General features: G+C 38.1%; 1 protein-coding gene across 1 annotated transcript; it reads right to left on the reverse strand.

Annotated features, from left to right (window-relative positions):
• Positions 1-36,785: 36,785 nt before the first annotated feature.
• On the reverse strand, positions 36,786-204,248 carry PRR16 (proline rich 16). Its single transcript, XM_064438637.1, has 3 exons — positions 203,913-204,248; positions 92,872-93,764; positions 36,786-39,550 (listed from the first exon to the last, which is right to left on the reverse strand). The coding sequence occupies exons 1-2, from the start codon at positions 204,072-204,074 to the stop codon at positions 93,006-93,008; spliced, it is 921 nt and encodes a 306-aa protein (XP_064294707.1). The 5' UTR covers positions 204,075-204,248; the 3' UTR covers positions 36,786-39,550; positions 92,872-93,005.
• Positions 204,249-288,358: the final 84,110 nt, after the last annotated feature.

Here is a 288,358-nt window from a genome sequence, read left to right on the forward strand (position 1 = left end):
AACAACCTATCCAGGGACATGGTGAAGTCTGCACAGCTGGAGGTTTTCAAACTGCAATCAAACAGGGTGGTAGATAATATCATGTAGGCTTCCTTTCTCACAAAAGGCTGGACTGGAAGATCTTTCTGAGGTCTCTTGCCACCTGGGTTGTTCTGTGATCCTATGAACCACTACCAAAAAATACTTCATTAGACTTCCAGACCTGAATTCTTTTCTGAATTTAAAAGGAGTTGAAAACGCGTGTTCCACAGCCAAAAAAAATGGGTCATTGTTCTGTGTGTCATGATACAAATTTCCCTGTAAACTCTCACAGATCATTTCTAACATTAGACTGAATTTGGGAAAGAATAACAGAGTAGAAAAATTAATAAGAATTTAAATGTAAAAGCACACTCAGAAGACTCAGAAAACCTAATGTACTCATCAAGCAATTAGTATAATGAGAATTAATCCTGCAATGTGTTAAGCAACCCAAGAACCAAGATTGTTGAATGAAAACAACTTTCTAACCTTGTAAATATTATTTTCAAAATAAATGATCATGCTTTCTGCAAATCACATTTTGCTTATTACCTAGCGTAAATCCTTAACTGTCCAATGATGCATGCAAATGAAGGCAAACAATTCTATCAAAACATTACAAGGCTGCAATTTTTAAACATATTAATTAGAAGTGAATTGCAACAAGTCTAAGTCAAAATGTCTCCATTGTTTCAAGGAATTAAAAATGAGGTTCCAGAGTTGCCTGAATCGAATTTCCTAATCAGTAGGACAGCTTCTGGGTTGTCTCTATTTTAAACGTGATACTGAGCAGCTCAAACTTGACATGGATATAGCAAGTTTCCCTGTTTTCTGAGAATAAATGATAATATTGGGCATAAGGTCAGTGTGAACAGATTAACTTTAAGGTGAAAGCCAAGTTTCAAGAAATACAACATCACCCATACTACTTTTCTTTTTTGTGCATTTGTAATTCTGGTCTTCAAATTTTGATTAGAAGTAGGAAATATTTAAAAAGAATAGGGATCATAGTAAGATAATGAGGCCAGTCTTTTTGAATTCAAGGATGGTATCTGAAATCTTGACTGAACTCTGCCTTTATTTGTCACCCTCTAAAATGAAGTAAAAAAACGTTGAGTGCTCATGTCTAAAAGAAAAATGTTATTTATCTTCATTATCTCTGTCACCTACTAAGGAAAAATAAGTAAATGTACATACAATGATAGTGAACTGCTCTATAAGCCATATATTATATGCTTATGTAGCATATGTTGATGCATTACCTATTTTGTGGTCTGTACCTTGTCCCTTAACCACTGGAGCTGTTGCTGCAAGAGAAAGAAGTCAGGAATCGACTGAAGACGTATCAATCACTTTAATAGAAGGTAATAAAATTTAAGCGACGTTTCAGTATTCTTATTAATAACATGGCCAGTGTTTAACTTTTATAAAATTTCTTTTGCTGCATTGCTGACCTTCTCCTCACTACCCCATCATGTGAGTCCATGTGGAATTTGAAACCTAATAGGAATAATTTTTTTTGAACTTTACATTGTTTTACTTTTGTTTGCTATCACTTTCATACCCCTCCTCCCATTTTATCTACACATTCACAAGCTCCCATTTTCTCTCTCTCAACTTTTTATTACTGCTTTTATTCGTGTCATATTAACACACTTTTTGAGATTCTGATAGATGACTGCAGTAACCAGGAAAGAATTTCCCACCTCCCAGAGAAATATTATCCATTTCATGAATCAGTAAAGGGATTTCCTTCCATATCAGAATAGCAGAAATACTTAATTTTCCTTCCATTTCATTTGCCAACTGCAAATATGCAAATGTATAATATGGAGAACTCTTTCCTAATGTAAAAAATAGCATGTTTCTCAGAGGGGTAATGATATAGGTGTTTATAAGGATAATGATTACTGGGAAGCATATAACTTTTAAAATAGAATAGAGTAAAATTCTCAAATATCTTCTGCATGAAACCACTTCACAGCAATTATAAACAAATTCAGCTTCAAAAGGATTGCAAAGCAAAAATTGCTTAACAGTGCTGCTCTAGTTAGTAGTAAAAATTTGGGCCTTTTTATAATAGGTATTTTCACTAAATAATAATAGTTTTTACTTTCCATAGTATTTTTTTAATAAAAAAAAGCAAGAATAACAAAAATTGCCATCTCAAACTACTTCTGATTTTAATTTTATGGTTTTATTTACATCACTAATATAAAATATTATTTTATATGTAATATGCCATTATGTATTTATGATATATAACCATAGTTGTACCACAAACAGAATTCTTTTAATTATTGAATTAATAGTTTTTTCACATTGATTTGTTTCAGATTTAGATTCAGATCTTTATGAAGATATATATTATATTCTAACCTAGAAAAATACATGAGATTTCTTCCAGGCAAGTTTCATAGCGCATCCATTACCACTTACACAGTGGTTATCGAGTTGAGGATAATCATGCCTCCTTTTTTACACTTGTTCTTTTGCAGGATTCACACTCAGACAAAGATAGTTCAATGACAGGTTATTTTTTTCATTGATACACAGAATCCACGCAAAGGTTATTCAGAAGTTGTAATGTATCAGACAGAGTGCATTGTATTCCATGAGAATGTTTCAATCAACTTCATTGGGTTTTGGATCAAGTTTTATTTACTTGTCATCGTCATACAGACACCTGCATCCCTTTTAGATCAAAAAACCACTGATGATTAATTTTGTCCATTACTAACTAGTATTTGATCAGTGTGGCACAGTACAGAAGCAGCTCGAGAGTGGAAGAGGTATTTGTCTCACATAAAACTAGTGAACTACAAGCTACCCTTGACAAATTTAAGCAAATAAACCACTCTACTCCTACAACCAGATTGTTAACTTTGTAAAGCATGATGCTACCAGGAAATGCACAAGTAAATAAATAAATAAAGCCAGAAAATCAAAGACAGGATTTTTTTATTGTTTTGATGAAATACAGAGTTATGCTTCTAAGAATTTTTTGAGAAACCTAATGAAATAAAAATTGGCGGCCAGTGTTGTCCCTTGCTGCTTTGCATTAGACATGTCAAAAAACAATGAGACCTTGTCTAATATGGATTTTGTCACCTTGTCTAAAGTGCCAGAGCCATTTGTTGTGTGTTGTAGTAATTTGCCTGTGAACTGTTATCCCTTCCATCAGCCATTTCTGTATTTGCCAGTGCACATATATGTTTTCATTTCTTTATGGAAAAAGATGCTTGCAATTAATGCAAGCTGAACAAAGATGTTAAATTTCATGGGGCAGCTACATTTTCACACAACAGCTTTGTGAGCCTGTAAACTGCAAATTTGGTCTTCATAATTCCTTTTTACATAATACATGCTCAAAGCAGAGTAAGCTGAGGGAAACAATGTCTCCAGGCAGACAAGATATTATAGTGTTTATTAGTGCAAATCTCATGAGAGATCATATTACATTCTAATGGTGGTTTAAATTAAGCTAGCCTCATCATCATTTTTTACAGAGGAGATAAAATAAGTTAGCCACAACACCCATGTTTTAACTACCCTCCTTGCTTCCTTTTCATTTTCCTTGAATCCCAGCTATATATTGATACATAAGTATTTGTGCCTCACATGTTTGTTTGGTACGTCTTTTACAAAAAAAAAGTCTCAGTTTCTCTCTACAAACAAATGTTCTGAACAGGAAGGAAGATCTATGTCAGTTAGCACAAATTTCCAGTCAACAGATTTAACATTTCAGTGTGGTCTCATGTGTTCCCAGAGCATAATAAAATCAAATTATTTCACTTCTGTTTTTCAGATATCTCCTCTTAAAAGCTTCAAGCATGAGGTTTCTAGAGCATAATCAGTACTTAACATCCAGCTGTGAAAGTTATTTGTTTACCTATCACCTCTGCAAGTACACAGCCTGGTCCTTACTAGGCATCTTGAACACCCAGTATAGTCTGATAACAGAAGTCCAGCTACCCCAACTTTGACATCCACAGATTCTGAAGGATTTTGGTGAGGTCAATACCCTAAACCAATCTTTGCGCTCAATTCGCTCTGTGTGAACTCCCTAGGGATGTTAAGAGTCCAGGGACTGTTGATCAGCCTATTGCTCGTAGGGCTGTACACAAAAGGGAGAAAATGCAAATAAAAATAAATCAAATAAGATATCGATCAAAAAATATCTTGAAATGTTGCATTAATTTATTCTTGATAAAAATTCAGGTTTGTGCTTCTTGGGGAGGAGAACTAGAAAGATGTTGCTACTGTTCAGTCTTTTTGTTCAGCCGTGACAATGAAATACAGGAAGAGCTTGCTAGATTATTTTCTTGGCATACGTTTTCATCAGTAAAATTTTTAATTAGTTCCAGCTGCATATTTCTTACCAAGGCAGGGAGGAAAGATTGCATCTTAGATAACTGGTCATAGGAAGATATTTTGAATACTTAGACACAGCTGATACTCAACATACAGTATGCTTTGAAATAATAAATATGAAGTCGTCTTACTCTGTGCTGTTCTTATGCAATGACTTTCAGAGTAGAACTTGCACTTTAAATAATAAGTTTTGTGTGCATAAATCCTGAATTTATTTGAAATGTGGCTCTAAGGAACCATTGGTCTTTTCCATGTAGTTCTGCAACTGCAAAAGACTACAGTCAGCCTCAGGGCCTCTCTGAATAAACAGCTTTTATTCAGCCTCTGGGATTGTGGAAATGGAATAGGTGTTTTACTGAAACGCAAAGAGCAGTGGCCCACTTCTATTTCCTTCAGTTTGCAAACACTAATTTATTTGAACCAATTGGCATTGGGAATCTTGATTTCCCTTATGTGGTTCACTTAATACGTTTTTATGTTAAGCTTCTTATGATGGGAGCATTCAACCTGTTTTCTCCAAGAGGATAAACACGGCCTGATTAATCAGAACACAGATATCACCAAGACTCTTTACTCACACAGCAGCTGAGATGTCTGCACAGTTCTGCGACTTAACTCTGAGACATGTGCCTTTTTCCCTTCTCTGCCTAAGCCTTTCTACACCCATATGTACTGGACAGCATTACAGTTGCACCCTCAGCCAGCAAGGTACCTCAGCCCCAGTGAAATCATAGACTAATAACAGAAAACTTCATATGCTTTTTCCATTGTACTTACTGAAGTTTCCTCATTACTGTGAACACTGGCATTAATCAACACAAACGGCATCCTATGAAGCTACTTTCACTTTCTGTATTTTTCATTTTACTTACATTACTATTGGAGTTTTCATGTCTGCTATAAACTTAATGAAACTTGATGTTCTGTATTTTACTTCCTCTGGTCTGGTGAGTGAACTGTGCTGTGTTAATTTTTATTTTGCTCTATAAAGAGTACTGTGGAGAACTGATCAGTTCACAATGTTTGTCTCATTATTATTATAATGTTCTTTACAGTCTCACACTGAAACAAGGGGGGTTTCTTCTGTCTGTTCTGCAGTCTGAGGAATAGCCCTTTTTTCCTTACCAAAAAGATGAATGTCCAGAAAAGGCTGGAGATTAACCAAAGATTCTGAATTAATGTGTTAAATCTATTGAAAATATTGTGTTCTCTTTCTTTATACAAAAAGCTAAATCACAATAAATGGACTGGAATATACTAGATTTTCTCTTAAGAAGCTCAACTTTTTAACCTCCCCTGATAATACAAGCAGTTCCTTTCCTTCCTGTCTCTCTGAGTCAAGTCTTTGCCAATATATTTATATGAGTTTCTGGCTTGTATGAATGGACAAGAAGACTAAAGGGCAGAATGCAGGCTGCTTGGCTCTTTAGTAGACTCAATTTATGTCTCACACTGATGGCCAACATATAAAAATTGCTAATTGCTAATTACTAATTGCTTGAGTTATTTTTGGAAATGAGAACATCACACCCGAAGTAGTTTTACAAGTTCAAAATAAGGGATGGCATAACTGCATTAGAAATTTCTATGCTACTGTTGACTTCCAGAATTAACTACTCTGGGCTAACAATTGACTTTCCAAACTCCCTGTCAAGAGGAAAGGGTATCCATTAAAACTTTCACATAATTCTAACCGTTTCACAAGATCAAATGAACCGGAAAGATTTACAGAATAACAAAGAGGCCAAGGTTTGAGTCTGTGGCATTTTCACTTCTACTGCTGGTATAATTGAAGCTTTGTTAGTGCCATGAATGGGTGTTCCCAGCACTCTTGTTTGTGTTATGCAATGTTTTTCAGGAGAATTTCAGCCTCTGCAGGTTGAAGGTATAGTGCAGGTATAAAATACAGTGAAAAAAAAAATCAAAAGACATATAGGTAGTAGCAAACTGACCTTCAGATGCTACCTTAATGATTAAACTAGCTTCAGTTTGGCATCTGCAGAAGATATGCCATACGGACTTAAGGTATCTCTTCTTGAAGAGGGCAGCACTTTATTTAACCCAAATGGGGGTTATCTCTCCTTAAGAGGAAAAAAAAAAAAAGAAAAGACAAACATGACTATAATTCTGGAATTACTAGTGGCTGGCATAAAGCAAAGCCTATGTACAACCTGTACTGTGTGCAATGGCTCTAATTGTGTTAGAAGATCCTCTGCATACACCAACTGTCAAGATAATTTATGTGAAAACATATTTCTGTATACTAGGCTGTGAGGTAGTTTATTAAAAAAAAGAAAAAGAGGACAAAATAATTGGGAATTTTTAGAACACCATTTCCTAGCCACTGTTGAGTCAGTGTGCAATCTTCACAGTAAGCATGCATTCATAAAAGGGAACTGGAAAATTACAGTGTAATACTGTTGCAGAGGTATTATTTGGATCTAGATTTTTTAAAGTCTTACAATACACTTTAATTTAAATATTTCAGTGAAAATTAGACACAACTAAATATTTGAGAATCTGGGCCTTAATACCTAAAATACTCTTTCGCCCCCTTTTGATTTCTTCTTTCATTTGGTGACATAGACCTAAAATTAAATCACCTTCTGCCATATAAGGTAATGAAAAGGCATTCAAACTGTGAATTTACTACAGTTCAACTGTTCACAGATAATAAGATAATGGAATAGACAAGGTAACTTATGTATGCGTGTGTGAGAGAGAAGAAAGGAAATAGGCCAAAGAAGTGGGCTAGGCTAATCTTTCCTTTCATAACATCAGTCATTACCACCAGGTAATTCAGTGACTCAGTTCCTGCTCTATATTCTGTAGAACTATAATTTTTTTTTCTTCCAAAATTACCAGTTTTCAGTGCCAACTTCCTTAGGATAAATACTTGGGAAACGATTTACTTGCAGAGCAAATACTATGGCCAAATATCAAGGTTAGTTTTTCAGTTTAGTTTAATTGCACTCCAGGACTCCAGGATTTTAATTTGTCTTTAATTTGCTGATGCTGCTGTAGTAGATACAGGGGGAAAGGAGTTCATTTCACTATTAAGTGTGTATGGCTTCAAAAGAGATATTAAACCAAGATTCATTTACCTCTACCCACTGTACAGACAGAATTTGAAGAGACTACATCTCTTCTTAGCAAATTCAGTAAACACTCGTAGTGGTCTGATTTCTTTCAGATTTCTGTTGTTTAAAATAAAATAAATCTTGTAACTGAGTTCATTCACACTTTAATCCACTGGAGTATTTTAGTATATCTAAAGAATATGAAATATGACAAAAAACACTAATATGCTTGAGATTTTCCAGAATAGTTCTTCTGTGTAAAGCCCATCATGAGAAGTATTATTTTATTTAAGTGTCATCACTGAAAACCACTGAATGAATATCTTGTGACTTGTTCATTTACCTTGCACAAAGCAGTCTCCTTTCCCATTCCAGTAGAGAGTTCAGTGTCGGCAAAAATGAAATTACTACAGGCATTATCCTTTTTATTTACTGGCTAAAACTGTCTTGGGTACTTACATGAACATGAGTATGTGAAAATGAATATGTTTTCCTCAGATTCAACTTATGAAAATTTTACTCACCTTAGAAATAACTCTTTAGAAGCTAGGAGGCAATACCATATTCTTAATGGCTATGTCACAGCATGGTAGACTAGATAAAGTCTTTAAGAGTGTTTGTTGATTTTGGGAGGATCTTTTTGGATAGATTGGCTGACATTGCAATTATGTTGCAATAGATTTTGTAAATAACTATTAAAAAACACGTTAGACCCTCTCCCAGTAGACTGTCATGAATCATATGGTTCACAGTGCTTGTAGCTCTACAGACATATATGACAGTACTGAGATTAACGTTATGTTTGCTTAGATACTATGATGACTTACAGCAACAGTCACCCTCATGTGACCAAAAAAAAGAAGTTTCAGGGGTTACAGTGGTGACATATGAGGGGTAAAGATATTTTTCTATAACTAACCCTGCTATTCAGGCTGCTTTCCTCTTTTTCCCCATAGTAATTTTTTTTTGTTTTAATTCTCATAGGATTTATTCAGCCACGAGAGAAATAGGCTCTGCTTTCTATTCAATTGTTCTGACTGCACAAAATGTTTACTTCCTTGTAACATTTGTGGTGGCCAGAAAAAATGGTAAAGGATAAAGACTAAAGCCAGAATGCTGTGTCACAAATTTGATTGAAACAGCTTAATCCGCTTGTAGAGCATTAATGAAGACATTAAATAAACCTGGATGCAGAAAGTTGTTTCAATCAAATCTGTAGATGATTCTAAATGGAGCAGAGTTGTAAATATCAAGGAGACGAAAAAAAACAAAATCAAAACCAAAACCAAAACCAAAACGACAACAAACAACAACCCACAAAGAAATTAGCAGAAAGGAGAACCACAGGCAGAAGATCAGAAAAGTGTTAGGATATAAAAGGGAAAACAGCTTTCTGGGCCATCAGAATCAAACCCCTAATATTAGATTGATATATATAATCTACTTATTATCCATTATCTTGCTATTCTAGCACAGTCCCAGGCTGTTCCACTTTTTATACATCACATTATATTATTCTGAATTCTTATAGCTGGTGGTCAATAAGAGGGACATGGAAAAGGATTCTCTGAAGTTAGTGTGTAGAGGGAAAATTAGACAGTTTCATAGAAACTTGAAACCAAAGGAGCTCAATATAACTTACACCCCAAATTAATATTCCATACAGTTCTCTTTTAATAAGTCATTGCCACTGTTTAACCTATCACATTAATATGAGAATCTGAATGGTTTGGTACACAGAAATTTACTGCCAAATTGAAAGGAATGAAGAGAAGAGCTGCAGATATGAGAAAAACTCGTTTAAATAATATTTAAGATACTAATCTCTCAGCAGGAAAACAAGAGTGTCAATATGAGTAGAACCAGATAGTTTAGAAAGGAACTGAAATATAGTTCAAGGATGAACAGTCAGAGCCATAAGAAGTTTGCACACAAAACCCAACCATGATAAATAATACTACTAAGATAATGTTCAAGAGTTAAATATGCAAAAACTTAAATTGCAAGTTCGATTTTGACGTAGCTTCTTGAGTATATGTATATAACCTATAACATACACTGCAATAATTTTTGCAATTGGTTTTTAATTGTGATTATCTGTACATCTTTTTCTTGATGTCAGATGAATATATTGAGCAAATTTAAGTCAATCAGAAATCCATTTTAGAATTATTGTTGGGTTTGGTTTGGCTAATGAGCTGAAAATGTATTCACAAAGCTCCAAAAAACATGTTCAGTCAATCCTCCTACTCAAAGAATTTCTTTTAGCTTGACACAATACCGTTTTCTACAGTGGAGTTAGTTCGCCATTCCTTGTGTGTGATGAGAACTTAGATTTATTCTAGGAAAACGGAATACACAGCTGCCTTCAGTATTTTTAACCACAATAAGAAATTTTTTCTGCCTCTGCTTTTTTACCCATAAGCACAACACATCTGTGCAACTCTTAAAAAGGGCTGCATATTTAAGCAGCTAAGGCAAAAACAGGGTTAAAAAGTGTTAAAATTGAAAGTATTTCTGCAAGAACAGCTTTAGCTTGTGGTTTGAGTATTGTTTTTTCATGTTGCAAACCCCACCAGTTTAGCCATTCCTGCATTTCTTGAAGTTATGAATCTCAAGATATAAAGTATTTCTTAAAACAAATAGAAAAATCATTCCTAAAAATAATATCTGAGATTTTCTTTCACATGAGGGATTTTAAACAAATGAAGCCTGGCAGATTTCACAGCTTTGGATGCTCTCTAGTGTGACATACTGATGAATAAGGGGATTAACATTTACATAGGCATGTGGTTTCCTGGTTTTTACCTACATGCTATTTTTTAATCAGTTACAGTGTTGCATTATACTTTCCCTCTCACCACAAAAATGAAAAAAGAGGCAGGCTTCTGTGAAAGATTATATACCATAAATCCCAGCAGCTAGGACATCAGCCAGGATCATCCCCTTGAAGTCAGCTCTCCAAAACACTGTGGCAGCATTTTGCTGGTCCCAGCACATGGAAAGCAAGACATGAAGAAAGAAAAATCTGGCTGTGCCTGCAACCCAGGCAACACAGGGGCACTCCAAACAGCTGGCTGGCAACCTGTTGTAGACTATAAGGCCCCCAAAAAGTGTCCATTCACTCTCAGCACTGAGGAAAGCCTTTTTCCTCTCATCACAATGGGGCCTGGCTGTGTGCCACCCACCCCAGGGCTGACAGGGCCCCGTGGGGGTGGGATGATGGACTGCAGGCTGTGGTACCTAGGCTGACCTTTGTGCTGGAAAACAGAAAATTGAGGACATACTGGGCCCAGATGGTATTAGCTTATTGCTGCTTGCTGGCCTGCACCATCCACAGCATCACTCACCATACATTTGGCAATAACTGTTCACCTCTGTCTGGCACAAACAACTAAAGCCTGGCTTTCAAAGAGGCTCTACTCCTATATCAAATGCAAAAAAAAACCATGTTCAGAGATGTAAAAGAAATTAGACGTTATTTGCTGGACAGTATTGGGTGAATGTTGGTTAGTTCAATGATGAAACCAAAGCTGGAGTCTCCGGAAAGCTTGGTAATCTGTTACTGAGTTGCTATTGCTTTTTTTTTTTTTTAAGATCTGGTTTGTATCATACAAGTTGTATTGTATTTTGCTTTTTTTTTTTCCAGAAAGCTTTGCAAAACTTTTAACACAAACTCTTCTCTCAGTTCAGCAGTTATCTCTTTTGAAAATGAATCAGCCTTTGATTTATTTAATATTAATCTAAACCTGTTTTGTAGCTAGAAATTGTGTAAACCTTCAATGGCTTTATCCATAATATATGCTCAGACACATTTTATCATCACTTCAGAGTAAATATTAATGTTTTAAATAATACCAAGATATAAAACTGTTGGAAACCAAACATAAGAATAGCACTGACAAGGATTTGCTGAGGCAGGGGTATGTTAAATAAATAAAGAGCAAAGTGTGTGAAGGAAAAATTATGTGTCACAATACCAGCTGGGAGAGAAAAGAAAACTAATTCAGCACTGATATAAGTAAAGGACAAGAACTCATGATATATTCAATGATGAATATAAGAACACAGCTAGTCTTCACCAGAAGAAAGCTGGTAGGGTCTCAAGTGAGTCGGGGGGTCATGGGCGGAGACTGCTTCTGATACTCTTCTGATCACACAGCGAGCTAAAATAACTAGCCCAACAGAGAATGTTTCATTATCTTTCTTGCTTGCCATGTTAATTTTCTTCTCTTTTGGGGAGCTGAATCACATTATTATGTGATCAGATAAGTGCCAAAGAGGTCTTAAAGTAAGGTAGGCAGGTAGGAGGAAGGAAACAGGTCATGCATCTTTCAGTGGAGAAGAGCTGTTAATTTAGCACAAGTCATTTTCTGAAAATATATCCTCAGGGATTTGTTTGAAAAACCTCTTCACAGAAGAGCCAGTCTACTTCTGAAATTCCTAGACCAAGGAAAGGCAAGATTTTCACAAATGTTTGTGTGTTTGAATTTTAAAAATTGCAGAATTTTATATTCTGCAGCTTTTTTCTTTTGATAGTGGTAAAACAGTCTTCTGAAAACAATCTGTGACAGAAAAATACAGAACTAGCTACTACACAATTTTCTAGGAGCATTTTTGTTCTTCAGGTGGAACACAGCCATTTGTATATGATGCTATAAATAAAAATACTCCACTGTTAATCTTAAAGACTTTGTAAATATCACCACTTCTTTTACACATTCACATAGTACTTACTAGGAGCTGGGCAAACTGTTTCAGAATATTTTAATAACAGGTTCACACCTGAAAACAGAACCTGTGTGATAGCTGGATGTGTGCACTGGTTTCTAAAGCGGCATCATCTTCTATCAGCCCTTACAAACTTCTGAGGTCTTCCTGGGCGAGCTTTACAGAAGGCATTCTCAGACTAGCCTTGGCTAGTAAGTCACACAACTTGTTTTTACTTTGAGTGAAAACACAATCAAATCCAACAGTGTCCTTGACTGACTGGAGCACATCTGTACAGGGGTTCTGCTGACTGCTATGGACAGAGGTCAAACTGCTACAGGGACAAAGGCAAACCCCTTACTGCTGGAAAAAGGGAAAGGGTGGATATAAAGCGTGTGGAGCAAGGTGAAAAGAAGAGCCAAAAGGGAGATTATTTTAGCTACTTTTTGAGGACTTATTTAAAATATTTTGTGATACGCTCAATTTGGTGAATGATTTGAAGCACTGTTTTGGTGTTCCCAGCCAACTTGGGATTGTAAAGGTATCACAAGACAAAGATAAACAAATAACATTTCTAATTGTAAACCATTTTTGTTTGGTGTTATTTTGCAGTAATTTTGTCACACGAAAGTAGTTCTGTTTTAAGGAGACAGTTCTTCATGTACATCTTAGTTTCCTTCTTGTCAATTTGTAAGTATTGAAATAGAATTTAAAGGAATGCTAGTCTTAATTTGATTAGTTAAAATTATGAAACAACCTCTACTGGAATGGTAAATATTTCTTAGAGGCTTTTGTAGAAGGTAGCCATTTTTAAGCAGTTTATAGAAAAAGTTCAACTTTTTTTCTAAGCCTTCTAAGCAGGCACAGCTTTGTCTTTCTTTGCTAATTTCTGTCACAATTTGTAAGCTTGGTAATTTTTTAAGAGTTGCACTATTGCATCAGGACCTGTAAGTACTCCACAAAATAAGAATTCTACTCAGAACTAAGAAATGCATGTCTTCATAACAAAAAAAAATGGCAATTTCAAGTGTAGCTACTGAGAAATGTAGCTGTATAATTTGGAATATTGTTCCTCTTCCCTGGTTCAATTTTTCCCCCAGATACCTTGTGCTGCTTGTAGTGGTGTCAGTAAACTAAACTGCCATGGATTACTGAATATCATCTCCTAATAATCCAACAAAACAGTCGGATCCCAGGTACCTCTTTGCCTAAAAGGTAGGATGACTGTTCCTTTCAGACTCCAGAGTACATACCTTTGAAATGACAGCTTTGGTTTTCAGTTTCTCCTTGTGAAAACAATCCATGATCCTCCTACAGGACCGCCTCCATTGGTGTCTCCGGATTATTTTTACCTGTAATACGCTGCAGTCCCCAGGGACATGGCATTTCCAGAAGTTTTCCCTGAAAATGCTGTAAATGGCAACTGGAATGTGGAGGCACAGTAAGAACTTTTAAAATAAAAACTGTGAGTGTTGGCCAAAATGTGCACACTCCTTGAAAATATTTTAAACAGGTGAGTTTTATATGTAAACTATCTTACCTATCCTTGGAGTTTTATCCATTCTTTATGCAAACATGCATTGATATTTATGCCCTTGACTATTCTGCAAGCCAAGTGATGGACCATTTGCTGTAGATTCAGTGCTTCATCTTGTGGAATCCCAAATGAACAAATCCACACAGATCAAAGAAATGCCATGTCAGATCAGATCTAGACTTGGGAAATGTACATTAACTCAAGAATTACATCTGAACTAATAATTCCCAAGTCTCAACAGGGCTCCAGAACTGTAACATCTCTACACCATGTCTGGATTTAACCCAGATCACACCTGACAGCTCAGTGCTTCTGCTTTATGTTGCCATGTACTTTCCAGGCTAGGGTTAGGACAGATGAAGTCCATATCCCACACAAGTCCTCACTGATGGTGTTTTTCCGTTTCTCTAGGCTTCATAAATCTTCCTCCTGTATTCCAGGTTAGAGGACTTGTAATGGTCTAAAATAGATCCTAGGTTTAAAAGCAGAAAAAAAAAAAAATCCGTCTTTACCTGTCCTGTAGCCAAACTGCAATTTACCCATTTCTGCCTAGTTACACATAATCTTTTTTTTTTCCATCTGTTGCCTGTGTATCTCCTTTAATGACTATCTAAGTAGTAAATAACCTACCAAAATGAATATGCACACAGAAGCAAGCATCATGTTCATTAAAATAAAACTGATATCCCCCTGTCTGCCATCACACAAATTTACCATTGTCATCATGACGCCTTCCCATTGTTCAAATTAATCCACCTTTATGGTAAACAGCCTTCATCTTTTAAGGAGCTAGAGGCATTTTTTTCCAATTTCCCACCTTTCTCACTGAGGGAAGCTGGTGCAGATGTTAGTCATGACAGAAAGACATAAAATACCTATGCAACAGAACAGGTTTCTCATTTGAAAATCAGCATTATGTTGGCCCTCTAAGGCAATAGAATTCCTGTTGGGTACTGGTACGTACAGACTTGACCGTTGTGGCTATACAGGATAGGCAATTCTTAGTAAGCTGAAGCTAAGCCGTATTTTGAGAGCCCAAACTCTCTTTAACACTGTGGAGAAATGCACTTTTATATATTGTACTACTTGTACTGCTGGAAGCAACACTTTACACAGTACAGTTTTCTTCTGGTACTTCTATTTCATGCTGCACAATTTTATTTTCTCACAGACTACTGAAAGATAGAAAGCATTCATTTCAGATGCTGAGTTAGTTCAAAAACATTGATCAAAGGATTTTTAGTTAAACTTAGTTTTGGCAGCAAATTAACTCAGGCACAAGTTTCCTCTAGAACACTGTTGGCATCTAATTTGATACAAAGCAGTGGCACTCTGACTTCAACATCTGGGAAACGTTTCTGATATCTGACACAGTTTCCTAGAGCTGCGAAGACTTTGAGATGGCAAAGGGTTCCTCAATACCTTGGTATTGCAACATTGTGATTAAATGCCTTCAAATATTTAAGACAGCATAAAGATGTGAAAAGACAGCATTCATCATCTTCCTTTTTCTCTTCCTCCTTGGAGCTAACTGTGTTATCTGCAAACTGGAATCTTGCATTAGTTGTTACTTGATGTCTAGGAGCTGTATGACCCTGTTTGTTTGGTCAGAATGGTTTTTTTAGGCCTCATACACTGCTGTCACTTACTGTGTGAAAAGCTCTTGCAGAATGTGGTATATTTTATTTTGCTGTACTGCTGTAGCTTGGTTGCAATTCAAAGAATATAGCCCATTTTCTTTGGGATTATGTATCTACTTATCAGACAAATGTAGTCTGCAAGTCCCGCATGATTTATGGAAAATTGTGTTTATAATGAATAGTCCTGCTGAAGAAAAATAGATTAAATTGTGCCCTAAGTTACACAAAAGCATATCAGTTTATCTCTGTGGTCCTCAGTGCTATTCCAAGAACAATCTAGGATCATTTGGGGCATGATCCTTTGTATAATTAAATATCTCTAAATTGATCTCAAGCCACTGTTTACAAATGTTCATTACATCATATACTTCAGATAAAGGAAAATTACCATAGAAATACTTTCCAGTCCTCATTCCCCTTCCCATTTCCTATCCATCTAGGCTTTTCCTTATACAAGAAATATATGAAATATAAATAATTTTTTTTTTTTTATGTGTACTGATTTTAGGCAACTTAGCTAAAAGAATAGAAATAGGTAACGAAACAGACTGGTATGGACATTTCCACTGTGGAGCCAAGTCTGCCTTCATTTCCATGTGAGCACAGTAGTGTTTTGATTTAGAGGTTTAAACAGTGTACAACAGCACACACAATTTTGGCAGTTGTTTTGTTTGCTTATGGGACAAAACAATTTGACTTGCATGACAGGATTTTCTCTGCTAACTCTTAATGTTAAAACTGTAGTCACTTCAGTGGATAAAAAGAGGTTAGATGCTGTAATTAATTAATTTAATTAATTAAACTAATTTAATTTAATTTAATTAATTAAAAATATGGCATAGGTTAATTTGTATTGACAAAATCATACTGGTATTCTGCCAGCTTAATTTCCTTTGGGCTGCACTCTTTGAACCATAGTCACACTGCAACCTTCAAAATTCGGTATGCTAGGAAACAGGTTCATTCTTGTGTAGAGAAACCATCAATGAGTAGTCTCCAAAGGATGCCTGTCCTTTTTCTCCCTTTTCTCCTTAATCCCACCTCCTTCCCTACCTAACTGGCAAGGTGGCTGCTGCACACACTGTGGCTCAGATGTGTTCTAGGACTGAGCTGAGCTAAACCTTTGGGCAGCAACACAAATGTCTCCTTTCCCTCTCTGCTGGCCTTGGAAACTCCACATCATTGAGCCCCTTGCCTTATGTCAGATTTGGCTGATGGTGGCCAAGAGGTCAAAAAGTGAGACAAGGAGGCAGATAACACAATTTCATGGGGCTTGTTTCCTCAGGGAACTAGGGAGGAAACCAAATGAAGAGCATAATGTTCAACTAAAATAAAATAACCCATGGAATCATAGAATCTGTATGTGAAAGCTGATTCAGTGGAGACAGACTTTAAACAATAGATGAAGAATATGAACATGTGTGTTTTTCTCTCAAGGTTTCAATAAAAAAAAATAAAAACTATACTCACTTAAACCTACATAGATCAGCATGTCATTTAGAGGGCCAGACCTGTATTTTTCTGAATTACTGCTAGTTGCTTTTTAATCTATAGCGTTTCAGGCAGAGATTTAACAGATGGTTTGGATTTTATCTAAGCTTTGTGGCTGGATGCTACATTGAAAACAACCCAAAACCTGAAAGAAACACATCTGGATTAAAAAGATCAAACATTAAGCAAAATAATCCTAACTAATGCCTGTTCTGCTTTGTTTGCTGAAAAAACATAAAAATAATGGGAATGAAGGACCTTTGATTACAAAGTCAGGACTAGCTACCTGATTCACTGTGACAAGATCTGTCAGCCAAGCTCCTCTTTCCAATGCCCTTTCCCTCCCTAAGCCCCTCCCCTCCTGGCATATAGCATATCATCTAGTAGAGTAGGAGAGCTATTCAGAGCTCTCAGTAGGACAACAACCCTAATTTTATTGATTTACAGGCAATATGCTTGGTCCCAAAGCAAGACAGATACAATGACATTACTTTTACTTCATTCCTGCTAAACATCCAGACTGACATATTTTAGGTTGTATTAAGATGTAGAATATTCTTAAAAGCAATATTCTTCACTGAAATACACTTACAAAAAAATAAGAAAGGAAAAAAAAAACCTTGTTTTAGCTCTTCACATTATTTTAAAATCCATGGTATCATTATAAGGTTCATTCTGTATTTTAACAGAAAGAACCAAAACAGCTAACTTCCAGCATTTTGATTCAGTCTGCTTGTAAGTGGACGAGGTTGCACTTTGCCCTGGCCTGAAAGCACCAGAACAATGGGGAAAACTGAATTTAGGTGCAGTGTTCCAGCTCCTTGCCATAAGAAATAATTGCATTCTACCTATACTCAAACATTGGGATGAACGTTACTCCAGTAGACATAATGACCAAAAAATTCCAAAGAAACAAAACTGTTTGGGCTGAAAATATACTGTGATCAGTGCTCAGTGGCCGAAAGGCTGAAAAGTTGCAGTCATATTATAAATTGCCAGCTAAGCTGCTGCATGTTGACATTCAAAATAAATGGCGTAACCACTAGCAGAGCTAAACTTGTGGTGCAGACGTTCCTTGCTCCCAAGAATAATAGTTGATGCAGTATCTGGGAAAACCTCTACTTTAACAACTACAGAATTAGAAGTCAATATGAAGTCTTTCCAGAGCACACTCATAACCTGACAGAAATGGTGTGTATTGGGATGAATCATTCATCCTTTTAACAAGTGTGATGGCTATTACATAGTGAACCAGGTAATTTATTTCTTTAAGCATTTTGCCAATAACCTCTTCTGAAGCTTCTGTACTCAGGGAGAAAAGAAGCATTTTAAACACTTTCATTTTGGTGGAATATACCATTTTATAAGGAACATACCAAAATGGACGTGCTGAAGGTTTTCTTTTTTTTTAATAAGAAAGAAAATGTTCGTGTATTATAAATATGGTAGTGGTGAATGGCAAAGGCTTTTTTTGACAGTTCAGATCTGAAAATAGAGAGTTCTTGATGGACACTCCTTTTCCTATAAGCATCTTCAAAATGGGTAAGCAATTTTTAACATGAAAAAGAATATTAAGCAAGTATTCTACATTGCTTAAGCTATCTTAAAATGCAGTTCAACAGCTGAAATCCAGGAAGCATGCCAGCATCTTATAATGAGATAACATTGAACAAACCACCAGAAAATACTCTATGGATCACTTCTTTGAGATGATATTTCAAAAACAGTACACTGTCTGAAAACAGGCTGATTTTTATGCTCTCACACCATAGCAACTGTCTCTGCCTCTTTTCTTATTACAGTGGTAATACAAAGTGTCTTGGCTGCAGACTGAGATGACAGATATTATTACAGCTCCATTGTACACTTACTGCAAAGTCACCAATACATTATGCTTTCAATTTTTTTCTCTTTAGAGGGATATGGTTTTGCAGCTCTATTAATAATCTGTTAGAGAAATTAAGGGCTCAAAGCCAAAGAAAAGATAACTGTTGTTATCACACCAAAAGATTTGCATAAGAACATAATGGAGTTTTAACATGAAATATACACTTTTTAACAGAAAGATGATGATGTCCTAGGTTAGTGGAGTAGTGCATTTAAGAAATGCCTTGCAACTGCACACAGTATAATTTCAATATTAATGGCACTGTCAAACTGCTTAAAAACACTTTAAAAAAAAAGGAAAAAAAGAAAAACAACCTTTAAACAATCTGTAAGGCATGCATTTGACTAAGACAAGGGATGCATTAGCCTTTTAGAGCATTTTGATAATAGCTGTTTCTCTCTTATAGGGAGTACAGATTCTTGTCTGAAGTAGTCTTTTCTTACCTACTTTAATCAGTATAGGTGCAAGATGTTTTGGTATCTATGGTCATCAGAATATCACTGACATTCAGGTCAATGAAGCCATTTTGATTACAGTCTTTTTGCCAGAGAGAAAAATACCTATCTGGGTTTAATGCTGTTGAGAATTGTTGAAGGCACTTGCAAGAATTTGGCAAAATAGAGAATGCATGTCCTTAGCTATCAAGACGGTGCATTACTGGGGGCCCTAGTGGACTGACTCCTGCTTCCAAATCTCCCAGTGACCATGGAAATGTCACTGATCCAAAAAAGCAAATGTTCTTTTCTCTCATATTCAACCTAGACATGGTTTTCTAGCTGTAGATTATTACCAGGATATTTTACTTTTAAAAAAGGCAAAATCAGGGTTGACTCTGAAAGTCTTCCAGAGACAAAAACAGATTCACAAGATAGCCAGCATTCATTCCAGTGAATGAATCTGCAGTCAAGACAGACAAGGACTTAATTCAACATAAGCTGTAAATTAAATTCCCAGCCTGACTCATATGCCCAAATGTGTAGTAGATATACTACATGCTGTAACTTTGCAGCTAGTACATAGCTGCTATCTTGATGAAGCTGAGCAAAACGCACTCTTGATTAAATGCTTTTACACTGCTCAACTTTTCACGTTCAGCAATAACCCGGGGCTCAAATTTTATATCTTTGGGGATTTTTTTATCTAACAGGACCTGGAAAAATAAAAGGCTTTTCCTTACAAGGAACTGATTACACAGAATCAAAGGGAATGGAGGAAAATAGTTATTTTTTTCAGTGGGTAACATGTAAATACGCAAAAATTCCTAATTCTCACAATAAAGTGTATTTGCAAAATAACTGATAGGATGAATTATGTACTTTACGCTCATCAAGACCTACACCAGAGAAGGGCCTTGGTATTTTAATCTATATTCCAATATGACTTAATAAAATTAATCTTGATAAAATTAGTCTCCAAATATTTTTGTGTACCATTAAGTTACTTATTTTGATGGTAGACCGACAACAAGTTCTGGACAGAGAGAATTTCTTCTTATTTACATTAGGGGCCAGGTTTTCAACAAGCCAGAGTAGAGGGTTCTGTCAAATTTAAACTGTTACCTGTAAACAAAAATGTATATGGTTTCTTGAAGAGGATCCATCCAGAGCGACATGTTATTTAGTGGTGCTATACTGCTGGAAGGCTTTTGTGTGCATTTGGAACAGCTGAAGTCAAATTACTTTTACAGCTCTGATAAAGTATTGAGTACTTTATAAAGAATAAAGTAAAGGAACATTCAATGGTATAAATACCACAGAGCTAAAGCCAGAAGGGTTTTTCTTTGACCCGGTATTTCCTTATGCTCTTTTTATATCTAGGTGTATGAGATTCAGAGTTTACCATATTTAAGCTTCTATAATTGAGACAGATGGAGTCAGTACTTTCTGAATAGCCATCTCCTGTGTTGCAGGATGGTTTAAAATGCTGTTGGGTTTTTTCTTAACTGTTAAGAAAGTAGTCGTGATCATTGCAAGTGTCTTAGAAAATCAGTGATGCTGATTGTTATTCTTCTGATACTCCTCTCTCATCTGGGATGTAAAAATACAGCTTTAGAGTTATATTACAAGAACAATAAATCACAAGAATAATAAAATCTGTCATCTAGCTGTCATTGTAGGAAAGCTGAATATGAGAAAGCAATTAGTACTGAATTATTTCTAAACAATAATGGCACAGCCATCTTCATAAATAAAATTCAATATATTTTGCCTTCAATATATATGTAGCCCTACCGAGTTGTAACCAGCAGTCTAGTTCCTATATGGTACATAAATTGTGAAATCAGATGTGTATATTTAGGCCCAACACCAAACTAAACTGAGCTATAATTATTAAGTTAGAAAAAGATCCCAAGACTGTAAAAAAACACTGGGGTCTCAAGGAGCTTTTCAATAAGAAATAAATGTGATGGTGCCATCAGGGTTTTTTGTGGTGGAACTGAAATTCAAGAAAAGTTCTCTTTGTGCAAACAGGCTTGCCTTCCCCTCCTGCCTCTTCATTGGCATTCTAAATAAAATTTATTAATTTAATTACTTTTCCCACTTGGCATTACATCAGTGCTCCCTAAGACAGTCTTCCTATTCTGTTCCTGGATGCTGTTACTGCTTTTCCATTTAGTTTCTTCTACATACACACTAGTGTGCATGGTGTCAAAGCCTTTATAGCTAGAGTATTTGAAGCCATGAACATTCCTATACTTGGCTTCATTTTAAATTCATTTTTTCTGTTAGATCTACTCTAAATGTAGGCTGTTGGCAGATGATCCCACTCAACAAGGTTACCCCAAATTAAAATAAAACTCACACTTACCCAGTGAATACCTTGTGATGGCACTGAGTCTTTATCATTTAGAGTACTTATTTCAGTAAGGGAAGTTGGACCAAGGGAAGCAGAGATTTAACAGTTATTTGTATGTATTCTTTGAGACTCCCCTGTTCTGGACAGTCAGCCCATTCTACTTCCAGGTTCTTATAATACCCAGCTCATTGCAGGTATGTATGTTACATATACTTTATGAATAGACCTATCTTAATCAGCAGAGCAGACTGCTGTGACATAAATAAGGACCATATTTCAAAAATGTAGCCAAAATTTACTGTGCTAAACACACCCAAAGAACTGTTTACTATAAAATCTGCCTCCTGAGAGCAGGTGTTTGCTGGACAGAAAATTCTGTACAATCTCTTTTTCTTTCAAAAATATCTGTTTAGTACAAAGTGAAGCTGTCTCAAAGATCACCCATCTCCTAAGAAGTAATCAGGTCCCTGCTGCCTGGTCACTTTTATCATAAGGCAAGGAAAAAACTTAAAACCACGTTTTCTACATCCTGGCCATAGCCATAGAGGTTGTGTATTTTCTTTGCAGGAAATATTCTCTGTTTAGTTCATAAAAGAAAGGAGTCTTCAGGACAGTATTGTTATTTTCAGGAAAATGTTTGGGCATTGGCAAGACACTCCTTCCACTAGTGTATGGAAGGGGTACCCACCCTTGGCGAATAATCTGGATAACATCACCTTACCTGTTAAAAGAAGAATGTGAGCGTATATAGGGCGTATGTAGATTGAATACACAAAACTAAACATGTTAAATGGCAGAATAACCATCAGCTGAATTAAACAGTAAGGAAGCAATTAGAAACCAGCCTGAAAGGAAGTATAAGAGAAGCAATAAGATACTTAACCATAGGGAGAGACCCTTGAGCGAAAACATAAGCAATCAAAACTTCATATGTACCGAGAATTCATATAATGTCACCCTTATATAAGGCATGCTCCTGAGTGGAGTATTTCTTTTAGACTGCATTTCCGTGTGTATTCTGGCTTCTGTGGCTCCATTCTGAAACAGCCACTTTCTATACCCTGCATTCACCCACTGAGATATATATTATTTCTCAAACTCAACCAGAGAGGTTTCTTTCCACGTCTATGGAATACTTTAGTTAATGTGTATGTAATTTTCAATAACGTCCTCATATTTTTCAGTCTGAAATAACTGTTAAATAATTTGGCTTTGCCTAGAGCTTTGTTTCTTCCAAATGATTTATGGATTTCCCTGACATTCTTGGATTCCAATATGTGAAACATAGGAAAACATGTTCTGGACAAACTGCATGTGGATTTAGAGGCACATGGAATATGAGGTGTCTTTGTCTATTTGAACCCCTATTAGCCTTTGAAAAGTTACTGAAAGTGCTATTTAATACATGACCTTTCTGTATACATAATTATTAGCTATCAGAAAGTTGAACTTTCTGGACTGATCCTTTATCTTGAAAGTGCATGAAACTATGATGCTTGGAAAGACAGTCTCCAGGTTTAGTCCAGATGCTGCAGGAATTATTTTAGAGTCATGTTTAATTGATAAGGGCACAATATTTGTCCATATAGAGGCTCCCCCCACCCCCCCACCCCCCCCCCATACCCCCCGCCCCTCTTCTTTCATACTTTTAATAACATCAGAACATTCTGTGAATATCTGGTCAGAATTACCCACATTGTCTCTGCAGGAGATGAAATGAGTAGTAGTAATGTGTCCATAGTGACACCAGTATTGTATGAGGAGGGTACTCCAGAGGATTATTCTTTACAGAGTAAGATGAAAACTGGTGCACTTCCAGTGGGCTTAAACCAGATGTTTTACAGTTACTTCTTGGAAGATCCAAACTTTTTTTGTTTGGGGAGACACAAATCAATGACAGTTTTAATGAAGGACCTAAGAAACAGTGCTGGTACTTTGAGACTCAGCTGCCATTATTCTCCTGGTCTTTTTGAAGGCTCAGGGGAGTCCTTTGGACACAGTTTAGAAACTAGGGATGTGAAACTCTGTGGGGAAAGGAAAAAAAAAGGCATCTTCTAAGGAACTCTAGTCTAATTCAGCGGACCTTATTCTTTTGTTAGATCCTAAGGCACTCAGTAAAATAGCAGCCTGTTACCACAGCTATTCGTTAGTATATAATAGCACAGACTTCCAAGCAGCAGAACCCTCATCTGGGGGAAAAAAATTTAGCAAAGGCCAGTCAGGCAAGAAAGTTGTGAGTCCCTGTGCTTCTGTAAAGGATATTACAGTGCTTACATAAGACTATCATTTTGCCATTTACAGTGAAAGTAATATTTTCTTTATGTGTTCAAAAATAATTTTCCATATTGATTTCATTTGCCACTTCTAACATTTTAGCAGTGCTTTAGCAGTACCAAAAAAATGCCTCTTACTGAGTGTTTTGCCCATGTCATTAGCTTACTAACCCCGTTCCTCCATACATCATCCTTATAAAAGAAATAACTATTAGGGATTCCAAGGAGTAAATTCCCAGGGATTCAGTGCTTTACAGTTATACCCAGACTCTCAATTCTAACTAATATTGAGCATATTCTGTCTTCAGATGATCATGATTTATGTACAAGCACCCTCTGAGAAGTATCTATTACTGGAACTGCAGTTTCATGAAGGCTCAATAAACACCCTCAGCATCATTTCTAGATTGGATATTGGCAATGGACAAAAAAAATTTTTTTCTATATTCCAAAGGAAAGTAATCCTAAATTTTGTACTCTACAACACTATTAGTTCATTAATGTTGCCTGAGGAATACTTCTTACTACAGTATGTATCATGTCTAATACTTGAGTCCAATACTTGCTGTCATTCCATTCTTCAGAAAGATATTAAACAAATTGAATTGCCCTTAGCAGGATGACAACAAAGATAAACATCAAAACTGTTTCATGTGAAACTAAAAAACATGTATCTAAACACGCAAGCTCTGTGCCTGCAATCTTTGTCGCTCTGAATAATATACTACCTAAAAATTTCAGACATTAGAAATGTATGTTCGTGCAACTTCCACTCCAGCACAAAGTATGTTCATATACATATACATCTGGATAAAAAGATATATCAAAAACTGGTATGATGCTATCTTGGTGGCCAGCTCTTAATGGGAAAGCAGATGATTCAAAACAGTTGAGCAAATAAAGGGTTTTTTTTTTTGTTTGAAAGAGAAATTAAATAAAAAATTGATAAATGCAAAAAAGAACCTCAGATCTGATTACTACCAATCCAAAAATAATAGACAAGAATTTATATGAATAAAGTTGGCCACTCACATTAGCTGGTCCAAGTGTTCTTCATAGCTGAGAACTTAAGATTTCAGCAAAATAAACCACTTTCAGTACCTTTGTTCCAGAGAATTAAAGGAGATTTCAGATATCAGGGTAAATAGTAGTTTTAAAAAATCATAATATTTAACTCCCTAATAGGCAAAATTTCAAAACTGATAATTCTACTACTACTACTACATCCCTTTGGTAAAATGATTGTTTCTATGAACACAAAGTAGTACATGAAGATGCAGCAGAGGAACAGCAGGTGATGTCTATAGTCTTTATCCTTCTACATCTATGTAATAAGTGCACTTTTATCAAAGACATGAGTCCAGATTGTATAAGAACAGAATTTATTACCTCTGCAGTTCATGCATTTGAAACTCCCTATGTTCTTTATGTTTCTGCCTGGAGCCCCAGTCTTTCTGAACTTAGAGACATCATTAAATTGCATTTCCTGTTTCAATCAAAATTAAAATATCATCCCTCAAGAATTATACTGATGCCCATTTCATACTAATAGGGCTCTGAAAAGATTTTGAAGACACCTTTTGCTCAGAAATGTTCACACGTAAATTACATATTCCACATAAATACATCTGTCCATGTCTCTGCTTTGTCAATACGATACCCCCAAAAGAAAAATATACTAATTGCTAGGGTAGGTTCTAGAAAGAACACCTATTAAATATTAATGCAGACAAGTAGCGATGATAATCTAGTAATATTTGTTGCAGTCTAATGAATATGAGAAGCTACAAAGTTGTTATTTTCTATTTAACTGGGTGAAGTAAACTTTTTGGTTTTAGCATCAATATAGTTTCCAGTTATGGCAAATATGACAAGGTCATAACAATAAATTAATTTTTCCACTGTGTCTTACAATAGTCCTGGTAAAACCCAGCTTATCTGTTACCTTTACTCTTTATGCTCAGTGAATCTGGCTGTAAATTACTAAATTATTTTTAAACATGACCATGAATAATTGCTCAAAACTTATTTAAGTGATATTCTTGAATAAAGAAGGATTCATCTTATCTAGCATCAGTTACGTCAAGGTGAAGTGTCTAATCTGAACCAGCTTCCCATCTGCTCATGCTTCATGCCTGTGGAAGAATGTATATCAGGAAGATAATTCTAATTCTTACGTAATATGTCTCAAATGATGAGAAAGAAACGTTATTTGTTCCCAGACCTCACTGAGATCCTCCCAGGAACCAATGGCCCTGGTTCTTCTTTAATTCAGGAGCTATCCTACAAGTAGCCAAACAGACATAAATTACTCAATTTGCTGTTGACTAAGATAAAACAATAGTGGTGAGGAGGGAAGACTTATTGTCATTTAAGTAAATCCTTTTGCATTATGCTGTCAACAGAAAGTAGAATTAAAATGAGAACAAATTATCCTTATACCTGTGGCAGGACATAAATATTTTCATCCTGCTAGATAACCAAGTCCCAAACAATTTCATTTTTTTCTGCCCTTCATGATGATTTTGTCCACACAGAAAATCATCTACATTCATAGGCATATGGGCTGAGCACAAAAGAATTAAAAGCAAATTCAGATAATGTGTTCCAAGGGGTTCTGTGCTTGCCTGCCTGACAGACTATTTTAATCTCAAATCTTCATTCAGCAGAACAGGCAATACTCAATGTTTGCAAATTTCACATTATTTTAAGCTTTTCTGCAGCATTTTGATTATAACTTCTACATATTTTATAAAATCTGACCACCAAATATTTTCTGCTTGAGTCATCCTGTTGTGTCAGGTAGCCTCTTTGCTAATATTCATGTGCATCATAATGACCACGACACAGGTTTCTGAAACCCTGATAGTGCACCTAAAGTGTAACTTTCACATTTACTCTTGAGCTCTCACCCACCTTCTTTTACCATGCGACTTGCCCAGCCTCATACCCCATTTGTCGGCTCCTCTCCCATTTAGAGAAAGGTCATCTAGATCACTCCTCTGCCTCTGTGCTTGAACAACCATGCATAAAGCTTTCCTGTCAGATTACTGTATGCTGCAAGACCTCTAAAGATGAAGACTGAGACACATTCCAATGCTTTTCTGTCCTAAACTTTCTCATATCCAACTTGAACTTCATGCCATTTCGGAATTACTTCTTGTCCTCTTCAGTTCCATAGGGCTGATGCTTCCAGTAGACTGAACTGGTTGTCCTCACAAGGTACATGGTTAAAGACTGCTGAGGGAAGGTAGGCAGTAAAGAAGCAGAGACGTGTGTTATGTAAAGAACATCCTTCACTGAGCAAAGACGTGGTGTGAAACCAAGGAGGTGTCTGTGGAGACTGTCCAGGTCTAGGTCAAAGAGGATGCAATACCGATGATGTTGTGATGAAGGTCTGTTACAGCCCACCTGAATAATATGATGCCTCTGAGGCTGCCTGCAGACAATTAGCAGGCATTCTTTGATCACAGCCATTGGTCTGTATGGAGCATTTTGACCATCTGGACACCTGCTGAACAGGAAATACCATTCTTAAAGTCACCCTAGAAGTGTCTAGAGGGCACTGCTTATGATTTCCTAATGCAAATGCTAGAGGGGCCAACCAGGGATATTTGACCTGCTGCTCAATGAGGAAGAAATGGTTGTGAATGTGATCACAGGTGGTAGTTTGGGTTGCAGTGACCGGGAGAAGACTGGGATTGAGATATCAAGAAAGGCTGAGAAGGTAAACCACGGACTTTTGCTCTAGACTTCAGGACAGCAGATTTGGCTTATTTAGAATACTGCTGGGATAATCCTCTTGGAATCTGCTACAAGGGGCAACCAGAATAGCTAGCTGACTTTTAAAGAAAATTAGCTGGAGCTCAGGAGCAAGCCACCTCTTCATGCAGGAAGACCAGGAATTTAAACCAAAGGCCAGAACAGCTAGGCAGAGAACTCCCTAAAGAAATGCTAGAAGGAATCATGTAGGAATTGAAAATAAGGACACGAAATGAAGACTGTAACAGCATTCCTCATGCTGTTGAGGTTAAAAATCACAAAAAACCAAAATGTGATTAGAGCTAAAACTAGTTAGGGACATAAAAGGTTAACGGGAATGGTTCTTACAAGTATGCTAGTATCATAAGGATGTTCACAGAAAATAAATGCTGCTGAATGGGAGAGAAAAGTGACTGACATGATATGGAAAAAGCTGAACTATTTAATGGCTTTTTCACCTTAGTCTTTGCAGGCAAAGCCTACTTTTTAACTTCTGCATGTATCAGCCTGGTTTTGGAAGGAGGCAGCCAGGAGCTCAACAAGTTAGGGACAACTTTAAAAAGTTGGACTTACTCAAGTACAGGATACCAGACCAAATTCACCTGAAGAGGTTAAAGGAGGATGGCTTAAGTGAGCATAATGATACTATCATCTATTAAAATCACAGTGTTCAAGAAAGGCCCTCAACAACTGGAAAAAGGCAAAAATGTTCACCTTAAGAAGGAAGGGAGATCAGGGGAACTGTAAACCAGGCAGCCTCACCTTCAACACTGGAAAGATCACAGATGGCATTCATTTGGAATTAATTTCCAATCACATGGAAGACAAATCAGTCATTAGAAACAATACACACAGATTTATCAATGGAAAATTATGCTCCACCAGCCTTAATAATGTCCATGATACATATAGGATCAGTACTGGTGTCCTTTCATTAGGGACCTGGATGATGATACAGAATGCAACTCATCAGATTTCTGTAGGATATTTCGTTAAGAGGAGTGACTGACATAATGCATTTCAAAAATTCAAGCCAGCAGGATCTTGTGAAATTTATGGATTGTGCCAAGAGAAGCCTCATGAAGTTCAGCAAGCAGAAGGGCCAAGCTCTGCACCTGGGGTGGAATAGCTGTGGCTCATGGGGACTGACGAGCTGAGAAGCGGCCAGGCTGAAAGGACTTGAGGGTGATGTTTGACCACAAGGCCAACATGCTCCTGCCCTGAGCTAAATGAGCTTTGCAGAATGCTCAGTGGAAGACTACAAGGGGCCTAAAGCACATGGCTGATATGGAAAGGTTGTGTGAATTGACTTCTTTTTAGTCTGGCAAAATTAAAGCTAAGGGCCATACTTGAAGTACAGATGCAAAAATAGCAGAGCTGAACCCTTTGCAGCAGTAGCAGACAATATAAAGGGGACTATACAAGAGACAGTGGCCTTGAAGTGTGAGCTGGGTAGATCAGGTTATATATATATGGAAAAACTTATTCACAGTGTAGCACTACACCAGGATATCCATAAAAAGTGTGGACACACCACCAGAGAAGATTATGAAGACAAAGGTTTGGTTGTTCACCTCCAAAGGGAAACCAGAACAGACACCCCTTCTAACCAGCTTTTTTATAATTCCTTGGATTCTCTGTGGACACAGCTACCCTAACTGCAAAAGTTTGAAAGTTTGAACGCAGAGTGATATATGTTTTATATTTTACCATTTATTAACTCACATTTTGGAGGCCTTAGTTCCAGGAACCTAATAGTCAGTGTGACCTTCCCTGTTACAATTTATTTCTTTTAGCTATGGGTTTTACAATGCATTTTCAGTTCATTTGTGACTGCACCTTTCGAAAACAATGTTATTACTTTTTTCTTTTCTTTTTACTTTTATGAAGATCTCTCTTTTGCCACTCTATGTTTTATCATTCTTTGTTTACTCTCTTCTCTGGACACAATAAAAAAAGATGAAGAAATTTAAAACCTTAATTAGAACCTTGTTTTAATGTGAGCTAAGATCCTCTACACTATAAGAAAAGTAAAAATTTTGCAAACCAGAAACAGATTAGTTATATAGCAGTGATTTCATTCAGTTCCATTCAAAACATCACGTTGTTAGCTCAGATGGAATAAAGCCATAACCAGGTATATGGAAAAACTTTTCATCCATTCCCAAGATATACTGAATTAGTTTTTTCTTAGAAAAGTCTGTTTAAAAAAGCAAAGACAGTGCCTTTAGTTAGGTTTTCCACACAAAAACTGTGTACTTACTTTTCCATAAACTAAAATTGGTCCAAGCTAGATTAAACTAAGTCTATTAACACAAGACCAATCATCCATTAACACAAGACCAATCTGCAATATCTGGTTTTCAGAGGGAAGGAGAGGGCATATGATCAACATGCAATAAATTCCCAACAGATGAATTAAGTTAGGTTTATAATGTGTCAGATGACAACTGTAGTTTGAAAACAGAGGAATTTAAAAAACAGAGGCCTCTGTTAGCAATATGAAAGCAGACAGACTTATAGAGGAACTGGGAAAAAAAAAGAGGGTTTTTTTCTAAGAATATATAGATGAAAAACAGCTTTAAAACAAATGTACTGTATTATTTCAGCAATAACACCACCACTGTGTTATATACAATAGTGAATATTGCATTTAATTAAAATAAATAGAAATTATTTACTGACTTTCCCAGTTACATTTCAAAAATATTTTTCTCTATGAAAAAAATCTTATTACACAATTAGTTTTTGCACAACCTATGCATTGCTACTGCAAAATCTCTTTAAATAGAAACAGATAATAGGTCAAATCAAATAACTTCTGTTACATTCCATAGTACATATAGATTTCGTTTCATTTTAGAATCTTATCTGGTCTAGCCATTCAAAACTAGTTTCAAAAGTTTTAAATTCTTTTGGCTAGGTCTTCTGGTAAGATTAATTTTAACTGTGAATAATTCTAACAAAATAAAGTGCTTAAGTAAAGTTTTCACTATAAATAATAGGTCTGTCAGTGTAAGCATGTAAAAACTGTGTAAGCATATAAAAACTCTCTAGGTATTCAAATGCAGGTAATTCAAAGGGAGTTTGTCCAACCAACATGGGTCTCAGAAGTAAATTATAAGCTCCTCATTCTGATTATTCAGATGGTTTCAATTCACAACCTAAAGTGCAACTGCACTTATGAATAAAGTATATTTATTGCAGTGATAAAATTAAGGAAATAAATAACGGATGTGTTTACTTTAAATAAATACATATTTAGCACTAATCAATAGATTGTAAGTTATGTTAATAAGGGGACATTTTACTTTCTGAAGCATGCCTTTCCCTGCTTGGCATTATTCTTCTTAATTACTACATATGCCTATTTAAGCCTCAGTACCTAAACATGAATGCAACAAGTTAATGAACTAATACATAGGTGAATTTTTAATCATTATATAACTTTCAGAACAACATCCCTTACCTGTCTTAAGACTGTTTTGTTGTGCTTTCCATATGTACACTCTTGGGTAGCTTTGTCAATTTATTTGGAGTGATAACAATGCCTCTATGAAGTGCACAGGAAGCATTACAAACCCAGAATTTTCTGACCAAGGGTTTCAGCTTATGTCAGTGCTGTAGCTGGGCCACCAAAGCAGCTGACAGTGCTCACAAACGTGCACGTAGTAATTCATCTTCATGATACTCTTCCTGACATCAATGGGTCATGCTTGAGCCAAAAATAGGATAATTTCATTTAGTAGCTCTCAATGACTATTTTCACTTTGCTTCTTACCACCTCTGCTGAGCCCCATAAACTTGCAGCATATGTAATATGTTGCATGAAAGAGTTCCACCACATTGCTTAAATAACCACTTTTTTTGTTATTTTTGAGCTTGCAAACAGCTAGCTTTGTTTGATGTCCCCACCACTGCACACTTGATGCCTCTCATGGTGCTATTGCTCTCTATTGTACTTCCCTTTCACACCTCTCTTTTGGGTAGAAGAATCACTGCCTGCTATCACTCCTTAGACAGAATCTAATCCTACCATTTGACTACCTTTGTCATTCATTCTCTGAAGCTTTTCTACTTTGATTACATTCTTTTTTTTTCCAGATGACAGTCAGAACTGCACATAGTATTTAAAAAGTCAAATATCATGGCCTACCATACACGTATTGACTGATACAATTATATTCACTTATTTTCTGTTGCTTTCCTAATAATTCTTAACTACATACTTCCATTTTTTGTAACCTTGTAAGCACAGGACTGATATTTTGACATATTTAGTTACTAAATATCAAGCTAAGTGAAAAATTTGAAATAAAAATTAGTTTTCATACAGATCAGTTTACATTTTTCCTCACTGAATTTCACCTGCCATTTTAATAACCATTCATTCAGGCCACTCATATTTAATACCTGTAATAATATGATCAGTAGATTTACCAAATAACTCTTTACTACTTCTCTGGCATATTCACATGTTAATATATATTTTGAGAAGCATGGATCCCAGTATATGTCCTATGGGACTTCACTTCTGGCCTCTTCCCACTGTGAAAACTGACCATTTAAAAATTCACCCTTTTCTCCCATATTTTAACATTTTTTATGAATGCAGGAACTTTCATTTCAGCCAGCTGCAAGGTTTTCTTTGTGTTTCTTCTGAGCCAGATGTGTTGTTTCCTGCAGTGTTTGGTGAAACTGACACTATTAAATACTTTCTAGTTCTTTAAAAAAAAATTATTACTATAGTTTTAACTGATTTACCCAGTACTGACTTAATGGCCTAAACTCTTCTTTCAACTTCTCTCAAATTCACTTTAAAATTGGCAACATATTTGCAACCTTGCATCTCAAAAGCTATCAAAATAGCTTTAAAAAATGAATGTCACACCATAGTTACCATTTTGAATATTTCACTCTGAATGCCTTTAAAAATCATAGGTGTAGGCCATCTGATCTTGATATTTTCTTAATTTTCCTTTGTACCACCTCATACTGACAAAGTATGACTTCAGATGAGTTCCCCCATAGAGGTAAATTGTGTGAGAATCTACCAAAACCCTCTATAGAAAAAGCAGAACAATTTTGTTCCTATAACTTCTTCTAAGTGCTTCTGTTTTCTTTGATTATCTTTTGGCACTACAGGCTCTCTGCTAGACTTCCTGCTGCTGCTATTGTAGAAATAGAATTTCTTAACTCTTATGTTTCTTGCAACTATTTTGGTTAACAGATTTCTTATGTATCTTGCAATTGTTTTGATTTGCCCTGCTGTGGATTTTTTTTAATTTATTTATATTTAATCTTAAGAAGTTTACAGTCCATACATTTTCTTTAAAAATCTTCAGCTACCTGAAGGATGTCTGCTTGCTCTCAGCAGTCTGATACCCTGCTGCTTAGCCATACGGGCTCCCTTTTGCCCTTTCTCAAGCCTTTCTTGCTAAGCAGGCTGTATTTGCTTTCTGCCTGCAATACAATATCTTAAAAAGTCTCTGTGCCATCTGCCATGACTTAACTCTCTTAGTGATTCCTTCCAGATTCTTCCTTACAGGAGCCCTTTTTTATAATTGTTCTTTCTGAAGTTAAGCACAACTGTGGGGAGATTTCTTGGCTGCTGCAGCCCTGCAAGGATTTTGAATCTAGGGGAAGATTTTTAACCATATCCACCTGGATTTTGCTTCCTTGCTCATGGGATCTTCAACTATCCAGTCCATGAATATCAGTAACTTGGTGTCAGCAGCTCTCTAAGGAAACTTACTGTAATGCATGTAAGTGTCAGTGTGTTCAATCTATTTTTCTCTCTAAGACTCTGCCTTGTCCTTCCAACTCATTTCTAGTTTCCCCCCAGTTTGTCACCTCAAACCATGTGCTCAACTCTACCTATCACCTTTTCCCCACTCTTAAGCTAGACTCACTTGATATCTCAATTTAAGTGCCAATCCTCCTTTACAGTCTCCTGTGTTCATAAGGACTCCTTAGCTCTTCTTAAGGATTAGTCGCCTCCGTACACCATTTTTTCAAGTATATACATGAAAATATTCCCTTTCAGCCACTCCGTAACTATGGAAGGTCACTGCAGAGATCCTGGTCTGCTGAGCCAATGTTGTTGAACCCCTGCTGTGGACACTTCTCTAAATAAATCACTCTTAAACCCAAAAAAGGATAATGGTACCTAAAAACAGTAAATATAACCTGACCTTTCTTTCCCAGCCGCTCCATAATTTATCATAGAATCAGAGATTCATAAAATAGTTTTTGTTGGAAGGGACCTTCAAAAGTCATCTAGTCCAGCCACCCTGCAATGAGCAGGGACATATTCAGCTAGGTCAGGTTACTCAGAGCGCCGTCCAACCTGGCCTTGAACGTCTTCAGGGATGGGGCACTGACCACCTCTCTGGGCAACCTGCTCCAGTGCTGCACCACCCTCATCGTAAAAAATGTCTTCCTTACATATAGTCTGAATCCAACCTCCTTTAATTTAAAGCCATTACCCCTTGTCCTATCCTTACAGGCCCTACTAAAAAGTCTGTCTCATCTTTCATATAAGCACCCTTTAAGTATTGAAAGGCCACAATAAGGTCTCCCCACAGCCTTCTCTTCTCCAGGCTGAACAACCCCAACTGTCTCAGCCTGTCCTCGTAGCACAGGTGCTCCAGCTTTCAGATCATCTTTGTGGCCCTCCTCTGGACCCACTCCAACAGCTCCATGTCCTTCCTGTGCTGAGGGCTCCAGAGCTGGATGCAGCACCCCAGGTGGGGTCTCACCAGAGTAGAGTAGAGGGGTAGAATCACCTCCCTCAACCTGCTGCCTGTGGTTTTTTTATGCAGCCCAGGATATGGTTGTCCTTCTGGGCTGCAAGCGCACATTGTTGGCTCATGTGCAGCTTTTTGTTCACCAGTACCCCCAAGTCCTTCCCTGTGGGGCTGCTCTCAATCCCTTCATCCCCCATCCTGTACTGATACAGGGGTTTCCCCCAACCCAGGTGCAGGACCTTGCACTTGGCCTTGTTGAACCTCATGAAGTTCACATGAGCCCACTTCTCAGGCTTGTCCAGGTCCATTTGGATTGCGTCCCGTCCCTCAGTTATCTCAACTGCTCTACTCAGCTTGGTGTCATCTGCAAACTTACTGAAGGTACACTCCGTCCTACTACGTCATTAATGAAGACATTAAACACTACAGGTTCTAGTATGGACCCCTAAGGGACACCATTTGTCACTGATCTCCATCTGGACATTGAGCCATTGATGACTACACTCTGGAAAGTTGTCATCCAACCAGGTCCTTGTCCACCTAACAGTCCACCTATCAAATCGATATCTTTCCAATTTAGAAAGAATGATGTTGTAGGGAACCATGTCAACACCCTTACAGAAGTCCAGAAAGATGATATCCATAGCCCTTTACTTGTCCACTAATGTAGTCACTCAATTATAGAAGGCCACTAGGCTGGTCAGACAGGACCTGCCCTTGGTGAAGCCATGTCAGCTGCCTTTAATCACCTCCCTGTCCCCCATGTGCCTTAACATAGGTTCTAGGAAGATGTGTTCCATGATCTTCCCAGGCACAGATGTGAGGCTGACAGGTTGGTAGTTCCCAGGGTCTTCTTGGGATTTAGATCATGTTAAGCCTACAGCTTCTTCCCAACATCCTTTACATTTTGCCCTAGAAGCTCCTGTCTCCTCTTCTTGTCACAGACACCCAGAGGGTCCATGTGCCCTCACTCCTCCTCACTGTTGGCTAGCAGTTGGTCCTAATACTGGGTGATATGTGCTACCTCACAGTCGGCAGGCACATTATCACACAGCTGTCCCCCGATGGGCTCTGGTTCAGCCAGATGCCCAAGTAACAGCCTCCTAACTTGAGTGGGAAAGCCAGGGCAGGGCGATGGCTGCCCTCCTCCCATCCCCCCCCAGGCAATGCCCTCCCACACCCAAAACTAGCATGGTTATCTTGCAAACAGATTTTATTTACAATGTCACTGGAGAACCTTGCTATGGGCAGAGCTTGTAGCCCATCAGAGAAAATAATCTGTCCCTTGGGAATATTCATGCCATGTGACACTTGAAGCGATTGTTTGTATCAGGAAAGGGACACTTATAACATCATGATGATCACCAGATTTTTACCATCTTTTGCTTCCACTTTACAAAATAGCTATTTTAACATATCTCTATTTTTCTCATGAACGATTATGTTCCATTAAATAATTCAAGTGCTGAACTGTCAGTTTTTGTTTTGCACACCTCATCAGTTCAAGCATATTGGTTGCTTCAGATAGCTTTTCAGATGCTAGATAATGAAACACTGCACTATTCTAGAACCACTTTTGCAAAAACTCATATATACAGTGCCTGTAAACCTACAAAAGGACCCACCAGTCACCATAACGTCACCTTAGTTGAAAAAATTCTGCTGGTCTTGTCAAAATGTTTAGCCTAATATAATGGAAAAACACAAATTTTTTGTTCTTTAATGAGGTAATCTAATTGTCCCCTCTGGTTTTACACTTTATAAAAAATATTTCAGTGCTAATTATTTGCCAACAATTTCTGAAATTCAGTAGAGTTTTATTATTCTGTGTTGAAGTGTTATCTCAGAGGAGTATCTGCATAGTATACAGACATCAGCTCAATGTATATCACGATAGTGAATACTTACCCAAAGATTTAATTATTTAAATCTGCAAAAAAAAAATAAAGAAATCTGAATTTACCCCAGTGTCACTGGTAGTAGAATAAGATATGATACATGTGAGTGCATGTATGTGCACATGCACTGAAATTTACTTTCCAGCATGAAACCCCAGTCAATGCAACAGTAAACAACAGCATATGATTGATAAGAACCATTATTTGCAGTGTCCTCTTCCAACTATATTTGTCACTTACATAAGGCCTCCATGTTGGTATATGTTTATTAATCTTACATTACACACATTGTGTAAAACCACTCCTGGGACCAGGTCATTATATTTCATATCTGTTGTATTTTTCTGAAGAAAATTATGCACTGTTTCACGTGGTTTTTGTACAATAAGAATTTCACACACAAGCTGATCTAGAACTCAGCACAGCAGAAAAGTATTTGCAAGTAGTAATGAATTATTTCACTAGATTTTTATTGGGCTATTTTCAAATATAGATGAATGCATTCTGTTCACAAAAATAAGAGCTTTTCCAAATATTATTATTAGATAATAATGGAAGTGCTCAAATTAAAATTCTGAAATTTTTTAATTGTTTTGATAATGTTGTCCCTTTTTAAACAACTTTAAATATTAGTCTCAAAGAGTAAGCTCTCCAATTTTAAAATACAGGTTATGCAAAGAAAGAGCAAAACCAAGCCCATGCAAGTTGTGTGTCCAAATATGTTACTCTAATGACACAGAAACGAAATCACAGTTAAACGACTGTAAGCCAACCACAAGTTAAAATGTGTGGGAACAAAACACAGCCATCATTCTTTAACAAATACAAAAGTTGCATTTATCCACTGCACCAATGGAAATTGACCACTAACGTTCTTTAGAGACTCAAACCATGAGATGATCCCAAGTTTTCCCAAATAAGGGAGGCTAACATTCACTTAATTATTAATTTTGTGATTTCCTGACAAACTGTGAAAGCTAATTATGGCTTCAGAGTCACAAGCAAAGACAGAGCTCAGGTCTTTCTCCAAAAAATACAATACCATGAGCATCTTTTGAAGTAACAGGACTTGTGGCACTTACTTCAGCAGAGCTGGCATTTCATTCATCAGCAGGTAAGGGTGCGCATGCGTGCACACACACAAACACACACGCATACACTAGTTAGTACATTAGAGCAGAACAAAACATTTTTAAAATATCTGCCCTTTACAAAGTTAATCCACAGATTATAAAAGGCTTGAATTTTCAATATTTTTGTTGTTGAAAGATCATTTTTCTGTTAGTGAGCACTTAATAGGTTCCATAAAGCAAATAAAAATAAAGAAAAACCTATTCAGCTTTATAAATCAGATACATATGACTGGATTTAAGATGAATGTTTTAAGTGAACTGGGAATCACATGCTTTACTTTTCTCTTAAAATTACACACAGGCTAATGGACTAAGAAAAAAGGAAAAAATATATTTTTATTCAAAACAGCTCTAGCATTGAAATGTTCAATAACTCAATAACAGAACACTGCAGTAGATGGGTAACAATGACTGTTCTTAAATGTAAACTGTAGATTGTTCTAAGGAACAACCTCTTATTCTGTAGCGTCTCAAATTGTGACCAAATAGTATCAACTTCATGGCCTTGTCAGTATGCTAAAACAAACAAAAAGCAAAACAAAAAGCCCTAGCACACATGCACACCAAAATAAAAAACCCCAAAAGAACCACCACCAAACCCAAAAAAACTAAACCAGTTTTTGAATAAAATAAGACAGCTGACAAGAGGTCTCTGCATAATTTTGGAAACCACCATTATTAGACTACATTCCTTTCATTCTTAAACATCCAAGTCTTCACTTGCTAAAACTCACTGATAATAAAAAATCTATCCCATTATATATTTAGATTTCTTCATGTGGATATTAAAATAAACTATGTTCTGAAATTAAGAGTTAAAATACCTCCTCTCGTTTTCCATACATATTTGCCTGTATAAATATACTTCATCATTTTACAAATTACAGTATTTATATTAAAGCTTTCAGTCAGCAAATCATTACAGCATAACACCAACAAACAATTCCTGTATTTTGGTTCTGTCTTTAAATCATTTTTGGAGATAACAAAAACTAGCCAAAATGAGTGACTGCAAATAAGATAAACAACACATTTATTTAGAAAAATAAAATGAAAATGCTGCTTGTCTGTTAGATTTCTCCATGAAGTATAGACAAATGGCTAGAAAATTTTTATGTCAAATACATATTACAAATGACTTCTTTAACAGTAACTGGGACTATAATGTCAATGTTCAGTAGGAATATTTTGGATCTATAATTCAACAGACTAAATTTCTTGGCTGCTAATATGATAAAAAATGGATGCTATTAAAAAAGATTATATCCCCTTTTTAAATACACCTTATCATGTTGATGCTTTTTCATATATATACATACATTTATATATGTATGTATATGTATGTATTTATTTAAACCTAAGAAAGGACCATAGACCTTTCCGTGAAGAGATCCCCATAGTGAAAGAGAGCGCAAATATTTTTCTTCAGTTCTAACTTTTTATTTCCTTTTGGAGCCCCGGCAAAATATAGCTTGTTGTAGTCAAAAAATCTCCTGGGGCCATCTGTGCAAATGGTGGCGCACATCATTACCCTGAATGGAAGTGACAGTGCAAATACTAGAAGTGCATTTTGATGCAATCTCTAACAGCTGGACTTCTTCAAAGTTGGGTGGAGGCCAGGAGACAGCATCCTTTTAAGCAATTTAACATCACTGATGCCCTGTTCCTGTATGGCTTTGAATATGTACAAGGGATGACAGAGGTCTTCGTTCCCCATAGACAGTAACATTCCTCTGTTACAGTAAATCCATTCATTTTCTACTGTCACCTAAGTGCTTCACTTCTCCTTTTGGCTACATATTGAAATATTTTTGGATGCTGGCTGGACCCATGAAAAACTCATTGTTACTCTGGTTGCTCAGCACAAACTCTAGTGTCAGGCTTGGCAAGAGCAGTTTCTGCAATGGGGCAAGATATTTAGTCCTCTTTATTCTTCTTTCCCACTAAATGGAATTTAAGGCTGTGACTTTTGCCAGGACTCAGCTTGTAACTGTCAGATCTGAGAAAGATGATACAGTGCAGGCTACACGCGTGATCCATTGTGCTCTGACTTGAAGGGCTTTTCCATTCCCCATGGAGGGTCAAGTTCCTGGTTACTTCTCAGATCTGGCCTGCAACAAGTCACAATGATGAATCTGATATGCAAGAAATTAACTGACGTGCCTCCAGATATAGATATTCCTTCAAGCCTGAAGGTGCTGTTAAAAAGAAAAGACAAGGACAATGTTATAAAAATGTTACTTTACATAGATAAAGCTAATAGTAAAGAAAACAGAATTCTGAATGATCAATCCATTTTTCATGTAAACAAGAGTTCAAAGAATTATGATATTTTGAAACTTAACCTTTTACAGTTGTACTTTATTATTGATACAAGCCTAGGTTCTCTGCTGGGGTAAATGGGTTTAACTTCAATGGTGTCTTTGGAATCACATTGTATAACACCACCTGAGAAACTGATCTTTGCTATCCTAGGTGCCAGAGTATATGGGGATCTTGAAATTATGATTTTTTAATATATTTTAATTATTATTTTGAAGAAGATTACCCTTCTTAATTTACCTAATAAAACAATTCAGCTCTAACAATATGCCTTAGGGCACAAAATGAAATAAGAACTCCTGAGATCTTAAAAGTAAAGAGCTATACTTAAGCATTTGAAACAAACTCTAAGAATTCAAGTCTAATTGAATTGAACCTGAGAATCTGGATTCACATCCCTGTTCTCAAATAGAAGTGAATTCAGCAGAAGTTTCTCACCTGACAGGTAAATTTCCTTTTCCTAATCACTAAAATACCATATAAAATTTTGATTTAGGTCATTCACATTCCCTTTTGTGAAACTGCTTTAATTGGTATAAAACACTAAAGTAGTCCTAGAGTCAGTGAAAGAGAATAATGCTCCAATCTGGTGCTGAGGTTCACTGACTCACTGAAATTCCTTACTTTATATATTAGGCAAGATAAAGCAGCAGCAAAAAGAGATACCTTGGGATACTTACTTGTTGGTAGCTAGGCCACTAACTTGGGTTAGATGATTAAATTCAGACTTCCTGAGGAAAAGAATGAGAAATTCCTCTTCCACTGCTGGTGATTTACACACAGAGGTACATAATACAAGGGGTAGGAAAACTACTTCTTTGCCATTAATTTTATGAATCTAGCCTTTCATTCACACTTCCTCTCGTTTGGTATTGCCTGGAATGCTTCAATTTGATAAAGATTGTCAAGGGGTAGGACAGAATTTCACTTTGGCAGTGAAAAAAGAAGAATCTGAAGTTGGTGTGCTGTGAACGCTTTTTATTTTTTTCCGTACAACTAAAACAAAAGAGCAGTTATTCAGGGAAACTTAATTAACATTCAGTATTGTAACAGTGGCCCAATGTAACCCAACAGTCTAGCAAACATAGTATAATAAATTTAGGATAAAATTGGCCTAAAAGGAAATCTTTTTCCTAGTCAACTATTTAGGGTTTGGCTCACATTATTGATGAAAAAGAAGAGTATCCTAAGCATCTTTTGGCAGCTTATTTTTTAACTGAGGACAGCCTTCACATCATTAGAAACACACAACCCTTTTTCTGCTGTCACAGTTTCTAGCTTCAATTACATTTCGGCTAATTATTTGTGTACGTTAATACATCATAAAAATCACAAAATAAAAGTTGGTATTGCCCTTGAACTCAGCTTAATGCTCGTGAAGCAAGATGAGTAAGGTATAACAAACTTATATGCAAAAGTAATAATAATAATAATAGATATAATACAAATAGTATTCGTTCTCTGTCAGTAAACAGGTGTTCCTCAAACTTATTTTTTTTTCCTCTGGCTGCAATTAATAAATTATTCAATATCATGCCCACAAAACCAGTAAGTGGTATATCAGGTATACCTGGATTCCTCTAGCATATCTCTAATTCAGCCATCAACCACAGAATTTGATTCACTCCCAGTCATACAACCACATGACATCCACCTTCATTTCATCAACATTCTACCAAAGAAGAAAAGCCCCTTTTTTTTTTTCTTATGATATCTGTGCTAAAAAATACAAACTGCATCTCTGTGAAAAATGTGATGCACCTCTCCCCATTAATAAAGAATTTGTTCAGATTAGAAGATTTTTGTTAAGCTTGCTCAATGAAAAATTCAGAAGGTGGCAATGCCTGCATTAAAAACAGAAGACACATTTTCTTTTGCCATCTCCAAAAAAATCTGTAATTACAAGTCATTATTGTACACATGAAGAACTGAGGCACAGAGAGGCCAGTCATTGAAAAGAAATTTCCTATTAATTAGATTCCTATCTTGAACTGTCTACTTCGTAATTCTACAGTTTTTACTATTTTGACAGCAAGGCTTTACGTTCAAATCACTACATTTAATTCATTGTTACAAAATTCCTTCATTACACCATACCTTCTCAATATCCTCAGAGTGAAAAAAACTGACCTTATAGGGAGCTAGTATTCAGACAGTTTGTAGGAGACTGTTTTGTTCACTCACATCCTTTCTTCTCCCCTTCATGACTTTGGTAGCATCATTCTCCTCCTTCTACAGCATCAGTATTTAGTTCCAAAAAACAGAGACTCAGAGAAACTAATGTCACTGTTTTCCCCATTCAAAACCAGATAACATCTCTTCTACAATAAAAAAATTATATTTTAGTTCTCTGCCAGTATTACCCAAAAAACACCTACTCCTTTCTTCTTCCTTCTGCTTGTCACAGTTTTCTTAAAAACTGAAAGTGAGTCTAGTCCAACCTACCATGACACCCTCCTCATCGTGGCCGTGACGATAGTGTTGCTGCACATACTGCTATGTAGAACACTGCAGATGGAAAATATTAAGGAAAAAGGCTACTACAGGGAACTACGCTTTCATGTCAGACCTATGGGATGGTTATGCACACAGTGGTTAGCATAAGTTGAACAGTAATTTACAGGTTTGGTACAAAACATGAAAATGATAGAAGGGGACATTTATCCAAGCTTAGCTGGATAAGCAACAAATTTTGTTTTAAAGGCACTCAGATATGAAGATACTTAGGTTCAACTTAGAGTATTTAAAGAATAATAAATGCAGTTTGATTCTATAGTGGCATGATGGGAAGACATCAAGCAAATTATATAGAAGACATTTATCAACTTTGAACTGATGAGTCCAGTGGTGACTGCCAGTGATGACCAAAAAGGATACTTTAAATGCAACTTTCTATGCTGGGTCTAGAGCCTTTTATCAAGAAAAAGGAGAAAACAACTAGGAAATGCACTTCACATTCAGCTGAGAGATTTACTTGATTAATACTAAGCTGTATAATTTTCATATCATTTTAAGACTCTGATAAAAGCACCTGAAAGACTAGCCTAATTACAATTTCCATTATTTGGGCTATTTTAGCACAAACGGCATAATTTGGACATATGTTGCTACCTGTCATAAGCACACTAGCAGTCAGAGCACGTGCCAAACTATTAGCTGTACTCATGTATTTAAGAGTATAACAAATGTTCCTAAGGGGAAAAATAAAATCACATAATAATAAATCCTCCTAAATATAGTGCACATATTTTCCAGATATTGTTTAAATAGTAATGACATCTGTTTCAGTTACTCAGTTATACCTGAAAGATACAGAAATATTTAGATTCAGATATAAACTATTTTATCTATATTACCTTAGGTTTTTTACTCCTTTCAGATAAGATGCATTACTATGCTAATTCCTTCAAGAGAAGAAAGAATTATTGAAAGGGGGGAAGTTTTAGTACAGTTTCTTTTGCTTGTTTCTATTGCCCAAGAAATCCCCAACATGACCCCTGGTGTATTTTTTTTTAGGTATAAATTTAAATAATGCATTTCAGAAGACACACAACTTCAATTAGAAGCCAGAACATTTCAGAGAAAAATGTATGTTTTCTGATTAAAGGACTTCTGAACGCAAACCCAATGTTAGCATTTTTCTGTTCTGTGGTACAGCACTGCTGAGACATCTTTCTCTATAAAAACGAAACCAACCAAATCTAAGTAACACAGAATATTAACAAATCCACCACCACACTTCTTTATAATTCTTCCTAATTTTTCCTCAGAAGCTTCAGAATGCTTATTTATGCGTGATTACCTCATCCTACTGTTTCGGTCTGTAAAAAATTTATTTGCCAATGAGCAAACAAGAATTCCCAGTTGTTTACTGGAAATTTTTCTTTTTCTTTAAAAGCTTTGAAAGAGGTTGTAAATGGCATGAAAAACCAAAATACCTTAACTTATACATTCTCCTTTTTTCTTTACACACTATAATTCATTTATATGTTGACAGCATGTATTAGCTTCTACAGTAGTATTTTCCTTATAATCTTGCTAATGTCTCCTAACAATACTTCCCTAATGTGATTACGAAGTTATCTGTTGTTCCAGCTTTGATATCTCTAGAGCTTTTTCTAAAACCAGTTCTATATATAGTTCTTTAAAGATAATCCTTAATAGAAATGTGTAAATCATGTCAGAGAGTATATGATGAAAGCATTTATTAAATATTTTCCAAATGAACCCACACTGCTTAAATAACGTATTTGTAGAAGTTTACCATCCTTGTGTGTCTGCACAACAAAATGCAGACCAACAGAATAGTGGTTCTGAGAACTACTCTAGAATAATTTTTGTCTATAATGAACAATTAACGGTATGGAAATTAATTTGATGTACTGATAGCCACTCAAACATCTGGTGATGCTTCTTGAACAGTAAATATAAATCTTTTAGCTATAAGGTCTTTTAATACAGAAAGTATTTGAGTATTCCTTTATGAGGGATTACTGAAATAATTTATACCAAGTGTTCAGTGGACAATAATTAAACAGTAAAGCTAGCCTTGTATATGAGGCACTTAACTATATAAAAGGAAATTTGGGTCCACTTTCTCTTTGGCTTCAGGCTTCCTTTGAGATCCAAGCAGTACTTTTAATCTGCATGTTACAAGTTAACAGCATTTTATTTGTCCCTTTCATTCTACAGATTTCTTCTTTATCTTTTCCGAAGGTAAATTCTCTGAAACACTGAACGTACAAGCACAAACACTAAAAAAAAGAGAGTTTTGATGCTTGTTGAGGGCTCTCTATCCTCTTGAAACAACAGAAACAAAAACCCTATATTGCTAGTGGTAAACAAAGTCTTGCTTTGTGCAGCATCCTTCTGTGGAATATCTGAGGGATGTGGATGCATGGCTAGGTAAAATTGAGGCCTACTGACACTTTCCCAAACTGAAGTTCTGTATCTGAAATGCACAAAGAGAATCTTCTATAGTGATATAGAAAACAATATGGTCCAGGGAACCCACTTATTCATTCTTACTGCATTTTTTTTGTTTTAAAAATGGGCTTTCAAACATGAGAGCTAGATAATACGTGGTACTACTTCAATCTTTCTGCCCTTATTTTTGCCCTCCTTTTCATGCTGAGTCAAAGCAAATTTCATTAATTAGCTTGAATGCGCATCTGTGTCAAATGGAGGTAGAACAAAGATTAGGAAAAGAAGGAGATGCAAAAGACAGGTAAGTCCCTGACAGAAGTAACTTTCTATTTCTAATGATTAGTGAAAAATTAGCTAGTAACACACTTGGGGAGCTGGTTACAAATTTTATCTATCTAGTTTAACACAGGCAATGCCATAGCAAGCAAATAATGAAACAAAATTATTAAGTATGGAGTAGCTTTGCATTTGCAATGAGTTGCCAAAGAATGTTATATCCAGTATCCATTGCTGGGAAGTTTCCTATCAATACCTGTTACATCTTTGCTTAATCTAAGGACCTTGCCATTATCACCATCTTTTATTCTGGTTGTTGGCAGAAACTAAAAGAGATGGAAGGTCTGACAGATAAGAAAAGACACCACCACCCCATACCCCACGTTTCAGTGCTTTTTCTGTAAAAATTCAGATTTCCTGTGGTTTACTTTTAAATCAGTCAATTCCTGAAGCTGACTATGTAAGAAAAACCAGGATGACAATACAAATATCTGTGAACCTACACTCACTGAATAAAAATAATTTGAGTGTATGTCATAATCTACATGCTAATGGAAAAAACCTTTTATCAGTCACTGAAAGGGTTGTTAGTCTCAGGGCAAGTGAAATTTCACACAGAACAGTTAAATGTTTTGAAGGACATGCATCTTCTATTATTTAAAAATTTTGAGGTTTATGTTTCAATTTTTAGAGTTCAGAGGTTTTTGTGTAATTACATGTCTTCAAGTGACATGAGAATAGTTTGAAAATCATTCTCCCCAGAGTACATCTTCCAGATGACAGGTGTAACCTTTTGTCATTCAGCCTGGAGCTGAATCCATGAAGGATGGATGATAAGTGAGCTGGCAGCCCTCCACTTGCTTATATAAAAAAAGAAAAAAATGTATATGGGTGAAAGGAGCCATGTAGGAGACAACATAACTGTAAATATTTCTCCTTTTTTTTTTTTGACACTTACTGTTCTTTCATCTGTTCCAAATTGCTCAAGCAATCCAGCACTCTTGTAGGATTAGGCCTACTTTGCGAGCCAAAAGGACTTAAAAGACATCAGCAGATATCTGTAAATACTTTGGTGCAGCCTTTCTGCAGAGTTGCCTATTAAGGGATGAAATAATTTATGATTCTAGCTGATAATATCCTAACATTAACACACGTTACTGAGTGTTTTACAGGATTTACTTTTTGCTTTATCATTTGGCACACAAGAAAAATAATTAATATAAAATAATTAATTTCAATGTCAGTAGAGATTCAGAAATTACTGAAACTACATTATCCTGTTCTCCCTAAACATGCCAATGTGACTAAAGGCTCACAATGATTCATTACTATTCTGGTTAGTCAACACACTTAAAATTTTTTTCTTTACAAAAGAAAAGGCGTTTCTGTGATGCTTCTGGACACTGGGAGGTTCTGTCTTTGTAGCTAGGAATTTTTAGCTGCTAGAAATTACTGACTAGCTCCCATCTGAATCTTGGGCAGAAGCCTACAGGTGCAAGGGAGGCCTGAGGCCATCCAGCCATGGTATAGTGTTTACTACAGGTGTCCACACTTCAGCAGCATGCTGGAAGACTTCTTGACCGCCAGCTGCAGCCCTCTTCCACCACAAGGAGCAATAGAAAGGGTTGCATCTACTGCTTGAGACTTCAAGCATTGTGAAAGAATAATGCTGAAACTTCTACACAGACATTTACCACAATTTAACCAGCTACTTTCTTGAGCTCCTAGGAGATAATGGTATCAAGAAGAAATTGAATGGAAACAGCAGAAGATATTCTAAAAATGTAACTGAATATATTCTTAGATTGGAAGGTGAAAAAAACCCCATAGCTAAGCATCAATAAATTACCTATCATCTTCATATGCCTTGTGTTTTCAGCGACAATATGCATGAAAGAGATCAACCTGACATGACACTGACATTGAAGATATATGAAAGAACCTCCTTAGGGAGAGCACTACATATTTTCTGGGAATGTTCAAATGCAATTAATGTAAACCTTGGTAAAGAGCTCTGATTTGTGAAGTGGTACATACTCTACTAGAATGTATGTGCTTTCTGGACTGTAAAAATAGACACAGGAAGCTAAAACTTCTGCAGATATACAATGGTTCAATGCAAACTTTCATTTTAAGTTACATCAGCTTCTGTTTCAACAGTTTCTTCAAATACCTGTATATAAATCAAGAGATAGCACAGAATCACAGAATCCCAGGCTGGAAGGGACCTCAGGGGTCGTCTAGTCCAACCGTTCTGGGAAGAGCACAGCCTAGACAAGATGGCCCAGCACCCTGTCCAGCCGATTCTTGAAGGTGTCCAACGTGGCCGAGTCAACCACTTCCCTGGGGAGATTATTCCAATGGTGACTGTCCTCACTGTGAAAAATTTCCCTCCGGTGTCCAGTCGGAATCTCCCCAAGAGCAACTTGTGTCCATTCCCCCTTGTCCTCTCCATGGGACTCTGTGTAAAAAATGAGACTCCATCTTCTTTGTAGCTACCCCTTAAGTACTGGTACGTGGTGATGAGATCCCCTCTATGCCTCCTTTTCTCAAGGCTGAACAAACCCAGCTCTCCCAGCCTATCCTCGTACGGCAGCCTTCCCAGTCCTTTGATCATCTTGGTGGCCCTTCTCTGGACCCCTTCCAGCCTGTCCACATCCTTTTTGTATAGCAGGGACCAGAACTGTACACAGGACTCCAGGTGTGGCCTGACAAGCGCTGAGCAGAGCAGGATAATGACTTCTTTATCTCTGCTGGTGATGCCCTTTTTGATGCAACCCAGCATCCCGTTGGCCTTCTTGGCCACAGCAGCACACTGTTCGCTCATGTTGAGCTTCGTGTCCACCAGCACCCCCAGGTCCCTTTCCACAGAGCTGCTCTCCAGCCAGGTGGATCCCAGTCTGTGCTGCACTCCCAGATTATGTTTTCTCAGGTGCATGTGCATCCTTTCTTAAAACCTACTTATTAGCTGTCTTATTCCGCTTATCTACCACTTGAAGCATAACGAACCATATGCAACTGATGTTTAAAAGGCAGCAGTATCAGTTTATCAGAAATATCAGTATTAATCTATTTCTTTAGCATTTAAAATTATGCCTTTTAATTTATTCTGAGTAATCCTAAAAATAAGCTTCCAGGATTCTGTTATGTATGTGTGACGTCACACTATATTTGAAATACATTATTTTTCAGATCTGCCATGGGTCACTTTACTTCTGTAGTTTAACCATTTTAAGCTCAATGCCCAGGAGTCTAGGCTTGAATGAAACAATATTTTTAGACAAATTCAGTGATCACTGATTTTCTCCACCCAGCTTCAGTGATATATAATGTTATATACAACTGGATGTGACAGTCAGGCTCAGCAATAAATTTTACTTCCACTTAGCCTTTAAGGTATGCAGTTTCTCTCAATTATTAGCACAGACATCCCTATAAAAATCTACACATGAAAAATGTAGTAAAGAACTACTTTGAGTACATAGGTAGCCATTTATGGTGAGCTCCAGCAGGAAAAGGGGATGATTATGCAGGAAATTATCTATCCCAGTTGCAGATCTCTTTTCTTATTATAGGAAAAATTCAAAGCCATAAAGCATCTCTGCCTTAGGCCTTTCATAATGTCCATCAAATATGCTTAAAGGCTTGGCTCACAATAAACATTAAATCCTTTTTTTTGGTTGGTTGGTTGGTTGGGGTTTTTGGTTTTTTACAATATCATCATATGCAAACCTCAAGACCTTTGCCAGTGTCGGCTGGCTTGCTGACTGAAAATCGCTGGCCATCCCTGCTTGAACACAAGTATCCATGCTCATCTGGCTTTGGAGTGATTTGCTTAACAAAAAAGATATTCCGGCCAACAAAAGCAGCTCAGAATTCAAACAGAGCTTATTAAACTCTCCTGCTAATGCTATTCAGGAAAAGGTTACCAGCAAAATGTGCAATGCAGTGCTTTGCATATTAAGCACAGTCCTCAAATACAGTGTTTGTCTGGCCAATAAAATACCACACACTATTGGGCCAGCAATTCTTTTAGCTGTTCACCAGCAATTTTGATGGACTGCCTTGAAGTTGAAAACAAGAATAAAACCTCTGCATCTATTTATCTAAATCAGTTAGTCAGATATATAAGAAAGCCTGCTGCAAAATCCTGATTCTATTCAGAGTGGCGGTACATGCTCTGGGCTATGTGGATTGGAATTATGTTTGAAGCACCGAATCTATTGTGTGCCTGCTGAGTTGGCTAAGGTCCTCTTCAATGTTGTTTTCTGAGCCACAGTTCAAACTAAAAGAGTTTGCACCTCTTCAGATAAGTCACAGATGGTCCTCTGCATATTTGAAACATCTCTACAAGCTTTTCCTCCTCTGCACAAGTCAGAAGGCCAAAATCACTGTTAATTCTTTTTCAAGTAGGATGGACTTTCTATATGCCATGATATACAGCAAAGACACTTGGCTTTGTTTCCTGTAATCGAGAAATGGTTTGTTCTTGCTGAACTAGTCAAAATTATTAGAAGAAAGAACTTGATCTTGAAGAAAGATGCCCACATTTTATAAGGTCTATGGTTATAGTTAAAGTTATATGCACAAATTTCAGATTTTCAGAATTTACTCTTTGTACAACAGTGTTCTTTAAGTCCTACCCTATAGCCTCTTAACTTTCAGTTTCTGTGTTTGAAACCAAGTAAAATCTCAGTTACACATAAGCCCAGTGCCTAACGGGAAGGTGATCTCTTCTTTTGAAGTCATGGGAAATCATCACTGTTTTGATGCTTCTGCAGATGCTTTGAGAGGTGTCTGTGTGTCCGCAATGATTTCTCCAGTGTCCATCTTTCCTTTCCATGGAATGGAGAGTGTAAGAGTGAGTAGCAACACAAGAAATAAAACTGGAAAAGATATGAGGCCCCGGAAGGTCTGTGGACCATCTCTGTCAGAGCCTGGAAGAGTCTGGAGGACAATAAACTGCCACTTACCTATCAGAAAGATTAAAAAAACAGTAGTCCTGACAAGTAGATCATCTTAGATTTCTCATGATTATACTGTTTTCCTATGTTCCTTCTTTCCTTTTAATACTAAAATGTCCAAAAAGTAAGACTGGTGTTAGTTTAGACAGAGAGCAGTGCCCATCCAAGGAACTGACCATGTAGCAGCAGTTAGAAGACCAACTTACTTAAGGTGGGGCAACTTTCAGGAAAAGTAGAATTGCCCAACACATATGAAATTGCTGTATCAAATATGACAATGGGACAAATTAAATGTATTTGGTGAAAAGCAGCAATTTAGTCACTACAACAAGATAAAGGAATTTGCACAGTGGGTTCTCAGTTGCCCTGATGGTGCAGTAAGCCACACATAAGAAAAATAAATATACAATACTATAACATTGAAGTAAATTAAGTAATCAAAACATAAATTCATTTTTTATGAACTTTCTTGAAATTTTTTGTAGACACCAGACATGATTTCAGACATCAGTGAGCAGAGCCTGGTAAAGACAGCATGCACCATGTGTTAAGCACTGTGTGACAAAGCAGTGCACCCAGAAGCAAAAGAGAAAGGAAAGCCTTCTGAATCCATAATTTGGATAATTCCCTTGCAAATACTTGAAAATCAACTCCGCTCCAGGCACAATGCACCATTGTTTTTTGGTTTGGGGTTTTGGATTTTTGAGGGTTTTTTTGTGCAAAGAATTGTGCTTTGGATAGCACAATGGAGAAGGGAGTAACCTTTTGAAAATTCTTACCTGATTAAAATAATAATGAGAACTAAATGGCTTTGTATTTCCCTTGCAAACCCAACATGAGAAGCTGGAACTTTGGCCTGGTGAAACTTTCTTCTACAGTTAATATTGAAAAATGTATTAGTCCTTAATATCACTTCTTTTTAAAGTTATCTAAAAGCCTCTTAAATTTTAATGCCTAAAAAAGCCTCTAAGTAAAAGCAGCACAAAAGATTTTAAGTGAAGAAAACAGGAACATCTTACTTTTATTCCAATAGTTACATTTCATACCCACAAACGTGTCCTGTGACAATAAACTGGGATAATAAACTGAATCATCTGTATCAATAATTAGAATTCTTTTCTTACTGCTTACAAAGAAATTCTTAACTTCCAAAATACATTCCCTAGATAAAAAAACAGGCATCACTGTGAAAACATCACTAAAAGTAAAGATGTTAAATTTACCTTTGTAAACTGTTTTACCTGTATCATAGTCATTATCCAACAAGAAAACAAGGAAACATAAAAACAGGAAGAAATATAACAAGCTTTTAGCATGTGGGTATATAAATCGCTGCACTAATCACAACTCTACGTCAGCAATCAGCCGAAAGCTCACTGCTGATGTAACAAAATATTCACGTACCATGTCAAACCTGCAAACTATATAATGGACAAACGACAAGCTGACAGCCCACTTCTGAAAAGCCTTTTTCCACAACACCAGCCTCCATTTTGAGTGAAGTCTTACCACTCCTCCCACCAACACAGACTACGTTCTGAACAGTAAATTGCTAGCTGCATCCTCCTGCAATCTTCTATTAAAAGTCTCAGGATAAATGTGAACTTACTTTTCTTCAAGAACCAAATTCTAGACTATTTTAGGGAATGTCTAAATATAATCCAGCAGAGAGCAGGTGAAAAGACATTCAGCTGCCTTTGTTCCTGCAATGAGCATCAGGTAACCAAGTCATCAAGAGAATATGGCTTTTCTTAAAGGGATGGGGAGATAAGAGGGAGGAAGTTAAAGCGTTAGAAGACCACCCGATCTTTTTGGCTTTGGAAAAGTCAGCTTCTGGTGTGGTACCCAAGAAGGAAGGACAGGAGGACAGAATTTGGTCAGGTTTTTGCATGCTGGTTTTTTTTTTAATTTGTGGCTGTTGAGAAAGGGAGAAAATTGCACAAAGCATGACCTGGCTGGTCATGCTTGCAGAAGCAGCAGCTCAGAGCCTGGAGGAGCCCTGATGGGGAACTGCAGGCAATGGGGAGGATTTAGATGTGATGCCCCAAAATATGGAGCGCCCTTGGCAGTGCATCCATAACTCTCAACAAACTGAAGGGGGTATATGTTTGTGGAGGTTGCAGGAGAGAATTCAAGCCATCCTTCAGGCATAAGATAGAGTAGATGAAAAAATCTGCCCTCTCAATGTGGTGCTTATTGCTTTTCCAAAAAAAACCAACCATCCTGGCACTCTCTCCTCTCTCACAGCACCTTCCTCTACCAAAATCTCAAAGATGCTAGAGGTGTAGCCAGGAGCAGCTGGAGCCTTAGTGCTCAGTACAGAAACACAGAGCATGCTTCAGACTCAGGGAAGCAGTGAGTTCAAAATGCCTCAGGCAGAGGAAGCAACTCAATTTGTATGTCTCTTATCTCTACCAACACAGGACAAAAGAAAGGCAGTCTACAAACAGCATCTCCTTCTCCAGCAATCTGTAAATCTAGCACATCTGTCCCATGCTTTATTTATGAGCGAATGAAAAACAACTGGATTTGTGTCAGGCAGAACATCTAAATGCTGAAAGGAATGACAGATTTCAGTTTTTCATTTGGCCACACAAATACACAGTCCACGTTTTACTTTCAGTGTGAATCAAAATACACTGGCTTTCCTTGCAGAGTTACAATTAAACAGGATGGATGCAAATGAACGCTTTGGCCCTGCTGGCTTGCATTGCTTGAAAGAATGCCTCCTACCAGCCATCTTAGATGGTGATGACAGCGGAAAAGTAAAACTGCCACCTTTTCTTTTCCTTTCGATGACTTAGACTCTAAGACCAGTACTGTAATACCTCTATTTCTCATGTTTCTCATGTTAACAGAAATATAGCAGTAGAGCTACAGATAGCAACCAAAAAAGCAAACCTTCTGTCTTGCCTGTGGCTGAAGTCAAACTATACAATAGTTATAAAAAGGGAATTATCTTGCATGCAAGGATTTTCTACAGTAGAGATTAGAGGTGAATAATTTTTTGCATGTATCATCCTCCCTCCTTTACCCCATGAATAGCTCCCATGAATAGGAAAGTTCAAAAAGTGCAAACTAATTAAGAGTTAGCTGAATACTCTAGTAACTGATAATGCATCAGCAGTAACTAAAATGTGGTTTCTGCTTTAGATGTTTTAATTGAAATATAAGTCTTCTGCTGTTCTGATGGTAATTCTTTAATATATCTATGTGTAGAAGCAATTAGTAATAATTTTATTTTATTGCAGCTGTCAAATAGTAGCAGTATAAAAACTAAGTGGGATGATGGTGTCGCAGATTTTTTTTCCTTTCAAAAATAGGCAATCAGAAAAAAGTAACATAAAAGCTTTTGGAGGAGGATCAATAAGCTCTTGATCTTGATCAAGGCAATACCACAAAGTTCTCCCTCAGAGAATTAAAAGATTAAACAGATAAAACCCCTTTAATAGGATTTTAAAATAATGGCCTGTTAACTGAAATGGAATTAGAAGGAAAATCCAGGGAAGTTATTTATGCAATCTGTGTTAAGTGAAATGCAATTCTTAATGTTGGATCCTATAAGAAAGAGCCAGTACGCTAATCATGATCAATAATATTTAAATTTCCCATTTAATTTTTCAGCAATTAAGAAAACTATGTTTAAAAGTCCCCTAAGATTAAAAATTTTTAGTAAACTTGAAATCTAGATTATATTCAGTAATCGCACTTATTCATACAAATATTAGCTACCTTTCAGTACTTAAAAAATACTTGGGTACTTAAAAACCTATTTCCAAACAAAATTCAACTGAAATAATCATGGCTTGATTTAATGCTCTTACAACAGACTTTTCATTTCTTTTCTTTTGTGATACCTTACTAGTGTGAAATCGATGGGTTTTGATGAAAGATACAGGAGTATGTATTAATCATATAATTTAACCTTTCTGACTGCTGAATCAGTTATGCCTCATGTGGTGTATTTCAGGTTCACTTGCACCTTTCAAACAAGACTGTAATACAGCAGCTACCTGAAAGGCCATTGCACCTATCTTTTGTTTGTTCCACTGTTACTTCTGGTCATGTCTCCCACCAGGTGGATACCTACCCACCTAGATGAAGCCTGCAACTTGGCTGGCAGTACAGCCTGGACAACAAGTGGGATATCTACATCAGCAAGAAATCAAACAACACGTAAGTTGTGGACGTAACCCCAAGGTAAGACAGTGATGACTTGTACTGTCTCTTAGTAGACACCCAAGAGTGTGTTTACAGCCACCAGTGCTGGGTACACACACAATGGCTGTTTGGGGTGCAGCATTCCCATCCCAACAGCATCCTGTATCCCACCTGCCTGGAAAGTCTCAGCTCCTGCGAGGGCAGGCAGACTCACAGCCAGGGTGGAGCATTTTAACTGTAGTACATGCTTTTACTTGGGAAAATAATAATCTGAAAAATCCCCACTATATAACAATGAGTAGTGGTTTGTCATTTTATTTCTTGTGGTATTTACTGAAATACAGCCATCAAGGCATTGTTTAACAGAGGTGAACTATATTGTTGTGACACAATGCTTCCTATTTTGCTTCATGAAAAGTGCAAGTTTTCATTCCATGGAAATGTACATTGATACTCTTAAAACCCTGCCGACCTGTTGATCTTTACTGCTACTGTTCCATGACTACTTCAGGTGACCAGGAGGCCCTCCAATATTTCTAATCTCTTCCTAAAGAAAGGGTGATGCAGACGCTGTTAAAAAACCATTTATGTACAGATGGGCCTGTAAGATTTTTTTTCACCTCTATTCTTTTTATCTCTCTAGACTTTAACGCTTCCATAGGCATTTACGATCCTAACTTTAGAATTACTTACTCTAAGCTAGCTTCCCCCCCGCAGCTGCTGAGGAATTCTGCAGTCAGTGCTGACTCTGTGTGGTGCCAGTGACCGATTTGCACTCAGAAACATGTTTCATTTAAGCATGGAAGTTCTATTACAGTTGCTGAAAACACTACTGTTTTCTACAGCATAATCATTATAATATATTGAACTTAATGTTTCTCTTGGCTCACTTCTATCTAAAAGCAATAATAGATGTACAGAAGAAAATTAGTGGAATATTCTGTTTTCTTCTTTTATTAAAAACATGCCCTGCTGCAATTTGAATTATGAAAATAAAAAGAGGTAAGGTATTTGTATGTCCAAGTAACATTCCTGTAGATTATGTTCATATATATTTCACACTTCCAATAATATTTGAAAATATTATTTACAAGGTTTTTTTTTCCTTTTTTTTTTTTTTAATTCTGGGACATGCACAGAAATATTTTTCTTTTCTAAAGTGCAAAGTTCATTACCTCTAACAACACCATTTTGTCTTGGTGTCAGATGGTACAGCATTAATTATTACAGAACATCCATAAAATGGTGATACTCAAATCCTAATGCACAAGAGAGTTATCCATTAATTTTAAGAAGGTTACAGCAAGGAATCCTAGGCTGAACATAGAAAATAAGATGAGATTTTAATGGCTATATAACATTAACCACTTCAATGTGTATTTGAAACTCATAAAGCCATCACATTTTGTACCCACTGCACAAATCAGAGGGCTAGAACTTGCTAAATAATACATTTAATAACTTATTTATAGAATATCTAAATGCAAATAACTGCAAAGGATTGAACTAGATGCTCTGATATTTAGCCCAGAATTTAGTTAAGAAATGCTTAGGTTACTTAAAATTTCAGTGTTTTTAACTTACTTTCTACTTACTTCTACAGTAAACTAACCTACTAACATTAAGTATAACAAGTTTCACAGTACTTTCAAGAGATATATTTTCTTTACCACTACTTCATCTCAATAAAATCTGCTGAATGCACAACTAACAATTACATTGATGCATTTTAAATATAATATGAAGTTGATATAAGACTTTTCAAAACAAATATTAAAATGATCATATTTGCTTAAGCCCTCTACCTTGATTAACAAAAGAGCCACTAGTCACCTTGAAATGTTCCAGTAATTGTATTTCTGTTTAGACACGATGCTTTTTACTTTACTGATGAGATTTCTGTAAAAGATAAATTTCAACTAGTTAAAGTGCCGGCAATATTTCTGAAGATAAGAAATTTAGATCACACAAGATTTGTACTATTGGAAAGAATACATGGGCTTAGTAACATGTCTGTAGTCCTCTGTAAATGCTATCACTTGTGACCATCAGTACAGCAACAGAAAAAAAATAATGTTTTCTTATATTTGACCTTCAATCATTCGCATTTTCATAATAGGCATTTTCTTAACAGATAAATATATTTTTTTTTTGGTAATACAATTCTAATCATGGCCACAGGACTGAAATTGGTTTGTACTTACCCCAAATGCCTATATTTTATACAGCTGGTGCCACATTACACATTATACCATGTGGACTATCTGAAGTTCATCTCCACTATAGAATTAATTCACTCCTGTGACAAGACTTGCTCTTAAATTCATCCTGATTAACACCCCAAGCCACTGCTTACACTTTTTTCTACCTGACCTGGCTGGATCCCAAGGGAAAGAAAGCCTATGTGCTATTCCCATCCTTACTGATGAACCTGCAATGAGAAAACCGCTAAATCATTTACATGCTAACAGACGCCCACTCTTTTTCCACCACCGCCACCACTCCCCTCCCCAAATCTCAGAAAGGCAAAAAAGTAATCCTACAACTTATTTGGAAGGGAACTTCAAGACCAGTTTTTTGTTCAGGAGCTGAGCGTACAACCTGAGAGGTTTCTGGGCCCCTCAGTGGTGAATACAGTGGCCATATAAATGTTGCAGAGTATTTTCGCAGTGATTTCTAATACAAAGTACTTCAAGGCAAAATTCACCGTTGAACTTGCCATCACAGCTTGTGGAGAGAAATGTTGGGTACCTTTTAGACTTCAAGAGTGTTCACCTGCAGGGATGACCTGCAGAACTAGCCCCAGCAGCAACCATTTATCCCATATGCCTGTGGTGGTGCCACATAAGCAGCACTGGGCAGACACCTTTGCCAGACCTTCTGAGAGCAGATAGCATTTGTGAAGACAATGAAGTCATCATTTGGCTATGACAACAACTGAATGTAGTGTTGCTCAACTGAGCACGGTCTTTCCCCAAACCCAGCCTTCAGTTCCAGTGAGCCAGACAGGAAAAAGATGCAATTAAGTCACCAGAATAGAGCTATTAGCATTAAGTAATACATATTATATCAGAATTGTATGTAATATTACTACCAAGGTACAAAAAAGAAAGCTGTCTACAGCAAAGTAGATCCTTGCACATTCAAAAGCACACAGCAAAGTTGTGTTGTGCTGAGGTGGAGAATTTGTAACTGCTCTGAAATTGATATATATCAGAAGGCAGAAGGAGAAGTCTGCTTGGGCCAAATTGTATTTTGATTTTCATCATAAGTCTTTAGGATAGAATTTATACTGATTGTACATACAAGAATACAGGTGTAAGCCAAGCAAAACAATTTTCAGGGAATCTAAATTTAATATCCAGAACAGTAATTCTTATTGCTGAATATTTCTAAAGAAAGCAAATTGTTTACACGTTCTCAACTAAAACTCCCAAGACACAAGACTGTATATGAAAATAAAATTACACATTCCTTCAGTTTTGCTTTTATAGGTATAAGGTATCAGCCAACTGAAAGTATAATCTCTGCAATGTATGTGCCAAATATTCAAGAAAAAGCAATCACTTCCAGTAAAACTGAGCAGTGAGAAACATCGCTCTGTCAACGTGAAGAATGGCAAAAAGGAAATACTTAAGTTGAGTTTTGTTCCTAGACATATCTGAATTTTTCCAAAGGTTATTAGGATTTCAGGTAGTGATGCAGGACAAAACTGCTAGTTTATCTTAGAAGGGTTATTTGAAGTTCATCTAGTCCTACCTGACATGCTGCAAGTGAAACCTCATTGCACAGATGCCCAGAAAACAACCCAAGGACAAAATTCAAGATTACCAGCTTGAATGCCTGTTTTTAGTCAATACTGAATTCTAATTTTATTTCGCCTTTATTTAATAGAAGTTGCAGCTTGTAACCTTACATATTTTGAGTTTTGTAGATATGCAAAAGCGCTTTGCTGAGCTACTTTGCCCAGCTGAAATCCATGGGTGACTGCAATTCAGAAACAAGCATCCTTCTACCTAATTTCCCTGTGAACATAGATTTTCCTAGTAAAACCTGACCAGATGAGGTCTGCCCAAAATGAAGTGAGAGCCCTTTTATCCTTTGGAAATGTATCCAGAGAAGGCACATAGAAGAGAGAGGGAAGGGTGAGAAGGGAAGAAGGAAGACATTAAACCAGATTTAAAATGTTAAAATATACCTCTAGTAGTGAGAAAAGCAATGCTTATTTCCCTCCCGTGACTGGATTTTAACCAGACTTCTGTTTAGAAGACAACCATGATTCCCAGTTACAAAGTACACTGAGTATGGGATTTCCTCACTTTGGTTTTGCTGTAACTATACAACTTTCACAGAAAACAATGCATGAGTCTTTGAGCAAGAGAGAACATGACTCCAGTTAATGACTCACTGCAGGTAATGGGAGGATTCCGATGAAAGAGGATTATAGACAAAGAAACACATTTTATAGTAAAACCAGACTTGTTCCCTCCTCATTTGTATCCTAATACTGTGCTGCCCACAAGGATTTTGACAGCTACCCTGGGGCATTAAGCAGAGAAATTATAAGTAAAAATGCTCTCTTAGGACCTGAAATGGGATGCAGTTTTCAGGTGGATCGGCCAGCATCTGCCTTAAACTGAATATGCTTCAAACACCAAAACGTCTTTCAATTTTTAATGTTAGGTTTCATTAGGGCTCCTGGAAAAAGGTAACATTTGGAAAAGACAGTTTGGATCTGTTGTGTGAGACTGGATCAAAATGAAAATGGCTTTGAAAAAATGTCCCCTTGGCCAATATGAGCCTCCATGCTTGCTGTACATTCAGCATTTTTTTGGTGACTTCCTACAAGTCAATAATCTTAAATATATATAGCATATATTACATATTACATATTTATTACATATTACATATTATATATTTTATATATATTATAACTGTGCCTTCCTTGGTCCTGCCAGTGCAACAGTGCTACATGTTCTCTGCCCATTCCAAAATTTCCATACCACATACCCAGACATCTTGCTCTGCAGGTACTGCAGAACTCTGCTCAGGAGGCATAGCCTACTCTCATTACCTCTTGTCCCTGCAGCACGTAAACAGTGCCCAAAAACTAAAACAAAAAAGAGGACAGACAGAACAGTTATACCAGCTGTCACCCAGACACATAAGGTGTCCTAACACAGACACTGCAATTTACCCCATGAAACTAAACAGGACAAAACAGCAGTTGCAATATGGAGTCAAGCCCAAATCATCCATATCATTGCCTCCTCATTTTGTATTCTTCTTGATTGCTTCGACTGGTAATTTCTTCAGCATTTACAAGACACAAGGAAGATTAGTATTTCTTGTAAATGTTTGACTTTTTGGTATATAGCAATATAAGAGAACAAGTAATATTTCCCTGTTAGATACTCTTCCAGGATCTACTGACCACTAGTAAACAACTAGATAGATAGATATATAGATATATAGATACATAGATAAAGAAACACACTCCTATAGATAGGGGCAATAGAAAATGCCAGATAATCTTTTCGTCAGGCATTTCTTTGGATAAGTTTTCCAGGTAAATGAGCCCCTGAAAAAAGTCTAGATTAGGGAAACAGTCAGAAACTCAGTTTTATGTCAATCTAGTTACTGCAGTAAGAATCTTGGGAAGCAATCAAGTGTTGAGATTTCACATAATTTCCACCTATTTGCGTTCATCTGTATGTGTAAAGTGCCTGAGCTGCTGTTTGTAGTAATTTAATGACCACAATTCACAACCTTTCATCTAGCCTGAACATTTTATGAGATGGCTTTGGGATTATTTTATGCACTTGTGAATTTCTCTCTCTGCGAGGCAAATGAGAGTGCAAAGTAAATGAATACTTGCATCAAAAATTATCCAACAAGATCTGCTGTTACTTCAGCAATTACAATAATTTTGATCTGTTAAAAGAAAACACTGCACCACCAGGTTGCTTTATCACCTGTGATATTCAAGACAGCAATGCCTGCCAGTGCTACTGGAATGCAGCGGTAATATTTGCAAAGCAATTCTAAGTGTCCAACACTTTTGAAAAATGTTGAATTGCTATTAAAACAAATGGACTAATAGGTGACTAACTGAAATGAAACTTTATGTGTTCCGTAAGTTTCCAACATAGGCAGAGGCAAAGCTGTTGTTTCCTTGTTTTTTGGTTTTGGGTTTTTTTTTTTGTTTGGTTTGTTTTGGTTTTTGTTTTTGTTTGGTTTGGTTTTTTTAAAATGACACAGGATAGTTTGCTCAAGCCTTGTATACTGATATGACACAATTATAGTCTATGCAACTTTTATTAGTAAACTTAAAAATAAAATATTTCTTCTACATAAAAAATAACCCAGAAAAAAGCATCTTTTTTTGACCAAGTTACTTTCCATGTAGTACCCATCTATCAAAAAACCACATCCAGTCACTAACTCTGTACATTATTAAATGAATTCAATGGGTCAGAGAATCCACAGACAGTACACTGACAATATTAATGAATACTGGAGTGACAGAAGGCACATGTCTATGCTTGTGTGTTAAGGAATGGAAAGGCATGACTACCCTCAATGACATTATTATGAGATAACACAATGAAGGAAGTGAATGTTAAATTATAATACTGCTCATAGTGCCATTAACTAAAACTAATGAAAATTCTGATGGTTATGCTCTCTGCTCTAAGTATAAACAACAGTGACATATGGTACAAATGATATAGCAACACGGTGTTTTCATTTCAATTCACAAGGCAACAAAATTAAGAGCGTACATGGTGGTGGTAAGATTGAATCAGCTGTGGAAAGCATTCAGTGAACAGCCTGAAGGGACAGGCTCATATTCTTAGAGCAGATATTCTTAGAGCAGGAAAAAGAATGGTGGTAAACATGACTGCAGACAATACTCAGTGTTAACACAGAAAGACTGAAACACAGTCTGCAAATTTATGAGGGAAAATCAGACTCACAGAAACATACACTTCATCTTCTTACCACTTTTCAACTAATTCAAGAAAACTAACACCAAGCCATCCAGAACCACTGCATACATGAGAGAATTCTAATATAGCTTTCTCCAGATTGCTAAATCTGAAATAGCCCATGGCATACACATGCATCAATACCTACCTTTCACAGTACATTAATTTCTGAGCAAAACCAGGCTTAATACATGGTTTAGAAAATTCCTATTAACAATCTCAATCATATCTTCTGGAGAGCATTTCATGATTATACGAGACATTATTATCTGTCTGTTAGTGAAACTCCTCATGTTGATGGATGCTGTAATAGGCCGCAACTTTCTAAGCCAATTTCTTCAGATCATTTTAGTTATCACCAACCAGGTTGTTGAGACAACAAAATCAGAGCAAAACTGAAGCTGGAAGGAATAGGTGGAGTCCAATCCAAAGCAGAGCAGGCTTTACAGTTAGACCAGGTCACTTTGGGCTTTGTCCCAAAGAAATTTTAATGTTTCCAGGGATGGATACAACATGGGACTCTGAGCATCTGCCTCCAGTGCTTACCTGCTCTCAGCATAAGAAAAATATGTAAATACATCTGTTTTCTGATGCTTGAATGATAACTGCTCAAAATTCTCCAATTCTGGAAAAGTTCAAGGCCAAGTAGGACAGGGCTTTGAGCAACTTGATCTAGTGGAAAGTATCCCTGCCAATGGAAGGAAGTTTGGAAATAGACAATCTTTAAGGCCCCTTCCTACCCAAACCATTCTATGAGTCTATATTTGGTTATGATTAAGTCAGTAGTTATTACCTAAGGCAATTAATCTAAAAAGGAACCTGAAACTACGACTTTTCATGTCCACTGACTCCTGAAGAGGGATTTTGAACCCAACATGGGGATCTATGTTTACTGTTGCTTTGAAGGTCTCCATAGTACGTAAGCCTACAGCCAACCAAGCAGTCAAGAGGTCCTCCACATGTGAACGTGCTGTTTTCTTGTAAAAAGTACTTTTTTAGAGTAATATGATTTCAGTGTTATTGCCATTGAAGGATATGCAATAAGAGGAAGACTTTTCAGAATTTAATATCATTATTATTCACATGAGAATTCTTAGTTTATTGCTATGGAAAAATGCTAAAGGCTTTTATGACATGTTCATTTTCTTCTACTCTGAAAAAAAAATCTACTTTTCTGCTTTAAAGAAAAATTGTCTATGACAGCAAGTAGGCTGCCTATTTGGTTTCTTTACTGTCTATGCTAAATTTTTTGCAGGACTCTTAATTGAACTTATGCTGTACCTGTGACTACACGTAGCTGAAAAAAGACAAAATTTTGGCCTTCCCTTTTAATCACGCCTGTTTTCCACCCACCGTACATGGTTTTTCTACCCACAGGTCACTATGTTATTTTGCTGTTCCTTCCCCATTACTGAATTTTAACGTAATTCAGGTTTAGGGGTGGGAGTGGGGGGAAGCTTCAGCAGAAATAATCCTTACAAACATAAACATCTAACATGGTACATATATGTTTTCTTTACAATACTATTTTCTAGCAAATAAAATATAATTTTCACTAGAAACATGGATCTCTGCAGAATTCACATGCGAATACAAGATGAAAAAATTGTTTATAGCAATATTCCTTTGGAGATGTTAGTAATGTATAAAAAGAAAAATATAACACCTCTGTGAAATGCAAAATTATTGCTGGGTCTTTTAAAAACAGGTATTTGGCACAGAAAGGATTCTGAATGCTGTAGCAAGTCCAATTTCAGGCTGTCTTTGCAAAATAAAGGTATCAAGTGGAGTTACATCCCTGAAATGTATACAGTTTTGTAATTCCCAACATATATTTCATTTTTGCTATACACATTTGTAAAAAGATCTGTGGTCTGAGAATAGACACTTCAGTGTATTTTTCAAAATATGTCTGTTTCCCTGAAATTTTTCAGAGGATATAGGAATTTCATCTCTGAAATGAAAATACTTAAGAAATATCTACCAGTCTACCTTACAATGCAACCCCAGTTACATAGTATCTCCTTTGCTATTTCTTTTAATATGGTAGGCAAATACAAAAAACCAAACCAAACCAAACCAAAACAATAAAATATATAGAGAAACTATGAACATGAAGAATAAATCCCATGGATGGAAGTTAATTGTTTCTGTGAAAAATAGTACCTGCCTTGGTAATTTACAAATCTGCATGAAGATCAGCGATACATTGCTTAAAACCCTGAAGAATAGCATATCCAACGAAAATCAGGATGGTTCATGTGAATCACCAAAACTCTACTTTGGAAGAAAGAGTATTTTGATAAAGCAGTGTAATAAAGTTCAATAATTTATAAAAAATGTCTACTCTTTCCAGGTGGCCCAGAACAGATACTACGTTTTATTAATTTATCTTAAAAGTTAATCTTAAAAATTTTTGTGGTGTAAGTCTATCCACTTCATCACTACAAATCTGTGTGTACTCACACCTCAGTAGCCTGGCGTAATTCTGGAGAAGAATCTCTTATAGACTTGCTGGAATATATTTTGGCAGGAAAGAGCAGCAGGGCACCTTATGGCATTTCCATCAGAGGCCAGACCCTAGGAGGAGCTCTCCTCCACTTCCCAGTGACTGCGATGGAAGACAGATATACAGCACTTTTCTGAGATTCTGCAAGATGCTTGCAAACTTCCATGTTTCAAACTTAGGAACTAAGAAGCAGGCTTGAAGGGTTTTCTTTAAACAAGAAAAGCTGATTTACTCTGACAGCTCTGTTTAGGAAATCTTTCTGCTTAAACAGACAACACAGTCAAAATTCTATTATGCAGATTTCAAATGTGTTGTCTCAAAATATTCTGAAATATGTGGCATTTGAATGTAGATGGTTTCAATAAATAATTATTACATAAGACCACCCCATTCCTCAACTACACAATTTAGCTCCCTTTCCCTAATTATTACATAAGCTGTTCCACAGCCTATAACATGAATGCCTCCATTTTCAAAAATAACTGAATGTAAGAATATTTCTTAAGAAGCAATGTTTTCATAACTGTGCAGAGACCTAAGATTTCTGTCACAGAGAGTAGAATAAACAGTTTATTTATGTTCTCCTGTGAATTAACCTTTTTAAAGACACTAATATTTTTATTCGCTTAAATGAGCAGGTTTTTCTAAATTTTTGTGAGTACATCTAATTAATGTCATTCATCTTCACCTTAACTCTAGAGATGCAATTTTGCATCATTTTGCCCTGCTGAACATGAACAGCAGCATTTCCAACAGCATTAAAATTGTTGTTCCCTGAGATAGCAGAGGAAACGGTTTTATGTTAAGACTTTAAAATTTCAGAAAAAGCAGGCATAAAAAAAATACTTAAAAGCAATGTCCTTTTAAACCAGTCCAAGTGAACAACTGATAGGAGGTACCTGACCTTGAGGAAAACTTCAGTAATTAATCTTCAAGATCTCAAAGAGACTTTCCCAGTATATTACAGGACAGCTAAGGAACACTTAAATTGTGGGAAAGTTGAGTATAGGTTTCATGCTTTTAATGGACTGAAACCACACTTTGTATAAAGGGTTACGATTACACTGGTGAAATTTGCCTGCGTCTGCTGGTGCTGAATTTGGTTACAGGTTTATAATCAAGAGGTTGCCCTGAGCTACAGCCATGAACTATTTAACATATAAAGGCAACAGGTTGAAACTTATTGCAGACTCTACAGCAGAAAGGATTTTCACAATGAAAGACAGTCTCTGTTCAAAGTGCAGGGTATGATTCCGAAATAGCAAGGCACAGTTATTTGTGACTTTCAAACTTCAGCAACATTTACAGCAGAGCAGAGTGAATATAAAATACTATTCTGACACAGACTAGCATGTGGATTTGAAGTTGCAATTATTCTAAAATTAAATTATATTTTTATTATGATTCATGGTGGTTCAACTGCAATTCTACTTTGTTGGACATTTAAATGAAGCATGGAATATTTTGGGAAAAACACATGAAACTATAGATTTGTTTATCAGCTTCCAACTTGGCCCACTGCTTTTAAACATTGCTACATAACAATTTCCAGCAAAATAGCTTAAAACAAAACAAACTCCCGTTCAATTAATTTATTTTTTTAATTTATAAAAACAATAACAACAAAAAACTAAACCCCCAAACCATATAATATTATCTTTGTAATATTTTCAACTGTGTTATCATTAGGTTTAAACTACATATTCTACATATAGAATCTGTCAGTCCGCATGAGTATCTGCACTTTGCAACCACAAATCCAAAGTACAAAAGGAAATGTTAACACTTCATATTCCTTTCTTCCAAGAGGTAATTTTGGGCAAAACAAATAAAGTAATGGATGGTACCCAAAGAATAAATTTCCAGAATAAAAGTTTCTTTTTCTGCAAAACTAGAATGACACTTTTATTATCTTTGATCCAAACAATGGTAACAGGAGGTGCCTATATTGAATGAAATTTGATATATCCAGTACCATAAAGAATTTTATGTGGAAAAGGATCCTGAATTTTATAAGTCCTGATTTCAAATTTAAAATTAATAGATATAATTTTTAAACAATTAAACCAAAAAGGGGCGGAATAGCAACTGAAAATGAACTATTCAAGTCTTCAGAACCTTCAGAAGTTTCATAGGTGAGGACAACCAGGTAAAGACCACCTCCTCAAGGTGAGTGGGACACATTTTTTTCAGTATCATCAGAGACAGGGCAACAAGTTGTGAAGTGACACAGTTAATGCACACATATTGAACACCTGGCAATTTTTGGCTTTATTTCCTCTGAAAGGGCAAACAGCAGCAGGATTTTACTCCCAGAATATTCATAGCTCTGAAAAATTCAGATTAAACATGTTATTTCACTGAATGTTGTCAGTCGTGCTAGTTTAATGATCAAAATGCAATTTTCCTTGCCTAATGAAAAGCATAAACCTCAGTTCAGTTAAATTACATTTTTGGTTATCTGGTATGTGGTTTAGTGCTTAAATCAGTCCTGGAAGTAGCTTTCAAATGGTGCGAGCCTAAGCAGCTATGCAGGCAAGCAGTTCATATAATATTCTTCTGCTACCAAAGAGTTACTTGAAGTACCATGGAATTGTTCAAGTTTCACCTTACTAGGGATTTGTGCCCCTAACCTATACACAGACACATCTGTCACTACGTATGAACCTCGGAATCTCTATGATACTTTTATATAATTGGTCGTTGCTGCACTAAAGAATCCTTGAATCAATACCTCATGCTGAAGTTTCTGTCCCTACAAAAGGTATCTGACATTTGTGTGAGTGATTATCCTCTTACTAGATTATTACAAAGTGGTTTAAATGGCAAAAGATTTGGATACAGCAAACATTGTTTTAAGTCTAATCAGAAACATTATCTAGGAAAAAACATTTCACATGTTCTCACCATAGGCATTTGGGAAGATAGCCTCAAATATATATGAATGTCTCAGTCCCCTTTTGGACAACCTGGGTTATCCTGAAGTTGTGATGATTTACCCTGAACAGCCCAAAACCAAAAGGAAGAAAATAAAGTGATTAAAAATCCAAAACAACCAAAAACCAAAAGGAAACAAAAAAAACACCACACACAAAAAAACAAAACCACAAACAATAGGGAGAATTTCTTTTGGGTGACCAGTGGTTGGTGACTTGCGTTTGCTGACAAATAATCAAGAGCTATTGGTGATAATGGGATCTCTCTATATTGTTCTTCCTACAGAAGGGGAAAACATTGCTAGAAGTGGAGGAATATCATGGTTATGTACGGTATACCTTATATAAAGGCCAGTATGAAAGAAATCACTCAGACGAATGTGAAGAAGATAAATAACCGAACAAGCAAGTGGCTAAATCTTACTAGCAGACCCTCAAAATAAAATGGTATTCAAGCTGGAGTTACAAAAAGCAGCTATGAAATGAGTTCCATAATCTTAATTACCTGGCACATGCTGAATGTTCTAAGTAATTGCTGCAAAGTGGGCTCATGTGAAATCATGAGGTTCAACAAGGCCAAGTGCAAGGTCCTGCACCTGTGCTGGGGGAAACCCCTGTATCAGTACAGGATGGGGGATGAAGAGATTGAGAGCAGCCGCACAGGGAAGGACTTGGGGGTACTGGTGAACAAAAAGCTGCACATGAGCCAACAATGTACACTTGCAGCCCAGAAGGACAACCATATCCTGGGCTGCATAAAAAAAAAAAAACATGGGCAGCAGGTTGAGGGAAGTGATTCTACCCCTCTACTCTACTCTGGCGAGACCCCACCTGGGGTGCTGCATCCAGCTCTGGAGCCCTCAGCACAGGAAGGACATGGAGCTGTTGGAGTGGGTCCAGAGGAGGGCCACAAAAATGATCTGAGGGCTGGAGCACCTGTGCTACGAGGACAGGCTGAGACAGTTGGGGTTGTTCAGCCTGGAGAAGAGAAGGCTGTGGGGAGACCTTATTGCGGCCTTTCAATACTTAAAGGGTGCTTATATGAAAGATGAGACAGACTTTTTAGTAGGGCCTGTAAGGATAGGACAAGGGGTAATGGCTTTAAATTAAAGGAGGTTGGATTCAGACTATATGTAAGGAAGACATTTTTTACGATGAGGGTGGTGCAGCACTGGAGCAGGTTGCCCAGAGAGGTGGTCAGTGCCCCATCCCTGAAGACGTTCAAGGCCAGGTTGGACGGCGCTCTGAGTAACCTGATCTAGCTGAATATATCCCTGCTCATTGCAGGGTGGCTGGACTAGATGACTTTTGAAGGTCCCTTCCAACACAAACTTTTCTATGATTCTACACAAATAAATTTTTACGTGAAAGTATTAAATGGGTTTCAGTATTGCCGATTTGCACCTCAGTGTAGCAGTGAATAAAAAGATCTGCTAGCAACATCAGACTTCACCTGCACAGATCATTTTATCTGAAGCAGCTACCAAGAGATGTCAATCTCTCTCTCCTCTTCTTGTCCCCCTATGTTTTCCATCAACTGCTTTGCCCAGTAGCTACTTCACAAATGCATGATTCTAAAAATTCTTTCTGACATCTGTTTCCAATTCATCTTTTTTATGCCCTTTTCAAGCTCCATATCCTATCAGTACAGTGGGCCCAGTTCATCCTGATGTAACTAATCTAGCCACTGGCTCTAGGGATGTTTTCAGTCTTGTCTGTTCAGAGGGTTAATATCTGTCTAAGCTATTTAAAATGACATTTCGAAGCAATTCCCTCTTAACTGTCATGTTCTATAAGATGCATCTGTACTTCTACAATTTCCGTTTACTCCCAGGACCACCTCTATGGCTTTTATGAAATATTACCTATTTCATGCTGCACTTTTTTCTTTGAAGTCCCAGCAATGCTCTTAGGTTTCCTGTGGTTATGTTAGTCAGAAAAGTTCAAAAGAAAAACTTCCTGTTCAGCTACAAGGACTTCCAGGCATTGTATGAATATTAAAAAAAAAAAAAAAGAAAAAAAAAAGTAGCAAACACAAGGAGATGTAGAACTAAAGCAAATGTTCCCTGCCTACTTCTTATACTTTCAACAAAAAAACACCAAATGTGAAATATTTTGTCATCTCATGCCATGTGGTCTTTAGGGAGAAATTTTGGAAGAAGTTACTTAGATGTTACCTGCAAAACTAATCTAAGCTGGGATGTCAGACTGTGGTGATGGAGTGAGAATATTTTCTAGGTGGGCTTGCTGTTCTTGCATCCTTCTTTCACCCTGTCTTCTTCACCTCTACTTCACCCTCCACTTTCCATTTCAGTGGGGTCTTTCCCTTCATTGGCTCTTAATCTTGCCTATTCACTATCCCCAAAGGTCTCTCTTTTCAGCCTTGAAGTGTCACGGCATGACTTCGACAATGGGCATTTGGCCAGCGTAATGTCTGTTTCTTGTACACTGTTTCTGTGATGTAAATTAAGGTTTGGACCTTTGGAGGGGGGACTAGGAGTCAGCTTCCTGCTCTGTGCAGTACTTGTTGCAACCAGCAGCTCCTCAACACATGTAACCCTCAGCAATGGCCACGTTCTGACAACTGACACTTAATAACCTTTGACAGGTATTAAAGAGACTCAAATCATAACTACTCAATAAAACACAGTCTTTTAAAAGGGGCAAGAAGTAACAGCATAAGCTTGCAGTTATTTGCTATGACACTGTAATGTCCAGATATGTACACACAGAAACGCCTATAAATGTTTTTAATTTTTTCGTGTTTGAAACAGTAGCAAGCTATCCCGTTCAAGTCGGAGCTTTGGCTTTTATAAATAAATTATTAAAGCAGCCTTCCACAACGATGTGCCAGGAAAGAAGGCTCATATTTCAAAACCTTGACCAAAGAAGCATTTTTTCCTAGTTTTCCTAATATTTTGTTAGCTACGTTTAAATATTTGTTTGCATATAAACACTGGCACACCATAATAGCTGGAGGAAAGAAAGCACATTTAAAATTTCAACACTATGCCAAAATACTTGCTACTGAACATGTTGAAAAGCTTCAGATGTAAAATGAATGTGGCCCCTGTACACTTTGGGCAGCCAAAAAACTCTGACAGTAAGCAAAACTGATGAAAAGTGAGTAGGCAAAACCTCTTACTTTTTGATAAGTCAGTTTAAGCTCTTGGGTTCATAAAGGCATGAATAAATAATGAGAAATGACCAAAAAGTTCTCCAAAGAAAAGAGGCCAAACAAACTTTTCACTGTTTTACTTCACATGAAACAGATGGTAAGTGAAAAACAAGTTACCGCAGTAAACTGGATCCAAACCAAGAAACTAAGGAGTAAAGTGAACAACTAAATCCCTGCCACCTGTGGCACATGAGCTGCTTTGTTCACCCAATAGCTGTGTTTCTCCCCTTTTCAGTTCCTCCTTGGGAAATAAGCTTTTCATCACCCCTTCCCTGCACTCTTCCTCATCATCCCTTTGCATCTCACTGCTACTTGCTTTTAGGTGGATCCAAATTGACCCAGGAATGAATTCTCCAGGGCTCATGCTTCCATTTACTACAAGTCTTGGGGGAAAAAAAAAAAAAGCTGCGCTGAAGACTATATTCATAATTGGTCTCTCCACCCATATATTAAGTCTACAATGCTTAACTACAGCAACAATATAGTACTGTATATACACTTGGTTTGTACTGCAATATCTGCTGCATCAAAAAGCAACTGCATTTGATTGTAACCAAAACTCATGTGTTTTGTTTGCTTATATTCAGTGTAATTTGTGAGGTTCCTCTGCAGATGTAAAAAACCCAAACAACTTGCCTACCTTATGTATCACCTGGTGATGGTCAGTCAGCCCTATTCTGAAAAATTTTAAAGCAACTTTGATGTCAGACACCTTAGTTGGAAAAGGAAGAGGCAGCTCTAGTTTTGAAAAGCCTTTGTCATTGCACCACAAATAAGAGATTATACAGTATATAATTTCATAATCAAGGCATATCTGTATATTAAAAGTTTCCTGAAAAACTATTTCTTGTGCTGTGTTCCTTCTACTCAGTCCTTTTAATATAACAAATTGAAAAGCATAACTATGTGAAATTAAAACATAAAGAAAATGCTTCTTTGATCTTGTTCATGTCATATGTTTTGAAAACAGGTCGAGTATAAACTGTTTCTCTGAGAATCAGAAAATGGCTGTCAGTATTATGGTTTGATTTTATCAATTTCTCCCTCATTCCTGACGGAAGCGCACAGGATTTACAAAAAATCAGAAGCATTCTAACAAAAATATTAAGCATGGAATCTTGATTGCCAAAACACTCGAGAGGGAAATTTTTCACAGTGAGGACAGTCACCATTGGAATAATCTCCCCAGGGAAGTGGTTGACTCGGCCACGTTGGACACCTTCAAGAGTCGTCTGGACAGGGTGCTGGGCCCCCTTGTCTAGACTGTGCTCCTCCTAGAAAGGTTGGACTAGATGATCCCTGAGGTCCCTTCCAACCTGGGATTCTGTGATTCTGTGTGATTCTGTGAATACTACATAATTTACATTCTCAGCATTATGTGAGCGCATATGAGACTTCACTCATATTTCTACTTGGTATCGGCTTTTTCTTAACTAACATCCAACTCCTATTTCTGGGAAGAGACTCAGAAACATTTCTTTACCTTAGATTCACTGATATTGAAAAAAATAACATATTACACAGTACAACAGCAAAAGCTAGGCATAAATTCCACTGTGGTGTGCTGGGTTGAACTTGGCTGGCCACGAGGTACCCAACAAGCTGCTCTGCCACTCCTCCTCCTCGATTGCAGAGGAGGGGAGAAAATACAACATGAGCCTCACGGGTCAAGATAAGTAGAGGGAGAGATCACTCAACAGCTACCATCACAGGCAAACCAGACTTGACTTGGGGAAATTAATTTAATTTATTGCCAATTAAAGATCAGAGTAGGATAATGGGAAATAAGGACTAATCTAAAAACACCTTCCCCCTACCCCTCCCTTCTTCCTGGGCTCAACTTCACTCCCAATTTCTTTATCTCCTCTCCCTGAGAAACAGAGGGACAGGGAATGGGGGTTACAGTCAGTTCATCACATGTTGTCTCTACCGCTCTCTCATCCTCATGCTCTTCCCCTTCTCCACTGTGGGATCCCTCCCACAGGAGACAGTCCTTCACAAACCTCTCCAACATGGGTCCTTTCCACAGGCTGCAGTTCTTGAAGAACTGCTCCACTGTGGGTCCCTCCCAGGGGGTGCAGCCCTTCAGGAACAGACTGCTCCAGCGTGGGTACCTCATGGGGCCACAGGCCCTGCCAGAAAACCTGCTCCAGAGTGGGCTTCGCTTCATGGAGCCACAGTTCCTGCCAGGAGCCGGTTCCACCATGGGCTCTCAACAGGGTCACAGCTTCCTCCAGGGCATATCCACCTGCTGCACCGTGGGGTCCTGCATGGGCTGCAGGGTGGACACCTGCTCCACTGTTGACCACCATGGGCTGCAGAGGGACAACATGCTACCCCATGGTCTTCATCACATGCTGCAGGGGAATCTCTGCTCTTGCTCAGAAACACCTCCTCCCCCTCCTTCTTCGCTGACCTTGGTGTCTGCAGAGTTGTTTCTCTCACATAGTCTTACTCCTCTCCCCCAACTGCTCGGTTGCAGCTTTTTTAACCCCTTCTTAAATATGTTACCACAGAAGCACTACCAACATTGCTGACAGGCTCAGCTTTGGCCAGCATTGGGTCTGTCTTGGACGCAGCTCAAAATGGTTCTGTTCAACATGGGGACAGCTTAAGGCCTCTTCTTACAGGCAGCCTCCCTCACTATCAAAACCTTGCCACATAACCCCAATACATGTGGTTCCTCAGCCTATCTAGATTTGGAACCCTAGGAGCACTCCAAGTTTCCTAGTCCAAGTCTGTGTAGGAACGATGCCAAATTACTACCTGGCAAAAGCCAACAGTGCAGCAGTGTCCCTCCTCTGCCTCCTATTCCCATGCACCAATTTCTATGCAATGAAAACATAGGATGCTGTAGGTCACAGCTGACCATGTGTGGTCTTATCAACACAATTGGGAGACCATCTTCCACACCAACGCACAAATCCACAGGTCAGATTAGACTAGGGATGAGACTACTTGCAAGTATAGGCAGTGGAATCAGATCTACTGATAATAGTTTTCCCAGTCAATATAGATGAAGCACAGTGGTGCAAGGCTGGTTTATCAAACAGGCAATTTCCTGTTAAACAGAAAACCAGTACAATACCTTCCTATTCACAGTACTTTATAATATTTATCTTATGTCCTAGAATCTTATGGCACTATGACAAAGGTCTCCGCTTTGTATTAGACACTTAAAGCTTCCACACACAGATCAAATTTTCCTTGAAAACGTACCATGCAAAACACAGTTGTGGAAAACTCATAAAGTATTCACTTGAACACGATTTAAAAGATTAATTGCATGTCTGAGAGAGTTATAATTAATGTCCTGCATGTATGGTTCACGAGTGATAGTGAAACAAACTTGTGACAAGAGATACTAGTATATACAAATGCTTTCCTAATAGTTTTCCTGCCTCAGCCTGTGAATTCAGACTGTAAGATCAGCACTGAAGCTTGTTATGTTGGCAGTCTTCTTTCTAGAAATCAATGAGTCAGTTGTAATTTATTTACAACCTTATTTTTTTTCCCCTAGCCTTAAAAAAAGTGACTGAACAGCACGTCTTTGTACAGCTGGAGCTGAGTAACAGGAAAAAGAAGAGGCAGAAAATGAACAATGCATGTAAAATGATTAATACTACCAAATTTACATGTTGAGCTTTAAGTTCATATGACGTTTGGCTTACCATATTTACAGTTCTGCTTCAACTTTTCCCTTGCTTAATGCTGCTTCTGTCTCAGCAATACAATTCAGGCTCTAAAAGATGTTTCCCATGTGGAAGAACTGCAAATGGTTTTAGTAGACCTATTCTCAAAGAGTCAATATAGTCAGAATGTCCTTGGTTTATAGCAAATCATAAACTACTTGGAACAGAGCCTTTCATTTTCTGTACTTTTGATCTGAACAGTGGCATAATTGGCCTGTATACCACTGTGACAAGTTCAAACCTAAGTGACAATAAAACAAAATGTAAATATATGCATTTTAAAATACCGAACAATATGCAGTGAATGTTAACTACCAGCCCTCAGGTGAAGACACTGCATCCTTATTTTCCTAACATGACTTTCTCATCCCTTCCTGCCAGTAAGACACAATATCCTTTCCATACACATACATAATAATTTACTCAACATATTGTAGTAAAATATTTTTCTACTTAGAACAATGCTTTGTTATGCAAGAAAAGGAATGTTTCAGTATTTATGACTGTTTTCCAAGTTTTTGCAAAGCCAAGTTCAAATAGTTTTCAAATAGCACAGCTAGAGTCCAAGTGCTGTATAATTACAAGTCTGCAAGTTAGGCATACTCTTGAAATACTATGCTTGCATTTAAAAATCAGGTCACCACTGGGAAAAGAAAATTAAAATCATCAGTCTCTAAAGGATATATATTCAATTCTTTATATAGATTTCAAATATATAAATTACAAGTTATGAATCATCATAGCTGTATTTTTTCATTTATCATACAGGAGGTGTGATTATTGAAAAGTTTTAAAGAAATCTGTCACAGAGTGATATAATTTAATTTCTCAGTAACATATTATGACTGAGGTTCCAAAAATTATTATTAATGAATTTATCATGAAAATGGATTTATTATGAAAATCTATTATGAATTATGAAAATAAATGCATCATCAAAATTTGGCCTACACAAGCTTTCCCGTAGAGACTCATAACCAATGTTATCTACCAGTTACTATCTCAATGCAGGTAAAAGCACAAAACATTCTACAAAAGCTGTCGGAGGGGTCCCACAATTTCTTTTTGTGAACCTTGACCTTTTTTATCAAAAAACATGGGAGCACTGAATCTTTATCAGATTAGTCTCTTGCCCAATCTGTTTAGTAATAATTGATACTATGTAAGTTTATAAAAATTTCAATGTATTTATTGTTCTGTTGATTGCTACTGTCACCTTTTTGTAGGTCAGTTTTTCACTCAGTTGTCAGAGTTTCTCAGGAGGAGTCAATGTAAGAATTACTGATGTATTTAAAAATGGATTAACATAATGTGTTACATATCATAAAGAAACCAAAGATACAGCAGATTTTTTCTCTCCCTTTCTTTTCTTCCCCCCTGCCCCCTGGATGGTTTTAGATAGAAAGAACCCAAAATTAAAGACTTAAAAAAAAGAAAGTAACAGAACAGAACAAACAACAATTTCCGCCTTATACTTCGTAGGACTAAAAGAAAAAAAATTCCCAACAAGTCCCTAGTATAAAAAAGCTCAACTACTATCTTACTAATGCAAATATGAGTGGTACTATTTCTGTTGCTAAAAATCCACTTGTGTTTCATGCATATCTGCAGGGATTATGTATTAGAAAATAAACATCCACGAGAAGCTTTTTCTAATGTATTCATTGCTTTACTGGGATTATGACAATTTGGTGCAGAAATACAAGTTACAAATTTCTTAGAAGTAGCATGCTATCTTACCTTAATTCTTAAAAAAAAAAGACATTTTACTAGAAGGATTGCTGAAATCACATCAAAACACAACTCAAATTTCTATTTTAGTTATTTTGCTCCTCAGTTACACTGGTGAAGCCCAACACCTTTTTGAAATAAATCATGGTATCTCCTGCATCCTTTCATGCTTTTTAGATACTAGTCATGCCAAGACAGAAACCCACATCTGCGTGATAAGGTTGATTCTTTTCCTTCATCTAAGGTAAAATCAAATAGAAGCACATAGGCTTAGATGCCTGTTTTTATCTAAAGGGTTCATTACATCTTTACTTCACACGGACATAATCTAAGGGACAAAAAGCAAAGACGTGTAAGCATTAGGTGTCACCAAAAAAAAAAAAAATTCCACTCTCTCCTCTTTCACAGACTGTCTCATTGACTGAGTCACCAATTTGGGGGATAAACACCTTTTTAGACAGCTTGGGTCACCCATCTGGTTCACTGCTTCACTGCAAAAATGTCTGCATTTGAGTTATTGTAGGGGTGACACAAGAATTAGCAGTAAAGGTGGATTAAGATGCCTTTCCAAAACACAGTGCAAGGTTAAATGTATACTAAGCCACATCAGCACTGGGAATTGAAGAGCGTGTGTCTATGGCCACATCCACAGACTGATTCTAAGGATGACCCTTGCACAGCCAACTAGCACTTTGGCTGCCAAAGGATTTGTCACTACGGTTGATCTGGAGCATGCCATTCTGCTATAGATTTTACATGCAGATACAGAGATGGTTTGTTCTGAAATCATAATTCTAAATGTACAGACACTTCCATAGATATTCAATAAAGGCATCCAACCCCTTCATTTCAAGTCACTGTACAAATAGAAGTAATTCATTAACACTCTGCCCAATTTGTACTAAGTTGTTCCTGCCTGTCCATAAAATAAAGTTTGACATTTTAATTTTCCATTGCTTCTGGCATGCTTAACTGCTTTTTTCATGTCTCTTCTTTGTTAAGTACAAAAGTTCACCTGCTGGAAACATCAGAAAGGTATATTTTTCATCTGCCTTTTAATGAAAGGTGTATCACTTCTTTTAATGGCTAACAGGGAGCATTAGGGTAAATTACTTTACCCTCCTGCTTACCAATGTAGATCTTCAAAGTGACTTCCTCATACTTAGTGCATCTCTTTTTCAAGAGACATCTGATTTTAATTTAAAAACTTAACTGTGTGGATTACTGACTACTTTTTCAAGTAAGTTGCTCCAGTACCTACACACCTCACTGTGAAGAGTATTTAGCCTATAGCTAGCATGATTTTATTAACTTAGGCAACAGTACCTTGTGTTTTCGCTCTGCTGTCAGAAACCTGATTTCCACTGAATTAATGAATAATCTTCCTTCTGAACATTTTAAGTTAAAGCAATTCATATTGAGATAAATTTAACTTCCAGGGAAGCTATAAGAGTATGAAATAATAATTAAAAAAATTTAAATTGCATTATCTTTTCTAAAGATCAATTAAAATTCCTGCTCCTCACAGGACTACTTTTTAGTAAACCATATGACTAAAAGAGCATCATCCAGACACTTCATGAACTCCTACAGGTTTGGGGCCATGACCACCTCCTTGGGGAGCCTGCTGCAGTGACTGACCACCCTCTCAGTTAGGAATCTTTTCCTAATTTTCATGGTACTACATATCTTTGCTGAACAGCGTACAGAGGGGTTTTTTGCATGACATTCCTATATTTATTTTAATCTATTAATTTTGGTAATGCTATGGCTGTAATTTATTAATAACTTTCTCCTAGAAAGATGTGCTCTGAGCTACTAAAGACTCGAAAAGGTTGGAGATGTTCACTCACAGGAAGAAGTATTTGTTTATCTAACTCAAGAGTTACACTACCAGCCACCATACTACCACTATAAAAAGAAATCACTGTGGGTATACCATGACTCTTGTAAGACAGCACCAACATATCTTTGGGTAAGCATCAGAAAGACCATGAAGAGGAACCATTCACACCTCTTCAGTGGCATGAGCCAGGGCAATATTTATACTATGCCCACAGAAGCTAATTTCTTCAGGCCTCTGCACCAAGTACTTAATCACAATTTAACTGTCAATCCTGTCATCATACATCAAGCAAAAGTACTGATGTGAATAAGTATTTTAGCAGCTCAGAAATCAATTCCCTGCTTTCTGAAGTGAGAGAATTATACAGTCCATACTTAGGAACATGCATAGGCCAAATGGACAGGATCATAGAATCATAGAAAAGTTTGTGTTGGAAGGGACCTTCAAAAGTCATCTAGTCCAGCCACCCTGCAATAAGCAGGGATATATTCAGCTAGATCAGGTTACTCAGAGCGCCGTCCAACCTGGCCTTGAACGTCTTCAGGGATGGGGCACTGACCACCTCTCTGGGCAACCTGCTCCAGTGCTGCACCACCCTCATCGTAAAAAATGTCTTCCTTACATATAGTCTGAATCCAACCTCCTTTAATTTAAAGCCATTACCCCTTGTCCTATCCTTACAGGCCCTACTAAAAAGTCTGTCTCATCTTTCATATAAGCACCCTTTAAGTATTGAAAGGCCACAATAAGGTCTCCCCACAGCCTTCTCTTCTCCAGGCTGAACAACCCCAACTGTCTCAGCCTGTCCTCGTAGCACAGGTGCTCCAGCCCTCAGATCATTTTTGTGGCCCTCCTCTGGACCCACTCCAACAGCTCCATGTCCTTCCTGTGCTGAGGGCTCCAGAGCTGGATGCAGCACCCCAGGTGGGGTCTCACCAGAGTAGAGTAGAGGGGTAGAATCACTTCCCTCAACCTGCTGCCCATGTTTTTTTTTTTTTATGCAGCCCAGGATATGGTTGTCCTTCTGGGCTGCAAGTGTACATTGTTGGCTCATGTGCAGCTTTTTGTTCACCAGTACCCCCAAGTCCTTCCCTGTGCGGCTGCTCTCAATCTCTTCATCCCCCATCCTGTACTGATACAGGGGTTTCCCCCAGCACAGGTGCAATCTCATGAGGTTCACATAGGCCCACTTCTCAAGCTTGTCCAGGTCTCTCTGGATGGCATCCCATCCATTCCTCAGGCACCTCAGAGTCACCACTCAGCTTGCTGTCATCTGCAAACTTGCTGAGGCTGCACTCAATCCACAGCCTATGTCACTATCATTTTTATGAAGATATTGAACAGTACTGATCCCAGTATGACTCCTGAAGAACACCACTTGTCACTGATCATCATCTGGACATACAGCCATTGACCACTACCCTCTGGATGTGAACATCCAACCAATTGCTCATCCACTGAACAGTCCACCCATCAAATCCATATCTCTCAAATTTAGAGAGAAGGATGTTGTGAGGAATCGTGTCAAAGGCCTTATAGGAGTCCAGATAGATGACATCCGTAGTCTTTTCCTTGTCCACTGATGTAGTCACGCCATCATAGAAGGCTACTAGGTTGGTCAGGCAAGACTTGTCATATTGGCTGTCTCAAATCATCAAATCACCTCCCTGTTTTCCATGTGCCTTAGCATAGCTTCTAGGAGGATGTGTTCCCTGATCTTTCCAGGCACAGATGTGAGGCTGACAGGTAGCTCCCAGGGTGCTCCTCTCTCCATGTCTCTTGCACATGGGCATCAAGAAGTCTTGCGCTTTATGGAAAGAGACCTTAAAGTTCTGCCAGCTCTGTTCTGCTCCCTTTTTCCTGAGGGCAGTTTCCCAAGGGATCATTTTGACTAACTCTTTAACCAGCTGGAATTTTGCTTTGCTGAAATTCAGGGTCTGGATTTTACTCTTCTCCTGACGCATATCCCTCAGGACTGTGAACTCCATCAGTGCATGATCACTGCAGCCCAGGCTGCCTCCAATCTTGCTGTCACCAATTAGCTCATTTGTGTTGACAACCAACAGGTCCAATAAGACATTCCCTCTGGTAGGGCTGTCCATTACCTAGCTCAAGAAGTTATCCTCGATGCCCTCCAGGAGTCTCCTGGACTGCCTACAGCTTGCCATGCTACTTTTCCAGCAGATGTTGGCATGGTTAAAGCCCCCCAGCAGGACAAGAGGCTTTGAGAACAATGCCTCCTGTAGCTGGAGTAAGAAGGCTTCGTCAGTAGTGTCCCCTTGATCGGACAGCCTGTAGCAAACACCAACCACAAGGTTCCCTTTGTTGCCTCAGTCTCTAATTCTTACCCATAAGCTTTGAACCTGCTTATGGCTATTCCTCAGAGACAGCTCTTCACAATCTATCAAACTCTTGACATAGAGGACAACCCCTCCATCCCTCCTTCCTTGCCTACCCCTTCTGAACAGTTCGTAGCTATTGATAGCCACATTTCCATCATGGGATTCATCCCACCAAGCACTTCAGCTGGGCTGTCAGCCATGTCGCCTTTTTAGAGGAACACATTTTAATTCCTTTGAGGTATTTAATTGGTGTTCCCTGTTGGCTACTATTACTTCAGGAGCCCTGGTTCATTTCCATAAGATTTCAAATGTGCACCAGTGTACCCAGGAAGTATCAGAGCAGCAGGCTGAGGGCCTCACTACCATCCCATCCCTCTAACCTTGGCATGCCACCCCATGGCTTGTCACAGGTGAGGCCATATCATCCTCTTCCCCCTTCAAGTCTAGTTTAAGGCTCTGTCAATCAGCCTCACAAGACCCTCTTCCCCTTTTGAGAAGGATGAATCCCCATCTGATGCCAGCAGGCCTGGTGCTATCTAGAACATCCCATTAACGAAAACACAAAATTCTGGTGGTAATACCAGCCTCAGAGCCTTGTATTAATAGATTGGATCTGTCTGTTTCTTCCAATATCACTGCCTACAACTGGAAGGATAGAGGAAAAACTCTGAAGTAGGCCTACAGCAAGACCAGGGATAATAATGGACTCCTAAGAAGTCTTGTTCCTTCTATGAGAAGGTTGGCTGTGTCCAAGCTGAGACATGAAAACGGCAGATAGAAAGGGTCTGGCAGTGCCTGGGACACTCTTCCAAGAACTGCCACTTCACTTGAGGAATAACGGGCAGTGGGTAGCAGCTGGTGCACCTGGCAATGGCAACCTATCACAGGCACCCAGAAACACAGACTAATTCAACTGAAATGTCACCAGGCCTGCACACCTGCATCAGACCAAGGGTGTACAGCTGCAAAGCTGCCTGGTAGATGCACATCAGCTATAAATGATCATGGAACAACAGCCAAATGAGCAACACCTATCCCAATGGAAAAGCCCAGAGAAGTCAAGATGTACCATCCACTTTCAGCTTTTCTGCTCTGTTGCGCAGGGTTGACCATAGTATGTGTGTCTACTTCTACCATCTATCTTGCAGTAAAACACAAAGCTTTGTATTTTTAACACATTACTGTTGTGGAACTAAACTAAAATTTGCACTTTGGCCAGTTGTTAAATGTTTTTATGTTGCTTTTTCATTTTTCTTTCCACTTTTGAGACCTATTCAGCAGCATTCATTAATCTGTTTGTCCTCCAAACCACTTAATTTTGCTTCAATACCAATGAAAACTGAGCTTTAAAATAATTTTATGCATTGCTAAATGTGAGAAGTCTGTAATTTGCTCTTTGGTATCCTTTTATCCTTTAGATCTCTCTAATCTAAAAATGTGCTTTATTGAAGGACTGCACCCTATACAGGCTGTCCAGTTTTAATACTTTCTTGCTCCTAAGTCAGCTAGTATAAAATTAGCTTCATGGTGTCAGATATTTCCTGGATCTAGACTAGTATATTCTCTAGAGGCAGAGACTGTCACTACTCATTTCTATCAGGATTACTACACACTTCGAGGTTAAAACCTGGACAAGTGGAAACCTCGCTGAATGAAACAAACTCAGTATTTTTATCCTTGCATTTTAAAGTAGCAGAGTTTGGGTACTTTAAATACCGGATTCCTAGTTTCAATTCAAGGGAAGTTTTAAGCGTGTTTAAGCCCTATCAGTGAATATATTTTAGAAGATTTTTGTTGATCATGTATTTGGACATTTGGAGTATGCAAAGTTTGCTTGTCTGCATTTTACTGCTTGGCATGAGCCACACGTTGAATATGACAGCTCTTCCAAAACAGATGAAAAAAAAAAAGGAGTTGATTTCCAATGCAATTCCAAATTTGTACTGTCCCATTAACATCCACTGGGGAAATAAGGGCTGATATGAGAGCAGTAAGCAATCCTATGCTCCACTAAACAAACACACAAGACAGTTCTTACACATGCAGCAGTAATTCTGTAAGATTTTCTTGTCCATGACACCTGCTGTCTGAAAGACTTTACTGGACACAAGATAGGAGTATTTGTACTGGTAGGGAATTATAGCATTTTGATAGAAGATTTATTTCACTTCAGGAAAATAAACAGTTATTAAAAATTCATGGAAGCAAATATACCATTAAAATTGTTTCAGGAAAGAAGTGCTTTATTTCAGTCTTTTGATAGATTTACTACATGATCTTCAAAAACAGACCTCCTGAGATACCAGTACTTTGGTAGTAAGTTGAGAGCCCCTGGGAACGTCAGCCATTTAATCTTCAGGCTAAAATCAGAGTCTAGAAGGCCAGGCCAGTTCTGGCAAGAAACTACATATGTTTCTAACAGAAAGCTTTTGATGTTGCTCGAAGAGAGAATAAAAAATGCCCACTCTCTTCTGTCCTCCAACACTCAAGTATAAAGGATGGTGTCCGAATCTTTATTCTGAATATTTAGGATGAAAAGCACTGACCAAAATGCTGTGAATATTTTCATCAGTGACAGACAATCAAGGAGCCCATCAATCTGTGAAATACAACACTTTTAGTTTGTGACAATCACAGAGACCTTAGTTTCAATCATCTGCTTAAAGGTAAACTCAGTGATAGCATAGGGAGGCAAACTGGCTGCCTGGTATCAGTCAATGCATGCTAAGATAGGAAAGGTAAATTTTCTTCTCTCTTGTTCAATTGCTAGCATGGGCTGTTGATGATTGGCATGTTTCCAGTTAAAAGTGAACTGAGAGTATCAGAATATCATTTATAAACATTTTTATTGTCACATCTCATAAATTTTATTAATATTGATCCACATTAAATAAAGCTAAAATCAGAGGCAAACTTTATCCCGTTCTTATGCTACAGTGCATTTGTGCAGAAAGAAAGGTAGTAGGAAACGAGAAGATAATGAAAGGTACAAGAAGCCAAACTTTCAAACTACCTGAATACGGTATAATTCTGCTAGAATGAAACCCTGGGCTGAGCAAATTGTGTGGTTTGTGTTGCCTGTAGTGCACTGAGGCACTGCCTTCTTACTACACTGGCCTGCAGAAGTGTCTGGCTATGTGAGGGATATTGAGATATAATGTCCCTTATATCTGATTTAGCATGAGGTCTAGAAATGCTGCAGCACCAGGAACACAGTCCCTCCAGGAAGAAGTTTGTCATTGCCTCCAGTGCTCCTGGGCAGTGCGGCTATGCATTACACCTTCTTTCACTCCGTATCTAATGCACAAGTCCCAGAGATATTAAAGTCTTACTAACTCATTAGAATCTCATTTTAAATTTATCATTTTACTGTCCTACAGGACAGGATTTAAAACACACAACCACGTTTTTATTTACTATATATTATTAAATCTCATGTTTTCTATGCATTCATTAATGTGTTCTACATTCACTTGACTGCTAATAATAAAAGTCCCCTTAACTGTTAATTACGGAATTCCTATTGAACGCCACTTAGCTTTCTGTATTACTTCTGTGTCTTCAGTTATAGCACAGGAACTTACTTTTAATGAGGATATCACCCTTATTTTTCGATTATATGCTAAACAGCAAATGTGACTTTTATTCCTTTATTTAGTCAGTAGGGTAAAAGAGGGAAATGTTTCAAATACTCTCCCGTCTAGGTAATGTAGTACAAATTAAGGTATCGGCAGATTTCTTTATGAACATTCTTCAAAACTGCTGTACTTTAAAACTTCTGGACTAAATGGAGGCAGCTTTCAAATTCAGGTGAATTTTGCTGATTCTGTCTGTGCTATACCCACTGCTCCCAGTGCTAGACTCATTACATAAGCATATTCATGTCCCATACTTTAATCAAATAAAAATAAATAAGCCTCTGTCATTAACAGATACAGAAAGGTCCACATTGCCTTATTACCCAAAATAAAAGAAGGAAAGCAAGCAAAACAAAAAAACACTTTCTCTGTTAATTTTTTGGTATTGATTCAACTGGACTGGTTTAACAGCACAGTATGAAGAAGCTGGTCCACGCAGATATGGCTGAACTTCGAAGTCATCTCCAAGTCCATTTCCCTCATACATTTAATCAGTACAGAGAGATGCATTGCTACCAAGTGTAAAAGAAATGAATTTTCATCTGTAATAATTGCTACATAGTAGCATAAGTGCCTTTCTTCATATGTGTCTTGTTATACACTATGGAGAGATAACTGCTACATAGTTTTCTCGTAAGACTAAATACATGATATTGTGAGAATCAGCGAGGTTTTTCTTTTGTGTTGTATTATCTTCAATGAATCAGTATTTCCAATATCAAGTATTTGCAAACCTAACATTTACAGAAGTAGATGTCACTGTGGAGTGTTTTTTACAAACAAGGGAGAAACTGGAATACACAGACATACAAACAGCTCTTTATGTAGTACCAGAAAGATTCTGCAACCAATCCTTTTGCAGTGGGTGTCAGGAAAGTACACTGGCTTTGTTTCAAAAGTCAGCTTCCACTGGTGTTGGCTGTAGTTCATCTTAATGACTGCTAAACACAACACTATCTCACATGGGTCTGAAACTTAAAATTATAAAGTTGAACTATGTAATCATGTTGAAATTGTGAAACTGAAGGAAAACAGCCGTTCATTAAAATTACAGTATGTTAGTTACTCCTTGGTGACAGGAGATAAGGCTATTTGTAACTCCAGTACACAATCATCGCTGTATTTCCATAAAATAGAGATTTATACAAAAAGATATTATCATCATGTTTTGTTTTTCACATGTTAATTTTTCCAGGAAGGAGACTGACATGCATTAATAACTTTTACTTAGCAAAGTCAACATTGTACTGGAAAGGAAATAAACACTTCTTTGAAAATTTTGACACTGGCTGGATTTTTTCTTGCTCTCTTATGATTAAAGTGATTCAAGATTAAGTTTAAAGCAATGCATAATTACCCTACTTAAAGAAAAACAAACCCTGAGATTGATGTAGTCATCATCATGCAAGCACTGCTGAAAAATATACTTAAACATATTTGTTCAAAGTTCCTTTTTTTCTTAATTTACCTATTAATTTTCTGCTCTTACATAAATTATTTTTTTCCACTATTGCTTGCAAGATTGCAAAAGAAGTCAGTCAAAAGATGAGGCAAACAACATAAAGGGACAGATCTCAGATCAGAAAACTCTTACATAAATACAATTTCTTATCATTAATATAATTTATAACCAACAGTGAAGCAGACTGTGCTCAGTTCCTTGAAAAGACTTAGTATATACATCAAATATTACAGGATAAAAGAAAAAAACTCTTCTCCTGAGGAGAAGATACAGCAATTTCTGGAGCTCTGCTCTTTATCTTCCCCAAACAAGGCAGCAGAATGGTCCTGATCTTACTCATTGTTCAAAGCACTCCTGTTGGCTGGCTATCAGGTGCAATTTATGTTCTACTTCTTTTACTGCATCAGACCTTACTTTTTCTCATCTATCTACGAAAAACATTTTCACACTACGAAAGACACATAGTCCTGCAATACGAACACAGTCCTGCAAAATATGAAAGGTTCTAGTTCCTCTTGGTCACACCTGCATGAGAGATTCTTACCTTATTTTTATAACCTGATAGGAGAGGAGACTGATTACCCCAACAATAAGAAAACTATGCCTCAAAATTTCCAAAGATTCAGCATTGCAAAAGACTGGGCAACCTAAATATTGCCAAGGTCCCACCTGCTTACACCACTGAATAATGCAGCCCAGCTGATGGATACAGTGCATGGTGTAATTTCTTAACAAAACCCTCCAACCGTGTAGTAACATGGGGACTTTGCCATACCTGAACAAATGTGAAAAAATAGAACAGTAGTAGATGACAACAGCACAAGCCACTCTCCTGCAGCAGGATAGCTGGTCCCTTTATCCCAGCAGCTCCAGTCTCAGCTAACAAGAGAGCTCTTTGACCAACATGAGGTGGCCAGATTGTTTAAGATCAGGAATGAAAGTTAACTTGCATGTGCTTCCCAGAGCTATCCTAAGATGCACCACTACAGATACCTGTCAAAATTATGACTGAGGGAGAAACTTGCTCTCTTGGGCTCTTCTCCACCACAAAACAGACCAGTAGATAGAATCCCTGGTAGTCTTTCCCATTTAAAAACCATCACCATGTTACTGCTGCCGAAGATGAGGCTCAACTGCAGTTGGTATGCACTGCATTGCAGCAGGCTGAGCCACTGCTCCAGGGCTGCCACTGCTGCTTCTGTTATGAACTGCATGGCCTGTGCTAGTAAGATTCAGAAACAGTAGGCTGCAGCACACAACTCTTGCATGCTATATATCACACATTGCCCTACAAAATACAATGTGGTTATTCAACAGGTGCCAAGTATTTTTCAGATTAAGTATTCTAAACAGTGTGCCTACCGGGGTTTATCATAGACATTTCTTCTACTGCATGCTTTCGCACATTATTTCACTTACAAGACCTTGCTGCAGCTCTAAGCCTGACGCTTTCATTATTAGTACTAGTTTGAACAGTGGATAAGTATTCACTTCTACACACACACCCAGCCTCTGAAAAAGCATGATCACAGCATACATACAAACAGGGAATGAGAAATGCTGTCTCTGTAAAAATATGTGCCCAATACTCACAGCTACTTTAAGAGTATATCAGATGTGTGACATAGCAACCATAGTATGATTTTATCTCCACATGTTAACTTACTGTTCATGGTACCACTGAAAGGAAAGTGAAATTAGAACATGGAAACAAAGAGATCTGAGCAGGTCCAGAGGGCGTACACAGCTCCCTCTGGTAAAGACCTCACTCTATACTCTACTTGCTTCAAAACCAATCACCAAGTTATCTGAAGGAAGTTAACAAGTGTTGTAGTCTACTTTACTTACTACCTGTAACATTTTAAATAAACTATGATTTAATTATAAAGAAGGAGGATGAAGATTTGGAAACTTTTGTTTCTATGAACAATGGATGATGTGATGAGAGCTGTAACAACTCCAGAAGCCAAGAAAGAAGAACAGTGACTTTTACTAGGTGATAAAAAGATCCACAGTCTTTTTGAAGATTCTCACCTTATGTCCTTATAAAGGATTGTTATTGGATTTTACTCTCCTAGTGTTCCTTTCTTATAAAGCATCCATATGCTGTTTTTTATTAATCAATACCGTTATTACAAATTAAGCAAGTTTCATTGCTTATTTCCATTTTCCTAAGCTTGTCCTCTTCATTAAATTGATAGAAACCACCACCTCCTTCTATTTGCATTTGAGAAGTCTAGATATGGACAATTCAGACTTTAAAATAACTTTAGGGAATCAAAACTGAGCAGCAGTCTGAGATGGCAAATGCTGAATTAAAGCTCTGAGGACTGTTACTGGCCTTTCAGTTTTTCAGGTGTTAACAACTTTGTAAAACAATAAATAAAATCTCAAAGAGATTATATCTACGTTTCAAAGGCAGACAGTTCTTGTCCGGTTCTGTTTAGTTTATTGTGTTTTCCTCAGTAAGGTGTGAAACAAGCTATGTTATAGGTGTTCAGAAATGCTTCACAGAGATTACATTCCAAATATAGATGTAAAAAACACTGCTGGCTGAATATAACATTGCATTCTTCCTTATTTTTAGAGTTCTTACTTGAAGTTTCCAGACAGTGCTGCAAAACTTAATTGTTTCACATGCTTTGCAGGTTTACCTGGTTTAGCCTGAATTTTATTCTGTCATGTTAATAACATGTAACTGTTATAAAATAAAAATAGCTTACAATAGGACACAGTTCTATGAAAGACGGTCTTATTAGAACAGAAGAATCGATTCAACATTCATAGCATGATTTAGCAGAACCTTGGAACACTTTGGTGCATTAAAGAAAGCCTGGGTTAGCAAACTTTGCAGAAAAACAATGTATTTCCTTCACATTTGGAAACTGCATTTCTGGCCAACAGCAGCACTGCATTTTAAAAGCTGTATTTCTTGTTTTTATAGCACAGCACTCTTCCCCCCATGAAAATTCACAAAGAAGGGCAGTACTTTGTGAAAGGCTACTCAGGAGTCATGGGGAGAGAGACAAGAAAGCCCCTCTGAAAGAGAGAATAAAGTGCAAGGTGGAAGATTTTGGATGCCAAAACTGAACATGAAATGTTGAAAGTCAGATGCCACTTAAACTTCCCAGAGCTGAGAACTGTAAACTTACTGCAACAGAAGTAAAATTTATATGTGTAGCAATGCATATTCATAGAGTACAGCACCTAATGTGTAGGTACTAATACGTTCATGAGACTCTGACAAGTTCAGAGACAGAATCCAGAGAAATACCATGCTCTGCTGTCAGAGATGAGCTTATGCTGGAAAAATAGAGCCAAGTGAAGTTAGACATGTGCAGCAGACCCTCCCACCCAAAATTATTCAGTGTTAATTTCTCTAATTTGAGACAAAACAAATATTTTATATAAAATATGAGATGTTTGATTTGCATTATCCTATAATTCCTTGTACACAGCAGCTCTTTGACGAAGGAAAAAAAAAATTTAAACTAGTTTGTAACAGTTTTTATATGACCTCCAGAGTAGTGATAAAGTCAAACAGAGAGCAAAAGTTTTCTTTTTAAAAGAAAAAATGGTTGATAAGCAATGCAGATATGTCCACACGTTGTTCCAGAGATTTTAAATGTAATTTTCAATGTGGGAGGAAGGGAGGTGCTGTGGAGTCCCCGGGCGCATGCAGAACTCAGCTAACAGAAACTTCATGTGCGCAGCAAAGATCTCACACACATGCAAAACGAGTTACTGCCTCCTGCTGCAAGGGCAGGAATCATGAATTCATTCGGCAACAGCCCAGCCCTCACAAGAATAAGCACCGTAAAAAAATACAAAAAGTAAAGTGCATCATAAAAAACACATGGGGACCATTTGGGGAAAGCATGATTGAGAACTTCTGACTATTTTCTTGCTTTGCAGTTTTTATGCAAGGAATACACTATAAAGCTTTAGACTTTAAATGTCTATTTGCACAAAATACAACCTTTGTTCACCGCAAAGGTGTTCAAAGGGTAGTTATCTGTTAGGGCTTTTGTTACGATTATATTATTATTATTTTAGTTAAAATACTAAAAATGTACTATAATGTCTATATAGGAAAATTGCTTAAAAATTGGTTTTCAGTTTAACACCTATTATTGCATGTAAATAGAGTCCTAAATTAAAAATCAAAGCACCATAGAACCACAGAGTGGTAGGGGTTGGAAGGGACCTCTGGAGATCATCTTGTCCAACCCCCCTGCTTGAGCAGGCACACCCAGAGCAGGGGGCACAGGAACGTGTCCCATCGGGGTTTGAATGTCTCCAGGGAAGGAGACCTCACAGCCTCCCTGGGCAGCCTGTTCCAGTCACTCTCACAGGAAGGAAGTTTTTCCTCATATTTAAGTGGAACTTCCTGTGTTCCAGCTTGTGCCCATTGCCCCTTGTCCTGTCACTGGGCACTACTGAAAAGAGACCAGTCCCATCGTCCTGACACCTTCCCCCTAGATATTTATAAGCACTGATAAGATTCCCCCTCAGTCTTCTCTGCTCCAGGCTGAACAAACCCAGGTCTGTCAGCCGTCCCTCATAAGAGAGGTGCTCCAGTCCCCTGATCATCTTCATCGCTCTCTGCTAGAATCTCTCCAGTAGTTCCCTGTCTTCCTTAAACTGGGGGGGCCCAAAACTGGACACAGCACTCCAGATGTGGCCTCACTAGGGCAGAGCAGAGGGGGAGGATAACCTCCCTCGAGCTGCTGGCCACACTCCTTTTAATGCAGCCCAGGATACCGTTGGCCTTCTTGGCCACAAGGGCACAGTGCTGGCTCATGATTAACCTGCAGTCCACCAGCACTCCCAGGTCCTTCTCAACAGAGCCACTTTCCAGCAGGTGAACCCCCAGCCTGCACCGGTGCATGGGGTTGTTCCTCCCCAGGTGCAGGACCTTGCACTTACTCATGTTGAATTTCATTCAGTTCCCCTGGGCCCAGCTCTCCAGCCTGTCCAGGTCTTGTTGGATGGCAGCACAGATTGCTGGTGTATCAGCCCCTCCTCCCAGCTTGGAATCATCAGCAAACTTGCTGAGGTTACACTCTATGCCTTCATCCACATTACTGATGAATATGTTGAACAGGACTGGACCCAGCACAGACCTCTGGGGAACACCCCTAGTTACGGGGCTCCAACCAGACCCTGTTCTGTTGATCACGACCCTCTGACCTCTGTTTTTGAGCCAGTTCTGTGTCCACCACACTGCCACTCATCAAACCCACCCTTCCTAAGCTTACCTATGAGGACGTTGTGGGAGACAATGTCAAAAGCCTTGCTGAAGTCAAGGTAAATGACATCCACTGCTCTCCCTTCGTCTACCCAGCCAGTCACACCATCATAGAAGGCTCTCAGGTTGGTCAAGCATGATCTCCCCTTGGTGAATCCATGTTGACTACTTCTGATAACCTTCTCTTCTTCTGCATGACTGGATGTTACCTCCAGGATGACCTGCTCCATCACCTTTCCAGGGATGGAGGTGAGGCTGACTGGCCTATAGTTTCCTGCATCCTCCTTCTTGCCCTTTTTGTAGACTGGAGTGACATTGGCTACCCTCCAGTCCATGGGCACCTCTCCTCTCCTCCATGACCTTTCAAAGATGATGGAGAGTGGCTCAGCAAGAACATCTGCCAGCTCCTTCAGCACTCATAGGTGCATCCCATTGGGCCCATGGACTTGCGAGGACCCGGTTTGCCTAGGTGATCTCTGACCCAACCCCCCTCAACTAAGGGGAAGTCCTCCTTTCTCCAGAATTTCTGTCTCACCTTTGGGGGCTGGGATAGCTGAGGGCCAGCCTTAGCAGTATAGATTGAAGCAAAGAAGGGATTTCTTTGGTCCAGTAACTCTGAAGTTACTCTGCCTTCTCTGCACACTGTGTCACTAGGGCACCCACCTCATTCATCAGCAGGCCTATGGTTTCTGCAAGTATTTCTTTTACTGCTGATGTATGTGAAGAAGCCCTTCTTGTTATCCTTGACACCCCTTGCCAGAATTAGTCCCAAGTTGGTCCTGGCCTTCCTCATTGCATCTCTGCATACCCTGACACCATTCCTGTATTCTTTCCATGCGGTCAGTCTCTTTTTTTTGACATACTGTAAACCTCTTCTTCCACTAGATTTTCTCTAGAAGCTCTTTGCTGATCCATGTGGGACTCCTGGCTCTTTGCTTGACTTCTTCCTCCTAGGGATGCACCGATCTTGAGCTTGGAGAGAGTGGTACTTGAATATTGACCAGCTCTCTTGGACATCCTGATCTAGTAATCCTACTTGCTGCCCTGCTTCTACCACACAGGATCTTGAACTCCACCATCTCATGGTCACTGCAGCCAAGGCTACCCCCAACCTTCACATCCTCAGCCAGCCAAATCCTTGGTTTTTAGCATAAGGTCCAGCAGCACATCTCGCCTCGTTGGTATATCCACCCCTTGTCTCAAGAAGTTATCCTTGACGCTCTGCAGGAACCTCCTGGATTGTGTGTGCCTCGCCATGTTGCTTTTCCATCAAATATCAGGGTGGTTGAAGTCCCCTGTGAGAACCAGGGCCTGCAATTGTGAGTTTACTTCCAGCTGCCTGTAGAAGGCCTCATCGACTTGCTCTTCCTGATCAGGTGGCCTGTAGCAAATGCCCACAACAGTGTCACCCATATTAGCCTGCCCCTTAATTTTTACCCATAGGCTCTTAACTCATTCTTCCTCCACCCCTAGGCAGAGCTCAATACATCTCAGTTGCTCCCTCACATAAAGAGCAACTCCCCCACCTCGCCTTGCTGGCCTGTCTTCCCTAAAACATATGTAGCCATCCATGACAGCATTCCAGTCATGCGAGCTATCCCACCATGTCTCTGTAACTGCAATCAGATCATGGCCCTGTGACCACACACAGACCTCTAATTCCTCCTGTTTATTCCCCATGCTGCGTGCGTTGGTGTATCGGCATTTCAGAGAGGTAATAAAGCACGCAGGTTTCCCTGGAGAGGTGCACGAGGATCCACTATGTTCACGCACACCCTTGAGGTGGTTGGTCTCCTCATTGTCATCTGATGAGGCAGCCAAGGCACATTTATTGCTGCTTTGGTTGGCCTGGCTTATTCCCCCATTGGGTGTGATGGCATCAGCATTAGCACTTTGGACCCCACACCCCCAAGTCCTTCAGTTTAAAGCCTGCACTTTCCTTACCAGTGATTACAAGTGATTCAGAACTAAGGAACTTGAAAGAGTCATTATGTTTTTTCCAATCTACATGCAAATATAGGTATTTGCTAGTGATAGATTTTATTTATCATAGTTATTACTAACTTAACTTTATGATATACAGTTTACATAAATAATAACACAGGCAACGTGGCAAAAATTCCCAGTGTGGCAGCATTAAAATGAAAATCTGTTTTGTCTAGTTTTTTCTGTTTTGTCATAGAGTATGTTTTACATTTCAGCTGAAAAAAAGCATACTGCTTTTATATAGCATCTGCTGTTGGGCCATTTGAGATTAATTTGGCACAACTTTTGTAAATAACAGGTTTATTATCAGATTTTCTTCACTGATCAGATGTTTTTTAACTCTAGGTGCCAACAATTCCCTTTGTGAGAATAAAAGAATGTTCTCTCATAAAATAATTAAAAACACTGAGGACTTTTTTTCAACTAGTAAGAATATTAATTGGGTTCACCATCAAAATGTGATAACATGTAAAATATCTTGTTTTGCATGTTAATGCTTTATAATTGCACAGAGCTTTTCAACTTCAAAGCTCTTTACATGAATTAAGTGGTTGTCCCTGAAGGCCACAGGCAAAATTTTCTTTGCCTTCAAAAAGACATTTGCACCACACAAAAGCTTTGTGAAAAATCCAGGACTGCACTTTGTTGTTTTAATCTACTGCAATCACACATGAGATAAAATATTACTAACATTTTGCAGATGGAGCAGTGGAAATAGGGGGGAACTGAATGAAACTATTGTGCTCACCTGAAAACTCTGTACTTCACCTTGACTATAGTACATTGAGCAAGTGAGAAACAAAATGCAAGATAATTTCGTTTTCCAAAGACATGTCAACATAACTTTCAATCATTTCTTTACTTCCCCACCAAAGATCAGGCTGCCTGCAAGTCCGGTGATTACATCTTATTGCACTGCTCCACATACAATGCCTTTGCTCAAGCAGTCAGACAGAGAAAAATGCATTTGCTAGAATTCAGTCAAAAGCTGCTATCTGGTACTCCACTTTGCTTTGTCAAATGACATTTTAAAAGGTACTTGCTAGAAACAGGACATTTCCTAAAACCCAGGAGCAACAGTTATTCCTTTATGTCAGATAGACCAAAATCTATCATGAATCACCACTCAGCATTTTCAAACTGAACTTTCTTTTCACTGTGTTTTAAACCACATGACAGATATGAAAAAGCAATAGACATTTACAAACTCTGAGCTAAAGCATGTATATTTTTTAAGTATCCTTTCCCATAATGACATTTTTTGTTGCGTAGAAGTAAGATGAACAAGCATTCCTCTTTGTACTTACCATGTGATTTTTATGCCACTTCACTGGTCACAGGGTGTAATATATTGGGTCATTTTATTGCTCAAGTAGAAAGTGCTTATTACCTATTTATGTTTATATATAGGAAAAAACAAAGTTGTTTCAAGTGGCATACATCACACTGTTGTGGTGGTTGATTTCCTCAGGATGGTCTTCTGGGGTTTTGGTGCAGTTTGTGGAGGCACAGTCACAGGTCTTGGAGGAGGAAAGCTATTACTGGGACTTAGCCCCAACCCTCCATTTTCCAGAGGAAATGGAGGCAGTGGAGGTGGTGGAGGCGGCAGAGGAGGGCACTGGTGTGGCAGCTTTCCCATAAACAGGGCAGGCTCACTGTGCAAGTGCACCTCCCTGTTTTTAATGTTATACCGAACATCACAGTCAGGGCAATAGCCATGGTACTGCACTTTTTCACTAAATCGTACCCGTTCCCTTGCTCCTGCCTGAGGACACCGTTCTTTCTCAGGTCTGTGCATCAGAGGCTGCATCGCAACTTTCTCCAAATTACTGTTTGGTATACAGCACATATCTCCATTTGGGATGCGGTTGGGCCCAACTGGCAAGCCACCGTTTCGTAGCAGGGTACCATTAGTCTTGACAGGCTTGGCTGAAGGTGGCAGCCTCGGAGGCTCATCACACTTGACAGGCGTCAGTCTTGGCGGTGGTGGGGGCGGATTCGGCTTTCGCAGCACGGTGAGGATAGCGGAGGGGTGCGCAGGTGGCTTGATGAGCGGTGCACTGCCCCGCACCTTGACTTTCTCCAAGCTGGAAGCTGTTGTGCTGCTGGAGCTGCTGTTCAGCGTATCTGTTTTGGAACTGTCTGTCATCTCATCCTCCAGCTGCAGGTCAGACGTCAGCGTGTCGATCTGGTCAACCACCTGCACAACAGCCAGAATGAAAACTGTGAGAAAAGCTTGCCCACTGAAGGCATAGGGGGAAAAAAAAAAAAAAAGCACTCTCCATTATCATTTTTGTCCTTCTCAGAACTGAAGGATCAAATTTTTTGATTATTTCTTTTTTCTTGCCAAAGTAATAAAATGCTAGTACTCCTCTACCACTACCACTACCACTACTGAGAAGAAGAATAAGAAGTAGGGACAGCTAGTTTGATAGGTCACCACCTGAATACATGAAATATAACTTGAAACACTCTAGAATGAAATTCCTTTTCTTTCCCTCTAGGGTTTACTTGGCAATATCATTGTAAGTGAACTGTAATCCTTCAGTCTTATGCTTTGCCTTCCAGTGCATGAGAAGACTGAATTATTTAACTTTAGCTTCTACATGACAGCTTCTGAATCCAAGTCTTCTGCAGAGTATCTTCTAGCTCTGACCTTTCACGCAGTCCAGATTTAAATATGCATCTCTGTATAGGTGATATTATACACCTACAATCATCAGTTTGGTACACTCTTTCCTGACAATTTTTTAACATAAATAAGGTACTGAGAAACACATTCCCTCTGGTATTAGACTGCATTATCTCCGTTTATGAATATTTTCCTTAAGATCTGAGATCCTCTGAAGAAATCCTGAAATAGCACTTGCTGTAAGAAAAGAGGAAAAGTAGCTTCATTTCCAAAGTTACAAGCATTTATTAACACAGGTACTTTATTCCAAGATTTCCTCTACCTCCCGTTTATCTGTTTGTAGCTTCCACAATGTTAGATCTCTCGTAATCTTCTAGACTCCTTTTTCTACTCAGTTTTTTATAGGACATGCAACTGATGGTGCCTTTACTAGGTCGTGAAAATTTTTCATATGACAATTAAAAGCCCTTCCTGAAAACTACACTTCACTCACTACCTAGTTGAACAACTGTAGTTATAATCTACAGATAACTACAACACACACCACATGAAATAAAGACACATTTAAAAACTGATCTTTATCCTCTACATCCTCACAGGATATACATAAAGTAATCAGTAACTGAGAAGTTACTTGCTATCTTTGATGCACGAATGAAAAGCTTGTGCCATTGTTTGGGTCCCCATCTGTGATGTTCTGGAGGGAAAGCTGGAGGGGGTACCCACGTATATCTGAAATGAAACTAGAAGCCTCCAGTTGTACCACTGAATCAATCCTTCTTACCCTTTTGAGACTTTCATTTCTACTTTCTACTTTCAATAACTTGGTCCTAATACTATTGATTTCAAACTAAGCCTGTTTTTGAAGGAGTATAAGCCATATGTCAACTGCAAAAAAGTGAAAGTCATTACTGAAGGCAGCAACTCTTCATTCGGTCAAACCAGTAACTCATTTATGTGCCCAGTAGTAAACAGTAAATAATGAAAGCAAAACCACCACAGAATGAAAGAGCACTTTAGCTTCCACTGCTCATATAGTAGCTGAGTTGTGTATATTAAAATTCATAAAAATTCATATGCAACAATTCAGTTCAGTGCCTTCCTTCTCCTAAAAACAGAAAACAAGCAGATAACCACGATTGAGAATGAGAACTTTCAGACATCTTTGAAAAAAACAGCTAGTCATTTATTCACTATTCAAAGCTCAATACCATGCTGCATTGCAGTTTCTATTTAATAAAGAGTAAAGAAAAATTATACTTTTAAAAGACAGACATTAATTCCCCCAAACAATCAGGATTTAAAATATTAGTGTATAAGTTGAAAGGTACAGTTGAACTCTCCTCCAGGGTACAGCATATGGCTACTCTTGGAAATTTAAGAATAAAGGCAGAAAATCCTCATCTGTACAAGAGAGTGCAAAATTCATAGCAAGAAAGACAGTTTGCTGGAGAAAGAAGTCACATTATCACCTTACTTTACATATGCAAACCAAGGCAGAGATAACTTTTCAAAATGAAGTAGTAAATCTAAAGGAACAAGGAAAAGACAGTTGTGTTCTGGGCACTAAGCCTGAAATTCAAGCAGCCCTCTGCAAATCTAGTACGGATTTGTATAAATATTAGGGTCTGCGCACATATGGCTAAATATACTATTGAATCCCCTCCTGAAATCCAATATGTAATCTTTTAATAAATGATAAGAGCTACAGAATGGATTGATGCACCATAAACCAAAGAAACTCCTTGGTAAACACAGAAACAAAAAAGAGCCATTGAACAGCTGAAGGCAAGAGAGAAAGGAAAGATATATCCGTAAGGATGCTCTACACAGGAGCACTGGATAGCTTGTACAGGTGACAGTACATTGGCCTATACTGCAGTGTTAGATAGTAGTAAGTGGTATTTGGTTGCTTCACATTGTTTAATAAGAGCTATATTAAACTGCCAAGAAAAAATTTGTTTCCTTTGCAATTGGCTTATTCCAACAAAATCTAATTTTTCTTTTCCTCTATCTTCTACCATCACAGAACTCTCAAAGGGTACTGCAATCCTAGAGGACCTTAGAAACCAACATCACACATGTGGGGAAAAAGACAGCCACAGACCACTGACATGTTTATTGCACAATTAGCTATGGGTAAATCTCATTGAGAGTATCGAAATAATAGACTAAATCTTCCTTACCTTAATAAAATTCACTCACAATTTCCCATATAAATTCCTAATAAAGAAGAAAATAAAATAACAAAAATGCATTTTAATGTTATTTTAAGACATACACAAAAATCTAATAATTTAATGAACTTTTTTTCCCATTAAACCAGTCACAAATGATGTTTTGTTGGTTTAGGCCTCGTGTGCAACAAAGACCATCCCTGTACCACACTGTACAAAATATATGTACTCCATGCAATGTAATTCTAGAGAAGCAAAACCTAGTGTTTATTATTTTGAGACTGATACATTAAAGGTGACATTCCACTGGTGCTGTGAGGATATAGCTGTAATTATGCAGCACACATGAGTCATAAAATGGCAGACCCTGGTGATGAGAAAATTTGCATCCATTCAAACCGTCCTTCTGACAGTGCAAAAATTTTCTCGAGTAACAGGGAAGTCTGTTATGAACTGACCTTGAATTTAAATGACTACAGAGTTTGTCTTTTGCCCTCTGGGCAAATGTGTAGTAGACATCAGAATTTTTTTGTCACCTAGCCATTTGTAAAACATAAAACCAGCCCGATATGGGTCTAACATAACAACACAGTTTATCTGTCCAGATTCATTCCCACCACAAGTTATGATTCTGTTTACTGTTATTTTCTTTTGCTTTTTTTGTCCCAGAAGGAAAAATTGAAACAAGATGAAAAAGTAACAGAGAGCCAGTGAGTGGCCCAGTGAAACTGATGTAGTTATAAAAAAAAAAAAAAAAAAAAAAGCAAAAAAGCAGGTTGAAAAAAATAGCCTCCATTTCACAATGCGTTTCCTATGCAAGCAAGAGAGAGAATATTTGGAAACAAAAAAGCTGCTCTAGTTGTGCAGAATCTCTCCATTTTTCAGTTCTGGAATAAAACAGGACTTGACTCACATGTACAAGCACGGGGGAGACATCCTTTTGTAGCCTGAGGAGCTCCTTAGCCATTAGCTGGATTCGAGCTCTGCAGAGATGCCCACTTCCCCCCTGCCAGCAATATCCTGAGGCTTCAAGCTCTGTAGGATCCAGTGTGACACTCCTGAATGAGCCAGGATATCAGCTCATTCCTACCCCCCTTCTGATTGTTACTGGACAACAATATTATGCTCAGCGGGGATGGAGTTGGATTTCTCTAGCTGACCCCAAGAAATTTATCAAAGTCTGTTAACACATGTACAGACCCAAAATATTTTATCCTGAAATCTAAATCATTCAACAAGTCAAATCTCCACTTATAGCATCACTTTATCCTTAGAAATATGTGTGGAGTTTTTGGATGAGGGGGGCTTTGCTGGGCTTTGGGCTTGTTCGATTTGTTGTTTTTTTTTTTTATTTTGACAACAACTGGGTATCCCTACCACACAATGAACAGAAAAAACAAATGTTTAGGTAAAGCAAATTTAAAGTAGATATTATGTTTATCCTTCATCTCCATTTTACTGATTGAAAATTATTTCGTATTTTCTTGTCCTTTTAATTTTTTATGTAGACACTCAAGCCTTTCTTTCCAGTAACGCTCAAACTAGACAGAAGATCAACAACAACAGCATCTGTAAAACATGTACATAAGAATTTCTAATCACCATTTAGAATGAGCAATCAACTGATGTGAATTAAATCTCGTCTCTACCTAAGCTCAAAACAGCAGGGGTACGTTTAAAAACCAACACTAACTAACAGCATTTTACCAAATTAAAAAAAAAAATAAATAAAAGAAATCAACAAAAGTAGAATTAGAGTTATGATTCACAATTATTTTGCCTTTTCTTGCTCTTTTAAGTTTTTATGTAGACACTCAAGCCTTTCAGTGGATTTGGGAAAAAAAAAAGTTAATTAGATTATGAACATTCCAGTTACGAAACAGGCAAGCACTCATATGCACCAGTGCTCCTAAATCACTGAACTCAGAGGGGCTGACTAACTCACCTTGCAAGCTGCCTCCTTGTTGAGTACTGAACTACAAGAACAGCTTGAAGGGAAAATAAAAGTGTTGTATGACTGTAGGAAGATCACAGATCTTTGCTAAAGCAAATGAACATCACTGCTGTTGAGTTCTTGCTCGTCACTGCAGTAACTTTTTATACTTTTAAATGCATTTTTAAAACTTTTTTTTAAAATCTCTATTTCAAAAGGTTTTCTCAAGGTACTTAAACTAATAACTTGAATATTAAAAGCATGTAGAAATATATAATTGGAAAGATGGTAGGAAGTAATCAAGGGTACTTTCCTCATACCAGTAAAATCTAAATCTTTAGAGACTGCCATAGATGCTTGAGATTTTTTACAGACAAGCAAAATAACACATTTCTGTCTGCTTCAAGAAATTTCAGGTTTGGATTAGACAGAGAAAAGTAAAAAATGAGAACAAAATGCAGCTAAAGGGAAATTGTAGATGTGTGGTTAAATCTCAAATTTGTGCTTGATTTTGTTACATAATTCAGTGTTAATTTTCTGCTAAATAAATGCTATGAATAGTATCCACCAAAGAAGTACAAATGAAAATAAACAAACAAAAAGATTAGAAGTTCATCAAAGAGGACATGTAGAAGTGAAAACTCCACACTCCAGAGAGTACACATATGAAATAAAGTACCCATGCAGGACCTAACAACCAGCCACTGAGAAGAAGAAAAGCAGACATGAAGTAACCGAGGATTGCTTCCTGATGACAAGTTGCCCGGAAGGAGTTACTAAGGGTAGGCAATGAGGTAAGGTCACTGGATTTAAAGATGGGAGTGCAAAATAAAACAGTGATTGCACTCTGGATACCCTTGAGCAATAGAGCATAGAAGTTGAAGAAGCCAAAGCGAATTAGTGAATGAATGCTATAAACATGATTCCTGAGAGCGAAGGAATAGTGTAAAGAAACTTAGGAAAGAAAAGGCAGCCATGTAAGAGCACATCTCACAAGGAGATGACAGAACATCTGAGCTAATGGCTAAAGTTATATAAGCATTTGTGAGAAAGACTGCATCCAGAAGTTTATACATATAACTTTTAAATTTATATGGTATGTAAGATCTACAGTAACATTGAGTTTTTGTTCCCACTTCACTAAGATAAAACATGAATATGATTCGTGTGACATTTGTAAGATAGAGCCGTAAGTAAACAGAGACTAAAGATTACTGTTGGGAGACAACTTTCTTCCCTGTTGTCCTTCTCTGGCAGTGCACAGCATATGAAAATGTGAGAGAAAATGTAAAGTTCCTTGCTGTAGACAGAGGTAAGATAAAGTTATGTACTACTGAAAAAAATGCTTACCAATATGCATTTAGATTCAGAAATTCTGTGCTGCAAACACCAGTGTATGCACAATGAATCAGTACTATCACAGAAGCACAGAATGGTAGGGGTTAGAAGGGATGTCTAGAGATCATCTTGTCCAACCCCCCTGTTGGAGCAGGCACACCCAGAGCAGGGGGCACAGGAACACGTCCAGGCGGGTTTTGAATGTCTCCAGGGAAGGAGACTCCACACCCTCCCTGGGCAGCCTGTGCCACTGCTCTGGCACCCTCACAGGAAATATGAGGTGGAACTTCCTGTGTTCCAGCTTGTGCCCATTGCCCCTTGTCCTGTCACTGGGCACTATTGAAAAGAGACCAGTCCCATTGTCCTGACACCTTCCCCCTAGATATTTATAAGCACTGATAAGATTCCCCCTCAGTCTTCTCTGCTCCAGGCTGAACAAACCCAGGTCTGTCAGCCGTCCCTCATAAGAGAGGTGCTCCAGTCCCCTGATCATCTTCATCGCTCTCTGCTAGAATCTCTCCAGTAGTTCCCTGTCTTCCTTAAACTGGGGGGGGCCAAAACTGGACACAGCACTCCAGATGTGGCCTCACTAGGGCAGAGCAGAGGGGGAGGATAACCTCCCTCGAGCTGCTGGCCACACTCCTTTTAATGCAGCCCAGGATACCGTTGGCCTTCTTGGCCACAAGGGCACAGTGCTGGCTCATGATTAACCTGCAGTCCACCAGCACTCCCAGGTCCTTCTCAACAGAGCCACTTTCCAGCAGGTGAACCCCCAGCCTGCACCGGTGCATGGGGTTGTTCCTCCCCAGGTGCAGGACCTTGCACTTGCTCATGTTGAATTTCATTCAGTTCCCCTGGGCCCAGCTCTCCAGCCTGTCCAGGTCTCGTTGGATGGCAGCACAGATTGCTGGTGTATCAGCCCCTCCTCCCAGCTTGGAATCATCAGCAAACTTGCTGAGGTTACACTCTATGCCTTCATCCACATTACTGATGAATATGTTGAACAGGACTGGACCCAGCACAGACCTCTGGGGAACACCCCTAGTTATGGGGCTCCAACCAGACCCTGTTCTGTTGATCACGACCCTCTGACCTCTGTTTTTGAGCCAGTTCTGTGTCCACCACACTGCCCACTCATCAAACCCACCCTTCCTAAGCTTACCTATGAGGACGTTGTGGGAGACAATGTCAAAAGCCTTGCTGAAGTCAAGGTAAATGACATCCACTGCTCTCCCTTCGTCTACCCAGCCAGTCACACCATCATAGAAGGCTCTCAGGTTGTCAAGCATGAATTTCTATCAAATAAGGAGGTCAAAAGGACATAAATACTACCCTCTCTCAATAAAAAAAAAGAAAAAAATTTGGAAAAATAAAGGCGACATTGAAGTTGCAAACAATTTGGAATGCAAAGATATCCTACTACTAACCCTATCCCTCAATATTATCAAATTCGTATGTTAGATTGCTTGAAAATACAGAGGTAGCCTACGTATTGCTTTTCCACTGAGGTCAAACTGCATTCCCTCTTTAAAGTGAGCATATCGTCCAATAAAATATCTTGTGATTATCAAAAGCAGCTTACGCTGGCCCATTACTTCCGTTGTTTGAGTTGTACTTAGAAGTTTTGTCTGGTTTTTACCTCTTCTGCTTAGGCACTTCTGTGGGTGAATATCTGATCTCAATTAGACCAATTCTCAAAGCTCCCTATTTTTTACTGAATGCCAGGATCTTGTTACAAGAATCTAACTTGGCAATAATAAGACTAAAACATGACACAGAAAGTTCTTTTACTTCTTAATTGTATCCCTAAATTTCTCTGAAAAGTGTAACTACAATTAGTCACAAACACTTTTTGCAGTGCTTCTCTTTGTGTGATTATGCAATACACATCCACAAATGAGGATGTAATCAATTGAGAGTTTTATTGTCTCCTTAAAATAAATGTTTCACCAGGTTTGTTTTTCCTCCTGTTTAAAGGCAGCAGGAAACAAGGCAGTAAGGTGCTGATGTTCAATGAATATATAAACCACTAGCAGCACTCAGTCCACCACTGTCAACTGTGCTTTTTTTCAACTCTTTATTAAAGAAACAAATTGCTTTTCTGAAAGAAATCTCTCAAAGATTAATAATTTTTAAGTACACAAAACTTAAATACTATAATTTTTCCTAAGATGCACAGCCATTTTCACTGTTTTGTATGTTCTTCAGATTTTCACGTGGATTTATGAGTAAGCTTTCTTTTTTAAAAATTACTTGTTTCCGCACAGGCTAGTACTTCCCAAAAAAGCTGCATAAGCAAAATGGAAATGGTACTTAGCTGTGTTATTACTTCTGAGATGAAATAGTTACAATCCATATATTACTGTTTAGTACTACACCACAGCAGTGTGCAGCTATGAGATTTGATTTAACATTTTGATGGAAGTTTTCTAGAAAAAGAATAGTTACAGACAGACACTGATGTTTATTTTATATCAACAAAAATCATATCAGGACATGAGACTAGCACAAGTTTTTGCTTTCTTACTTTGAACTAAAAAATTACTGGGGAAAGGAACAAAAGTAGGTGGTATTCTTTAATTCAAATTAGTACAATCAGAATGTCTTAATTTCATTATTTTTGAAGCAATTCCAAAAACTCGCAAAGTCTGACATAGATAAATTTTGCACTGTACATGAAAAAATTAACTACATGACAAGTCAAAGAAGAAACATTTAATTAACAATAAAACAGCAATCAGCTCTATCACAGAGAGGCTACTATTGCCTTTAAGTAAGGAACTGGCAAACATCCTCTGTCAGTAGCTCTAATATCTTATGATTGCATCTCTAATCCTACAAGAAATTGTTCACTTGCTATAATTACTATCTTTAAGACAAGCTGTCAAACTATTTACCTTCCCGTCATCTTAGCTCATTATTTCCTGTAGAGTTACTAGTCCTTTGTTGACAAAAATGAGCATTCAATATAACTAAAAGGACACAAATGAAGCTTTTCCCCACGAAGTCTTTGCCTGTATATCCTGAACCACCACAGAGCTAAAAACAAATGAAAGGGAGGTCCCTATTAACAGTGAGAGAGTTTAAGCTGCGTAACATCAGAATAAGACCCTGTTCTCAGGTGCTTATATTCCAGTTTCTGTCATCCATGGTCACATCTTTTGCATGTGCCACAGCTAACTTCTCAACACTGCCCCTCCCCCCTTATCCCCAGTGAATACAGCTTCCAGGTCAAAGAAAAATGAAACCAAATTTAGCCTAGAAACTCATTTATAGAGTTGTGTAAGCCAAAAAATTGCAAAAAGAAACCAAAAGAGGAGCTGTGCTAGGAGAGAGAAGTGGTCTACTTAGTACAATATTGTGAAAAATTACAAAAAGCAGGTGCCCAGGCAAGAACACAAAAATAGAAAAGTCACACAGAAATATTTCTGTAGAATCTTATCCCAGTCTCAAACAATTTCTAACTCAAGGACTTCTTAACAGATTTTGCATTAAGTAGATCTTGACATATTTATCTACCATGGACTTGCCTATTTCTGCTTGAACACATATAAGCTTTTAGCATCCGCAATATCCTGTGGTTTCCCACCTTCATTATACAGATATACCAACTACGCCTCTTTCTGTTTGAGAAAAAACACAGAAGCTTTTACAAAGCGCTTCATGGACTTGCATAATACTTAAGCTGTAGATGTTTTGTTAAACCACAGCCATGAAAGCCCTCTAAGTCCTGGAATTTGCGTTGATTTTTTTTTAAATCAAAAACATGATAAATGTCTATAGAACAAAAAGTAATAACCTTACACAAGGAAACAAAGACTCAAATACCTGGCTACACCCAGCAGTCCTGCCACCATTAAAATTTTAGAATAAATTTACAGTGTATCCAGCAGCATCTTTGTATCTGAAGCTTTATTAATAAATAGTCACGTCTGTTTATGCTAAAATATTCCAACACAGCACTAGGGATGAATCTGATATTTGAGTTAATACACACTTCCAGGAAGAATCAAAGTTCAGCTTTAGAAACCGACTCTAACAGTAGCATTTCAGACAGCTCAGTCACCCACCCTGCAGTGCCAGCAAAGGGCAAAGTTAGTGTGAGACCTGGCAGTGTTAAGTTATCTAAAAGTTCAACACCATCCTAAGCACACTTACAAACATCCCAACTTGATAAATAACAGAAGAAACACCCACATGCTGTTGCTGCCACCAAAAAGTTTTTGCTAAAGGATACTTTAGTAACTTCAGCAAACTAGTATTACCTTTTGGACTACATTATACAATCATTAATTCAACCTTACCCTCTGTAGATAAATAAATTTAGAAATACATAATTTTCAATGACAGGCTTTACTAAACTGTACTCTGACATTTGGAAGTAGACTGAACCCCAAGTTAGGCTGGACATAAACATATAAATGGAAATATAAGAATATGCTGGACTCCTGGGAATCTAACAAGGCCATGAAAGCTCAGTATCATCATCCTGCATTAGCCTTTCAAGGAAAGCAAACTGAGAAGCTCATATTTAAAATCTTAAAAGAAAAAGCCTTCTTTTCCATGAGGGAATTAAAAAAAAAATAAATAGAAAAGGCAGTAAGCTGGTCTCTGTGTTCCCCTCCGAGAACTTAACATAGCCATGGTAATTCCTCTGTGTACCCTTTTGGATGAAGTCTGTTAGGAATGCTGCTTGGAAGATCAGAGAGCAAGACAAAGGGAGGTATGTTGCAGGTATTCATAGCATGAAGAATATAACAATTATAGTTCCTGTCACACACAAAAGAACCCTGATAAAATTATGATAAGCAAACAGAAACCTTGATAAAATAAAATTTAAAAAAGTAAAAAATCCCTTCCTAGAAAAGCATATTCAAAGAATATTTGTTACAAAAAGATAGCTCTTCTAAAATACCAACTGAAATAAGTCAGTGTTCGTTATGAATGGTAATAGAATTTCACACTTCCAGTGAAATACTCACATCACTTCATATTTGGCAATATAGGAAAGTAATTAATTTCACAAAAGTAAAGGGAATTAAATTTGGTTTTATGTCACATCTAGAGACACAGAGGGATGACCCTTGTCTTAACTCTGGTAAGGGAGAGCAATGATTTCACACATAGCTCTTCACCCAGGCTGAAAGACAATCTGCAACACAGACTCAACACTAAAAGAGAAGTCTCACCCTCAGTTATCAGTGATGTCTTTCCTTTGCTCTGCTCTCTTGTGCATAACGATGTAGCCACCAAAACTGTGTAAGGATAGGAAATCAATCCATATATTTGAAATAACAAGCACAATGCATATCTCTACAGGCGGCACTGCTCACTGAGAGTTGTTCAAGAACAGATTCCAAGAGCAGCAAGTGAATCTGGCACAGCTTGGTCTGAACATCGACAAAAAACTCAGAACTAGAAAAAAGGGCTTTTAAGTACTGGAAAAACAAGTGAAGACTAGATAATAAAATATAAATAAAGTTTCATTTCATGTGACTCACAAAGAAAACTGCAACTTAATGGGAAATCAGCAATTTTCCCTTCATTGTTATACTGATGTCAATTATACTTAATTTTTGTACTCTTTGAGTTTAGATTTGACAGCGTAGATATAGCCTGTGTGACTATTTAAGCTCATGAAAGTAATGGAACAATGCTCATTTTCTTTTTGGAGACACTGAAATCTGCTCTTGATCCTATCTCTGAAAATGCCTAATGCAAGACTATAATAAGGAGAGGGTACAACTACTTTGTTATTTGGGTTTCATATATTTTCTCCTAGATTTGTGGAATTAGAAATTACATTTTTGGAAACACCAAGACTGCAGACCTCTATTTTTATGCTATTAGATAAGAAAAGACATTGAAAAGGATAAAGCTGACATGGTAAATACGCATTTGATCAACTATTCCTCCATACATAATTTTTTAATTCATTGGCACAAATCAAGAAATTCAAGAGACAAATTGCTAATGCATCAATGCTTAAACGTATACGTAATTACAAGTTAAAAGCTTTCCTTGTAAAAAAGTCAAGAGAATTAGTGTGGAACCCTTGTGTACCTGTTACAATAATACTCCCTGACAGTGGAATTGTTTTATTTAATATAGCGTCTGCCAGAGAAAACCAGAGCTGAGAGATTTCGGTGTGTCTTCTGAATCAAATGTATCTCTCTACACCAACATTTTAGAACCTGCAGCTTAATACTGCTTTCCTCTCTCAAAACAGGTAACAAAACTGAAAATGGCTGCATGTTGACAAAAACTAAGAAATGGTTAATCTGTGCATTCTCATTATTTCTAGTGTTTTCTGAACAGAAGTTGCCAAACAGCTGAAAATACAGTACCACAAAATGTTAGAGATTTCAGTCCCTACATAACAACCTTTGCTATAAGCATCGGTTCATAATGGCTACAAATACAGTGATTTGCCTAATCAGACATCATATTAATTTAAATGAATGCTGAATATTTGTCTAAGCACTTAACTATTAATGTGAACAGCATGCAGAAGTTACTTAAAGTATGTGCATCCCCAAACTATTAATGGTCACCATGGAGACTGAAACTTCCTCTGTAGGATTAGAAAAAAATACGCCACTAATCACATAAATAGTTTCCTAGGTACACTCTTCAGATACATTAATAACAGCTATTGTGGAAAAAAAAACAACCTTCATAATATTATAGCTCTGAAAAAGAATTTAAAATACTTAGCACCCAAAAGACTTTTCTGAGAAGTTGGTAAACAAGTCCTATTCCTATTGCAATTCTTTTACGTTAACTCCCGCCTTAAGCACTGGATATACATCTCTGTTTTTAAATAAACTGCCTCACTAGGCAGAGTGACCAGCACCCTTCCTTCTCCTCCGACAGTCTAAAAGAGACTCCAGAAATAAATGTTTAATATCCTTCTGTTCTAAAACCAAAAAGACATTCCCCACGAATAACCAATATATCTTTCTGGAGACCACATGTTGGGCTGGTGGATTTTTTGACTGAAAGGATTTTATTAGTGAAATACTACTCCGAGTCTAGAAGGACTCTGTATTTTAATATTTCAGCACCATTTTTGTTACAGCTCCAAAGCCATATTTGAGCTCAAAAGAAATGTGCAATGAATTTACATTAATCTGGAAGAACTAACTCCAAGCGTGTTGGACAGTTATTAAAATACAGTTTCAACAGAGCTGAACAGAACTTGAGGATTTAGCTTAGTAGACACATTTCTAACCAGTACTTTTGGCTTCAAAGCATGACCCAAAATTGCACAATCCTTTAAGTTTCATTCTAATTAAAAGTTTGAACAAATCCAAAGTTCAAAGCAAATTTTAGATGAAGCGACAGCATCACCTCTTTTTTTACAGTGAAAAAATACTAAAGCAATAGTTTTTTCTTCAGATACACCTGTAATACTCTTTCTGTTGATATGGTTTCATGGAAAGAAAGAGCTTCTGCTCATGCAATAGGTTGAACCATCTGCCTGGATAAAAATAATGTTATTGATAATGATGGTTATTATTAAAAATGTGTATAACTCTTTCAGCTGAGAGTTCTTAAAATGGGTAAGCTGCCTTCTCTCCCTTGCTCTCCCAGAGAGCTGCTGGCAACATCTGGAAGTAAATTTGCTGTAGACATTGTTCCAAGAATGAGAGAACAAAAAAGATGTTGTAGTATTGATCCTACTGAAGGCTTCTTGGGACTCAAATTGACTTCTTCCATCTGGATGTAGTGGGCAGAATACACAAGAGGAGATAGCCCATGGTGAGCTTACACCACTAATAAATAATAGTAATGAACCAGCCAAATCCTGCTACTAGAGAAAGTAATTGCTATGAACCATGTAGCTTTGAAATTAATACTTGGTTGCCTTCTAATTATTAGTTGCTCCAAGTTAAATGATTTCTGCTCACATTGCATCACAACATATTTAAGGAATTAAAAGTCACAGATTATTCTATCTTAATATTTACGGATAACATTTTTTTCAGATTCCTTTAAATACAAAGATACATGTGCACACGGGAAATATAAAAATAAGGAGTTTTATCTCATCCTTGGTTCTATATACATCACACCTGTCAAAATGCTATAAAAGTTTATTGAGTCTCAGCTCTCCGTGGCTTTGGCTTGAACAACATTTTTTATTCAATCTGTTAATTATCTGAAGAAAGCTAATAACAATATCATCTAGTCATAACTTTTGTTCCCTTAGGCAGATATCTAAATCTGGTCTCTTCAAGTCCAGCTTTATATGTATTTCAAACAGTGTATAAGAACAAACTGTAGCTAAGGATTTTTTTAAATAAATAATATAATTAAATGATTTAGCAGTAATTATGGTAGTCACATTAGCATAATATGAACAGTGCCAAGACAGCTGTTTAAAAAATTCAAAGTATATAATGTAATCTAATGTTACAATTTTATATAGACGGTTGATTTATAATTAAAGCTGAATTTAATCAAAACCACTTATTTCAGAGCTTGAAAAAAGCTTTCCATCTGCCTTCCAGTCAAAAACAATTAACAAAAACCATAAATGAAGCATGCATGGGGTGGTAAAGGAGCAGAGTTTACAGCTAATGTTTGCAATGAGAAACACACTCTATCTGCTGACCCCTAAAAATGCTTATCTAATGTCTTTAAGACATCTTCAAGATTTCGGAAGCATTCTGGTTTGAAATCTAGTATTTGTACTATTAATCACCCCACCAGTAAAAAATCAGGAAATCCGTAGCTCAGATATTTCCAGCGCTTTTGAAGGAGGTAATTGTTTCAGAGTGTCCTAAAACACAATACTGTGGTGGTTTTTTCAAGCAATGGCTAATAAATTTTTGTCCTTATAAGACCATTAGCTCATGTTTTTGGCACTATTACCTGCTGTTCCAATTTTATTTCTGATTACACATCAGGTAGGTTATAATGTAAGAAACCAGAAAGTTCTTTGCTTTTGCACAGTCTGCAAAGAAGCTGGACCTGTTATGCCTGTAATGTACTTACACTCCCAGCACTACTGAACTATTAAAAGAGAATCTGGCCATCTCATATGGTACATGGTGTGTTGTACTCAGTACCACAACACTGTACTTTCACTGCTTGTGGTCCAGCCCCTCTCCTGTGTATTCAGTTCAGGCGCCTCTGCATCTGTGGCATATGTTTCCCTTTGGTGTACTTCCTTTTGCTATTTTCATTGCAAGAGACAGGCATGACTTACCAGAAGCATTAATTAAAGGCTGAAGGTGAAATTCAAGAGGTCTGTTTCCCTCAATAAATGAATCGTTGCATTAAAAGGGGAAACTGCAGTAGCAGACTACACTGATGCAGAGAGTAGAAAACCATTTCCAAACAGATTTGTAAAAACACAGTGGTTTGAGGGGTTGGGGAGGAACCCCCTGCCTTGGTCATGCAGGGTAGCAAACTGCAGGCAAGTTTCATCACAGCTACTGCAAACATCCAGCCAAAGATAAAGTCAAAATGATTCACTTCTTGAAATGAATTTTTGATACTTAGCATTTGAAGCTTTGTTCTGTTTTTTTGGCTTCCCTACAAAACATTTTCAGTTGAGTTAGCATGTTGATAAAAATGCTATGGAATATTTATTTTAAAGTTATATATATAAATAATTATTTCTGTAGCGACTATGGCAACACAAGGAAATCCTGATCCAAACCTCATTGACAGAAGAGAAAAAAAGCAGTCTTCTATATTTGCTGGACCTTTCTTTCACATTGTCTTCTGGAATTTACAAGACATTAATACTCCCCTCTCCCCTCCCACCCCATATAATATGCAAGCAGCATAACTTCTGCTCAGGTTAATTATGCAGTCCCTCAAGTACTAAATCATTTCTTTGATTGCCACCCACATTACTAATCCACTTTGAAGAGTCCTCACATCCAGTCCTTATAATTCCCAATCCTTTTCTTATAATTGCAGATCTTGTGGCAACAGGAATGAAATGTTTTGTACCTATTACGTTGAAGTGGTCCTTCGATGCAAAGAGTGGAATTTTTCCAGTGCTGCTGGCAGGATGCACAGAGGAGCACTAGGAAGACAGATCAAGTGACTGCCTCTGCTTCTATCCTATGGAGGTCATCTTGGTTTGCTTTATTTCAAACAAAAATGCAGTTCTACTATTCAGGAGAACATGGCTGGCAAGAACACTTTAGTACAACAAACCTCTGGTATATGCATTGACAGTTTATGGTAAATCTCATCTGCTATTGCTGTCCAGACTTAATCAGATAGCAGTGGACAAATAATAATTTTGTTTTCTGGGCTATCAGTGAAAAGAAGATTATATAGGTAAGCTTTATAGCTAGGATTCATATTTTAATACTGAGATCTGGAATTTTGGAACTAAGATTTGCCCTTTTAGTAAAGTAAATATAAGCTGCAAATCTAGATACTTGGGGTTGAGACCCATAAAACAGGCCTGTATACTAAGGTAAAGAGTATATAAGTCTAATACAAGCAAGTGCGGCAAACTCTGAAAAATATCATCTGTACTTGAAAAACAAAGGAATCCTGAAATGCCTAAAGAAAAAGTACTGCAAATTATTTTGAAGTTTTAAATGAAAATCATTGAAAACCCTATGGACTTGCATTTAGGTTTTTAAAAGGCATAACAGAGGTTATTAGCTTTAGTCAAAACAATTATATTTATTTAAGGTAGAAGTGTAAGATCTGACATTTTAGGCAGCTCAAAAAGATAAAACTGTATTCACAGCTAGGCAGGCTGTATCTTCCTGGTAGGAGTTTCGACTTTTCTTTTTTGGACTAGACATAACTTACTAAAGATAAAAATTCAGGGATAAAGAAAATGTAACATTAAATAACATTTAAATTTAATTTATGTTTTAGAGACTATAATTTTGTAGATTTTAATTACTACGAGTTAACACTTTATTGGTATGACATTAGTACTATGTACTAAATGCTGCTACTTAATATCTGAGTCTAATCTCACGCTTGATTTCTGTGCACTATGGTTGTGACACACCCCGACTACCTTCTTGACAGAGAGTACTAGAGAAAATGTCAGGAGATTCAACTCAACTTGAATGTTCAAATAAGTATCACACTTATTTCTACTATTCTTAATGTCAAAACAGTTAAGACAAAAGCAGCTCTGCAAAACATCACAAATATTAAGCATTTAAATTTTCTGCAACTCGTATCTTCTTCTATATGCCTAATTATACAAGTATTGTTAAATGTATATATGCAATATTATATGCATATTTTACACCTGCTATCAAATATTTATAATATAGCTGGTTAACATGGTGACCACTGTATTTTCTTTGTTCTTTTCACTAGGTTAGTAACATACAGAGGCTGAATTACATTTTTAGCCTAACAGTTACAACAGTGGGCTTTTTGCACTGATAAAACCATTACAAAAAAAAGGTGTCCACTGATGATTCCCCTCCACATGACTACAGCAGCTAGTTTTGTTGCTCTTGATTTTAATTCCGTAAGTATTTTTTTTAAGGTCAAAAACTTCCTCCTCCTCCAGATCAAGAAGCGCAAAACCAACACAATGATATTGCAAAAATGCAATGCCATTAAGTCGTTGAACATGCTCCTATCCAATCACAGATATTGCAACAGAAGAAATAATTTATAACATATTGTTCATCTCTTTTTTTGTTTATGACAGAAAAACAAAATCACAATTGCTTTGAATGTAGTTGTTACCTATTCGAATAATGCGTAATCTAGTTTATCTTAAAAAAGATCACAGGAAATAGATGCATGCCCAGTGGTTTCTAATTTCTAACTCTGCTATTGGCATAACTGTTGTGCTAACCTGAGAAAGAAGGTCCGTCTTTATGTGATGCCATTTTAATCCTTACTCCTGTGCCTCTCATCCCTTTACACTGTACACTCTGCAACAAGAGTTACACTTTTCTTGTGCGCAACAAGGTGCTGCTTGTTACTATTCTTCAACACTATTTCAGAGCAGAACATTGTTGGCTAATCTTGTTGGCTAGTAGGTTCTCTCTACAGCAGGATAAATAAAACATTTATAGTCAGTTTTCAAGTGTAAATGTTTCAAAATTCAAATATGCCTTTCACTCACATTTCCTTACAACATATGCACTAGAACTTTTATTGAAAAAACCCACTCAAAATTCCCTCCATCTAACTATATATTGTGGAAATTATGCTTTAGGTATCAGCTGTTTTAAGTAGTTGTGGAAATTACATATTTTCAAGACCAAGGTGTAAGTATATGACATATTAGGCTACATAATACTAGAAGTCCCCATGGCAATTCTGAACGCATCAAACCATCCCTGACCACTAAACCATGTTTTCACAGACACTGATGAGTACACTCATAGCCCCATCTGGGGTCTTAGATCTTGCTCCCATTCAAACACTACTCATATCTGCCTAACTTCTCAACAAGTGATTTAAAACACTTGCCCCAGAATCCAAATTTCAAGAAGAAAGCAATACCACTGGTTTTTTTTAAGAAGAAATCCAAAATAAATACACTCATTAAATGGAAGATTAAATACTCCTGTGTATGAGTTGAGCTGACGTTCGAACAAGAACAGAGCCTATAAAACTTGTTACAAAAGATGGATATAAGTTGAAAAGAAGCCACATGAACTAACAGCAAAACAGCAGAGTGACCTGTCTTGGTAGTTGAGCCATGTTATCTTTGGTACTGAAAGAGAAAACTTTCCAATCAAGTTTCAGAAGAATTTCAGGCTTCAGCTTTCACAGGACTATTCCTCTCAAAATTGCCATGCTTTGAGGGAAAAGGACAGCAAAGTATCAGACCGCAGAAGTTCCCATTGCCACACTTTTCATATTTTCTATTGATCTCCCAGGCTACTTCTGCTTCATTACATTCTGGCTTGGTGCTCCAAGTTTCCATGCAGTACAAGCAAGTTATAGAGCAAGTTAATAAAGGGATACACAATTTGTGTCAAAATCACTTGGACTTTCTGAAGCTATCATGTCTCTATACCCACTTCGTTGTCCATTTTCAAGGTTATCTAAATTATACACTATGAATTCTCTGCCCCTGCTTGCTCCAAGGTCTCAGAAAACTGTGAACGTGCTCTGGTATCCGTAACTCTTATTAAACTAGGAGTAATAAAACCATAAATATCTCTTGACATAAGATTGCTCACAAATTCTCCATCAAGTAAACTTTTCTTTACATGTTAACCAACACAATGCTACCTATCTGAGCATGCACAGCTCTTCTCAGACATCATTCAGCTTCTGGCACTGAGTTCCAGGATGCACTGAGACCCATGCATTCATTGGTTACACAGCACACAGATGAGGCAGCTCTAACTTAATTAGCTGTTTTTAAGTCACTATCAGAATTAGTAGTGAGCATTTTTTCCAAAGAAAAAAAAATAAACACCAGTGTGGTATCTCAGTGACTAGCAGAAACAAATATGCAGCACAAATATGCATTCATTCCAAAGTCCATATTACATCAAATATTAAAAAAAGTACACATGTTGCATCCATATATACAAACAGTCACAGCAGAAACGTAATGAAGCACAAAAATTGCTCAGCTTATTCATAAGCTTGAATTGTTTGGGCTGCCTTATGCACAGGTATATAAAGAACTCAGAATTTCTAGCACCTCTGACATACAAAAATATAAATCCCAGAACCATGATAGTTTAATGCACCATAAAAGAAAAATGCTGTAGTGCTACCTCTAAAATGAGAAACACATTTTCTGTTTGTATTAAAAACAAATAAATAATTTTTAAAAAACCAGTTGAAAACTGGGTGCCAAGAAGCATTAGCTGTGGGATTTTTCACTTAGATGTTTAGGTAGACCAGTTTTACTATGAAAACTAGAAAAAATTAACTTCACAACTTTGAGTGACTGAAAAAAAAGATAGTGTCCTACTGATGGACTCACTACGACAGGTAGACCTAATAACACCTAATAACACGACAGTAATGTATACGCCAGTCTGAGACTGAAAAAGGACAGCCTGCAGATCTAGGTAGGCGTGGCAGCACCAAATAAGCAGTGTGTATAAAACAGAGGTTTTAGGGTTTTTCTTACCTCTTTTTTTTTTTTTTTTTTTAAATAATAAAAGTGGTTGAGGCAAGCAGTAAGGATGTTCTGTCTCTAGTGAGGCAGCCGATATTCAGGTCTTTCAGAGTCTTAGCAAGGACAAAGCCCAGTTACACTCAGATTATCTAGTAGCAGTAGGCTTCCTAGAATTATTAGGATAAACAGAGTTAATAGGCAAAATGGAGTCCTGGCAGCTAAAAGACAATCTTTTAAGCATTGTGACTAGTGGATTCCTGTAAAAAACTACACCCACATTACAGACAATGAAATATGGACTTAGTTCCCTTCTTAATTAAATCAATATGTTTCTACTCAATGACATCAGATTCTGATTCCACAGATAAAACTAGGTTCCTCACAACCAATAAGTATAATGTGAAGTCATAGCACTGCTATATAAAAAAAGAGAAACGGAATAAAGAAAACATCGTTATGATATAAAGGAGGCAATAACAAGGGGAATCCATGAGCCAAGATGTTGTGGAGATACACAACATGTTCATTCATGCTGACAGTTTTTACTGGTGGAGTGGAAGAGAGAACTGCAGAGCATTAGAACCTGGGAGTTTTTTCTCACTGGGCTGTAGCAGAGGGTGAATCCTAATTAGAAAAAATCCCCAATAACACAGTTATTTCCATTGCTACTAACAGCTGTAGAGTTACCTTTAATTCTTCTCTCTAAGGGCAGAGTTTATATAAGAGAGTTAATGAACATATAAATAAATAAATCCAGGCTGTGGGAATTAATCTTCTGAATAATATATATTTAGGGTAGGTTGCAATTATTTGTTGTATTCATAATAAATCAGGAGAGTTTGCAGAAAGTTATATATTAGACTTTAATTTAAAAAAAACCCAAAACCACTCAGCTTAGCTAGACACCGAAGTTTATCTCACTCTCAGATTAATGTGTTTACTTACAAAAAGAAGCAAGCAGTACTATCTCTATAAGACCAGCTGATGGCTGGAACAAAGCACTCTGGCTTTCAAACACACAGGATTTTAGTAAGTAAGAAAGGAAAAAAGAAAAAGGATTTTAGGTTTTACTTCTTTCCAGCCTTCTGCCCAGTTCAACTCATTTATATATCTACTTCCTCCTCTCAATAAAATGAAAACTTTAAAAAAGAAAGCGGAAAAAAAGCAGATTGGCTTATCCAAATTTTTTACTAAAACCAGACACTATGCTCCAACTTTTCATTTTGTGCGTTCTGTCAAAAAAGGAGGTGAAAATTAATTCTTGTGATCTCAGAAGTCAGGGGAGAAATAATTTCTTTTCCTTACGAGAAATGAAGACATATCTGTCTTCAGTCCATGAGCTATGAAGTATTTTGATCAAAGGAGCAACATTCAGTGAAAATCACATGAAATTCTATTTTCTGACTCACATTGCCTTGTCAAATCTTTTGAAATCTATTATTTGCAGATATTGCAACTGTCCATTACACTGTCCACTTCTATCACACAATTTTTAATCCTCCACCTTGTTTTGATCAGAAATGTGAACAAAATTAAACCCAGTTTTTGTGATCTCAGTATCTGACATTTCAGATACCTATTTGCTCTTCAGACCTTTCACTGTTATCTTTTGCCAAACAGCTTTCCTGCAGTCATGGATCCAGTACAAAATATTTAACATTTGAGCCAAAGCAAAAGTAAAACCGTGTTAGTTTAAAGCATAACTGACATTTACATTGATCAACTTTTAAAGCAGCTATAGCTAAACTGAATAAAAATAACTTCATTAATATGCATAATGAAATTAATTCTTTTTCCATTGAGCTCATGTTCTCATCACTGGCAAAAGCTACTACGTTCATATTCATAAAATCTGAACGTGGAGATTTACTAATTGCTATGGTTGCCAAGACATCAGTATTCCAGATTGCACCACTGTGAGGTACCAAAGTAACTGCACTGCTAATATTAAACCAGACATTAAAATTTTCATATTCGATAGTACCACGCATGTGCAACATCCAAATAGCAAGTAAAAGCGTAAGAACAATTCAGATTCCTCAAAGCTCAGTAATCATTAGTAGTACCCAACTCTAAGAAATATGCTGACTGTCATAAGACTGCTCCATGCTTCAAAGCTACACAAGTCATGACCTTCGAAGTAGTGAGTGTATCACTGAATGCTAGATAATAGTCTTGCTTTCTAATAGACAGTAAGAAGAATATGCAAGAATGCATCTTTGCATGAAGGAGTGTAACGTTCCTGCTTCTCTTGGACGTCTCATACCTAGAAACACTGAAAGAAGCAGAATGACTGAAGGGAGGAAACTGTCATATACTGATTACAGCCATATGAAAGTAATGATACTACACAAATCAGCCAGTTAACAATATATCCATATAATCTTCCTCACTTTTGCCAGTACATTACCAGCAAGATGACAGAAGGAAGACTTTGAAGAGCAAAACTTCTACAAGACATGTTAATCTGAAAATACAACTTAACAAAAACTCTCCTGAGGATTTTAGGAATCCATTACTGTCAGAAATGCAAAAATCTGTTCACCACCTGAATGTAAAGTGGCTGTGAAACGCACTGTGCAGCCTTCACAGACCAAAACATCTACCTTACCTTATTCACTGCTCCCGTACCAGCACTACTTACACCTGTCAGGTAGGACCATGACCCATGCAACAGCTATGCCCAGCACTCTCCCTGTGCTGCCCACCCTGCAGCCAACAGTGTAATGATAGGCATCACATTTTGGACCAGCTGCATGCTATAAAGCTCTGCTGGCCTAACCACATCAGATAGACCTTGAGGACAGGTCTCCCCGCCCTGACCTCTTCTGCCAGCAAAGCCAAGGATCAAGCTAGCATGGTGCCAGTTAAAGGGAGCTTTTGTTGCGCTGTGGTCTGTGCTGCATGGGGTACGCAGCCATGTCTGTGGAAAAGCCTCCTCCATTGGCCTGCACTGTGACTGCACTACAGAAGCCTCTGCTGCCATCAAGACAACTGGCATAAAGAAGGCAGGAGACTTTACCGTAGCTTTTCAGCAACTTCAAATATCAAAAAATCATTCACATGAACTGAAATATAAGTAGGCAAAATCTTCAGTCTCCAGGGTTCATGCTGGATTAGCAAGAGTGACATAATGCTTGCAGACTTTCGCCCCTGACTCTGGAAGCCCCAGCTCTGGCCATCTTCCTGCACTGTCCATTAGTTCTCCTCTGATACCCAGGAGGTGGGAAAGGTATCCCCTACCAAATGGTACCCTACCAAGGAACAGAACTGCAGCTTCTCTTGAGTCATTGGTCAATCAGGTTTGGGGACAGAACAGTGAATAAGAAGTTATTTTGATCCCAACAACCCCAGAGTTCAAATCCAGGATTTGTTCTGAGGTAGGATTCTGGGAACATGTTTTTTACTAACTCCTGAATCCTAACCTGTAGAAAAGAATTTGGCTGCCTTGAATGACAGAACTGTCTATTTAAGGGTAAGAAAAACTCTAAAAAATATAGTCAGTACTGAAAAATAATGTCTTCAAATTTTATTTTTCTGAATACCCTAAAAGTTACATTGTACTAAAATACAGTTTTTAGATTTTACAACTAGTCACCAAAGAATTTGAACAGTTAAAATTTATTGGTTTAAAACATACAAAATGACTTTTTGTACTTTCCAAATAAGAGGATTAAATGTATTTCCATTATCTTCATTTACTGGTTCAAACTCAACCTTGTTTCTGATTCCTCTTCCTCAGGTATATTTCCACTAAATACTGTTTCTTGGGAAACTGTGGGCCCGCTGCTGGATGAGGTGGGTGCCCTGGTGACACAGTGTGCAGAGAAGGCAGAGTTGCAGAGTGCCTTCTTTGCTTCAGTCTATACTGCTAAGGCGGGCCCTCAGCTATCCCAGCCCCCAAAGGTGAGACAGAAATTCTGGAGAAAGGAAGACTTCCCCTTAGTTGAGGGGGGTTGGGTCAGAGATCACCTAGGCAAACCGGGTCCTCGCAAGTCCATGGGCCCAATGGGATGCACCTATGAGTGCTGAAGGAGCTGGTGGATGTTCTTGCTGAGCCACTCTCCATCATCTTTGAAAGGTCATGGAGGAGAGGAGAGGTGCCCATGGACTGGAGGGTAGCCAATGTCACTCCAGTCTACAAAAAGGGCAAGAAGGAGGACGCAGGAAACTATAGGCCAGTCAGCCTCACCTCCATCCCTGGAAAGGTGATGGAGCAGGTCATCCTGGAGGTAACATCCAGTCATGCAGAAGAAGAGAAGGTTATCAGAAGTAGTCAACATGGATTCACCAAGGGGAGATCATGCTTGACCAACCTGAGAGCCTTCTATGATGGTGTGACTGGCTGGGTAGACGAAGGGAGAGCAGTGGATGTCATTTACCTTGACTTCAGCAAGGCTTTTGACATTGTCTCCCACAACATCCTCATAGGTAAGCTTAGGAAGGGTGGGTTTGATGAGTGGGCAGTGTGGTGGACACAGAACTGGCTCAAAAACAGAGGTCAGAGGGTCGTGATCAACAGAACAGGGTCTGGTTGGAGCCCCATAACTAGGGGTGTTCCCCAGGGGTCTGTGCTGGGTCCAGTCCTGTTCAACATATTCATCAGTAATGTGGATGAAGGCATAGAGTGTAACCTCAGCAAGTTTGCTGATGATTCCAAGCTGGGAGGAGGGGCTGATACACCAGCAGGCTGTGCTGCCATCCAACGAGACCTGGACAGGCTGGAGAGCTGGGCCCAGGGGAACTGAATGAAATTCAACATGAGCAAGTGCAAGGTCCTGCACCTGGGGAGGAACAACCCCATGCACCGGTGCAGGCTGGGGGTTCACCTGCTGGAAAGTGGCTCTGTTGAGAAGGACCTGGGAGTGCTGGTGGACTGCAGGTTAATCATGAGCCAGCAACATGCCCTTGTGGCCAAGAAGGCCAACGGTATCCTGGGCTGCATTAAAAGGAGTGTGGCCAGCAGCTCGAGGGAGGTTATCCTCCCCCTCTGCTCTGCCCTAGTGAGGCCACATCTGGAGTGCTGTGTCCAGTTTTGGGCCCCCCCCAGTTTAAGGAAGACAGGGAACTACTGGAGAGATTCTAGCAGAGAGCGATGAAGATGATCAGGGGACTGGAGCACCTCTCTTATGAGGGACGGCTGACAGACCTGGGTTTGTTCAGCCTGGAGCAGAGAAGACTGAGGGGGAATCTTATCAGTGCTTATAAATATCTAGGGGGAAGGTGTCAGGACGATGGGACTGGTCTCTTTTCAGTAGTGCCCAGTGACAGGACAAGGGGCAATGGGCACAAGCTGGAACACAGGAAGTTCCACTTAAATATGAGGAAAAACTTCCTTCCTGTGAGAGTGACTGGAACAGGCTGCCCAGGGAGGCTGTGAGGTCTCCTTCCCTGGAGAGATTCAAACCCTGATGGGATGCGTTCCTGTGCCCCTTGCTCTGGGTGTGCCTGTTCAAGCAGGGGCTTGGACAAGATGATCTCCAGAGGTCCCTTCCAACCCCTACCATTCTGTGATTTCTGATATTAATTTTTTGACTGACTACATGAACATCACAAAAAAATCCCCAAAAAACACAAAATATTTCGTCTTGCTTGTAATTACTTGTTTTTCTTCCTACTGCTGCATAACTTCTCTTTTAAGTTTATACCAAGTTTAATTAGAATATGGTGTCTTGGGAGTGACAGTATGTTACAGAAATCAAGATAATAAATAGATATTATATGAATTTTATGTAGATAGAAAAGATGGCTGTAGAAAGTTGGCTGTGCTATGTAAAAGTTTGCATATAACACATCACTTGGATTATTTTTATTCACCTTCAAGGCCTTAGTAACTGCCTATAAAGAAGCCACATAATTATGCCAGTTCACACACCAGTGAAAAAATTTTGTCAATTTAAGTGTTTTGCTAAGAGTTTTCTTACAGAATGAGAGAAAAATGATTAATAGAAGATTGTACTTCTACTTGTAGAAATGATGGCTTAGTACTATATTGGAAAATACTATGATCTGGGTTTATTTCTCTGCAAAGCTTCTTATGCCTCAGAGAAGATTTTCATGAACAAGACTAAAGAGTACTCAGAACAGTCATTACAGTTTCCTTTGAGGAGATACGGCCAAACATTAGTTAACTTTTTAATAGATTTCATTGGTCAAACAGCATTTGTAAGGTGACTGATAATGGAAGTGATTATCCAGACAAATCACAAAAGCACCAGGGTGCTGGCACAAGGCTTAAAGCCTGTGTCACCAAAAAGGCCCCACGGCTGAGGAAATGTTGACTGGCTGTGTATGTCCAAGGATACGGTCAAATCCCAAGAAGTTTAACTGCCTTCAGATTCAACAGAAGTGGGAATAAGCCATTTAGATTATTTCATCCTTATTGAATACAGTGCCTCATCTCAAAAACATTAACTTGTACCATATTTCTCCTACATATGAGAAATGCCCTTAGTCTTAAAACTGGCTTATTATTCAATTTATATTAATATTATATATAGTTTATTATGAACAATCACACAGCCATACATATATATAAACATATCAAGTATTCTGTTAAATTCATGCAAGTACTTGCAAAATAATAGTCTACAAAAGCATAAAATGCATATAAATATGCCAGTTAACAAAGAATGAAACATAAGGAAAAAATTAGTTGGTGGTAGTGGTGGGGAACATATTGTCTCCCAGAAATCATTTTACTTCATTAATGAAAAAAAATAAATAAAAGGCCTTCTTTTGAAGATGTACACTCTTTTCCGAGTATAGTACATGCACAATGTGCTCAGTGAGGCAGCATATTAAATCACTGAGATCACCTAAATTGTTTTTAGAAACTAATAGCTTCTAAAAAGCCTTTAAATTATTAAAGCACCAAATAGATCTAAGAATACCCTTATATAAGTCACCCCAGGTTTGATTCCCATATCTCATGTCTAAGGACCCAGGCAGCTGGATGAGCCCAAGGAAAGCATCAGATTTGGAGAGAACAAGGTGTTGCGGGGGATATTGAGGTGGCTCAACCAGCAGCCGTTCCGGAGAGGATTTCCCACCTGTACCACCTGCAGAGATTCCCCAAGCATACACTGAGACAGATACCACCATAAACCTAAATAATCACCAGAAAACAAAAAAAATCCCATTGTGCCTTTCAAATTTTAACCAAAAGGGAGGGACCGAGGTGGGAGGAATCAGGTACTGTGAAGAAATGAGAGGAATGTGACAGTCCCAGCCCAGGAAACATGAAAATGAGAATGGAAGTCCCCTGCTCCAGAGAAGAACTAACAAAATTAGAAAGTCTTCTGTGTTTCTCTATGTGTACCTCATCATACAGAAACATTAAAAGTGTATGCAGCAACGTCAGCTGAGGGGATTGCTTGTAAAAAGCACAGCAGATTGGGGCACTTAAAAAATAAGCTTGACAAAGAATTAACAAGATCTTATGCAGTAAAATTTTATGCAGGAACATCACAAATGAATTAATAAGCCTGATTTCCATAGGCTGAGGTCAGAGTTCATTGTTCATTATTATATGACTATTTTTATAGTAACAGCATAAATTACTGCAATTCCATGTTTAGATCAGTACACTGAATTCACAAACAGGCATTTATTCATTCATAAATACTTGTGATTATAAATGACCTATTTACTCATGAAAGTTTATGAAAAGAAAATCTGATGAGTTTATCTCTAGAAATACTAAGAATATCAGTACATAAATTTTTCTATAAGCTCTCATCTGGGAAACCCAGAATGAAATTTCTTTGTTGATCAGAATCAATGATTATCACCCATCATACGAAAGACAACTCAGACTAATCTTTTATTTACTCTTGGTGTTCCTTACTGCTGCTTTCCAGCTAGAATGACAGGCTGCCACACCAATTTGTTAGAAAGTAGCTAAGGTTTACACTAAACAGACCTCCAAACAAAACTGCTCAGTGTTGTGTGGCAGGTCTTCCTGGCAGAAGCTTCCTGGGGTGGAAGCTTCCCTTATAACCTCTCTTTTATATATTTATTTATTTATTTATTTATTTATTTACCCACCCCTAGGAGCATTCAACAATGCCTGGAATCTTCCCAGAACAGGTAAATAAAAAGATAACCAAACTTTCAACAGTTGTTCTGTGATAAAAGGCACTCTGCTGCTTCTATTTTTTAATTCAGTATGATTTAAAAATCAGAATCAAGGAACACCCCCACCGCTTTTTGTTTTGATATGAATAAACTCACTATCACTGTAACTATTTTCCAAATAAGCTGTAACTATACAAGTTACAGAGAACATTAAATGCTCTGAATGTTTCTGTATGACTGCACCAAGCTGAAATGCACACATTTACCCCTTCTTTTGTTTTTTTCTCTCTCTTCTGTCACTGAAGAGGAGATATTAGAAATCCAGCAAGGAGGCTCCCAGCAAAGGACTAGCAAACCCCCAAACCCAGTAAGCTACCAAGGTAAAGAAGTTCAGCTGCAACAAGAATTTAGTTACTGGAAGCAGGAGGCCAGTGAATAAATCCAAAATGTACTGTATTTGGACTGATGCACTAGTTCTGGTGCTTCATCCCCAAAACAACACAGTAGAACTATAAAAGGTAGCCAGAAGGGCAACAAAGGCAATGAAATGGCTTCTGCACACCAAAAAACCCCCTAAATAGACTAAGATTCTTCAGCTGGGAAAAGCAACAGCTGAAGGAAAATATAATCAAATCATAAACTGCTATTCACCACCTTAGCATGAGTGACTAATCTTTTTCCTGTTCACCACTACCAAGGTATGGATTAGTCACTCACTCTCATAATGCAGAACATAAGGAGCATTAAATGAAACTATCAAGATGCAATTTCAGGACACAGCATAACTGGAATTCTTATCTTAGGTAAAATCAGTCATTCTTTTATATTTCCTATGTTCTTCTTCAGTGCAGAAAATCCTTTAAGAAAGTTGAACTAGAACTTGAATGTTTTCAATAGATTATCTGTTCTCCTCCAGTAAATGGTTTTTAGGGGGGAAAAAAAAGACACACACAGTATTATGATTTAAGGAAACTGTTAGGTGTCCCTGTTCACTTCCAACCATGCACTATCCTCTGCCCAATTTCGTCAAAAAGGAAGAATGAGGAGTTACTGAATAAAGACAGGTATTTGGGGTAGTTAGGGACATATAATTAAGGACATATAAGCCAAAGCTTGACCGAAGAGTGAGAGAGTCACACTGTCCTCCTATGCGAGTAAATGTGAAAACATGCAACAGGAGGGATTAATGAAACATGAGCAGGATCACAGCTGCAGATAACTAGGATGAATTACAGATTACTATCTTTTCCAGGCATTTCCCACAGAAAAAGTAAACTGCATTGTCAAGACAAGACAATGTTAGGACACTTACTGATTTAACTGATGTGTCCAGCAGCCCCTATCAGCAACTATCCTTGAGCACATGCAGCCTAGAGACAGATGTCCATCAGGATAAATGGAAGAACATGTTTAGCTATACATTTCAGATGTTAAAATTGAATAATCTAACCTATTTGCATGAAATTAAAAACTACCAACTGATATTCTACATTTGTTCAGACATGATGAGATACAAGCAGCTCATCATGATGAAGCTATGTGCCATTTCAGTTCATCTGCAACACCAGCAGATTCAAAAAAACATCTTATGTACTTATAAACTCAAAGTATGTAAGTATATATACTTATATACTAAAAAAAAAATGCCATTCAGATGCAAGAAGAGCACTACTTATAGTACATTTGCTTTATTTATTGTAACATTCACTCATGTAAATTAAGTCATGCCTTAAGGGAATACAATTATTCTGGGTTAACACAAAGAGGCAAACATGGTTTTGCTTTTACACACTTTTGATTGGCTGCCTTCAGAGTAATGACTTCCTAGCACTAAACATACTAATTTTCTTGCTTAGAAAGGCGGAAATTGAAAGAATAAAATAGTAAAAGAAGTGTTTTACTTAAAAATCAAGTAAGTTGTTAAATACCAAATACCAAAATGTAAGATATATATACTTCTTCCGTACACGCTGCTTTCAGAAGCTTTCTGCTAATTTACTTAAATCCCTACACACTTTACTTTCAGTTTCTAATTTCTCATGTCTCTCAGGGAAGACTTTAAATACAAAATCAGGCCTCAGAACAATGGAACACTGGAAATCTAAATCGAAGGCACTGCACTCATTGGACTCATACAGCTGTTACTTAATGAAGGGGAATATTTGCAAATAAAATGCCTTGGTTGAATGAAGACAAAGCAGTCCAATTTCAAACCCTTTAATTCTGCATAGTATACCTTTTGCCTGAAATTTGAACAGACTTCACACAGCAACAATGCAGAGATTATTTTACGCAATGTTGTCCTCTACTCCAAGGCAATGCAAACACAGAACCCTCTACCGGTGAAAACTCTCATCTCTGCGTGTATCTTATAATTAGGCAAACCCACACCATAACATTAACCTTAAAGCATCAACTGTTTACATTCAAAGCAATACAAAATTACTTTATCTTCTTCCATAAAGAAACTAAAACAATATCTGCAAGTGCATTACAATCACTGCCTTTATGAGGATGGGCAAGAGCAGTGTGCCTATTCCCTTGCGGATTCAGTTCCAAGAAACAATCAACTGGCACTATTCCCTTAGTAATAATAGTATTTCTGATGGAGCTTATGCATGTAAAGCAATAAGGAAAAGGCCTTAAAAATTTTAGCTTTGCTTGAGACAAATGTCAGGGTGTTAACAGTTGAAATGAGGAAAAAAAAAATACTTAGAAATACTGAAAAGCAGTATGGTACTAGAGATTATTTTTAAAAGAATACACAGGAAGGCATCATATACAAAATTACTTCTTTGAACGTTCACTTTTTGTGATTATGTATTTCCTATCTCTAACAATATACACTGAAATACAGTATGCATAGCCCTGAGTAAATATCTTGGTATTTTAATTCACATGCAAAAGCCATACACATCAAGCTCCAGAAGTGTTACTGAAAATATATTCTTGCATATACATTGCATAAGATATTTGTGAAAATCTATGTGGTTTTCCATTTAACCAATAGTAACTACAAATGAGAGCCAGTTTCAGCTATGCAAGGGAAAGCTGACAAGTCAGCAGCATCTTCTGCCATCTCAAACTTATGAATCACACTGGATTTACTGGATTTAACACCACACCTGCAACACTGGAACTTACAGAACGGTTTCAGAGAAGAGCAAAATCTTATCATAACTCTTTCCTTGTTAGATTTTGAGACAGAAAGGATGTCAGTTCTCTAATTGGCCATTTTCTAACACATCTATATGAAAAGGAAAAATAGCAAAGCTGAATGGGAATTGCCTAGGGAAGACCAAGGGAGCATCCACCCCAGTTTACCACTCTGTATTTTCCACTGTGGGCATTTTTCAATGCTGGGGATCTATAGGTCGAGGATAAAAGGACTCTGGAACAATTTACAGAGATCATAATGTGGCCTGGGATGATGATAATGTGGTAGAACTTTTGAAACACTACTAGAAAACTGCCATTTTATAAAACCTGATGAAACACAAGCTGATGACATGAAGAGATAGAGACACTGCAAGCACCAAGTACATTTAATTTTGCCTCTCAGGTATCTTCTAGACTTTTGCTGAAAGGGCAATAATTTCCTAGACTTCATCTTACAACTGGTGAGTTTCAAGCTACCCTTTCTGTAGAACAGCAGTTCTATAAACACAATTTCTGCACTTTTGCCACTTTCCCTTTATGTAGTAGAGGGGAAGAAATGTGTTCCTCCTGATACTTTATCTATGTATCTCTGGCAAGAGGAAAAAACCAAAATTAGTGACTTCAGTTGCCATTTCCTTTTACCATGAATTCACATCTGCTAAGCCTAAAGATTCTTTTTATAATTGTGTACTATGCCTTTTCCTGCCTAACTTGATCTGAATTAGTAAACAGTTTGCAAACTAGCTTTTAGAGAAAAAAATTATTCACCTCCATTTTAAATGCCATAATTGATTAATATTCTGTCCTGGGAAAATCCTCCATGAAAGGAAGAACAGGGTGCCTTGGCCCCAATGTACAGTGACTATCCCTAAAGATGATTCAGATTACAAGGCAATCAAATAAAAAACATTCAGACTTTAGCTATGAAGTCCCTCTGCCTCTCACATGGCAGAATAAACTTTAAAATACTGCATTTTCATGTTTCTTTAACATGTACTTTCACTCACATTTGGGAAACACACAGTGAGTATCACTGATAAACTATGCCTGAAAGCAAATACTGCAATAGCTGATGAAACGAAACACAGCATTTAATACACTTGGAGGGTGGTATTTTGACCATTGTGTGCTGCAGTAGGAAAAACGTGGCATGTTCAATAATACAAAGAGCACTGAAGTATTCAAACACATAGAACAGGCACCTTCAAACAGTACAATCTTTGCTTAGATGGACTGGCTGAATTTATGAGCATCTTACTCCCTGTTCACATCATGTTGATTGTAAGGTAACAAATGGGATGTCTGCATGGCTGAAACCTCCCAGAAAGGAGCTGGCCTTTCCCTATTGCCCTAGTTTGCCTGAAGCACTTCTTTCCTAGTATCACCGTGTAAGAAGGCAAGATTTTTTTTTATTAATCTTTTAAAAAGATGTACTTGGACCCAGGTTTCCAAAATACTACTCATCAGAAAGTAGGGTAAAGAGCCTCTCAGCAGCGCAGCCTCTCCTCAGAAGCTGGCTGCCCATTCAGAAATGTGGATATCCATGTAAAGGACTATCAGACTGAATAGGAGTGCAAAAATGCATAGTTGGAACTTTGAGTATATTAAACACTACATCTGAACTACAAAAGCCAAGAATTCTTAGCTTACATTAGAATCACAATCTTTATACGCCATTGTAAAATTACCCAATTAATTTCTCATGCATGGAAACAAAATGCCCCAAAAGTCTCTTCACTGAAAGGCATTTCTAATTTAAAAAATTTCTAGCCATGTTAGTGAACACATATATTTATAAACGAAAGCTGATAGCAATTATCATCCTTGATAAGATTTATTATTTGGCATTATGTATTATTTGACCTCTACAGACAGGTCAGCTATTCCAGTTTGTGGAATTAAAGGCATGAACCTCTTATCAAATAACATTACAGAACTTCAATTTCTCCTCATAGCTGCAGGCTACCCTAACAAATGGATTTAGAAGAGTAGAACCTAATATCAGCCAGATGCCACAGGAAAACAGGCTGTAATATAAATTCAGATTATTTACTATTTGCTGTTTTTTAATTTTACATGAATGGGGAAGCTTATTTTCAAGCCACAGTAGATATCTCCTCAGCTCATAGCTATTGGGCTTCTGTACTGTGGTGGAATAACTGACATTTCCTCTCATCCAGCAACCTGTTAGTTACCCTTCTGAGAAAGGAGTCTTTAAATTCGAAAACCTCCTTGGCCTGCATAGCAGCCAGCACTGTGACCAACAGTGCTTCTAGCTCCACAGAAAACAAATAAAATTAAGCAGCGTTTTTGTGAAATCTGTAAAATTTCAGTCAAGGACAAAAACACAAGAAACAATGGATCTAACCAAGTTCAGAGACTCATAAATGGAGAAAGTCACAAAATCACAAGTCAAATTTTGCAAAGATGCATTCATAATTATTGTTCATGACAAAAGACAAGGTTAAACGTGCAGCCAAAAACCAAGTGTAAGAGGACAGGAGAACACTTGACATTTCCAATGCAGGGTCTTAAACATAACCTTCACCTTTCTTTAAACTAGTATGAAATACCAGTATCGGTCTCAGCCTCCCAGGAGATGAAGACAACAGGAAAGTTTTATCTTCAGAGTGCCTGCAGGAGGTATGCACTGGTGGACAATCTGTGCCACAGAGGAAGTAAGCAGCCTGGACAGCATCAGAGGTCACAAGAAAGAGACTGAATGCATCTCCTCCAAGTCCCTGTGGCTTTGCAGGCCTGAACCTCCAAGGTAACAAAGAAGGAGCAGGCAAAATTTGAGATTATCCAGGTGGGAGTCCCATGAGGAAGGGGGCTGGAAGCTCATGACTTCTGGCACCAGGTGGCTCAGCGGCTGGAAAGCAGCTTTTCAGAAAAGGACTTGGGAGGTCTTGGTGATCACCAAGCTGACCATGATCACGATCAAGCAACATGCCTTTACAGCAAAGAAAGCCAGCAGCCTCCTGAGAGGTAACCTGTCCCATCTACTCAGCACTCGTGAGATACATCAGGACTTCAGGGCCCAGTGCTGGGCACCCAGTACAAGACAGTGGGTCTTGCTGTGGAGTTTTGTTTTGTTTTGCTTAACTGTTATTGCAAAGGATTCATATCTACATGGCAGGAGATACTGCCTCGTTCAACAGTAAGGTGGAAAATGATGAAATTCTAAGTGTCTCAGCTGTAACAATGGAAGATTGTTAAAAAATAATTCTGTTAAATGCTTTATTCTTCCAAAACAAGCTTTAATACTAATAGTAAATGTTCAAGAAGCAATGACGGTAGATATAAGGGCTTGTCACAGTTTTAGCTGGGATAGAGTTAATTTTCTTCACTATAGCTGGCATAGTGCTGTCTTTTGGACTTACTATGAGAATAATGTTGATAACACACTGATGTTTCAGTTGTTACTAAATAGTGCTTGTACTAGTCAAGGACTTTTCCAGCCCCCCGTGCTCTGCCAGGGGCACAGCCAGGACAGCTGATCCAACTGGCCAAAGGGATGTTCCATATCGTATGATGTCATGCCCAGTATATTAACTGGTGGGAGTTGGCCCAGGTAAGGAGCGACTGAGGCTCGGGGACCAGTGGCGTAGGTCAGCTGATGGTGAGCAGTTGCAACACTTTTTTTTTTTCCTTTGTCCCAAGGTTTCACCTTTCTCTCTCATTGTTTTCATTTTAATTCTTATTTAATTCTTATTAATATTACTACCATTAATGTTTTATTTTAATTATTAAACTGTTCTTACCTCAACCTATGAGTTTTCTTACTGTGGCCTTTCTGATTCTCTCCCCCATCCCTCAGGGGCGGGGGGAGTGAGTGAGTGGCTGGGTGGTGCTTAGTTGATAACTGGGGCTAGACGATGGCCGGGCTCCCATGTAAGTTCTGATTGACAGTGCTGTGCTGCAGTACTGCTAGAAGCAACGTGTTCCATGGCATCCCTCTTTACATACACTGCAGTAGGGTTGGAGTGACCTAGATCCAGTGTGCCATTTTACACATGATCCTAACCAGCTCTGATACTCACAAGAGGAGAGCTCAGTAACGATAGCAGCGTACAAGCCTAGGTTTCATTCATACCATAGGGAGAAGAGACGGAGTTACCATCAGAAAGGCTGGCCAGGTTAAGGCATGGCTGGCTGAGTCTTGCTACAGAAACAAATCAGACAAATATGATATGGGAGTGGCTTCCTCTCTGAACAATTGTAAGGAAAACACTGACAGCATTTTGTACAAGCAGACAATACCTGAAAGATCTTTAAACTCATAAGAAAAATGGATGAATCTCACCTAATTTTATTCAAGTGTCACTTTTCCAGACATTCACTGTTGGCTGCCGTTGGAGGCACACTCTTGGAGGCTGCATATAACCTTACCTAGCACAGCTGTTCTGTAGCAATTTAGAATGCATCAAATTTGGATTACATTTGGGCTACAGTTTTGGATAAAAATGCACTCATTGCCAGATCACCAGAACAAGAACCCACCTCCTTCCACTACATATCACACCCTCTAGCTTCTAAACATTTTTCAAGTTAATCTGAAAGGCATCTTGGAGTGCTGAAGTACTCAGCACCTGAAGCCAATCATAAAACTAATCAATCTTTCTTTAACCAGCCAAAACTGACAGAACTCATTCTGATGGACTGGAAGGAGCTGCTTTCCCTCCCTCACCTCTCCCCTACCCGGCTTACATTGCTACAAAGTTTTCAATACTGGACTATACATTTCTTGGATCTAACTCAATTTCTGACTTTGTTTCCTGATCTTTTAAGTCATTGCCAGATTCATTTTCATTAACCCCTAGTTTCATTTAAGACCACTTTGCGGAATCCAAGAGACAATCAACCCATAGTGGGGTCCAGAAATGCCAGAAGGGGTGTAAATTCTGTCATGGACACAAATCTGACTCCAACATTCCTTTCCACCTGATGAATGACATTAAAAACAAATAAACAAATAAACAAAACAAAACAGAAAATTCCAAATTTTCCCTGACATAAATGCTGTTGCATTTAGCTTAATGACAGGACACACTACAAAGTAACTGGAGATGAGGCTTGATGTCTCTTTTTTAAATTTTACTTACTTCCCTTCCGTGGTCTGGCACAGAAACATATTCCAGCCTCTAAGCATAATTAAGCATTAATATGAAGGCGAGAAATTATCCCCTATCGTTGTGGATTGAAAGTCCATGTATGTGTTCAGAAGTAAAGAGAAAAGATCTCTGGGAGTCAGAGTATAATTGTAGACTCACATTTTAAGATAATTAAAGCATCTTCAACTGTGTGCTTGCACTGCTATTCCTCAAAATGATCACATTCTCTCAATACTGAAATGTAGTTATTTACCATTTTATTTCAACAGCATAGGAACTCCTGCATGCCTAGAATATAGCCACGAGTTTTTAACACATGACCAGTATCACTCTTTTTTGAGTATAGTCTAATTTTGTCCTTACCAGAAAGCATTCAACTGGGTTCCTATGACACAGGTTTTTTTGAAAGACTCTCCTAATAACCCTAACTAAAAGTCAACAGCCATAGAAAACAAATCCAGTTTAATAAAATATTGTTAACTGTCTTTTTTTTTCTTTTGTAAGAGAGAGGAGAAGGAACACGATTTCTACAGCCTGAAATTAAAAGCCTCACCAAGGCTATTTCCTCATGAAAAAATGAAAAGGCCCTATCAGTCACAGAACCTAGAAGAAATTTTAGTCCCTAAGTGTACTACCATAGGTACTGCACAATTTTATTACAAGTTGTCCAACTACCTTTGTTAAAGCACCTCATCAAGGATCAATTAAAAATAAATTCTAAGTAAACTAAATTTTAAAGTTACTATTTGTTTGAGGTTGATTACAACTTTTGTGAGATGTTTTTCACACTAATAAATTATTTTTAAAACGCTAAGTATCCTCTGCCTTCCGGGCCCATGCTCCAGTGTGTCACCATCTTTGCTGTAAGATTTCTTAACATTAGAACAAAATTTCTCTTCTTGCAATGTGCCTGTTGTCCCTGGTCCTTTTGTTACGCATGTCTGAGAAGAGTCTGGCTCCAATTTCTTCAAAACCTCCCACTAGGGAGTGGAAGACACTCACCAGGCACCCCCTGCCCACCCTTAGCCTTCTCCTCTGCCGGACAAAAAGCACGGATCCCCCGGTCCTTCCTCACACCGCAAGCCACCACCCAGAAAGCCTTCTGGGCTCTGTCCAGCTTGCAATGTTTTTCTCATACGGGGGCACCCAAAACCAGACACAGGAAGCCCAGATGTGCTCTGACACACGCTGCAGCACTACTAACCGCTTCTAGCTTCAACAGTACTGTTTGATACTGTTGAAAAATCAGCTTCCCTTCAGATAGCTGGCTATGATTGGAACCCAGCATTAAGTTGAAAAGAATCAGTTACCGCTGATGTATATTACCAGGAGTAATTTGATAGAGTGAGAGAGGATACTGGGAATGACATCAGTGGTTGATTTTAAGAAAAATAAATCAGGTATATAAAGGAGAGATAAATACAAAGACTCTTCCTCGAGCATGCCTGCCAAACTGAATTTATCAAAGCAGCATTTGTCAAGGAAAAAAAGAACAACAATAAACACCGAGTGCAGGAGAACCAATGTAATTTACAGAGACAGTCAGCTTTAGCCTCCCTCAGGTACAAGAGATGTGATTGCGAGAGCAGAATTCCTATGGCTTCGAATTGCTTTCAGGAGCAGAGACCTCAGAGTGCCGCTGATTGAACAGAAGAACTTTAGACTTATTATGAAGCCAAAACGTGTTTCAAATGCACAGTAGCTTTCATGTTTTTTCTAGATATTGTTTGTAACGTGTTTTGCCAGCATTTGGGATATATGATTCACTTGCTGCATAACTAAGCAACAATCCTTTAATCATCACGTACCCAGTACCTTTGAGCACATCGCAATACCATAACAACAGGTGGAGTTTAAGTGATGTTTTAAGAAATAATGCAGCTGGCAAAGACATACAGTGAGCATCACCTATACAACAAATAATCTCAAGAGCAAAGAATGAACTTTCTCTGCATACGTACAACAACCTAAAGCAGTAATCTCAGGGCAGCAGAGCCACAAAAGGATTCCATAAAGAGAAAATCCTGGATAGCAATGACACAACAGTACGCTGGTACTCTGTTCATGAGTTTTTTAGTAATATTATTTCATTAAGTTTTATTTTTCAAAAGTGTTTTTCTTTGTTTTTACAATAGTATGATTTTCTGGATTCAGTATATTCTGGAGATTTTCAGAAACCTAACTATTAACAATTCGCATCAATAATGTATTGAGTATTTAAAAAACATCTTGCTGACCTACTGGTTCATATTCTGTATTTACAGTAAAATTTCTTTGTCTGAGAAGTTGACACTTATTGGAATTTCAAAGTACAATTTTGTACTTTCATAGACAAAGCACTTCTAAGAGCATAGAAATACATATCTGTTCTTTCTGCACTTAGAAAAAGTTCTTACGGACAGAAATAAATCTTTTATTTCAAGAAACCAAAGCTTGCTAGGTGCAGCAAGTGTTGAAAATTTTAGAACATTTAGTGTTGATTAGTTACAATCTTAAACAATTAGCACTGCTGATACAAAAAAGGAGTCATCAGTGGAAAATTATTTTTCTAACACTGTTGCTGTACGCTTCTACGGGAGAACTTATCTTGGGCCGCATATCTCCGGGACGCAGGGCTCTACCCACCCTGGGGACAGCGGTGCACAGACATCAATATGATGGATACAAAATGTCCGTTTATTTAGCTGCGTCACACGCTTATATAGCTCTTGCACTTCCTGTTCCTGCCACTCCTATGGGGAGGAGTCTATCTTTTCGTCACATCCCGTGATCTTCCGGTCGCCGATGCCTGTCTATTCCCCTACATAACACTTCCAATATGAATGCACACAAACCACTGACAGCTCTTCCATTTGTGATTTTTCAAAAAAAATTGAAAAGGATATTTCTGCTTCGCATTCCACTGCCTGCATGTCTTTTACCTTAATACATTTAACATTTACAGTAAAAAAAAAAGTATTAGTTCATTGTTCCCATAATACATAGTTTTGAATGGATCAGCTTCAATATAACCCATGAGAGTTAGTCTGACTTTCTCTTCCCTGATTGTCAGACACATTTTATAAGGTCTCTAGCCATTTATATTCCCAGAAAAAAAGATAGTTTGAAATACAGCATATGGTTTTCAGACCGATTCTATTAACACGGCTTCACAGGATGCTGATATGCAGCACAAAATTGGGTAATTTCAGTAAGAAGAAGAATGCAGCAGGTCAGCAACAACAGTTTCCATGTTCAAAATAAGAGTTTTTACATATAAAACTCAAGCAAAGTCTGCCATATAAAATTACTCTGCATTGGGTAAGATACAAAATTCTGAGTTTTCAACTGAGATATACTTCCCTTACGCTTTCCACTAGAGATATGCCCTATCTTTTCTTTCTGTAGTCAGAGCCTCTCATTAAAGGCCAGGTCCTCCCATGCTAATGTGATTCTCTGATTCAGTATCTTTGCATGACAACTAGAATATTATCCCATTTTAGCCTTTGATAGCCTCCCTTGGTAGATGCTGACTTTGGGGCAGAAAGTTTATTACTACCTTGGCACCTTCATGTTTCAGCACCTCTGATGTATCATTTTCTATCATTCCCAACTTACTGATACTGAGACTTAAGAAAAAAGACTTATGTCATGGACTTATAAAACCTGCAGGATACACTCTTAAAATTTATTTCAGTAATATTGAAGGATCTGATATTGCCACTGAATTCTCTTAAATCTCTAACCCAGCAATCTTTAATTTGGAGAACTCTCACAGTTAATCTTACCACTCAGAAAGGTCTGTACACAATGATACTTAAGTTTAAATGTAATTTAAAGACCTTTAGGAAAACTGTTACACACATTCTCAGTCCTCACAGCATTTAAATAGCTAATTTTTATTTAATAACTGGGTTCCAAAGCTTCAAGACCAAGTTCTGTCACATTCATCTTAAACTTTGTATAATTAACAATGACAGAAAAATGATAGGAGAATACACAGGAATTCCTGAGGAAGGCTAAGAACTACCAGTCTTTAATTTCAGAGGCAGCATTTGGTCTTATAGCAAGACTAGAAATGCTTTTTATTACCTGAACTTAGATAAGGAACTATTAAATGCTACTACTGCCTGCTTTCCTTGAAATAAATCACATATTTATAGCCAGCATCTCAGAAACCTAAAAATTATTTAATCATGCAGAAAATGTTAGCTTCAGTATTATTCTGCTTTTTTAAACTTTCTCCAACATTTTCCCCATATTAATATTTCAAGAACATGTCTATAAATAAAACAAACCCTTTTAAAGTAAATATGTTCTGTTCTGATTCTGTTTCCTGTCTTTATTGAAAAAAATCCCATGAGTCAAAACAGAAAAACTCTTAACACTGGTGTCTTCATAAGCACTGTGAAGTCAGAACAAAGGAGTTCAGTCTGTAGAAACCCACGATGAATCACCTGCAAGACTTTCACAATTCATCCCATTGGTACAGGAAGAAGTCAAGAGACTTTAGGCTTCCCTCCACCAGCAGAACGCTTATGGAGAAATACATTACTGCATTTCAATAAGGTAATGTGTTTTCTATATTAGATCTTTCAAACCCATACTCAAGGTCATGAGCCCCTATAAAAGAAACCATATATTTGGACAAAAGAGGACAATTTCATAATTCTCTTGATAATTTTTTAACTTGTCTGGGGAGGCAAACTAAGAGTCAATTCATAGGACATCAGCTAACCTAAAGAATAAAAACATATCAAAACTCAGTGTTCTGGGTTAGACTTTTTCAGATACAAGAGGTGTGAGTTTTATTTTTAAGTGGTACCAACTGTCTTGTGTATGCACATCTGCCCCATTTACACTTTGGCTAAAATGTGACTCCTTTAGTGCAGTCTGGTTAGCTGATTCTCATCTGTAGGTGAAGAAGAAACATGTGGCTCACTCTCCCTCCATCCCCAGGCCTATGGTGATAAGCTGTTTCCCATAATATCTGTTAGTTGATCCACTGTTACACTGTAAATACAGGTTCAAATGTACTACTGAACACAAAGGTGTCTTATAATAACAGAGCTCCTCTCAATCCAGACATGCCCCATTTTACTGAAAACATGGTTTCACTGGAAGGCTTTCAGAGAACAATAATTTCAACAACATATCTTATCTGCTCTAGGGCACTATCTTTAAATGGCTTTATTAATTTGAGAAAGAAAATTCCGGTCTTCTCAATGAAAAAAATAGGAGGGAACCAAACATAGGTATAAATCTACAGTAGGAGGAAAACAATTCAGAACTTCTGTATGTTGCAGATGGTGAAGTAAGATTCAAGTTTCATCATGTGTTGAAAACGAAAAGAACCCCAACATCCTGAGAGTTTGTAATCAGCATCAAGAAAACAAATGAAATCCATTGCTTGAGAAAGTTAAAATTTCAAGAGTACACATGCATATAAAGAATGGGAAACAGTATTCTATGGAGCACTGCTTTTGTTCCTGTGATACTATTATCTACTCTGAAATTCAGGGATCTGTACAACAAAGGTGGCTTTGCTATTTTATACCAAATTAACTCAGCATAAGCAGCATGCAAGACTTCCAAACTACTCAGTAGGAATTTCCTGCTCATTCCTATGCTACCTCCGATCTCTTCTTTCCAAAGCTTCTAGTTCTCCTTCCACACAGAGCCATAACAGCATCTATATATTTCAGTATATAAAGAGAAATTAAGCCTACAATTACACAAGACACACTTAAGACTACTTCCATTAGAGACCTAGTAATTTAATTTAGGTTTAACACACCTGTGAAAAGACTGCAGCTGAAATTAAGTTACAAAAAAGCCCATAAGGCAGATTAAGATGCTGAAAATCATGATGAATGGAGACATACACATAAACCCATCATCAATACTTTTAATCCCTTTAGGGTATTAAAAGGATAGGGCTACTTAGGATTAGAAAATGTAGGGCTAATATGACACTTGAGGGTCTGCTTACGACTGCAAGGCTTTCTCTGTGACACCTGCACACAGTACAAAAGACACTTTGCAGGGCATAACTCTTCTCAAAATCCTGGAAACACTGAACATGTATTAAACTTTTCAACACAGCAGGAAACAATTCTCTTCCAGAACAATTTTCTCTAAAGAGGAGCACTCATAACGACCCCACTCAGACTCATCTGCAGTTTCAGACAAACTAAAGGGTAAAAACAAATTCCACGGAGTTCTAAGGTTAAGCTTCAATTATAAAACTGGAAACATCATGACAAAATAATATGTAAATGCAATCTTCACCTACATTTTTTTAGCATTAAGACTCACAACTTTTCCATATCAAAGGTCCAGCAGACACAGACTGGTCACCAGATCTGTGATTTTGTCTGCATAACTACCATCTTTTTCTGGATCTTGTCCTAAAGCTAGCTTGAAAGCTAGTGACCTGCTCCCCATGCTCTGCTGTCCTGCCTTCAAGCATTTCTAGTCTTTCTGTATTCAGTTTTCTATTCTTTACTCTGCTTTTGTCTTAGTGCCCTGCTTTTGAGCCAATATTAGTAAGTTTTTTTAGATCAAGTTTTTATAACAAATGGGGTGGTTTGCTTCCTGTTTAAATAAAACATAACTTTGATGATGCATACCTCCTCTGTCTATTGCCTTTGAAGTCAGGCTGCAAGCTGAAAAATGGCAAAGAGAGTTTTTGAGCCCTTCTCTTATTACCCTACCTCCATCATGTTTTTCAATTGCTTCGCAGTCGGCTTTCATACTAATTTAAAAGATCTCCTGACTGCTGAGAATTCTTTAAGACGGTTATACAACAAATTACTCATCATATGAAATATGCATTGCATATGCTTTGCATTGTCGCCCTGTAGCCTTGTGACTACAGTATCACCACTGCTAGTAATAGATCTCATACTGACTCTGAAAGGCCTCGGGACTTGTCAGGCTTTGTCTGAGTATGTCTTAGCTTGCGCAGAGATTTGTTTTAGCTGGTTTAGCTGGAAAAGCCTAGATGCCTACTGTCTATTTTGTTTAACTTTTAATTATCTTTGCATAATCAAGTGGCATAACCGTATTTTTTTTATAGCAAGTAGTAACAAGCAGTTAGACTGCATAGAATTAAATCCTTTTGACTGCCACAAAGATGTCAGGTAAATAAAAAAAATACCCACAGTGCGACAACAGCAGCCTCAAAAGTGATGACACAGGATGAAGAGGAAGTGCAGAGAATATATGGTAAGTATTTGATACGAGGGGCTAGAGGCTGACAATGGAGATCCCATGGCTATAAGGAACTCACTAGCCATCAGTTAAAGGCATTGAAAACCTGGGAACTGGGAAAAGCATTTTTATTAGGGACAGCAAAAGGAACAAAGAACAACTACCCAACACACAGAAAACCGACCGCACACCTCAAATTCCAATGTAAAGTGAAGGTACAGACCAATGAAAATGAGCCTCATGCAAAGTGTGGTGGAAGCTCCCCTCAGACTCCAGAGGAGGAAGAAGATACCAACATCATGCTTCTTCCCTTGGCAGAGAGAAGGGTATCAACACCATACCCCGCCTGGCACATGACAAGCATGCTGACAGCTTGCTTGTACCATCACCACCCACAAAAAACTGAAGCCAACCACCATAGGGACCACTCATCCTGTGGTAATAGAAGTTGAACATAACACCAAGGAAAGGGGCAGACAGGAAGAAGGGTGTCTACAAGAATTTTAAAAGTATTGTTAAGAAGAATATACATTGATTGTGCTGGCCTGCTATAGACTTCACTTTATTTCTCCTACTGCACTGCAGACTCAGTTTTGATGATTTTGAATAGGCTAACCGCAAAGGCTGTTCTTGAAGAGTTTGAGTAAAGCCATTCTCTTGGTATTTGGTTCCAAAATCTTTAAACTGGGGAAGAACTTCATATTGTTTCTGAAAGATGTAAATCTGTTAGTCTTTACATAAAACTGGCAACTGGACTGGTAAGTTACCACATAAAATTTAACCATGGTTCAGGTTCTCAATTGCAACAGCTAGAGCAGACACACTACTGCTCTTAGCCAATCTTGCTAGAACTCTCCTCAAATTGTTGCATTGTGTGGGGAACAAAAGAGGGCTTGGCTGAAAATTAATTTTGAGGCTGTCAATCACAATACTAAATGCTAGCTTGTCTATGCCAAATTTAAGGCTATATTTTGTCAAAGGTTTTCACTAAGCATCTGACAGCTGCACAACTAAGGAAGAGGCCCTTTGCCAGCTAAGAACTACCCTGCAGTTACAATCTAAACATAAGTGGGATCCTCCAGAAAGGAAAAGATTATGCAGAAAAGAATGGTCTGGTATACTAGGGCTGGGATATTTTCCTATTCAAAATACATCTAAAAGATGGCAGAGCAAATCCTTGCTGGAAAAAGTAGCAAGGTTTTCCTTTATACTACTGTATAAGACATAGTAAGAATCACTAACAAATAAGGGACTCATCCAGAATGGCTACTCCCAGCCAAAGTCTATATAGCCATACAAAATGAATACTCCCATGAAAAAACAGCGATTCAGCCCCTTCGATACACTAGATAATGGAAATAATAATACCAAGGGACAATCTGAGGACACATACCCACCAACTGACAGGTCCAAAGCTTCTTGGAAACACAGGAAAACAGTAACAGTTGCAGTAGGGTCTCACTCGCTCACCATAAAAATCTGCCAGTGACCGCACCTTTTGAACACTGGTTTCCATCTGAGCACTGGAAAGTTCTCTAAAAGGTCATCCAGAGTCTGCAGACAATACCTACCTATGTACAAAGCAAGCAAATTTACCTTCAGTATACTACTACAGGCAGTCTAAGCCAACTTTCTCTTTAAGAAGCAAAGAATAATCCTAGTGAAAATGCTGGGAGTATCCCCTGGAGAGTCAAAATAGGTCACTTTCTTCCCTATGCACATCCTAGGCTATAATTCAGAGAGGTTCTTGGGCAGGCTCCTGCAGCTACGAGTATCTGCGAACATAAGCCAGTACGACTGCTGCCAGTCTTGAGACCAGGCATATTAAACTGGGCAGGGGCTAAAATGTGGTGCAATAAGCCTTGTACTTGATCAGCAAAGCTGCAGGAGACCAGGTATGTGAAGGAAAGCACCTTACAGTACAGAGACACAGAGGTGAGGTGGAAGCAGCAGCTTGTCACTGAGCGCAGAACAAGGTGTTCACACAAAACTCCAGAATTTATGGGGACACAAACGCTGATACAAAATAAGGTGTGCCCCCCAGCATCAGGGAGAACTGAAGCTAAACATTTTTATCACAGTGCTATGAGGAGCTGGACAAAACTCCACTTAAGATTAAGGAAAGTGAAAAATCCCATCATCCCTCCTTCAGGGTATTCTTCCCTGCAGTTACTGCTGCAAATGCAGCTCACATGGATGTACCCAATCTAGCTTTAAAGTAAAGTTGCTAACAAGGTCTCCATGGTAACACTCAGCTCAGCCTTCCTGAACCACCTCCCTGGTTAGTAAATCAGTTACGTAAAACTTGGGTGGGTTTTGCACCTGCACTGCCCTCTGCGCTGGCACGGTGACACTGTTTGCAGAGTCCAAACTAAAGCTAGTTCAAGCTAAGGACATTTCTAGACACTTACTAGAATAAGCCAGGAGAATTTTTATGAATCCACATTTTAAACCATTAGGAAACAACTTGTCAATGTATTTTTACATTACATTTTTTCTCTTTTTTTTTTTTTTTTTAGTCATGCTGTGCAGCTCTGCTGTCCTGTGAAACTGGTGAGGCTGCAGATACAAGCAGTGGGAGATAATGAAGTCTTGCCCCACTGTGTGTTTTCCCACTGCTTGCAGATCTGTCAGAAATCAATCCAAGATTGGTGTATGCCTTCAAGTTATTCAAACTGCCACTTCCAGCTAAAACCTCTTTTCTCTCTGCCATAAATGCAGTAACCAGATGCAGCACAAGTTGTAGCCTCACATGCTACCAGACCATCCAGTTCCCTGCTGCACCTCCCACATCTTGGGCATTTGCAAGCTCTCCTAACCTTCCTGTTTTACACTCTAAGACCTAACAGAACAGAAACCATTGCCTAGCTTCAGCAGCGAGCTTCAGCTTCATCTGGAGAATAAGGTCACAGAAAAAGCATGAATCTATAATGCTTCACTGTCCTGGAAGCTTTGCCGCACTCAGAGGACAAAAGATGTATTTTTTTTCCACATACAGACACGCTGTAACTGCAGTTCCTCTGTCATTGCATCATTTGCTTAACACACATGCTTCTCACATGAGCGAACACATCAGTCTCCTCTTATCAGCTGGAAAAACTGAGCGTGCTATACATTGGATAAGCATCTAAATGTATTACTAATAAACAATAATGGTTTATGGTATTTTATACAGACACAGACCCTCTTGTAAAAAAGAGCTAATTAATTTGTATGCAACAAGCAGCTTAATCATAATATCCAAAATCACTTTAGAACATAGTATTTTCCAAGTAATAATTGTAACAGTTATACTGGAAATTTCACTTGAAACAAGCCTGATTTGGCTCCCCTCAGAAGAGTGTACCTGCTGCAGATGCACAGACACATCCCCCACTTCAAAGATGGTACCCACCTGATTGCTTAGAGGGTCACAGAAAGTATATATACCTTTCTAAGGAGAAGCTACTTGTGGGATTTATTTTTCTTTTTTACACTGAAGAGCTAAATTTCTTGTCCTCTTTTCCAGCAAAAGCAGTCCACTTTGCCTCAAATGCTCGTAAGATTAATTCAGTCTTCCACAATTTTTATTGAAATTTACATTCAGGATTATCATTACCCCTCATGCCCTCTTTCAGTTATGACTACTTTTTTTTTTAAGATAATACAACGGAACCTACAGTGAAAGAACTGAGGTTTGAAAGCAATCAGTACAGCCACAGCTTGTCAGTTAGCTTGTCTTTAGAAAATCATTAATCTGAAATTATTTTAACTTTCCCGTTTCACATTTACATGGAAAATCATGATTTTGGAGGAAAAAAAAATCCAAATTATTGATTATTTAATACATGACAAGTTGACTGCACTGTAAGTAAGTATAACTTAAGAACCAGATTAATCTCTTCAAAGGGAATTTGTGTAATGTAAAAAAAGAGGATGAAAACAATGTTCAAAACTGAAAACTACAGTTTATTCTAGTTTCTTGGGAACTCATTTCCATATTTTTGCAAGACTATGCAGCCATTTTAGTTCAACAGTTCAAACATGAGACAGAGTAAAGGCATGAAGCTGAAAAACTGGAGCCAGTCCTCTTAACTACCCGGCTGAGAGCCTAGAAACTCTTCATCTTAATTGTAGGCTTTCTGGTTTGATCCCAACAGTCCACAGGCTAAAAATGCAAACTGTTATAGCAGAGGTTATCACACAGTTCTTACTCAGGTACCACCATCGACATCAAGTTGCTAAACATGCTAGTGCCAGCTTCCACTTTGTGTGAAAATATCTTCTGCAGCATTACATATCAATTTGGATACAAGAATACTGGTTGTACAAAAAACTATTTTCCATCTGTAAAACCTACAGTCTACTTGTATGGATATATTTTCAACCCAGGGATGAAACAGTTGCATATAAACTACGTATTTTAACAACCAACTGGACCCTTACTTTAAAAGATTAATTAGCCATGAAAGATCAGACTTGTGCATCTGAACACACATGAAATCATGCAGTTCCATTCATGACTTCTCTGCAGGTGTAAGGACTCTGAGGTGTTTGATGCCTGGTCTGTAATTTCCTATTCTGGTTTGGGGTTTTTTTCATCTTTGACACAAAACATCAGCAATTCCACCTTCAGAAAATTCTCAGCTTGAAGTGAAGTGACAAAATAAAGAATATTACAGCTGGCTTGGTAAGTAGTAGCTACTGCCAAAAATGGTGGACAACCATATATAATGCACAATTTATTTCTGCTGAGAGAAGTCTGACCCTGGTGTCTTTCCTCTCATGAATTATAACTTAATCTTTCTTGACTGGAAATAAATAATATAGCAACATACAGCTGTCTGTTGTGCTTTGCTGTATTTTGTTTTGTTCCCCTTCTTTAAGGCTGCCACTGCAAACATGCTGTTAGTAGAAAACAAGGGGCAGTAAACAGGAAGCTGAGGAACATGGAAGAATGAACAACTGTATTTCCTAGCAGGAGTATGTGAATCCCAGATCACTCTAGGTGAGTATGTTCAATCTGCTGATTTGGTTGAAGCTTACAGTATGGTCAGGGCACGCTAGAAACCAGGTGATTTAGGTAGCATGACAGTAACAGATGAGATTATTAGCATCTTTGGAAATTGATACAGAAGGATACAGCATGTCCAAGAAGGAAAAGCAGGCAACCAAGAAGGAAAAGCAACAAGGCATCATCTTACACTAACCCAAACCTCCGGACGGAAGAGAAGAAAAAGAGCGCTGCCCAGCAGTGACTTGCAGTCAGCCCAGCAAGTGGAGCTATGACAGAAAAGGCTTTTATTGAGCCACTGAGAGAACTGTCTGGACTGAGGGACTTGGTTTTAATCATTTAATGACATCTTTTCAAAAATAATATGGCAGTGTGTCCAGCACATTCCTCAAAATTTTTGATACAAAAGACTGGAAATAAACGATGGAATTGCTCTGCTAGATTTAATGCTGAATAAAAGGGATAAGCTGGTCAAACCGTAAACGGCAGCTCGCACAACAGGGAACATATTATTCATAGGAACAGAAATAACCTCATATGAGAAACCTGACTGAACATTCAAACTAGTTCTGCTTAGAGCAGGAGGTCAGACTGAATGGCCTCCACAGGCCTTTCAGACCTTTTGTTGTTTTGGTTTGGTTTTGTTTTTTCCCCCAGGTGTTTTTTTTTTGTTTGTTTGGAGGTTGGGGTTTTTTGGGGCAGGGCAGGGCAGGAAGTTAAGCATAAAGAAAATCATCTTCCAGCAAACAAACTTCTATAAACTCTAAGAATTGATAAGCAAGATCCCATGGGAATAACAGATTAAGGAAAAAAATACTCTTAATTTCTTAAACCGTATAGAATGTACAATCACAATCTATCCTAATGCAAGGAAACAAATTTTAAAGGGAAATTAAATGGACTAGAACACAATCCTTTTATTCAGCTGAAACTCAAAAAAACCCTGTTAAAATGTGAACAATAGATCAAATGATTATGGATAAGTATGAAGGCTATAGCAATAGAGGTGTATGGATAAAATTGACCAGACCAAATATTTTTAAAAAATAATAATTAAAAAATCAACAGCTGCTATGTAGCACACAGTAAATAGAATGAAAAAGTAATTCCTGGAGAACACTTAACATACAGGAGACCAAGGAAATAGTTTGTCTATTAGGCAACAGCAAAAAATAAAAAATTAGAAACCTGACCCCAAGAAGGTTAACATACTTAATTCTTAATAAATGTAATTAAACAAACAAAGGAGTAAGACTCCAATTTAGACTAGCTAGAGAGTTTGGAGTCTACTTACCTAAACTACAGCTTTTTGAGTTACCTGGGCCTGATGAAAAATCACTCTAGGACATCTAAGTAATTATCTCCACTAATGACAAAGTAATAAGTGTTTTGAAAACTTGTGATCCACGATGACTAGAAGGGGACAAAAAGAATACCTACCTTTAAAATTGTACAGAACAGCAACCCAAGGAATTACTGAAAACCCTTCAACTCCTGAAAAACAACTGGAAGAAACAGTCAAACCAACTACTTGTAAACACAGACAAAACAACAGGGAAATGAGTAATAGCCAATGCTGGCTTGTCAAGAACAAATCATGTCAAAACAAATCTAATTTGCTTCTGTGACAGGGTACCAGGTATAACGGATGGGAAAGACACAAGAGTGCAATAACTCTTGGGCTTTTTCCTCATGTGTCATCCTCCTAAGCTAGTTAGGAAAATACAGTCTGTTATAGATACAGCTAAGTTTTATTACATTTTTCCCCCCATGTGCCTATTTGGGACTAGACTAATAAAGGAACTCAAAAACAAACTTTTCATTAACCAAGGAAAAGGGATACTAGGATATCTCAGAAAAACAAAAATCCAGATGAAGTCTATTGCTTGACATTGTCACATGTGTTGCACATACACCCAGTGGTACAGAATTTGTGCATGATCTTTTCCTGCACAGTGCATCAAGGTCATTAATACCCACTTGATATTGATCTTGTAAGCACCTGAGATATGTCTATGCTCTTCTCCTCCTTTTTCTAGGACCTTTTCCATGCAGGCCTTCCATTTCTGAGACTGGAGCCCAAAGTAAGAGGTGACATGAAGGTTTCTCCATGTCAGAAATACAGCCACAATCCTAGTGCCTTAAAAAATCCTTCCCACTCACCCCTGCTGCCCCACAAGCTGAAGTGTAGCATAAGCCTGTATACCAGACAGACCTGGGAAAATTACGCTTGCACACTGCCACTGCTCCCAAAGCATGCTGCCAAGGGGAAGCTTGCCTGCAGTTACTTCCAGACTCTCAACCATCCTGTACAGTCATCCCACTACACCAGCACCAAAACTCACTGCAGCACTGTACCAAAACAGCACCTGCCAACAGGTCATAGTGAAACTGGAACAACTGACCAAATGAGACTGTTCAGGTATGTGGTTTAGGTCTGCTGCCATTTAGCACTAACACCTTAGAAAAAAGTAGAATGTTCTTTTTAAATCTGCAGACACTGGCAACTTGGTTATTTTGTAGGGAAGGATTAGAATTCAAATCACAAGCTTGAGATGTGATCTGAAATAGATAGGATGGAAGCCAACTGTGTGCTGCTCCTTGATAAGAAAATAATCAGCTGGACAAATACAAGATGAGGAAAAACCAGCTAAATCTGAAGAAAGGATCTTGGATCCTGACAGTAAATCATATATTAGTCATGAAAGCAGTTTTTTACAAAAACAACCAACCAACCCATAACCAAAACCACCCAAAACTCTTGAAAATCCCCAACATATCAGAAAGAGGTTACAACAAAAAGTGCCACCTCTAACAATGCAAAAGACTTCATCAAAGCTTCAGCAACTCAATGGATTCAACTTTTTTCAAAATTACTTCCCAGTTTCTAATGCTAGTCAGGTTACAAATATCTATAAAAACCTAGTCAGCAGATTTAGTCAGATTTAGTAAAAGGACAAATATTTGTATTTGATGGAAGGTGTTGCTGGACCAAAACCAGGACTGAATGTAATGCAGACCAACTAGAAAATTTATGCAGGAATATGGTGCCTCTTTAACTATGAAAAGTATGTGGGTTTTGTTGGTTTGGGGTTTTTTTTTAAATTTCTTCTTTCACAATAAGATACAAAGGTGCATCTGGCAATCTCTGGATATTTACAGAAATAATAACCTCAGTTACCTCACAGCCTAACCAACTTTTAGATGCAACTAGTTGTCATCAATGCTTAAAGATATTACAGCATTAAATAATACAAGAATTTTTGACATATAGCTATGCTGTATCAGAGAAGGATTTTTCTCCACAGTATATTCACTATTTCTGATATATAATAAGTAATAACAACTAAAATATTTCCCTAGGATACTGTGATATTCTGTCTTTTGCTGAGATTACCCGACCCTGGCAGACAGATTAAAGAGTTAAGAGAATTTCTGTATTAATCCTCGGAAATCCTTGTTTCCTGAAATCACCTCACAGACATTTGAGTCCTGTTGCAAATTTCAAGCCAAGAGAAATATGAACATTTTATTTATCTGACCCGGTTAAGTGCAGATTTACATTGATTATATGCAGAGGGCTTTAGAAGATTCACTGAAAAAAAAATTATTTCAAAACAATCCAGGAGACTCTTGGCTAAATTCAGAGACTGTAAAATGTGTTAAATGAAGCACCAGATGTGAAGGAGGGCAGACGTAGAAAGAACTTACTTAAAGGGTTACAGGATGTACAGGATCACAGCAGGACAGTTCACAATGAAAAGACGGAAGTGTGCTGCATGGACTGGAACAGTAAAATAAAACCTATTTTTCATTTGACTGACTTTGTTTTAATTTGAAACAGAAGAGGACAGGAGCCTCCCTTTGAGCATGGGAGTTCCATGAGCTGCTGTATAGCTGGCATACTCCCACAGTGTCAAAAACCACTGCCTGAGTCATAATATGCTCAGTTTAGCAGACATAGTAAAGAATTTTTGCCACTGAGTAGTCTCACACAGAGCGCAATCACCGTGCTTTGTCCAACACTCCTGTGCACACAGAGAAGCAAGGGGTCTGATGCCAGAACTGATTAATATATACCAGCAGCAGGTGTGTGTTGTGGGTTCCTCTTTCCAGAAATCAAAGTGAGCTTCACAGGCCACACATGAAGCTCAACTTTCTGTTCTTGTTGCTGACGTTGTGCTTACTAATTCTGCAGGAAGCAGGGCATAATGCTTTAAATGCTGTTACTTCTTGACATCCCTGTCCCAAATCCAGGACATGAAAGGAGATAACCCAAGATATTGTAGATAAGAAACTAATTTTACTTAGACATTTGCATCAGCTATAATTTTGTTTGAATAAAACAAGTGAATGAATGGAAAAGCACATTGTCATGTCATCACCTCACAAACAGAACGGTTTCCCTGCATGTCTGTATACACAACCTCCATAATTACATGAGAATAATATTACATTTTCAAAGTCAGCAAAGACTAACATCCTCAAAGAAACAAATCCATATAACTTCTGAGATTTTTAGAGAAAACAAGAATTACTCCCAGAGCAGAGGCAAAGCTATCAAACTTAAAAACTAAAATCATGCTTATGAAACAATTTTTTAAATTTTTGTATGATTATTTTTTCTAATTCCCATGCAATAAATACTTACATGCTGTCTCAAATAGTTGTGTTTAATGTGGAGTACTATTCTTCATTTGTGTCTTTTCTTGATTTGTGACCTTTTTTTAATTAACAAATCGGGAAAACCACATGGAAACTTAATGACAAAAGGAGACTTGATCACTTCATAGGCTGCAGTCAGCTCCCATCATTTTGCAATATAAAACTGCTACAGAAATTGCTTTTTGAAATCAGTGAAAAATAAAACAGGCACAGGTTGGGAGGGGTCATAATGAAGCATCTACTGGAGATACATCCTCCAGGTGTGGCTGTCTGCATACGAGATATTACATTAAAAGATTTAAGAACATCTATAGCTAACAGTACTCTAACATAGCAACAAGGAAGGAAAAATTTGCTATTCCATCTTAGAAAAAAAATATGGCATTTCTGCGACAGCAGTAAAATTTCAAAAGTGGGATGAGTGTCAGAATAGGACCTAATTCAGAAGAATGTCTCTTGCATTTCATTACCTCTGAAAGATGCATGACTGACAGATCCAGAAACAGTATTGTATTTCTGCCCAATACAAGTCTGACACAGACAGATGTGCCCTAGAAATTTCACTGCCAATGTACTTCAACCCTTACCTATGGAAAGGCCAATTCAGACTTCATCTGCAATTTTTTATCTTCATTAAAATTGCTAAAAGAGGAACAAATTTGTACCAAAAAGGACCAAATTCTCAGATATATCCACAATAAAGCAAACAAAAATCATTAGGATGTTTTACTAAAGCACTGGATAACAATTTTCAATTAGTATTAATCTAGATGTCATCCAAACTACCAATCCTCTATGCCGACTGATCAGTCACTAAACCCCGTAAAATTGTAATCTCTATCTCACCAAATTCTTCATGCTTTTCTGCTGCACACTTTTCTTTTTTTCTTTCTACAACCCTCTTTCCTATCAGTCTTGCATACTCCCAGTGCATTACACTGAAAAATAGAAAAAGAGATCAGAACATTTGAGAACAGTTGCTGCAAGATGTCCCTGCAAAGAAAACTGCAGTGAACAAGAGCTTTATACATCAAAGGAGTAGGGAAAAAGTAATCAGCTTAAAATCCAGCAAAGAGGACTCCATTAAGAAAACCTTTGTAACAGTAAGGACAATGGAACACTGGACCTGATCAACTGGGAATTTTGTGTGATCTACCCCATTTGAGGTATTTATAGAAGACATGATTTTGATCCAGCCATAGAACACAGAGAGGGGAAAGAATCATCTCCTAATTTCCGTTTTGATTTCAGGATTGGAAAGCTAAAATATTTAATTACTTGGCCAGAATGGATCTGACAACATCAGTTTAGAGTAGCTAAAAGTTTGGGTTTTTTTAAAAAAAAAATTGGCAAAGCCTAAAATTTTGCATTTTACTACTTGTGCTATGCATTTTAACATTTTGTGGGGGTGTGTGTGTACTGCAAATGTTATAACAAGTGTATCTCACAAACTTGAGCACATCTAGTTTTGGTAAATACGGCTTGACATTGATAAATATGCAGACTTGCAACATCTTAAAGGTGCTAAGAATAACAACTAAGAAAAAGAAGAATGCTAACAGGTACTTACCTTTAACAATATGTCATGGTTTTCGCTGGGATAGAGTTAATTTTCTTCACTGTAGCTGGCATAGCGCTGGTTTTGGATTTAGTATGAGAATAATGTTGATAACACATTGATGTTTTAGTTGTTGCTAAGTGGGGCTTATACTAGTCAAGGATTGTTCCAGCCTCCCATGCTCTGCCGGGTGCACAAGAAGCCAGGATGGGAGGGGGCACAGCCAGGACAGCTGATCCAAACTGGCCAAAGGGATATTCCATACCATATGATGTCATGCCCCGTATAGTGACTGGGGGAGTTGGCTGAGGGAAGCAGCGATTGAGGCTCAGGGACTGGCGGTGCTGGTTGGTGGGTGGTGAGCGGTTGCAGCACTCTTCCCCCACCCCAGGTTTCATTTCTCTCTTTTGTTATTTGCCTTTTCATTATATTATTATTAACCATTGTTATTATCATAGTCATTATTATTTTCATTACCATTATTACTATTACTATTTTATTTTAATTATTAAACTGTTCTTATCTCAACCCACAAGTCTTCTTGCTTTTGCTTTTCCAATTCTCTCCCTCATCCCACTGGGGTGAGGGGAGCAAGTGAGCGGCTGCGTGGTGTTTAGCGGCTGACCAGGGCTAAGCCATGACACAATACAAAAAGAAATGCTTCACTGTTTCAGTGATCCTTAAACATCACCAGACATGCAACTCACTGGAGACTTATATACTATCACATATCATCACTTGAGCCAAAATTCTCAAGCTTTGTCCAGTTTCATTCTGTCAGGCACTAACACATAAAAGATACAATAGACTCCACAGACAGATAAGTAGACAGCTGTAATCTCTATTCCTAGCGCTGGAGTAGTGGAGATAGTCTCAACCATTTGTCTTGTAATCCTGCAGACTAAAATGGGACATGTATCTTCTGATTTACCAGTTTTCTACCTACTCTCCTCCAGAACATCTCCAATAAACTTACCCTGATTCTCCAGTACCATTTGGGGTTTTTGCACTTGAACGCTGCTCAGCACCGGACAGCAGGCTGCTTCCCCAGCAACCAGCACTATATGCCCTCTAGCTCAATGGCCAAGGGAGAGTGGTTATTTCAACAAAGAATGGCACAAACATCTCATCAGAAGCTGGTCAGCTATCTGTGCTACGAAATTTTACATCAGCTGAGAACAGAAGCAGTCAGCATTGAAAATATCTGCAGTAACTGAGAGGTACCGCCAAACAGGGGCTAAAGCCTGCTGCAGTTTCCCTTGACTGCAGCCTTTCCATTCCTTCCTCCTTTCACTGTGTTCCAAAATAAAACCTCCCACCAGCAGAAAGCAATTATCACTGTTATTTTTAGATACCACCTTCCATACACTTCCTGACATCTTCTATAACTAAGTGATGCCTCTGCTGTTTATGAACGGAAGCACTCGCACTAGGAAGGAGTTGGACATCCAACCTGTGATCACAGGCGAGATTAAAACACACATTTTCTCCTGACCAGTTCAGCTGCCCTGTCCTGTCTGTTGATTGTTGCAATCCCCAGTTAAATATACCAAAATCTCCTGAATTGTTACACAAGGAGCTTAAGTACTCAGGTCTGTGGCTTCTTCTGTGTTCAAGCAGCCTCCTATCTACAGTGTATAGCAACGCAGAAGAGCACAGAGGTACTGAGGCTCCTTGCATACACAGAAGCCATTCTTCACATGAGATGACAAAAAATGACATTAAGGCTTACACTTCAGCAACACTCAGATGAACACAAATAAATTGTTTACAGACTTCATACAGCATCTATGGTGCGCATGGGTCTCTACATCTGTGACATCTTTAGTGGCTATATTCTTACTCATTGAAGTTGCATCTCTACCACATCCATTAGGATGAATGCTCACATGCAGAACATCTTGGGATACAATTAAATGTAAAAAACACTTTTATATTTTTATTTAAAATCAAAACAGTGGAATGTGTTTAGATGGGCATACCACCAAACAGAAAAGAGATCAATTTTCTAAAGAAAAATTGATATGTTTATGGCCAGTATCAAATTCATTGTCAAAATTAACCCAGCCACCTTTTTAAACCATAGTCTGTGAAGCCATTTTTTCCCTTCATCATTAGCCAAATGACAGATAACCCAACAGTCTTTGAACAGAACCAGGTTAATTAAAAGGTTAATCAAAAGCACCAAAGAACAAAAAAGTGAACCATGACATCACACATAAAAAGAGAAATATAGATTAGTGCACATAAATCTCTCCACCCTTCTGTCAAATTGAGAATCTCAGATTATTTCATTTTAAAGGTAGAAATAAAATATCAAGCATCTTCCATCTTCCAAATATTAAGTATCTTCTAGCTATGAAAACAGAGGCCTAAAGTGCAAATAAAGTTTTCCCTGTAAGCTTTACTGTAATAGAATTTGACTCAACTATTGGTGTACATTTGAGCAAGGCATGAAACATTTTTAATGCCTCATCTTTAAATCTCATTCAATACAGACCACTAGGATGCCCATAGCTGTGATCAGGGACAACCTCAGTTATCAGGTTGAAGTGAGGCAGTGACAGCAGTTTTCCCTCCCGTGGTAAAAATAAAGAGCCAAACCCCTCCTACCCAGCTTGAGCAAGCAGCTTTTCTCCTCGGCTTTCTTCCCTTCTCAGCCAAGCTTCCTTCAGCTGTTTCAATCTCCTTTAGCCAGTCTAGCAGAAAGAGTTAATGTGTCTGCTGGTATAGATAACTAACCTGGGCATCTATATTGTTCCTTCTAAAGCCATACCTCAGACGAAATCATGCACTATGTACATTTTTTTCTAGATGTTCCACTTTTAGAAGTAGGAAGGGCTTTAATGAAGCACGAGCAAACGCCTTTACACTGACTTTCCCCCCTCCCTTTAATATTTATTTTTCAACGTTTATGTTCTTAAGTACTCTGTACCTGAATACACAGACTTGGAAGCTGGCAAGAAGGGATAAAAAAATGCCACAGATTTTGAAAATGTCTGCAAACATGGACAAGATCACTTATTCCCAAGTTATGCCTGTTATCACAGTCCAGCTGTTGATAAAGATTAGAAGTTTTCTCCCTTCATTAACTTTGTGAAAGTTGCTAGCTTGATTTCTGGTATTGGGAGGGCAGGGGAAGAATGAAACATGTTTTTTGTATTAAATTTAGACTTTTCAGCAAATGTAAAAAGAAATATACATTTCAATGACCATGCATTTAAAAAAATAAAGAAGGTTTCCAAGAGAAAGGGACTGTCTCCGAGAAAACAGGTAGGAAAACATAAAAGACCTTTGTGAATAGGGTTAAACAAATGATGGCAACATTTCTATTTCATTTGTCCTAAAGTTAAAATTCTATATATGAAGCAGATGGTGTTAATTTCCAGCACAGACTTGATTTACCTTTAGATTGGCTGGCAAAAGTGCCATTTCTAAGATTAAAATCAAAAGTAAATAGGATACCCTAGCAAAATTGTAAAAAACAGCCCAACTTATTTCTAACTTGTTGATCAATTTATGATTTACATTAGTATCACCTCCTCCACGGCATGAGGAGGCATGACTGCCCTTTTTTGTTGTCCTGTTTTGGTACCTGTTCATAGAAGAACTGTATTTTGCCCCCATTCTTCTCAACCCTATGCTTGCTGCCTGTGACCTCCTGATGGAGCTGCAGATCAGCTGATTCTCTGCTAAGGATGCAGCATTGACTTGGGTTTGGCCAGCAACAAATATACCAGTTTTAACCATATTTCACTCTTGTTTGGGGAAGAGACCCTGAATGAGTGAGGGCTCCTATTGTTCTGCTATATAGAAAAGTCAGTTCCCCATTTTAACAGAAAACTGCATTTTATACCTGCAGGAAGAGTAAGAACTTACCCACATTGTCAGATTTCTCCCACATATGCTTTTTCAATTTTATATTAAAGTTTTCACATGCTTAGAAAAATATGATCACCATCCTACAAATGTATTGTAAATTACTGTAATTTCAACATTAATTTTTCATAGGAATGATCTGAAACGCATCTGAAATGATCAGAAACATATCCGAAATTATCTGAAACAGACCAAATTACCAGATATATCTTCTAATTCTAATGAAAAGATATACCTTTGAGTCTCTAACTTGGTGAAGAATCAGACTAGCCATTTTGATTGCCAACCTCAGCTCAACATTCATAATTCATTAGTAAAATACAATGCACTAACTTATTTTTGAAAAACACTTAAACTTCTACCTAGATATATCTATACCTGTAGAAAAAGAACATGAAGAAATTACCTCGGTTATTAGCAATTAATGCCTTGTTACCTCAGTTGAATTCCTATCAGTTGTCCCCCAAATGAATTACAGTTCTTAAAATGTAGCAAGCACATCACCTGGTTGTGATATTGGTATATCATTTTTAAAATTCCAAATTCTTTTCAAACAGAAAGTGTGTAAAGTTACTCTTTCATTCCACAATATTTTATCAAAGAAATCCTTTGATTTGCAGGCTCATAGGAAGAGGAGTAATAGACTGGCAGAATTAAAGAAATTGATTGGTTCTACTTCAATGCCCTCTGTACTTGTACTAAAAACCAGAATTGCCTTGAGAAAGCAGCAATTAAAAACATCTATATTAAACACATGGAAATCAGTTACAGGTGCAAAGATACAACATGGTGACATTTCTTTAAATGTTCATTGTATTTGTCCACTGACAAGCGCAAAATACTCATTTATTCTACCAAAAAAGGTTCCCCACTCTCACTTAGTTCTTTTCTTAAAAAAGCAGTTCATGCTTTAACCATTTTAAAATAACAAATTGACACATTATATGAGGAATTGAAGTTTGTAAAAATAAATCAAGGGGTTTTGTATGTTTGTTTGCTTTAGAGCATCTACATCATTAGTCCTAAATGCTATCAACTAAGTTAGCCATCTCTCAAAGAATATTGGGGCTTTTTTTTTTTTCAGTAAATGAGAGTGATGGTTTCACTCAGCTGGTGTACCTGTCCTCAATAAATACAAAATAAAATTCACCACCTCTGTTCCCTTTAGGTGCCTCTCAATAGGAATTTTTCCCTTTAACCATTATGGTCTTATGTATCACTTACACTCACTTTCAGTCAGCCCTCCATGAAGTTGCAAACACCTGTCTGTCCTTTGTCCACATCTGCTAGAGCACATGAACTGACTGTCATTATCAGCAAGTTCATGAAGTGAAACAACAGCCTGAGACCCTACCCCATCACAGCAAACTCCCACAAACTCTGTCTTAAACAAAAGCCCATTACAGTGTTAGCTCTCGTGTGCTGACAGTCCATCTTCCAGCTTCTTGTCCACCAGCTGAAAGAATGGAAAATAACAGCCTTCCCTGCTGGTTAAAATAGAGCAGGACTGACAGGTACCCCCATGATCTGTGCTGTGCGGAATCTCCAAGTGAGTGACCAGGACAGATACAGTTGTGTAACACTGATTCTGTAAGTCTTGCAATCTATTCAATTTATGAAGCAGAAACATCTACTTTTTCATTTTAGGACAAAAAAAAATTTGCTTATTTTAGACTGATCATGCTTGAGATAGGTTTCAACTTCTCCAAAAGGAGTCAGACCCTCACTTTAGTGGCAACCCTATTTCCCGAGTTTCAGTCTTTTTTTGTGAGTTTCATTAGGATGGATAATTGCTTACTGGCCTTCAATCAAGTTCTGCAGAGTCAAGTGCAGGAGAATCAGTTATTTAAAACCTGCCTCCCACAAACTAAGTTTCTGCCTTGCCAGCTGTGTTTTGCGTCTGTAAGACCATGTCATGTTGTTACACAAGAAAGAACAGGTCATCTTTCCCATTGCCTCTGCTTCACAAATAATACTAGGAGGAGCTTAAGAGGAGAAGGGCATTCACCACTACTGAGATTCACATCTGCAGGCTAAGATTAGGATCTATGATTACCTAGATGACACACTGAGAATGCCAAGCTTTTGGAAGAGGTGCAGTACCTCTACACCTGGCTGCAGCTATGAATTTCAGAGCCCATATCCTGGGTCTAATTATGGTTTGGGTTTTTGTTGTGTTTTTTTTTTAATGTTTTATACCCTACATACATCAAGACTCTTGCCATCAGGAAATTAATGAGTTTGTGCCTGGTGTTCATGCATTTAATTTCTCCTAACCTCCTTTTAATTATGCCCATCGCCTGTTTTCTGGTAGTCACCAATCTTAAAGTGCAATCTAGATGGGTGTAAACAGCAATCAGCTAACACATCTTCTGCTAGTGATATTTGCCAGTCAAGAAACCCTTAAATCATCGACTTTCTTGCTTCTGAGAAGCATGACATCTGCCAGAGCATCTGTTCATCTTAGGGCTCTGTCAGCTAAGCAAGTGGAAACTGAAAAGGTTCTCAAAGGAATTTATGTTGCTTTACATCTTCTCCTGGGCCATGGGTCAGTTCTCCTATCCAAAAACAAATTCTCCATGGTGAAATGATGAAGTTCTTGATCAGAGAAAAAGGGGCTGAGTTAAATTGCTGTAGACATTTAGATCTGCTTTCCTGGTTCCTTTTATGTTATGTGGACACAGTAACTTTGTTATGACTTCACTGACTCCAAGCCGAACAGGATATTTGAACTCCTGGCCTCTAGGGACGTATTTCTCAGTTCTTGCACTCACATACCCAGTGCTGTTCATTTCTGGGAGCCCCATAGAGGGGAAATATCAGCAGTGTTCAGAGGAGTTTGTCTATTTCATGGGAAGGAAACAGCTAAGAGCAGAACAGAGACATGAGGAATCTAGCTAGATCTTGTCTTTGCAACAGTCATCTTCCCTAAGTCACCAAAAACCCAAGAACTTCACTTCAGATCAGTCACCTTATCTTTATTTCTCCAACACTATAATATGGGTACATATTTCATACAACAGAAGTTGCTGTGGAAATAAGTGAACTGGTAGGTACTTGGCTACTGATAGAAAGGAGAGATAAATATCAGTTTAAGTTATTAATTTGTTACTGTGTTCAGCAACACAAATCATCTTAACACCACTCAGGGATTTTAATGAGAAATATCTGGAAGTGTAACAATATTCTGTCAGTTCAGATACTCACAAAGGAAGTGGAAGATGCTGACTCTTGTTCCTTTCCCACCACATACACTGAACAGCCAGAGCAAGCCGTCCCATGCACGTACGTGTCCTCCCCAGGGGTAGCAGCTCTGGGACTGGCATGCACCCTGTTCCTACTGTGCTGGGGAATTGTGACACGGCCAGCATGCACACTGTGGCCTTGAAAACTAGAAGTATTCCTGAAATCACATGATTTAAACATATAGGTACATGATGATCCAGATGCTGATCTAGATGCTGACGCACAGCAAAACCCAAGCTCAACCAGCTATGGACAACAACGTCTACACCACATTTCAAACCTCACAGATTTTTTTTTCAGACATTCAAGCTATTGAGATGCCCAGGTACTATGAAGTCACGCAAAACCCCAGAACCAGCAGATGCCCATAAAACATGCAAACCACAGTTTTGCCTTTTATGGCTTCAGATGGTGGCATATACAACACTGGAATGCCTACCTCCAACTCATCGTTTATGTCAAACAGCTTCCTACTTTCCCATAACTAGTGAATATATATTACAGAGGTTTAGTCAAAACCTCCCACTACATCTTCCCTAAATCTTTGTGTCTACTATACCAAAATATTTCTCAGGCTTTGCTGTCCGTGACAGATGCTCTTCAGATTTCACTCATGAAGTTTCTTGTTTTATAAGGATCACAAAACTTTGCTCAAAGTACATGATAAAGATAAACCCATAAACAGAGATTTAATCAATTCATCTGGGTTTTTTCCCAAGTGTTTTTCTTCTTTAAAATGCCCACAGAACTCAAGTCTTAAGATTGAAGTTGTCACAACATTGCCTTAAAAAAGCCAAGTATGCTAATGCAAGCCTGACATTTTCAAATAACTCAGCAACTATCTCCTACTGCATCACTTAGTGCAATCAGTATTTTAAATATCTTTTGAATTTTGTATCTGCAAGAGATGACGAGAACAAATGGCAGCACTTAATTTTTTTTTTCCAAAAGGCACCTATAATCAGTTACATAGATGTCAATACATTATCTAACTTAAAAGTCCAGTCTGATAATTACAGCAGTAAATGCTATGGTTCATGTTTAAACCATGTACCTTCAACACCTAGCTTCTCTAAAGTTACAGAGATTATAATTACTAACACAGCCCTCCCCTCATTTTGTTGTGCTTAGGTATTGCAACAGTTTGAGATAACCTTAATAGGTGCTTGCCGTTTATTTTTGAAAGTCTGTTAATCAATATAAAAGCTTTATTTCTTGCAAAATAAAACACATTTCTTAACAAAAGCAAATGATTGCAAAACACCTAGCAGATTATTTATCTGAGGGGTTTTTTCGGTTACTTACAGAGGCTTGTTTATAGACAATAATTTTTCAACCATCCTGTAAAACTTTCCCCCACGGGCACAAAATATGCTTAGTAGAAACTGACAAAAAAGCCAATCTATCTGCAGACCACTAACATGGTGGTTCAACTACCTTCACACCAATTTTAGGGACCTCTAAACAACGGATTACTGGTAAAATGAACTACACCAGTTTGTGTCAATTCCTGCTTACGTTGCTTTAATCAGGATTACCAACACAGGAAAAGCATCACAGCTTCAAAAAAACCCATTATGTTGTATTTTTTTAAATGAAACATTTTCATAAATGGTAATACTGCAATGTGATATGAACATGCTTTATGCATCACTGTCCCTCTCCAAGCTGAGAATAAATGATCCGTAAGAACAACTACTGCTACAAATATACACATTAAATAATTTTAAGATACAATATGCTTGTTTTTACTTAAAGCAGTCACAAACATGAAAATTACCTGAAAATTACTCAAGAGCAGCCTTTTCCAGTTTATAGAAAAGAATTTACAGATGTTTTACTACATTTAAAAAAAAAAAAAACAAACCCCAAACCAAAACAAACCCCACATTTCACTTCCTGGTATAAACTTCATAATTAAGTTAAAAAATGTGGCAATACTGAAAATGAATTGTATATGAAAATGGATCATGGAAATACTGAAACCAGTTCATAAACATGTAACTCAGTTGTATATTGCCTTTGAACAAATAATGAGCAATCAGACACACCAATCTGCATTTAAATAATGTCACATTTTCCACAATATCTGGGAATGCTAACACAAGATGAGACAGGTGACTGCATTACATATAAAACTATATTAAAATACAAATTTGTGTGTCTTTAATGTGCATTACAGTAAAATTCAGAATAGCACATGACTTTGAACTTAATATCAATTAAAAAAATAACAAAAGGTAGTTTGGGATGATGGTTCTAGAAGCCTAGATTTAGAAATATCCTCTGCATGCTAAATTGTTCAAAAGTACAATTTTACCTCTGGAAACTAAATCAAAACTAGTGTATCTGTCATGGCTGTAAAGCTTCCATTCAACAGGAAAAAAATGAATCCATTCAAATTTGTTAATATTCTGATAAAAATAAAAAATTGGAATGTAGTAAGTCTTGCATTTAATTTATCCTTTGAATCCAACTCCACCAAGGGTTCTGTTATCTGTTAATGACTGCAAAACTTTGAACACAGAAAAATCTAATGTAAGTAATGAGTGCTGTTTTCCTCCTAAAACTAAAGAAAAAGTAGTCAGCTTCCATCAGAACACCCCAACAATTTAAATATATTAGCAATAATTATTCGGAGGAAAGATCTTAATATTCCAAAGAAACACCACAACAAACAAATAGTCTTAAAGATTCAGAGGAACAATAAAGACAGGAAAGGCTATCTTGGCATGTTTATTGCCAGCTTTTGAAGCGCAAAAATAGTAACTTAACTGGATCTTACAAGTTTCATAGTTTACTGAGCTGTTTTATTCAGTGATTCTTGGCACTAGACAGAGAGTTAAAAAAGGTAGTTTTGGCCTATTAGCAGGTCTGGCTCTCTGTCAGATGTCCACTACAGCAACTCCACATATTTATTCTACTCTTTTTTTGTCACTAAGCTTTCTGACACTGGTACTTCACCTTTCTGATTAACCAGCTGTAAATCAGAACACCCAAAGCAGAAATCATGTTTTTGCTTTAAAAAACAAACAAACAAACAAAAAACCCAGCTACAGAAAGCAAAGAGGCTTGAATAATCACAAAAGGGAAAAACCTGAAGAGAATTTGCACAAATGACTGATTTCCACACTATTTATCTGACATTTTCCAGAGTAAGAACTTAAGCTGAGATTTTTGACCTCAGCCCAAAAATGTCCCCAATCCATAACAACCACAGATTTCTCAGGTTTGGGGGTTTCTTTTTTGGTTCTTTTATGTGTTTGTTTTTTAACAATAGCTGTTTGACTACATAACAAATTCTGTAAGAAGCCAAATTCAAGAACTGCTCCAATTTGTTCACATTTTCATGGCATCAGGGAAAGGCCATTTTCTTTTATATAAAAGCACATAAGCTACAAAAACTGTCATGATAAAAAGGTGATACGCAGTTTTCAACATCTGAGATCTCAGCAAAAGGCATCCCTTTGACTACTAGGCACCAACTACTATCCTTTCACTGCTAGTGAACGATAGTTTACTCTAGATGAGAGGTTAGCTCCTAGTAGAGAAGCACTGGTTTGTCAGGAGTCAGAACTGGTATACAAAAAGGTTACCTCAGATACTGTGGATGCTGCCCAGGTAATCAGCTTGGAAGTTGCAAGACTGCCAAATCTGAATTCTTTATTTTCTGTTGGTACTTTCAATAACTCAAGCTGTGGGGAAGCTTTCTAGTGACACCCTCCCAAAACTCCAATATACTTCAGAGACTCTTATGGAAACAACAAGCTTGAATAGGGGGCTGTTTTTAGGATATGAGATTTTCACGATGACCGTTTTTCTTATCAGCTAGAGATAATGCTGTGCTGGTAAATGATGTACAACATCTACTGCTTAAATCCAGTGCTTTGTGCAGTTGAAATGTAAAGCTTAAGTGCACCTCTAGGAAAGATTATTCTTCAGCAATGGCTTGGATATGAAGCTTGAACCAGTGGACAGTGACGACCAGCAGCATCTTGGGATGTACAAACAGAAGGATGGCCAGTAAATCAAAGGATTGGATTTCCCTGCTTCTACTCAGCACTCATTCGACCTGGTCTACATACTGTGTCCGGTTTGAGGCCTCCTACCATGAGGAAAACATCAATAAACCAGAGTAAGCTCCAACATGGTCATGGTTGGAGCACTCACCTTGTGAGGAGAGGCTGGAGGATGAAGGCTGGTTCAGCCTGAAGAAGAGGCAGCTCCAGGGTCACCTAACAGCAGCCCTCAGTGTCTATGAGGAGATGCCAGGGAGCTGAGCTTTTCTCAGCAGGGCATGGCAGGAGGCTGAGGGAAGCAAGAGGCTGGGACTGGCTGCAAACAAACTTTTCCCCAGGAGCAGAGGTGCCTGGAGGCTATGCAAGCTCCCTCCCTCCCTGAGCAGCCTGGTCTGACCCCAGGCTGATCCTTGCTGCAAGGGCAGCACCTTGTACCCGGTACCACCCGAGCTCCCCCCAAACACGTTATCCCATGACACTGCAAGAGGCAGCCAGATGGGTCTACAGGTGAGAGGCAGAGGCCATTGGGCACAGCCAGAGGCTGCAGCAGTGGGAGACAGCACCCAGAACTGCTCCACAGACTTCACAGGTTTTAAAAACATGTAAGAGCCCAGAAATGGATTCCCTGACAAATCTAGCAAGTGGCCAGCATGAGACACTTAGCTCAACATTCGTGTAACAGTTAAAACATACATTTGAGCTTTCACTGTTAAAATATACGAAAAGATTTAATGTTTATAACACTGCCCTTCTACAGTGCATTGTGCTTGCCACACTTGATTGTACTCTTTTATCTGATACTCTGCTCTCAGACACAGCTTTTGAAGAACTTCAGACAAACAGAAGAAGAAAATCCTGTCTTTAGAGAGCCTCAACTTTTCAGAGCACCCCAGAGTCTTCAGTTTATAACATGAATCATAGAAACTGATAAACCCAGGTGATTTAAACTTGAGCAACTAGTCACACGGGTTAATGCTGAAAATAAAATACTCATCTGTAAACCACTTCTCAGTGACCCACTGTGCCAGAGGCTGTTACAGACCAGAAGTGCAGATAATTCTATTCCATAATAATTTCACTTCTTTATACAAAAGAAGAAAAGGGAATCATTCGTTTTCACAGGTATTTACAATTTGATAGTTTTACCCAAATCCTGTTTTTTTTTTCACTTACTTGTAATCTCCACTTTCATATGCAGTAAATCTCATCATGCACTAGCCATTCTAATCTATTTTACCTGATCCTATTAAGTATGTTATTTTTTTCCTTTGAAAAGCAGTTCTAAAATCAGACACAGTGCTCCAAATGAATAATTTTCAACATACCACTTTCACATTTTTTACTTTCAAACCTCCTCTTAACACATGCAAGGATCCTACTTGCATTGTCAACTCCTGTTGCTAGATGTAGTTAATGCTCAGATCAAGCTGTGATGTTTTCACCGCAGGAAACAGTGACCCTGTAAGTATTGCAATTATATCATCAGTATCACAGAGAATGGTCCATGCACAGAAGTGGATGTCAATGCAAAAAGAAATGCCTTTGTTGAATACTTTTAATGTATTAGGTCCAGTTAATAATAGCCTGGTTTTGGTTATATGAATACTGGATTTTCATTTTGGTTGCCAGACTATGTTTTTCATTTACCCTATAGGCCACAAGGATAACTGGCAGTAATTGGGACATGACAGGCTAGGACTGGCTGTAGTAAAAAACTTCCCCTGGAGGACAGGTAAGTGGTGGCACAGGCTGCCTGGGGGCTGTGCATCCTTGGGGGGTCTCACGCCCCAACAGGACAAAGCCCTGAGCTCTGACCCTCTGGCTGCACCCACTGTGACCAGCTCCTTGCACCAGACACCTCCCAAGCTTCCTCCCCAATGGAGTCATCCTGTATTTGTGATTCCTATTTCAGTGCTAGCAAGAGGGAGTATCTTCCTTGACATCTTTTCATGCCTTATACAGTAGGAGGAACAACCATGCCAATGTCTTCCCTTACAAATCATGGATTTCCACTATATATCATCATGCCTAGGTTGTTTTTATTTTACCCATTTAATAAGACCTTATTAGTGTGGCACTGAAGTACCATTCCAGTTTACAAAATAGTATGCCACCTCTGAAAGCATGACCCCACTGTTTTAAATTAGAAAAAAAAAAAAATCAGATGCATTTTATGATTACACGAAGAGGTTTCTCTCTGCTAAAGATTTCTCCTGTAGTACTCAACTGAAGTTTATAACTAATTGGACTTTCCACTGCCTCAGAAATCTCTACCCTGCACTCCTTTTTGCCAACATGCACACACGCAACAACTCCTTTTGCCACATGCTAATGTCCAGAAAGACCTGACTGTATGCTATTGCTCTTCTCAAATCAGCTCTACTTACATACACTTCAGATTACATCTAGTATGTGACATGTTTCAAAAATAAAAGAAAAAAAAAGTCTTACAATGCTATTGACTTGGTCCTGCGATAATTGATAGAAAGCCTTTGCAAAGGTATGGAAAAGGAAAAAAAATACAAATCTAAAGGGAATCCTACAAGACTGATCTATTTTCATCAAGTATTGCACCAAAAATATCTTCAGAAATGCTATTGGCTAGACGAAAGCCATCAAGTATTAAAAAGAACAGAATACAGCAGTTAGAAAGGAAACATACAAGTAATTTGAATTATGATTACCCCTGGCATGATGTTAATTAATTAACATATAAATATCAATGTAGCATTTTGGTTTTTTTACAGAATCATAGAATGATTTCGGTCGGAAAAGACCTTTAAGATAATGGTTGGATTTGGTTAACCTATCACTGCCAAGTCCACCACTAAACCATGTCCCTAAGCACCACATCTACATGTCTTTTAAATACCTCCAGGGATGGTGACTCAACCACCTCCCTGGGAAGCCTGTTCCAATGCTTGACAAGCCTTTCAGTGGAGAAGTTTTTCCTAATATCCAACCTAAACCACCCCTGGTGCAACCTGAGGCAATTTCCTCTTCTCCTATCCCTTGTTTACTGGGAGAAGAGACCAACCCCCACCTCACCACAGCCCCCTTTCAGGTAGCTGTAGAGAGCGATAAGGTCTCCCCTCAGCCTCCTCTTCTCCACACTAAACAACCCCAGATCCTGCAGCCACTCCTCCCAGGACTTGTTCTCCAGATCCTTCTCCAACTTCACTGTCCTTCTCTGGACACGCTCCAGCACTTCAATGCCCTTCTTGTAGTGAGGGGCCCAAAACTGAACACAGTACTCGAGGTGCAGCCTCACCAGTGCCGAGTACAGGGGCACGATCACCAACCTGCTCCTGCTGGCCACACTATTCCTGATACAAGCCAGGAAGCTGTTGGCCTTCTTGGCCACCTGGGCACACTGCTGGTTCATATCAGCCAGCTGTCAACTAACACCCTGAAGTCCTTTTCTGCTGGGCAGCTCTCCAGACACTCTTCCCCAAGCCTCTAGCATTGCTGTGACCCAGGTGCAGGACCTGGCATTTAGCCTTGCTGAACAATTGGCCTCGGCCCATCAATCCAGCCTGTCCAGATCCCTCTATAGAGCCTTCCTACCCTCGAGCAGATCAACACTCCCACACAACTTGGTGTTCTCTGCAAACTTACTGAGGGTGCACTCGATTCCCTCATCCAGATCATTGATAAAGACATTAAACAGAAACAGCCCCAATACTAAACCCTGGAGAACACTACTTGTGACCAGCTGCCAGCTGGATTTAACTCCACTCACAACTCTTTGGGCACAGCCATTCAGCCAGTTTTTTACCCAGCAAAGACTGCGCCCATCCAAGCCATGAGAAGCCAGTTTCTCCAGGAGAACACTGTGGGAAACGGTTTTAGTAAAAGGCTTTACTAAAGTCTAGGCAGACAAGATCCACAGCTTTTTCCTCATCCACTCCATGCATTACCTTGTCATAGAAGGAGATCAGGTTAGCCAAGCAGGACTTGTCTTTCATAAAGCCATGCTGACAGGGTCTGATCACCTGGTTGTCCTGTACGTGCCGCTTGATGGCACTCAGTATGATCTGCTCCATAACAGACATGTAAACAGCTGCTTTCAAAGTCCATGCCTTTCTTCTGTATTTGCAGCAAATCCATCACTTCTAATACCAGCTTTCAGCCTAAGAACTCAGGTCTTCTAAAGGTCTCAGCTCCCTATTATCAAATACACACAGAACTTATATTACGCTTTGCAGAGCAGAAAAAATAAGGAAACTGGCACTGGTGTACTGTTAATTCTCAAAACATTTGAGTTTTAAATACATTCTTTTATATCCAGTTTAAGCACAGACAGGTTGACAGTGACCTCCTGCCTTTCACGTAAACCAAACTCAGTGTTTAAAAAATTCTTTCATTCTTGTTAACTGTTTTTTTTTTTTAAAGAAGTGCGAAGAAAGTGACAAAGCAAGTATTTTATTCACTTTTTTGAGATATTTGCGTGAACCTGCATGACAGAAATTCCCTGACTGATCCAACTCTGAGAAGCCAAAGGTTTATAGTCATGCATTGCATTCTAATACAGTTATTCATTAATATCTTTTTTCTGTTATCATTATTTCATGTTAGCATTTTGAACCACACCCTGTGTATAAAGCCCATAAGGTACATAAATATACTCTTCTCTTCCTGGTGGGTTTTATGTGCTTAGGTAACGCAGTCAACTTAGTTTAATGCCTCAATATAATTGCTAATAAATTATTTGCACAAGTTTCTTTCTGACAAAACCAAGAAAACTAACAAGCTATGGAAATACTTCAGGTAGAACTTAATTCCGTATGTATACATGTGCACATATAATTATGTGACATGATATAAAGATTTCACCTGAATAAATTTACGTAGATGATTTTAAATAAATATAAAATTCATCAATGACTAACACAGGCCAAACATTTATCTAATTGTTTTGTTTGTATAACATCTCTGAGACAAAGTCTTGTAAATCTGTACTAATTGATTTGTAAGTCAATACCAAGTCTACATATAGGGAGTAATTATACAAAGTATATAATCCATACACATTACAAGGGCAACTCTGTTCACTGAGGCTTACTTTAGTATTATTTTTGGGTAATAAGTGCAATCCATACTTTGTTGTATTTAGAGCAAATATTGAAAAGTAATTAATGATATAATTTAGGAACTTTACTGCTGGTAAACAAGGAAAGTCTGCTCTGCAAGCTACAGCTCTAAGTCCGCCTGCTGTGCTAGGTTCTGTAACTCCTGTGCTACTGTGTGTGTCATCGCTGCTGACCCAGGTACAAATACATACATTTGCAAGTGGACAAGAACTTTTATCTGCTAAAGTCCACCTCTTAATATACATGCTAACACAAGCCATTAAAGTAAGAGAATCACTTTAAGATGTGAAAAGATATCTGATTCACTTCCTTAATAAATCAGTGGGGGATATATATTGATGTTCCCCTAAACTGGTATTTGTCTTGGCAAAGGCATCATTTAGAGAAAAGGTGACATTGAGTAGTACCTATTTTAAGAATTATTTTGGTAAACCACAATTGAAACAAAACACTGGATAAAGCAGGTCATCTAAATCCTTACTATAGTTTTCAGGCTAGCCTGACATGACCCACTTTCTGTCCCTAAATCAATCTCATGCTCAATCTGTGGCATGGGTAATCCATCCAGATACATGCCTTAGCATACCAAAAATGTATAGAGAACCATCTGGGGGAAGACAAGTTGTCAAATGCAGATTTTAACTAAGGTAAGTGATGTAAGGGTTACAGGAAGTGAGAATATAAACAAGAAGGTTATTAGCAAAACCAGTTATCTGCTGAAGACAAGAGTAAAAAGGAAGTTGCAAAATACTACACCTGTTCATTTTTAATTTATTTGTCTTCTACCACTGCTAAGTGGAATAATGCTCACGATGTGGTACCTTTATGAAACAGCAACTTAACTCTCAGGAAGACGAATACACAGAAAGGAATATATTGTGGAAGAGATGTCTGAAAAGATGGTACTGGTAGGTGTGAAATCGCTCGCACGGCACCTTTGTATTTCATTATCTGTTGCCACAAAGGGTGAGTCTGGAGCAAGCATCATACAGCCATGCCTGAATTAGGGTGCACTCCCACCAGATGCATCATTTTCTCAACTCCTACCTAACTCAGTGGGTTGACTGCTGTCAGTGTCAATAAACTATGCTTTAGTGCAGCACAGAGAATGCAAGATATGGTTATCTTGTACCAAAGACTACAACATTTTGCTTAAATCAGCTGTGTCAAAGAGATCCATCCCACAGAGCTACTACATCTTGTTTGTAAAATTCCCAGAAGGCTCAGAAGCAAGCCAACAAGACACGCTAAGTGGTGCAGCACCATGTAGCTATACCTGCTTTGGCATGGACTTGGTTTGACCTTGTTCCTGTTACACCTGCATCACAGTTAACGTGTCCTAAGAGACTCATCTTTTCCAAGTCTCTAGTGCCACATGAGCCAACCTGAAATAAAGAAGAGGTAAAAACAAAACACAAGTATCAGTGAAAATTTTCCATGTGGAAATTTCCGTGTGGAAATTTTGACATGGAGCAGACTCATTGCAGAAAAGCCTGGTTTAGACAGGATGCTCTACTCTCTCTCTCTGTAATTTCTTTCATCCATTATTGGGTTTGAATATCCTCAGGGGTTAAGGCTGTGGAAGCTGTGTCAAGAATCCAGCAGTTTGCACATATTGGAATGTGCAACAAGTTTTCCAGTCACTTCCTCACTTCCCTTCCTTTTATTTTAAGATAAAAAGATATATAAATCTATCAGAGAACAAGACTCTGAGGACTGAAGTATTCAACACCAGCTTAAACTTAAATGAAAAAGCCCACATAAAAAGGATTTAAAAATAAGTTTCATATCAACAAAATGACACTCATCATGGAGCAATTTTATTTTGTCAGCTTTGAATGTATTATAAGTAATCTAATTTTAGATTTGCAACAGAGTGGGTCTTTTCACTTCAAGAGGCATTCACATCTTGGAAAGCAAATTAAGTTATGCTTGTTTGCCAAGCTTCCCACTGTCTTGCCTTATAAAAAACAAATGGGACTGAATACTTTACTAAAAAGGCTTGACACCATCTTTTCACACAAATACTCCAACAAAACGTTTTTGTTTACAGATTTTTCTAAAGAATGTAACATGCCAAACAAGACATAAAAAGTAAGAAATAGTAATGAAATTAATTCAAAAATATAGCTGCTGAGTAAGATGGGTGGAAAGTACTGGAATCTATCTGCAAAGTTGGATCTGTATTATGGGTGTCAAACATACTCTGAACAGAAAGAATGTAAAATTTTGCAAATGGCATTTTGGTTTACCCATTTATATTACCTAACTACTAAGCGGAAACCACAATATCTTTCCAGAAGAAAGAAACAGTACTTATTTACAGATCTCATATCCTATTAAAACAAAAAAAAAAAAAAAAAAAGGAAGGCATAATTATGAGGTGTATATCCATTTTAGAGCTAGAAGAAAAAGCGCTGGCTGAAGAAGCAAAGCAGAGCTTGCTTCTTCAAGCAAGCTTCAACAGTGAATGCTACTTATTGTTACCTTCTAATAAAGATATGCAGGTTGCAGAGAAGAAGGAAAAAAAAAAGTCCTGTCACTTACTAAAAATATCTTCTCGTAACCTGCAGTTTGAATATTAACCTCTTCCCTCCTGACATCCCATCTTGAAATAGAGAAAATTGAAGGGGAAATACTGCATGGCTTACAATGGGTGGTACAGAACGCATGACACTGTCACCACAGACAAGTCCCAGGGCTTCTCATAAAAAGCTTTCCAAGAAAGGCTTTGTGGCATCCTCTAGAATGTGCAGTACTATAAAAGAGAGGAACAGCTTCCTGTTCTCCCAGTACATTTTACTCTGCCCACCATCTTAAAAATTTACTATAAACTTTCTCACCTATACTTGCACTAACTTCTCATTGTTTAACACAGATTAAGTTTGCTATATATCAAGCTAGCTTGCTGTTGCTAGATCCAACTGAAATCCGAAAATGGCTGGAAACTATCCATATTAGCATTTTTTTACAACATGAAAAAAAAAAGGGGTCAGTCACCAAAAATCTCATTAGTTCTGCTGAATGACGAAACAACTGCTTTACTCATGAGAGTGCACAGACCATTCTTGCGCATACCCAGACAATGATGTACTAGTGTACAGCAGATCCACTCCACAAGCAAGTTGTGGAAGGAAGATATATCAACCTTTCACACAGCCTCTACCGTATTAAAATTCACATGGATCATCATGGCTTTAGACTTACATTAGCATATATGCTAACAGTTTACTAGTCTGCAGAGGAGTTTTTCTCCACCAACATGTTAATTACTCAGTGTTAAAACTGTTACAATTATTTACTAAGCTTCCAGGTTTGGCAGCCCTAGTGTCTTTGCCAAATGATTAAAATCTACCAAATTTAACCTCATCTATTTCATTTGCAAGACAAAAATTTGAAATTCTGGGGTATTTTTAATGCAATAGTCTTTTAGAAAAAATTTTTAAATACAACACAGGAAAATTTTAGTATCAAATTGGCATGTATAATAGTATTTTCCAAAGTAGAATTTTGGTCTCATACCATGAGCCAAAATGTCTATTTCTCTACTGAGTCACAGTGTAAATGATGCTCTAATCAACTGACTTGCTACCAAAATGGAAGCTTTGTTACTTTTGTCACGTATTTTTGTCAGTTTACATGGCAGGGTTTCAGTAACAGGGTGGCTGCAGCAGTGCCTGTTGTGAGAAGACACAAGAAGCTCTCCCCATGCTGGACACAGCCAGTTCCAGCCAACTCCAGTACAGACCCCGCTGCTGGCCAAAGCTGAGCCCATCAGCAACAGTGGTAGCGCCGCTTCGATAACATATTTAAGAAGGGGTAAAAAATGTAGTGCAACAGTAGCTGGGAGGGAAGAGTAAGAAAATGTGAGAGGAAACAGCACTGCAGACACCAAGGCTGGTGAAGAAGAAGCAGGAGGAGGTGCTCCAGGCACCAGAACAGAGATTCTACTGCAGTCCAAGAAGATGAGCATGGTGAAGTAGGCTGTCCCTCTGCAGCCCGTGGAGGACTACGCCAGAGTAGATATCCACCCTTACAAACCTAGGAGGATGCCAGACCAGAGCAGGTGGATGTGCCCTGAAAGAAGCTGTGATCCCATGGAGAGCCCACACAGAAGCAGGTTTTCTGGCAGGACCTGTGGCACCATGGAGGACCCACGCTGGAACAGTCTGTTCCTGAATGACTGCACCCCATGGGAGGGACCCACAACAGAGCAGTTCTTGAAGTGCATCCCGTGGGAAGGATTTGGACACAACATTTTTCACAAACATTGGAAAAGTTTGTGAAGGACTGTATCTTGTGGCAGAGACACCACACTGCAGCAGAGGAAGAGTGTGAGGAGCAAGAAGCAGCACAGACAAAATATTATTAACCGACCATAATCCCCATTGCCCAGCCCCCCACTCCCCTCCCTGCTTGCAGGCAGGATGTAGAAGAGTCAGGCATGAAATTGAGCCTGGGAAGAAAAGGGCAGGAGAAAGGTGGTTTTAGTTCTGGTTTTGTTACTCACTATCATACTCTGTTATTAACTGGCAACAAACTAAATTAAATTTCCCCAAGTGAAGCCTGTTTCGTCCATGATGGTAATTGCTGAGAGATCTCTGTCTTTGTCTTAATCCATGAACTTTTCATCGTATTTTCTCCCTCTTTTCTGTTGAGAAGGGGGAGTGATAGAGCCGCTTGGTGGGCACGTGATGGCCAGCTAAGGTCAACCCACCACAGTCAGGGATTAAAAATGCCTTTCCCATTCAGAAAGCCCCTCTGTTGAGATGCTTCTGGTTTCACTTTCAACATGCAGCCAACAGGCAATTAGGAAATTAGGCCCTACATTAAGCCCTTGCCACTACCCAGGCCCACAGACAGCCTTTCAGTCCAAAGCAGTCTCTCATTTCTTCCCTCTAGCGTGAACTCTACAAAAAGAAGGATTTACTCAGAGACTATACAGACTTCAGAATAATTCTGAACTCTAAAGATCTGTGAATTTTAGATTGTTTTGACCTATACTTGAACAAGTTAAGTATTCCATGCACAGATAAAGCCCTGCAAATTAAAGTTTAAGGTAAATCAGTCTTTTTATTTTTCATAGTCAAATAAGAGAATAGGGAAGGGAGGGAGTTAAAGGTTCCTTTATCTAGGTTCCCTAGTTTTATACCTTTCAAAGCCTAATAAAAGTAAAGGTCATTCTCTGTAGTGAAATGAACAAGTTTATTCTGGTTTTTTGTTTTGTTTTGGTTTTTTTTTCCTAAAGAACAAACAGGTTTTGCTAAAATATGCTGAGAATGATGATGATGTAAAGACAACTCACTGAAAGCCATCTCAAATTTCCCAAACCTTAAAAATCAATACCCCACAACAAAACCAGTCTCCAGGCATTCAGGCATTAAAAAAACCTTTTCTTTCTCAATACCTTTGGACAAATAGGCTAGGATACTAGCCCTAAAATCCCTATTAACCTAAGAAGAAATAACTTCCTCTCAAAAATTACTATTAATATTTCTATCTCAGAAACTACCACCACCATGTACGATAAAAAAAAGGAAGGCAAATCACACATAGCTAGCTTTGAGAAATACTGAGCTTCTGGAAGATGTCTCCTTTTTACCTAATAGGAAACTGAAGGTATTCAGCATCCCTGACATAAGGTCAAAGGAAGGAAATAAAGAAATAAAAACAATGTTCAGAAAATAAAGCCTTTTTAGTTATTGCTGCTACCCTTTTCCTCTCTAACCTTCTAAATCAAGCACTGAACATCTGCAATAGACTGCAATGAGATTAAATAGTAAGGCACACATAGGTAGCACAGACGGATGTCCTCCAGTTTGTATCTGCTAACCTGCCTCTAGTCATATTTCTGACAAGAAATATATGTGTAAGCACATCTTCCTTTGCTACCATCCTGCTCACATATACTCTATAACATACAAATTAAAGAATCAGTGATATAATCTGGAATCTTTGTCATTTTCATTCTACTTCATTTGCAAGAAGAATTAAAAAAAAAAAAAAAAACAAACAACAAACCTAAAACAGCACTCCATGAATGATAACACAACACACTACTCCTTGGCTTATAACTCTTCATTAGAGCTGAGAAGGGAGTGGTTGCTGGGACTTCCAAGCAAACCAGGACCTCTATGAAGAGCAGCAGTTTTGGGTAAACTCTCTCGAAGTGCTCTGGCTGGCTCAAGCAGCAAAATGAAGGCTAAGCAGAACCTATGTATGTGAACGTTTTGTAATGTTTGGAGTATTTCTGCCAAAATCACTTAAACTGTGAAGATGCAAAACTATAATGCTTACAGTTGTGTTGAAAAAAGTGCAGGCAACGCAGGAGACCTGGGAACCCATCAGAATGTATGTTGTTCAAGGTATGTCTGCCTTTTTTTTTTAATTTGCAAGGCAGAGATTCCACATAGGAAGCCCCTGTGCAACTCCCTGCAGACTGCCTATGCCTTTGCACCCTTTCCAAATGAACAAACTCCACTAAGGTGGTTGAAGGGCACTGCCACGCCAGGCAGGTGAGAGGCAGAGGACAGCCTCAGGAACACCATCCTGACCCATCATCATCTTCTCCAGTAGTGATCACCAATAGGTTCCCATAATCTTATTACAGGAACTTGCAACTGATAGGACTCAACCATCTCAACGTACCAGAAGTGGATTCACGAATCCCATAAAGAAAAAATTAATGCTACCCAGCACTGTCAGTCATGTTAAAAAAAAAAAAAAAAAAAGAAGTTGCATTCAAGAAATTGGTTAAGCACTCCCAAGAGATCTTGTGCTTCCTAAACTGTCCAACTGATATGCAGACCTGGAAGAAAACAAGGATGGAAATAAGAAATTGGTAAGCCTAAGATGGTAGTTTAAATTAATAGGACAGGTAGCTTCTATGAGTATTTATCTATATTGAAAATAAATTATATACTTGCAGGTAGTACCTAAACTGAGCTTTCAAACACTACTTATTATGATATTAAAACTGGCAAACCACTCCAGCAAGCTGAAAAGTATTTCCTGAAAAAATGTTTCTTCTCCACTTGCAAGGAAGATGGGAGGAAAGTAACTGAGGAAACAAGAGATGCCTGCCATGTGATAACATGTATTAACTCTAGAAAAGGAAAAGGAGGCTTACCCCTGCAAAAACACTTGGACCAGTAACACCACTAAACTTGTTTTCAAAAATGTGTTTGCATTTTAGTCATGTTCTTCCACTTCCCCTTTCTTTTTCTATCCCTGGTTCAAGCTAGATGAAACCTTTGGGGGGAATAAAAAAAGCCATTTTCCACACATATATTCTGCACAGAGCCAAAATACAACCCAAAAAAGAACAATCACTCTTCAAAATATTTGAAAAATAAATATTTCTAGGTGACATATTTTTATAGGTTTATGGTTTTTAATAGGGTTCTTATGGGTATTTTTCTTCAGGAGTCACTGGTTTGACATGTTGCTGATGCTTATTTCACAGAACTAAATTAAGCTGGCTACAACCACGCTGAGAAGTCATAGAGAGCTCAGAAAGGAACGTGTTCATAAAGGTGAAGAGTAACTGCCTGAACTTTCTAAGCCTCCAACTACCAAACTAGTAGCAACACAGCCAAAATAAAACATACCTTCCAGCTACAAAAAAAAAAACACCTAAAACTCTCCTATAATACTGGTGATGTAAACAAATCAGTGGGATTTTTTTAGCATGCTCTGATACATCCACGCTGGGAGACTCCGTGACAGGCTTCTAACAAGCAATGCAAAAATTCACCCACATGATATTGGTAAGCAATTTCTTTCATCTTCCCAATTCAGAAGTTATTGACAGTAACACCTTATACCTAAATTTGAGTTAGGTACATTTTCAGTGTCATTTTCAGACGACTGGCTAATCATTACCTCATATGCATCCTGTTTTATTCATACAGTTCAATAAGATTTCTAAAGCTGACATTCAGCACTTGTAGTATGTAAGTCAAAGAACCTGCCTATAAGTCTGAGATTTATCCTTAATAACTCTGAATCTGTTTAAAGCTACAAGGCAATTATTAGTCGACAATACACTAGAACCCCTTAAAAAGTGCAGCTGGCAGCTTTCACTAACAAACGATATGCTTACAGAATAAGAATCACATCCATTGAAAGACAAGACTTAATTTTTCACAATGAGTCACATGACTTTTAGGATATTAACTCACTGTGAGTTATTTGAGAAAGGATTATAAAATACTGTTAAGCTACTTTCTTTTAATTCCCTTAACTAGTAAATAACACATTTAAATTACAGCACAGAAAGGAAATTGAACTGAAAAAATATTTCTAATATAGGCACTGTTTTGTTAAGCTATGTCTTAATTTTCCTGCTGTTCTTTCTTTGTAATCGAATGGCAACTAAGAAATATACAATCATACATTTTGCAGTTAAACATAAAATTAGAAAATTCCAGTGATATGTAATGAAAAAAATTTTTCTTTTTAAATTCATGCTATTAAAGTTCAAACGTGAATTTTTAAAAATACAAAAAAAAAACCCCAAACTAAGTTTAATTTTAAATATTCACTTCTCTCAGGATCCAGTGACAACAGATGTTAATGCAATCACAGAATGACAGAATGGTTGAGGCTGGAAGGGATCTCTAGAGGTCATCTGGACCAAAACCCCTGCTCATTTGTCCCCTGTGCCCATTGCCTCTTGGAAGGAAGAGAAATTTTATATATTCACACTGTATGATCCCCAAAATAAGATCATATGCTAGACATATTATAGTGTTTGTTAGTGAATACATGCTACATCTCTTCACGTCTCCTTTCCAGCAGCTTGCTTTTTTCATGCAGGTAGACCTGGAAGCTCATTATGTCATTCCTCATACTCTCTCTTCCATCCTGGACTGAAAGTAGCTTGCTAAAATAATGTAGCACTCATTCTCAAGTCATGCTGTTACATATCAGTCTACTGTTAGTGGTCCCTTGTACTGGAATCCTACCTTAGTTCCCACTTTTGATTGTGACATTAAAAGCACAAGGTCAGCAAATATGATATTGAATACTAAAGCGTAGGGCACAAATGTTATAGGTTGTGACTGTGTTAAAGGCCTTAAAATAACTCCAAAAATGCTCCAAATTTGTTTCCAGTATAATCAGCATTCAAATAAACTCACTCTTACCAAGTTAAATACAGAATTCAACTCATTATAGACATTATTTAACAATCCTTTTATCACTGTCTTCTCATCTTGCCATACAAGAGGTTAGCAGTACAACCTCAGTAAACTAATTATGCTCCTCAGTGTATTTACATGCTTAGATATGTATAAAATTATCAAATACTTCTGACTACAGAGAACATATTTTGATTTCTGTTTCATTTTTGACTTCCACAAAGTTTATGAAAATAAACTTAGAAAATTAATTAAAAGAAAATAAAAATTGAAACACAAGATTGAAAGGCTAGGCTACTCCAAATGAATGCTTCCAGCATTCAAATTACTATAACAGCATTTAAAATCTACAGCCTTCACAGTTATTTTATTATTAGCCTTCCTCACCTATTAAGAGGTTAATGCCTCCCCCAAAAAGGCACAAAGCAATATCCTCTATATTTTTTCCTTTGCCCGATCACTAGAAAACAGCATTTGAATCCAGAATCTTATTTAAAAGTTTACTACTTGCCAAGTTTCTACCAGCCAGCTTTTTTTAAGTGGAAAGGAAATAAGAGGAGAAGAGAGAAGCTGTTCTTAAAAGCATGCATTTTTCTTGCTCTGCCCTTAACACTGGTTTTCTTGGCATTAGCTTCCAGGAACTCACTTTTGTTTTCTCAGCTTTTTTCTGATGACAAGTCGTGTTGTGATAAGTCATATCAGGCTGCATCAGTCATGCAGCAAATACACTGAAATGCTGAAAAACACTTTTCCCCTCAAAGCCATACTTAGAGCAGTAAGGAATTTAAAAGAAGTTTCATATGAAAAAATCATGCCTGCATGGTCTAGAAAAAAAAAAAAGGTCCAGCATTACTGGCCAATTTCATTCCTACGTTATTTCTAGTTATTCACTGGAGCTAAGCATAATTCATTTCTGATGCTTGCCCAAGAAGGAAATTTCAGTCTAGTTTTTTTTGTTTTCTTTTGTTTTTAAATGTCTTTGAATAAAGAGGAGGAGATGCCTCAAAACCGCTCTGCAAAAGGCAACAGCAATATATCTGAGCAACAGATCTGTGCATACACAGAAGTGAACCCAGAAGATGTACTGCTCTGCACACCGTGTTCTTTCAGATCTCTCTCCTGCTAGCTGATTAAAAGTAATAGCCCACTGCAGCCACAAATTAGAGCTTTCAGAGCTTAGGTAGTAAAAGCCTCCTCCTCCAAAAAAAAAAAAAAAAAAAAAAAAAATTCAAGAGTGCCATCAACCTACAAGATACTTTTAAACGTGGAAAAATACAATCGAACAATAGCAGCCTTCACATACGAAGGACAGCAATGATGTTAGAAAAGTTTTATAAAAATAGGATAAGTAAAATACAGTCTTCCTGAAATCGATACTGCTTACAATGTGATACATGTCCAGAAAGGAAGCAAGCAGGAAGGTCTGCACCTCCAGAAACCTTAGATGATGCAATGCTTATTCCCATGTATGGTGGGTTGACCCTGGCTGAATGCCAAGCGCCCACCAAATCCCCTCTATCACTCCACTCCTCAGCTGGACAGGGGAGAGAAACTATAATGAAAGGCTCATGGGTCAAGATAAGGACAGGGAGAGATCACTCAGCAATTACCATCACAGGCAAAACAGGCTCAACTCAGGGAAACTAGTTTAATTTATTATCAATCAAATCAGAGTAGGGTAATAAGAAATAAAAAACCTCAAAAACACCTTCTCCCCATCCCTCCCTTCTTCCAGGGCTCAACTTCACTCCCAATTTTCTCTACCTCCTCCCCTCCAGCGGTGCAGGGAATGGGGGTTGCAGTCACTTCATCACACTTTGTTTCTCCCAATCCTTCCTCCTCAGGAGGACGACTCCTCACACTCTTCCCCTGCTCCAGCGTGGGGTGCCTCACACAGGAGACAGTCCTTCACGAACATCTCCAATGTGAGTCCTTCCCAAGGGCTGCAGTTCTTCACGAACTGCTCTAGTGTGGGTCCCCCATGGGGTCACAAGTCCTGCCAACAAACCTGCTCCAGCATGGGCTCCTCTCTCCACTGGGCCACAGGTCCTGCCAGGAGACTGCTCCAGTGCAGGCCTCCCATGGGGTCACAGCCTGCCTTGGTCATCCACCTGCTCTGGCGTGGGTTCCTCCACGGGCTGCAGGTGGATATCTGCTCCACACTGGGTTTGGAGATTTTAAGTAAACCAGACAAATAGGAATCACAAAACATGGTATTGCAGTGAGACCTTCTAAACTGGGAGAATCTGACAGTGCAGCAATGCTGAGAGGGAGATGCTGTGTTTGGGGATGTCATTGCTTTGCAAAAACAGAGAAGGGCTGGCTTTGAGAGAGGAGAAACTACTTCTAAAGTTTCTGTAGTTTATAGTTTTCTGGTGAGTAAGCAGTGGGCTAAAAAAAAGAAAGATGCAGTGATGTCATCTGTCCACTAGAACTTCTGGCTTCACCAGAGAAGGCTGTAGTTAACTAGGGACAGGTGAGCCACCAATACCACTTCCAGCATCCAGCTCTTGCTATGCTGCAAGAACTGTTCTCAGGAGACAGGTTTGCTGCCACTGACAAATACAGGCTTCCATTCCTCAAGACAGAGTGATTACCGATGGAGAAAGAGCCGCTGTACAAGAAGGTAGTTGTTCCGTAATCTATAACATACATGTATTGTGCTGGGCACTCTTGCTAAACAGCCTGCATAATCATTACTGGCCAAAAAATATTACTACGCTCTGATGATAGAAGTCTTATGAAAAACATCAGCAACGGCTGAGGCAGAGGGCAGTCACCAGCAACTGTACAGATTATTGCAACATCATTTTCCCAGGCCTTGAGAAAGATAAATTTGCCTCATCCAGAACTATCCAGAATGTTGTTGCAAAGATGACTAACCTAACAAGTAATTTTAAAAGACGTTCCTCTCTACTGGAACACCTTTTCAGACATTACTTGTTTTGCTTTCGTTTCCCCATACTCCACCGTGTGCTCTCACTCAGCCTTGCAGCAGGAACGGTAATAGCAGAGCATCCATGATTAACCCACAGCATAAAATTTTCAAGTGAGAATTTAAAAGCTTTCTCCAATGATATCCACGGAGGTAGGGGGGGATATTTCTGCAGAAAACCATTATCTTCCTTTTATCTCCTACGAAACGTGTGAAAAGCAATAGCTGAACTAATCATATTGATCAATACTGTTTTCCTGTACTTCCAGCTAATACTCACCCATTGATTTTTGTCTTATACTGACACTGCAAACCACTGAGGATATTCTTCTACAGTATCTGGGACAATACGGTCCTGATAAGTAACTGAATAATATAAATCATTTTGAATCACAAAGTACTTGTGGACACAACCTGTGGATTTCTTTCCCTTCACCATCCAATTACTGACTGAGTCTATTCCACTTTCCGGCCTGCAGTATTTTGTTCTAAGCAGCAATGTAAATACTTGCACAAAACCTAGGAAGCCTGGTGGCAGGCTGTGGTTGTCCCTGAAGCATAATCAGATGCTGTGTACAGACTCTCTCAGCTGCTGTTTTCAGTTTTGCTTTTTCTTCCTCAACTAAAATATTTCACATATAGAACATAAAAGGCCAAGCCGATTTCACTTTATTCTCCTCATCCTACCTGGGCCCTGCAATACTTTAATACTTCAGATCTGTGCTTTCCCCAAGGATGTGCTGTAGCATCCACCTGCTCACAAGATAAACGTATTCAATAAATAGAAAAGCAGCTTATTTGTTGAGCATAAAATACTTTGAGTCTCTTCACCTGAGAAAATTACACAGGAGTCACACATAAAGGTCTATAATTGTCATTCCTTGTCTCTTCCTGAAATTTCTGCATTTTACTTTTTTGATTTTGCCTCAGCTGTAGGTTGCCCGAGATATTTGTCCCTTACAATGCTGATGTTAGGGGGTCTTAAAAAATCAGTCAATTATAAATTCAAATTCACTTTGGGGACAAAAATAATTTAAAAATCACCTTCCTGGAAACAAGCGTGACATGATTGATTTAATATTGCTCCTCTTTCCTTTATTGTAAGCTGTCAGCTCTTTTCTTATAAAGACTTTTAATATGATATTGTTCAGGATGTTCACTTTAACAGCTTATTACTATCAGACCTGTTAAAATAGTAGTTTTGCACTAATAACCACAATCTTCCATCTCTGGAGGCTGGATTACATTTCAGGAAAGTCAGAATAGGCTTCATGCCCTAACAAAGTCTCTTAGCTCCCAGGTAAATGCCATCAGAATGCACTGACAATTCAGTGCTCTTACTGTCAGAACCATGAACTGCTCCTGTAAGGAAACTTGAAATGTCCCTCTGAAGCTGCAACAAAGCATTCACCCAAACCTACCCCTTACCTATGGCAACCTAAAACCAAATGTTGTCTTGGAGTTGAAACTAGCATAACACTTAAGACGTCTAATGCACTGTGAATTTAAAAAAAAATTAAAGCATTATTAACATTTTCATCAACAGACCATTCATCATTTTATCAAATTGCAAGAAAGAAACTATTTATGGAAAAATTATCAAGTTTGCTGTAACACTGATACAACTGAAGGGGGCAGAGAAAAAAAACCTTGAATCCCACAGAAAAGAAGCCTGCCAGGTATCAGCCTAGCAGACCAATCACACATGAAATGTGCTATTTAGCTAGTCACCTAGCAGGTTTTCCATTAGAAACCAAAAGCAAAGGAAAGATCCTATGGGTTCTATATTGGTTTGAATTAGGTCCAAAATACACTGTGATAATGCAAACAAAAAAGCATCTTATTGATAAGACATGATTTTTTTTTTTTTTTGGCACATGAAGAGGGAATCCTTACACAAAAAATAAAAAAGAAATACAGCTTTACCTATCCCAAAGTTATCAGTGTAACTTAAAGTCGAGAACAGTTACCTCTAGTCTTCAGCATCTGGGTTTCCTATTAAAAATATCACCTGTTAATCAAAGCTGTACTCCATTTCTGTTGCACACTCCATTTACTTTCTGGAACAAGACTTACGTCTCAGGTGCAGGTGCCCAGGTGCTGGCAGGGGGGCTGCAGGGGGGCCTCTGTGACAGCAGGCCAGAGGTGCCCTGTGCCAGACACCGCCACTCCAGCCAGCTCCAATGGACCCACTGCAGGGCACAGCTGTGCCCAGCAGACAAGAGGGTGGCATCCTTATGAGAACATATTCAAAAAAGGGTAGAAAGTACTGCACAACAGCAGCTGGGGTAAGAGTAATGTGAAGGAAACAGCTCTGCGGACACTAAGGTCAGTGAATAAGGAGGGGGAAGAGGGGCTCCAGGCACTGGAGCAGAGATTCCCCCGCAGCCCCTGGAGAAGGCAATGCACATTGTCCCCCTACAGCCCACGGAGGACCACAGCAGAGCGCATATCCACCCTGCAGCCCGTGGTGGACACCATGCCGGAACAGGTAGATGTGACCTGAAGGAAGCCAGAGCCTGTGAAGAGCCCACACTAGAGCAGGCTCCAGGCAGGAACTGCAGCCTGTGGAGAAGAGCCCATGCAGGAGGAGGTTTTCTGGCAGGACCTGTGACCCACAGGGCACCCATGTTGAAGCAGTCTGTTTCTGAAGGACTGCACACTGGAAAGTTCTTGAAGGACTGCAGCCCATGGGAGGGACTCTACGCTGCAGCAGGGGAAGAACATGAGGAGGAAGGAGCAGCAGGGACAAAGCATTAGGAATTGACTGCAATCCATGCCACATCCCCTCCACCACTCAGGGGTGGCAAGATAGAACAGTCAGGAGTGAAGTTGAGGTTGGGAAGGATGAAGAGATGAGGATAAGGTGGTTTAGGTTTTGCCTTTGTTTCTCACTATCCTACTCTGTTTTTAATTGGAAATAAATTAAATTAATTTCCCTAATTTAAGTCTGTTTGCCCATGATGGTAACTGATGAGTGATCTCCTTGTCCTCAACTCAACCCATGAGCTTTTTCATCTTATTTTCTCCCCTATCCTGGTGAGGAGAAGGAATGATAGAGCAGCTGTGTGGGGGTCTGGCAGCCACCCAAGGTCAACCCACCAAAGCTTGTTTTCTTTTGCTGCCATCATAACAACTATATCTGAAATAAACCCTGCAGAAAGACATTTTAATAGCATTCTTAGTATTTCAAGGTTTATGAAGTAAATTACTGTGTTTTCAAAGGGACAATATTTTATAAAGCATGGACTCAAGTAATTTTAGTACTTCAAGTAATTTTAGTACTTCTTCAAAACTGAACTGGCATTTAAAAAAAAAAAAATCAGTAACTGCTGAAGCCACTGCAATTCTCTTATCTCAGGCAAGAGCCAAAATAAGAATAAGAATACAACCTAAATCATCCAGGCAGTTAAATGGTCACTAGAGACAAACTTACTCACCACCTAATGAGATAAAATTAGGAAGATTAAATCTAATTAAGGATCTTGTAAAGAACACTCCACAAGTAAATACCTCTTTACAAAACTTCTGGTTATCATCAAAACCAAACAGAGAAAAGGAGATTTTGAACCATTAAAGATTACTTTTAACTGTAAAAAAAAATCTGCATTTTTAATTATTCTCTCCCCAAAGTACTTGACATCATCATTTAAAAAATAAAAAGCAGAATTAAACCTAATAATTTTACACTAATGAAGAAAAGGAGAATGTGGTGCCTCTATTAGCAGAAACACACCACCATTAGACTTTCCTTAGATTTAGCACCATCTCTTTAGACTTTCCTATGCTGGTAAGGTCTAGTCAGCGTTTACAGACTTAGATTTAGGAAACATTTCAATTACTGAAACATACCCACTGTCCTCTACTTTGATTTTACCTATAAGCTTAAAATTCTGTGTGACAAACTGCAGCTTTTTACCACTGTAAGAAATCATTCCTGCTAAGAACCGTAAGATGTTTCATATCTTCGTATGAATTAAGAAGGAATTGCCTTTGAACCCAGCTTCAAATAAATGACAAACTCACTTCTGAAACAGCGAGGGCTATGGTAAGAATTAAGACCCTTCTGTACATCCAGTGTTTCTTACCATAGAAGAGAATCCTGTTTTCCAAACACCCATCACATAATCCTATCTGTATTAATGGCAATTCAACATCTGAAGTCTTAAACAAGAAAATGTATATAGCAAATGTCCTGGTGTACTCCTGCTTCCTACACACACTTCAGAAAAAGCGGCAGAACACCAGTATCAGCAGATCTGATAACATACAGGAGGATAACTCTAGCATTTATCAAGGTCCATGATTTGAGGGCCTGGAACTGAAGGGAGGACCTTGGACTACATACAACTGTGGACAATGACCACACAGTCAGGATTTTGTTCTGATGAATTAACTTCTACATGTATCAGCATTCTGCAATATTCCATTAATGAATTCTGAGTTATGAGAAAAGGCAGCTGCTGAGGACAATCCCATTATTGTTCCCTGTGCTAGCCATCTATCCCAACAGCCAGATGTTAATGGGAGTTCTGGATTAAGTTGTTATAAGATGTAGAGTGACTTACAAGGAATATCATCCCTTGTCTTCAATGCTACTTGGTCTTCTTACATATAGCTGTTTTTATAGGTGTTGATTGTTTCCTCTTCCATGTTTCATGTATACCCAGTCTTGGAAAATAGCACTTTTTAGATTTAATCATCTTCCCAAGAGCCTTGCACAGGTTATTCACATCATGGGTCTGAAACATCTGTAGCAGTTTCTACCACTAGGAGGTAAGGGAACCAGTCCAATTAGTTACACCTGACGCTGAAGGTAACTTCACACAGATATGCTTCTGCCATCCTCCATCTATTCCAACTGTTAAGAGTGTTTTCCTTTTCCTAGAAGCCTCTTCTCCCAGTTCTGCTTCTACCCCTTCTCATTTATTCACTGTGTGCACCTGTATAAATTGCTAACTTACAAAATTAATAAAATATTTCAGTACAAGCTGATTAAAGTATCATAATTCTGGAAAAGAGTTCAGAAAGCATCACAAACCTTATAACTTGCAGTTTCATTTATTTAAATTTCAGGATAACAAGATTTTTCATCACGATTAAAACCATAGGGAGCTGCAGTTTTAAAACCCTTGAAATGCGTGAATGAATGCCGTATGAAGTATTGTAAGCAAGGTCTGTGATGCTGACTATTTCACCACCAAGTTACAAGGACAGTGGAATGAGATAGCTTGGAAGGAAAAGGTGATTTTGGGAGGGGGAAGAGTGATTTTTTTAAAAAATGGCAAGCATAAAGAAAGGGAGAAAGAAGCAGTGGGAAGCCATTAACACAAATCAACTGAATGGCTCTAGAGAAGAGAATGAGCATACACTATATTATAAACACATTATCTTTATCCACACAAACACTAAAAAGATCTTTTTAATGGGTCTCCAAACATTGCTTCAACCAGGTTTAGCGATTGCTAATGTTTAATTTTTTTTTAATTCAAACACAGGTCTCTTAGTCTGTAATCATCATTTTGTATCATGGTGTAATTTATAACTTTAGGTGTACAGAGTGAAATTATTACATAAAACATTAAGAACAAAATCCTTATGAATAATACTTCAAATATAACCATTTGCTCCCCCCTTTTTTTTGCTAGTGATTAGATAATTATTCCAGTAAACTTAAAAAAAAATAAGAAAAAGGGTTTTTTTCCCAAATTCTGGTAAACTTTCAAGCAGGATCAGGCTTGTCAGAGCAGTATTTTACAGCCAAATGCAGGACAAGAGTGAATGTAGGGCCTACACACACCTGAGTGAACTCTCTATCAATCCCCACAGAGGGGATGGTTTGGGGCACACTGTCCCTACCTGCCCATAGCCCACCAAAACACTCTTCTTTTTACATATACCTGTTACCTTAAGAACCTTCTGATAAACTACCAAACTTTGGCCAACACAAACCCTCATTCCCTTTTAAATCTGTAGGTCTTGTCCTTCAAGGAATATGCCAGAGTTGAAGACCTGATATTTTACCCTGTAGCCAATGGGGAATATTGAAGCCACAGTGGCCTTTGCAGGCAAAAACATTAGTGTTCAGCCTAACTTATTACCACAGAGAAGACATGGCATATTGGTTTACGAAGCATTATGAAAGATGAGTGTTACATTAAAATCCCAATGAACTGTAACAAACCCTTGACAGAAGGGTGATGTAAGATGATGCCAATATCGTTTCAGTCCAACTGCAATGACACACTCATCTTTTAACATGATTTAAAGTTTATCATCTTACATGGATCTTGTCTTTCTGAGACCATTCGTACAGCAATTTCTTCTGTTTATTTTGACCACAACATGAATATACAATAAGGAAACAAGCCACAGAAAGATTAAATCCTGGAAACCTTTAGAAACAGACACTGGAAAATGTAGTGCATTAAATCCTAGCAATCCTGTACATTTATTCAGCATGGTCATGAGGTGTCATTTCAAAAGCTCTGAGCAGAGTGGACAGTCCCTACAGATGTGTCTGTTATGTAACGCACTGTGTAGAAGCATGATGCATTTGAATAAGACAAAGCAATGTGTTAATGTGCTATTTGTATAAATCCTCTGTTCACTGAGGAATAGGTTCTAAATAGTATCATTTAAAAAGCAGACAGAGACAGCATAAAGCTACAGAATACAATCTTGTACGTGCTGTAATGCTACCATTTATCTGGAAGACAGATCTGATGGATGCGGTAAGAGCAAACTTTCAAGCTCCTGGAAGGAAAAAAATTGCAATAATTATCCATAAAAGCTTAGTGGAAAATTTTCTTCCATTGGTTCTATTAAAAAGTAATTAGCGCCTGTGCAACTGCCAAAAATTGCCAATTAACATTGCTACATAGGAGAACACTGGCACTTAATCTGGTTAGTGTTCTCTAAGAAACCCTCTAATGCACTAATGCTATCTGTCTATCCATCTATCTTAGGTACTTACATGGCCCCTATTACCATAATATATAGGCATTTTACAATCTTCAGTGCAGTTATTTTTACAACACCCTGGTGAGGTCAGGGAGATATAGTCAAACCAAGTGCACAGATGGGGAGCTGAGTTTAGGCTATGATGTTACACAGCATTTCATTTTCAAAATCCTTTGTCAGGAGATATTTCTGGGTGCACTATACTTGTAATAAAACCTACAACTAGGTCAACCAAGGAAAAATAATTAACTTAAGGGTTTAATTTCAAATATAGAATCAATTTCAGATGTTAAAATTATTTTCAAAAATAATTTACTGCAGCCAAAGCCCTGAACCAGGGCTTGTTTTGGACATTTGCTTCCGCAACAGTCCCCATTTCCCACTGAATCTAAAAGAAATTCTCATCCAGCTATTGAAACTGCAAAAATGGTCTTTCCACCATCTGAACAGAGGCACATCAATGAAAGCACAGCACCAATTGAGCAAGAAAGTTGACAAATGGGCCGTGAACATGCCAGACCTTCGACACTGCTGCAATGATCATCTAGAGGGGTGACTAGAAGATCTGAAAGAAACTACATTAAAGAAAACCAGGTAAGACACAGACTGTACTTGTGCATCGGCATGCATAAAGGACAGACCTCAGCACACAAGTCAAAATTGTACTAAACTCTGTTTTGCTTAAAATTGCTAACCTTAAAGCACAAAAGCTATATAAAAATGAACAAAAGACCAATATCAACTCTTCTCAGCTTCAACTGCTGACTTAGGCATAATTTTAGCTACACGTAACCTAGCGATTTGTCACCTCTAAATATAACAAAAACATCCAAAAAAATCTCCTCTCCTCTTTCTCCAAGTAGGGGTGAGCCTTTCAACATATGCAAAACAAAATACATCATCAACTTCAGGTTTATGCTACAGCACAATTCAGGAATGAAAACATTTTGGAGCAGTAGCTAAACTGTGTCTTCCCTAATGGGATATTATGCCAGAAACTGTATTGCCTTGATAATAAGAGATAAAATGTTGACAATATCCAGTGAAAGAAATAAGGGAACACCAGAGATAGAAAGATTGAGTACTGTAAAAGATTCATATCTTCATTCTCAGTGTCCTTTTACTACATAAAAAGTACACTACAAGAAAGTTAAATGTGCCATGGAACCAAAGTATAGTATACTGCACAGTTCACCTATGGGAAGGATTTCCTTTTTGCAATATGCTTAGTTTTTATGGATTTCAATTTACAATTTTAAACAGCATCTACCTTAGTTCCTTGATGGCGTTGCTTTATTAAAATTCAGGTGAAAATTGTAACCAGTCTATTTTCACAGTATACATTATAATGAAGAACAAGCAAATTCCACTTCCTTTTTTCTTTTTTTTAACTTCTTCTGAAAGTGGCCAAGATCATTTATAATTAGGGAATAAAAGAGTCTCTGTGACTGTCATAGTATCTTTAAAGGTGATTATTGATCAAGCTAACATAGTAAAAAGAGTGCACATTTCTTCAAGAGCATGACTAATTTTTTAATGCAAATAATTTAGTTTATCTTTGAGCAATGAGATGAAACAGGCCTGAAATTTAAACCAGGAGATTTATGTAAATTTAAACTGTAGGAGAGAAAATAATATCTCAGATCAGTAGTACAAAATGTTGATTTAATAACACCATGCAATTCAGGTAATTTAAAATTAATGTTTACAGTTACTTTAATCAATCATAAGTAAAAATATTTCCACAGACTGATTAGATTCCACAGATTCTGAAATACCTTTTAAATAGCTAGCTGCTTATACCTGACGCCTTTGTGATCAGTGAGCATTACATGAGCACTAGAAGATCCTTCTGCAAAAGGCACTGCAAAAGAGATTCTGAGAACACAAATAATGAAAATACACAGCTGAAATCTCTTCCCAAAAACACAGTCACCTTTTTGGTGGTATTTTCTCCCTTAATGCATACTGATTTTGATATCACTTCAGCTGAAAACAGTTAACAGACAGACACATTATTACACTTCTTCATAATTCAGTTAGTTAATTTCAGCTAGCTCTTGGTTCATTTTGCATAAACCATCTCAGAACTTATCATTTCTATTGGCTTCAATTCAGTAACGGATTTGGGTTTAGATGTTGTTTTCAATATATATGATTCATGTTTTCCTAGACCACTTAAATTAATGTAAACTTTGCATTCCTTTAGTGTCCTTTCTACCAAAATATAAAGCTTAAAAATTAGGGTCACTGGTTCAAAATTGCCCTACAATTTTACTTGGAGCCCCTAGTATATATACTTTATGGTCCAGACTTGGATTTCACAGTTCTTTCAACATAACTCCCACCTGACTGAATGGAAAAGGTCAAGCTGGCCTGAGACTAGACCAATTTCATTTGGTAAAAGAGCCCAGGACTATTGTGTTGGAAGGTACAAAAGCAACAGACACTTTAAAAAATAAAAGGGAGGGCAGGGCAGGGAGAGATGATTCAGTAGCTAATTCAATAAATCAGTTTCAAAAATACCCTGACTCTACCGCTGCCTCTGCACACAGCTTGGTGGTACCATAGGAAATCACTGCCATCAAAATTGTACCTACCTTGCAGATGTGTATTCCTTATTTTCTGACCTGAAATACTCACATCCAACTTGCTGAGGATCAGCCTATTACAGTTGAAGTCAGTGGAGCTATAAAGTGCTTGATACACTGAAAAACAAGGTTTCTACTGTTTCGGATTTGGCGCCCTCCAGTCTTGTATCTGTGAACTGGAGATAATACCCCCTTCACCTCAAACGTATTACAAAAATAAATTCATTAAACATTTACGAGACTTTCCAGGACCATAATGACGCTTATCACAGAAAAGCCCAATAGGAAATTAATTCTCCATTCAGAAAAGCTCTAACATCATGCTATGTCTAAAGCAGGGGCTACCACACCAAATAATTATAACAATATAGTATTACACAGCTATTTACATAGCAAGCATGAACCATCATAAAATACTTTAAGGCCGAGTCTCACGTAAAAGAGTTATGAGAATACAACTGGAAACTGCATCAACACCAATAAAGAAACCATTTTAAAAATACACACCCTAAGTTCATGTTGCATCTCCTAGTTTAAAAGCAAAACAAGATCGAGGAAAAGATCAACTCCATCATTTGGCACCGTACTGATAGTTGAGTCATGTAGATCATTGTAAGACCCCTGATACATAAAGAAACAAGCTAATTGACAGCCATGATACGAAGGATCTGAGAGAGCAATGGACCTTTTCCTAGAGGGTTTCACACATTTAGAGATGAAGGTGGGAGACAGTCTAAGATCCTGGGAGCCTCTTCACTCAGTACTCTGAAGGAGAGAGACTTCAGTACACAGATTCTGCTCAAAAGTCTCAAACTTGACATCTTCTTCCCAGATCCTTCAAACATGCAAATCTCTGGTCACAGCCTTATCATCATATCAGTTTTTCATTTACGCTCATTCTCCCATCTCCCTCTACCAACCTTTCCTTATGCAAAGGTAAATTGTACATGCAGTTTATGTGCATTGCAGCATCCTCCCCCAGCTTACCCTCAACCTGCTGTTCAGCCTTCTACTTTCATTTCAGGTATGCATCTCTTCACCAAGTTAGCTCAGCAGAGTAGAATGGTTTACTCAGGGGACGAGAGAAAAAAAAAAACCTTTTCACTTACAAGTCAAAAAGAGTCTTGGGCTCAGACTTGCTTTGCAGCTCAGACGTGGCATTTACATCCCCTGGTCACGTCATACATGCTTCCAAGGTAAAGAAAACTATACTCTGGCAAAGGCTAGACTCCTTTGCTAGAGTAGAGAGAGGAAGTGGGGGAAAAAAGCTTTCAAGCATTGAAACAATGAAGTTTTCCCATTCTTATTGCTCTGAAATAGATCAACAACTTAGTCTAAAATAAAGGTTTTTTTAAAAATTATACCAGCATGATGCAGAACTCAACATTGAAAATTTCTGTCTGAACCACTCGGCCTTAACAAAAAAGTTACAAACAACTGAAAATGGTATTTTATAATGGGAAGCACCTGGCAATCTAGTCATCTGTTATGCTATCTGTAACATTATGTTTGTCTGCTAAGCAAAACAAAGCAAAATTAAATTAACAAAACAAAGTAAACTCTTCAGAACGGCATTTTATGTTCTTGCAAATGTACCCAGCCATTTTGGACAGTGCTCATTTGACATTAATATACAGCATACTATAACAAATTAGTCCTTCAGACATTATTTTCTTCACTGATAGAGTAGGTTGCTAACAACACACAAAGACAAATGCTTAATGTCACTCCCTCATAAAAAAAACCACACCACTTAAATTGCTATCTTCAGCTGCTATTACTCTTGCTTTTAATTTAATGTCTTGATGTAATGTTTCCCAGAGCCTAAAAAACCTTACCAGAAGTCTACTGACTGGAGAGAGAGGAGCGGAAAAAAACATCTGCTATGGAGGACACTCCAGTTCCAATAGGGTGCTACTCTTTGGCTATGGTTTCACAACAGATGAAACCTAACCCTCAAAGAAGAAAAGAAACACTGAGAAACTTCACTCCCTTGCTGAGAGAACTGAGGGTTTGCTGCAAGACAAACCAGGCCAGGACACCTAATGATAGTTAATTAGAAGAACTACTTTGTCTTAGAACAAGGACAGAATTTAAGTGATGTAAATAGCCTTTGTTTCCTGTAAGATGTAATGACAGAGGAGAAGAGGAAAAGATATTACGAAATGTGCTTTTGGAAAATAATCATGGTCTGAGAAAACAAGCAGCGAAAATGCAGAACCACAACATATGCTTCCTTAAAGAAGCACAACACAAAAATATTATGATGGTCTAACATCCAAAGAACAAAATATTAACAACAAAAAAAATAGGAGCTTAAGTCTATAAATAACAATAGGAGGCTACCACTGCAGAAAAGTCACAGTGGACATATTTCTTCATGAAAGTAAAAGCTGCAATTTAAGGTGACTAAGAGGATGCTTTTACAGGAGGTAGAAAAAAATAAAATTAAGAATAGCAAGGATAAATTTCAGTGGAAATCCCTCCTGAAGTTGTATTCCTGACATTTCAGATTTCCTTGCCAGACCACACAGATGTTACTCACACTCTAAAGACTAACATCAGTTTCCTTCACTTTGTGTCTTGCCTTTTTCAGCTTACCTCTTTGCAGTCTCAACTTTTTGTGATTTAAATTATTGTAATTAATAATACTACAGTGGTGTAACCATTGATTCATAAAAACATTTGGTAATTATTAGTCTTTGAACCTATCAGACCAACTAAACCTACAGAATCTACTTAATTGTCCAATAAACTACTTATTCACTGGCCTTTGTACTTCCCATCTCCTCCTAACTCAAGTATGCCCAGTAACACAAGCAACATTGCTATTGTTAAGGGTAATATACAAGTATTCCTGAGAATGAAATCAGACACATCCTTCTCAACTAGTCACTGCTTCAGTAAGAGATTAGGCCATTTCAGACCTTTCAGGCCCAGTAGAAAGAGCAATCATAAAAATAACCCTGCATATGACAGTAGGCAACACACTTCATTTTTTAAAAAATAAAATTAATAATAAGAAGAACAATAATAAAAAACAGAAAATGGTCTCGAATTTAAAAAATATAGATGTTGACAGAATACAAGGGACTGATTAACAAGGTTAACTGAGAAGCTCATGCATCTGGATACAGAGGAGGACTGCAGTTTCTGCAATGTATTCAAGTAAAAGCACAAAACCAATCAGAACTACCATAGTCCTTCAGTTCCAGAACAAATTTGGTGAGAAACCACCTCAAAGAGCACACAGAAATAAACAGTCCACCAAGACTTCATGGAAATAAAGATTGTACAGTAAATAAGGATATATTGTTAAAGACAAACAAACTGAATTAGACTTTGCAACTGATGCTAAGTGGTGAGATCTGCTGAAGAGAAGAAGTATGGTTGTGAGCAAGTCTACCAAATTAGTAAAAGAAGTAAGACTTTCTTTACTAATATATCAACACACAAGTACAGGTAGAGGAAGAAATATTTAAGAGCTACTGAGCTGAGTGACAACACTAGCAAATAAACCCTGTGGGTTGGGGGCAGGGGGGTGGGGAGGAGAGGGGATTAAAAAAAATTTTTAAAGATTCCAATATGTGACATAAATTGTTATAAAATAATATTCCAATGTGAACAGTAGGAAGAGAAGAACAAGAGAAGAAACGGATATATTAAAAAGGAAGCTAGGTAAACTCACAAAGAAACATGTGATCTGCCTCCAATAGACGGGTCTTAGACTCAGAAGACATAGTTTGCTCTTTCCAGTCATCTATTTGTAAATCAAACATAGACCACCACACAGAAAAGTCATGACATTTCAGAAAATATCATAAGCTGAGTTTATGGCTGGAATGTCTTTTACTGCAATTTCATCTTCTTTTTCTAACTGGAAAAAATGTCAGCAAAGCTTTTTTTTCTCACCATCTGCCTTCCTTCATGATCAGCATCCCTACTTTTTCTTCCTTTCTTCCTTCCTGTATTTTATCCAAGTTCTTCATTCTATGTCAACAGTTCCAGCACCTACAACATCCTGAGGTTTTATCACGAACTAAAAAATTTCACTAATAATTCGTATTCCTCTTTTTTGTAGTTATAACTTTATTCACACCTGTAGTGAAAACTACCAATCTTGTTACACAAGGCAAGGATGAGCAGCAGAGGCCCCAGAGCAGTCTGCAAATAAAGATAACACTGTGTCAACATTCATCCTGAACGTATTCTTTGGAGAATAAAAGGAAACTGTTAAATTGTTGCTGAATTTAATGCAACACGTTTGTCTTCTCATTAGGAAAGCAGACTACTCATTTGCAAGATTTCTTTCCTGATAAAGTACACACTGCAACGATACTGACAACCACACTACCTCATCCTGTAAATACTTCTACTTAGGCTGCAAGTCCCTACAGAGCTTTTACAGTTTCATTGTTCCTCAGATGTGGTTCAGAAAACACTAAGGTAATTTGTTCCCCTTTAATATCCTTAAAGAAAATCATTCCTTCAGAAAGGTCTCTTTCTATGGAGCTAGAAATAGGATGTGCTTCCTAAAAAAATGGAGGATGCCTTGTATATCATCTGCAACCACTTCCACTAGAGGACATACATGCATGAACAGAGAAAATTATGTTAAGCACATGTCTGTGTCACAGGAGACAAGTTCTGCAAGTAGTCTAGCCACAACACCACGGTGCTCTATGTATGTTAATATATCATACATATTAACTTTGCATCTCAAATAAATGCCTTACAAAAGTCAGAAGCAGAAGGAAATCAAAGATAAGGGTACTGCTAAGGGGAAAAGACTTACTGATAAACCTCCTCCTAACCTGTACCACTACTAAAATTTTAACAAAATTTTATTGTCACTGTTTATTTGTTTGCCTGTTGGGTTTTTTTTGCCTAGAATAAACAGTTTACATACATAAAAACATTGTACTATGGTTCCTATGTCTATTTTCCATGGCAGTCTGCAGTAGGAAGCACACGAAGACTCCAAGAACATCATCTTCATTGGAAAAAAAACCTTAAAGCCACACACACTCGCTACTGCTGTATGTTAGAAGAAAGCAAGATGCTGACATCTTATCCTCTAGCCATACAGGGTCCCAAAGTCTATACAAAGTTCTTCAATGAAAAATTGTACTGAAATATTGCAAGGCTATAGTTACTGTACAGAAAGCAAGGAAATAATTTAATCTGTTCAAAATAGACATTTAAGTATCATAAAATCCACTTGATCAAGATTGAATTGCAATATATTAGTGTATATGTGACTGACAGCTTTGTTTCGTTAGGTACAAGAAACCATGCAGAGAAGGAAGACATATCATATCTGTAATTCACAGTGATAACAATGATGCCTCATCCTTGATTAATAAATTAAGCTGAGAAATAATCGATGAACATGGGAGAAGTACAAATCAAGCAGTTATTAAAACAAGAACTTGATTTTAGAAAATTAAGGCTCAATAATGTTCCAAATTCCCTCTGAGCCTTGCCACTCTTTCAAAAGATAGGTATAAAAGAAACAAAAATCATTCTAAAAGCTGTCACATATTACCAGGACATTAACGTTATATCATGAGATGTCACTGTCAGAAGTGGTGAAAACTAAACAGAAGCATTCTTCACATTTAGCAAATGTTCCACAAGATCTACAGAAATATAGATCCTTCATTCTTTTCATAATAGATTATTGCTAACTACACCTGAGTCCATAATGCAAAGCATCAAGTCAAGGTTGTTCACATTTTTCCCAGAGAAGGAATTCATCCAGAGTGTTATTTATTAACTTTTTCTTTTAGCATATTATTTTAAGCCCTTGGTTGACTAATATCTGTTAAACATTCAATCTCAGAAATAATTTATATTCTAAACGAAGTGTAAATTTGCAGCAGACTACCAAGTTATGGAGAAAATAACTGACTAGGTACATTTAATATTCTGCTGAAAGCATAAAAGTGGCCCTATTTCTAAGGTTGTGTACACTGAATAAATTTTGACTTTGACAGAGGTGATTTTTTTTTTAATTCCTAAGAAACTCGAAGTAGAAATTCATGATGCTAGCCAAGTGTTCATCTCCTAGACATAGTACATAGCAGCCACTCATTAAGACGGTCAATTTTTCCACTAGGACGCTGACGCTACCTATAATACCTACAAACTTGCAGCAAACGCTCAGAAAAAATTCACTAGTGAAGAGAAGATTTTACGAGTCCTTTTATGGACTTCTAAGATTTTAGAAGACATTTTTAGACATTTTTAAAAGATATTTCCATCAGTTACCTAACATTAAATGCAAAATTCTTACCTATGTCTAGCTTTAATCAATCTTAGACTACAAATCATTGGTATGGAATGAACTTACGCCTCAGATAAAAGAACTGGAACCTCGTCATTGCAATTCATACACCTTACTGTCTATAAAAGTACTGGTGTTCTAATTTCTCCTAAAATGAAGAACATGAATCATGTGAATCAGGCACCAACTTCACACACACATATATATATCAAATCTCCAGAATGACTGACACTGCTTAACGACAACAGGCCAGTTAATACAAGATCGCACAGCTCTGTCAAAGTCAAATTAATTTTATTCACCATACACCACCTTAGAAACAGGGGGGGAAAGTAATTTGAGCCACTGTCCTACTTGCATCATAGTGTCCTCAGGTTCACTATATCCTTCAAACATTCCTCAAAGATCAACCTAAGTATTTTCAATGTACCACTTTTCCTGTCTTGTTCTTGCTGCTTTAATCTGAAGCAAGAAACAGACTATGTACAGCCTGTACTAAATAAAAAGCTCTCACTCCTGTGCAGTAGATTTTTTTTTCTAGTTCAGCACCTGAAGCACCTGAAGCACCATGACTTTTTTTGTGCAACTTATCCATCCATCCCTGCTTTAAAGATTACTACATGTAGCAATATATTGGCTTGAGGGCTGAAGGTTTTTGGTGCTGCTCTATTGTCTCATATATCTTTGTAGTACACTATATTTTCCATGACACTCATCAAGTTAAAGTCTCAGCTTAGCCAAATACATTGATGGTTACACTGTATCACATCAGCAAAGGCTCTGCTTGCTAACATTTAAGACAGCTAATGGAAATAATTAACTAAAGTGTTTGCACACGATTTGAAAGGCTTGCTATCCAACCATCCAAATTCTATTAATTTCTTTAATAGATGGAATCAAATAACCACCATCTGAAAAACAAGCACATGCAAACCAATTGTCAAGAGGTAACAAAAAAACCTAACAATCACAACCTCCTCATTCTCTTGCCGCAACATAACCGTTCTAGTAAACACTAGTTTTCTGTAAGCCTTACAGGTTCACCTTACTATCTGTACTTTGATTCCAATAAACCAAAGTTATTACTTCAGCAGAGGCAAATAGTTTCCTAGTCTTAATAAATTATGCAGACTAGCAGGCACAGTGTCCATACACAAGACATTTCTTTATCCAAATACCACAGCTTTACTGAACCTTAAATTGTTCCATAAAATTACCTATAAGCAATGGAAGTCAAATAAGCCTAGACTGTACCATGCCAGTTACCACAGATAAAACTCACTAGCACAGACCATCTGCTGTGGTAAACTTATCCCATTCAGATGATCTCTGCAATCATCAGTAAAACCACATCGAGAATAAAGGGCACTCTAGCTGGTAACTGAAAATCTTTTATTTAAGAGAGTAGCACTGTAGTATTTTGAGAAAAGATGGGAGTGAATTTTAAATATTCTGGATGCTGAACTGGAAAGCTGGAAAACAATGCTAAGTTAACCTATTATGGACTTTAAACAAAAAACTTCTGCTTGTAACAATAACCAAGACAACTTTGGAATCCAAACAACACAGTTTTCAGTTCATATACCAGACTGGAAATTGAGCTAGAAAAAAGTGCTTACAATGCTTCCAGATCCTACACAGGAGAATCTCCTATTAGCATGCAAAAAGATGCATGAGGAGAACAATTGTGTTACTAAGATGAATGCTAGAGTCACCTGAAAGTCTTAAGACCAATCTTAAAACTTTGATGTTGACTTTCCTGAGTCAACATTTAAGAATGGAGAGACAAGCACTCCCATGTTTAACAAGCCAGATGTCACTTTGATAACTCACTAACAGTGAGGTAGATAAAGTTGCAAAAGCACCAGAAACCGTTACAAGGGAAAAGAGGAAAAGGGCTAGGAAAACAAAAAGCCTTGTGGAAATTGAAGGATTAATAGGATACAACAGAAGTTGAGAAATCAAAGTGAAAACTGACAGCTGCAGAGGTTGGAGCAGAAGGGCAAAATTAATGACTGGTTCAGAAAGTTAGTTTGAATTATTACATTGGGTTTGCCTGGACAATTTCATTTGGAGGTGGGGAAAAGGATCACAGGTTCATGGAGAGATGTTACAGAGGAAGAAGAGTGGCATTCCTGTAAAAGGAGAATGAGCTGCTGCAGCCCTCCGTTCCCATCATCACTGCCTAATGTCACATACATGCCCCAGTACCTGAACTCACTTTTGAACACCAGCTCCAAACCCTTGGTGTATGCATCCGTTATATTCATATAGGGAGTTATACTGCAAATCTGTTATGTATTCTTCTGTCTGAAAGTAAGAAAAATGCAGGTTCAGATCACAGTCAGTGAGAAGTCCTTAACCATTTGTTACTGCAACTTTAATGAAAAAGTAGAAAATATGGTTTTCAGCTAATTTAAAATTTTCAGATAAAGAAATATTTATTGAGGGAAGCTAATGTTTGTAACATAGTATTTTCACTGCATATATACCTGATTATTTGACACCACATCTGGAGTATTGTGCAGTTCTGGGCTCCCCAGTACAAGACAGATATGAATATACTGGAGCTAGTCCAGCAAAAGGTTCACGAGATGACTGAGGGGTTGGAGCATCTGCTACATGAGGAGCAGCTGAGAGAATTGGGATGGTATAGCCTGGAGAAGAGAAGGCTCAGGGGATTCTTATCCCAGTATGCATAAATACTTGATTGGAAGGAGTAAGAAGACAAAGCCAGACTCTTCTCAGTGGTGCTATATGAGAGGACAACAGTCAACAGGCACAAACTGAATATAGGAAATTCTATTTAAACACAAGACAAAACATTTTTACTGTAAGGATGATTCAACACTAATAGGTAGTCCAAAGTTGTGGAGCCACCGCTCTTGAAGATATTCAAGAACAAGATCCTAAACAACCTGGTCTAGGCGACTCCTGAATGGGTTGGAAAATATCCTTTCAACCTCAATCAGTTCGTGGTTCTGTATTTAAAAATAAATATATTTGTTCCAATTATTTATCCAATAACCACTGAACTTTCAGTAGTTAATTTAGCTGGACAATTACTCTCTCATTAGCAGGTGCCCTTACAAGAATTCAGAGAACTAACACTGAAAAAAGTGTTCTTTTTGCCCAGTTTTAACAAAAAGGCAAGAAAAAGCAGAAGGCGTATTAAAAAAAAAAAACAACTAAACAAGAACTCAATGACAACACATGCCAAGAAAGAATTATACATGGTTTTTGTTAGGCCACAGTAAAAAACATACTGACCTTGATTTTTCATATTTTCACATTAATTTTATACAGAAAGGACACAGTTACATGGCTATAAACCAATAAATTATAATGGAGAAGCAAGCCCAAACTGTTTACTTGTTAATGTTTGTTTGTTCGTTTATTCATTTTAAAAATCTCCATCTTTGCCTGTTTTAACAAAGTGCCATTTCCATGAAAGTATAAAATGCTACTAGATACCAGAATTCTGAAAACTTTAAGCACTTATCTCACTTTCTGCAGTTGAATGTAAAGCCCAAATCTAGTTTTTGATTCCCCATCAAAGTCCTGGACACCCATGGAGATGGTCTCACTTTAAACGATTAATAAATTTCTCACACTATTTTCAGAAGCATTAAATTATCTTCTTCTCTTATTTATAACACAAATTACTACAGTGCAAGTAAGGATGGCTTACTCTGCTGCTACCTTGAAGCTGTTCACTCAAAGAACTGTAAACAGGCCACAATGAAGAGCAGAACATAATACCATCATGACTGAAAGTCTAAAATAATTACTGTGGATTAATCAAAAAATATTTAAGGAGAAAAAACAGAAAGGTGTTTTAAAATTGCAGGATCTTTCAGATTACCAAGAAATAATCTACAATGAAATCTGGAAATGATTCAACATCAGTGCTCTGCCTTCATAATACAATGTGGCACACACTGCATGAAACAATGGATGAGTTTGTAAACCTTTAAAGGCATACGAACGTACTGTAATTTTTGCAAAAGCAATAACTGATGGTACTACTCCTGTTTGGACGCAATTGCTCCTCACTACTCCCATCAGCTGTAGTACAGTAATTTTAATCAAAACCAGAATGCCAGCGGATCAGCCACCAAGCCCTCCCACCCCCGTCATCCAACACACACACACAGCCTGACACAGGGAAGCTGTAGCAAGAGGATTTTCTCAGCCCTTCCACAGTGAAAGCAAGCCCTGCTTTTCTCCTTCCCCTGAGTACAGTAAAAAAGGGCATTTTGAAGCATTGCAGGTAGCTGCAGCAAGAATGACCAGAGTCGATGATGTGCAGAGCTGGACATGAGCTGTGAGAGAAAGAGGCATGTATAGGCTGCAGTCCTTATCATACATTCACAGCTAACACATTAAAGATTCAGTAAAATAGGTAATATGCACCCTATATTGAAATTTGAGTGAAATGCTACCTCAAGACCTTTACCTTAAGAACACAACGTACATTAGCTGCTATTTACTGCATCTATTAAAAAAAAAACCACACACACACAAAAAAGCAACCAAAACATCAACACAAAAACAAAAAGCCTGACTACTAGCAGAATAGAACAAATCCCTAGCTATGTATGAGTAACTACGCTAGTGATAAGTTGCATGGGTGAACGTCAGCCGCAGGTTATGTGGCAACAGCAGTAGTACATATTCAAAACAGAGCCCTTCACTCTGTCTGCCTCACAGCAATAATCTCTGCTGAAGAAAAAAATGGGGGCACCTGGGCAGGGTATACATGAGCTACGTGTGACGTCACTGACCATTCAGTTCACCTGCCTTTCAAAAAACTGGTATAATATACAATGAAGACTATGAGCCAGCAATATTTGGCATCTGTAAAAAAAAAAAATTAAAACTAGAAGAGGATATAGTGATGCTCTCTTCATTAAGGTATCGTGAAAAAGGCACTATGGGAAAGTACTCTTTAAACTCAGAGACACTTGTACCTCTCCTGCACCTCCCCAGGAGGAGTATTAATTAGTTGTGTACAAGTTGACCATGAGTAGCAATTTGGCTGTAAGTTTTTGACTGGAAGCCAGAAGACTGTTCCAGAACTTTGTCCAATATGAGTAATGGGAACAGAAGCATTGTTTCATTTCCAGAGGAAACTGGCAAAAATCTGCAAAACTTCAGTGATGGTGCTCAACCTAGTCACTGTTTTTGTAGGACGCATTCATACATAACACACTGCAGCAAAAGATTCCTCTGAATTCTGAAGTTTTGGCAAAAATGAAGCAGCCCAAAACTAACTTCATTCACCCTTAAGCTTAATTTTGCTCCTACTGAAGCGAATGGACAAATCTGACTGCAATAGACCAAAGTTCATGCCTCACTACTCCCTACTTTTGTTTTCTGTATCACGGTCAGTAGTGCACAGACTGTGTGAAGCTCAAACTTTAGCACAAAGATATATATTTTTACTGTGGTACCGGTTTTATTTGAAAACTGAATTTATATATGCTCTATTTAGCTCATGGTTGCACAATATATATTACTATCAGGAGTTTAGTATTGCATAAAGGGAATGAAGTAGCTGACATGAGTCTTTATTAAAAAATAGCTAGCACAAATTAACAGTGTGCTTCCCTTTGTCAGGCCTCTTGATATTAACAAGCAATGCTCTATATGTACACTAGACGTTCTTTTCATTGTGTTACACAATACAATTACTAACTTTTGGTAGCTTTGGTTACGAATCAGATGTGGAGCAGCCTTACTTTGTCATATATCAGCATTTAAAATGTTTCTGCTAACCTTAAAACGTGGGGTTTTTTAAGGTTCGCAGTTACCTTTTAGCTCCCTTAGCTTTACCAACACTACCAGCGCAAGAATTTTATCGTAATACATTTGCACTTTGTTGTTGTATATAACTATATAAATGCTTCATAGACCACAAGAAATCAAAGGAAAGGAAAATTACAATTCTGTTACTTCCATGGCCCCATTTGGACCCCTGGGCAGATCACAATGAAGATGCTGTGCAGCGCCTGTCTTACATAACGACTCATACTATGCACTTATAATAAACATCTAGGTACAGTTCACGACTGAATTTGTCACTAAGAATTACTATAAGAAATCAGAAAAAAAACTCTGCTGCTAGAGAGATGAGCAAGTTTGGGAATGGGCAATGCCATTAGTCATATGACACCTTGGTCCTGGCCCTGACCCCTGGTCCTGACCACGTAGTCCACTTGAACTGGACCACAATGCCAGCTACAGCAATAAAAATCACAAGAAAGCTTCAGCCCCTCTCACATCTCTACTAACAAAATCTGCATATACACAGAGCACATCCACTGAAGCAAGACTCCGAGAGGAACACTGTTAAGAGGGCCAGCATCCAGAATCTATATGTAAGAAGGGCATCTGCATTTATTGGATGTCTAACGTTAGGAACAAGTAAGTTCAGAAACCTCTTCCTTCAACTGCCACTACCAAGTGGCAGGTCCTTGACATCTGGAGAGAGCCCAAAAAGGAGATGGAGCAGGTTATCAGCAGGAGAAGAAGGAAGGGATTAAAATGTTCTGCTATTCTTAGACCTACTCTTTGGTTTCTATATAGTACATTCTATACCTATGCTATAATACCCCCACCCACCCACACCCCACCTTCATGCAGCAATATGAACCCAAAACACTTTTTGTGTTGGTGTTTGTACTGCTGCCTGCACATCAGAGATACTGATACAGGACTGCCGCTGATCTAATCCTCTTGGTAGATACGAACTGCAGCTTCCTAGTTTCTGTATTAACATGCAAGAAGCTGAAGTGCCTTCCTGCCATCTGGACAGTCAGCTGAACACCAGAACAAAAATGGAATGGAAAACATTGGTGTTGAAACCGTAATATGCGACTGCCAGCCTGATCCAGAAATGAAGACCATGGAATACATGACCATCCTCCACTTGAAAGAATGATGACTGGCCTGGTTATGGAATCAAGCCATCTACCCCATAACAAACTTTGTCGTGGTGTTTGGGGAGAGGGGTGGTTGGCACCTGCTAGTTCCATGATTACTTAGAAAACGTTACTTGTTAAGTACTGCCCAAATTTTATAGATCACATCTTTATGGAAAATAAATGTGTCAGTTAGGTGAGGGAGGATTATCACTTGTTCTATCAGCAAGACATTTTGGAGGATTTAAAGCAGAGGAGGTAGACTCAAAAATACTGGAAATTTACTGATGCATGTGCAATGCCTATAAGGGCTACTGTTTCTCCTGCACTTCCATTTTGGATTATTCTAAACATTGGCAATAGCTACACAGCTGCTTCCTTTCGATAAAAGGTTGAAGCATATTTAGCCAATTCAAAGCTATGCAAACATTTCACACATAACTTCCAGGAATTTGTTCTGCATGATGAAATCTTATTATTACAAAAAGTATTTATCAAATTATTTAGTTAAGTATTTCCTTAATATAAGCAAGTGCAAGGCTACAGAAATTTGAACCATTATCAGAAAATGTGAAAGCAGGGAAGTCTTAAAAATTATAAATATTAGCATTAAGATGATACAGATCTCTGTGCCCTGCTGTCCACAGGTATGCATGCACACCACCTACAATCTCTTCTTAAGTCATCAGAGACTTAGAGCTACATCATACATTTTACGTCTGCTGTTTTCCAGCAGCATTCATCACCTCATTATTTAGGTACCAGACAGATAAATATAATCTGCAAAGCAACACTTAATAATAACCATCCTTCTAGACAGACTCCAGAGAAAAAGGTCTTTCATCCAATCCCATGGAGAAGAATCACAATTAAAGGCTTTACCAACTTCATTTTGAAATAGCCTGGACTAAAGGAACAGTCAGTGTTACTCAATCCTCTGGCACCCCTTTGATTTTTCTTTGGAATATTCATCAAATAACAGCCACTCAATCCATTTTAAATCCGTTAATTTCTTCCAGCACAAAAACACATCCCACTGTTGGTACACACCCACCCTGTGTTTCTTTTTAAGCAAGGAGACAAAGGGGCCAAGTCTCTCCTTAGTTAACTGCACCCTTGAGAGGACTAGCCATACATAAGCTCAGACTGTGGACTTAGGACCACTCCATCCTAACATGTCTCCCAGTCACCCCCCTCTCCGTCCTTAGTCTTTTGTGGTTACCTTCGCCAAAGCAAACCAGACCAATAAATAAGGAGAAAAAAAAGAAAAAAAAAAAAAAAAAGAGACAGATGTTCCATTTCTGAGACACAGTAACTCCTAACATGTACTTCTTTTAATCCGCATTATCTAGTCCTATGTTTTTACAGAAAATATGTAATCTTCATGATTTGCACATCTGGATTTAACAGCCCATCCTCTCCCCACTACTGCCTTCCCCCTTTTAAATACAGAAAAATGTCAAAGCATCAGTTAGAATAATCTTTGGAAAAAAGGGCAGATGCAAATGCACTAATGTAAGTAAACTATAACAAGCTAAATGTAACAAGACATACAAGTCTTGTACAACCATACTCCTTCACTGTTATAGAACAGTCCACTCTGAAGCAATGAAACTATCCTTCAGTTTGAGAGTACTTTGAATATAAAAACTTACAAATGAAGACTGAAAGATACTAGGAGAGGACATCCAGTCTATCCCAATACCTAAAGTAGTACATTAATACATTAATAAATAATTAAATAATGTATATTTAAGGGTAACAAAAGGTTATCATAGACAGGAAAAAAAGTGTTCTACAAATGCCATATTTTCAATATCACAACTAAATATTACTGTAATTGCACCAAAAAAAAGCCCTCCTGCCCTACCTCTATAGCAGAATTGAAGTCTTTTCTAACAGAATAGTAATAAAAAGAATAAGAGGCTATTCTCAGAATACTACATTCATAATTAAAAAGAAAAAGGAATTAACAACAGAAAGGCTGTACCACAACAGTTGGACTGCAGCAAACACACAGTGAAAAGAAAAAAAAAAGTTAGCCAAAACATTTGAAGAAGAACAATACGTAGTTGAAATGGAAAGTGCAAACTTATATCCTCTAGTTTATCACTTTGCCTGGTCCTACAGTAGGGAACCACAAGTGAAGGGAACCACAGGTATACCCCTGTGGTATAATCCAAAAGTTACTATAGTCCAACTTCCTATATGCTTTAATGAAAGATCTGTCAATGTTTTCTAACACTTACAAACAGTCTATGAACAAGACTAATTATTAGCTTATAATATCGATTAACCCTCACATAAAAAGGTACACATTGCAGATCAAGGGCTCTTGTACAGATTTAGTCCCTACTGCAAAAGGCAGACTCAGGTACTCAGATGGCAATCCTCTGCAGCTTTTTCAAAATAAGTGTCACACAAAGTGTATTTAGCACATAATGATAATATTGCAAACAAGCAGATAGTTGCCTATGCCACCCTTGTCCGTCAGAGTATTGCAACTATCATCTCTGTAAGACATATTTAAAGAAAAGCATTACTCAAAAACTCGTGGTTCTGAACAAGCTTTAACTATCCTTTTTATAAAATTACTTTTATTTTCTCAAAATAGATGCTCTTGGCAATCCTTCAAACCTTCAACAGGTACGTAGTACCTAACAGAGTTACAACACCGTTTCTCTACAACTTCCTTTTTACATTTTGCTCTACTTGGGAAAGGAGTTCTTTCTACACAAGCCACCTCCCCATCAAGCAGAGGTAAACCCAGTTCTCTTTCACAGATGCCATCAACCAGAACAGACAAGTTTGCTTAGATAAAATATGCCACAGTAAATGATGACATACAACCTCCACCTACAGTGATCTTGTTTGCTCACTAGAGGAAAGCTAGGACTGATTATGTGCAGAGAATGATTTACATTCTGGGACAGATTACACAGTACATTCTCTCCAGGTCCTGAAAATGTGCTTCTGCAGCAAGAGAGGGCAGTTTGCTCTTTAAAATGTCTAAAGAACTGCCCTACAAAAAACATGTTTATTTCCATTTCAAAATACCTCAAAAAATTACGAAGCATGGACAGCAGCATGTTAAGGAAAAGGGAAATTATAGATACATTTTGAAGAAAGGAGAAATCTGGAACTGTGGGTGAGAAAGAAGTCTAACAGCTGTGATTAGCGAGCTGCGTGTTTATACATCTTTCAACATTATATGGAGCACTGGGTGAGTTTCAGACTGTCTCAGATGGCAGAAGTCTGTTGAATGAAACTTGTTGACAATGTTGTTAAAATAGAAAACTAATATTTGAGAGCAAAAAACACACAGCCTGTTAAAAATGTCAAATACAAGATTATAAAGCAATGCACAGAGATTCTGGACTTGGATTTCGGTGCATAATCCAACCATCTGTCGACCAGTTGTGTAGCAAAATCAAGATAACGTGAAAATCTCCAAAAGGACAGCCGAATTGTCTTCCTTCAGCTACAGCATTTCCCTGCTTATGAAGATGCCCGCGGTAATCGCACTCCGTCTGCAGATTAACCTAGGGGAGACGACACTCGCCACCGGCAAAAAGGAGACTGCAACGGCAATCTTGCCAGACAGGCAAGATAAACAGGGGGCTCAGCTCCCGGTGAAGCTGCCTGCAAAGGCAGAAGCAGACTTTGCCGCGCCGGGCAGGGTCCCCTCGCCCAGGGCGGCGGGTGCGGGGGTCCGGGACGCCCCCAGCCCTCACCGGCAGGGAGATCCGAGCCGGGCTGCTGCTCGGGGGCGAACATGGGGCTGCACCGTGCATCCCAAAAGTTAAATCCACTAGAGCTTGAGTGCAGCCGCTCCTGACGCCTCTCCCATCGCCGGGATGCCAGCCGGGCTCAGCCCGGGATCGGGCAGGGCTGCAGGTCCCGCAGCTCCCCCAAACACCCTCCTCGCCCAGCGGGGACCCCACCCCCGGCCTCCCGGGGAAAAAAAAAAAAAAAAAACAAAACAAACAAAAAAAACCAAACCACCACACCAACTCCGATGGCTGCGCCAAGGAGGGAAGTCCCCGGGAAGAGCCGCCTAGCAGCCGTGGCGGAGGGAGCACGGCCGTCCCTCGGGGCGCACCGCAGCCGGGACACGGGGCTCAGCCGCGCCGCCCCGTCCCGTTCCGGACGGCCGGGCGCCGCAGCCAGGCACAGCCGCCCGCCCCGGAGCACGGCCGGGGGCCGCCCTGCGCCCAGCCCGGACACCAGTTGCTCCACCTGCGGTGAAGAAGTGGTGAAAGGAGCCCGGGGGCAGCAGCGGAACCCCGGGGGGAGCAGGACCCTCGGCCGAGGGGTGCCCGCCCCCCACGGGGCAGGCCAGGGGTGCGCCTTTGCTTCTCACCTCCTTAAGTTCCTTGGCCACGTCTTTCAGGTCCCCCAGGACTAATTCCAAATCCTCCACGATGATCTTGATCTGCTCCTTCACCTTGGCTTTGGAGGCTGCTGGCGGCCCCTCGGACGGCGAGGAGGACGAGGATGCGGTCCCTTTGGACTGGGCGGACATCCTTCGGGGCAGCCCGGCGCGGCCAGGGAGGGCACGCAGGTCAGGCGAGCGCGGCGGCCGCCGGCCGCCCGGCCCCGTCCCTCCGGCTCCCGGAGCTGCTGCCGCAGCCGCTGCCGCCGCCGCCGCCGCCGCCGCCGCCGCCTGCCCGCCCGCGCATCCCGCGCCGGGGGCGCCGAGCCGCGCCGCGCTCCGCCGGGCGGCCGCGCTGTGCAGCTGCCATCGGCTCCCGGGAGCGGCGCGGGGGCCCGGCTGCAGCCCGCCGTGCGCCGCGCCTGCGCCTCGCCCCGCCCGCCCCACCGCCCGCCCCGGCCCCGGCCCCGGCCCCGGCCCCCGCGCCGGCTCCCGGCGGGGAGAGGGGCCGGGGGAGGAGCGCCCGCCGCCCGCGGCGTCACCCCCGCCCGCGCTCTCCGGGGGGCGGAGGGGGGCAGGGCGACTCCTCCGGAAGGAGGTCTCCGCACCCCCGCACCCCTCCTGTTCCCGCCCGACCGCCGGCGGGGGCGAGTGCACGGCGCTGGGTCACCGCGGAGCACCCCCGCGGTAATCCCCGGGCGCGGGGGCTGTGCCGAAGAAAGATGTTTAGCCTCCAAAACAGTCGTGTGTGTGTGTGTGTGTGTGTGTCCCCAAAAGGAAACATTTTTAGTAGCTGGCACATTGCAAAATTCCCGTCGAGGGAGACGACAACAGTGCCTGTTTCTGGTGAAAAAGTCATAACGGGGAGGTGACACTCGCGCACCTGTGCACTGTAAAGCAACCATCCTCGCTCCTGTGGGGTGCAGCTTGCTCGTTCTGGACTTCGCTGCTATAAGGAGGCTACTGGGAGGACGGTGTTTTGCAAATGCCACCAAATCGGTAAAAGGCACTGACATGTCTCTGCCTACCGCTAGGTACTGCACCACAAGCACACAGTGATCAGTACACCCTATTCTAGCTGGGAAGTAAAGGTTTCCACCTTATCAGACAGAAATAAAAATGCACACTAGCAAGAAGATCTACCACTATATGCTACTTGGCTCGCTCTCTGAAGGGGAAGCCAGTGCTGCTTTCAAACACACACTTCCCCTACTATTATTCAGAGATAGATCTGTGGGGCAAAAGGAGGCGGCTGCTAGATACCACTCACCCCTGGTGGTTTTGCATCTTACTGTGAAAGGTGGCACGTTCAGGTAAAAGGAATTGTTTTAGGTATTTCTACCTCCTGCTAGCTATGAACAGCAAGAGGGCATGCAGCCAAGCCCCACTTCGAAGATCACCCTGCATGGTTGCAACTGACTTCGATGCTGTAAACACTTCTGAGACTTTTGGCAGCCTGAGACGTTTTAACCTAGCTAAAGCAGGAGGGGAAAAGCAGAAACCTTGCCCAGAGCAGTGTGTCTGCACATGGTAAAAACCTCACCTGGTGATGAGCAATTTGTGTCTGCGAAGGGTTTAGGACTAGGATTTGAGTAGACAGGGGCTGACAGCACCTCTTACTGTCTTGGATCAGGTGTAATTATCTTTCCACACCACTATAAAATCTGCGGTGTTTGGCTAAAATCATTTGTTAGTGGTCATATATCGGATTTTTTTTTCCTTGAGTGTCTCACAGACCTTTTAAACAATTTCAGGAAGGCTGTGTTCAAGAACAGCCCGTGTCTTTCCTCAAGTCTCATGGCAGATTGTTTTTTCATCTTACTAAAGCAAAAGCTCTTCCAACACTGACTCTTAAAACCATTCCTGCTGGTTATTTTTGCTTAACTGTTTCTGTATGAGCAACAACATCATATGATTTCTGAAGCTAGCTAAGTAATACAATCTGAATTTCCAAACTGCAGTCACCACTAAATTAAGGAAAAAGCAGCCCACAAGTTATTGCGTAAGTTTTAATTAATATGTTTGAATACTATACCTCAAAGGTGTACATACAGAAAAAAAGAAAAAATTATGAAAACCTATCAGTGAAATTATCCATGCAGAAGCTAGTGCATATCCAGTTTATAATCACAGAAAAAAAAAGTCTATTTTCTGACAGAATTTAAGGATACTGTATAACAGTATACTGTACATAACTATTCATAACATGGCTTAAATAGGTAAGGGACAGCTTCTACTACATTTTGGTAGAAATCATACAATCATAGAATGGCCTGGGTTGGAAGGGACTCGAAAGGATCATCGAGCCCAACTCCTGTCCCTGCTCAGGACAACCCCAAACTTACACTATGTCTCTGAGGGCCTTGTCCAAGTGCTTCTTGAATAGCGTCAGGCTTGGTGCCATGACTGCCTCCCTGGGGAGCCTGTTCCAGGGCTCCACCACCCTCTGGGGGAAGCACCCTTTCCTAATACCCAACCTAACCCTCCCCTGGCACATCTTCCTGCCATTCCCTCAGGTCCTGTCACTGGTCCCCAGAGAGAAGAGATCAGCGCCTGCCCCTCCTCCTCCCCTTGTGAGGAAGCTGCAGACCGCCATGAGGGCTGCCCTCAGCCTCCGCTTCTCCAGGCTGAACAAACCAAGTGACTTTAGCCACTCCTCGTATGGTTTCTCCTCTAAACCCTCACCAAATTCGTGTCCTCTGGACACTCTCCAGTAGCTTTACACCCCGAATGTACTGTGGCACCCAAACCTGCCCACAGCACTGGAGGTGAGGCCGCCCCAGCGCAGAGCAGAGCGGGACAATCCCCTCCCTCGCCCGGCTGCAATGCAGGGCTTGATGCACCCCAGGGCATGGTTGGCCCTCTTGGGTGCCAAATCATCTACTTTGTCACAAAATTACTACCAGATTTGCTACAGACCCTCTAAATGTTGTCTAGCCTAATTGAGCATTCATGATTACACATTTTTCCTAGACAATTACTTATCTTTTTATTATCTCTGTATAAAGCCTTGTCACCTGTCACTGCTAAATAATTTTATTTTAAGATGGGAAAATTGATTCCTGTTGTATCTCATGAGTTTGTTTTAAGTCATGACAAGACTTTACGCATAATCCTGTAGTTATCAAATTTCCTGAATCCTGTGGCCATGTTTAGAGACTTCCCAGACTTTTGAAGATAAAATTCATGTCCACTTCACCAATACCTCCATTTTTATAGTGACATTCTTCTAAGAGGTGTGCAGGATTATATAGTGGCTGATATTTTGTATTAGTCCGAGTATCTACTGCTTATCCCTGAAAAAAAATGACAGCTTTTCAAAGTCCTGAGTAAAGTTCATTGTCCTGTTGGTCTTGAAAGCAATTCTTCTATGCCTTCAAAAGATGTGCTATACCTTGCTAAACCATGTCTCAGTTATCTAATAGGTAATGTCTCAAAGCAAAGTTATCTACTAGTTGTTCCTTTCCTCTGCTTCTGTCTCTGCAATTAAATGTTATTTATTAGTGTCTATTCAGTTTATTCTTTTTCAGTCTGTACCTTCACCAAACCTGAAGTGGCTGATCAGGGGAAAGAGGAGTAACTCCTTACTGGAAGTCTGACCTCTGTAGTCCATTAAGGAAATGCAGAGGGTTCACAAGAAGTCTCCCTAGAAATCTTGGGGAAGAAAGTTAGTTTGGAAGTAAAAGCCTAAGACCTCCAAAATGCAGTTCACTGATCTTCCACTAACACTCTTTAATCCAGAAAAAAAGCGCACCCAAACAAAAACAAAACACACATTAAATGAACACTTGGTGAAGTAATGTGGCACTCAGCCATACCATTGCCAGCTGTGATCTCATTAAAGCTCACAAGTTGAGTAAGGCTTGGCCTGATCAGTAATTGGAAAGGACATCTCTCAGAAAAATCTCTCAAGATGCTGCAGAATTTTGTTTTGGTGATTCAGTAGATGGCACTTTTCCTTTTGGAAAAAAAAATCCTGTATCTCAGCCCAGTGTCACAAATAGAATGAACTGAACACACATACAAAGCAGTGATTTTATCATGCTGTTTTATTTATGCTATTTATTTTTTGTGTGGAGTCACAAAGAGAGTTGGAAACTATTCAGGAAATCGTGAATAATCATAAAATGTACATGAATCACAGAAATAATTTTCCATGAGAATTAGCCAGACCACTCATATCAGAAATACAGAAATGTAATTACTTTTAAATTAGGCAATTCTTTCTTACTAAATAACCAAACTAACAAACCAAGAAAAAAAAAAGTCCCCAAATGCCTACCTACTTGGGAGGGGCTGATAGAGTACCATAAAATTTTCATACCTTTATGTAACAATATAAACCAAATGAGCACTTTACAAATTATATATGTAGAACTACATCCCACTTCCCCAAGTCATTAGTATTTCAGGTACATTAATTAAAAATTAATTTGCCATTGCCTCTTGAAGGTACTTTGTTTGGGATTTGTGCTATTTATCAAAGGTAAATGTTGAACAAAGTATTCTAGGTCAAAGAAAACACTTTTAATCTGAATGTTCTGACTTGTTTTAAACACTTTCAAACTTTCCAAAAATTAAAGACTTTGCAAAACAAAAAAATACCTAGCTGATCTAACTAATTTCAGGAATGATAAAATAAAACCTTAATTTATTTTCTATCCCTCTTTTGAATTTGTCAGTAAAGGAAATAGTCCACCTACAAGACAGTGAAGCACTGAAACCGTAAACCAGTCTTTTTCATCCCAAACAAAATTGTGGAAGAAAGTTTAGTTCAGTTGCCACAGGCTTGCATATTGGACACATGCTAATTAAAATATTCATTGAAATCTTCAAAAATAATCATAAGTTACATTAAAACAATGAGCTAAACTATACTACAGTGCCACTAACTTACACTCCAGGTACTTGTTAAACACAGGTTTTTATCTTTTATCTTTTCTATCCTAAAAGAATAGTGGGCTAATCTCTTTCCAAAATGCTCCCATGTTTAACTGGTGCTCTTTTCTTAATTTTAAAAAAATTCTTTAACAGTTATGTTGAGGAAGTCACACTGGCTTACGCTCCAAACTGTAAGAGTTGTAATTCATTTGGCTAGAGACTGAAAGACTCTTCAGTTAAAGGAAAAAATTAAATGTACTTTCTGAAGTGTGGTATAATTAAATGCCACTCTGTTATTTCACTTCTTTAAAAACAAGTTATTCTGTTACAAAGAAGCTCAGGATCTCACAAAATGGACTACATACCTCTGAATTAAGTTTGCTCATTTCCTGGCAGTAACCAGCAAACGTAATGGAAGTCAGGGTTGAGGCAAAGTCACCCATTGCACCAAGTTCTTGTGTGACTTTGCCTCAACCTATTTCTTCCTAATATTGATTTAAAATCAGGCATACCAGATGTATAGTACGAAACTAGTCATGTCATGCTTTTAGTCAAGTGCACAATCCACACATATTTCTCATGAGGATTTAAATATTGGTAAAGAAGGTGCAGGGCTAGTTATTTTTAGAGCAGAATTCGAAGGAGGGAGCTAAGCTTTTAAGAAACGGAACAGACAGCTTAGAGTATGTTGTTCTCCTTTAGAGGCAAAAACAGAGCAGAGTTTTATGGAATCCAAATCTATTTACATTGCACGTTGTTTGTAATGTGTATAATGAGGGTGGCAATAAAAGTTACTTTTATAAGAAAGTAAGCTTGCAAATCCTTTGTTGAGTGATGTTGTGGAAAGAAATTACTTAGTTATTTTGGCCTAACTTGAAAATATATGCAAAAATTTCTCTATTAAATATGAAAAAAAATGCCTCCAATGCATAACTCATGTTTGGTTCCACCAATCTGCCCGGGATGGAGTGTCACATTAGTTAACACAGTTCAAAGGAAAATCTGTATAATGTCTCTATATTGGAATGCCACCTCCCAAGATTTATTACTGCTTCACAGGGAAATAAGAAGTACCACCTAGCTGGAAGATAAACTTGCTGAAACTAAGTCCTCTTTGAACCACTTGTGTTCTATCAATCATGCTTCCTTGGTGAGCTATAAAACAACCGTAGCAAATGAACCATCCTCCATCTGGGGTATTCCCCAGGCACTAAATTGCAGTGGGCTTTCTTCTGTCAAATTTTAACTAGTGATATTTCTCCAAAAATGTCAAAAGCTCTGAAAAGTACACAAGAGAAAGAATTTATATTATTTATTTGCTGCAAGCTAGTCCCGCAGTACCTAGATAAAGAAATGGAGCATCTTACTAGAAAATATGAGTATCAGTTATATCTGTGATTTGTTTTAATTCAACAAAAATTCAGTTTTAAGTGTAAAATTCAACAGAGCACATCCTATGGATTTAGTAAGACAGGATAATAAAATCACACTGTCAGAATGCAAGTACCTAGAGGTGATGTGATATTATGAACTTTGTCCAAGTTATGTGAACTTTGTCCATTCATATTATACAATGGGTTCTAACATTGTGTAAATATTACACAATGCAATGCTTGGACTTGGCAATGACCCACTGGATAGGCAAGCAAAAAACCCGAATGTATTACATTAATGTGGGAGAAACACCTGGGAAAACATAATCCGGGAGTGCAGCACAGACTGGGACCCACCCGGCTGGAGAGCAGCTCTGTGGAAAGGGACCTGGGGGTGCTGGTGGACAGAAAGCTCAACACGAGTGAACAGTGTGCTGCTGCGGCCAAGAAGGCCAACGGGATGCTGGGTTGCATCAAAAAGGGCATCACCAGCAGAGATAAAGAAGTCATTATCCCGCTCTACTCAGTACTTGTCAGGCCACACCTGGAGTGCTGTGTGCAGTTCTGGTCCCCGCTATACAAAAAGGATGTGGACAGGCTGGAAGGGGTCCAGAGAAGGGCCTCCAAGATGATCAAAGGACTGGGAAGGCTGCCATATGAGGATAGGCTGGGAGGGCTGGGTTTGTTCAGCCTTGAGAAAAGGAGGCTCAGAGGGGATCTCATCACCACGTACCAGCACTTAAGGGGTAGCTACAAAGAAGATGGAGACTCCCTTTTTACACAGAGTCCCATGGAGAGGACAAGGGGGAATGGACACAAGTTGCTCTTGGGGAGATTCCAACTGGACACGAGAGGAAAACATTTTCACAGTGAGGACAGTCACCATTGGAATAATCTCCCCAGGGAAGTGGTTGACTCGGCCACGTTGGACACCTTCAAGAGTCGTCTGGACAGGGTGCTGGGCCATCTTGTCTAGACTGTGCTCTTCCCAGAAAGGTTGGACTAGATGATCCCTGAGGTCCCTTCCAGCCTGGGATTCTGTGATTCTGTGTGATTCTGTGAGAATAAGGAAACTGAACTGTATGCATACACATACTTGAAAGATGCAGAAATGTATTTGCTCTCACGGTAAACACTGATTTCAATGACCAGTCTTTTGGTGGAGAGAATTAGCAAAAACAGCTGTCTTAATGCAAATTGACAGAATACTATATGTGACTGAAAACAGAAAGGAAATGGGTCAGGGAAGGGAAAACATGATTATACTACGCTTCTTGCATCTCTCTTGCAAGTATCCATCAAAATGTTTTTAAAGTATAGGAATAATGGGAGATACAATACATTTTTTTTTTCTCTGTTGCATCCATTGTGCGTAATTTCTTGGAAATAGTAGAATTTTCTTTTTTTTTTCTTCAAAATTGAGATGCCACCAGGTGGTAAGATTGGAAGGAGAATGGTCACTGAATATGTTTCCACAAAAATCCTAAAGCAATAGTTTATATTAGTAATTTCTTATGCTTGTTTTTCAAACTTAGTTACTGGAAGTTACATACTTAATCTAATTTTACCAAGATTACTTTTTTTTTGTTTATTGGTTAACTGTCAGCTAAGAAATTGGTGCCTTTTTTTCCCTAAGGAGCTATTGGTTGGTGACAGATACAAAGTATTTCCTGTGGAGGAATATCCCTTTACTGCTGGCACTCACTTCAGTAGTATGTTATTGCAAACATCTGGAGCACACAAGAAAAACACTGTCTGGATTCACTCCTAAAGCACCTCAGTCAGAAAAGTCCGAGCAAGAGAAATGCCGGATTAAATGAGTAACCCAAACATGGGAAAGGACTAGAGTACAGTAGCAAGAATGCAAAGGTAAAAAATGCAATTCTTTAACTTGCAGGCCTACAGTGGATTTATATAGCCTCTATCTCAAAGCCCATTCCAGCTTCTGCAATTAAAAAACTATTTTTTCTGTGTCATACACCGTAAAGCAAAGGTGAACATTCGCACATTCAAGGCTTTCATTTTAGATTGATGAATTACCTATCAACAGACAATGAATCTCTGCCACTTTTTCCCCTTCTCCCCAGATTTAAATTATGTTAAAAGCCATGGTGCAAACTAAGAGAAAGAAGCCAGAAACATAATTGAGAAAGATCCATTACTCCCTGATGAACATATGATCGGTCTGTGAGTGCCAAGCAGTCCCTTGAGATAATGACTGTTGTCCAAGTGATGGCATAAGAACACGCTGGTTCTGTCCATGCCCTACTGAACTGGGCCCATAAAGCACGCAGGGGCACCAGTCAGAATCTTCCAAACTATAGAAAAGTATTCCCATATTCTACTCCTAAATTCAGAAAATTATAACTGAAAAATATTTGATCCTTCCATTATTCAGTGTCCACAAATTATTATATAATTTTAATGTCACCTGTTATTAATTTGGGCATTAATGCTCTTCCACTATGCTCTTTTAATTTTAAACAATATTTTCTATGAAACAATCTCCTTCCAAACTCCCACAATCAATATGGCTAGAATCAGTCACATCATTTCTAGCAGTCTCTCAGGACCTATGACCTGTCTTTAAAATGTCAGTTGCACAGTGACGCATACCGTTGTTTACATTTTATTAAATGCTTCTTTGAGAAGCGATGCCAGGTATTTTCAAGGAAGTAATATTTTCAGTGGATATCCAAATGTCTCATCCACCACTCATTCAAACAAAGTGGCTGTTCTTGCTTACCTCAGCTTTGAATTTGTTCCGGAGAATTTGCAATTCTCTGCAGCTGTGCTGGGAAAACTCACAACTCCCCTTCTCCCTAGGTAAGAACTATTACTAACAGAAATTGTCAGAATCAAGTGTGTGCTGTTTGCTTCCTTGGTAATTACCACCGGTCCATTTTTAGCTTCTGGTTCAGAAAAAGGAGCTCTAGAGCCTGTGCTCTCTGGCTTGTAATCCTGGCTGAAAGGCACAAAACAAACACAGTGATAAAGCTTTAACTTTTTCATAACCTTGCTTATCTGTTTTCTTTTAAAACAGTGGAATAGTTTCTGATCTTTTTAGCAAGCATCAGGAAAAATTAGTAGCACTCAGGTGACAGCAAAAGACAGTTCTACCTTACTTTTTAATGATTTATATTTTGTTTTAAACAGGATGTAATGTTGCAAAAGCTTAGGAAGATAATCCAAATCAAACTGAATTTTTTCCATTTAAATACAGGCTGGTTGTTTGACAAGCCAAGCATTAAACACTCGATTAGTAGGTAATGTAGAGAGAAAAACAGGCCAGTTCTACTTTCAGAAAAGTTGCCATAATTACTAACATGCTTGACTTATATTACGTGAAGGCCTGACCCAGAGTCTACAAGACTCCTTTAGAAAGTGAGACAGTTTGGTCTAAACATCTGTAAAATAGTTGTGTGACACCTCTTCAGCATGTCTAATCTTATCTTTTAGCAGAAATATAACTTCTGTCTAAGAAAGTCAGATCACAAGAAGAGCCTGTGTCTTAGTTTCCCTGGGATGGCTCTATTTTTATGCTACTGACATTTGTTTCTATAGTAATTCAATACCAGACACAGGTTACTGGGCTAAAAGGATCTTATGTCTCACCCAATACACATACACTTCTGTTCCTGAGGTTTCAACCCATACAGTCACTCTAAAATTATATTGATGAATACTCCTTCTAGCCAATAACTATACCTAATTACTTTTGGTACAGGTGTCTAATACCATATTTAGTAAATGGACATATAGATCCCCTATACTTATATTTCTTAGCATTGAAAAATGCTAAATTTAATTAGCATTGAATATTCTTGCTTTAGAAGATATTACATGGAATAACTCCACTCTGAAAAGAACTTTAAATAGCATGAGCACAGTGAATGAAAAGAAATTCCCACATATCATTTACAGTCTGATGGGTGGGGAAGATACTATCTTTTTGTCCCTTGCTTTAAAATATGCATTACTTTTTATAGCAACAGCAAACCCAGGCTGCTCTGGTATCCAGAGATAGGTAATGATCTGAAATTTCTTTGGCTCTTGCTATTGCTCAGGCATTTAACATTTAAAGATACCTTATTTGTGTCATTAACACCATTTTGTTTCTTACACCAACTCAGATTTCATCTAGTGATAAGATAGTAAAGATCAGAAGGCTTAATATAAACATGTTCATTTGTGTTTCTCTGAAAATTTCCATTTCTTTTTCTGCACTTGAAAAATAATGCATCAGTAGTGTGCCTAACAAACCCGGTAAGCCCCATTTAGTATACTGTACCTTTGTAAGTTTGTGACTTCAACAACCTTCTCAGTATTTGAATTAAAAAACAACTAATAAAACAAACAAACAACAAAGGAAGAGCTACAAAGGATTCTAGAAACTTCTTAAAACTGCTAAATTTTGCAGATTGTTAGGAGAGAAGTGTTGATTAAAGTTTCCATAAATATTTTACAACTCTGACCTTCTAATTTGGAATTTACCTAAACTAGAGGCACTGAAAGTAAACACAATCCTAAACCCATGTAATCTGATAAAATGGACAATTGAGCCAACATTTTAGCCAGTTTACAGAGAGATTAGGCTGCCTTAGCCTGCCACTGAAACCATGTCTTCTTTCTCTGTGAAGTTCAAGGGAGTTGTTTTCTTAGTTTGACAGACATTGGAATCTATAATCCCATTCCTAAATTTCCAAGAGATTATGCCTTCTCTTAAATTCACCTGTAAATCCAAGTTTTACAGAAATTACTGGACAGGTTACTTGCATTTGTGATTTTGGAATCCAAACTTTTAGTGGTTTCTTAATAATTTGCTGCTGCACAAATCAAGTAATCTAAGTACAAAGGAGATTCCTTTAAAAAGATTGGGTTTGTATGCTCAATCCTGTTTGTATAGAAGCCAAAGGGTGACCTGAGGCCTCAAGGTCCATCAGATAAAGCATCCTTTCTCCAGATTAATGGAAGGGTTGTACATAGATACTGCTCCATTCTCACAGAGTATCTCCAAGTCAAGACAGAAGTCCTTTTACTGTTGTGCATGTTTTGTAAGGGAGTTAATTAATCTATGTAATTTCAATCAGTAGAGTGAGAAGCAGAAACTTGTAACTTTTGCCTTGTTTAAGATTTTTGACATTCACTTCTATTTTCTGCAACAGGAACAATGTGACTATTGTGGACGTTTATTGAAGAAGCGGGGAAAAATACATCCCCATTTCCAGGATCCAACAATCACTTATTCTAAAGTGTTGAAATTTTTATCAAACCTTGGCTTTTATGTGATGCCTTTTGAAGTTGGTAGACCTTCTGTTGTTGCAGTGCAGCAGTTTATTATAGCTGAAATGTTTTTTGCATGTCACAGATGCATGTCTTTGCATTCACCAAGATAAGTAGTAAAAGATGAGTATAAGCTATAGAATAATCAGAGACAAATATAAAAAGCCATCTTTGATTTGGCATTGCCTTTGACAGGGCTTCATACACATGCAGATACAAACACAAGAATCTCTACTCATGGTACAAAAAGGGTCTTTGCAGAATTAACTGCCATGGGTCTTTCATGTATCATCTGGAGTAAGGTGACTCAGCTTTGTTTTTTCTGCAGCATTGCCAAATCAGTAATTAAAAGGCTTGGTAACTCAGTTTCTGTTTACTTTTTATCTTACAGAAGATACATGTGATAAGCCATGAGATTCAGAGTTTTAAATTCTTATATTTACTGTTGCTTTTGCTTAGTACTTGTTAAAACACTTACTAGCATAACTGTGTTTTAACCATTGACTACTCCCTGCTCCTGTGGCAATTAGAGACCAGAGGAGGCATTAGAGACCAGATTTTGAACACCTAGCAGGAAATTCTAATATATAGGATCATACTTACACAAGTTCCAAATGTCTATTTAACGGATATTTACAAACTGGGAACTGATATCTCTAAAGTTTCAAGACAGCTCAAAAACCCCTCAGTCTGCCAATCTATTGAAAACTGCCTTCTGGACTTGTGAATAGGCATTGTGCTAAATCCACTGAGACAAAGAGGATCAACTCTAGTACTCAGTGAGGCCTAAGGCTGTCTTAGGCCACCAGAGAAAAGAAGGAACATAGTTGTCCATTGCTACATGTATTCTGGCCCCAGCAGGTGCGCTGTACTTGAAGGCAGGGCTTGAGCAGGAAGTAAGCACCTAACGATACCAACTCCACCCTCTGGATTAAGGTTTCTGAGAATCCTTAGGAACAGATATTTAGATTCCTAGTTTTTGCAAGTACAGACCTCTGAGAGTCAACAGACTCACATTTGGGTGGCACCTGACAAAAGATCTGTGTGTGGGAATAAGTAGAAGTGAATCTTTACATTCTTGTTAATCTCTTTCCCCTTAGCTTCAGTGGTTGAAATTTCTGAAATGTTGGATTCAAAATTTTCAAGATATGCAAAAGCTCAAGATTTGTTTTGCAACAACACATGATCAGTAGGGTAAAACTAACCTACCTCATGATGGTCTAACCCAACTCACATTCCCTGTTAGCAGGTGAAAAATCCAGTGCTTGATGAATTTGCCTTTTAAAGACCTGGCTATTTTTAAATTCATGCAAGGAGGAAGCATCTTCTAAAAATTATTTTATTCTTAAAAATTTATAATAAGAAATGGAGCTGTATGAAACTAAACAGATAGTTTGCATTTTTGTCATTCGTCAAACATTTGAGATGCTATTGCCACACTCTGATAGGATCAAAAGTTGAGAGGAATAGTCTCTAAAGTAAGAAGAAAGTCTGTCAATCCAATCAGTTTTCTTAAATATTTGGTTAACACACTTAATAATAAGTCATAGGACCATACAAGTACCTAAACAAATAGACATCACTCATTCACTTTTGGCTAATACCAGAATCACTTCCATTCTCACACTTCTGTTTCTCTTAGATGCAAAACAGTGACTTGAGGGGAAAAAGTGTTGGCTCAGTTGTGTGGCAAGATGGGATACTTGGAACTTTCAATATCCTGGCATGTAATTCTTTGGAAGGCATCCAAAGTACTCATGTTTTATTCCAGCTGGCATGTAACATACTCCTGCCACAGTCAAGACCTGAAAAGGTTTACTCAGTAAGTGTGTAAAGTTTTCTTGCATCAGACATAAAGGAAATTTTTTTTTAAACTCTTATGGCAGTACTACTGTCTCTCAAAATTATTTTATTTATCTGTTTTTGTTCCTTTTGACTTGATTTTCATTCAGAAGGGATGTTCAGTCCTTAAAAAGAATAATAAGCCTTGAGGTTGTGTGTCCATATTGTAATCATTTTTTGAGACTTTTATACATTATCTTCAATTGAGATGAGGTATCACATCAAGAAAATAATTAAGGTTGATCACAGGTATAAATTTTAGTCTACACTAAAAATTGAATTCATACAAACACAGTGACTAAGCTATAATCTTTAACAGCTTTATTGAATAAAATAATATACTTTAAATAAAAATTATTGGCAATCTACGAATGTGTTTTATAACATGGAATAATATACGGAGCAGTCCTTTGACAATGAGGAGCAGGTCATTGCCCTACTTTTCAGTCTATAAAATTATACTACTATCTCCTCCTTATGACCTTATGAGTCTTGACATTTTTTCTGCTCAGTGTCACACCTTCATTCTCTGACTCTTTAGGACATTTTCGTATGGGGCAAAAGCTGTATATCTGAATTTACTTAGGATGATTTTCTGGTCTTCAACATATTAAGTGAATTCTCTGATCACTCATAGCCAAAATGTGCAACAGCTCACCGTGTTTAGCAATGTTCTAAATCCTAATAGTCCTGTATTGCTCTTGGAAAGACAAATACAATGGCATAACTTCTTGAGTGGTTCTTCAGAAGAGAACCACTTCTCCACTGGAGAACCACTGGAGAAGTGGTTCTCCAACAGGGTGCTCCTGTTGATTGTTCTCATGAGGTACAGCCCTATCCTTAGTGTGTCCTTTTGGCTGGCCCTAATATCTTCTGGGAGCATGGTTATATGGTTTTTCTCTGTGAAGCACAGAAAAGCCTGCCTGCAACTCATAGTGACTTCTGGTCTCCCTTCCACAGGTCATATACCTTGGAGTTGATGTCACAAGGCTCAAACTTTTGTTTCTTCACATTTTTCTTATGAGTTAGACATATGTTTAGCAGCATTATTGAATAGGTCTATTCTGTCACAAAGGAGAAAGAAGCTGAGAACAAGCAACCATTATCAGAATAATTTTCTGACATGGCAAAGATCCTCAGCAACAGGCTGGTATAGATAGAAAAACTAGGCGTGCCCATTCTTAGTCTCCTCCTTTCATAGATACAAGCTGTAGACAGGCTTCAAATTAGAGAAAATATTCTACTTCTTGTAGTTCATTCCCATCTGCCGCCTTGTTTCAGGTTTCATGAATCCTTTCCCATAATACATATTGCTGTGTGCTATTAATGATTGTAATACTGTCAGTTAGATTGTACCTGCAGTCTGGTATGGATGTTCATGACTACCTCTCTTACAAGCAAACATTAGTAGCAAGTATTAAATAATAATTTTGTCTCTTGCTCTCTGTTTTTTTGTCAGAACTACCATGCTCTTAATTTTGTTGGCCTATTCTTCTGTAAGAGGTCTATCAGTCACAATGTTATGGTACTTAATTTGGTTGTTGTTATGGGCAAGCCCAACAATGCTCTGGCAAGGCACAACAGTCACAAGATGAGAGTTGCGTCCGTCAGAGGAAGGATAGACCAATAGCCTCCAGAAGAGAGAAAGCAGCTGGAGATGAGCTGCTGCCGCCAAAGGAGTTCTTCCAATGGCAGTTTGCCCCTATCCACACAGGGATGGCAAAACAAATTGTATGTACCATTGTGCAGGTGGACCCTGCATACCACTGATCTTTGAAACTTGTGGAAGTCATACTTCACTTTCAGTCTTTTCTGTTAAAAATGTTTGAACACTTAGAATTATTGTATCTGTTATCTAGAAAGAAAATCCAGGACTGAGAATCACACATGCAGATGATAAAAGCATTTATTTGCAGATAAGCCTCCACCACACATTTTTAATCTTAGAAATATTTTTCTTAACCAGCCAGGACTTGAACACAGGTCTCGTCTGTTACACAGTCAATTGCGCTAGACGTTAAGTTACACACAAATGATTTAAGCAAGTATATTTAAGCCATACCCAGGATTTAAAGAAACAAAAACTAAGAAAATTGAGTTAACAGGTAAATGAAGGTTCATTTTGCAAATGTGTTACATATAGTGTATGTGCATTGAGTAGAGTGATGTGTATTATGAAAAGACAGGCATGAAGGCACACTTGAATTACTCATGGTTCTCAGCCATTCTGAAGACATTGTTACTTTCAGCAAGCACAAGAACATATAGTCCTTCTTAAGATGATGTATTTATCTTTTTAGACATATCTTTGTTGTCTGCCCTCTGACAGATTTTTAACAGGTAAAGCTGGTGTCTGAGGTTTTTTAAAAATTCTTGCCAGAAAAAGAAGATAGAATTTGGTTACTATGGGGATAGCCAGTAAAGACCTGATGTTTCAGGTTAAAAAGTTGGTTTATTTGACCTCAGTGGTCATCTTTCCTGTGCGGGTGCCAGAGCAGGGGCACAGGCTGCCCAGGGAGGGTGTGGAGTCTCCTTCCCTGGAGACATTGAAAACCCGCCTGGCCGCGTTCCTGTGCCCCCCTGCTCTGGGTGTGCCTGGTCAAGCAGGGGGGTTGGACAGGATGATCTCCAGAGGCCCCTTCCAACCCCCACCATTATGTGATTCTGTGAATTTGTAGAAAGAAGTAGAGATTAAGATTAAATACCTCCCAATTTAGCAAATGAACTCTTGATGACCAACCTCACAAATACTTACCTGTCCCTAAGCATTGAGTACAGAGTTCGAACACTGAACCCAAACCAGCAGTTTCTACAGTAGAGTTAGGAGCCTTCTGTTAATTTCTGCCATGCTGAGGTTAAATAGTTATTTCAGACCTACTCCTAAGCTTCCATTTCATCCTTAAACAAGCTTTTTTTGTTTAGATAAAACATTGCTTTTTATGTCTAGAATCTTGATTTTGGACAGCTACGTCACCAAACACTGTACTTACAGAAATGAAATATTTACTAAGCAGATTTAAACAGATTTTCTCAAATGTAAACATTTAAATTTAAAACATGTTAAAAAAGTACAGAAACTATTATTATGTCTTTACAGTAATACTTAAATAGCTGTGTCATGCCATAAATGCCAATCGAATAAACCTTTTTAATTCTAGAATTAACAAGGCAGGGTCTTTTACATAGGAAAGTCACAGCTTGTCCACTTCCTTACATTAAAATATTTTAAGACGTATTATGTAGAGTATTTATGTTAGTTGAATTAAACTTCAACAAACTGAATATATTCCTTGTAAACACATATTACCAACACATATATTTCAATAAACAAGAAATGCATCCTCTTGTCACAAAACAGTGGGTTCCAACAACTCCAGCTTTCCTAAACCACACTTACAATGGCTGAAGCCATCTAATTTGCACAAAAGAGCAGGGGAAAATTAATTTAAGAACACATTTTGCTTCACATATGTTTGCAATAAAACTGTTGTTTTAAATTACTTAATTAGAACAGTTTGTCATACTTACTGGAAGCTAGCATAATGGCATTATTGCAACCGCAAAAGTCAGAGAGGGAGTGAAAGGACTGGGAGTGGAAGGAAGACAGCAAGTGTTTTAACATTCCTGAAGAGTTTAACAGTTCCAGAAAAAAACAACCCTCAACTCCAGTCACACATCCCTGTGTGTGAACACACATATGTGTTTTCTTAAGGGAAGAATTGCAAATTTGTTTTCTGTGATGTATTTCATCCTCAGTAAACTGTAATTATGAAATCTGGTTTAAGCTGTGCTTCATATCTCACAGCAGCACCACACAGAACAAAAGGAAAACACAGAGCCACTGCCTTGGCTTTTCCTCCACAGGATTTTCCACTTGGAGCTTTAGTTAGCAACAGTGTTCCTCAGAAGTCCTTCCAATACATTATCGAAGGAAGGTTGGTGGAAACATCATGGCATAACAACCGTCAGTAGTGATGCTCAGCAAAAGTTTCTGGAATTCAAAGGAAAGTCTTTTACTGTGACTTTTGATGATGCCCCCAGAGCAGGTTTCTGTTTTCAACCATGTTTGAATCTTGGACCTACAGGGTCTCTGCACTCATGTCCCTCACTAGTCAATAGTTCACCTAGTGAAGAATTTTAAAAGCTTGTCAAACATAAATTTCTTTCCCCTTTCACTCACTAAACTTTATTCAAAAGCTTCACCTCATATGTTCCTGTTTCAGGTAACTTTCTATAGTATCAGCATTGATCTGGCTACACCACAGAGCCCAGTTTCTTCAGTCAGGCCCATTTAGATTTACACCTTCCATTATAGCCCTCCTTTCTCTTTTAAAGTAACTCTAGAATATGAATGTTTTTAACTCAACTTATGAACAAGAAAAATATGGTCATATTTTCCTTGCTTTTACACAGGCTGAGGGGATACCTTTCACTAGCTAATTTTTCAGCAGTTGCAGCTCCCACCTTCCCAGACCATTATTACGGGCTTCTGTCAAGACTTAGCCACATCAGTGGCATCACATACGAAATTTTTGTGTTTTTTTTCCATAGTGATTTGTGTTCCTTGGAAATCCAGTACTATGAGCATAATATGAAAGTTTAGTCACACTGATGAACAGGCATCCAAATAATGGATGTACCTCAAAGCATTTTAAATGTCAAGGAATAATACACAGTAACGTATATTACTGGGCCAGTTTTAAAAGATATTTAGATATTTAAAAACCAAATTGATGTCTTAAGAGATATGTATTGAGGCAACTAATTAACATTGCAGGAAATTAGAGGTCTAAGTATCTTTTAGAATCTCAGTAAATACATGAATGCTAAAGGTAAAAGAAAAGTGGAAACTTCTTCCCATTGGAAGTTTATTATAAAGAAATACCCTGCAACTCAAGAGAAATCAAAGCCGTGAATTTCTTTGTTGTTTTCTTGAACTCTTCCTTTAGTACCAGAAATTAAAAAGAGATTCTGTCCCCTCTTCCCCTTCCAGTTTTAGGATCTTTGAAGTAGGTTCACAATCAGTTTGTCTTAAGACCACTTCAGTATCACACTAATTAGTCAGGTAGGCAGGTTGAGCTGGAAGAAAGCAAAGACTTCCTTATCACTAAGAATAAAATTCTCCATGCTTCCCTACAAACACACTTTCCCTCCTTCCTCTGCAAATGGAAAAAAAAGGAAGAAGGAAAGCTGTCTTGAGACTGGCTAGAAATTGACAGAAAATTCCCATTCAGATGCAGGTTGGTTCCCTTATGCCTCAGTGGTGGGAAGTTTAATGTTTTGAGACTTTATACAGCTTAATTTTACCCCCTAACTTTAGATTTTGCAGGTTTTCTGTATCACACAAATGCTTATTGTAATCTATATTTTGATATGATTTTTCCCTAAGTGTAAGAATACAAAACAATAAACAAAAGTTAACAATCTGGAGCCATATGTATCATTGTCATTACTAAAATCCACGCACTTGAAATGAAACAGAAAAAAAATAAATTAGAAAAAGAATACCCAGTATCAGCATCAGTCACCCTCCTTTTTTATCAGAAATTGAAGCTTTTAAGATCCTGCCTGCCATAGATACTGACTAGAAAAATGTGCAGGTTTTTTGCATAGTCCTCAGAATCAGCAGTGAGTTTAAATCACAGATGGAGTGAAATAGAGAGCTCTTGTCTCTGTCTTAGCTACATATGTCTTTGCTCAAAAAGAAATAACAGTTATCAAGTCTGTAGTATGGCTTTTTTCCCATCAGCACAGCCTTTAGAATTAAACACTTCTGTGCTGAGGAGAGACCATTGTACTGTTCCTTCCTTTCTTCTCCCCTTTAGTCTAAATTCCATTTAAAAAAATCTTTCTGAAGCTAGAAGGTTACTTTGATTTTTATAACTTCTTGAGAAAGAAGGAATTATATTAGAATTTAAGCTGTGGAGAGCACTGGCAAGATTAAATCTAATCTAAAAGGAAGAGGCTCAGGAGAAAAATACACACAGTTTTTAAAAAACCCAAACCCACCCACCAACAACTATTTTCAGGATAAAGTTTGAATTCTCGCATTCTTAAAAGCAGCTGTGCTTTCAAGAGAATGCCCATTTTTTGTCTTTAAGGAATCTATGTGACTCCAAATGAAGTATTTGTTTCTCCATTTCTGTGTTGGAGTAGAAAACACACAACTCCTGTTCAATTGCTGGGTATGAAAAAGGCAAACAGCAGCAGTCTGTTAGGGAAGAGATGATGTCAAATGGAAATCAGTGGTCATTTATTCTTAAGCTTGAGCAGTAGGGTTATTTATAGAATGAGGAAGAAAAATAAGGTTGTTTATGTGTCAGCAGGTTGTATAATCTGTCTGCCATCATTTTTTTTTAACACATCAACTCATGTTGCTGCAAGCGTTTCAAGCAGTGGGATTGGTTAAAAAGATGAACTTTTATGAGGAAGTATTTATGCTCAGCTCAATGTGCATTTCAAGCTTGTGAATCTTTGGCAGGACACTAATGATTACTCAGCAAGGAGTCTGATAGAATTAGTGAATAATTGCAGTAATAAGGATTGTTTGTACAGTTAAGAGAATAAATGGGCTATTCTGTTGCCCCAGAATCATATGCACACATTGACTAGGCTGGGAAAATGTAATCTTTCCAAGTCTGATACTTTTTACTAGATGATGACCTAAAAGACAGTACATTAGCACGCTATCTTTGCACATAAGTTAGGTACGCTTCAGCAGTGCAGTGAATTCCAAGCCCATGAAATAGAGAGGAGACTTCACTGATCTGAAGGATGTTGGTCCTTTCTTCTTCTGTAATATGTTGTCTTTGGGATTCAGGATTGTTAACAAGAGGTGGAAACCTGATGTGGTTCTAACACTGCAGATGTCTTCCTAGCTGAATAATAAACTAACATCAATAAACAGAAACTTTTATAATTTTGACAGAGATGTCACATGGAAATGCTTAAGCCTGTGGATAGATTCTATCCACCTCAAATACAAAAGAGTATTTTAAATTTATTATGCAATATATTGACCCAGTAATCTGACACCCTGTTCTTTTATTATTGCATGCTATTAGAGTTGTTGAAATATACTAGGAAATGTATTTTAATGCAGAATAAAAATTTAAAATGGAGAAGGTCAGTGGGGGACTTTTGTGTATAGTGTTTGGGTGGGGTGGGTTTTTTTTTTTTGAAAAAAATATGAAGTATTACAGTTTTGAAATTGCAGAGATAATCCATGGGACTGGATCTTTTTATATTTTCAAAATGGGCTTTGAATTAATTTTTTTTTTCTTGTTGTAGGATAGTTGAATATACCATTGGCTTTTATCCAGGAAACTCTGCTCCTCTAAGAGAGTGCTTAGGCACCTGTTGCAGAAATGGATGATAAGCTGCAAGTCACTTATGACTAGGCGTGGGAACAGAACAAGCTTAATTCATTATGATCATCTGTAGTGAGCTAAAAAATAACTTAGCTTCTTAGTAAAATAATAGACAAGGCACCAAATTAATCTTAGGTCAAATCAATATTCTGCAGGGGAATGAAGACCTTATAGTAGATGTATAGTAGCAGACAACTTCTTGTTTGTGTATAGTTTTTGATAACTATTTTGTTTCCAGAGAGAACAAGAAAAATGGAAGGGGTAGATCTAAAAGAAAGGTATTTTGGACAGATAGCTACAACTGCCCAGAATAAAATCTTCTGGAGATGCTGGAGAGAGATAAATCTGTTTGGAGCAGAGAGAAATTCAAAACATTTTTTCTAAGCTTCCAGAGATGATTGACTTCTTTCCACATATTAACAGAAAGCAGAAAAAAAGCTGTCAAAGTAAACCAGATTTTGTTTCCTTATGTAAGAATATAACAAAAATCCACTTTCTAGACACTCTTCAAATCAAGGTACATAAAATTTTACAGGAAATTGTACTTCTCACCACATAATGATCCAGACTCCAATGCCACCAAGACTTTGAATCAAGACAGTTAAACTTTAAATTTAAAATTATTAAAGTGGTAATTAGGATATCAACCAGTGATTATTTTTTTTATATGTACACAAAGCTGTAACCAGTCTTCTCCAAGCTAGAAGGAAACTGCTTGAAAGAAAACTCCACCTCTAATTCTTCATTTAGCTTGTGTTTTCTGCCTTTCTGGATGGGAAATTTTAGGCTTCACAGCCTGGGAAGTGCTATGGAAATGTGAAATATTACAGCAATACAATGTTTAAAAAAAAGATTTATCAGGGTTATGAATCAGATCCAACACCTGTTTTCATCACTTTGATGATATATTTATGTTTCAGTTATATGATTTGAGTTATTGCAAGCAGCACCACGTGGCATACAAATGATTCTTTGATGGATTGGATAAAACTAACAAACAGTTACAGGGTAAAGGTGTTATCCCAACCAATAGGCTGATGAAGGTTTTATGTAAACTGCAATACTCTAATAGAGAAAGCATCTGGCACTATCCTCCAGAAAACATCAGAAGATCTCCTGTGAATGATTTTTTTCTGGTGGAAAATGCTGGCTTTGTTGAAAACAATATTTTTGACAGGAGTAATAGTGGACCATAGTTTGGAGAAAAAACGTTATGACTTTTTTCCTAATATTATATGAAGCGACTGCCAAATAGTAATTGGCCATCTAGGGCAGAGGAGTCCCCTGACCTGCCCTAAAATACATTATTTTAGGGATAGTCAAATCATCCATGAGAGAAAGCTGATAAAGAGATGATGAAAGACATTGTGATAGTTTCCCTCAGGTCAGACATGAAATTTGTCTTCACATGGCAGTGAAGATATTCAAAGAAAAGCAAAGCCATAATATCTCAGCTGTTAATGACAAATAGTTCCAGTTCAAACACAGAAATACAAGTCAGGACTGGGAACACACTGTGCTATGTCCTGTGGGTGAAAACATGTAGTGACATTATCAAAGTTCTCCAACTCCAAGACAAAAGACAGAAATCTTTCAGCACAAAGACAGATTGCTCAGGATCCCTATTTCTAAAGTATTCTGAATATATTCTTCCTTAATTTAAGTATTTCTGTGCAAATGTTGTATCTACAAGAGTGCAGTGGGTATTCATCCCAGACCCAACAGATCTGAACACAGGAAACCAGGGAATCAGAGACATAGAAAGCCAGCTGTACTTGTATCAGTTAACAATAGAATTACAGTGGTTTACTTAGTTTAGCATGTAATATTCAATGGAACTAATTTGTTTAATTTAATCCCTGTCAGAAGTCACAGGAATCCACGTCACAGGAAATCCACTTTATTACCAACTGCTGTATCAAGCAGGCATCTAAACAGTTGTAATCTAACAAGTTTAGTTCCATCCCTTTGCACATCATGTTTAAACTTGCAGAAGTCAATATGCTGCAACTGTACACTCCATGCACCTGCTTTGCACTAGCTTATAGTACAGGCCACTCCACTGGAGCCAGAGTTGGGGCCAGATAGCTGATTTTTCCTTTTAAATATTTCAAGTCAGATTTTTAGTAAGCCTCCAGTTCCGTGAACACTGCACAAAAACAGAGTCAGAGGTTTACAGAATCTGCACATTAGCCCATGTGAGTGCTCATAACCTACTACACTTACTACATGTTATTAACGCCCCTTCCAGGCTGCAAAGGAGAAAGGAATGCACAATGCAGAATTCTGGTCCAGGCCACAGACCTGCACTGCTGGCACCTGCCCTGTGACCTTCAGCTGCACGCTGGGAGCCTGTGTTTCTAGGACATTCACTGAATGTGAAGCCCCTTTCTCATGGCAGTACACAACCCCACTGCTATTCTTTTCAAAATGGATGTAAATGAGCCTTGGCTAAGCCTTGGGATCAAGCCCAGGACTACAACAGAGAAAAAAAGTTTTGAAGTATTTTGAGAATTATCTGTGCCTTCTGCTCCTGGTACAAAAGTCTTTTAAATCGCTCTTTGAGGAGTAAAAAAGATTTTTCTGGCAGTTAAACATAATTCCTCTGCTCTGCATATCAAATGATCACCACTTAAAGTGATGTGTTTAAGCGATTTAAGAAGATAGAGATCCCTTATCAAATTGATTACTTTATTGATTAGATTTTTTAAATTTTGTCACAAGATCCAGATTGTGAAAACATAAAAATTGTACTTATTTAAGGGTTAGTACAAAAAATATCATCTTCTAAGTACAATATGATTCAGTCCATGAGCCTATATAGAATTGATTGTCTTTTTAAAATCAGGAGATAACAGAGTGAATGTTACTTCTGTGGATAATGTAATGTGTCTCACAGTTTAGTAGACTTAGACAAAATATGACTATAAGGTTATTTGTTTGGAAAAAGTCCAAGTACATTTTAAGGGATTGCAATTCTTGCATATCAAAGCTTTTATTTGCCTTCCTGGAGGATGTTTATGGGGAAAGAAAGGACAAATAGTTTCACCTGTAAGTCTAAGAGAAGGGAATGTACACATATGAAGTAAGAGTTTGTCTTTAGTCATAGTAAGAAAATGTTGGAATTGAAAAGCTTGGTGCTCTGCATAGAATTACACACGACATGAAAACCAGGTTCATCCTTTCATAATCCAAAACTTGGTCAGCAGCAGTGACTGTTGGTAGGTAAGCATACATCTGTTTGGTTTCCATAAAAGTGTCTAGAATTTACTGAATTTTTCCAAAGCACATTATAATGTCTTTAGATACATGTGGCCTGAAAGGTGCATGTGAATGGTGCATACATTGCTATCATTGATTATGGGAGTCATTAAACAAATAAAAAAATCAAGTTCCAGTTTCTGGGACTTGACAGAGAACCATTTAGGAGTAAACAATCATTTAAATCATGTTAGAAGAAAACTTGAGAAAACTAGGAATACTTGAAAATTGAAAACATGGGAAGATTAAATCTGGAAAACACAAATTGGTGAAGGGCATAGATTCCAAATAGCAAGGTATTCAGAACTGGAGTAGTCTCTCTAGGAAAGCCTCATTAACTGCTTGAGTGTATAACATTTCTGGAATACACTCTGTAGGCACAAAATTAAATTATGCAAATTGTTTTAACAGATTACTGAATCTAAAGAGGAAGAGGAAGTCACACAGCACAAGCTGCCTGCAACTTTAGGTTTGCCAGTAGTCCTCACACATGTCACAGGACTTTTAGCAAGTCCAATATTGCCAGATCGCATGACGGAAAGGAGATTTTTGTTATATTCTGCTTTAGGCAGGCTCTTTGTATATATACTTAACAAAAAATTGGACAATAAATGGGAACCAGAAATTTATACTTTCATTCCCTGATTTTTCAGGATCTGCAAAATGTTTTCCTCTGTACTGAGAATGGTTCCTATTGCTCCTCAAGTGTCAGAGGATTTGCCAGGAACCGTCTACGTTCCTCTGTGGTGCAGTCTTCACAGGCAGGCAGTGTTTCAGATACCACAAACACTGACCAAAGTGACGTTCAGTAATATCTAAATCAAAGGTTTGCAAAGATTTCTTTTCAGTAATAAAAATTAGATTTCTTAGGTTTTATTTTTGCAAAATATTTTCCTTGCCGTTCCCATGAACCAATTCACTGACTGTACTGATCAAACAATTCTAATTTTAAATCCATCTGATCACTTTATCCTATCATTTGTGAAACAAAATGACATTGTCTCTTCTGCTGGATTTTCTACAGCCGTTTTACTGATCTATTTTTTACTTTCATACCTCTTTTACTTTCCTTTTGCTCACTGCAAATACGCTTTATTCAAAGAAATCTTTATAGGTGGTTGAAATATCCTCTGTAATTCTACACCACTTCTTCCTTTTGGTCTTCTGTCTTTTAACTTTTTTATGACTCCCAATGTTTTCCCTTTCCAGATTGTTTACATTATTTAAAAGCCTTCTGCTTATTGCTTATACTAACTTTTTATATCCTCTAACCACATTGGCCTCTGTTTCCCCATTTCCTGTTTAAGTTTGAAAAGAATTAATTTCTACTATAACCTTTACAAAAGTATTTCTGTATTTTCCAGTGGTGACTTCACAGATATTAAAGGATTCAGCAGCTAATGTTCTTGGCATGAAAAACATCTCTTTTTTTTTTTTCTCCAATCTCCCTGAGTACATCTTCACTCTTATAAATCTATATTGTCTTGTGTGTATCTATCATGATCATTTTGGTCATGACTTCTAGTAGATGGTCTTAGAACTCCAATTCAATAAATTATTTTAGATTATTTACTGGGACTGGTAGAATCCAAAACTGGTATCATTTAAGAAAATGGACAATGTATCTAAATAAACACCCCTACATATTTTCTTTGGTAATAGTGAAAATATTAAAATAATAAATACTTTCCAGCTGCCCTCAACCGTAAGAATTTAATAGATTCACTATCATTATTCCAAATTAATTTTTTTCACTGTTTTTTTTTACCCTGCAATCTGGCTCTGTGTATCTACAGTTAAACATTACTTAAAGAAATAAAAACAGGAAAATATTCAAGGGGTCTCTTCGTGGTGGCGACCTGACAAGCCCATGTGGATTATATATGCTTGCTGCAAGTCCTGGTTGTGGAGTCAGTGATGGTCTCTGACTCTTTGGGGCAGATAATTAACAGTGTCTGCTCACTAGCTCCATGTATTTGGAGTCAGAACATTGTTGTAGCTTTTAGCTTAGTAAAACTTTTTCAACACCTATTTTACCTGTATCAGGTTCTGAGGCTTAAACCCTCAGATGTGGAAGATAGTATATTTTATGGATCAAAAGAAACATGGGTTTAGTTTCTTGATGAAATTGGTAAACTTGTCACACATTCTGCATCTTATTATTTAAAAAGAATACCGATGCAAGAAATCTTGTTACTGTTATGTTATTCTTACCTCTCCGTCCTTTGTATGGTTGTGTGTTGTGAAAGCAGATGTTAGGCTGACCTTAATTTGTTAGAGGATTCAGAGGTTTTTTTGGTGCTAGAGTTCACGTTACTCACTTTTGACATTAATTTAACATAAATAATAGTTTTCGTTTTGAATTAAAATTTGAGTCATCACTGTTGGGACATTTTAACATTCTAGTAAATTATTTAGACAGAGGATAAGATCATTGTAGAGCATCCTGAGTGTTTTCTACTTTGTTTCAGTGAGTTTCACTTCAGTTCAGGGGCCAAAGAAAGACCACTGCCTCAAAATTGCAGTGCCATTATTGCCTTACACAGAGGATTTGGGAAATTTAATTCTTCGAGTTCAGTTTACTGCTGGACAACTTCAGCAAATACTTTTAGTAGGGCTGTGGAGCAGGCACCGTCTTTGTTAACACATCAGTGTTTCTTGTGCCACTCTTACAAAAAGCTGGAATTTCTGATGTTTCTGAAAGGTGAGCACAGGCAGAATTATTCCGTAACGTTTGCTAAAAAAGAGGGAAAGAGGAGCAAGTATGTATAGACATTTTTCCACAGCTACTTTCCAAAACTCAAAAACAGAAAACCAGAGACATAAATATGAGTCTTGACAAAAACACTCTGAGTGTGCTCTCCATGTGTAAACACGTCACTAATACTAGGAAATGAAAATCAGTCACTGTGAGATGACAACTCTGAGACATTCTGAGATGACATCCTGAAAGAATCAGCTTTGATGGAAAAAAATTTACATATATGATAAATAGACTACAGTTCTGTGCCACATGGATGCATTTGCATGATAAAGCCTCAATTATTGTATTACTAAAGATGAATCTTTAACAAGTAGATGCTCCTGTTCTGATTGCACAGTGGCAGTAAGTTTATTGCCTATATTTGGCTTCCTTTATTTGAAACAACAGCTACAATAATTTAAATGGTTTTCTTTGGTTTGGAGCAGTAGTGTCACAAAACCCAAACAATTACTTATTAAATTTGCCATGATAGGAAGCCCTTGTTCTGCATATTTGGACAATAACTTAAACACATAACTATGCATGATATTTATTGTCAATGTCATTAACTGCTATTTGGTTAAATCCAGTTCCAGAAGCAAAACTTTATCCCTGTTTCTGAATTAAATGATTCATATTAAGTATGAGGAGGAACTGTAATTCTGACAATTGTTTGGTTCTTCTCCAATCCTTCAGAGCCTTCAGTCAACCCTTCCATTCCAATCAATAATAAAACAAAGATGCTAGCTGTGAAAATTAAATGGATTATATTCTAGGGAAAGGAACTGATTTAAAAACAAGTAAAAAATCAACCTTTTTCTAGTATTTAAAAAAAAAAAAAGAAATGTGAACAGAGACCGTTGGAGAAAGCAGGTCAACTAGTATCCTAACATGGAAGGCGACAAGCTAAGGAGGCAGAATTGGAAAGTGACAATCATCACATAGCAATGGGGTCCTAAATCCACAGAAAGAACATAATCTTGGAAAAAACACACATAATTCTGTACTGTCTCTACAAACAATACTATCTCCCTGTATTTTGAGAATAATATAGATGAAACAAATTTATCACCTCATAACATCATATTAACGTCATTGTCAGTGAAGCTGTGACACTGTAACCTGTGGACCCTACAACTGGCATACAGATTAACACTGTTGTGGAATGACAACAAAGTGTCAGTGACAAACTTTTTTATACATAGTTGTCAACACCTCATTGGAACACCTCTGAAACATCCTCTTTCAGATAGCTCTGGCACCTATTCAGGGGAGAAAAATGTCATCTGCTTGAAAAAGAAATCTCTCAGTCATTGACTAAAAGGCTTGTAAAGCAGTATTCCTCAGAGGATAAATCTCCCATATGGCAAAATATGCTGAGGGGTTGAAGAAAAGGTTTTAGTTAGGGGCAGCTTCCTCTTGATCAAGATTCATCTCCCTGTCTCATTAAACTTGTCAGGATTGAAGAGCTCAGCAATCCACTTGGTTCTAATCAACCTCTAATTTTTCATTAAGGAAGCTGTCAGAAATGACCATAATCCTTAACTTGCAAAAATGTGCTTTGCTTCTCTCCAACTCATCCACATAGTTGGCCAGATTTCTATCCTCCAAAATTACAGCAATAAAGCATGTCTTTTTGAACAGATACAAAATTCTCCAGGTCTGATGCATGAACATCTGCTGTTTGCAACCTAGCTGAAAGTCCTCTGCTCTCTGCTCAATGACAGTGAGGTTGTACTACCTAGGCCTCCTGCTATTGGGGGCCAAAAGTAAGAGGGGCAGGACGTAGACAAGATTAACTAAAACAAACAAATAAAAACCAACCAAACAAAAAACCGTAAAAATCCCACAACAATCCCATTTTCCTCAAATATTACTTCCATTTCTTGTTATCAAGAAGGTTTATAAGTTTTCACCCTGGGGCAAATTAGCATGCTGTCATGAATATAATCTCCATATCTGGATGAGAACAAAAAAGAAAATAACAACTTCTTATTCATAGAAAGCTGCATATATCTTTTTCCATCATGAAAAGAAGACATCACAAGCCAAAGAATTTGCTATCATATTTTTTCAGAAATCTTATGTAAATGTGACCGTTAACAGAGAAGAATAGGATAAAAATATTAATGAAGCATCCAGATTAGTAAAAGGATGTTTCTGTGTTCATGAAGAATTATTTATAAACTGTATTTGCTGAAAAGAACATAAGACTGTCCTCATGGCATCAAATCCATTAACTGGAAATCTTTTCCTTAAAAGATTTCCTTAACCTTTAATGAAGCCTGCCACTCCCTACTCAGTGTGCTGGATCACCCTGCTCTTTAAATAGTCAGAACACTCACTAGGCAGTTCAGAAGGAAAGCCACACAATCTTTAGTACAACTCACAACAGCTGTGGCATCAGTCATCCCATGTTAGGAATCTGGGAAAGGAAGAAGATAAAAAAAACCCCATGAGTATCAGTATTATGCCTATCAAAGGCCAGGCTTGAGTAGCTGTAAGGGGACTGTACATTATTCTTAGAATAATCACCTAGAAAACTATTTGCTCTGGTAATTATTTTGCATTTTCAAAGCTCTTGAGAACTAGAAGATTTGGATCTTAGATAACTGTGGAAACATTTCAAGAGTTCAAACTATCATCAGAAGAAATGTGACCGCATTAAGATTTTTCCCTATTTCCTCTTCTGTCTTCAAAAAGGATAGATAAGAATGTTTATATAATCTCCAGCCTGTAACTCTAAACTCAGTACACATGTTGTTTCAGACCTAAGTAAATAAATCCCAGATTAAGATAAGTCTTAGAGATATAAGTATCAATAAGGTACTAAGGTTAGAGTAGGTCCACCTGAGGATTCATCCAGTGGGTTTTAGTTCAAGAAAAAGTAAAAAACAGCCAGTGGTTAAATCTGCAGTGACAAATATTGCTGAATTACCATAGCCACACTGGGTCAAGTGCCAGCGATCACAAAAGTCAAGGCTAAATACAGCATCTCACAAGTTCCATTTCAGAATGGATTTCCATTAGTGTGAAACTCAGCAATTGATATAGGAATTGTGTAAGACAAAGTAGGTTGTTTCTTTTCCTGTAGGCTTGCCAAAACTCTTAAATAAAATCTTAATTCAATGCTATTTTACAGCTTCTTATCTAATGCAGACATCAGATTTCTAGACTTCTTACTGTTAAAGTATCTTCCAGAAAGGAAATACAGGAGCTGGAATACCTTTCCAATCTTTAGGAATATTCTAAAAGATTACATCTTTAAGCTGTTTTATGACATTTTATTCTTAAGCTAATTGGTTAACTTCTGGCATAATCACAAGTCTGAAACATATAAAACTTTCAAATTGCTTGTGTTCCAGACAAAAGGCTCACAGCTAAACAAAACCAGGAACTTCAAATCCCCATAAACTGGGTCAAGTTTGCAGTGCTGTAATGCAAAGGATAACAAGTCCCTTAAAAAAAAAAAAAAAATAAATTGCTTGCTTTCAAGACAATACATACAAACTGAAGTGCTATGGTGATTGTTGATAACAAAGTAATGGCCTGTACAGGACCCTGAAAGTGAATTTTCAGGGGAAAGGGAGGGTTTCTGACCAGCTTGCCAGTATTCAAGAATCTGCAAGGATTCCATATTCTCTCCAAGCCAAAATCTCAGCCATGATTGTTTAGCAGATTAGAAACACATGGCTAGGTAGGAATGTTTCTATCCTGTTTTTCAGAGAAGAGATTCACCTCTAGTGGCAAGCAGGCACCCAGCCCTGAAGGGTCAAAATTGAACATAAACCCAACATTCTTTGTTACCTGGAAAAATGAGAGGTAAACCATACTCTCAACAGTAGAAGTAGAAGATACAAGCAAAGATTTCATTTGGCAGTTTTACATCATGGGGAAGAAGTAATTAGGCCCTTCCTTAACCATTCTCAGCTGCAGTTGAGAATGTAACCCCCCTCACCCCCACACTGCACACATTTGTACATGACAGAGTATAAAACTTAGTGTTCAACATTGTAAGAAACATCTTATATTTCTAAGTAATGAGACACAAATATTTCCTGAAACACTACAGTATAGTGCCAGAGTGGTGTAATTAAGTACATTCTTCCACTTGAAAATGCTTCAAAGTCAAGACAGAAGTATCAGTAATGTAACATTCTTGGAACTGAATAATGGAGGAAAAGCCAAACAAGGCACCATATTACAGGGGATGCAATTTTGTATTTATAAATATTCATGTGTTCCTGAGCTCATTTTTTTTTTCTTCAGCTATATTAGTGTAACCTGTTAATTTGAAGTGGGACTAAATGTGCATAGTGAGACAGGAGTGGTTCATTTACATAAATAACAGTCAACTAAAGAGAAATAATACATTTTTTTTTTTCTCAAAACAGGCAATTGTTAGAAAATGCTCATTGTTATAAAATCAATCTTCAGAATATTCTTTTAAAAGTTGCTGTTATTACAAATATTGTTCATATTGTGGTAGTGCTGTAACAGTTTCAACTGTCCGGCAATTTTAAGACTATCACAACAAAGCATGGTATTCGGAGGGGTTAATTGAATGGCTTTTTGCACTAAGCATGTTTCCAAAGGGTACATTAAGCATGAGAGAAAACACAGGTATGCTAGAAAGAGGAATGATAGGAACAGATATTATCAGCCAAGTGAAAGTGTGAGTCCATTAAAGTGATAGTTGGTGGAAATGGAAAGGAAAATGGGAATTCCAGATTTTGGGGCTCGAAAGTTAAAAGAAGCGGATAATGCTATTGAAATAGGTGTAGATTACAAAGTGAAAATAAAAAGCTAAGAAATTACGTCTTGTAAAAGATTTCTGACTCATATAAGCAAAGCCACAGAAAAGGGTGCTGCAGAAACTGAAACATAATATGATAAAAGTCTGGAGGAGAGTTTTAGCCATATGGCTACTTGGGAAAGAAATATCCATAACACCCACATATTAAGTTATTATACTCACAAAAGCATCGGGATTTTAATCACATTCCAGATTTGAAAATTTAGAAATTGAAGAGAAACGTTGCATCCACATTATTGCTTTGAGTGATAGGCCGGATGGTAGTAATGTCAATGCCAATCAAGAAACAGAGAAAGTGAGAGAGTCAAACAGAGGTTTTAGATTAGATCAGAAGAGAGGGGAGAAGAGAAGCTGATCTGCAAGTTGTTGTCATAGTGATCTTCACTAACTTCAGGCTTATAGATTAGATCAAATTTAGAGAGAAAAATTACAAGAATTGCCTGAAGAACCATTGAATTGCTTTCTGATGTTGCACAGGTGCAAGGAACAGCTATAAAGACTGCAGATGAATCAGTATATGGCAGGGTACTGTAAGCCAATAAAGGACAAGATCTTACAAGGAAAAGCAGAGATGATTTTGGATGAAGCTTAACAGTACTTTTGAAGCTTGTCAAAGAGGAAGAGTCTCAATAAAACTCAAGTCAAGGGAACTCAGAAGAACACAGGGAGCTAAACCAAAGAAGTTCTAAAGTGGAGTGAGGAACCTTGACAAAGATATCAGCAAGAGTTTTAAATTAGCTGGTAGATAAAAATGAGGAAAAAGAAAGGTGATTAGGCAATTTTTGTATATTGTTTGTACAACATTATTGGTACAAAATTATTGATATTAGCAAAGAGGTTCCATTTCAGAAGAGTTAAGGCATGTAAGTGTCATGTAGCGTACCAAGTAACAATTACCACTAAATATATGCTATCATGGCTGTGCACTGTGAGTTGTAAAAACATTTGGTATGTCACTATCCCAGGTGAAATGAATGAATTAAGTGAAAAAAGTAAGAACATAGTACCTAGGTTAAATATACAAGTGTGCTATATAACCTTTTTTGTACACTATTATAATCTCAGAACATATTTAGAGCAGTATGCTCAGTAGGAAAAAATCCCAGTAGGTTCAAGGTCAGTCATATGAAAAACTGGTACAATGTAAGAGAAAAAGTCAGGAGATAATTATAACACAATCCTTTCCAATACTCCAGTTTAAAGTCACTGACAGTGATCCCAAATCTAGAAGCCTGTCAGTTCCAAAACGTGCAGTATTGCCTCGCCAATGGATTTCTAATAACCTACCTAAATTAAATGTACAAAGGACATTAATTGTCATGTCCCTATATGTTGACATATCTCTGAAATACTTGGCTCCATGTTCAGCAGCAGACAAAAAGAAACCCAGAAAATATTATACATCACTGGGAAGGGTAAGGAGAGTAAAACAGAGCATATAATTTTGCTGTATAGAAGACCTTGCTGCACCAACATTTTAAATACTCTGTGCAGTTCTGATTTCTGCATCTCAGGGACATAGGGCAACTAAAAATGCCCAGAGAGAAAACTAAAATGATCAGTGGAATAACTGTCTTGTGAGTTGAGACTGAAAATATTTAGATTCTTCATTTAGGGCACAGTGTGATGTGGAATATGAGTGAGGTTTACAAAATCATGAAAGCAGATAAGGTGAGTGACATTCACTGAATTCTACAATAATTAAAGTTCAGGCATTGAAGCTAGAAGGAAATCAGTTTAAAACAGTTAAAGGAAAGTACTTTTTTAAGCAGCACCTAACTAACTTCTGGATTTTATTCCTAAACAAACTTGTAGAGGAAATATCACCAGATTCAGGCATGCATTAGACAAGCTCCTGGAATATAAGTCCATAGGATGTACCTTATGGTACAGGGACGTACTTTCCAACATCCAGAAGCAATAGCTGTAGACATTGGCAGAGGTAAGTACTGTGGACTGGGAAAATGGCCTGGGTTGAGAGGTCTTGCTAAAAAGCACCTCTCACTGCCACTGACTAGCTCAATTGCTGTATTTACCGAGCAGGGCGTGCCTATTATGTTTTGATTTTTAAACAGAGTTTTCTTAGGAAGGAAATTCTTATCAAAGTAAGCACACACACACAGAGGTGGTATCACTGAAATCTACAAACTAACAGATTTTTGTAGTGCTAGCTGGGCTTTCTATGCAACTCCAGTGTCTTTTCTTTCTGACATGGTGAGCATCAGAAATACCCATATGTAATCCTTTAACTTCTCTGATTAACACCAACTTTAACATAAGCTGACTCATCTTCTCTGTACTCTCTCTTAATCCTCTTGGCTTGATTTCTAGTGTTTTTGTTTATGGTGGGAGTATGCAAAATGACATTAACTGAATAGGCCTTTGTTAGGCTCACCTTTTGGTATGAACTCATTCCACAGTTTTTACCGCACAAAAATGTGATCAGCAAAACTACTTAGAAATAGACTGCCACATCATTTCTGATTACTTTATTACACAATTCCCTTAGTAAACAAAAATGGAAGCAATCATTCCTGAATGATTTTGAACCTTAACCGATGAAGACACTTGATGGGTGTTGTTTTCTGTCAGGTTTTTGTACCTACTGTTTCACAATGTGCTTCTATTTGGTTTAGTTTGGCTTCATTGTTTTTCCAGCTGGATAGGAGAACACAATTTGAACATCTGTTTTAAGGAATTTCCTTCTAGCACCTGTTTATTCCCCCTTACCTTGTTGCTGATCATTTTTGTCAAGGATTCAATAGATCAGTTTTCACAGTCTTCTTTCCAGGGGTTTGAAAACTGTGATGGTCAAGGCCATAAATCAGGCCATAAACTACTGACATTTACATTTTCACATGCTTATTGTCATGTTTTAACCCAAGACAGCAATTAAGCCCCACACAGCTGCTCACTCACTCCACCTTGGTGGGATGGGTGAGAGAACCAGAAGGGTAGAAGTGAGAAAACTTGTGGGTTGAGATAAAGACAGTTTAACATGTAAAGCAAAAGCAGCATGTGCAAGCAAAGCAAAGCAAGGAATTCATTCATTACTTCCCATTGGCAGGCAGGTGTGCAGCCATCTCCAGCCTGAAAGCAGGGCTTCTTCATGCATAACAGTTACTTGGGAAGACAAACGCCAAAATTGTGCACATCACCCCCTTCCTTCTTCTTCCCCAGCTTTATATGCTAAGCATTACTTCGTATGGCATGGGATATCCCTGTGGTCAGTTGGGATCAGCTGTCCCAGCTGTGTCCCCTCCCACCTTCTTGTGCACCCGGCAGAGCACGGGGAGCTGAAAAAGTCCTTGACTAGTGTAAGCACTACTTAGCAACAACTAAAACCTCTCTACATTACCAACACTGTTTCTAGCACAAATCCAAAGGATAGTCCTGTGCAAGATCCTATGAAAAAAATTAACTGTCCCTGCTAAAACCAGCACATTCTCCACCCTTTATTCCATACCATTTATGTCATGCTCATGTCCTATACTATCCAATACTTTCCCATTACTCACCACCACCCTTTCCATCCTTTCATATAATACATGGGTATTGTTCCTTTAGTCTATGGACCTCCCCTGTAAAATGTCTGTAAAATGACAACAAATGCCCACAAATGTCCACAAAATGTTTACTGAATTAATTTAGTCCATGACTCTGGGCTCCGTTTTAGCGGTCTCTCAGACAGGAGAGGTGGTGTGTTGCATGGAGTTTTTGAGCACCAAAGCCAGCTCATCAAGTCACTGCTTCACTTGCAGTGCTTCATGTAAGGATTGTCTTCCATTGTTTCACGTGATTCCTGCTATAGCAATTCCCATAAACTCAAATCATGGGTTACAACAATTTAAAGGTATTTCCATTACATTCTCCACCCCTGGACAGACCATCAGGTTTAACATTGCAATGAATTCCTCCCTTACCCCTGCTCTGGCTTGGACTTATTCCTGGACTGCAGTCCCTTAGGGGACTACCTGCTCCAAGTGGAGCCTTATCTATGCAACACAGTCTCTCCGGAGGTTTGCCTGCTGCAGTATAGACTTATCCACAGCCACATCGCTTTGAGATGCACCTGTTTCAGTGTGGCCTTATCCATGGGCCACAATGCCTTCAGAGGTATACCTGCTCCAGCATGGCCTTACCCACAGCCACAGTCCCTTCAGGAGCAAACCTGCTCCAACATGGCCTTCCCATGACTGCAGTCTCTCCAGGGGTGCCTGCTCTGTCGTGGGCTTATCCGTAGCCACACGCTTTGAGGTGCTCCAACATGACCTCATGCACAGCTACTTATGCTTCAAGGTGTACCTGCTGCAGCGTGGGCTTATCCACAGCCACAGATGCTTCAAGGTGTACCTCCTCCAATCTGGACTTATCCTTGGGCCACAATTCCCTCAGACATATACCTGCTGTGGCACAGACATAACCATGGGCACAGATGCTTGGAGATGTAGCTACTCTGGCATGGGCTCACCCATGGCCACAGATGCTTCAGGGTGTCCTGCTCCCACATGGACTCATCCACATGTCACAGTCCCTTTGACTTGAGTTCATACCGGAGTTCCAGCCTGTCCAGTGCAGCCGCACAGAAACAGCAGTGATGCCCTGGCCATCTGCCAGCCCAGGCGCCTGGCCATGGCTGTTAACAAAATGCTCCCAGGCACAGCAGAGTAAGATGAAGGCACCACTGGGATTCAAACTCAGGATCTCCTATTCACCAACATATAAGTATCTATAATTTGATTTGAAAATTATGTAGGAAAGAAAACATTCACTCTTGGTATCTGTAAGTTTATGCTAAAAATTCTTATGCGGATATTAGTGGTTGCACTCAGCCTAAACTGATAAAAGCAGTCATACTTTATTTGAAAAAGTTTTCTTTAAAAACATCGTAGATATAAAAATAAGACATGAACCAATACACTGTGATATGAAGTGTTATAGTTTAAAATGCCTAAAGCCAAAATAACTTTGCGTGTTTAAATCTTTCAAATTACACACAGCATTAAATCACTTACAGCACTCTGTCCCTGATTTCTGGCTGTGCATGTGAAGGGCTGGGAATTCTCTGCAGAGGTCTGTAGAAATGCATGAGTAAAAGGAGGAAGCTTTCTGAATTTTAGAACAAATGCTGTCTGGACTAATTTTTGAATCCAGCAGCACCACTTCAGTTCAGCTCAATACTCAGGGAATAATCTGAGTGGGAGTTATGGTTATGGAGAGGAAAGGTATTGACCTATCACTAATTTGTATGCTTTAGGTGTCCTCTAGTATTTTTTAGGAGATTCTCTTCAACACGTTACAGTGCATTTGAATAAGATCGTGCAAAACACTTGTCTCACTGGAAATCAAGTCCCAGCTTTAAACAAATAACATGTATCCATTTGGCTTCTGGTTTTGGGCATAGAGACTAGGTTCAGTATGCATGGTGCTGCGTGGATTGCATTAGCTGTTTATTGCATTTATGTGACTATATTTTAGATCTGCTTGGAGGTTGCTACCATCTCTTTAAAATTTCACTTTTATACAGACTGTCCTTACTACTTGTTACACCATAGCCTGACTTTCCCAAACAAAGTATGAAGCCAAACCTTTCTGGGCCCTAAATAATAACTGTCCTCTTCCTATCACTCACCATCTGCTTTTTTGGACACAGTGCAATACGTAATATTTCTGGTAGTTCACATGCGCTTCCACTGTCGGTCCTGGCCATACTAAATCTTTCCTGTAGTTCTAGAAATTACCTGATGAAACATTCAACGATAATAGGCCACATATATTCACTGGCTTTGTTTAATATAAACATCTGGTGATTTTCAGATAAACTTTTTATCGGAAGCCATCTGGGAATATTCAGATGTTGCTTATTGTGACATCAGTTTTGGTGCAGATTTGTAAAATGCAGCGGTGGCCTAGAAGAAGAAAAGAAGAAAGAAGATAAATAATAGTCTTTTTAAAATAAAACAATCTGAATAATTCTGATTAAAATATAGATTCTTGCTGATTATTTCTCATGCCAAGGATGAATCTCAGCTATTTGCAAACATGAGTCAAGTAAAATGTACCTCATGGTTCTGATTTTGCTTCTTTGCCAATTGGAAAAGAACATACTCCATAGGAGTTACTAAAACTGGATTTCCATTAAAAATCTAAATTACAGCAGTATCCAGAGAAGGGCTAATAGACTTAAATTTATGGATCTCAGTATGATCTTATCATTCTTTGTGCCATATAACAAATTCTGTTCTTAATTACAGCAAACAAGCTATTGCAATCAGATGTCACACATTACAACTGGGATTTCACTCACATTGCACTATGTATAATGACAGCAGTAGCTGATCCAGAAAGAAGTATTGTTGGTAAGACAAAGACAATGCTTTTGAAGCTGTTTGGAGGCTTGTTATGTCTCTGGGCAGCTAAACATCTTTAAAAATCTGTATTCCATAATAATTTATTGCCATGGAACTGATTGAATTGACTACCTGATCCCAATCAGTAATAAAACCTGACAAGGCACCTAGGCAGGCTTTGACTAACAACACATTTCATTACCCACTTCCTGTGGGAAAGTAGCCTTTTTTGACTGAAAATTAAAGTGATTTAGTGCAGGATCAATGCTTAAAGATTGCTTGCAGCCTCAAAAGTATACTTTAGGACTTTACCTAATATGTAGATGTCTACTAAAGTTTCACTTAGCAACTGCTTAGCAGTAGAAATGCCTGAGCTTAGGTCCTTGGGGCTATTCCTCCCTGGGGACAGGACTTTGTTTAACTTCTTGAGGATCCTGTCTGATGCCTTCTCCAGCCTGCCAAGGTTCCTCAGAACATCAGATCTATCATCTCAATTTCTTAATTTCTGTGAACTTGCTTAGGGTGCATTTTGCCCCACCATCCCAGTCATTAATGAAGATGCTGACCAGTATTACATATCACAAGTTTTATAGAAATCCAAAAAAGGAAAAATCTCTTAGGGCCCAGAGAGTACCAATGGGCTTTACCAGCCCTGCCAGCTTCCCTGTGGCATCCATCCTCTGGCTGTGCTAATGGCCTAGAACACCCTCTCAGCACCCCATCCCAGTTCTGTCAGTCCGTGCTCCAGTGCCACTGCAGCCTTGGCCTCTCCCCATCCCCATGACCCTCCTTAACCATTACAGGCTATGTCTAACTCTGATTCCCCACACTGGGCCTGATCCTGACTCTCACCTGCATGCTGACCTCCCATCCATCCCTGTCACCATGGTCCTGCCCAGACATATCTGAATCTGGTCCTAGCCTTGCCACTACAGACTGACTCCCCAGCTTGACCCCACACCTGCTTCATGACCATGGTACTGCATCATGATCTGGACTCCTCGTTGGATCTGGGCACCACCTCCAGATCTGTCCTGCTGGCCTGTTCAGGTCCTCAGCAACCTGTCCTCTCAGTGAGCAGCCCCTGCTCTTTCTGCTTCACAGTAAAAACATAAGCTAGTTTTGCAGGCATTTTCCTTCTTGATATTGCTAAAACAAGCAAACTTAATCCATATATAATTCATATATGGGTGGATGCTGCAGCACTTTGTGCTGGTGCACTCAGCCTGTGGAGAGAGACATTCACAATTCAATACGTGATTTAAATGGTCATAACTCATTCAAACCAAACACAATTACTTCCACCATAAGATTTTTTTTAAAACTGCCATTCTTGTGCCAGATTTCCACTTGCAAGACTCAGCTCTTTTCAGAGGAATGTTCAAAAATAGGTCAGTTTTTTATACTGCAAAGACCTTATTGTTTTCCCCCACTTACTCTCAAAAATACTCTAAATGTATGTCCTTAGGCTTTTAAAAATCAGTGAAAGGCAAAGATCAAGTATCAGAAGGAAATACTTATGAAAGGGTTTAGAGTGGAAATCCATAGGCTTCCTTCTATGACCAGGTGACCTGCCTAGTGGATGAGGGAAAGGCTGTGAATGTTGTCCACCCAGACTTTAGCAAAGCCTTTGACACTGTCTCCCACAGCATAGAGAAGCTGGTGGCTCATGGCTTGGATGGGTGTACCCTTGCTGGGTAAAAAACTGGCTAGATGGCTGATCCCAGAGAGTTGTGAATAAAGTTAAATTCAGTTGGTGGCCGGTCACAAACAGTGTTCCCCAGGGCCCAGTTCTGGGGACAGTTCTGTTTAATATCTTTATCAATGATCTGGATGATGGGATTGAGTGCGTCCACAGTAAATTTGCAGCTGACACCAAATTGGGTGGGAGTGTTGATCTGCTTGAGGGTACAAAGGCTCTGCAGAGGGGTCTGGACAGGCTGGACTGATGGACCAAGGTCAACTGTAGGAGGTTTAACATGGGTAAGTGCCGGGTCCTGCACTTTGGTCAGACTGATAAATTAGTGGCCCCTTAAGCGGACAGTGAGGTGGACTGAAAACTGAAAAGGATTATCTTTAGTGGCAATGTATCTCCAGCTGGAGGCCTGTCACTAGTGGTATAGTCCAGGGTTGACACTGGGGCCTACAGTGTTTAATATGTTCATTAATGATCCTGATTATGGGACAGTGGGCCCCCTCAGCAAGTTTGCAGATGATAAAAAGATGTGAAAAGTCATTGACACACTTTGTAGCTGTGCTGTCATTGTGAGGGACCGCAACAGGTTGGACATATAAGCAGGCAGGTGTGTGATGAAGTTCAATGAAGTGACATGCATGGACATTCTGGAACAAGTCCAACAAAGTATCATGAAGATAATTAAGGGCTTTGAGTAACTGACATAGATAGAGAGGCAGAGAGAGCTGGGATGTTCAGCGTGGAGAAGGGGCAGGGGAATCTTAGCAGTGTGTTTAAGTAGCAGGTGCAGGAAAGTGAAGATGAAGACAGCCTTTTCCTAGTAGTGCCGAGTGATAGGACAAGGGGCACTAGGCATGAAGTGAAATAGAAGAAATTATTTTCAAAAGTAAGAAACAACATTTTTACTGTGAGTGTAGTTGAACGCTGAACAGGTTAACCAGAGACCTTACAGAGTCTCCATCCTTGGAGATATTAAAAATCTGACTTGGCATGACCATGAGCAGTCTCCTGTAGCTGACTCAGAGCAGAGGGATTGGACAAGATGATCTGAATAGGTATCTTCCAGTCTCAAAAATTATGTAATATGTATTCACAGACTTGTTCCCTGTTCCAGAAGAACAAACACTGACATCAAAAGTATGTTTAAACTGATTAATTGGCAAGAAAATGTGAAGGATGTGGAATGTGAACTATTCTTGGACTGGGTGCCAGTATAAAACTTTCATTCTATTTTTCATGATATATGTAAAAATCCTACCAGTGGATTTATTTTAAGAAATTCTGAAATGTAATTGACTTTTTCATAATATTTTTTCTGAATAAATGTGCAATCTGTTATTGTAAATAACTAGTTGGGTGGTTAAACAACATTTTGTTTGGTTATTAACTGTAGAAATACTACATGTTTATTCCCAAAGACATACATAGCAATATCAACAGGTGGTTCAAGAACTTTCTTGACGTTCATGAACTCTATGAAGACTTCTTGAAACACCTTTTCAAATGGAGATGAAGATTTGTATCGTCAGGTGTGTATCTCTGAAAATTTATTGAAAAACTGGGAGTTCCAGTTTATTTAAATTCAACTGTCAGCATATCAAAGAAATAAACACTAAACTACTACTAAAATACTCTGACTCGCCTACATCAAAATAATTATGTAAAAAATATTTTTAGGCTGCAAAGTCAAATAATTAAAATAAATCAAAGCAAGTATATTATTTCCTAATTGTCCTGGTTTCAGTTGGGATAGAGTTAAATTTCTTCATAGTAGCTAGTATGGGGCTGTGTTTTGGATTTTTGCTGGAAACAGTGGTGATTGATAACATGGAGATGTTTTAGTTGTTGCTAAGTAGCGCTTACACTGATCAAGGACTTTTTCAGCTCCCCGTGCTCTGCCGGGTGCACAAGAAGGTGGGAGGGGACACAGCCAGGACAGCTGACTCCAACTGACCCAAGGGATATTCCATACCATATGACGTCATGTTCAGTATATAAAGCTGGGGGAAGAAGAAGGAAGGGGGGACATTGGGAGTGATGGTGTTTCTCTTCCCAAGTCACCGTTACGCGTGATGGAGCCCTGCTTTCCTGGAGATGCTGAACACCTGCCTGCCCATGGGAAGGAGTGAATGAATTCCTTGTTTTGCTTTGCTTCTGCGCGCAGCTTTTGCTTTCCCTATGAAACTGGCTTTGTCTCAAACCATGAGTTGCCTTGCTTTTACTCTTCCGGTTCTCTCCCCTGTCCCACCAGTGGGGAGTGAGCGAGCAGCTGCGTGGTGCTGGGTTGCTGACTGGGGCTAAACCACGACACTAATGCAAAAATGCTGTTGCAATTTTCATTCTGCCCTTACACATCAAGGGTGTACTCTGAATGATGTAGATTTCCCTTAGAAAAAAAGAATGCAATGATGTAACTAATGACAGTTTCATAGTCAAAAGAAAAACTTAGAGTGGGAGAAAAAGTGAGGCTACGTACCAAACCTAGCTTTGACTTCTTTGATGTTTTTATATTTAATATAATGAATTGTTATGTTTCTAAGAAGTTACACTTACTATACACATGTATCATGAAGAAGGGGTTCTGTAAGTGACAGTCCTTTCCTACATCCATTGTCACAGCTTGACTCCAAACCTTCAGCAACAAAGCACAGATTCCTACCACTTTGAGTATTCAATAACTCTATATAATTATAACCTTACAGATACATTTTTATGAAGTGTATTTTCTCCTCCACTCTTAGTAGAATAATACGGTAAAAATACATACCTTTTCAACTGGTAGTAATTTTTCAAAATCAGCCACTATAATTTCATGCTGTGTTAATTGTTTCAAATAAGAAGTAGAAAAATCATGAAGTATAGTTTGCTGTCACTCAGTACTTACTAAATGTATCTATGATTGGTAAGATTTACATTGATCTCCACATATAAGGAGATATAATTTATTCTAACTACAATTCAGAGTTTAAGCTGGACAATAATTTCCAATACACACTGTAAAATTTTATTTTAATTGTATTTAAAGATTAGTCGTGAGATAGAATTGTAAATGGTACCAGCTCATCAGTTAATTTCATACAATTCAATTTTCGTAATGAAAGTAGTCTCATTGATGATTGCTGGCAGACAACAGAAGTAACATGCATTGAGAAAAATATTTCTTGTTGCTTTTTAAAGGGAGAAGAAACTGCTTAGTGTTAAAAGAACCTAATTCTTTGATTCAGAACCTTGAATAGGTAAATAACTGGAAGACATAAAATCAGGATGTAAATGCAAGATAGAATGAAAGCTGCCTTGTTATAAAAAGAGATTTTCCTGTGTTTATGTTGATTCCTGGCAAATAAAAAATTACTCTTATGGCCTTTCAGGAACAAGGCAGTGCAACATTTGGTAATAACTTCAGTATCTTTAAGGTAAGAATTACAACATCTGTTGAAATTTGTAAGAAAACAAAGCACCATAAAGCACCTTTTTTGGTGGAAGATCCACAAAGAAATAAAACCACAAAGAGTAGGTGAAAACATCTGCACTGACCACTAAAAAAGGAAAAGCGTGTTGGGTGGCCATTGGTAGTGTATTGCCTTGAGTTACAAAACTGTTTAGCACTTTTTCGAAAATACGTCCAACTTTGGCCATGCTGATCTCCGATGGACTGTGGTAAACTCAGCAATGCTCACCTTCTCTGTGTTGAACTATATTAATGCTAAGTCCATCTCCTTGCTGAGAACATTGATCTACAGTAAGCAGCAGAGGGAAACTCTGCTGCCACATTACAGATCTTTCAATGAGTGATTTGACAAGAGATTCTTCTAAGCATCTGCTTGATCTACCAGGTTCATCAGCTGGGTCTACACTGAAACTTATAATCTCTGAACAATTGCACCACTATTCTAAGTAACAATAACAAGAATCTGGCAGCTGACACACAGAGCACTAATTCTTCCCCCACAAGTACAACAGCACCTGTTTTGGTATAAAACCAGAGAGTTTTAGTCAGACTCTTTTGCTGGTAATTAGGGCCAGTGCCCTAATTAAAAGATGAAACCACTTTCCTAAGTTGTGCAGTATTAACTGCAATAAAGGGATGCAATATAAAGACTTTAGTCATGAATAACTAGCTAAGAATTTGCATTTCACAAGGACTCTGATCACGCAATTTCCATTGCATGAGGAGGTCAGCATGTTAATATTCTTCATTCTCACAAGGCTGTGCTACAGGGTTTGTCCCTGCATAGGCCAGAGTTTTGTACCCCCCAAAAAAAATCTAATTCATATCCTATGCCTTTGCTCCATTTTGCTGTATCATTTGAGACCATTTCAAACAGAGAAGACAAAATGAAGAAAAAGGTAATTACATTGCTGCTGAATCCCTAATAGGGACTGGCTTAGAGTCCTAATATTCAAAAACCAGAATAACTTTCGGAGCTGAACTGTTAAACCCATCTTGATATACTGTGGTGTGAAATGTTCCTTCCAAACACCTGAAAACAGGTTTTGTTCATGATTTTACTAGGATAATTAGCAGCATTAAAGGATGGAAAGTTTTCCTGCATTGCTAAATTTATAGTCACTACACATTTAATATTCCTGTTCCAGTTCTAGCCATAATTACACAAGGCATTTGTCTTCAGTGGGACATTCCACTTTAAAACTGATACATTAACTGTTCTGAATAAAGCTTGAAGGGACAAACAATGGTTCCTGTAGAGTGACCAAAATAACGAACAACAATTTAGGTAGCATTTGTTTTTATATTCTCTTCTACTTTTACTTCTGCTTATTTTTATGTTTTACTTCTATTTTCTAACTGGATTCTGACTGAATCTGCTTAGTTGCTATTATTTATCGACCCTTTCACCGGTGAGAGTTTAGGTTAAAAAGAATATATCCATACTATTCTCCCATTGTATAACTTTTAATGCACATCTAGGATCTGGTGATGCAATTGAAGGGGACAGGTGTCAGAGCATATGCAGATCTACTGTCTGAACAAGGAGATTATTCCACTGGTCAAAGAGGAACTGGTATAATCACTGCATCGCCTTGTATATGAAGAAGCAAGAGAAAACACCCTAAATACCACAATTATTAAATGTTAAGTAATGGAAATTGATTTGAGTATAATCCATTTTCCACTTTAGTGCACAGTTCTTAGTGATTAGTATGTTTATTGTGATAATTCTGCCATGCTCATGACAAAGAAGCATCATGAACATAATTATGCAATGCTTTTCCATAAAACATAAACATGTAAACCACTGTATTTTCCTCAAAAGAAATCACAGTTCTCAAAGAGAAGGAGCACAGAGAAATAGGAGAGTGTAATATAGTCTGCAACAATAGCAGATTTGCAGGACAAATGAACTGATGCAACAAAGGAGCCAAGAATCAAAAATGCCAATTACTTCCCAAGACTTGGTGGATTTGCTAATAGACTGCAATATTATCCTGTACCTGTACAGAAATTTCAGTGGAGTCTCTAACTTTTTCTAGTATGTATCAAATGTTGCTTTTACCACCACCTTTCACTATATGGAAGCAGCTACCAGGTGATGACAGAAGAAATTTTAATTTCCAAATCAAACCCCTTCTCTTGAGGGAAAACCTTGCAATACACTCATAATGATGAAGCCTGAATTTTTGAAGTACACAACAAAAAACAACTGAACAAACAGAACTAACTAAAATAAATGCTACCATTAGTAATCAAAATTTGGTGGGTACCTAATGTGTCCAGGACCTACATGTAATGCTGTACAGTAAGCATCATGGTCTCCTGTTCAACTCAATGCATGGAAGCTCTTCTATTGCTTTATTTGCAACCAAATGAGATCTAAAGCACTGTGTAGTTGTATAGTCAAGTGTTATAATAATTTATCCATTTATTTCAGTTATTTTTGTGTATTGGTTTAGGAAAACCAGACTTAAACAGTTATAATTTTTTTATATTCCATGAAATAAAAAGGATTATTTTACATAATATATTCAATTTACTGGTAATGAAAATAGTAGTATGAAATAGTATTACACAAGAGGCTCTGGTTCAATGTTAACAGCACCAGCACTCCCTTATGCCTAGGGACAATCTCACTACTTCATCTGTTCACTTTGTGAAGTTTTGTGGTAGGGTCAGGTCCCAAGTGAGTTAAGAGTCGTCAATTTGTTGATTTGTCATTTGTAGATTTGACCCCGTTGCTTTAAGGAAAAGAAGGCTAATACTGTAGAACCTGCTCTACTCTCTTAAACATAGCTTTTGGTAACCTTATGTTGTTAGTTTAGTGAGAAGATAATGTAATTTCTGTGAGCTTCAGTTTTTAGTCATCTGCATTCTTTTCATCTAGATTCTAATGCACCAATCAGAAACGTTAAAATATTTTATAATCTTGAACACTCCCTGAGAGAAATGTTTTGAAAAGACTTCAAAAACAGAGGAAAAAAATTTATTAATGAGTAAAGGAAGGAATGAAATAGATTCTTTGGCAGTTCTTTGTTTTCAAAGGGCCATGAAGACTTGCAATGTAAGCTGCATAGAAGTTACGGTCTTCAAGAGTGTGCTCCACTGCTCAAATCGTAACTGGGCTGTATTGATCCCATACAGAGCATCAGCTAGTGAACATGAAGAATTCATTGGTCATGTCAGTGTTTTACACAGTCCTGCAGAGTATCATTTCATTATGTGAAGAACGGGACAGCCAGTGTCAAGGATATCTTCTTTCCCACAGAGCAGAAAAAATTTATTTTCATGAACTGTGGGTACATGTATACAGGGATGTCTGGGCAAGGCTCTCAATTCCAGCTACACAGCTTCCCACTGTGACCTTTGACCACTGCAAAGAATCACTTTTATTCTATCACATTTTTGTGGGAATCTGGTCTTTTTTTTTCTTCTACATACCTGGGACTGATTTGCGCTTTCTAGGAGCTAGAATTTTCTATCTATCTCATGAAGAAAGAATTACTAATTGTATACCAATGGCCAAGTAAGTTAAGATTGGAGGAGGCTGCAGGATGACCTTGTTTTTCTTTGACCCAGCCTCCCACTCACTGCAAAATTAGTTTGGGAAAACCATACTAGCTGGTTTCCCACCATGGAAAGAAAGTGCAAAACACTGTCTAAGGTTTTTTGAATTGATGGGTAGCTGTAACATTCTTGGTCATTAGTTAAACCTGATGCCTAAGAAACACAGACTCTTTGGATCCTTGTTTGGATCTAAATAAGTTGTTCCAGCAAGTAAAAAATATTAATTCATGTTGCATCTTATGTCTTAGGCTGTGATTTACCTCCACAATATAGGAGAAACCAAATCTTATCTGCTATCCACCATAATCACCTCTGAGCACCCAGCTACTATCCACTTTAAGTCAAAAATAAACATAGATGACATTATGTCTCCAGAAGCAGTGCTGCCAGTAACTGCATAAGCACAGTCATCAAAGGGACAAACAGAAGAATAAATTCTACTAAAAAATGAGGAGACAAATGGAGCAGTTTGGCTCGTGGCAAAAGGGGTAGCAGAAACATATAGATTTACAGGGTCAAATTTCTGAAGGGTCTAAGCATGATGAAATAAACATATGAATGGCTCAGGAAGTCTTCCAATTGTTGGTTACTAAAAGCATATGGTGAGAGAAATGTCACACTGTACACTCCCAGATTTTATATTCTGTCCAAAGGCATAAGTGACTGTCAGAGACAGAATGCTTGGCTAGGCAGGTTTTTGGTATGAGTCAAAATGGAAGATCTTATATTACTGTCTTCCTTTTGCTCATAGATCAGGCTATCATATCTTGGTACCAGAATAGATATGAGGCACTGTTATAATTTACTTTACATTGCTCAGTTTGAAAGAAGCAGTGTGCCTGGCTGTTGGTCACTGATGTGGAATCAAATCCTAAACTGAACAAAATTGTAGGGCTGAGTGTTTTTTTGGTGTGCACCCTTTAAGAACCACAGTCAGCGATATTTTTAGCTTTATTCCTAATGCAGCAGTATGAACTGTTTGCAAGTGATCAGAGTTCTGGTGAAAAAAAAATCCCTTGGGGCCAATTCAAGAGAAAAATATGCAGCTTTATTCTGCATTTGCATAAATACTTACAGAATATGACTGCTGTGAAAAAGTGGCTTAAATGTATGTAGCTTTCTGGACAGGGTGCTGGGCCATCTTGTCTATACTGTGCTCTTCCCAGAAAGGTTGGACTAGATGATCCCTGAGGTCCCTTCCAGCCTGGGATTCTGTTATTCTGTGTGATTCTTTCCTAAAGGTTTCTTTCAGGTGTAAAGCACAATGATAAAATAATAGCTACTCAAAGCCAAAAGTAAATGGTCACACACAAATACTATTTTCGCCTTTTCCTTTGCTGTTGTGGGCCAGATTCTATTGTCAGTTGCACTCAGTTGTGGTTCAGCCTCAGCTGGCAACTGAACACCACGCAGCCGCTCGCTCACCCCCCCCCCCACCCCTGTGGGATGGGGAAGAGAATCGGACGAGCAAAAGAACTTGTGGGTTGAGATAAGCACAGTTTAATGATTACAATAAAATAGTGATAATAATAATAATGATGATGATAATAATGACAATAATGTTAATATAATAAAATGGAAGAGGAAGGGAAAGGAAAAAAAACAAGGGAAAAAACCCCTACAGAAACACGAACGATACAACCGCTCACCACCCACCAACCGACGCTGCCCGTCCCCGAGCCGCGATTGCCTCCTCCCTCCCCCGGCCAGCCCCTCCCAGGTAACATACTGGGTATGATGTGACATGATATGGAATACCCCTTTGGTCAGTTTGAATCTGCTCTTTTAGCTGTGCCCCCTCCCCTCCCGGCTTCTTGTGCACCCAGCAGAGCATGGGAGGCTAGACATGCCCTTGACTAGTATCAGCGCTGCCCAGCAACAGCCTAAACATCTGTGTGTTATCTCAACATTTTTTTTCCCCATGCTAATTTCAAAGCACAGCACTATACCAGCTAGAGTGAAGAAAATTAACTCTATCCCAGCTAAAACAATGACACACTCATACAAGCCTGAATAAAATTCACAGTTTTAGTATACTTACTGTGGTTATCTACAGATACAGTACTGCATACACATACCACACAGAATCACCTCCTTATTTATTGTAGTGCAGGAAAATCTATTTTTTTTTCCTCTTCCCAAGAAAACCAGTGATTCAGGTTGAGACTTTTTCTTGCAGAACCCAAAGACAACACGTTATCCACAAAGATGAGGAAAATAAGAAAAAAGTTAATTGTATTTTTTTATTTGACCATCATCTAAGAGGGGAAAAACGGTTTTATAGGAGGTTATTTCACTCCTTGAAAATTCAAAACTGCCATGGCCTTCAGTTACTACAAACCAAAGTAGGAAGAACAGAAGGTTCAGTAGACACTTTTATATGGAAAAGGTCAAAAGGTTGATCTGTCCAGGCCTTTCTGAAGCCTGTAACATCTGACAGTCCTCAAAGATTCCAAAAAGCCAGAGAGAGCAGGGTTGGTAACATTAGAAGTGTGCCATTCAAAATATGGCAAAATAGAAAAACTGTATATACACAGAATATACGCATTTCATATATATTTTATATAAATTATATTTATTTTATTTATATTTATAGATAAATTATACAATATAATTCTATATTAGTATGTTATGCTATAATTATAGTATATTATAACTAATAATAATATAATACTTATATATCAATATTGTACAACACGCTGTCTTCTATTATATATTAGATATTTATATACAAGTTATATATATTATTATATTATGCATATCTCCTGTTCATGTCATTTGTACATCCTTCTCAATAGTAACATCATGACTCTGTAAGAGAAACATGTTGAACTGTGGGGCAAAAATATTCCTCTACTTGCATTATATTTGTCTAACTGACCATCAGCCCTTGTCAAATCACTTGATATTCATACTAGATATTAAAAAAATAGAATTTTGGGGTTTTTTGCAAAAAGCAAGAACAAGTTTGGGCGCATACTGAGTCTCTACACTGTTTTGTCATACAGTGCTCGTCGCAGTTACATCAGTTGGTTTAGATGACAAATAAGGCATATATAAAGTGTGGACAATGGCAGATATGGCATCTACTGAATGGAAAGCAAGGCCTTTACTGTCCTAAATGCAAAGAGATATAGAAATATCATCATTATGTCTTTAAAAATGGAAGTGCTCCTATCATCTGTTAGATCACAGGAGTTTATGCAAAATTAATCTCTTCTTAAACTCCAAGGACCAACTGTTTATAATATTTTTAGTTGCCTTATTTGCATTCCCGTGAACAGAATAAAACCATTTCAAGGTATGTCTTTAAGCAGCAGGACAAATCCATTCTAAAAGCCAGTGGCACTGACCAGACAGATTCATCAGAGATGTACTTGGGCTTTGTAACATGTAAGGGAAGAAAATGAAAGGCTTTGGAGGGGTTGAAGAACATTTCTGAGGCTTTTATGTTAGAAAAAGTTTTTACTTTTCTTTAGAAAGAAGAAGTATTAATACACATTTAAATAACCAGACATCATACAAATATAAAGGCAGCAGATCAAAAAACAATATACAGACATACTGACATATTTAATTAAAATTTTCAGTGACTGTCTTATTTTAAAGTCATTATGAAGTTAGGGGAACAATGCTGTACATTGGAATAAATTCATTACTTTTTTACATGACTACAAACACCTTTCAATGGACTCAGCAGGAGATTATTAGAGCTACTTAGTTCTCCTCTGTCTATTACTACAAAAACAAAAGGGAGGGTGAGTGTATTGTATGCACGTTTATAACTAAATGAAAAATTTAAATATACATAATTAATATACGTGGATATGCATGGATTATCCTGAGAAAACCTTGAGTGGGAGAACCTACAATATCAAGCTAAAGAAAAGTACTTTCTCAGTCTGTTTCTCCATACTGCTTTATAATTAAGCAGTTAGAATCTTCCCATATCATTCAGCATGAGCTATTAGCCTTCAGGCTGTGAGAAATTGGTGATACTTTGTTGCCTTTGAAGATTATTTTCTAACAAACAACCTAACATTGAGGGAGGCAGGTGTTTAAATGCATTGTACTTAACAAATTCAGATGGTCCATTGGTATATCAGAAGTACATGCAAGGATATGTGTGGAAAGATATCCTTTTTCAGAAATGTTTAATTCCACATTAGGACTGATTGGCCTGACATAACCACTGAAAGCAGAAGTGGAAAATGTTTTTAAACTAGTCTGAAAGCAGAGTGGGGAAGAGAATTTTATATCCTTTTCCTGATTGTGACAAAGACTCTTGACAAGAGCCATCAATAACACTGGGAACTAGTCCTGTTTCCAGAAGTTTAGCAGATGAAAATAAAAAATAGTTAAAAGGCACATAAACTCTGTTCAGCCTGAAATTTTAACTGTTTCATTAAAGATGTTCTCAATTTTATGATAAAAAATGAATACTGAAACTAGTACAATGTTGTACTAGTACTAGTTCAATAAATGATGAGATGCTGGCACATGCCAAAATCCATGATCTTCAGTTGCTACCATTTGTGCACTCAGTAACCCACACTCCAAAGTATGCCATTTGATTATTTACTCCCAGATAACTTAAAAATGGGGAAAGAGTAAGAAGTGGCATTTTTCTTTCTGTTGCAAATGAGTTTATGATGATTTATGTGAGACAAAAGGAAAGATAATCCTTAGAAGTCACTAAGAATGAGATATTGTAGCATGCTAAAGCATCTCACTCATTATTTCATAAAGAAAGCTCCCAGGATGAGTTACTTCTGTCTTGTGCATCAGCAAGTAGCATCTCATCATTCAGAGGCTTTTGCAGTTTTTACCCAGGAGAAAAATTGCCATGAGGATAGTAAGTTCAGGGTTAATATTGTTGTTGTGGTGCTGTGTGATAGTATACTTTGTGAAGTATCAAAACACAGAAAAACCAAGAGCAATCAATACCCCTCAATTCTTAATTGCTTTCTTGACAGAAACAGACTTACAAAACCATTGTACCTACAGAGTTTTCTTGTACAATGATTACAAAAACACTAACTAATTCTGATCCTTCCTATAGTTTTGTAGGCTATACGACTGTGGGTGTCTTCTGATTAATGTGTAGGAATACAAATGATACAAAATAGCATTATTTTATTAACATTTTTGGTCATGCTATACGTGCAAAGCAGCATTTTTTATTCATTCGGTGTTGCCAAAGTTTCATCCTAGCTGGTTTGCGCCTTCATAATGTATGTACTAATTGACAATGCAGAGTCAGGGAACACCAGGAAGAATTGCAAAATAATTAAAAAAGACTCCATGGGAATATTCACTTAATGGTGGTAAAATTCATTTTCAGCTATACTGAATGTTATCTCAATAATTACAAAGTAATAATTTTGCAGAGGAAGTTGTTCTTATATTATGGTCTGTTAAATTGATAACACATTGAGAGTCTGTCTTGTAAGTGGCTTATTTTATGGTGCACTAAACTGATGATCCTAGAAGGCTTAAAGCTGACCCAGAATTAATCATGTTGGAACAACTGCATGGTTACAAATCTGACATTACTAATTAAAATGAAATATATTCTTTACTTGCACATTTGTTACTGTAGGCAAGAGATCCTACCTCCTTTTCACTCCTGAATGGCTAAATAATGTAGTCCGCCTTAGAAGACAATTGTGTACTTCAGTTGAAAACAAAAGAAAAAAAGGGTAAAGCTGAAATTTCATTGTAATCTAAACAGTCCTGTAAAGAAAGGCATATATCTTTGATTCTTTATGCAAGGTGTGTAAGTGTTGACTATTACTCCTGCCTGAGGTTGCTTTAGCTCATGCATCTGCAGAGGTCGGACCAGACCTTGGCACTTGTTTATGACTTTGCAAAATTGTGGTGGAATTTGTACTCTAGTGGAAATTTATCCCTAAACTGTGGAAATAGAGCAATTGTTTCCAATGTGAGGTTTGTGAAAATTGAATTCACACTATGGAAATGTGTTTTGAAAGTTTATAAAGATTTTTTGCAAACACATTTGGTTTCTAAACTTTGCACAAGGAACCTTGTTGAAGACAAAGAAGTTATGAGAGTTTTCTCTCCTTCCCTACTGCCCCAGCTTTGCTTCTGGTGCTTGCTTGTCTGAAATTCTTGAAACACACGTAGAAGTTTAGCAGCTGAGGGGACTTTCCCCAGTCCAGCAATCTTACATTTGCTTAGTTTTTTTCTTTGATTGATTTCTGTAACTGTTGCTCTATGATATAAGCATGAGTGAAGCTATCCTATCCCTCCTACCTTTAACTGAACTACCACAATTTCCCCCCTCATTTGTTGCATCCATTAAAAAAAACAAACCCAAACCGACAACCAACAACAACAAAAAGAACCCCAAAAAAAAGAAAAGGCATTTATCTTTAAAATTTGACTGATATTTTTCATTACTCTCTATAAATTCTGCCATTCTATCTATACATCTTGGTCTTATTAACAACTATGTATGCAAGGATGTTACTATGAAGATGCAACAAATTCTTGCCTGTATATGCAAGCTAATAAAGCAGGCCCTCTAGGGTAAAAAATTTTCAAATCCTTTACTCTCAGTAGCATAAGCATTGACATCAAGACATTTCAGGGCAAATCAACAGCAATATTTGACAAATGAAAAGAAATCTATATGCTACTGGAGTGGGAGATTTTTGACATATGAGTCTCCAGTTTTGTAGTCTATATTACAATGACAGTTTCAGTGGCACTTGTTTAGCTTTATGGATTAAAGAATAGAATTAAGCACTCAGAGTAAAAGAAATACCCCAGGAAATATTAAAGACAGGAATATTTATGTACTGCAGTTCTGTCCAAAGATGTTATTATGCAATTCAATACATACAAATAAAAGTGTAGAAAAGACAAACCAACAGGGCAATGTACACAAACCTTTGTATTGTAATAGGAAATGACACCACCATTCATTTTTCAGAGAAGGAGATCTAAGCCCTGTACTCTTTGGGCTGATATAAAAGAGTGAGGTGCTACTACTCAGTGCCCCAGATTTGTTTCTAGATTTTGTGGTACCAACAGTCTTTTTGACAATTATATATGTAATACTTAGAAGCCATGATTTTCAAAAACTTGTGAGGAAACGTTAAAGTCACCTGTGGTTATTTTCCAAAGGTGTTTTAATTTCAGTATCTAATTTAGAGACAAATGAAAAGTTGATACTGTTGAAAAAGGTCAGATCATCTGACACTTAACCATGTACTCTTTGGGAAAATGTTTTAACATAAAACTGTTAATATTTGGTCTTAATGAACATGGGATTGAATTTACCATTGCCTATACTTTTCTGCTGGATTTCATCAAATCAGACTGTCCACACTTTAAAAATTAAGTTTAATTTTTTTTCCTGTCATCTCCAGGTTGAATCCATAGATTTGTTCCAGACATTAATTTTGCTTATCATTTAGTATGTGTGTTGATTTAGATATGTCTAGAATAGTCAGTTCATCTATCTCTAAGGTCTTACTCTGACTGGTGGAATTCTGAGGTAATGATTAAACACTAAATTCGTCGGTTCCTACTATAATTATTTTGCCCACCCTATTTAGAGTTCAAAGAAAATAAGACTGTGATCATGAGAGCCATGAAATCAGGCAGCAGGATATTTTAATACATGACCTGGCAACATGGAATTGTGAATTGACCTCATAGATTAAAAATACTGTAAAATATAAATATAAATATAAACATAAACATAAATACAAAGTATGTATTGGATTTTGTGTTCACAATGAACAACTCAACATTGTTTTACAATGCAGAAAAATGGTAGAAACTACTAACATCCAGGTGGAATGAACAATTTATATGTACCAATCTAAGCAGGTCTGCCATCCTTCCACCTTTTCCACCCAAAAGCTTAAAGTCTGCTAGACTAGTGCTAAAAGCAGCAGCAGGCAAGCAGAGAGGCTGTAATCCTTGCTCTGACTGCAGTACAAAAAAGGAAGGAAGGAAGAGATACCAGATATCCTGAGGGGCACGGGACAATAAAGCAAAGCTTTTACGCTTTGTCCTGGATTCACAGCATTCCCAGCTGGGCTGTTTTTCAGGCTTCCTGTAAAAGAAGCATCCTCAAATGAGGGGTGGCTGTTGGGTCTACTTTTGGACAGCCTGCTTTTTCAAGTTGGTGTGTGCTGGAGCTACCCAGAAGCAGCTGTGTAAGCCTTCCCATGCTGCTTGTGTAGTAGGCCATATTTCCTGTTCGCAGAAAATCCACCGAGTTCAACAGTGAAATGTTTTGTATACAGATCTATCTTATATTGACAATTCAAAAAAAAAAAAAAAAAGGAAAAAACATAAAAAGGGTTGTGATGTCAGACTAAAAGGTTATTTACTTTAGGTGAAGAGGATTCAATACAAATCCAGAGAAAGCCAGAGATTCTGTTTTAAGATAAGTGTTCTAAAAATACCAATCAAAAGAAAAATATATCTACCAGCTTGGTTCTAAATAATTATCCCGCACTTCACATGATGAGTGAGAGACTGCTTAAGCTGAAACCTGAGAACTTTAATAAATCACTTATTCTATACGCCCTATAATGTTAGAGCTTCTTACTCAGTCTACAAAGCTAATGTTTAGTATAGAAGATGACACTGTAAACGTACATGTGCAGATACAATTCACGGCCCAAAGGTGAAAAAACAAACATTATTTATTTCACTTTGATAAATTCACAAGAACTATTAGTGCTTTAGTTTCAGTCTGATGTTAATCCTTGAAAATAAAAGAACTCCTAAAATTCTAAAAGGACTTTGACAGACAGCCTGCACGGTGAGCCGTGAGGTATGGATTAAGTCACAGTCAATGAGCCTGCTCTCTACATTTCAGACACATTGGCTTCTCTGTCAACGCAGACCAAATACAATGACCAGATTTTTCGGTTAGTTTCTTTGAAGAATCCTCTTCACAATGCTCCACTAGGTTCATGTGCTTTGCCATTTGAGCTCTACACTCTCATGCTAGGTGAATGCTTTTGGTGCACTCTTTTCTTCCACCGCAGTGCTTTTATCAAAAAAAGCTGAAAGGCAGCTCAACAAATGTAAGGTAAAATCTTAGCTGCCTCACTATTATCTGTGCGTATTTCACAGGGGCAGAGGAAGGAAGGGGCTGTGGACAAGGACTTCTATTTATAGACCTACCAAAGCATTTGATTTTCCCTACAGAAAACATGAACTTCAGAAGGTGTCTGCATGGTGCAGTGGGCTTTGTGAACAGTTAACTCTGTAACTGGAAGGAGACTAAACCAGGTCAGCAGAATGATTTGTTCTGCTGAGGAGCTGGAAGTATTAGTCTAGGCGTATTTCTGCATTGGTATTACTGCATTGCTTCCAGGATCTGAGCTAGTATTCTGATGTAGAGAAGGTAGGAGATTTTACTCAGCCGAGCACTATATAGCACTGTATAAATATAGTTATTTTTCCTTTCTGCGGAAAACAGACATTGTGCCACCTCTTTTCTGAGGTATTCTTAAATCAATGCATTAAAAACTACATAAATATCTTTTTATCATTACATACGATATCAGATATAGCTATATTGATAGCAGGTACAGCTAATTATGATAGCTAAATAGCTGTATAGTGGCTATAATTGATCCACAAATGTTCTAACACTAGAGATTTTATACAAATATCTGCAAATTTCTGAATGGCTGAGGGAATCGGGAGGATGTCACCAGTTACCAACTTAGTTGTGCTTAATCTGATACTAATCAAAAGTTGCTGTTGTTACCATATGATAGAATTGATTTATATAAAACAAATTACTACTCTCAATTGGTTTCCATATCAAGGAGAAAAAAATTAATACATATTTATTTCTATCTATTTATCCCCCTCTGGCTAGGGACTCATATCTCTGGCTCCTGAAGTCAGTCCTGGAACCATCTCTCTAGTTTGTTTCTGGACAATCAGTTTGACCTTTTATTGTATTGACTTTATAAAAAAACACAGCACTGGCCAAACTACAGCCTGTGGGATATGTGATCCAAAACCTAAAGATCTAGGTGCCCAAAAAGAAGCATATCACTATATTGCATGATGTTTCTAATATAGTTTCTCCACAAACTTATCAAGTAGTTCTGATATACAGCAATAGTCACAAAGTTCTAGAAAATTGATGCTCCATTCAAACCAGTTACATTACAAAACTGGGTTTTCCAAGTTTTTATATCTTATTCATCAAGTCGAAAAATAGAAGGTAACACTTTCATTTTAAACAGAATGGTAGGCCAGCAATGACAGTCTCAAACAGTTTCATGGGCATAGTTTTGATACATGAGAATTGAAATGAAGTAAAAATTAGAAGAATAAGGATTTAGCTGGAAGTTTTGATAGGTATGCATAGAACAGTCACTGAATTCTAAATCAGTGGCAACTACTGTGAGGCAGAAGTTTGTGTGGGGCAGAAGTTTGTGTGGGGCAGAACCTACTAAACATGATCTTTTCCTTGTCCTTTTGCCATCTTTACACAACCCTCCTCTTACAACTAGAAGCAGTAAACATGGCAAAACCAAGGGTTATAAAAGCTGGGCTGCCACCAGGGCCATTGTCTAGTAACTTCAGGTAGTTTTCATAAACTACCAGGTTTTCAATCAAGAATTGACAAATTATGAAGAAGATATTTCCATTGGACCTGTTTAATTTCTAAATCCACTCTTTCTAGTCTTTTATTCTGCAGTTGCGTTCTCAGGGCACATGGATTTTCTGGAATATCACTGTCAGGGTTATTGTGGGAATATATAGTGGGAAAGGAAGAAACTTTTCATAAAAGTTCTCTAGAATTATTGGGGCTTTTGGGGGGCATTGTTTGTTTGTTTTTAAGCTGGACATGTGGCATTCTCAGGTGCGTGCTTGTGACAAAAAGAGCAAAAAACACCAATTGAGACAGATTCTCAGCCAAACCACTCTGATAAGGAAAAGCCCTGTCTACCATGACAGACTTAAAATCTAAAAGATTTGCCAAATGATCTTAAATAATGAATTTGGAGTTGTATTTGCATATGATTTCACTAAAAATAATGGTATTTTCCTACAGAACCAATAATTTTGCCATGTATGTTCTCTGTTTTTTAGCATATGTCCTTAAAGGGGAGCAAGAGATCTAGAAAGCATCCAGTAAAACATGTTGCAGAAGCAGTAGGATATTTTGTTGTTGTTGGTATGAAAACTAAGTAAAAATAGAGGCATTTCTATGCAGAACATGAGATATTACAGGCAGCCATCATAATTTAAAATCTCCTTTAGTAGATATTTCAGAGATATGTATATGACAAATCACTTTTAATCTTTTTTGACAATTTAATGGGGACTTGAAGACTAACCTAATCTTCCCTTACAATGGTTGTCTGGGTAACAAACAACAGTTTTATGCTTCTTGGCAACAGATCCTTTCACACCAGTGTGAAAGGCTCTACAAGAATGAGCTAGTTAATATCATATGATATTGATTATTTTCTAGATTAAGTTTTCTCAGAAAATAAGGTGTTGTGTTTTTTTTTTTTCTTTTCTGACAGGGGCACAAACAGCAGGCTTTGAAAATTCTGTGGGTAAATCCACAAGATTGCTACTTTCCTTTCCTTTCAGATACCTAAAAATCCTAAATATCTAAGTTCTGCTAGTAAAGTTACCCAAGAACCTGTCAGCTTGGGGCTTTCGCAGATGCATGTGTTTTTTGATATCACAGTTAGGTACCCAAGACCAAATAATTGTGATAAAGTATACAGTGTTCTGCATGTTTTTCTTCATTAATGCAGTATACTCTTTAGATCATATCACCCATCTGCAAACCTAGAGTATTGTCCGCCCATTTTTCTAATAGCAGCATGGTTAAGATAGCTACCTGAGATGGAAGAGAAAGATCAAGGTTCAAAGCAGACCTTCTGCCTCCTGAAAACATTGAATCCACTTCTTCCACTTTTAAGAGAGGGTTTCTCCCAACTGTTCCTTTCAGAAATGTTCTGTTTTCTGGAAAATACCTATGCACTTAGGGGCTGCTAAAGGGATACAGTGGCATTTTTTAAATGGTGGGCTATCTGTGAGCTTTATGGTTATTCTCATGCCATGTCTTTCTTTTCATCTGACCAATATTTCATTATTGATGTTGATTACTTGGTATTATTCCTTAGAACTCATGAAACTAGAAAAGATTAGGAACCTTATTTAACTGAGGAGGAAGCTCCAACTGAAAATTCAGGACTCTTTTCTAGAATACTATATGGTAATCAGAGTTTAGGCTAGTCACCTGGAGCCTCAGATCCTCATGTGTGGGAAGGTGTTAAAAAAAAATTAGGAGATACAACATAGAAAAGTAGAGTACTGTCTAAGTTTAGCATATTCCATTGAACTGATTTCCCACTTATTCTGAATACAAATCTCAAGAAGCATGACCCAGAATAAATTAAGCAATAAAGGAAACCAAAGAGATGTACCTCAGTTGGACAGGTTTTTTTCAAATGTTATATTTTTGATAGATGATGAAAATAAGAATATATCCTGAATTATATCCTGGCCCAACACAGCTTATATTGACAATCAAAACAGCAGTGTAGGCAAAAGTCAACCAACCAACCAACCAAAAAAACCCCAATCCCCACCCCAAAATACAAACAAAACTCATAAAAAGAAATTTAGGAATGGTGATGGAAAACTCAGACTATAGAAGAAATAATGTAAAATATTCAGAGATCTCTGTGAAAAAAACTCAAATTTTTAATGTTTCAAAACTGATGACGGCATTTTAAAACAGTAAGCAAAAATACTAAAAGTGACAGAAAATGGAAGTTTGGCCAGTCTAACTGAGCAGCTGAGTGACTTGTTTGTAAGACTTCTTCCAGTCTTCTTGTATGACTTCTTTGGTTCATCGTGGCTCTGGCAAGTACCAAAGGAGGCAGTTAGCAACACTCTCCCAGTTATGCAGATCAGCTGAGAGAGAGCTGCTGCCTCCAGTGATCATCACCTAGAAGCAAGGTTGCTTTATTTCTCCTTGTTAATGGTTACAGGAGAATGTGCTGGTATAAATTATTTCTATTCTTAATGACTTATCCTTTACATAAGGTGGGTTAGACAGTTTCATTGATGCACAGTAACCTAGAGCCCCTCAGCACTATGCTGAACCTTGAGCACAGCACAGGAACGGGCGAAGATGCCAATCTCACCATTTCCTTTTACTTGGAAGTCCCAGCTACATCTTCTGGCTGTGACACTGTAGTGTCAGGTAGAATTAGATTGTCGTTCACATGCTTGACCACAAGGGCACTAACTGTAAATGAGATGAGTCCTCTTGATCTTCCCTTGAATAAGGTTAAAAATAGGGCCACTGGTATTATAGGGATAACCAGCTGATGCAACAACAGCTCTCTGAAATTATTGCATCTGCTAAAATAGCTAAAAACCAACATTTTGTAAGAGGAAGTGAAAATGTAATCTTAAAATTTATATAAACTGAAAAAGAGGGCTCTTTTAACTTATACGTTGCAATAGTTTTCCCAATGGAAATACAAGGAAAACCCACTTGAGTTCAAAGACAGACTACTCAGCTGTGTAACCTAAAAGTGGAAATTCCACAATAGGTGGATGTTCATGCACAAGGGTTCTGCACGTCAAGTCATGTTTTGTACGCCTTAAATTATATGCAGGTATTATTAGTAGGTACCTATTTTAGAAAAACTTAATAATAAGGGAGAACCTACTCCTTTTGCTGTTTTAAAAGTGAACTAGTTGGTGTTTGGACACAAAAAATTTGTTTCCTTAAGTTATAGAGCAGAAGAAGAAATAGAATTTTATTTTAATCTTTAAGTGGTTTAATAACATGAGCAGGCTGTGAGCTGCTTAAGCCTAGGGATATGGAAACAGGCAGAAGTTTGACCTCATTACCTAACAGGAGAGAATCAGATATATTTAAAAAATGTGGCTGCAGGGTGAATAGTTTCTTGCCAGAAGCACACGAAGTATTTGAAATGCTGCGTGATCAGCCAAACTCGTGACCAGTTTAGGGTCTCCATTTCTATTTTTTATCATGAGGAACTTCCACAGTAGAAACCCCTTGTGCCTATATCCCAGGTATGCCTGTATGACTAGGGACAGTTATTTTCAGATTAAAGAATTTTCGGTCTGAACCGCTGGGGCTTGAAGGAAAATTATTTCTTCTAACTGCTAATGTTATGAAAATGGGAACTAAATGGATTGTGGATGCTTACATTTCCTGGATGAAATGTGCTTCCAACTAGAAACTAGATCTTCTGGAAAAATTACTTTCTGTACTGTGATAAAAAAAGAATAATGGGGGAGAAAGCCTAGCGGTAAGTGAAACAAAGTTCACATTTAACAATTGCACAAATCAAAATGATGATTTGTGAAAATTGGTTCAGTCAGTCCACTCCTATTTTTAATAATGGTCATTTCTACCACTCAGAAAATGTAGCTGGGACATTTCACATTAACTATTGATTTTATTCTCAAAAAGTATGATTTCTTGTTCTGTTGTTAAGAAAGTGCTGTTCCACCAGACATTAGAAACATGTAAGACATATCTGTTCTGAACAATTCAAATAGACTGCTTATTTAGACAATGATAAAGACACCTTCACAAGGAAATTCATACTTCCCACTCTGTTTCTCTTAGGACTGGATTATTTCTCTCTCTCCCTCCCCCTCTTTCTCTCATTCTCTTACTCTCCATCCTTCCTTTGGCTCTGTTAACTTTACAGTGGTACAGGCACTAACTTTAAAGATTTATATCTTCCCATGGCTGAAATAAAATGCAAAATTTCCACCTTTTCATTATAGCTAAAGTTGTATGCTTGCTAGTTAATCATACTAGCTGCTATTTGTGTATGGACAGCAGTCTAGTTGCTCTGTAACTGTTGATTTGAAGTACAAAAATATATAGAAATTTGGCATAGTCACTTGTAAGACTGTCTAAATGTTTAAGTGAAAAGATGTTGATGCTTGAAAGTCACAGTCACTTAGGTATTTTGGAAAAATTATCATCTGTTTCAGGGAAGAAAAGTAAAAAGATTTATCCTAAAGATAAGCTTTTAAATGGATAGCAACATAATCCAAATACTCCTATATTTTGTGAAAAACACATTGTGTTCCTGAGATGACATTTATATGGCAAAATGTAGCTTGAAACAACATTTTATAACCATGCTGTAAATCCTTGGAAGAGGAGAGGTCTCAAAAGAGAAAAAGAGCTCTCGCACAACAATGTCACAAACAGAATCGGCGGTCATTTTCTGTAGTTTTAGTGAACATCTGCAACTCATATGTTTATTATTGAAAATTGCCAAGATCTAAGACCAGAAAGTAGGAGTGGTTTGACTTCTATTAGAGAAGAATAGAACAAATATTAAAGAAATATAACTGAGTAATCAGCAATGAGGAGTTCTACATAATTTACTAACATGATTTGTTTTTGTTTGAACAACCGTTCGTTGAACTCCTGACTATATGAGAAGAAGTGTCACATATACTTAAGTATCACCAATTCTCAGCAATACCATTAGAATATACCATTAGGAGATTTTATAAGGTATATAATTTTCGTATACCTTAAAACATTAAGAGTTTCAAATACAGAAAAAAAACATTGTATACCATAGAAAAAAGAGGCATAAAGTTAAATAATATTTCAGCATAAAGATTATCTCCTTAGAAGAAAATTCCACTAAGGAATACATTATATAAGCAAGTTTATCCTCTTCATTAAGACTGCTTTACATTACTCTGCCACATTGTTGATATGGCAATTTAGAAGCTATAAGCAGCTGTAAACTAAAAACAACCTCTTCAAATAATCTGACTTGTGATAGGGATGGTCCTTAAACAGTTCTCAACTTAGAAGCAGAAAAAAACACTCCTTCACATGTTCTGCCTTCACATGTTCTCAGCTCTTCTCTTGCCAAAGTTCTGTTATGGGACTGAATGCTTATAGTAGGCATGAGATAAAAATACAATGTCTGGGTTATGATCTGTCCTGAAGTTTGAACCTAGTGTTTTTGTTTGGCCTTTTCTCTATGTTATACTCTTATAATCAGAAAGAGGAGGAAAGAGTTTGCTGGAAGAAATTAATTAACCAAGAAAGTTATCTAAAAAACTAGGTATAGCTTTCTATGCCGTTGATATATACAGATACAATTTCTGAACTCCATGTTTTCTCATCTCAGAAACTGTCTAAGAAATCTAGGAAATCAAGAGACTGGATTAGAGGCTGAGAAAAAACCCCAATTTATAGATGTGTTTCTCCTTTGAGATAAGCAGGTGTCTTGGATCCTGTGGCCTTGTAATAGTGCACTGCACAGAAACAGGGCCCAACAGTATGGAAATTTTACATGTTTTCTTGGTAACGACAATGTCATATTGACAAAGGAAAAAATACAGACAAATAAAGCCAGGCAAATAATTCATAATGCCTTATTTAGCAATGTGTGCTTGGGGAGGGCCTTCATGAGCTAATTGAAACAGTGTCACATACATATGTTTTCTGGGACCTTTTTTTGCCTCATGCTTGCATGAAGTTTTGCCAGCACATAATTTAATTGGTTTCAGCAAATGTGGTTTATAGTTTCAAAAATGATAAGTGAGTTGGATTCACACAGCTAAGGAACAAAATGGAAGTAATGGTGTCATATAAATTCACCTATATGTTTCAGGGGGAAAACAAAAATAGAAAAGAACATTTCTGCTGTGAAAATCTTTGTTCCTGAATGTCCCCCTAATTTTGGGGAACAAATGAGAAGAGCTAACTTATTCCTGACTTGAAATTTATATGCCATAATTAAGTTTGGAACAAATAAATTGTTATACGTTTTCAATTCTCAAAATAGGAGATGACTCTAAAGAAAAAAAAATCCATGTTACCACAACAATGGTACAAAACAGAATCATCAGCATTTTACAACCCTGAACATCTGGAAGTCATGTGTTTACTCCTGGGCCAGTAGGGAAGCACACACATTATTGTATACAGCTTTTTTTTTTTTCCATTAAATGAATTCCTCTTCACTTAGACAAAACAAAACAAAACAAAAACCCTGCTAAGTCCAAATGATGTGGTTAAAATGGAGTATCTCAATTGGAAAAATACCAATCCTGACTTAAAGATTCCACGTAGTGCTGAATTTACTCCTTGCTTTTGTGTTTCTCTGCTGTTTCCATTTCTCCCCATTCTACTGAGGCAGCTAAAGAGACCCCAGAATTGATACCCTCAAGCAGATACACAATCTGTCCCGGAGGAGGACTGTAAAACTATACTCATCTATCAAGATACAACTCATACCATTAGGTATAAACTGCAGTCCTGCAGACTCTCTTTCCATTGCTGAGGCTTCAAGGGGTAAGAAGGAACATTCCACAGCCATTTCAACCATTAGCTGACAGCTATGTTCCTGTTACTCTTAAAAATAATTACTGTAATTTTTTCATTGTGCTCAGACGTCTTGACTCAAAGTCAGAGCTACATGGAAACAGGAGGATGAAAACTGTTCAAGTAAGGAGAATATACAACTAAAGGAACATGTTAATGATATGCAGAAGAAGGAACAGACATTCACATAATTTATAGAAAATGAAAATGTTAATCAGTTTTAGTAATAGCCTCAAGCAAAGCAACTTCTAGGGGGAAGAAAAAAAGCTTACTATTAGTTTTGTTACCATTAAATGGTATTTCTAATGATATCTGTGGTAGTTGGAGGCACACATCTATCAGGGTAAGTATTACTTGAAAATAGCAAGGAATATGTAAAACACCAAGTATGTGCTTTGCAAAATTATTTTACAAAATGAGGTTGCTTCTTTTACTTGCTTAGAGTCTTCTAGAGAATAATTTGGAAAGGAAATTATGCTGTTAGTCTTCATTCACTTTCTCTGCTGTGGTTCCAAAGACTGTAATAGAATTATCTCTGATTAATAGTTGTATAAGAACTAGCTGTTATATGGTATGTAATTCCCAGTTCTATAAATGCAAGTGGCTAAATTTGAAACCAAGCCTGGGTGAAGGAAGCACTGCAATCAATGCCTGTGCAGGGTCCTTCGTTCCCCTGCTACAACTGGGAATGGCCTCTTCACAAGGTGACACAGAGCTCAAGGAATTCAACTCCTGAGTTAAGTTGCCCCTGGAAAGTGGGGAAGAGAATGAAGCAGCAGCAAAATGCACAGAGTCAAAGGACAAGATAGATGAAGTGAAAATGCAGTCCACAGGGCTAGATCACAGCTCTACGTATTTCATTTTTCCAGTGTTTGGCTACATGAGCTAGAGGGCAAGACTGCAGTGGGAAGAAGGATGTTGGGTTTAGGGATTGCAGGTAGTCAAAAACTACCATGGTGTTTTGGAGTGTCACAGTTTGGTGCTTCCTATAGTCAGATGATGAAGGCAAACTCTGAAGGTTGGTCAGAAGTCGATGTCAAGGGAGGAACCAGCACTTTGAGTCGTTTTTATACTGTAGTGTTTGCTCCAGAGAGCTAGTAAAACTGTGACCTAAACTCTGCACACTTAAGTGGGAACCTGCTGAGGCTATTGGGACTGTGGCAGATTTCTATAGTAAGTATGTTTTCTTTAACAATAAAACGACAATGTGATTTCATAATTTGCATGTCAAGGGATTAACACTGGTTTAATCCCAATTCAGGGTAGACACCGATGCAGTTAATAAAACCAGAATTAATGAAAACGGAAAGCTTGTTTTTTCCTGTGTGGTTATCCAGATTAAAGCCATGTCTATCGCTTGCTGAGTCCATAAGGAGAAACTCTATATCAAGAATTTCAAAAGTCTATCCTGCAGTGTATCTGATTTTTCTCTAGCATGTACTGGATATAGGAGCTATGCTACAGGTGTCCATTCTCTTGCACCAAGTGTGCCAAGACAAGGGACGAGAAGGATATTTTTGCGGAGACTTGGATAAACTCAATAGATCAACACAAATATCAAACAGATCAACTTCATGGGAAACTTCGACAGCTGAGTAAAAGGAAGCTCAGCAATTGGTCATGTGTATCCTGTGTATCCTTCAACTAGAAAGAGAATCAAAATAGCCTGATATTTAATAAACATGAAAGTATCAATCTGTTAAATTAATAATTCATAGAATCATAGAATGGTTTGTGTTGGAAGGGACCTTTAGAGGTCATCTAGTCCAACCCCACTGCACTGAGCAGGAACATCTTCAACTAGATCAGGTTTCACAGAGCCCATCGAACCTGACCCTGAATGTTTCCAAGGATGGGGCCTCCACAACCTCTCTGGGCAACCATTCCAGTGTTTCACCACCCTCGTAAAATTTTTTTTTCTTGTATCTAGTCTGAATCTACCCTCCCTTACTTTAAAACCATTACCCCTTGTCCTGTCGCAACAGGCCTTGCTAAAGAGGTTGCCCCCATCTTCCCTATAGTCCCCTTTAAGTACTGAAAGGCCAGAGTAAGGTCTCCCCAGAGCCCTCTCTTCTCCAGGCTGAACAGCTCCAGCTCTCCCAGACTGTCCTCATAGGAGAGGTATTCCATTCCTATCCAGCCCATTCCTCCTAACAAAGGTAAAAAATCATCAGATGTATCTAAGGTTCACTTAATGGCATCTTGCTGAGTATATGATACTTCAGCAGCATAAGTTAAAGGACTCAGGAGCATGGATGGAACAGATACTGGCAGGACTGTCTTTGATACATTATGAACTACTGGTAAAGACACAAAAGAAGCTTTTTTGATCAACAACCAAATCTCGTAAAATAAAAACTAAGGCATTCAGCAGAAGAAGTTATAGGAGTTCAACTTTGCAAACAATGCTATGATTGCCATGATAAAAATTGGTTTGGCAACTTGTCATTTGTAGTGTGAAAAAATGAATCACTGTGATAATCTATGAAACTACTCCTGTACTTATTTAAAAAATACAACAAAACTTGAATAAGCTCAATAATAGCATCTTTAAAGACAAATAACTTCTGAACTCTCATACTATTCTCCTAACAGAACAGCAGCCTATAGGTTCTCCATTCCTTAACAAAGTCAGCAATGCAGTCAAAATCTGAAATGAACTGAATTTGACAATATACTGGCAGAACAGTTTAGATATACACTAAAAAGCTTCCTGAGTCTCTGCAAGTCTCAGAGTTAAAGGTGCCATTATTCTCATCTATAAAGAATAAAAGGCAGAAGGGATTGCTACAGTATATTGCCAATCATCAACTGTAACTTAGTGCTCCTCAACTGTTAGAGAGGTATGGTGGATGGTTCGTTGTCTTCTCTGTCTTCAGTAATCTGAGACACACATTTACAGCTGTCAGTAGACTTCAGTTTTGTTAGCTACCTTGATATTTTGGATCTAACAAATATATACTGATAACATGACATCTGATAACACGACTCTTCTGTGATGGCATGTTTGATAGAGTCAGTTAAACCAATTCTTATCCCGTTGCCTTTAGCAAAGAAATAAACAAATGAAAACACCTAGACCTCAATATCATTCTGTCCTCCAGCAATGCTACTCCCAGATAAAGCAAGGATCTTGATCTAGATACTTTTTTCATAATGTGGAAGTTGCCTAAACTTAATAAGTGTTGAAAACCTCAAAATTCTTTTTAGACAATGTGAGGTGTTTTATGGCAAAAGTTTTGCCCTTGAGGCTCAGTCACTGATTATTTGCTTTAGAAACCTTGTTTGTAAAGACGTAGTGGAACAGTGAACAGTGGAAAAACACTGAAGTGATAGATATGCCTTCACCAGGTAAAGTGTAAACAGTAACACATGGTCAGAAACTATCAAATAATTTTGTCATCTTAGCAATATATCAGATGACAGCCTTTTGTACAAGGACCTGACAAAATGCCCTACCAGTCACAGCACATCTTTGGGCTGATTTCCAAACAAAGTTTGGAAAGAGCAAGGCAGAAAACTTCAAACTAAATAAAACATCTACATAGTGGCAGCAATGTCTAGTTTGCTATATGGGTGTGAAACATCGCCTTGCTATTGATGATATATACAGCTTTTAAATGGGTTTCATCTGCACCATCTGTGTGCCATATTGTGCATGATATAGCAGAATAACATTTATAACAATAAAGTTTTGGAACACAGTGATCTTTCAAGGAGTAAAGCGACAATCATCACAGAACAGCTGTGCTGGGCTGACCATATATCTAGAATAGAAGACACCAAAATGCCACTGCAGATGCTGAATTGTGAGCCGTAGGAATGGGTGAGGTAGATATATAGGGATACAGAGAAGCACAACCTTGGGCAATATTAATTTCATGTCAATAGCTAACATTTACTGTCAACACAAAAATCGCACTAATACACAGTAGTCTGAATGTGACAGTCTTGGTGTACACTCCATTTACCCAATGCATGAAAAAGACAGTTTCCAAAACAGCAATGCAATTAGCAGGAAGATACTCCAATCTAAGTAGAAGAGACTTCCTCTCTCAGATTTCTTCATCAACATTTATATCAAAACACCTACAGAGAAGGCACTTTTCTTCTTCTATGACAAAGCACTAATCCTAAACCTTAACTAAAAGTTAGTTTACAGGTTTTTAATATCTCTTTCTGTGCTATGTCAAGGTTCCATCTGAAATGCAACTAAGTACTCTTACCATTTTCTATGGGTATTAAAATCTCTAAGCACATTGTTAGTTTCAGGTTCTTAAGAGGCTACGGTCTTATTTTCTATATGTTGCAAGTACACCAAAGTTAGCCACAAGCCTTTTAAAAATAAGTGATTGAACAAGCCCTGCAAACTATTGGAGAGCAAGAGGAATTATCAATCACAAATCACTTCTCTTAAAAGATACATGAGTTTTTAATAAAACTTTCTAAATTATGGGAAGTATACTTACTCAAAAGGAAGGTATAATTAAACACAGCCTTTTTTTAACATTGTCATGTTTTTATCTGGGATCATTAGAAAACAGGTTGACACAGAAGCTGCAGTCTTTGACTGACCATGTTTTCCTTTTAATAAATTGTGGTGTTCACAGAACACTTTGCTTGTTATACTATCTTACTATGAGCCAGATCACTAATTCTTTGTAAATCAGTTAAACTTAAATTTGTACAATGCACTACTGATGTTGGTTAAAGTTTCATTTGCTGTCATTTGGAAAAAGAGAGACTGGAACTGTTAACATGCACTCCTTATGTGAACAAAAATGTCCTGGTATGATGGAATAGAAAGAGATCTCATGTGCAGCTCTGACCTGGAAATAGACACGTATCGTAAAACATCAAGCAATATTTTATGTTCTTTGAAGAGAAGGCCACAACACATCATCATCTAAGATGATGCTACATTGCTGGCTGATCCAGTCCATTGTAATGAAAAACATCTGGGCAAAGAAAATCTCCTCTGCTAGGGCTTGCAAAATGCATACACATATGCCTCAGATCTAGAAGCCTTTACTAGGTGGGAACAATTTTTATATCTAGAAATGAACTCCAAGCCTAAAAATCTGAACATTTACAAATCTCATGTTTGGAGAGAAGACTCCTGTTCCTAATTAAGACTCAGATTCTAATTTCATACATGGATTTTTCACTTAAGAATCTCAACGAATAACAATATTTTGGTGTATATATGGAATTTTCTAAAACCCAAAATTTGTGACTTGAGGAGCTGGCAGATATTCTTGCTGAGCCACCCTTCATCATCTTTGAAAGGTTGTGGAGGACAGGAGAGGTGCCCGAGGACTGGAGGACAGCAAATGTCACTTCAATCTTCAAAAAGGCAAGAAGGAGGACTTGGGAAACTATAGGCCAGTCAGCCTCACCTCCGTCCCCAGAAAGATGATGGAGGAGTTCATCCTGGAGGTCATCTCCAGGCATGTAGAGGACAAGAAGGTGTGCTGGTTTTGGCTTGGATAGAGTTAATTCTCTTCGCTGTAGTGCCTGCAGTAGTCAGGGACCTTTCCAGCTTTCCAAGCTCTGCCACGTGGGCAGGAGGCTGGGAGGGGCACAGCCATGGCCAGGGCAGCTGACCCCGACTGGCCAATGGGATGTTCCTTCTATGCCATGTGACGCCATGACCAGCACATTAACGGGGCAGTTGGCGTGCAGGGCGCAGTTGTGGCTCGGGGGCTGGTGGCGTTGCATCGACAGGCAGAGAGCGGCTGCATCATGTGCAGTTGGTTTTGGGTGTTCATTCCCCCATCCCCACCCCCTGCCTCGGGTTTCGCGCCTCTCTTATTGTTTTCCTTTTCATTGCATTACTGTTGCTGTTATTGTTTTTATTGTTATATTTTAATTATTAAACTGTTCTTATCTCAACCCACAAGCGTTACCCTTCTGATTCTCTCCCCCATCCCACCAGTGGGGGAGTGAGCGAGCGGCTGTGTGGGGCTGAGCTGCCGGCTAAACCACAACAGTCTCCACCCCTTATTCCATACTATTTATGCCGTGCCAGGTCCCATGCTACCCAATACAACCTTACCAACACCAGACACACCACCTCTCCTGCCCTGAAAGACTAATAGGACAGATGGAGCCCAGGGTCATGGACAGGGTGAACTCAGTGGACATTTTTATGGACATTTTACAGGGAAGGCCCATAAACTAAAGGAATGATGTCTGTGTATTATGTTAAAGGATGGGAAGGGGAGGGGTGGTTGTTGGTAAGGTTGTGTTGGATGGTATGGTACCTGGGCATGGTGTAAATGGTATGGAATAAGGGGTGGAGAATGGTTTTTTGATGAGGAAACGAACCTGGGCCACAACAGTGAGGGCGCCGAATCCTAACCATTAGACCATCAGGGAAATAGTCAACATGGATTTACCAAGGGAAGATCATGCTTGGCTAACCTGATAGCCTTATACGATGGTGTGACTGGCTGGGTCGAAGAAGGGAGAGCAGTGGAGGTTGCTATCTTGACTTCAGTAAGGCATTTGACACTGTCTCCCATAGCCTCCTCACAGGCAAGCTAAGGAAATATGGGTTGGAAGAGTGGACAGTGAGGTGGACAGAGAACTGGCTCAGCAACAGAACTCAGAGGGTCGTGATCAACAGAGCAGAGTCTGGATGGAGGCTTGTCACTAGTGGTGTTCCCCAGGGGTCTGTGCTAGGTATAGTCTTGTTCAACATTTTCATCAATGACCTGGATGATGGGATGATGTAACCTCAGCAAGTTCTCTGATGATAGCAAGCTGGGAGGAGGGGCTGATACACCAGCAGGCTGTGCTGCCATCCAACAAGACCTGGACAAGCTGGAGAGCTGGGCCTACGGGAACTGAATGAAATTCAACAAGAGCAAGTGCAAGGTCCTGCACCTGGGGAGGAACAACCCCATGCACCGGTACAGGCTGGGGGTTCACCTGCTGGAAAGTGGCTATGTTGAGAAGGACCTGGGAGTGCTGGTAGACTGCAGGTTAATCATGAGCCAGCACTGTGCCCTTGTGGCCAAGAAGGCCAACAGTATCCTGGGCTGCATTAAAAGGAGTGTGGCCAGCAGTTCAAGGGAGGTTATCCTCCCCCTCTGCTCTGCCCTAGTGAGGCCACATCTGGAGTGCTGTGTCCAGTTTTGGGCCCCCCCAGTTTAAGAAGGATGTGGAACTGCTTGAGCAAGTCCCGCGGAGAGCTACCAAGATGATCAGGGGACTGGAGCACCTCCCTTATGAGGAAAGGCTGAGAGACTTGGGTTTGTTCAGCCTGGAGCAGAGAAGACTGAGGGGGAATCTTATCAGTGCTTATAAATATCTAGGGAGAAGGTGTCAGGATGATGGGACTAGGCTCTTTTCAACAGTGCCCAATGACAGGACAAGGGGCAATGGGCACAAGATGGAACACAGGAAGTTCCACCTAAACATGAGGAAAAACTTCTTTCCTGTGAGGGTGACAGAGCAGTGGCACAGGCTGCCCAGGGAGGGTGTGGAGTCTCCTTCCCTGGAGACATTCAAAACCCACCTGGATGCGTTCCTGTGCCCCCTGCTTTAGGTGTGCCTGCTCAAGCAAGGGGGTTGGACGAAATGATCTCCAAAGGTCCCTTCCAACCCTTACCATTCTGTGATTCTGTGAGGCTCTTTTAATAAAGACAGACACTCGTACTCCACAAACCCTGACAAAGAAGGAGAGTTATTCAGTCTTATGTGACTATATTGAAAAAAAAGGAAAGATTGGCTCTTTCATAGCACCCACAATAATACTAATAAATCTAGAGTCTCCAGCATAATAAAGGTGTAAGTCCTTCACAAGGGTTCATGTTTGTCACATTGCAACTCAACATTTTAGAAAGAAAACCAAGCAAAGGAAAACTCTATTATGAATTCTCCAAACAAGCTAAATTAGTTTCCATGGCAAAAATGAATCTAGTGATGATTGGTATAGCACTGATGAGGCTACTACAGTGTAAAGTAGAACCTGCTGGTTTCAAAAAGCTTTTATAATCCCCTTGATAATGCAATATAACATCCAAATAACCACTACTGAAGCATGAGTTAATGACTAAAATGCAAAAGGTTCAGCATGAAACTTCCAGAAACTACTGTAGAGGCCTTAAGTTCAGTTGTTTATCCAAACTTTCCTGAAGTACCCAGATACCTCCTCTTATATAAATTTTGACCCCTTCCCTCTTTTAGGAATATTACCTAAAAAGTATCCAACCAGTCCAAACAAGTAATTTGTCTGCTGCATTTTTGTTTTGGAAGAGATATGGCCAAAGAGGAGAACAGTGTTGAACCAAAATTGAGAAGACAGTTTACCTATATTCAGACACTAAAGGAACCCAGGCTTTTCTTATTTGTGTGGGCTTGGGAGATTCATTCCTTTGTTTGTTCCCTACACCTTTTACTTGCTATTACATGAGATTTTACTTTGAGAGAGCAAGTTTTAAACCTTTCAGCATTTCCATAGGCATTGTCTCAGAGGAAGATATAAAGGGAAGATGACAGGCCATCTGTTCCATGTTCCTTTTTAGCTAGTGCTACTTTTATTGAATGTGATGCTAGTTTGTGGGACAGCCAAAACATGAAAAGTATGTTGCTTTCTACCATTGACGCTTCTTTTACATGGCATATGTATCCCAAAGCAGGCCTACATCTTCTGAAGTTTTGTCTTCCTCTCAAGCAATTAGAATTTTGCTCACCAGTAACTGCCGATGAGTCAGTTTGGAATTTCATTCCAAACAAGTCCAATTCCCAGGACTCAAAATTCTGGGTATAGAAATTTGGGGCATAAGTGTAGAAACTCACTACTCCATAATGTTCTGCACAAAATAAATTTAGCAACACTATTATTTGTTGTTTTCCAGTGTTACTCATACTTGTCACACCTCAAAAGCACGCACACCACCAGCAAGACCTTTCAGTAAGCATTTTCTGAAAAACAGAGTTAGCAGACACTGGTTTCTACAAATTATTTTCCTGCAAGAATGCAGGATCCTGCCATCCTTCAGTTACCCAGCACCTCACCCCATCACATAGAATCATAGAATCGTTAAGGTTAGAAAAGACCCTTAAGAACATTGAGTCCAACCGCTAACCTATCACTGCTCAGTCCACCAATGATCTATATCCTTAAACACCACATCTACACTTCCTTTAGATACCTCCAGGGATGGTGACTCAACCACCTCCCTGGGCAGCCTGTTCCAATGCTTCACAACCTATTCGGTGAACAAGTTTTTCCTAATGTCCAACATAAACCTCCCCTGGTACAGCTTGAGGCCATTTCCTCTTGTCCTATCGCTTGTTACTAGGGAGAAGAGGCTGACCCCCACCTTGCTACAACCTCCTTTCAGGTAGTTGTAGAGAGCGATAAGATCTCACCTCAGCTTCCTCTTCCCCACACTAAACAACCACAGCTCCCTCAGCTGCTCATCCTAAAACTTGTTCTCTAGACCCTTCACCAGCTTCGTTGCCCTTCTCTGGACACACTCCAGCACCTTGATGTCCTTCTTGTAGTGAGGGGACCAAAACTGAACACAGTACTTGAGGTGCAGCCTTACCAGTGCCGAGTACAGGGGCACGATCACTTCCCTGCTCCTGCTGGCCATGCTGTTGCTGGTACAAGCCAGTATGCCATTGGCCTTCTTGGCCGTCGGAGCACACTGATGGCTCATGTTCAGCTGGCTGTCAACTAACGCCCGCAGGTCCTTTTCCTCCAGGCAGCTCTCCAGCCACTCCTCCACAAGCCTCTAGTGTTGCATGGGATGGTTGTGACCAAAGTGCAGGGCCCCACACTTGGCCTTGTTGCATCTCATACCGTTGGCTCCGGCCCAGCAATCCAGCCTGTCCAGGTCCCTCTGCAGGGCCTTCCTGCCCTCCAGCAGATCAACACTTCCACCCAGCTTGGTGTCATCTGCAAACTTACTGAGGGTGCGCTCACTCCCCTCATCCAGATCATCAGTGAAGATATTGAACAGGACCAGCCCCAACACTGAGCCCTGGGGAGCACCACTCGTGACTGGCTGCCAACTGGTTTTAACTCCATTCACCACCGCTCTCTGGGCTCGGCCGTCCAGCCAGTTTTTAACCCAGTGCAGAGTGCACTTGTCCAAGCCGTGAGCAGCCAGCTTCTCCAGAAGAATGCTGTGGGAGACAGTGTCAAAGGCCTTACTGAAGTCCAAGTAGACAATGTCCACAGCTTTCCCCTCATCCACTAAGTGGGTCACCTTATCATAGAAGGAGACCAGGTTAGTGAGGCAGGACCTCCCTTTCATAAACCCATGCTGGCTGAGCCCGATCCCCCGGGTGTCCCGTATGTGCTGCATAATGGCATTCAAGACGATCTGCTCCATGTCCTTTCCCGGCACCAAGGTCAGGCTGACAGGCCTGTAGTTCCCCGCATCCTCCTTCCAACCCTTCTTGTAGAGGCATGTCACATTCGCTAGCTTCCAGTCATCTGGGACCTCCCCGGTTTACCAGGACTGCTGATAAATGATGGACAGTGGCTTGGTGGGCTCCTCTGCCAGCTCCCTCAGTATCCTCGGGTGGATCCCATCCGGCCCCATGGACTCATGAACATCCAGATGGAGGAGCAGGTTGGTGACTGCCACCTCATGAACAACTGGGACTTCCTTCCGCATACTATCTCAATTTCCCAGCACAGGGGCCTGACAACCCTGAGGATGACCAGTCTGACTATTAAAGACTGAGGCAAAGAAGGCATTAAGTACCTCAGCCTTCTCCTCATCTTTCGTGGCAAGGTTACCTTCCACATCCAACAAAGGAGGGAGATTCTCCCTGGCCCTCCTTTTGTCACTGATGTATTTATAAAAACATTTTTTGTTATCTTTAACAGTGGCGGCCAGTTTAAGTTCCAGATGGGCCTTCACCTTCCTGATCTTTTCCCTGCATAACCTCACAACATCCTTGTAGTCCTCCTGAGTCACCTGCCTCTTCTTCCAAAGGCGGTAAGCTCTCCTTTTTTTCTTGAGTTCCAGCCAAAGCTCACTATTCAGCCAAGCCGGTCTTCTCCCCCACCTGCTCGACTTACGGCACATGGGGACGGCCTGCTCCTGCGCCTTTGAGACTTCCTTCTTTAATAACATCCAGCCTTCCTGGACTCCTTTGCCCTTCAGGACTGCCTCCCAAGGGTCTCTGTACCAGACTCCTTAACAATCCAAAGTCTGCCCTTCTGAAGTCCAGGGTATTGGTTTTGCTGACCCCCTTCCTTACTTCTCCAAGAATCGAGAACTCTGTCATGTCATGGTCACAGAACCAGACTTAACAGGATTTAAAACACATTGCAATGACCTTAATCACCGTCTAGGCAAGTGGCTCGAAGCTAAGCATGTGATGGGCTCACAAGTTTGCTGATATGCTAGCCATCAGGCCAAATGGAAGTAATACTGCCACTCTCAGACTGCAGCTTGTCTTTCTGCAGTGGCAGTCATTTGGACACCTTTCCTCTACTTATTCACCAATTTTTGCAAAATATGTCCGTCTATCCCTCTGTTGCATTTGATGTAAATTAAGCAATATGTTCATAAATTAGTTGCGGTGTCACAATTCTCAGTTTTACTTCCTCAGGAAATCAGATTAAGTTTTGCGAACTGCTGCAGATTAGCAGTCAGGAGTACTTCTTTTACGTTGGCTACCTTTTTTCCAACACGAATGGCCAACACAAAATATTTTAGGAAGTGCAGCTGTGCATTATTACCATATCACTGCATTTCAGAGCTTACTGGGGAGAAGTTTTTTGAGCATGGGAGACTGAAGAGTTTAAAACCCTTATGATAATGTTAGTCCAAAGCTCTCATTCAACAATTACAGACTCAGGACATATAACTCAGTTCATCTAGTCTGACTCTTCTATTTGCCTGAAATCATTATATTATATAGACAAAAGTATTGTTGTCTTAAGTAGTTATTTCCAGTGTGATGCTGTCATTTTAAAAGATGACAAAGGCAAAACTTGCCTCCATCAGACTAGCGTAAAATACTTCCATGACAAGAAATGCTGAAAAAGTAAGCAGATTATCTTGCATTAAGAAGCAAGACCTGACATGTCTGTGAATAGTGCCGAGGACCATATTACTCCTCCACAGTAGATCTGTTGACATCTGTAACTTTTTATGCATCCAAATCCCATTGCTTTTTAAAGCATCACTAGAGATACAAGAACTAATATAGCCTGTAGATAATTCCAGAGTCCCACTGTTCCCAGGTCCTGTTCGTTATATAAATGTCAGCCAAGCATCAAATCTTTTACTCAGATCTAAAATTTATTAGAATAATGTTAGTATTAAAAGAATTATTGCAAACATCAGTTTAGGTAATTATTTTCATAGAAGAGAAAACCTGCTTCACACAGGTCTCTCCTTGATTTTTACCTAGCCTTCTAAACTGTGAATACTGCCAGCCCACTTAACCCCTCTGTCTGCTCCTACAGGGTAAGCTTTTTCATGTCATGCCCAGCAGCTTTGTCTACAACAGTGGAAAATATGCAGTTGAAGTTAGGTGGAGCATGAGACTGTATCTATTAATTAAATTGATACTTTTATCTCTCTTTTGGTAATAATATATATCTGTTGTAAAAAATAACAAACAAAATTTAACAAATTTAACATAGGTAAAATGTACACAGAAAACAGGGAAATTACTGGAAATCTATCTACTTTTCCCAAAGGCATGAAAACTCTCATTATTTTATAGGGGATTGTTTGCACCCAGCTAATGTAGAAGTAAGAAAATGGAGAAAACTAATCTTTACTCTTTTTATTGCACTAGCTTTGTGCATTGCTATGCAGAATTTAGTAGTGCTATTGCAGCAATATTTTGAACCTCACATTTTCAAGGACAATTGCACTCAGACTAATGAGAAAAATACCCCTGACTTTACTTGCCAGCAGCATATGTGAAAGTTTGATTCTTTACTTGCATTGTTTTGTTTAGAGACGGATGGACAGAAAAGAGAGAACATATATAGTACACGCATATGCATTAGGTACACCCTATTTGGAACAGAACCCCAGGCAGGAGAGTTTGAAATAATGTCTATTGCAGCAACAGTTAGAATGTACATTATAGTATTATTTTTCATATACTGTACAAAAGTACAAAACTTAAGACTTTTTCTATTAATGTTCTCAGTCAAAAAGGTAAATAGAACTGAAAATCAGAATTTAGACATACATTGAGTTGTTATTTTCCATACTATATTAGTGTATTTAGCAATTATTTCTCACAATCTTCTCAAGACTTTCTAAAGCCCTTCAGTTATACCCAATTTATTAGTACCCCATGAATGGCACTTAATGAGTTAATCTGTGGCTTCCTAATAACTAGGGAATTATCTCCATTCAAATCCTAGAGAAGCATTTGTCAGATAGCTGAGCATTCCTTTAGATGTGCCAAGCCAAAAAGCTTATTTTATGCAGCATCACTATATCAGAGCGAGCACAATCTAGCCCTTTGTGTATAGATGCCCTTGTATATATAAGCTCAAACCTTATAAAATGAATGTAGTGGAAGTTTTGGATTAAGAGACTTTAATTGACATCTTATCCAGAAATCTAAAATTTATGAAAATATTTGAGCTCCACAAAAACCTTAAAGCTTCTTAGAAATCTCTTATCTGGACCATGATCTAATTCTGAAGTTAGCTCTGCTTTTAGCAATAGATTGCACTAGAGACGTCAAGGAGTTTCTTCCAAACTAAATTATTGTATGATTGAATAGTAGAAAGCTATTTGGTATGCATTATGGTGGGATGTGAACTTTTGAAGGAGCTACTGTAGAAAAGGAGGTTTACATTTGGTTAGTTGTTTTCGTTTTAATTTTTTTAGTGCCTACCTGGGTACTCAGTATATCAGATAGAAAAAATTACTGAGTCTGTAAGCTTCAGTGACATATTGATAAAGTAACATAATCTGCAATTTGTAGTCTTTTGGCTGGAAAAGACCAAAAGGAATCTGTGATGACATTAGGCAATGCCATTGCATAAAGCAAAGGTATAATGAGTAAAGAATACAAAGTCAAGGGGGTATGGCATCAAAGAACTTCTTATGCTTTGGAAAAGGGATGAAGCCAGGAGAATGGACCAAACCCTTCTGATTTCTTTAAACCATTCTTCAGCTTTAGAAGAAACTTTCAGATTATCAAGATTTTAAACATCACAGACTGTAAAAATCAAAGACCCTAAAATTCTATATTAGTCTACATATGATTTTATAAAGGAAACATTAGGAAGTAGCAAAAAGAGCAGAAGCAAGACAAGGTGCTAACATGATTTGCTTTCATCCTGTTCCTTCTCCTTTCCCTCCAGGTTCACATTATTTGCTCAGACTTTCCCTACATAATGTGCTTCCCATATGTCTCTAAAATATGTAGAATGGAGTATACACAGACTTCTAGTATATGAAGACATGGCTTAGGTGGTTAGAAGCATTAAAGGAAACTAAAATTAAAACAAGATGTAATGACTATTCTATTTTCAGATTTCTAAGTGGTAGTTTGGGAAAAATGGATCCCTCTTCTGCCAATAAACACCACATTTTATAGATTGATTGTAGCGTAATAGATTTAAATCAACTTATGGCCTGCAAGGAAATTCAAATTTAAATGGAATGTAACTCCTCTCTTTGGCATAAACCTAATTCTGAACATAATTTTAAAAAGTCTTTCAGGGCAACACAACAGAAATATTAGTTAAAATCTCCCCAAATGTTAAGATAACTGCTTAAGGAAGAAAAAGACAAACCCTAAAATGTTATAGATATGTTGAAATAGATCAAAATATATCAGAAATCAGTACTACATACAGAAATGTAACTATTACTGGTATCTTATGATCACAGCTCAGAAATGTTTGCATTCAAATATGGAACCTGATAGCTATGTCATTGTTCATGAAACAATGTTTCCACACAAGATTGCAATTTCTGGTGGCGTGCCTCCTCCTTAGGCTTATTTTTTCATTCTTAGTCTACAATGCAATAGGTTTCTGATCCTATTAGCAAGACAAAAACCAAAGAAACTGCTTTTATTTTTAAACCAGTATTTATTTAGACATTCACTATGATTTTTGGTCAATCATCTTTTGTTTGTTTTTTGGTTGTTTTTTTTTTTTTTAAATATACTCTAATGTCTTTTGGTCTTTTAGTAAGTAAAAGTCAAAGAATGTGTTTTGCTAGAAGTCATAAGATATATAAACTCACTTAGCATTTTCACATTAGTATTCTTTGAAAAGAACTTCAGGAACTACACTGGAGGTTGTAACCCTTTCTATTTCCCATATTTTCGTTCAGAGATAATCTTCTTTAAAGCCTGTATTTTTTTACCAAAATATTTGCCTAGTTCATTGACCCATTTTATGAAACTGCATTAATTAATTTATTAAACTGTGGTAGAGATGTAAAATTATGAGTCTGAAAAGCAGATAAATGGTAATGACTACTGCACTAATAAAAGTACCATTACAAGATATTTCTCCCCCCCAAAAAAAGTGATTCATAGATGACACTCACTTAAACATTCACTCATAGATTTGGAGCAGCTAATTATGAAGCGGAAGTGTTCATAAAATACTTGTACATACCAAATAAATTACAGCAGCCTTGATTTTTCTGCATCATTTGCCATTTTAACATTCTGTATTTGCCATCTGTTGTTCTACTGTCGTACTCAGTCCTTTCAAAGCTGGTAAGTTTTCCATTCTAGCTCAGCTCTGCCAGAGAAAACTACACCACAAACTGCACAACAATATATATTTATGACCATTCCTATTGTATATATGAGCGAAATACAGAAATTAAAGAAAGTTCATAATAAAGTGTACTGGTTTTGGCCAGGAAAGGATTAAATTTCTTCATAGTATCTTCTATGGTTCCGTGTTTTAGATTTGTGACCAAACCAGTGTTGATAACACACCAATGTTTTAGCTGTTGCTGGGCAGTGCTTACACAGTGCCAGGGCCTTTTCTGCTTCTGACATTGCCTAGCCAGCTGGGGATTGCACAAGAAGCTGGGAGGGGACACAGCCAGGACAGCTGACTCCTACTGGCCAAAGGGATGTCCCATACCACGTAACACCATGCTCAGCAATAAGAGCTGGAGGGAAGAAGCAAGATGGGGAGGATGTTCAGAGTTACAGCATTTGTCTTCCCAAGTAACTGTTACGCGTGATGGAGCCCTGCTTTCCTCGAGATGGGTTAACACCTGCCTGCCCATGGGAAGGAGTGAATGAGTTCATTATTTGGCCTTGCTTGCAGAGGCAGCTTTTGCTTTGCCTATTAAACTGTCTTTAACTCACCCCATGAATTTTCTCACATTTCCCTTTCTGATGCTCTTCCCTGCCCCACTGGAAGTGAGCAAGCGGCTCTGTGGGTCTCAGCTGCTAGCTGGGGTTAAATCACCACATATATTTCCAACAGATGGAAATATTACAAATTCTAAAAATATAACTACAAGATGACAGCAAAAAGCATTAATGCTGGACAGAATGATGTAATTTAGGGAAGGGAGCTACATAATTATTACTGTATAATTAGTGTTCTTGACTGATTTATAAGCATAAGAATGTTTGATACTAAGCTGCCATGAGTCAGTTAGCATCCATTGAAGTAAAACTATGCAACCATTTTTTCCAGTTTGATTTCTTCATACTGTCTAGTCCTTTTATCATCATGCTACACAGGAGTTTTAAAGAAGTCATTGGGCCTCATTTTCTTCTGAATGCTGGTCATAACCTTCAATATTCTAATGTCCTTGGGTAATTTCAGGGTACAGGAGAGAGATCTTCTTCCAAGAGGACTTTTCATAGTAAAAACTTAAAGAACATCTATGCTTTTCAAATGGAAAGGGTAGGAACAATTATATAACATTATAATTATATTCACTTTCTAGTACTTTTCTTGTAATATGTTTATTTCATGTGTAGATAATAATGATGACTGAATTTGAGAAATAAAGAAAATTTGCCGTATTATATTCGGTGTTTTGACCACATAATAACGTACTTAAAATATAGAAATCATAGTTTTCCATTTACTTCAAGGCATTTAGAAATCACCTTCCATTTAATTTTAAATATCCTTCTGAATTCTTAAGCTAGCCCTTACTTATATAAAAATCTTATTATGTAATTAAAGTGGATATTCCAATAAGCAAAAAGGCTTCTGTTGCAATAACCATCAATTTCAGATTGTTGAATTGGATCTGAGCAGATCCACATTAGCATTCAATTAACATATTATGAACATGGAACTTGATAAACTATGCGATAAAAAAGTGCTCTCAGAATAGAATGCAAACTGGCTTAGAACCTAAGAACTGGTCTAGGTTCTATCTAAACTTCATTTGTTACGATTTTTTTCTGGCTAAAACTATACTCTTTGGCAAGTTCCAACGAGGTAAGCCGTTTCAAAGTATTTGACTCACTTTGCTACACCAATTAGCTTTTCAGAAATGAGAAAAAACAGGAAGTTTAACTACAACAAACTGTCCACAGTATAATGAACTCCCTGGGATTACCTCACTGTCTCTTCTTGTATTAAAGAACATACTACACATAAATGTAGTTGATTTAAATTAGATTCCCGAGGACTTCTACTTTGATAAAAATCTTAAGGGATATCAAATGTACAGCATACTGTACAGAATATATATGCAGAACTGCTATAGTTTTGAAGGTACAGAGAGGCATGCAACATGTTTCTCTCTGTAAGGTTGTGGGTAGTTTCCTCCTAGCTTTGGTTTAAGGGTCACTTGAGGTCTTGGTATCCGTGTGGCTTTGCTGAGGGGAAAAATCATCATTTTGAACAATACCTGCACAGATATATGTTGGTGGTAGGGACTTTGATAGAAGCAGCCTTTAGGTAGTTGTTGACAGGCAAATTCTGCAGCTCACACAGAGTGCCATTACCTTCCACGCATTTTACATCCAGGTTATTTTATGCCTGTAAGGTCATGACTTTCTGAAACAATTTAAGTACAGGAGAGGAAGAAAGCATTACATTATTAAGTTGTGTACTTTACCTCAGCCAGCTTTTGTAGCCAGGCAAATTGCTCTTGGACATGCTATAAGGAAGCCAAATCTTGACTGGCAAAGGAAGATCTACGTATAAGGGGTTTTTTGCTTTACTTTATAGAGGCCTAAGCTCCCTGTGTTAGGGTTACACTGTAATGTTGTAGACAGAGGCAGTAAAACTGAAAGTATTTCATACTTAAAACAGTGTGTTGTAATATCCAAAGTTGGAAAAATATTATGTAACCTAATAAAACTCACATTACCTGTAAGAAAAGGAGGAGACTATATCAAAGCAGCCTCAATGTACTATCTCAAGATATTGCCTTTCTTGTTAAACTTGTAACTCTACAACTCCCTGAGAGCATTTTCAGGGGAATAGCATCTCGTTGGTCTGGTTAATTTTGCAGAAAATGGGTATGTTTAGATACAACCTTAGGATCTGTTTTTCAAGTATACAGTATAGATTGGTCTTAGTACGCATGTTTTCACTTGCATATTACAGCACACCTAACTTTATTTTTTGCAGTAAAACTACTTGGCTAAACACAGCACTTTGTAAGGGTCTTTTAGAAGAATTCTTATTCTATGATTGTCTTTGTGTTTCATAAGTAAGGAAAAGTGAAGGAAATCCACTCCATTTTGCAAATAAAGAGCCTCTTACTTTTGACCTAAAGGCAGAAAAGTATTGTTTCATCAGACATAAAGTCGGTATCCAGCTGTGTAATCTTCCTTCTTGGAAGGAATGTCTTGGAAACATTAAAAATCAGATATTAAAGTCAAAAGTTCTTGCCAAAGTCAGTTTACTCTTCTTTCTAAAAATAAAAAAAAAAGGATTTTTTTAGTAAGTCTGGTATGTCAGTTCTTATTCTTTCTTTTAAAGAGAAGGATTATAGGCAGAGCTAGTCCATGTACATGTATATGGAATTTTTAAGAGATTATATGGGGACAATTTCAAATAAAGTCATATTAAAGTGGTACCAATTGTAATAATGGTCTTATTATAGAAATATTTGCATCTTACTCTTAACTGGCAAAAGCCTTTTGTGTTTGCACTAACAGTGTATATTTACCTAAACTTGGCTCAAATAAAGCATACCACAATCAGTTGGAGTACGCTCTCTGATGTCCCTTCTAACCATAACTTTATTTCAAGTAAATCCATATCAAATCAGAAACTCAGCTAAACCTCTGCAATTCTGTTGAATCACTCAAGTTATTTTAAAATTACACCAGTGTAAGGAAAAAGTATCTTATAGTTGTTATATCAGCTTTCTTAATTAGCTCACCTGCTACAAATTCCACCTTCACCATTGGGAGTTTTAAACTAATATTTGCTGGACTGTTAAGTACATTCCAGTTTGTCCTCAGCCATTTGCTGCTGCAGTGTTTATTGCAAAAGCTAAATTGTCTTTACTACACAGAGACTGTAACATTTTCCAGCTACAATTAAGAGGAAAATAATCTGGGCAAACACACATTAGTATGTATACATTAAATCAAATAGCTTCACCACCATACACCGCTGTCATCTTAAAGTTAGTTTTGGATAAATTTGGAAAGTATAATGTCTTTCTAAATAGTCAAATAAAAAAAAAATATTCTAAGAGAATAATCTGCTAGCTTTATGAATGAACTCTTATTTACAAGGATAAATCCAGCCTGCTTAATTCTTTGTTCCTAACCCTCAGATTCAATATACCTGCTGCCTGCTGTATGATGCTTTGAAATCTCTCACATAGTGAACCCAAAACATAAATTATGCTGAACTCCTCCAATGCTCAGAAGGTGGACTGCCAGGAATGCTATTCAATCCCTTGCATGGTGAGAAAATACGTACCCTCTGCATCTACATAAATTAGATCCTTTTAGGAACTGGCTAAATTGGCAGGTTTTGGAACCTTTCTTCTTCCCTTCCCACCACTTAATAATAAACTTACAAGTGAGATTTTTGCACCAGGTTATTCTTCACTGTTCTTGTACTTGATTTAGTACTATGAGATAAAAACACTTCTTTTCTTTTTCATCTTTCCATTCAAGTATGTTTGGACCTTGTTCCAATGTGTCTTACCTTTTCAACGGCAAGACTGTTGTTATATCCTATTTCTAATTTATGTTTCCACATAAAGAACTACAAAGGCTTACAAAAATACTGCCTATGGTATTGCATTGTAGTCTTTGGAAAGACTTTAGTAGATCATTTCCAGGAGTGTTTCAAGGGCACATCCACGGTTAAGTGTCTCAGAGGTCATACTGGAGGATTCATTTTTCTGTATCTGAATCTGTGCCAACCAAAAATATTTTTCCACTAAAATTTTTGCTTTCAATTAATGAAAGTAAAAAAGATCAGATGTTAATACATGTTAGGTA

Source organism: Phalacrocorax carbo, chromosome Z, assembly GCF_963921805.1.
Source record: "Phalacrocorax carbo chromosome Z, bPhaCar2.1, whole genome shotgun sequence".
Lineage (NCBI taxonomy): Eukaryota > Metazoa > Chordata > Aves > Suliformes > Phalacrocoracidae > Phalacrocorax > Phalacrocorax carbo.

Bases quoted from the DNA above. Each gene is read 5' to 3' on its own strand.
- PRR16 (XM_064438637.1), bottom strand. From the start codon at position 204,074: ATGTCCGCCCAGTCCAAAGGGACCGCATCCTCGTCCTCCTCGCCGTCC. The intron at 93,765-203,912 runs GTGAGAAGCAAA...GCTGTTGTGCAG, and splicing joins TGGCCAAGGAACTTAAGGAG to GTGGTTGACCAGATCGACAC.